The 288358-nt window shown below is 40.8% G+C and overlaps 4 protein-coding genes, 1 non-coding gene and 1 pseudogene across 10 annotated transcripts; 2 read left to right on the top strand and 4 right to left on the bottom strand.

Annotated features, from left to right (window-relative positions):
• Positions 1–796: 796 nt before the first annotated feature.
• LOC146635854 (GTPase IMAP family member 8-like) lies at positions 797–15822 on the bottom strand (annotated as a pseudogene).
• Positions 15823–24712: 8890 nt separating this feature from the next.
• LOC146635853 (GTPase IMAP family member 8-like) lies at positions 24713–28990 on the bottom strand. Its single transcript, XM_085350229.1, has 2 exons — positions 28966–28990; positions 24713–26895 (listed from the first exon to the last, which is right to left on the bottom strand). Exons 1-2 carry the CDS (start codon positions 28988–28990, stop codon positions 24713–24715), a joined length of 2208 nt encoding a protein of 735 aa, XP_085206355.1.
• Positions 28991–43463: 14473 nt separating this feature from the next.
• Positions 43464–44309, bottom strand: LOC146635852 (lysophosphatidic acid receptor 6-like). Its single transcript, XM_085350635.1, has one exon. It carries the CDS (start codon positions 44307–44309, stop codon positions 43464–43466), a length of 846 nt encoding a protein of 281 aa, XP_085206761.1.
• A 30515-nt stretch (positions 44310–74824) lies between these two features.
• Positions 74825–89307, bottom strand: adhfe1 (alcohol dehydrogenase iron containing 1). Its single transcript, XM_085350634.1, has 14 exons — positions 89226–89307; positions 88244–88281; positions 88077–88126; positions 86929–86982; positions 86619–86773; positions 85375–85571; positions 85228–85305; positions 84934–85039; positions 84569–84721; positions 84373–84471; positions 83600–83678; positions 79023–79119; positions 78387–78544; positions 74825–75102 (listed from the first exon to the last, which is right to left on the bottom strand). The coding sequence occupies exons 1-14, from the start codon at positions 89276–89278 to the stop codon at positions 75019–75021; spliced, it is 1401 nt and encodes a 466-aa protein (XP_085206760.1). The 5' UTR covers positions 89279–89307; the 3' UTR covers positions 74825–75018.
• A 1789-nt stretch (positions 89308–91096) lies between these two features.
• Positions 91097–91170, top strand: trnan-guu (transfer RNA asparagine (anticodon GUU)). The gene has a single exon. It is a non-coding gene; the product is annotated as a tRNA-Asn (tRNA).
• A 7214-nt stretch (positions 91171–98384) lies between these two features.
• Positions 98385–213093, top strand: dysf (dysferlin, limb girdle muscular dystrophy 2B (autosomal recessive)). 6 transcript variants are annotated; one of them, XM_085349206.1, is made up of 57 exons: positions 98385–98693; positions 113870–113925; positions 114884–114975; positions 117327–117432; positions 120454–120577; positions 121232–121488; positions 121572–121700; positions 121788–121850; positions 121980–122030; positions 122168–122198; positions 123385–123500; positions 123646–123772; positions 123860–123963; positions 124100–124168; positions 124260–124303; positions 124642–124724; positions 128549–128581; positions 128837–128952; positions 129340–129453; positions 129545–129722; positions 130601–130725; positions 130963–131069; positions 131529–131724; positions 132081–132227; positions 132333–132464; positions 132557–132723; positions 134571–134685; positions 134761–134866; positions 134947–135089; positions 136232–136405; positions 137240–137324; positions 137430–137507; positions 141561–141742; positions 141859–141999; positions 142139–142168; positions 142260–142295; positions 143012–143053; positions 144464–144565; positions 145386–145547; positions 149712–149889; positions 149988–150061; positions 158972–159031; positions 167750–167848; positions 181415–181543; positions 181793–181948; positions 182129–182220; positions 184600–184770; positions 185398–185540; positions 189370–189509; positions 189637–189725; positions 189839–189934; positions 190016–190157; positions 198895–198994; positions 207307–207479; positions 207884–207993; positions 208071–208218; positions 209257–213093. In XM_085349206.1, the coding sequence occupies exons 1-57, from the start codon at positions 98606–98608 to the stop codon at positions 209311–209313; spliced, it is 6408 nt and encodes a 2135-aa protein (XP_085205332.1). In that variant the 5' UTR covers positions 98385–98605; the 3' UTR covers positions 209314–213093. The 6 variants fall into 6 exon arrangements, with proteins under 6 accessions (XP_085205332.1, XP_085205355.1, XP_085205360.1 ...); XM_085349217.1 differs by lacking the exon at positions 98385–98693 and adding an exon at positions 105880–106890; XM_085349229.1 differs by lacking the exon at positions 128549–128581.
• The last annotated feature ends 75265 nt before the right edge of the window (positions 213094–288358 follow it).

The raw sequence follows: 288358 nt of genomic DNA, 5'->3' as shown, positions 1-288358 counted from the left end.
TCTCTTGCCTTCCATTCAATTTTGTTGTCGACATTTATCTGGAACATTAACCTTGGGACTCAAACTATGAGCATATATGTTTCTGCCTCCCTGAATGAAAATTGGCATCAGCTGAGTCTTAAATTCTTCATTTCCATGTCACCATATTTGGCTTGTCTTTCTCTTAATAAAGGAAAGAAAATGTGTACCAAAGGTTCGTATCTGACCAGGCAGCCACAGCAAAGCGCATAGGGAAATATTTTCTCTATCCCGTATCACACAGGCAAATCTCTCCTGCGGTGCAGGGGTAGGGATCTCCAGGCCTCGAGAGTGTTCTGCAGGTTTTAGATATCACCCTTGGTCAACACACCTGAATCAAATGATTAGTTCATTACAAGGCCTCTGGGGAACTTCAAGAAATGTTGAGGCAGGATATTAGCTATTTAAATTAGCTGTGATGGCTCAAGGACACATCTAAAACCTGCAGGTCATTCCATATCCCTGCTCCAGTGTTTGTAGTTGAAAAGCATGGTTTGGCCTGCTTTTTTAAATAATGGAAAAATAACATTTATTTATGAATTAAAGATATAAAAATGTAACATTTACTGTGTACAGGAACTGAAGACTGAAACCAATTCAAACCAGACCATACTTTGATTGGCTGAAAGGAAATGTATAAATGAAAATACAAGGTAAGAAATCTAATCAAAATATTAGTAAAACACTTTGCCTAGTAATGTGACACTTTAAAATGATAATAAATGATGATAATGAGTTTAGAGCATTACACGTGTGTTAGAAGTGTGCTAATCTTTTTCTAAAAGCGATTAAAATGTTCTGTTTCAGGGTTTATGAGACTTCTTCCTGCTTCTACAGCTAGTTTACCAAGAGCCTCAGCTGTGTTCATAACTGCCTCCTTTATTGAATCTGCTTCATCAGCTTTACAATATCCTACACAACCCCCACCTGCAGTAGCAGCAAGGCCTGCAACCACACCAACCGTACCCAATCCAACAGCAGCTATTGGAAGTTCTCCCTGTGTTGCCACTCCTGTCACTACGGCACTTGCTGGTATTCTTACTGGCATTGTTCAAGTCTTCAGTATTGTAAGAACTTTTGCAATCATTATTGGCACACCAAGCAGTGCTCCCAACAGCATCCCTGTGGTAACACCAGCAGCCATCTTGAGAATATTGTAGACTCTCTTCTCTGCCTCCTCTCTGATTTCTTCCCGTGACATGTCTCCTGATGATGATCTAATGCTCTCTTGCTGTTGTTGTATTAGCCTCTCCACTTCTTGCAGCATCTCATTTGTGTAACAGCCTCCGCCGTTGTTCCTCACCATCTCTTTCATTGTGTTGAGCAGCTTTTCCCTCTGCAGCTGGTTGTTTCTGTATTCATGCTGTGGGTTGTTGTTCCAGTATTTGTTATCAAAGACGTGGCAGCGCCCACCGCATCTCTCTAACAACTCACGTAGACGGTTGTTGCCCCTGCAAAACTCTTCAATCTGCATTCCTTCAGGAAGATCGTCACCACGAGTGAAGACAAGCACAGCATATCTGAAAGCTTCTTCAGAAAAAGACTCTATGATTTTGGTAATAACCTCAATCTCTTGATCTGTGTATTTATCCTTTTTTAGTAAAATAAGAAAAGCGTGAGGTCCAGGAGAACACTTTACGACACTCCTTGTAATCTCTTTTCTCAGCTCCTCTTCAGGCCTGAGATTGTCAAAGAAACCAGGAGTGTCAATTATAGAGACAGATGTTCTATTCACCACTCTGGTAGCTTCTCTACACTGACTTGTTCCAGGGTTTGCAGTATGATCTATCTCAAACACCGTCTCTCCAAATATGGTGTTGGCCAAGCTGCTTTTTCCACTTCCAGTTTTTCCTAGCAGGACAATCCTCAGGTGATCTACAAATAAGAGAAAAATTACTTCCTGAATTTCTTTTTCCATATTTGGCATCCTCATCAACCACCTACAACTGTAACGTGTTAAAGATAAAATAAAGGAGGATACATTTATGCATGTTTCTACTTAACAATGAAAGTTTAGCAAAGACTTCCTTAAAAAATAAGAAAATATAATTCACCATCCAAAATCAAATCAAAATCAAAAAGGAAGTTGATGTAGTGTCACAAGATTTTAGGTTGACATCAGAATTTCAGATTCCTTTGCTAGCTGACTTGACTTTAGTATGACAGTATTTTTTTTTCTTCTTATTTGGCTGCATTCCCAGGATTTTGTTTTTTCAAAATTTTAGTTTGTATAGAGGAAATGTTTCTCTTTATGTTTCTCTTTTCACTGCAAGGCAGCATGAAAACGCTGGGTAATTAGACACTTCTCAAACAAATCCCTGTTCATCAGAAAGCAGACATGTCTGTAGACACCTTTCATCTTGGAATACTTTGCTGGATAAATTACGAACAGACCATATAACTCTGGGAGTGTGTGTGTGTGTCTTAATAAATGTCTCAGAGAGCAGATAGAAAGAATTTTTTAGGATTTAAGACTTGTTTTGGGTGAAAAGAAATCTCTTTTTATGCCGTGTTATACACTGACCCCAGGTGCAGGCTGTGTAAAGATGCCCCAGAGACAATCCAGCACATAACAGCAGGGTGCAAGATGCTAGCAGGCAAGGCATACATGGAACGCCATAACCAAGTGGCCGGCATAGTGTACAGGAACATCTGTGCCGAGTATAACCTGGAAGTCCCGAGGTCAAAATGGGAGATGCCCCCAAGGGTGGTGGAGAATGACCGAGCTAAGATACTGTGGGACTTCCAGATACAGACGGACAAAATGGTGGTGGCTAACCAACCGGACATAGTGGTGGTAGACAAACAGAAGAAGACGGCCGTAGTGATCGATGTAGCAGTTCCGAATGACAGCAATATCAGGAAGAAGGAACACGAGAAGCTCGAGAAGATGTGGAGGGTGAAGGTCACGGTGGTCCCCGTGGTAATCGGAGCACTAGGTGCACAGAGATGGACAGAGATCTCCGATGTTGTTCCCGGGATCTGCTGGAGCCACTCGCCTAGCTTGGGAGTCACCGCACCTAGTGCTCCGATTACCACGGGGACCACCGTTACCTTCACCCTCCACATCCTCTCGAGCTCTTCTCTGAGCCCTTGGTATTTCTCCAGCTTCTCGTGTTCCTTCTTTCTGATGTTGCTGTCCTAAAGTGTATATTTATTTTCTTACTCTTCTTATATTTATTGTTTGTTTACTTAACTGGAGCCTCGTCATCTCGTCTCTCTATATACTGGACTGTATGTAGCGGAGATGACAATAAAGTTTACTTTGACTTCAGCAGCGAGCAGGCGCACCGAGGGCTCTCGCGCTCACTTTATAGAATTTCGAAAAAAACATCGGTGCAAATTATAAGTCTGTATCATAATGTCTGGTGTTTTCATGTTTGTTGTTTTGTTTTTATTTTGTGAGTTGGTTATTAGATGCTGCTCAAGCCAGCCAGAGAATCCCCCCGCCGCCCCGCCCTCTCCTCCTTGTGCTGCAGGCGCACCTCGCAAACGGAGGGCGTCCTTACTCGCAGCAAATGGGCGATAGAAAACCAATCGGTGCTTGTGCCATTCCCAATATGCGCCTGCTGATGTCGGGGCAGCATGAGTACGAGCAAATTTTTTTTTCTTTTTTTTTTTGCCGATGCCCGTGATGCTGCCCCCCACCACGATGCCGCCCCGGGCAACTGCACGTATCAAAAACCGCTACTGGTCTGGACTGTGTGAGGAAGCTGCTGTAACAGGGGAAAACCATTCAGGATCAAGGAGAACATGTAAAAGCCATGTAAAAGATCACTGCTGGAATTTAAACCAGAAACCTTCTCGCTGTGTATAGCGGCAACCTTCGGTCCTTCTTTGCCGCTTCTGCAGAACGTAAAGTTTCTGACTCGTGCTCTTGTTAAGTCGCTTGGATGCCTTCCGGTAGCAAAAAACGAGGCGAAGGAAAAAAGGGGCAAAACATTTATTTTCCATACAAATCGAAAGGTACAAAACAAATGCCTCTGGTGGGAGCTCCGTTTATATTCCCTTTGTGTTACAACAAGAAATAACATTAAAACGGCGACGATAAGAAAACTGTTGCTCCACGTCCTGCTTGCTTACCTAACTTTTTACCCACACCCCTCCGCATGCGGGCCAAATACACACCCCTTTACGACATCTACCAACACTTTACAACAACAACAGACTAACAAAGCAGGATTAATTTATGGAGCACAGCATATTACATTATAACATAAAATGATCAAGATTATAATAAAAACTTAAAGATCATGACAAATACTTAAATATGGCATGATGTAACTGAGTAAAATATTGGCCTGGACTTGGCTCCAACACTGTGTCAACTATTAAAGATCCAGGCACCTCCAGTATTATTTGGTGGGTGGAGATTAAACTACTGGTGATTAAAGAAGCGAAAGTAGACATGTACAAGCTGCAAAAACCACAAGGAGGACATATACGTGCTTTATTGTAGCAATGAAACGACACAGAACTGTTTCACAGGAGTTTAGTGCCCTAAACTTCCTGGTTCAGAGAGCTAAATGTCTGTTAGTGAAGAAAACAAGTGCTGAGTGGGATGACTAAGAAAACACCTTCATCACTTCATTCCTTTCAGCAGATTTACTGTAAACAGTGTTCAAATCTTATTTTACTTCTTCTTGTGTCATCAAGAAGCTGTTGATGATATTGATTTAAAATAAATTCTTTTACTGAAAAAAAGAAACAAGAAATTAAAAGTCTGCATTAGTTTTCTTTTACACAGCGTTTAAAAGCTGATGTTCATGTTGGGCATCAAATTGTACAAAGTGCTTAGAAAACCATCAAAAGAGAATTGTTAGTTTAAGAGAGGAAATTATTATTATTATTATTATTATTATTACCCTTTATATAAAATGGATGTTATAGATTAGTCTTTTAAATGTACTCACGTTGATGAGTGGCCATTTCTCTCTTTTACAGGCAGTTGATGTGTGATTTTCTGTCTCTGCTGATGTTCTGCTGTTCAGCACTTTCCTGTTTATTGCTCTGTGGTGTTTGAACATGTGGGGACGTGGCTGAGAGGTGAGGCAGAAAGGTAAGAAGGAAACCGAAACAGTTAGTTGTTGGTTGCATAACATTTAAGTTGGGTTACTTTTCTATGAGAGAGGAGTTCATACTTTGTGCGTGTTTTGTTTTGGTGAAAAAGGGAGAGTTAATCTCTAATCTGGTTGTTTAACCTGTGTAAGTGTGGAGCTCTGAGCACTGACAGTTAGTCACAAACCCTGTTCTTAATATTCTGTTCTTAATATAGACCTTGCTGCTGCTTTCACACACCTGCATGCACACTCTGTCCCCTCAGAGGAACCAGCTCCTTGTAAAGTCTATAAAAACCGCACACACAAGCTCCTCTCTATATATCCCTGACAGCAGAGCTGCCTCTTAGTTACATGTTGTAGGATTAAAGAAATTATTTTACTGCTACTGTTCATAACCATCATCTTTATCATTGCATTAATCATCATTTCATCAAAGTATTTATTGAAGCTGTTGGCATTATGTTATAATTTGTATTACAGGTGTTATCATAATCACATTAACCTTTATTACAGGTGCAGTTATGACCACTTTAAACTGTTGACTTTAAATTTATAATCTTAAATGCTCATATGCTGATTATATTGGGTTATATAAGAAAAGCCCAACTCTGAGTACAGTCTGTGCCAAAGTAGACAGGAAACTACATGCTTTTGCAGAGCGTGCTTGCGAAAGTGAAACTAAGCAGAGTATGAGTGACGTGGAGCTTAGAAGGTTAATCTTACAGTAAAATAGTAGCTGAGCAAAGGCCTGAGTGTATTCGGCAACGTGCTGCGTTTGAGTTTGCTTGGTAACAGATGACTCAGAATAAGACAGGAAGTGTACTTCTGAAATGTCTTTGTTTCCTCTGTAAAGTGTGCATTTTTTGGTTGTTATTTTGAGGAGCTGTTGGGATGATGCTATTAGAATAACTAGGTTATTCATTATTATCTTTTATCCGTTTATATTCTTTTTTATTAAGCTTTGAGTAGTGGCATTTAATTAAAGCATTTATTCAATATATACATATATAGTTTTAGTAGATTGTTACACATCTGAGAGTGGCCTCTGTCTGGTTGGGAGCTTTAGTAGGCGAGGTGAGAGGTGATACAGGGTGTCAATTGAGGTCAGGACACACATACACACACTGTAGGTAGACTTATATTCTAGGTAAGAGTTAAGACATATTTTGCTTGTAACTGCATTTTTGTACCTGCAGAATTGATAGTTTTGTTGCAGAGCCTGCCTCTGAGGTTTTGGAGAAGCGAGAGCGAGATGAGCTACCGGAAGCACCTGGCTTGGAGGCAAAGAAGATGTTCTTTCAAACTGTGTCAAAGTCGTTAACGGAACGTTTGTGGTTTTGACTTCTGCATTTATTGTATTTGCTTAACGCAAGAGGGGGCGTAATAATGCCCTGATAATATAAAACAACTGCTTGTGTATTGTTAGGGAGAGATCGACGCCGAGTGTGTGACGGTGTTCATCTCTCCACGCGTGTGTTCATTAAAATCATCGTTTGACCTAACCCTTCTGGACCAGTGTTGTGATTTGAATTCCTCCTGTATCCCTCCTCAATATTTGAACCCGTAACCTTGTTTTCACTAGAGGGACATGTTTTAGTGAACCAGCTGCTGCCAATCTCCACACCTCACCACAAAAACACTGTGAAGAAGAAATCTTCCCTATATTCATCCACTCAGATGAGGACTGAAAAGTTGACCATATTTCGTCTTGTCATCATGTAAAATCTCAGGGGCTTCAAATTGGTTTGTTCACAAAGTTTGCCAACAGTGTCAATTTTTCTGCAGGTATTCTCTCCTGCAGTATTTCACTGTCTCGCCATCCCTTCACGTTGCTTGTGGAACACACCTGATGGACCACACAGCGCTCCTTTGGTTTTTGATCTTACTTTCCATGCTGCAATTTTATATCTTAGGTTCTGCAGAAGAGTCTCTTTATCCGTGCTGTACTTAGTTTGTTGACAGAAGGACTTCGTCCACGTTAGAATAGTAACAATACAGACAGATTACAATATGACATTTCAAAACATATGTGCACTTAACATGTTTAATGAACCTGAACATAATTACAAGAGTTAACATTAAAGGCTTGCATATACGACTTCTGTTATTCTACAAGTCAATCGCCTTCTCAACCCCAGTGTTTTATGCTATCTTGTTCTTTCACTTACTGAATTTTACACATACTTTGTCTTGTTGCGTGTGCGTGTGCGTGAGACCTCTCGTGACCACAGGAAACATTCTAAATCCTCCTCCATGTCTGCTCCGTGGACACTTCTCATTCCTGAATGGACAGAAACAGACCCGTTATTAAAAAGTAGCAGGATCTCTAACTCAGGATCTTGCAAAACTTTTGTGAGATCTCGCAAGAGTTCATCGTAATTTTTTCCCCTCAAATATCCCTTTCGGGGCTCTGTATTATGTAAAAAGTACAGCTGTAATATTTCCTCTGAGACATTAAAATATTAATTGTTATAAAAGAACTCATTAGTAAAGTACAAGTACCTGTACCATTGTTTTGAGTATTTCTGAATATTGCTCTCACATTCATATACATCGAATGATTGTGGACAATTATTGTTCTATTTCAAGTCATTTTTATTTTTTTATTTTTTTAATTGTGAGGAAAAAAATTCACTGTTCTAAAAATTAACCAACATTATTTTAAGATTTTTGAATTAATTACTTATTAATTACAAATAACTGAGCATCACTAAAACAATTATTCTCATTAGTATTTATTTAGGAAGACAGTTTAGTCTTTGCTAACTTCCAGTGGAGAGATATGCATGACAAAAAATAATTCTGCTTTAATAAAATTGTAATTTAAAATTTGTAGCCTAATCATAATTTAAGTTTCCATACAGCTACAGACTTTTAAACACAGCCTGCTTGTTGTTTTGGTGTATTGCAGCTTAAGACAGAAACAGAAAGTGAAACAGAACTACAGTCAGAGTCCGACAGCAGAGAGGAAACACCGACATCACAGTCTGCCATTAATTATAAGCTTCAGGCACAGCTACCGCTGATTACCTTCATCATGGATGGTAAGTTAGTTAACTTCTTTTTTATGCACTGAGCAATGAATTTAGACGTACACAGACATGCATACAAGTGCCTGTAGTATCATTCAGCACCAGTGTAAACAGTCTGATTATTTTCAAGTCTTTCTTAAAGCAGTGCAAACGTGTTCATACCTCAAAGGATGCTTAACATTAAATCATTCCTCCATATCTAATCTTATTTATACTGTTATAGCTAACAGGCTACACAGTGGGCTGTTTTGACATCCTAGCTAAAACATGTTCCTCGCTTTGTTTATGCTCATTTCTCCTCAGTGTGCTATGGCAGCCATCTTAGATACACAGTAAGTGTTTCATTTAGGAGGAGCACTGAAGATAAATTTTTTTTTTGAATGGGGGGGGGGGGGGTATTAATCCACTTTTTTACCATTTCACTAAAATATGAACCTTTATATTTTGTAAGTTAAGATTTTAAGTAAAAGAAATTGTAGAAAATTATTGTAAACACATTTTAGCATAAAGTTAAACATGAGCTTTATTTGGACAAAAAAAGCACATAGAAAAGCAGAACAAACAAGTAAGAGTGTGTTTTATGTATACCCTAAAGTATAGTAAGTAAATATAATCTAAATATGAATAATATAAGTAGATGGTTGAATACATAAACAGATAGTGGGGGGGGGGGGGGGGTATTATGCCCACTGATATTAACCTGTTGCTGCAGGAATAATAATGCTGGTGGAGCTTTGCCTTATGTTTCCTCTTCCTGATTAGCCTTTACTAATGTCCCTTTTTTTAATGTAACTTTATATATTTTTAGTTAATCTTTACACATAATAATAAAAGCAATTATTATTTAGATTAAAACTTAATGTAAAGAGAGTCAGTACTCCAGCATGTCTGTATCTAAACAAAAAGTAGTTAACTAAATCAAAGAACAATTGACATTGAATAGTTTATAAAATAAAGAATATATCTGTATAAAACAATTGAATGTCAAATACAATCCATCATCATTCTGTATCCACACATAAATTCTTTTAAATGTATGACTTCACTTTGAAGCGTTCTTGAATTCATCCATGTTGTTAAAACAATTTCAATCATTCCTAGAAACTTGGCAAAATAAAGCAACTGGACTTCTCCAGGAGACTTCTTTAGCTCCAATAATTAAATAACAACTCCAGCTGCTTGCTGTTCAAGTTTCTTAGTCTACCATGAGCTGGACAACTGAGGACGTACACAGACTTGTCCGATTATTATTGCCATTACTACCCAAACGTTCAGTGCTTTAAACACTTTGGCTAAAGACCATCCCAGAGAAACATCAAGTGTAATCTCAGTTACATGATGAATATAGTTATGAATTTCTGTCCAATATACTTGCATTTCCAGGCATGTCCACAATGAGTGTAACATTGTGGACATGCCTTTCGCAACGCGAATATAGTTTTTGTGTGTGTCACACCTTACATGTAAGTATGGTTTTGATTTCTTCTGGTTGTGTGGTAGGATGTTATCATTACTCCGCTGTGTGTAAAGAGCTTTAGTAGGTGGTAAAACACACTGGGACAGTAAGACTAGTGAATTATTTGAGTGAAAGGTGGTGTTAAATGAAAATATATCTATCAAAACAGCTCAGTGGGAAGAAAAAATAAAACAAAACAACCAAAAACTGAAAGTTGCCGTGTGGACAGGAATAAGAATAATTGAATAGAATAATTCTTTAATTGTCCCACAAGGGGAATTTTGGGTGTAACAGCCACAAACAAACAGTACACAAGACACAGAACAGAAACATACACAATTTTTACATATTTAATAAAGTTAAACAGGAACCAAAACACAGAGCTGCAAAACTGGAACTCACTTTAAGTGACACCATCTGCTAAAAACAGGAATCAAAAACCAATAAAGGAGACAATTTACAAACAGCACAATTAGGCCTACAGTCAGACAAGTGTTAAAAGTGTAACTAATCTTTTTTTCTTCTAGTTCCAAACACAACGAGGATCGTCCTGCTGGGGAAAACTGGAGCTGGGAAGAGCAGCCTGGCTAACACTATATTAGGAAGGAATGAGTTCAAAGTCCTACATTTTTCAGACTCACAAGCAAATGTTTGTGAAGCAAAGTCTGGATCTGTCGTTGGAAGAAATCTCACTTTGATTGACACTCCTGGTTTTTTTAGCCCAGGATTTTCAGAGCAGGAGCTGAAGCATGAGATACAAAGCTGTGTCACAAAGTGTCCTCCTGGTCCTCATGCTTTCATTATTGTGCTCAGAGTGGAGAAATTCACAGAGCAGGAGACGGCTGTCATCAGGAAACTGCAGGAGTGTTTTTCTGCAGATGTATTTAAATATTCAACAGTTGTCTTCACGGATGGTGACCAGTTACCTGACAGAATGAGCATCAAGGAGTTCATCACAAATAATAAGCCTCTGAAAGATCTGGTAGACAAGTGTGGTGGTCGGTGCCACGTTGTAGATAATAAGTACTGGAAAAACCAGCAGGACGAGTACAGGAACAACCAGTTCCAGGTGACACAGCTGGTCAACACAATAGAGAACATGCTGATGGAAAATGAAGGAGGCAGCTACACCACTGAGATGCTGAAAGACTGGCAGAGACAACAAGAAGAGCGCAGTAAACCATCATCATTATCAGCCTCTCTCCACAGAGTCTACAGACTTTTGACCAAATACACAACCAAAAAATCTGTTAAAGTCCTGGTAGGTGTAGCTGTGATCGTTGGTGCACTGCTTTTTTTAAAAAGTGTGACCACATCGCAGAGCACTGCAGCAACTGCAATGTAAAACACACACACTGATGTCACAGAGAGAGAAAAAGAAAGAACAAAGATTTTTACATGAACTTTGTTCTGTGTGTTTATTTTATTTTATAAGATTGTAGATTTGTGTCACGCAAGTGATTTGAATTGTCATGAACAGGTCTACTAAATAACATAGTATTGTTTGAACTATGCAGTGTTTCCAAATATTTTCTGTATCTTTGTTTATCACATTTGAACATTTTACTTAATGTGTATACACATGTACCTGTTTATTTATTCATTATTAAGAAAATGAACCTTTAAACAAACTGTTTTTGTTGATCACATAAACCAAGAAAGGAACAAAAATGGAAATAATCTTTTGACCTTTTAAAGGAGGTCAAAAGAGTCTATCTAGTTATACTTATTTTAAACAGTTTAAACAACAGTCTTACATTATTATTTAAAGACTACATAAATCTTCATCTTTAAAAAGCAAGTTAGTAAAAAAATCAGCTCTTCTAATAAAGCACAGTTTATTATTAGCATTTATCAAAAGAAGCCTTTTACCTCTGACGTCAACAAGACTTTAGCGTCCTCCAGTCTTGGTCCAGCTGCAGTCTTCGGTGTATGCTATCTGCGGTTTAAAGTAAGACTTGTACATGCATGTTGGACTAGTGGGTTTGCTCGTTCTTTAGGGTGCAAGAGGTCCTCAAATTTTGGATGAAGTGTAATTAGAATATTGCCCAGGTTACATACAGATAATCAGTATCTCTTCTGTGGGTCGCTAATAGTTATTTCAGTTTTCACTTACTCAGCGATAGATAGATAGCACTGCCAGGGAAAAAATAAATGAATTGGTTTAATGTGTGCGTGCTTTAGTAACTGACCTTTTAATTTATAAATGCTGTGTTATTGTTGAAATGTTATGGTACATTATGAAAAACTATTTCCAGCACTGAGTAATTTTAATGATTTCAGTTTATTTGGTTTGATTGTGTTATCATCTCAGTGACACTGTTTTTGGCAGATTCTAAAGTGGATCAGAAACCATATATTACAAATGGTTAACTCGTGGCTCATGCTGTGTGCATTCACCAAGATTTTCTTTTTTAAATATTGACATGTGCCAGGCTTTTGAAACACAGCAAAAATAAACTGTCTTATCTCCACACATGACATTTTCATCGAGGTGAAGGAACAAGTTTAGGAAAACAATAAATGTTGAGAGGAAGACAAACAAGATAACAAGATTAAAGATTTCATTGCCCTCACTTCAGATTTACTGTAAAAGTGTTAAGGTCTCATTTTACTTTCCTTTTTTTGTCACAAATAAAGAGCTGATAATATCGATTTTCTTTTCCTATGATTGTGTTTCCTCCTGCACTCGTTCCATCTCCAGTTTTTCCAGCAACAAAAATTATTTTTTAGTCTGTGTTATTTTTTTAATGTTAATGTTGGCCATTAACATAGCAATTTAAAATTATTCATTTATTCATCTTCCGGAAGAGAGAGCCGTGCACAGCCCAAAGCCAGTTGCAGATTTCTAGCATTAGAAGCCAAAAATGTGTATCATATAGCACGTCACACATAGTTTAGATCAAAACAACTCTTTCTGGCCTGACTTGATGTGTGTGTGTGTGTGTTAGTTACTTAGTTACGCTTTCTCTGTCTGGTATCCTGTTCTTAATATATTGCCTCTGCAGCTCTGCACTTCCTGTATTTCTAGTCTGGCTGAGAACTTAGTTTGTGAGTAAAAGCTGGCCATCTCCTCTCTGATTTCTTCCTGTGACATGTTTCTTGATGACGATCTAATGCTCTTGCTGTTGTTGTATTGCCTTCTCCACTTCTTGCAGCATCTCATTTGTGTTGAGCAGGTTTTCCCTCTGCAGCTTGTTGTTTCTGTATTCATGCTGTGGGTTGTTGTTCCATTGTTTGTTATCAAAGACATGGCAGCGCCCACCACATCTCTCTAACAACTCACGTAGATGGTTATTGCCCCTGCAAAACTCTTCAATCTGCATTCTTTCAGGAAGATCGTCACCACGAGTGAAGACAAGCACAGCATATCTGAAAGCTTCTTCAGAAAAAGACTATGATATTGGTAATAACCTCAATCTCAGGATCTGTGAATCTTTCCACTTTCAGTAAAATAAGAAAAGCGTCAGGTCCAGGAGAACACTCTACGACACTCCTTGTAATCTCATTTCTCAGATCCTCTTCAGACGTGCGATCGTCAATTATAGAGACAGATGTTCCATTCACCAATCTGGTAGGTTCTCTACACTGACTTGTTCCAGGGTTTGCAGCATGACCCATCTCAAACACCGTCTCTCCAAATATGGTGTTGGCCAAGCTGCTTTTCCCATTTCCAGATTTTCCCAGCAAGATAATCTTCAAGTGTTCTGCAAATAAGAGAATATTTCTTTTTAAAAAGTATTTTAGTCCCAGTCAAAGTTAATCTGACTAAATACAAATTTCACTTATTAAATCATGATTTCATATATAAGGGGAGAAACCAAACATGCAAACATACTTAGTTTTCTTTATTTACAGCTCTTTTTACATAGAAATGTTTGGAGCTGATAAAATGAGGCATTCTTATACATTACAGTACTCGAGTGATCACAACATTTTGAAAACTGTTTTTGTCCTCACCAATTATAACTTTAAGATCTTACAGATGATATTAAGGAAGTGTACTTCACAATGAAAGCTTAGATCCTGGACAGTCTGAGGTGCAACCTGGCAGCATCAGATGGACCGAAACATAACGTCACAGAGGTTTTCTATTGAATCTAGATCAGGTGAGAAGACTCTAGGAATTCACACCATAGGAGGGAAAAATGTCAGTGGTCGCCACCATTCCTGTTTGCAAGTCTGTTATCCCTTTAGTGCACCTGTTATTAAATTTCATTAATATTAGTGTAGCTGAAACTGATTAACAACACCTATATTGACACCTTAGTCTAGGAGCAGTCCCAAAGGTGACAGGGTATCATAAATGCCTATGGGTCCATACACAATAAGCTAGTCGAAGAGGCACTGACTCGTTCCCATATCCCAAGGAGGTTCAAGAACTTCATTCTCGACTATTACGGCAATTTTAGCCTGAAAGTCTCTACAAGGAAAATTACTTTAGTATTAGCACAAGCTTGAGAAGGGGATTATCATGAGGTGCACCCTATCTATAAAAATATGAACATGTTACTAAAGGCCGCTGAAGTTGAGCATAGAGGATCCCTTACTTAGTGTGGCATTAGACTGCCACCTATTATGGCCTTCATGGATAACCAGTAGGACGACAGAGTACCAAGGTGGAGCATGCTCCAGCACCCCACAAAGGGACTCCAAGAAGACTGGGTACCCTGAGCGTACTCTGAGCTGTCTTCCGATGAAACTACAGACTGTCACGACCGGGTGGCCAGACACAGGTAAGTGGACTCAAATGCAGACACCACACGGCGGCTCGGAGGTATAGTGCAAACGAACAATTTGGCACTCAAAAATGGAACACCATGGACGAGGTAAAAGAAACAAAAACGCTAATCGTGAACTAAGGGCGAGAGGGAAAACATAGACCTCTTAACATTGGCTACCTACTAACAAAGTTTCGGATTATGGTACTAAGAATCTGTAGCTACAAACCCACTGTGATTAGCAAGGGCTAGCAGATAAGCTGTCACCAGGAACGCAGAGAAAGTAAAGTCTTGGCTAGACCATCTCCAAAATAATTGTTAAACCAATAAACAAGAATCACACTGCATGTGCAGCAGCAAAGCCAAAAGGAAATAGTCTCTTTATCGGGCTGGGCACGTTATTTGGGATTTTCCGGAGCAGGCATACAAGGTACAGGGTCACAGGGTTTCTCGGAGTCACTGTAATGAAAGGAGTGTAGAGTCAATGCGTGCCCCACGCAGCAGTCCAAGAAGTGGTGGCAACAAAATACAGACTTACTTGTCTGGGTTGACGGCGAGGCTAGGAGGGGATTAGTGGTCCGAGTGAGGCTAAACCAGTTCGTGTACAGTCACTGTGAAGTGCAGGGAGGCAGGCGAATAGTAGAAGGCCAGCGACAGGGAGTGAGTGGTTACAGGCAGCAAGATCCAATCCACTGTGAAGCTGCAGAGGCAAGTAGACAGGGTTTACCGAGCTATGACTCTATGAGCTATGAGCTGACGTTCCAACAAGGAATGTTTGAGAACGCTGGTCTTAAGAGCCTCCCAACAAATTACACACAGGTGCCACAAACGAGGGGTGTGGTGACTCTGCCCAGTGATGGATTTACTGACACGCAGGAAAACACAGCACTCACCCGGACCATGACACAGACGACAATCAGGATCTGTTTCCCAACCCAAAGGCGCAGGGAAAAAACCCTCTCATCCACCGGGAGAAACCCCAACGTACAGGCAGTAAGCTGAGGGGATACTAGGATACCCACCCCAGCCTGCCGCTTCTCACCAAGGGCAACTCCAGACTGAGACAGAGTCCAGCCCCTCTCCTGGAGACTGGTGCTAGAGCCCAAGGCCGTGTGTTGAGGTCAGCCTGACTAGCCAGTACCTCTCAACCTCACACACTAATCCAGGCTCCTTCCCCACCAGAGAAGTCACTTCCACTTCCCAGTCACTAAACGTGTGCAAGCTGTACAAACCACAGGGGGAAGTTTTTGCATAGATACATTTTACATATTGCAGCAATGAAGCAACTCAAAATTGTTTGACAGGAATTTTTGATGCCTATATTTCCTCTTTGTTCATATTGTACCAAATGCTGAGAAAAACATTGTTATGTTAATAATGAAGAGAAATTGTTAGAGGAAGAGATCCAACAAGGACATAAACAAAAATAATAGCTAAACTGAGTGTTTGCATTTTTTTTTATTCTTATATAAAATTAATGTTATAGATTAGTCTTTTTAAATGTACTTACCAAGGTGTTTGTATATCCTGGCCATGTCTGTCTTTTACGGGCAGTTGATGTGTGATTTTCTGTCTCTGCTGATGTTCTGCTTTTCAGTAGTATAGTTTCATCTTTATCCTTCTGAACTGTTTGTATCTGTGGAAACGTGGCAGAAATGTGAGGCAAACAGGTCAGAAGGAAACAGAAAAAGTTAAAAAGACAGGTTGAACAAACACATTTTTTCTTCTTTGCCTCGTCCGTCCCCCTTTGTCCTTTGATAGTGATGTCTTGTCATTTGTGTCACACAGAGCATCAGTGGTGCCTTTAGAAATCTGTTGTTTCTGTGTCACACAGTGGAAATTTGTATTTATCTTGTATATTGTTTTTATTCTGATTTTTAGTGTTTATTTATGAGTGTTTTATTTGCATGGTTTTATTCTGTTTCTATTGCATGGTTTTTAGTGTTTTATGTGACATGGTTTTTATCCACTGTGGACTGGCTGCACATGGGACAAATTAGCTGATAGGGACCACCTGCTGAGGCAGGGGTGTGTCCAGAGGTGGCCTATCAGCTGTGTAAAGACCTTTTAAGAACAGGCTAGCTGGGCACCGAAGGAGAGAGGTCCCAGACTGGAAGGTTAATGCAAGATGGCCAGTGTGATGTGGCGACCAAGTCCTGACCTCATGGAACGGCAACAGTAAGAGACAACGCGTGTGATTGACAGCAGGGCAGAGGTTTACCTCTGCCTGCATTTGTGAGTAGGGTCTCTACTGTTGTTTACTGGGTGCAGCTGGATTGGGAGAGGGTCACCATGGCCATGAGCCAGGGCCGCTTCTGGGACCATTGTTCTGGCCCCTATTTGTTATGTTGCAGGACACCGATGCAAGGGGAGCTGTGGCGGTGGTCGCATCATGGATTCGGGTGCAGAACGCAAGCCGGGCTGGGAAGTGATGGGCCAGCGGAAGGACAAGAAGATGGGTGGCTCTTTCTTTGCTGAAGACGGGGCTGGCGTGGACTCTGCTCTAAAGGAGGAATTCCTGGCCTGCTGATGGACCCATAATGAACATGTGGCCTAATTATAGCAGGGGGGGTTTTAGTGAATGTAGAAAATGGTAGTTTTATGGGTTTTAGAATTGTTTTTAGTAGAGAGCAAACATTTTATTATGTACATTTTAAGGGTGTTTTATTTGTGCTCCCTGGCCTAGTAATAAACTGTTTCTGATCAGACCTGCTTCCTCTCTGTGCCCGTGGTATCTGACTCGCTTGCTCCCCCTTGTATTTTAAAGAATCTTTCTTTTTAGCGTGACATTCTGGCGCGACCGCTTTAGTGTCCGCCGCGCGTTACATTTGCACTCGAAGTCTTGACACAATCCATAATTGGTTGGTTTAAACTCAATTCAAATTTATATAGCGCCAAATCACAACAAAAGTTGCCTCAAGGCGCTTTATAGATATTGAGCAAGCACTTTGGCGACAGTGAGAAGGAAAAACTCCCTTTTAACAGGAAGAAACCTCTGGCAGAACCAGGCTCAGGGAGGGGCGGGGCCATCTGCTGCGACCGGTTGGGGTGAGAGAAGGAAGACTGATTATATAAGGACAAAACATGATACCATGGAGCCTTTTTATTCGGTCAAGTCAGCCTGACACAGAGAAAAACTGAATCTTGAAAATTTCTATCACACTGTTGATCATTTATCGATTTATTATCAAATGTTTGACCTTAAAATCCAAACAGGTTCTATTAAGGTAATCAATGTGTGCCATAACGAAAGCACTTTGCTGTTTTTGCTGGGCCAGAGGCGAGGCTGCCGGACACTGGCACCACCGGGCCCTCTGACCACCACCAGTAGGCAGCAGGTGAAGTGTCTTGCCCAAGGACACAAGGACCCAATGACTGAGACTGTCCGAGGAGGGGCTCGAAGATGTTGTAACAAATTCTATGAATCTGATGTAAAACTGACTCAATACCAAACACACGTTCCTCCAGCTCCATCACTTGTATGTAATGCTGCACATTACATTTTAAGAAGTGCACCCCTGTGTGAAGAAACACTGAGCTGATTTGCACCAAAAAAAAGACGAGAACCTACAAAATCAAATTGACGTGGTTAATAAACTGCTCCAGATCTATCAAACTTTCAAGGAAAGATGCCTGAAACTGGAGTCTGAGGAACAAGGCCAAGCAGGTAGTTCACTGTTTATAGTCATACTAAGGCCGTGAATAATCATCACAAGGAATCAAACTGGAGATAGAAGTGACATAAAAAAAAAGTGGTTAATGTCTTAATGAAAAAACATATGGGATGACTCAAGAAACTCACAGTTTAACACAGGAGTACACATATTTGAAAGGTTTTATGGAAAATTATAATTCACTGAAGGCAGAGAAAGAGACTAAACAACCAAAACAAACCTCTGGAGAGAAGTGTGAGAAGCTGACATCAAGGTTTCTAAGAAAGAAGCTTTACAGGAAAACATGATGAACTAGAATTTGAGACTAAACAACCAGACAATCTAATCAGAAAAATGCTGTGCTTTTAATGAGCAGCTTTGACAGCGACCAATCAAACACCAGCAGCTTCATGCTGACAAACTCATACTTCAATCAACTGCGTTTCAGTCACCTTTTGTGAGAATTCAGACTTTAACATGTTGTGTTTAAAGCTGCTCTCTTTGACTAAATATCAAAGAGAGCAGCCTCTGTCAGTGCGCCCCAGGGTGGCTGTGGCTACAATGTAGCTGCCATCACCAGTGTGTGAATGTGTGTGTGAATGGGTGGATGACTGGATATGTAAAGCGCTTTGGGGTCCTTAGGGACTAGTAAAGCGCTGTCTAAATACAGGCCATTTACCATTTTACCATTTAAATAGACACAAGTAATCAGTTGAACAAAATATTAATTAAACAAACTGGCATCAGTCAATAGTTAGGCAAGCAAGCAAAATAATTTGGCAAGTTGGCAAAACAATCAATCCATCAGTGAAAAAAAACATTAACTTGTCAAATTATTAAAACATCAAATATGTATCATTTGTGTAAATGTGAAGGAGTGTCTTCCTCCCCTCATCCCCAACCAGCAGATGACTGCACCTCACTGCACATGGTTCTGCTGGAGGTCTTGTCCTTTTAAAATGGAGTTTTTCCTTCCCACTGTCACCAAGTGCTTACTCACAGGAGGTTCTTTAAATGTTAGGGTTTTCTCTGTACTATTGTAGGCTCGGGATTGTGAAACATATGAAATAAATGCATACAATTTGATCTTGTAATAAAAAAGAAATAAATCAGAAAACAACCAGAAAAACATGCTCAAAGTGCTGAGCTTCTTTATTTGAACTATACCAGACTGAGCAACTCATCAGAATCGGAGTTTCTGCAGCAGAAACCTTAAAATGTTACATCTAAAACACACCTGATACTTTCTGATATTGAAGCAGGATTTTATCAAATAATTCATCTGTCTGTTAGAGCAGATATAATGTGAGAAAACTGTCTTCATTATTTCCATAAAATTACCATATCTTTAATATGACTTCACTCACTTTGTGACTTCACAAATTAAAACAAGAACACAGTATGGTTATGAGCAGTTAGAGGCTCAATACGTTTGAATCGGTGATCATTTCAAAGAATTTAAAGGATGAGCTCAATAATAATCCCTAAGAATCTTCTAATCAAAGCTCAAACGAAAAACGTCAACGATTTTGAGCCTGTGAGGGCTTTTTAGACTCAGAACGGCATCCTCTGGTGGCTGTGTGAGGAACTGCAGCTGAGTTTAGTAGAGCTTCATGGATCCCTCAAAGAGCCGACTCAGATCCTCCACCGTGTGCGCTCTGGGAGACAGCTTGGTCACTGACACAGGGTCAGGGTCAGGGTGGACCAGGTTTAGGCCTGGTCCACCCTGACCCTGTGTCCTTCACTATCTCACATTACATCACATTTGCAGATATGAAATCAGCTAATTCAAAGAATCAAAGAAGTCTATGAATAACAAGGTCACATTAAAAGGTTACATGGGGAGAAAACACAATACTACGGGGCCTTCCACTCTGTCTGGACAGTTTAATACCCTTCTAACATTCAAACCAGAAAACAAATTGCACATGTTTTTGAGGAAAAACATACAAAGCAAGTAGCCTCTGAGTTCGACCAGGATGTGAACCCAGGACCTCTCACACCCTAAGCACTAAGGTCTTGAATAATCGTCACAAGGAAGCAAACTGGGGATAGAAGTGACATCAAAAGAGAGAGGTTGATGTCTTAATGTAAAAATATGGGATGACTCAAGAAATTCACAGTTTAACCCAGGAGTACACATATGAAGGGGGACTCTGACCCACCTGAGGGATCGTTCCTTTCACTAGTGCCGGGATGTCGTCTTTGGTGTATCCCACAGCTCCCAGTCCATCTTCCACGTGCAGGTCAAACAGAATCTGACGCAGCGTGTCGGCCAGAACGGCACCCGCATCCTCCCTCTTCACCTGCCGGATATCTGCACCTGAACATAGCACAGAGAAAGTCTGTTACTGCACAATTTTTAAAGAGTGATGGCAGTTTTGGTGAATTTGGATATTTTCTATTGATAGCTGAAGAAATAAAGTGCTACTACTGCAAAAAAATAAAGAAAGAAAATTCGATTTTTTCTATTTTAGACTTCTTTAAAAAGGTACAAAGATCCCTTAAAAACCTTATTTTTGAATACCTTCAATATTCTTAAATAACTGAAAAGTCTCTCAATGGAGGCATTTAAGGTCCCGCTGACTGTCTTGGATGTTTGATGTTTCACTGTTTGTGTGCCCTGTTGTTGTTGGAGGTTCCTCTCCAGTGTATTTCTGTCTTTTTTTCTGAGTAATTTTATTTGGCTCATTGAAGTCTGGAAACCTTTTGGTTTGGCTGGATAAATAAAGTAGACATTCCACACAGTCTCTATTATACTAAATCTAATATGGCCTAGTGTGAGGCGTTCAGGTACCGAGGATCTCTGCGGCCTCAAGGTGGCGCTCCGGACACATCGGGGCTGTGAAGTTGAAGACGGCCGGAGACGTAAGGACAACGGAGAGCCCGTGAGGCTGAAAACACAAAGTTTAACAGAACATTTTATTTAAAAGCTGCACAGGTCGAGTATGAAACAAAGTAAAGTTCTGTGTGGAGTTCCTCAGGGAACCTGCACGGGTCCATCTCAGTCAGAGGTGTAGTGTTTTGTTTAAGCACCAGAGCATTGGCCACGTTTGAGTCATCCATCATTCAACTCTAATTAAGCAAAGTGATCAAATGTCAGAATGAATTTAAGAATATGAAGTCATCTGTCTGACCATCCTCATCAGTTCTTCCATGCTGCTCACAGCTCTCTCCCTCCCTGGTGTCTTTTCTCTCAGTCTTTCCAACGTTGCCATCTCTCTGCTTCACTTATTTCTGCTCAATTTTTAATTCTGCATTATTCTCATCACAACATGTGAGTAATTAATAAAATATCACTAAAAACTTTATAATAATGCCAGAGTACCTCAAGTTTTTTGTTGGTCAGTTTGTACATAAATGATTTACCTGAAATTTGTACCTGTAGTGTAACTTACAAATGTTTGCTAATGATATGCTTTTATATCTATATGTTGAAAACCAAGAAGCAACAATCCCTTTAAAATAAACAAACCCATAGCTCTTCACTCACTCCTGACCCTGCATGTTTATAGCTGAGCCCTCTTCTGCTGAAACCTGCAGAACTGAAGTTAACTAAGTTTCAGGGTTTTAGTCTCATTTCTGCACAGAAATCGGGTCATAATCTAAATATTTTTGTGGGACTTTGCTCAAAACACCATTCTCCTACAGTGTCTTGTTTCTATTGGACTCATACACTTCAGATAGAAATGTGTATCAACCTCATCTGTTAATGTGACTGTGTTAAGATAAGAAGGAACTTTATTGTCCCACGTGGTGAAACAGTACTAAATATAGCAGCACTTGCATGTGAAAACCAGCTCCAAACCTCGAGAAGTAAATTACTTATCTAATTAGTAAAAATTTGTTTCCCTTAATACAGCTCCAGCAAACATTCAAGTACATGATGATGTGACTCCAAAGTACAATAGATGTTGGGACCATTGACTGTTTTCTACAGTCAATGGTGTAAAGCGCTTTGGGGTCCTTAGGGACAAGTAAAGCGCTATACAAATACAGGCCATTTACCATTTGTCCTTTTTACGAATTTTTCATTTATAAACATTTATAAACATATAAACATTTGTAATGTTTATAGATTTTTAACTGCCATGTCACATAATGCCTCGGGTATAGGTGATGTAGGGATCTTTTCCAGTAGAAGAGTTGTATGATCCGCAAAACGCTACTTTTTGATTTGGCAGATGCTGCTGACACCACTCCTCTGTCCTTTTCATGAGGAGTCAGGAAATGAAAAGAGCTGCCCACTGTGTTGAAACTACAACATGAAGGAAAGGGACTACGCTCCTAATTCAGCACAGCAGGTTCTGTTATATATAGGCGATGTAAAGGAGAACAGCCTGTGAAAAATATATCTGTTATAGCCCTGATGTAATGAATGTAGCCTCATGGGCAGTGTCGTCCGTGCTGCAGGGAGAATGGACTGCCATACCTGTTGTGTGTCTGTGTGAGTGTCAGGGAGGAAGGGAAGAAGGTCAAAAAGTACGAGTTGTCACTGACCAGAAACAGGAGCTGGAAGCATGTAAATATAATAATAACCACTGCTGCCAAAAAAAGTGCTTGACGAGCCCAGTTGTAAGTAAGCTGTTAAGACTCGACTGTACATTGTGTTCGTGTTTTCCTCCGAAACAGTAAAGTTCTGTTGGAACCCCCTTTCTCTGTCTCTCGCTAGCAAAGTTGACCCAGACAGTAAAGCTAGTTCCGGCCTAGGAGCCCAACACGGAACCCAAAGTATTAGCCAGAGGTCCCTTTACTACGGTTTGGACCTGTCGGAGGTAACAAGAGAGTACAAACATGTTGAGGGATCGGCTGTGTTAGTTCAGTGACAGATTTATTTGGAAAGAAAACAATTTTCACTAGCAGGTAAAAACTAATGTGTACACTTATGTCTGCATTTTTATTTAGTTAAATATGAACAAAATTAAAGCAGAAGTGCTGTCACGTGTCTGGCCAGAAAGAGAGGAACAGTTAGTTTATTTGGTAGTTCAGTGAAAGGCTTCAGTTAGTTAAGAAAAAAAAATGCGTTCACGTTTACAGTTTTGTTTTGTTGTACAATATTTGACATTTAAAAACAAAAGAACATACTACATTTTAGGAAATATTAGTGGGTGTTTTCTTGTTTGTTTGTTTGTACTACTTGAACAGTAAAGTGGCCCTCCAATGAGATGACGATGCCAGAAGTGGCCCACGGCTCATGTGAGTTTGAGACCCCTGATTGAAACATTGCTGTAGTTCTCTTTAATAAATGTGTGTTTTCAGTTCCAGCCTTAACTTCAGGTCTTTTTGCACTTTATTCTCATATTAACAAGTTTCTCTGATTTTTTTATGACACAATCCCACAAAAACATTGAGATTGTTTCTGATTAATTTATTACTTTTGAGCTGATTTTAACCGCAGCAGTTGATTAAAAAAATCCATCCACGTTCAGTGTCTTCCATTTCACATCACTCAGCAGCAGAGATGATCACACACTTAGTGTGTGAGCTGAAAGAAATATTTTGACTTCGTTTGAAGTTTAACTGGAGGTCAGAGTTTATCCAGCAGGTGGTGCTGCATGAAACCAAACAAACTGATTCATAATGATGGCTGATGCAGTTTTACAATGCCTGTGCAGATTGTTTTCACTTGACTGTTAACCTTTTAATTTGTTCCATAATCACCAAATAAAAATGTTTTTGACACAGTGGAGAAAACATGAAATAAATGTTTGCTGTTCTTTCACAATTTGCTCAGCTCAAACATGTCAGTGAATCTTTTCATGGGAAACTGGTTTGTTCCAGTTTTTTTTTTTTTGTTAGAAAAGACAAGAATAAAAACAACTGTTATCAATAAATTTAATTTAATTCATAATTAATGATTTAAGAGATAAAAGTATATGTGAGACCACAGCTTCAAAATACATTGTACACAATCTGACAAGCTGATTGGTTTAGAGTTGAATTTAATATACTTCAATCATTATAAGCAAGCTAATAATCAGTAGTGATTAATATGGTCCTATTCAATTAATTAATAAAAAACCATGATGTTATTAAATGTATTATTTAATTTAAAAAATCACTAACAATAATAAGAATTACAAAGATAGTTACACTACAATTACACTCTGTCTTCATGATAATGTGACTTTTATAAGTTACTGCTAAATAGTGAACATCGGTGTTTAATAAATGCTGGCTTTGTCACTGTAGCGGTGGCAATAAGATTCACTGCAACTCCAACACCAGCTTCAGTGGCAGGTGGAGCAGCAACTGCAACAACAACTCAACTGTCCTAAAGAAACATATTGTTTCTTTAACTTTCTTTCTTTCTTCTTTACATCTCATATATTATGTTCTTTAGTCCAGCGGTCCCCAACCTTTTTTGCGCCGCGGACCGGTTTATGCCCGACAATATTTTCACGGACCGGCCTTTAAGGTGTCGCGGATAAATACAACAAAATAAAACTAGTACCAGTACCGATCCATAACACACGTGAAAAGACCCAGAAAAACTGAGTTAACGATAAAAGCGATAACAAAATAACGCTGAAAACTGATAAAAACCCTGAAAACTATACATTTCACACCTGAGCCTCAACTCTTGCGGCCCGGTACCAAACGACTCACGGACCGGTACCGGCCCGAGGCCCGGGAGTTGGGGACCGCTGCTTTAGTCCATCTATCTAAACAGCACATACTCAAAAATTATTACTATTACTTTTTTAAAAATCTATTTTCTTGTAAATGGAGAATTGACAAGCTGCTGATAAATGTAATTTTTCATTTAATGTTACTGTGTAACACAATCATTTAATTTTCTTTTCGAAGTTACAGATTTTACTGTGAAACCAGCTGCAAGTCCCACTAAAGCTCCAAATAACGCTCCTACTGCAGCCCCCACTGGACCCCCTATAGCTCCAACACCAGCTCCAAATGCAACTTCAATGCTAATTCCAGCACCAATACCAGCAGCAACTCCAGCCCCAGCTCCAGCACCAGCAGCAACTCCAACATTAGCACCAGTATCAGCTTCAGCAAAAAAAGCATCCCAGTTCCCCAGGGTAAACTCATTCCTTCTTTCTGCTTTGTATCTTGCTTCTTTGGCCGTCATCTCTGGATTTTCTTTCTGAAGTCGTTCCATCTCTGTTTTTATGGCTTTCTCTGCCTCTTCAAACATTTTGGTGGTGAAGCAGAATCCTCCATTTCTCTCAGTCATTGTCTTGATTTTCTTCAGCAGCTCTCTGACCTGAGAGGGATCCTTGTTTCTGCTGTTAAAAACATGATATCCTCCACGGCACTGACTGATAAAGTCTTTGAGATCTGGATGTTTGATTGCTTCTTCTATGGTGTCTTTATTCTCATCATCTTCATGGATTACCAAGGCCATCGTGTAATCAGCTGCTTGTTCACCAAAGATCTTCTGAATGATTTTCACAGTTTTTTGTTCTTCTTTGGTGAATCTGTTTGGTTGGATCACAACCAGGAACACATGAGGACCAGGAGCAGCAAAGGAGATGCATCTAACAATCTCTCTCTTCACCTCCTCTTTAGTTAGTTTAGTTTTGTACAGACCTGGAGTATCAACTACAGCCACTGTTTTACCTTCAAACTGACATGTTTCCTTCTGACACACTGATGTTACAGAGGAAGAGAAGTCTGTTGATCTAAATACTTTTCCCTTTAAGATGCTGTTTCCTGCTGCACTCTTCCCAACTCTGGTTTTCCCCACAAGAACAATCCTGATGTCAGCTTCTGATTTGTTCATGGCTCTCTGAGCTTCTCTGAACATTTCATTAGTGTAGTATCTTCCTCCATTTCTCTCAATCATTGTGTTGATTTTCTTCAGCAGCTCTCTGACCTGAGAGGGATCCTTGTCTCTGTTGTTAAAGACATGATATCCTCCACCACACTGACTGATGAAGTCAGAGATGACTGGATTATTATTGATCATTTTTTTTATGGTGACTCCATCTGCCTCAAGATTGTCTCCACAGGTGAACAAGGCCATAGTGTAACTTGCTGACTGATCTCCAAACATGTTCTTGATGATTTTGACAGTTTCTTGTTCTTCTTCTGTGAATCTGTTGGCCTGAATTACAACCAGGAACACATGAGGACCAGGAGCAGAAAGGGGGATGCAGCTACTGATCTCTCTCTTCACCTCCTCATCAGTTTTTCTGGTGTCAAATAAACCTGGAGTATCAATTACAGCAAGTTTTTGACCATCAAACAGACCTGGTTTCTTCTCACACTTTAACGTTACTACAGAAAAACCTGCTGCGGATTTAAAAGCTTTTTCTCCTAAGATGGTGTTTCCTGATGCACTCTTCCCAACTCCAGTTTTCCCAATAAGAACAATCCTAAGGTCAGCCTCTCTGAACATTTCAATGGTGTAGTATATTCCTGCATTTCTTTGAACCATGGTGTTAATCTTCTCCAGCAGCTCTCTGACCTGAGAGGGATCCTTTTCTCTGTTGTTTAAGACATGATATCCTCCACCACACTGACTGATGAAGTCACTGAGAGCTGGATTTTTACTGATTAATTCTTTTATGGTGTCTTCATTTGACTTCAGCTCATCTCCATGGGTGAACAAGACTAATGTGGAACATACTGACCTTTTTCCAAACATCTTCTGCATTATTTTCAATGTTTCTTGATGTTCTTCTGTGAATCTGTTGGCCTGAATAACAACCAGGAACACATTAGGACCAGGAGCAGCAAAGCAGATGGATCTCTCCATCTCTGCTGTTAACTCCTCTTCAGGTTTATGGGTGTCAAACAAACCTGGAGTATCAATTACAGACAGTTTTTGACCTCCAAACTCTCCCGTTTCCTTCTGACACTCTGATGATGTCAATTTAAAAGCATTCCCTTTTCCTAAGATGGTATTTCCTGAAGCACTCTTTCCAACTCCAGTTTTTCCAAGAAGCAAAATCCTGAGTTCTGCCTTCTCTGGTACCTCTTGCTCTGCTGAAAAATATAAAACATCTTTTATTTATGATTGTATAAGATAAGATAACATAAGATAACATAAGATAAGATAAAATAACTCTTTATTGTCATTGCACAGTCATACATAGTACAGTAGTACAATGAAATTGGAAAAACTGTCCTACGTCGGCACTACATAAAACACAACACGACACGATATGACACATCACAACGCAACAAACAACACAACACAGTATATTAACTTAGTATAAAAAAGAAGAATAAGTGTATGAAGTTGCATTTTACCATTTCCTTTCACTAAAGCTAATACTTTCATATTTCAAATTCTGAAGATAGAAGGTGTACTTTCTGTTCTGTCATGTGCAGGCCAAACATTAAATCACTGAGTAAATAAAGGGAAACACAGCAGTCCAGAAAATTGTTTAAGTTTAGAAAGACACTTAGGGAGACGACATAGACGGACCAGCCACAAGAAGGAGAGAACACAGGGCTTAAAGATACACAGGTGCAATCAGGGAATGGAACACAGGAGGGGAACACAGCTGGGAGAAATCAGACCTGACGAGACAAGGACGCAAAAGCAGACTACACTAACAGAGGACACAGACCTTCAAAATAAAACAGGAAGTACACCGAGACAGTATGGAGGGAGAAAGAGAACATGGAGGAGCACATGACGGGATTAGAAAACACAGAACACAAGGACTGGGAACATGGCACAAGAACTAACACCACAATATAAACACAGGCACACAGAGGGCAACTATATAAGGGGGACCTATTGAATACTCTAAACTAGAACACTAGACACTATGGAATAAACTAAGATGAACGAAGAGAATCTTAAACATGAATCACAATACAAAATTATAAAGACACAAGGAACTCATAACACTGAGTCAAGAGACCCAGGATCCTGATAGTTTTGGTGTTTTCTGTGCCTCCCTTGTGTTCCTTGTGCTGTATCTAGTGCCCCTAGTTCAATGTTTGTGTTATTTCCTGTTTTACTTTGACAGTCCCACGCCCTGTAGCAGTGTATTCTGTTTTGTTTCCTCCCTGTCTTGTCTCATCTGATTAGTCTCAGCTGCGTTCCCTGCATCTCCACCATTTCCTCCTTTCCCTGTGTGTGCATAAAGTGTGTGCTTCCCTTTGTTCTGTATTGGATCACCTGCATGTTCTGCTGTGTGTCTTCCCCTATGTTTTCTCTGCTGGTCTTTCCCCCCGTGTTTCCATGTCTCAGGCTTTCTAGTTATATTTCAGGTTTTATGTTTAGTTTTCCTAGTATAGATTTTGTTTGCTCCTTTCTAGCTGTCCTTGACTTTTATTTGTAACATTTTTACAGCCCTGAATAAAGGCTTTTGTTATCATCATCACTTTGTCTCTATCGTCTGCATTTGGGTCCTATCTCTCTCTACTCCACACCATCTTCCCTTTGACTACTGTCACCACTTTCCCATTAAAAAAAATGCAAACAGATATTGTAAATTTCTATGTTCTGTGAATAAAATCCTGTTGCATGAGAATTGCTTATTATTGCATTCTGGTTTTAGTTCGATTTTCAAACGTTTTTGGAATTTGGTTTGTTGATTTAGTGGATGGAGCATTAATCTGCTGGTGATTCGAGAAGCTAAATGTGTGAAAGCTGCACAAACCACAGGGGGAAATTCTCAAATAGATACATACTTTATTGCAGCAATATATACATATTGCAAATTGCAATAATAAAACAACTCATAATTGTTTTACACGTATTTGTTTCCTTACACTTCCTCTTGCAGAGCGCTAAATGTTTATTGGTAAATGGAACAAATGTTGAGCAGATAAACAGCAAAACGCCTTTGAAACTGTTGATGACATTGATTCAAAAGCAATTATTTTCCTAATAAATTATTTTAATTTTCTTTCCCTAGGTTCTTTCTGACTCTAGGCTTTAATGAAAGAGAGAGAGAGATCTGTTGGCCTGTGCTAGTTTTTACTCAACTTTTGAGAACTGAAGTTCATATTGGGCAATTTGTGAACCATGTGTCAAGTTTTATTACCCTTTACATAAAATTTATGTTACAGATTAGTCTTTTTAAATGTACTCACCAAGGCGAGTGTATTTGCTGGCCATGTCTGTCTTTTACGGGCAGCTGATGTGTAATTTTCTGTCTCTGATGTTTCGCTGCTCAGCCGTTTCCACTTTATCGTGCTGCTGTGTTTAACGTGTGGAAACTTGTTTGAGAGGTGGGGCAAAAAGGTCGTTATGAAAGAGATTATGGTTTCATGTCATTCAAATTGAGTTAGTTTTGAATGAGAGATGACATCATACTTTGCAGCATGTTTTGTTTTTGGTGCGTTGAAACAAAAAGGTCAGCTAATCTCTAAAGTGGGTGTGGAGCTCCGAGCACTGAAAGTTCATTATGTTGCTTTCACAGACCTACATGCAGACTCTGTCTTGGACATTAATCTTGTGACTCAAACTAGGTGTACAGTAGGTTGTGCCACCCTGAATGAATTTGCATTTGAATTGGCATTTTATATCTCAGCTGAGTGTTTAAATTCTTCATTTCCATGTCATTGCATTTGGTTTAGCTTTTTAAGAAATGAAAGAAAACTTGTATCAAAGGTATGTTGTCTGACCGGACAGGCAGGGCAACGCCCAGAAGCTAGGCAAATGTTTTCTCTGTTACATATCACACAGACAACTCTATCCTGCGGTGTGTAGAATTGAAAAGCATGGCCTAGTGTTTTGGAAAGTTCTTCCAAAAAAATAAAATAAAACAAAACAACACAACATTTTTAACTGTGGAGTTTTTTTTATCATTTGTTTAGTTTAAATAAGCATACAATTTCCCTTTTTAAACTGAAATTTGGTATCCTGTACTTGAGTCAAAAAACATATCCAATAATTCTTTCTTAGATTAATTTAGTATTTCTAAAACCGAAACTCAAGAGAAATACAAATAGAAAATGCAACGAATTGAGGGGGGTCAGTAGGAGGGGAGGGGTACGGTTGGTTTGGCGGTGTGAGGTGAAGTTTGTTTTGTTCATAGTGAAAAGTAAGGACAACAAGAATTAAAATGAGATACAGTAAATACAAAACTAAAGACTGACTAATAAAGGAATATGAAAATCACTTGAATCCAAAAGAATGAGTCACAACTAGGGATGGGTATCGTTTAGGTTTTATCCGATACCGGTGCCAAATCGGTACTTTTGAAACGGTGCCGGTGCTTAAACGGTGCTTAAAGAATGGAGAACACAAACTTTGTCCAAAAACCTCTCATGTTCAGCTGTTTTATTTTTTTTTGTAAAAAGATAACAATGTTAGCCTTTTCTGCAGCTATAGGGCATATATGGTATCACTCTTGGCTGGAAGCAGTGCTTAAACAATGGAAAAAAAACACAAACTTTGTCCAAAAACCTCTCATGTTTAACTGTTTTCCACTTTTTCTTTGGTCATTTTAGCCTTTTTGGCCAGGGTGAAGGGAGCATCTGCCATCAAACAAGAAGACAGCCGCATGTAACTATGATGATGTTTGCTAGTTCACCTTACATGCATTAATGTAATAACGTGGTTAGCCTACTCAAGGTAAATTACACTCGAACAACACTAAGAGACTCACGCAGAGAAGAACGGCTGCTGCTGCCATCATCCTCATCATTTCTGCTACACTGGCAGGGCTAGGGGCCAGGACTCTATTCTTCAGGTTTTTGGGGGATGTTGCTCCGGGTCCGATAACTGGCAACCCACCCAACGTGCACAGTGTGAGGTCTCGCAGCAAGCTATCAAATACGGCGCATTTCTCGGCTTTTAAAAAAACCGCTATGCGTCGCCAGGTGTTTCATCAGATTCGAGGTGTTACCTCCTTTGACAGCATCACAGTATCAGCTTAAAGCACTTGTTGCAGGCTGCTGAGTTTGCATCTTTTGCTGTGAAGTACAGCCAGACTTTTGACCGCTTCGCCTTGGACATTTTTAATCTGTAGCTCTGCTCTAACTGAACGTACGTACCTGGCCCCGCCTACTATCCTGGGAAACGTAAAATGATTGGCTAGAAGTGTATCACAGCTCAGGAAAAAAGCACCGAAATAAAGCACCGAAATGTGCGCTGCTTTTCGGTCTGGTTACTACCGTTTATGTCAGAACCGGTGCCATCATGGCACCGGACACCGGTACCCATCCCTAGTCACAACACAAATTTATAATCTGGCTCAAAGACCCAGGACCATGACAGTAATGCAAAGACTTGTACAGACTTTCATACATGTATGTAACCCTATATATAGCTATAGTAGGTGAGTGAGGGTTGCTCAGATTGCCACTACTAGCACCATATAGTGTGACTAACAACTAACCACTGATTAAAAATGAAATATTAAAATATAATCTGCTACATAATTACATTAATCACATTATCAAAGCAGCTAAAAGCATCTACTCCCAGAAGCTGGAAGAACGGCTCTCAGCCAACGACCCTGCGTCAGTGTGGAGGGGCCTGCAGGAAATCACCAGCTACAGATGCCCCCCACCCACTATAGGGCTTTGGATTGACGTCACGCCGCAATGCATTGTGGGAGCGCAGCTCCATTTTCGGGGTCTACGAATCAAAACAAACACACTGTGTTGGAACGACGACGACAAGAAACATGCTTAAAAGCAGCTCAAAAGAAAACGGACGGTATAGAGACCGAGACCAGAGGCGAAGCAGCGGTACTTGAAAAAAATAGAGTGCATCGCAAATCTGGACCCATTTGAAATACGGCAGTGGAGTAAAGACCCAGACGACTTACCGCCACTGTCCTACCTCGATATCTTCACGTATCTTGTTTGTGGAGTAAGCGCTTACACAGCAAACCAGTTTCGTAATTACAAGTCACTGGAGGCGCACATCAAATTTACAAATGGCTGGGTGCAAGATTTGGCTATTTTCAAGCCGCCAAACTCTGAGTACGTCGTCATTAATACCAAAGTAAGTCAGCTGGAGTGCATCGAGTGAAATAGCCATTTTCCACCCCCCACCATAATTAATGTTATACATTTATCATTGAACTGCTAAAATATCGTTATCATATTATATGCCCATAATTGTAAAGTAGATGCAAATTAACATGTTGATAATCGGGCAAATTATTAACGCCAATTTGTGTCCTTCCTGTCTCATTTCATTTATTGTCTTTACATCAACCAATCAAGTTACTCCATTTGATGTTTGATCGCAAATTTTATAACTTCCGAGACCACCAACGATGATATTATTCAGCTATAAAGTGTGATGTGAACATATTTAGAACTTACCGGAATGAAAATGTCTTGAGCACACCAACTGATATCTGGAGACGTAACAGAACTTGATATCAGCTCGTCTCACGGCTGCTATCCAGGCTAGACGCCTTCGTTCGGTAATATCCGATGCATGAGCTCCTTCATGTTGCTTCCAGGTTGGGAAAGCATAAAAAGACAATCCAAACTTATTCCCGTGCCGGTCGTAAGATCGAACATTGCAGCCGACCACACAGCAAGTATGAACCATGGCTATGCTTTCGCTCCTTACTTAGACCCCCAAAATGGCGGATCGGGCCAAAATCCTTTCCACGCCCACCCCCATGACATCACGCTCCAAAGCCCTATAGAAGCAAACAAAGACCTGGCCAACGAGTTAAACACTTTCTACTGCAGGTTTGAGACGGACAGACTCCCACGCCCCACCCTCCCCTCCCCAGGGACATTGCTTCAGACATTGACCCCCAACACACCTTCCACCTCTCCCCCCTTCACCCTGCCCCTCCCCAATCAAGACTCAACGACCACCCCCACCCTCCCCAATCCAGACTCAACGACCACCACCACACCTCTCACCCCCCTTTCCTCCTCCCTGAAACTCAGAATACACACCGAGGATGTGAGCCGACTATTCCAGAAACAGAAGCCCAGGAAAGCCCCCGGACCAGACGGCGTCTCACCCTCCTGCCTCAAAACCTGTGCTGAACAGCTGGCTCCCATCTTTACCCGCATCTTCAACAGATCCCTGGAGCTGTGTGAAGTTCCCTCCTGCTTCAAACACTCCACCATCATCCCTGTTCCCAAGAAACCCACCATCACAGGACTGAATGACTACAGACCTGTCGCCTTGACGTCTGTGGTCATGAAATCCTTCGAACGACTGGTGTTAGCCCATCTGAAAGACATTACAGGCCACCAGCTGGACCCTCTGCAGTTTGCCTACCGGGCAAACAGGTCGGTGGATGATGCAGTGAACATGGGGCTGCATTACATCCTGCAACACCTTGACCACCCGGGAACGTATGCCAGGGTCCTGTTTGTGGACTTTAGTTCGGCTTTGAACGCCATTGTGCCTGAACTTCTTTCCTCCAAACTCTCCCACATCACCGTGTCACCAGCTACCTGTCAGTGGATCACCAGCTTCCTGACAGACAGAAAGCAGCAAGTGAGGCTGGGGGAGATCACCTCTGAAACCCGGTCCCTCAGTATTGGTGCCCCTCAAGGATGTGTCCTCTCACCACTACCGTTCTCCCTCTACACCAACGACTGCACCTCCAAGAACTCGGCTGTCAAACTCCTAAAGTTTGCAGATGACACCACTGTCATTGGCCTCATTCAAGATGGTGATGAGTCTGCATACCGGCAGGAAGTTGAGCGGCTGGTACTCTGGTGCAGTCAGCACAATCTGGAGCTGAACACTCTTAAGACTGTAGAGATGACAGTGGACTTCAGGAGACATCCCTCAACTCTGCTCCCCCTCACCCTATCAGACAACCCTATGTCAACTGTGAAGACCTTCAAGTTCCTGGGTACAACCATCTCCCAGGACCTGAAGTGGGAGACCAACATCAACTCCATCCTCAAAAAGACCCAGCAGAGGATGTACTTCCTGAGACAACTGGAGAAGTACAGTCTCCCACAGGAGCTGCTGATCCAGTTCTACACTGCGGTCATTGAGTCTGTCCTGTGCTTCTCCATCACAGTCTGGTACGGTGCAGCCACTAAACAGGACAGGAGCAGACTGCAGGGGACTGTACGGGCAGCAGAAAGGATCATAGGCGCCCTCCTGCCCTCCATCCAGGATCTGTACCTCTCAAGAACCAGGAAACGGGCAGGGAAAATCATCACAGACCCCTCACACCCTGGACACAGACTTTTTGATCTGCTGCCCTCTGGCAGATGGTACAGAAGCCTGCAGACCAGGACCACCCGACAAAGGAACAGTTTCTTTCCCCTCGCCATCTCCCTTCTTAACAGTTGACCTGTCACACTGCCAGACTGCAGCTGCACCTTATGTACATTTTATAGTATTTATTCCACCTCATTCATTTCTGTATTTTATGTATATAAGTTTAGATTCGTTACTTATAGTTGGTTTACACAGCTTTGTGTATGTATGTGTAATGTGTATATATAGACACGTGTGTGTGTGTGTGTATGTGTGTGTGTGTGTGTGTGATTTATATTGCTGTGCTTGAGAGCCACCATCTACCAGAACCAAATTCCCTGTATGTGTCTGCACATATACTTGGCCAATAAACACGATTCTGATTCTGATTATAACAGGTACTTGATAATTTCGTGAGAACAAATGAAACTATCATAACAAATCAGGGGCTAATTAAAGTGTTTTTGGAGATCCTCATATATATTAGAATGAGAAACAGATGCAGCTGGAAGCTGTAATGAGCAGTTATACCCACCAGCACAGACAGAAAGCTCTGATACAGATTAATAATACCCAGAACTAGAAATAAAGTCCTCACTGCTGTAGCTATGATCAGCTATGAGAAGCATGTAAGAGCTTAAAAAACTATTTGGCAGAAACAGCAGCCAATAGAAAGCAGCAGGAACTACAGAACCCTAACAGAAGTGAAGTGTATTTGCCCTGCTGAGGGAAGAGCTGGAAGGAGTTGATGGTCACCTGACTGGAATGGAACATCCACAGTTTGGACATCCATGTGGTCGACATGTATAAATCCTGGCTGTTCACCTTAACAATAAACTGGACTGGTCACAGAACACTCTGTACAAGAAGGGCCAAAGTCGGCTCCATCTGCTGGGCAGGCTGAGGTCTTTTGAGGGGGAGCTAAATACTACAAAGGACCTTCTATGACACTGTGATGGCCTCTGCAATCTTTGTGCAGTCATCTGCTGGGGAGGTGGCAGCAAGGACAGTAAATTCCTGTTCTGATATCAAAAGTTTTTAAGGTAGACTGTTTTCTTGGATTTGGTAAATGTTTAAATATGCAATTGTAACTCTCTGGTGCCACCTTAAAACCCGTAGTCTGTAATAGGACATGATGTTGTCGGTAAACAGGAAGTAAGTCTGTGAATTAAGGAGAAGGCATGTGCAGCATGGTGGCCTTAGCCAGATAAATCCAGTGGCATCCACATACATCCTATGCCTTTGGTAGCATTGTGGGTATGTATAGACTTGTTTTATATTTTATGTGCATGTATAGACCACTTTCTTTCAAATAAGTTCATTTTTTCTGTAAGTTTAATGATAAAACCAATCTTATGCAGTTTAAGCTAGCAATTGCTTATGGAGCTAGTTAAAGGGGAATGACAAACGAATTGGAGGCATTCATTATAGTAAGACTTGTTAAAATCATAATTTGATGTTTGTATTTGACTTAAAAAGGGAAGCAATTCATATGAACATTGCATGTTGACATATTAAAAAACTGGGTTAATATATTTTCATCGTTATATATGTACATGGTGAATAAGTACAATGATTATGCCTTGTACTGTTTGTTACAGTTTCACCTTTCCCTGTGTCAATAAACCTGTGAACCGGGAATCATGTCATCAGAGTCTTGATGTGGGGAAGGGGGTTTAGCTGACTGCCCAACCATAGCAGAGGCAGTACAGTGAAACCACACTTCCTAACGGGCAAGATAACGTGGAAACGCCGACAGATAGGTAGGGAGACCATCATCACAATCAACTAATGGACAATTAGCACATCTAAGCAGAGATTCGCTGAGAAATTGTTCAGTCCCAGTCAGAAGAAACAACCATGTCAAAAACGCATTCGCACACTCCTTCTGTGCACTCCTATGCATCATCAACTGGGTCTGCTGCAGCCAAGGCACGAGCACGTGCAGAAGCAGCAAAGGCTCGTCTTTCTTATGCTGAGGAGGAAATAAACCTAAAACTAGAAAAGGCTAAATTGGAAGCCTCAATGCAAATGCTAGAATATAAGAAAGAAACTGCTGCAGCCATTGCTGAGGCAGAAGTGCTAGAAGCTGCAGCTGATATCAATAGTGAAAGACGTAGTTGTGACCTTGTACTAGATTCTGACCCTCTAGAAACTATTCAACGAACACAACAGTATGTTGCGGACCAAGGCAAAGTATCAGAGACAGAGCATCAGCGGCATGAAAGTGTTACGCCAACAAAATCACAGCTGTTCCCCAGCTCACATGGAGTCCAGATCTGTAAGGAAGAAGATGTTCACGAGCCACGACAAGTAAGATTTGAACACAGTTCTGCTACTCCAACCCAGAATCTCAGATCTCAAAATGACTATAGTGGTGCATTTCCCTCAGCCTATCCCATATCTCCTAACGCCAACTATGGCAGTCCCAACCCAAATGATTTTGTGAGATATCTTGCACGCCGTGAACTTGTGTCTACAGGCTTACTTCAATTTACCATCGGCAACCACACTGTGTGTTGTTAACCCCTTCTACAAATGCCCTCTCTTAATGTGTAACACTTTATGTATGATTTTTTTTTTATCTCTGGTGCATATTATCTGTATGTGTCGTGTCACTTTCCATTTTTCTAGCAGTACACTTGCATACCTCAGTGCTTGTCTTCCTCCCCCTTTTGTGGTGGTCTGGACACTGTGTCAATCCTCCACTTCCAGGCAGTCGCTTGTCTCCCCGGATTCCTTAACCTAATTTGACTCCCCACACTAAAACAGCAGCCTCAGCCCTCTTCTGCTCCTTTCCTTCTCTCCCACTTTTCAGTCCAATGGCAGTCAGTTTTTTCAGCTTTGTCCCGTGTCTCTCTTTGTCCCACTGTCTCTTTTATTGCCATCTCACTCCAAACATGGCAAATGTCAAACTCAGACAGTCTTCTCAAAAGTCCTTCACACACAGTGAGGTTGCAGCTGGCTGGAAACGCATCTCCATCCATCCAATCTAGATGGTGGTTCTTCTCTTTCTGATGCCGTTTGCCCACAGCGCTGCTGGACCTCTCTGCTCAGATTGTCTCTTGGACTCCTGTCCACTGTTGATGTTCATGCTCGTGCTTCTGAAACTGCACTCGGTGTCTTCAGGGAGAGATTCGTTTCCTTGGAGCTTGCTTGTTCGGGATGAGGACGGGAAGCTGCAAAACAATTCAGCCAAAAAATTCTGGCTGGGTGTTTTCTATTTTTTCTAATGATTTCAACCTATAATTTTCTTCCGACACAACACACTGCCCATGGAGAATTGATTCAGGTCCGTTCCCCACCTGTAAACGACAGACTGAGAGACTTTCATTATTATCATCACTGCTTAATCAACACACATCTCTCTCTCTCTGTTTTTGTGAACTGTCTTTTCTTAAAAGCAGAAAACAAGATTGTAGTTGTTCTTGGTTGATCAACACAAAACCTTTTTCCTATAATTATTTTTCATCTACAATGTAAATTTTGTCTCTTTTTCACTCTTTTTTGTTTGTACTTTTTTTTTTTTTTAAATAGCTGGTGATCTGCAGAATCACCGCTCTCACAATCAAAAACAATTATTTTTACACAGCGCACAAAAACACTGTGACGTCAGACACATTCACACTCACTTTTTCATCTACGTAGAGTTTACACACTTGAAGGATGGCACATCTGAGGTTAATCTAATTATTTGCTAGCTCTCTGAGTGAGCAACTTCTCACTTTTTTAGCATGCGTTTCAAAACAACAGGCAACTTCCTGTGTCTTTCTATTTTAATTTACTTAGTAACAGGCTTTATACGGGGACTAAGGAAGATTCGTCAGTGTATCCCATTTATAATTTGGGCCACTAAGGAAAGCTCGTCAGCATATCCCATTTCTTAATATATCGGTCACTGAGAAAGGTATAATACAGTCTTATAAAATAAAAAGACACGTATTTACCTTCGTCAGCGTATCCCACCTCTGACACCAAATTGTAAGAAACTCCATTCCGGGTTTCTCTGAGGCGTGGGCTTTCATCATCAGAGTTCATCCTTTAACCTATAACAATTAAAATATTCTCAAGTATGATCAACGGTTAATTACGGCACCGGCCAGAGTACCGGAAGCAGTTTGGAAGAACAAGAAGACGCGGAGACTGTTCTAGATTGTCATCCCAAACTAACTCAAAGTTTATTCTTTGTGCAGCAGTTTTTATAGGCAGACAACAAGTTTTAGTTCAAACCCTGCCCACTGGGTGGGGTGGTGTCCTTCGACAGTTGGAATCCTTTGTTCAGCAAGGGCAATAAAAATGCATTCACAAGGCCTATAAATCTTACACAGAAGTCTTCTACATCCGTGAATTCTGACACAACCCAGAAACATCTGCAAGGGAGTGATAAGTAAAAGAGTGATTTGTTGGTGTTTTCCCTCCAACCTTAGTATCTAGTTTCACACCATAAAATCCTCAGTTGACACAGCAAGAGGAGATGAGGTTGAAACAAAGGGCATTGCAGAAACAGGGTCCTTTGTATAATATCATCAAAAACAATATCCTGTAAATGCTACCATGGTATCAAAATATCACAACACTATGTAACCAGCTTTGCCCTATAAATAAACCAAGCAAGCCTGCACTCGGTGTGTGTGTCTTCTCAGAGACATTCACCCGTGCGCACGTCTTTAAAACTTTCTGAGTCGGTCTGCAGTGTCTTATTTCTCTTATTTGTGTTTGAACAAATGTCTACCCCTGACACCTTGTAAGGGCTGGCATCTTTATAAGACAGGATTTAGTGTTGAGGAATCCACCCAAGCCTCAGACATCATCATTCGAACAGTCCAAGATGAGGTTTATGGCGAGGAGATCAAATGTATCATAATACGCAAAGAGGTTCCCAGAAGTAGTCCTCTGAAAAGTCTCGATCCCTTTATTGATGCACATGGCCTACTAAGAGTCGGAGGTCGTCTTCACTATTCGAGTCTTGCTCAGAGTGAGAAGACTCCTGTGATTATTCCAGGTAATCATCATATTGCAACCCTGCTCATTAGACAGTACCACGAACACGTTCACCATCAAGGGCGTCTCTTTACGGAAGGGGCCGTCTGTGCAGCTGGATTTTGGATAGTTGGTGGAAAGAGAAAAGTGAGCAGCATCATCTACCGATGTGTGACATGCAGAAGACTTAGAGCTCCAGTAAGCTGCCAAAAAATGGCCAGCCTTCCGGTAGATCGTCTCTCAACAGACCCTCCCTTCACAAATGTTGGCCTTGATGTGTTTGGTCCTTGGAGTGTTTCTGCACGCCGGACTAGAGGAGGCTTCTCACACAGCAAAAGGTGGGCCGTGATTTTTACATGTATGAGCGTAAGAGCCGTACATATTGAAGTCATAGAATCCCTCGACACATCCAGCTTTATCAATGCATTAAGGCGGTTTCTAGCAGTTAGAGGGCCGGTCAAAAGTATTCGATTAGACAGAGGCACTAACTTTGTGGGTGCTTGTCAGTCCTTGAAGATACCTTCTAACATTGACCACAATGTTGACCACATGGCGATCGTGGCTCAAGAGTTGGGAGTTCGCCTTGTAATCGGAAGGTTGCCGGTTCGAGCCCCGGCTTGGACAGTCTCGGTCGTTGTGTCCTTGGGCAAGACACTTCACCCGTTGCCTACTGGTGGTGGTCAGAGGGCCCGGTGGCGCCAGTGTTCGGCAGCCTCGCCTCTGTCAGTGCGCCCCAGGGTGGCTGTGGCTACAATGTAGCTGCCATCACCAGTGTGTGAATGTGTGTGTGAATGGGTGGATGACAGGTTGTGTAAAGCGCTTTGGGGTCCTTAGGGACTAGAAAAGCGCTATACAAATACAGGCCATTTACCATTTACCATTTACAATGGTGTCAAGTCTTACCTGTCAGCCCAAGGATGCTCTTGGACATTCAACCCTCCACATGCCTCCCACTTTGGTGGAACGTGGGAAAGGATGATTGGTCTGGCTAGAAGGATTCTTGACTCCATGTTCCTCCAGCTCAAGGGGAAGCTGACCCATGAAGTGTTGGTAACTTTCATGGCAGAAGTAGCAGGCATCATTAATGCCCGGCCTCTTGTTCCTGTAACAACTGACCCCGACAACTCGTTCATTCTTACGCCAGCTGCTCTTCTAACACAGAAGGTAAACTGTGTTCCTGCTCCTCCAGGAGAGTTTGGAGCCTCTGACCTCTACAAGCATCAGTGGAGACAAGTCCAGCACCTGTCCAACACCTTCTGGGACAGCAACCTAGTGATCTTTTTTCACATTTGAGGGGGGCATTTAGAAGCACACCACATCACAGCTCTTGCATGCTTTTTATGCACGGCGCCAACTAGATGGGGAAGACCTACAAGATTATTCACATGCACTCTCTCAGTTGCTCAACGCTGCAATATAGCACTCTCCTAATGTAGTACCCAACACACTTTGGGATCAGTTCATTGAAGGTGTGCATGCTCCAAATCTTCCACATGAACTATGTAGGCTCTGTAGGGAGAAGCCTGAGTGTAGTAGTGATGTAGTAGAAATGGCTCTTAGAGCCGGATCTTTGAAGTGAACGATGCGAGCCGGCTCCTTATTGGGAGCTGTGGGTTTTTTGTTTTTTCTTTCTTTCTCTTGCCCTCTCTTTCACTTTTTTTCGCTTCACGCAGCAAGTTAACCCTTGTGTTTGCGCTGAGCAGAGACGGCAAACAGAGCCTTGCGTTTGCGCCCCTCCCCCCCACTCTCAACAGCAGTAGCACACAACAAGAGCAGGAGGGAGAGGGAAAGAAAGACAGCCGGGAGCAAAAACAAGAGACAACACCGTCACATTGGAAAGGTACAGTAAAGAAAATTAGTAATAAAATAAGTTACCAGTACTTTTTATGCAAAAACGCTGATAAACTCAATTTATTTGAGTTTTCTTAACTTAGAAAAACTAAGTAAGCTGGAAGTTTTGCTTCTCAGTGCGGAAGGATGAAAGATGTGTTTTGAAAATGCCACGCCACTACCGTCCTCCTCCCTCTCGGATCAGTCCGCATGTTCATGGTGCCAGCATTTTTTATGGAATATGTTGAGCAAACCTGGAGAAGCTTCAGCTCAAGATATTATTGTTGGCATTGCTGTGGATCTTTACCTGATACACTGACTTGGTGAGTAAATGTTTACTCTTATTCAAACTGATTTTGTGGCTTCTCTTAGTTTAGCACCAGGTTTATAATTTTGCTAGCTAGTTAATGTTAGCCTAGTATTGCTGTTGCCGCTGGGCTCATGTTACTTAAAAATTAACACCACAGACTTAAAAACCTTGTATAAAAATATGTCTGTGAAATCTTCTGTTGATTGCTTGAAATAAAAAAGTGAGATAAGAGCCCAGACAAAATTCTTCTGGAGGTGCAGCAGTTAGGGGTGTGGGGGGTATTTTCAATCTATAGCCATAACTAACTAACTATTAGGGGTGCAACGATACACAAAATTCACGGTTCGGTTCGGTTCGATACTTTGGTGTCACAGTTCGATATTTTTTCGATACAAAAGATGTTCATGCCTTTTTAATTTGTCATTTATTAAAATTATAAATGTATATTTTAACTCAAAAGTACAGTTTTTAAATGTAATGTTGCTGAAACAACAAAGTAATAAAAAAATAAATCTATCTGATCGAGAAATCACTCATCTTTGGAAAAGAGAGTTTATTACAGAGAAATGGCTCTTACCAAAATAAAAGTTATACCAAACGATTCTTCTGAGCTATATTCTCAGCAGCATATTAAACATATCAGGTCCCCATAAGGAGAATCATGTGCTAATGGCTGTCTAAATGACTCGGGTAAAGTTTGTAGCATGCGTGCTTGTTGTTTTTGTCTGCTTCCACTTGTCTTTGCACGAGGATGATGTCGGCGTAAATGTGCAGTCATATTCGTTGTGTTCCCACTAGTGCTGTCAGCGTTAGTCTCGTTAAAATAGTTTAATTATTTATATAGCACATTTAATTACAACAGGAGCGTTGACCAAAGGAGCGAAAAATGACATTAATGCCATAACGCTGCAAATCTCTGTTATCGACTTACCGCGGATCGCCCCGTCCGTGGGGCTGGACAGCGTCAACACGTTAACGAGCTAACTGCACTAACACACTAGTTCCCACCAATTGAGCATTGCGTGTCACATCCGACATAATATTTTACTTTTGTCCATGACGCACTTACCATCAGGGTCATGCTTCACATGAAAACCAAAATAGTTCAAAACGCCAGATCTGAATGAGGGTGGGGGAGGTTCAATTTCGGCTAGGGTTGAGGCAGTTGCCATGTTGCAAAGAGCTTAACTTCTGTCTTGCTAGCTTGCGCTGCGCTCAGTGGATCTGCGCTCGACAGTGCAGCCTAGGCGGCGTACTCAAACGCAGATCCACTGAGCTCTCAACACAGACAGCATCGTGAGAAGAAAAGTTGATAAAATAAATTACAATTTTAGTATTGTTCGATACATATACGTACCGAACCGAAAGCACTGTATCGAACGGTTCAATATTGATACGAGTATCGTTGCACTCCTAATATATATATATCATGTTTAACCTGAGTAGCAAAAGACCACAGGGGGGCTGAAAGCAATACGCTGGCAGTTAGCTGTGCTCGCCTACCGAGCCTTGACCTCCCGGTCAGCTATGGCGCTGGTGGATAACAGAGGTCTCCGAAAACGTGGAAGCACTTTTGCAAATATGTGGTATTTTGAAAAATTAAGTAGATATTTGAGCATTACACAGCTACATTCTCACCTGAAAATATCTTAAAAGGTTATTTTGTGACCCAGAAAGGGTAGTCTGGGGAAAAGGAGGATCGCATTTGTCGGCCACGGTTGTCGGAGCCTGTGCATACTTGTAAGCGCGGCAATGGCGGAGGAGCGCAGCTAAAAAATGTACAGGGAGTGCAGAATTATTAGGCAAGTTGTATTTTTGACGAATAATTTTATTATTGAACAACAACCATGTTCTCAATGAACCCAAAAAACTCATTAATATCAAAGCTGAATGTCTTTGGAAGTAGTTTTTAGGTTGTTTTTAGTTTTAGCTATTTTAGGGGGATATCTGTGTGTGCAGGTGACTATTACTGTGCACAATTATTAGGCAACTTAACAAAAAACAAATATATACCCATTTCAATTATTTATTTTTACCAGTGAAACCAATATAATATCTCCACATTCATACAGTGGGGCAAAAAAGTATTTAGTCAGCCACCGATTGTGCAAGTTCCCCCACTTTTTTTTTTTTTTTTTGCTGTTCGAAGCTTGCGAAGCATTTTATTAAACAATTACTGAAAAACAATTTAAAAAAACAAACAATACAGTTGAACAAAATACCTGTCCCATTGCTACACAATCACTTTTTTTTTGGAAAATAGGAAAATCATAACATGACTGGAATTATACATTGAAATAGCATGTCCTAAGGTTACTGCTCTCTTGGCAGATCCGCATCTTCTTTTTTCTTCCAGAAGCCATCAAAGGAAAAGTAATATAAGAATGGATCTAGACAACAGTTCACAGCACTAAGACATATCAATGGCTTTAATTCAGTAGGTTTAACTGTAACTACACCTACTGACAAAGGTAGGAAACAGATAGTAAACAAAACCAAGTTCATGACAAATATCAGCATTACATTCATCTTGTTGTTGATCGCAGAGTCACTGAGATGTCTGTGCAGTACGCAAGACACCATAACGGTGCACACAATGTTGACTGCTAGCATTGTGACTATTAACACAAGATGTACATTTGCTATATCTTTAGTTAAACCTGGTTTCCTGTCACGACTGAAATCAAAACATCCACTGTGGTTCTCATTTTTTAGAAAGTCCAAAGTCTCTGGAACATTCAATACCAGCACAAATAGCCAGACCACTGCTGCTCCTTTCCAGGCATTGGATGAAGTTCGAAGATGGCGTGACCTCAGAGGATAAACCACAGCCAGAAGTCTGTCCACGCTGATGAAAGTAATGAAGAAGGCGCTGGAGCGGATGTTGTTGCGAAAAAGCATTGTGATGAATTGGCACGCCATATTGCTCAGAGGCCATCTGTGGGTGGCGTGAAAGTAGATCCTCATGGGCAAAGAGATGATGACCAGCAGGTCTGATACTGCCAGGTTGACCATGAAGACAGCGTTGGGCGATTGGAGGCTGTGGTGGCGAAGAAGAATCCACAGTGCGACTGCGTTGAGAGGCAGACCTATCACCATAATGCAGCCAAAGACCCCAGCGTAAACCCTGTCCCCTGTAGTGACATTTGATGCGTTCATGATGAAGTTTCTGCCTCCTTTTTTAACTGAATTGCAGCTGAGCAGCAAACCTTCCACTCTCCGATGATTATCTGTGTGAAGTGAGGGTAGATTAGACAAGGGAGTGTAAAATATTGCAACAGGAAATCTGGTGGTGCAATTCGATCATGGCCACTGACGTTAATAGTTATAACATTTTTAAATGAAATATCTTGTTTGACAAATAATAAACACACTTTTTTTAGACAATCTGACAACATTTAGAACCAATACTATTAACACCTGAGCCTAGGTTAACTGTAAAAGCTGTATTTCCCCCCCACTCCCAATGAAAAACAGGTAGCATTAAAACCAGTTTTTACCATTTTCTTTTAACTATTTTACAACTATAAACTAGTTTTTTTTTTTTATAATTATGAATTTATTTTATTTTCAGTTGCAAACGGGACAGACATAACTGTGGGATAGGACAGGGGGAAAGAATGAAAGAAAACCAAAGGGGAGAAGAGATGGTGAGAAGGGGGGGAAGAGAGAAAAAGAAAAAGAAAAAAAAAAGAAAAAAAAAAACTCCTGGGTCACCTGTATGGAGAAAAAAAAAAAACAAACAGAGGAGACAGTCAAGTTCCCCCACTTAAAATGATGACAGAGGTCAGTAATTTGCACCAGAGGTACACTTCAACTGTGAGAGACAGAATGTGAAAAAAAAAAAAATCCATGAATTCACATGGTAGGATTTGTAAAGAATTTATTCGTAAATCAGGGTGGAAAATAAGTATTTGGTCACCTCAAACATGGAAAATCTCTGGCTCTCACAGACCTGTAACGTCTTCTGTAAGACGCTTTTCTGTCCCCCATTCGTTACCTGTATGAATGGCACCTGTTTGAACTCATCATCTGTATAAAAGACACCTGTCCACAGCCTCAAACAGTCAGACTCCAAACTCCGCCATGGCCAAGACCAAAGAGCTTTCGAAGGACAGCAGGAAAAGTATTGTAGACCTGGAGTTCTCCACCTCCACCTTGCTGGCGTCTGAGTCGGACTGGAGCTCTCTGCCCTTTACCAATCCAGCCACGGGCCCACCCATCTGGCCCATCAAGACTCACTCTCATTTCATCAGTCCATAAAACCTTAGAAAAACCAGTCTTGAGATATTTCTTGGCCCAGTCTTGACGTTTCAGCTTGTGTGTCTTGTTCAGTGGTGGTCGTCTTTCAGCCTTTCTTACCTTGGCCATGTCTCTGAGTATTGCACACCTTGTGCTTTTGGGCACTCCAGTGATGTTGCAGCTCTGAAATATGGCCAAACTGGTGGCAAGTGGCATCTTGGCAGCTGCACGCTTGACTTTTCTCAGTTCATGGGCAGTTATTTTGCGCCTTGGTCTTTCCACACGCTTCTTGCGACCCTGTTGACTATTTTGAATGAAACGCTTGATTGTTCGATGATCACGCTTCAGAAGCTTTGCAATTTTGAGACCGCTGCATCCCTCTGCAAGATATCTCACTATTTTTGACTTTTCTGAGCCTGTCAAGTCCTTCTTTTGACCCATTTTGCCAAAGGAAAGGACGTTGCCTAATAATTATGCACACCTGATATAGGGTGTTGATGTCATTAGACCACACCCCTTCTCATTACAGAGATGCACATCACCTAATATGCTTAATTGGTAGTAGGCTTTCGAGCCTATACAGCTTGGAGTAAGACAACATGCATGAAGTGGATGATGTGGACAAAATACTCATTTGCCTAATAATTCTGCACTCCCTGTATTACTTTTTCTGGGTCACAAAATAAACTTTTAAGATATTTTCAGGCGAGAATGTAGCTGTGTAAAGTTCAAGTATCTGCTCGATTTTTCAAGACATCACATATTTGCAAAAATGCTCAAACGTTTTCGGAGACGTCTATTTATTTTTTTTTTTCATGCTTTGTGGCATTTTTGGCATCTATATCTAATGTCAAATCTAACCTTTATTTAACAACATAAACAAACTCTATGTTACAATGACTGCACAGCCATTGAGGATCAAATCAACTTCTGAAAAATCTTCTTTTTTTTCTCCCTCTGCTTGCTTCTTACTGTCTTTGAGGCTCGGGACCAGCACTCCTGCTGTTGGACAGAAAGACATCAGTAAGTATTTTGGTTTTCCAATATATTAGCAACTGTCAGTGACATTTATATTAATCAGGCTGAACTTTAATCATACTTTAGATCAGCCAGTTTTCCTTATTGTTTTATTTGTGCTTTGGTTTGGGGAAGTTGTTTCTGTACTGATCTTTTTCTGTCTTCTGTTATTAGACTTGAGATATGACTGCACTATGCTGTTGCTGGTGACTCCAGTTAAGACATGCTGTGTAAGTAAACAAACAACAACAGTTTGGTCTGCATTTCTTGAAAGATCACATCCCCCAATCTTAGTTATAGTGAAGTCTGCAAGTTTTCTAACAGCAAAATTTGTTTTGTGCCCAAATCATTTTGCACATCATTAGAATGAAAGTCATTGGCCATGTTTGCACAGCCCTTTTTAAAATGATGCTTTCATGACATTATTGTGTGTCGGGTGGTGGTCACGGCTGTCCAGACTGACAAGTGGGACATTGAATGTCACCTCTCCGGTGGGGAGGGAGCCTGAGATTGTCTAAATTGAAGTCTGTTCTATACCAAATGCAGAAAAAATGTTTTAAGAAAGCAATTAAGTTCATGTTCCAATTTTATTAATTTAATTTCTTATTGTTTGCTTGCAGGACACCAGGAGAGATGAGTCCTCCGTCACAGATGGTGTGGTCAGTGAAGATGGTCGCCTGCAGGTTCAAGCTCATTGCATCTCCAACCCACATCCACTGCCGCTGTACTTAAGGGAAGTTAAAGACTTTCTTCTGCACCTGCATTTGGATCACCTCGATCCATGATAGTCATTCAGGCAGTAATGCCTGGACTGGAAACAAGCCATCCTTAAAATATTACAACATTCCAGCTCATGTGTTGGAATGAAAAACAAATGTGTTGTTTAAATTAGAGACTGCACTTGTGACAGAACAACAAATATTTTATTTTGATTATATAAGTAAGTACAAAACAAAGTTGTGGTAGGCCTAAACTTATTTTCAGAATAATTACATCTGAGACTTTGTTTCATTGTAAGATTATAACAGTGATGGCAATATAATTGTTTGTTGTTCAGCAGAACAGTGTCCAGTATGTTGGCTGTTATACTTTGTTGTCTTTGAAAATAAAAGTTGGGCTCATTTTAACATCATTACAAAAAGTGTTGTTAATTATTTTTAATCATATTCAGGTTACCACAAATTGTTTTTAATTTAGTTCAACTTGAAATGTTTGTCAGTAGGTAAACAATTAGTACTGTACAGTCAGAAATAACAAGTTATTCTTAATACTGCAGACTTGCAATGAATAAGTTGTCCTAACAGTCATCTTAAGTAAACTTTACTCAATTTTTTGAGGCAACGAGTTTACATAGTTTTCTAGGAACTAACAAGGTTGTACAGTGTACTCAAAATGGGTAAGTTGCCCTAACCCAGACCTTCCCAAAGTGTCGGGCCCGCCCCCTAGGGGGGGCACAGAGCCATTGCAGGGGGGGGGCGCAGCATGAAAAGGGGAAAAAAAAAAAACCCAACGCTTGGACACTGCTAGCATGGGGTGCCCACACAAACGCAAAGCAGGAGATGAAGCATAGCTGAATATGTTTCCAAACCAACTTCATTCTAACCCAAAGACTAGAAAATATGGTGAAGCATATCTGCCCTTTGGTTTCACCTGCACAAGTGCCAAGATAGGTCTCTCCTGCAGAATTGGTTTTCCCTTTAGTCGGGAGCAGCACTGGCTTGTCACGGACAAACAGTATCCCACATTCTTGATTTTTAGTTCACAAAAACTTGTTGTAATGACTAACTACTCCTGACATTTTGGAGATGTTAGCTCTTTATACAGTAAAGTTACAGCGGGATACAAATAACATCAGGCTGATCCTGCCACGATTTGTTCTCCCGGTTCAAATCACAGACAAACAGTATCCCACAGCTGTTTATGTTTTTAAACCTATTTTGCACAGAGAGGCATTTTTTGAAAAATGTATTGATAGCGATGTTGAATATTATTACACAGGAAAAAAACAACTACATGTAAAATAATCACACCGTGACGCCTCTGCCTTTCTAAATAGAGGGCTGCGTGTGTATATGTAAGCATGTAAAACCTGAAGATAGAGACAAAATACTGTTAATCTGACTATCTGCCATTCTGCAATTCATCTCATGTAAACAATAACGTGGCGCACAGCGTGACGTGGCACACTTTGCATGACGAACTCCGTATTCCTCGTCCACACATAAACCCAAAAAAGGAGTTTTAAAAAATACAAGAATTTGGGAGAAATAGTACAAGATAACAGAAAGAATATGTTTAGCCAGAAATACGTAAACATTACAGAGATACTATGATTTGGAATGTTAACATGACATCTTAGTAAAAATACTGTGATTAAAGAGAGACACGAAAACTTAGCAGAAATACTATATTTAGTAGAAATACTATAATTTGGCAGAAATGCAATATTTAGCACAAATCCTATAAAATAGCAGAAATAGTATGATTTAGCAGAAATGCTGTGTTTAGCACAAATACTAAAAAGTAGCAGAAATACTATGATTTAGCAGAATAGCAATAACTGAAGTAGAAATATTGGAAAAGTAAAATGACAAGATGAAAAAGAAAACAGAACATGATTCACCTGTGAAAAAAAAATAAAGAAATAAAAATAAATTAAAAAAGCAAGAAGGAACAGCCAACAGATACACACAAAATCAAATATGGATACACAAATGCACAGAAAGAGACACACACACAGGGTCTATGCCAGTCAACCAGTCTGAATATATTATATTTTTATCCAACAACGAGATGCTGCCCTAAAAAGGGTCTTTCTCTTTCTCTCTCTCTCTCACACACACACACACACACACACACACACACACACACACACACACACACACACACACACAACAGAAGCAGCAAGTGAACAGGGGCTGTTGACATCATGTTTGTAGGTCAGTCAAACAGCTGTGAGCTTCTCAATTTGACTCCACCAATCAGAGAGGCTGTGTGGTCTTTCCTGCCAAAACTGGTGCACCAAGGCTTTTACACACACACGCAGCACAGAGAAACAGGATTTTGCCGTCCATTTCTCATAGTGAGGATTCTCCTCAAACAAATGGCCATAATTACCTAACCGTAAGGGCTACAACTGTCATTCTTACGGTGTGTTCACACCGAACGCGATAGACGCGAACGAAAACGCCCGATTTCAGCGATATCGCCGTCTTCGCCTATAGTATAGTATATTCTGGTATAGTATATTTGTATATAATCCCTGCAGCTGTCAGACTCTATAACAGGGGTCACCAGCCTTTATTAAAACTGAGAGTTAGATAAAACTGTAAACAGTTTGGTTCATCTTTAGTTATATGGTTCTATCTAGCATATTCCATCTCTTCAACCTGAGCCTGAGGTTGGGAAGAGTCCCACAGCTCTGGAAAACCTCCTGTGTTGTACCAGTGCCAAAGACTTCACGCCCCAAGGACCTCAACAGCTACAGGCCGGTGGCTCTGACATCCCACCTGATGAAGACCCTGGAGCGGTTGGTCCTGGCTAAGCTTCGGCGCCTAACAAGCTCATCACTGGACCCACTTCAGTTTGCCTACCAGCCTGGCATTGGAGCAGATGATGCCGTCATTCACCTCCTACATCGTTCCCTCGCTCACCTGGAGACCGCTGGAAGCACTGTGAGAATCATGTTCTTTGATTTCTCCAGTGCCTTCAACACTATTCTTCCCTCGGTTCTGAAGGACAAGCTGGAGAACTCTGGAGTGGACCATCACCTCACTACCTGGATTTTGGACTACCTCACCGACCGACCACAGTATGTGAGGACTCAGGGCTGTGTGTCGGACAGGGTCGTCTGCAGTACGGGGGCCCCACAGGGAACGGTTCTGGCTCCGTTCCTCTTCACCATCTACACTGCAGACTTCTCCCACAATTCCACCCTGCAGAAGTTCTCTGATGACTCTGCAATAGTCGGCCTCATCACTGATGGGGACGACAAGGAGTACAGAGGACTGACTCAAGACTTTGTGGACTGGTGCCAGCTGAACTACCTCCAGATCAACGCCAGTAAAACCAAGGAGCTGGTGGTAGACTTCCGCAGGCACAAGCATTCTCCACTGCAACCACTGAACATCCAGGGTATGGACATTGAGGCTGTGGACAGCTACAGGTACCTTGGTGTTCATCTGAACAACAGACTGGACTGGACTCATAACTCAGACGCCCTCTACAGGAAAGGGCAGAGCAGGCTGTACCTGCTGCGGAGACTCAGGTCGTTTGGGGTGGAGGGCCCACTCCTGAAGACCTTCTATGACTCTGTGGTGGCTTCTGCTATCTTTTATGGTGTGGTCTGCTGGGGCGGCAGCATCTCTGCTGGGGACAGGAAGAGACTGAACAGGGTGATCCGAAGGGCCAGCTCTGTCCTAGGATGCCCTCTGGACCCAGTGGAGGTGGTGAGTGACAGGAGAATGGCGGCTAAGCTGTCATCCCTGTTGGACAACGTCTCCCACCCCATGCAGCAGACTGTGACAGCACTGAGCAGCTCCTTCAGTGGGAGACTGCGGCACCCACGGTGTGGGACGGAGAGATTTCGCAGGTCTTTCCTCCCCACTGCTGTCAGACTCCACAACAAAGACTTTAACTGAACAAACACACACATCCACACATGTGCAATAACACTAAGTGCAATAATCTTTTCTGGCATCGTTGTATTTTTACTCAGTTGTATATAGCATTCGTATTCTATTTTTATCTTATTGTATATTTTTATTCTATTTTATTCTACTGTATATAGTATATTATTTTATTCTATTCTGTACAGCTGTGTACTGTATTTATTCTTATTGTATTCTAATTTTTGCGTCATAACTTTTGCACTGTCCACTTCCTGCTGTGACAAAACAAATTTCCCACGTGTGGGACTAATAAAGGTTATCTTATCTTATCTTATCTTATCTTGATATGCTGTCTTATCACAGGTTAATTTGTCAAAAATATTAACAATGATTTAAGCAAGGAAAGGGCTACATGTCAACATACAACTCTTTATTTCTATTAATGTCTTACTTCATTCCTGCCTGATTGACATGTTTAGGAATTATGAGTGATTGGCACACTGTAGTAGCAAAAGTTGCTACCAATCAAATTATGATATGTGTAGGGTAATTTCCAATAAACCAAGTTCAAAAAAGGAGAGTCTATGGCTGACGCGTGTTCCTGGTTTCCAAAAGAAATGCTTCCAGTTGCATTATGATTTGAAGACTGTTTATTTATTACAAACTGAAGATGTAACAATGAACTCCTTCCTAAAAAAGCATGAAAGTCCCAAAAAATAGCAGTTATCCAGAACTACCTGTGCACACGGTCAGAAAACCGTGAGACTCCTAACCTCTCTGTCCATGCTCCTCCCCTTCTCACACAGGGTTTCATGCTACTATTGCACTTACATACTTAAAGTGAGAGGTACCCCCTTTTAGGTTCCAATCCCAAAACAGTGACTTAAAATTACTTTATGTAAACACATAAATTTTCACATTTATTAATCCTGAAAAGATGACTTATGTAATGAATCTATGAATTATAAAACAAACATGAACTCAATCGTAAATAAAAATATAAAGCAGACGTCTGGCGCTTACATTACCGGCCCCTAATTGTTCTAATAATGTATTGCCTTGGAACAATTACCACGTTTTTTAACTTTACAAACTTAATATGAACCACGTTAGACATATCCAATGTTTAAACACATGACAAAATATTATTTATAGACAAATGAATTGTCCAATACTTTGCCAATCAGCTTTGCAAAGTATATTAAGTCTGGTTTCTGTCCATTTCCAAAAGAACAGATGAAAAAGAATAAGAAAGAAAAGAAGGAAAGAGATGATCTTTCCCATAATCCATGAATTTCGTGGTGCACAGTCGTCCACAAGAAGAATGACATCTCCTTCTGCAAAGTTTCTTGATGCTGTGGCCCACCGCTGACGTTCCTGAAGTTGAGGTAGGTATTCTTTAGTCCATCTCTTCCAAAATAGATTGGACATATATTGCACCTGTTTCCATCTACTTCGTGAGTAGAGGTCATTCTGGTCAAACAATCCTGGAGGCAATGAAGGTTTTGTTTTCAACAACAAAAGATGATTAGGTGTCAGAGCCTCCAAATCATTTGGGTCGCTTGATGCCCTGGTGATTGGTCAGCTGTTGATGATCGACTCTGCCTCACATAAGACTGTATGAAGGCATTCTTCTTCCAGAACTTGTCCTCTCATAGTAGAATTCAGCACTTTTCGTATTGATCTTATCAACCTCTCCCATGCTCCGCCATGATGTGAAGCAGTGGGAGGGTTAAATGTCCACTAAATTCCATGCTGTTGAAATAGATGCTGAAACGGTGAAGTGTTCCAGTCAGTGACTGCTTCCTTCAGTTCACGATTGGCAGCAACAAAATTTGTCCCATTATCTGAGCGAATCTCCTTCACTTGTCCTCTCCGTGCTATGAAGTGCCAGATTGCATTTATGCATGAATCTGTGTCTAATGCTGAGAAGTAATTTATCAGTCTCTTGAATGGAGCAACATTTTCTTCCACCTCTATCTTGTTTACTGTGGCTCTCTTGATCTCAGGATCACCAGAAGTGATTTCCGAACAATTCAATGGAGTGTTAGGCCAAAACTCTACTGGACTGCGAAGAAAATCTGGCCCAGACATCCATGTTCTGTTCTTCATAAATTCATCTATTCTTTGCCCTCTTGAGGCGCAGTCAGCAGGATTCTTGTCTGTGCTGATGTGTTTCCACTGTTCCACATCAGAGCCTTTCAGAATAGCTGCAACTCTGTTTGCCACAAACGTACGAAAACGCGTGGTCTCATTCCGGAGATACTGGAGCACCACCGTACTGTCTGTCCAAAAAACTGATTCTGCAAGGTTCAGTTGTAGCTCTCTTCTCAGGACACTATCCATCCTAATGGCTACTGTAGCAGCAGTCAATTCCAGACGGGGTATGGTAGGAGGCCTGAGAGGCGCCACTCTGGACTTGCCCATCATAAATGCACATTGTGTCTCATTGCTCGTGTTACGCATGAGTAGGTAGCTGACTGAGCCATATGCATCCTCACTTGCGTCTGCAAAGTGATGTAGTTGTGCAAATACATCATTTCCAAAATCTTTGGGCTTGAAACATCTTGCAACTGAGAAGTGTTCCAAAGCAGGAAGGCTGGTTAACCAGTCAGTCCACCGCCTCTTTATGTGCTCAGGTAAGTCGTCATCCCACCCGATCTTAAATCTGCACAATTCTTGCAGGATAATCTTTGCTGGCAAGACTGCTGGCGCCAAAATGCCTAATGGGTCATACACTGATCCAATGACAGAAAGAAGTCCTCTTCTTGTAAATGGGCGATCTTTGATGTTGATCTTAAATCTGAATGTGTCTGACTCAACACACCAATTGAGACCAAGGGCCCTCTCAAGTGGAAGTTTGCCATGATCCAGGTCCAGGCTTTTCATTTCTGCTGCCAGTTCATCATTTGACAGTTGTACTGCATAGCCCTTTTTAAGAAGGTCTTCCATGAAGTCTGTGTACTCTTGTCGGAAGCAGTCATTCCTGAGAAATTTAAGCCTCAAGTTACGTGCTCGTTGTTCAGCGACTGAGCGATTATTTGGCATGTTGACCAATCTGTTCTTCAGAGGTAGACATATTGTATAGTGGCCATCCATCAGTTTTGCAGATTCCATGGCCATGTCCATAAACTGATGGTCCTCTCTTGACATTTCCACTTCATCATGTTTTCCTCCCTCTGGAAAATCCACCATGAACTGTTGAAGCCACAGGTTCTCTAAACGGCTCACTGATATGCGGTTTGCATTAGCCTTGGCTGGGTTTCTCTCGTCTGCATGACAGCCAGTTTCTCTCAAAGGTCCATTCACAGTCCAACCTAGCTTGGTTCTTACAGCATACGGTCCATTACCTACACTGCTTACAACCTCCCATGGCTCCATTGCTTTAGGTACATTTGCTCCGATAAGCAATCCAATGTCAGTCTCAATTCGAGGCAGTTTTACTTCTTTAAGGTAAGGCCACTTTTCGAGATCCTTCTGTAGGGGTATGTTTTCTTTTCCTACAGGTATTGTCCTTTGTGTGAAGACATCTGGCAGATCAATAAAGTCGTCACCAGATAAACTACTGACCTCCAAGCCTGACACTACGTGAGTACAGACAGGTTTCTCTTCATTTATAGTTTTCAGTAGTATGTCAGTTTTCCTTCCAGTGATCTTCAATTTGTCCATTAATGTCGCTGTACAGAATGTGGCAGAGCTTCCTGGGTCCAAGAAGGCGTAAGTCTGCACTACTACACTTCCCCCTTTTGGCTTTGACCTGTACAGGAACTATTGCAAGTGTGCAGTCATCTTCCCCGGCCCCAGTTGGCCCACAATCCTCAGACTCTGCACAGACAAAAGCACTTAAGATCCTTTGACTTTCACTGTTCTTAGTTTTCTTCTCTGTGTCAGCATCTGTGTCCCTTTTCTTGATATGCAACAATGTATGATGAGCAAGAGAACATACCTCACAGCTCACCTTTCTCTTACAAAGTTTGCTCATGTGACCTTGCTTCAAACAGCTAAAACACAGTCCTTTGCCTTTCAAAAATTCCAACTTTTCGTTGTGTGGCTTGCCCTTAAACTTACCACACAGGTCTATGATGTGCCCACCGTTACAGAACAGACATGCCTGTGGAGTGGGTTTCACATAATTTGTGTTTTCCATTGGCTTTGTGTCTTTCTCCTGAATGTCCAATGGTATGGCACTGGTGGTGAATGACTTCTTCATTACAACCCTTTTCTGATCCTTGTTACTGTTTTGTTTAATGGTGAATGGTTTAGCAGTGGTGCTATCCTTTATGTCACCAAAAACAGGGTGAAGTGCAATTTTGGCTTGTTTATTAATAAACTTCACCAAATCCTTGAACTTGACTCTTCTGTCGCCTCGCTCTTGCATACCACACACAACAGATCTCCACCTTTCACGTAACTTGTATGGAAGTTTTGCTACAATGGCTTTCAAGCTTGCGACATTATCAAATTCCTCCATGTAACTCACTTCAGCCATGGTGTTACAGCAAGCTGTCAGAAAGAGTGAAAACGCATTTAAAGCTTCTGCATCTTCTGGCTTGATAAGTGCCCAGTTTGAGACCTTGTTCATGTAGGCTACAGCAACTTTGTAGTCATTTCCAAAATGCTCTTTAAGGAGCTGTTTAGCCTTGTGATAGCCTACATCTGGCTTCATATGAAGGCAGCGCTTTATTAGCTCTTTCGGCTGTCCATTAGTGAACATACATACATACATACATACATACACATACATAGAAAACTTAGACGAGGGGGGTACTATGTTGTCAGAAATAGCTGTCTGACTGTGAGGTACTGCAACAGCAGAGGGCACCAATACTCCTTGGAAGCGTGTTGTCCGCCAAACCAACGAAGAAGAAGATAGCGCCACTTCTAACGGTCCAGACTGACTCCTGCTCAGCAAGGGAGGCCAGCAGCAGCCTGCACCGAACTAACAACCTTCTATTTCAATTTAAGTATATCATTAGACATTAAACGTATATCAGCTGAGATCACAGTTCGCTTAGTCAGTTTTCTTGTTGCATTGAAAGCGTTCCTCTGTTACAGGCTTCGCCTTCAGTCCTGCTTAGTTTTCTGGAAAGTTCATGCTAATGCAGCAGGTTGAAGATTTTAGCTAGCTTTACTGTGAAACAAAATCCAGGAGCAGCAAAAGACAATGTTCCTTTTTGATTTCTGTGCCAAGTCAGTGAAGTCACTGAGGGGTTATATATTTCATTGTGACCTGCTTCTGCCATCCTGACCATTGTAGAGGAAATTTAAAAAATATATATATATGAGTTGGGTCAGTCATATACTCTGAATAAGCTCACTACACTTCTTAAAACTAAAACAACATTGTCTGATGAGGGTATTTCCAAGCTTCGTGAGGCGATCAAGGTATCCAGATATGTGTAACAGGTGAGCAATCAGCGGAGTCTTCATCAGATGTACTGTGTGACATTAGTGATGGTCAGATATTCAAAAGTAGTACTTTTATTTATTTTTTTTACCAGAATCCATTATGTTTCAAACTACTGCTATACCAAGATGCCTTCGAAGTTTTTAATCCTGTAGGTTATGGAAATAAATAGATAAAATTGTAGTTAAAGGAACCATGTTTTGCATGCTGTATATAATTTGGGCTCACATTGCACTGGTGGCTTCTGCTTTAGTCGTACACAACATTTCTGTAGATACTGTTTAATGACGCAATGTGTTTTTCAGGGTGGTGATCCAAATCAGTGTGGAGCAGAATGCACCATAGAGATGTACAACTCTCCTGTTGAACACCTCAAGACTGAAGGTACACCAGATATAGAAGGAGTAAAGTCAGTGCCGTAGCTCCGCAAACGCACATAACGCACACTGCGTAGGGCACCAAATGGCCGGTAGGGCACCAAAAAAATCAGGGTCGTAAAAAAAAAAAGTAAACCATATTAATACTATAAATATCATATGCATTAATATGGTTAAACAATACAAAAGCAACATAAAACAATTTTCCCGAGAAAAGGGGTGAATCTGCTTTGTGCCCTGTCTCCAGTCTCCTCCTGGTGCCCCCCCACTCCCAGTGGTCTGTTCTATAATTGGTAAACACCTGTTTGAACATGGCCTCGAAACGGCAACAGGAGTCGGGAGCGGAGAAAAGAAAGAAGAAGAGGAAGCGTGATGAAACTCAGGCGTCGCTTGCCGGTAAGGCAATGTTTAAATAATAATAATAAAAAAAGTTCATTATTGTAGCCCTTGCTTGCACGCTCATGTCCGTCAACTCTGTGATAGCTCCTGTTAGCAGTGTTCATACTGTGTTAACAAATGTTGCAAATGATTGATGTTGGGTAGTTTGTTTACGTTGTGGATATGAATATAGAATGGACTACTAAAAGCAACTCATCATGGTCACTCAATTGACGGTTTTCAGATAACGTTAGCAATCGTCACGATTGCTAACGTTATCGTGATTCGTGAGACTAGCATTTCCCTCCTCAGGTTGCTAGCTGGCTAACGTCATGCATGCTACTGATTAACCTTAACTTTGGGATAGGTCAGTGATGCAGTCAAGTATTATTATCAGATTAGACAAGATTACTTTGTATGTTGCTGCATTTCAGGATATCTATAAAGACGCATATCTTATTTATGCCATTGACGTCTGAACACATAAATAGTTCTCGTCTTTCTTTAGGTTCATAGATCAAGGGCGACATCTGTTGGTGAAACTGTAATATGAAACCTATATCTTCCAGTAATATAGATTTCCTACTTGCGCATTTATATCAAATTATGTACAGCATGTTTATATTGCCATTTGCCATTATGAAAATCTATACATGTAAAATATAGTTAGTAATTTTTAAATGTACCAGTGACTTACTTAATTTATTAGTCTTATAATGCAATCTTTCGTAGGCCTACTGTAGATTCAAAATTGTATTTCTGTAAAATCCCTGAATATTTTCTCTTGTATGCAGGGTCAATGCTTAAATATGTTCAAGGAGGATCTCAAGGACAGGATGAACCATCCAGTAGTAGTGCCATCCCTGGACATCAACCACCAGCCATTGTAGACCCTGCAACAATCCCTAGCCAAGAAGAACAAGAACCATCAACCACCAGTTCAGGTACAGTTCCATACACAAGTACCACTGAGAGTCCTGTCACTGAGAGACTATCAGAAAGTGACACTGTGGAGACATGTGTGCCCCCTTCAACCGATCCTGCTCTTTGGCCAGCTCACATTGTAGATGCTGATCGTGTTGAAATTGTGCGGAGAGGTCCTTTTAATGTCAGCTCTGATTTTAATTTTCCAAAGGGGCCTGATGGAAGAGCATTTCACACTAGCCTTAAGTTCAAAATTCTTCCCAATGGAGAAAAGGTTCACCGGAGCTGGTTAGTGTACTCACCGCAGAACAATGCTGTGTTCTGCTTTGCATGTAAGCTTTTCAGTGTGAAGGATATAAAGCTGAGTACAGAGGGCTTCAGTGACTGGTCGAACATCAACATCCGTTTGAGGGGTCATGAGTGTAGCCAAGACCACATACAGTGCATGCTTAAGTGGAGAGAACTGGACACACGGCTAAAGAAAAGCATGGCAATAGATCAACAGGAGTTGACCTTACTAGAGGCAGAAAGGAAAAAGTGGCGAGAGATTCTCAAACGATTACTCTCAATAACTCTCTCACTGGCTTCCAGAAATTTGTCTTTTAGGGGCTCTTCTGACTGTCTTTATGAGCCGGACAATGGCAACTTCTTGAAGGAAGTAGAGCTTATGGCAACATATGACCTTGTAATGGCAAATCACTTGGCCAACATAAAAGATGAAGGTTCCCACACACATTACCTCAGCCCTGAGACACAGAACGAACTAATTCAGATTATCTCTTCAGAAACATTCCGCGCCATTGTGAAGCAAATCCAGTTGGCAAAATACTTCTCCATCATTCTTGACTGTACTCCAGATGTGAGTCACACTGAACAAATGTCAGTCATAGTACGCATTGTTTGTTTCCAAGCACAACCAGATATTAAAGAATACTTTCTTGGCTATATAAATGTGGAGCAAACAACTGGCCTTAACCTGTCCAATGTTGTCCTTGACAAGTTGAAGGAGCTTGGCATTCCATTTGAAAACTGTCGAGGACAGGCCTATGACAATGGGGCCAACATGAAGGGGAAGAAGCAAGGTGTTCAGGCCAGACTGCTACAATTAAACCCGAGAGCATTGTTTGTGCCTTGTGGAGCTCACACGATGAATCTGGTCATAGCTGATGCTGCCAAGTCCTCTCCAGATGCAACTGGCTACTTTGGGTATTTGCAGAAGTTGTTCAATTTCTTTTCCAGTGCCACCCAGCGATGGGCCATTTTAACAAAACATGTGAAATTGACACTTAAATCTTGGAGTGACGTTAGATGGGAAAGCAGGCTTCAAAGTGTAACTGCTGTCCGGAGTCAGACAAAAGAAGTGAGGGATGCTCTCCTGGAGGCCAGAGAAGCTGTAAGTGATGCAGTCGCAAAGGTGGAGGCTCAAGTGCTTGCTGAGGAAGTAGCCTCATTTCGATTTTTGATTTGCTCCATCGTGTGGTGTGAACTTCTTACAATCACAAACCAGGTGAACAAGTTACTACAGTCCAGCTCCATGCAGCTCGATGTTGCTGTCAGGCTCATTGACACTGCCAAAAGTAACCTCTCTAAATACAGACAGTCTGGGTTTGATGAGGCTGTGTCAGCTGCCAAAGAACTCTGTGAGGCCCTGAACATAGAACCACAGTTGAAGGAGAAAAGGCTCAGGAGCACAAAAAGGCAGTTTGCATATGAAGCTGTTGATGAGCCCCTCCATGATGCCCTTAAAAAGCTTGAGGTCACATTTTTCAATTGTGTTGTGGACTCTGCTTTAATCTCCCTACAGGAGAGGTTTGAGACCATGAATCAAGTGAAGGAGAAATATGGAGTGCTGCTTGATTTCAGCAAAGTGAATGGGATGTCCAAGGAGGATTTAAAAAAAACACTGCACTGAAGTACAGAAGACACTGACAGATAAGGGAGTAGCTGACATTGATGGACCTGAGATGATGCAGGAAATCATCAACCTTCCTCAGCTGCCACCACAGACGTCTGCTTTGGAAATGCTGTCATTTTTACATGACAATCAGCTTCAAGAGGTATATCCCAATCTGTGGATTGCTCTGCGTATTGCACTGACCCTGCCTGTCACAGTTGCCTCTGCTGAGCGAAGCTTTTCAAAGCTCAAACTCATTAAAACGTACCTGCGTTCATCAATGGGGCAGGAACGTTTAAGTGGTCTGGCTGTTATCAGCATCAATGGTGACGTGGCTCAGAAGCTATCATATGATGACCTTATAGCTGATTTTGCAACCAGAAAATGCAGGAGTGTGCCTCTCTAGGCCCTAGAGAGGCACACCACGCCTGCATTTTCTGGTTGTCAGAGTATGCCCTAGAGTCTAGGGCATACTCTGACAACGAATTGTAAAAATGTTTAACATAGTTACTTAAGGAATGTGGCTTTTGTGTTCAAATTCTTATTTTTCTTATTTAAGTTTCTTATTTAAATTCTATTGTGAAACTATTTGTAAATATATTAATAATAATACTATTATATTATATATATTATTTTTTTATAAAAAAAATTACACATTATTGCCAGGCTCTTTGTTCTTGTTCCAATGTTCAATTTTTGTTTCAGTATTTATTTGTAACAGTATTTTTAACCTCCTTTAACCTTATTTATTTGTTTAACTGTCATGTTTGTTGTTATTTAATTAAACAAATTCCACTGAGAAATTCAAAAGTATTAATGTTTTTTTTTTTTTTTTTCAGTGGCGGGGGGGGGGGGCACCATAAAGCATTTGTGCTTAGGGCACCCAAATGGCTAGCAACGGCCCTGCGTAAAGTTTTAGTTAGTTTTCAGCTGTTTAAATATATTTTCACATCTGTCAGCCAGGTTTGCCCTTTTGATTAGGACACAAGATTTTTATGGCATTTTGTCATATGATGTTGCGCTATTTCTTAAATTTTTTTGTGAAAAGAAAAGAATGGTTCACCTACTCCATTCTGAATTGGAGCATTAAAAAGTTTAAATACTCTGACTCTGATACCTCTTCAAAGCCGTGTGAAATCAGTCCTCAAACAAACTCTCAGCACAGTTAATACAAAACTGGAACTTTTTAAGGCTGTTGCCTCTAATAACTGATGACGTGGTGGAGTGGAAGATGAAACAGATAATTTTTACCCCACTGCATCCAGACTGCAAATGAATCGCGCATGTGCGAAGCCACTGCTGGCATGTGATGCGCAGCAGCAGAAGAAAAGGACCTGTGAGGCTCAATAACAGAGATTTTATTAGAAAACTACAGACATTTTCCGACGAAAAATATAATTTTTTTTTTCCCAATGCATCATGATAACTTCATTTCAGTTTATTTCTTTTCATCAACAAATAAAGGAGGTTACATATAAGCTACTTTTTTTTATTGCTCAAAACTTGTCTGAACACAAACTGCACTTGTTGGTTCACTGTGATGTATGTGGCTGAAGAAAACAAATTGCTGTTATTTTTAGGTTGTACAGTCCTGATCAAAAGTTTTAGACTATTTGAAAAATGGCAAAAAATCATATTTTGCATGGTTGGATCTTAACTAGGTTCCAAGTAGAGCTTCAACATGCAACAAGAAGAAATGTGAGTAAGGCAAAACATTTTTTGAGCATGCAATTTATTAAAAACAATGCTTAAACTGAAACAGGCTGTTTTACAGCTGATCAAAAGTTTAGGACCACACCTCCAAAAAACATGGCTAAACCCCCAAAGCAGAAAGTTCCAAACTTGAACTCAGTAATTAATTGGTCCACTGTTATTGTTGATCACTTCATGCAAGCATTTCCATGAGGTGAGTGGGAACATTTCTCCAAGTGGTGAAGATGGCCACACGAAGGGCGTCTACTGTCTGGAACTGTTGTCCATTGTCAGTTGGATTTAGATCAGGGAAAGATGCAGGATGGTCCAAAAGAGTGATGTTGTTCTCCTGGAAGAAGTCCTTTGTCCTGTGGGAATTGGGTACTGTAGCGTTGTCCTGTTGAAAAACCCAGTCGTTACCACACAGATGAGGGCCCTCAGTCATGAGGGATGCTCTCTGCAACATCTGGACATAGCCAGCAGCCTTTTGACACCCCTACACCTCTTGAAGCTTCATTGTTCCACTGAAGGAAAAAGCATCTCCCCGACCATTGTGGCGCCCCCTCGTCTGTAGGGCGAAGAAAACATCTCAGGTGAGATCTGCTTGTCATGCCAGTAAGGTTGGAAACCATCAGGACCATCAAAGTTGCATTTTTGTACATGACAAAAAAAAGGTTATATTTTTTTCTCATCAGAGAATTGGTTTTTGAAGCCCTTCAGTCTCAGATGCCATTTGATGGTTATGGGGGTGCAGTCGGCACCACTAAAGGCCTTAATTCGGGTTGACGATTTTTTAGGTCTTCCACTTCACGTTTTTGTTCCATAACCCCCAGGATTATTTAAGAAATGACCGTCTTAACTGCATCCCACCTCAGCAGCGATGGCGCGCTGTGAGCAACCCTACTTATGCAGTTCAACAAACTGACCATGTTCAAAAAGGAAATTTTTTTGCTTTTGCCATCAGAACATCCTGACAGTCTGACTACCTGACAGAAAATGACAATGAATCCAAAATTTCTAGACAGTCAAGCAATGGCACTGGATTCGCCACTGACGCCACGTGAACTCCAGGAAGCCCTGATAAGTATGCCCAATAATAAGGCTCCAGGTCCAGAGGCCTTTCCTGCAGAATTCTACAAAGAAGTCTGGACAATTTTGGCACCAGTATTCCATGGAATGTTGCAGGAAATCGAGGAAAATGGCAAGACTATGAATTCTGCCAACATCCTGCTAAAACCAGGCAAAGACCCTTTATTTCCCTCAAGCTATCGTCCAATTTCTCTTTTAAATGTAGACCTTAAAATAATCTGCAAAGCTCTCTCAAAGAGATTAGAGAAAATAACCCCCCTCTTAATTCATCCTGACCAAACTGGTTTCATAAAAGGTCGGCACTCCTCAACAAACATTTGTAGATTACTTAATTTAATAGACTACTCATACAATAAAAACATTGAAACCATAATATTATCTCTAGATGCAGAAAAAGCATTTGACAGAGTTAACTGGAAATTTTTATTTGCAACTTTACACAAATTTGGTTTTGGAAACTCTTTCATAAACTGGATAAGAATATTATACAATTCCCCAACAGCTCGTATCAGAACAAATGACCAGACATCCTCCAGCTTCTGTCTCCTGAGGGGCACCAGACAGGGATGCCCACTCTCCCCTTCACTTTTTGCAATTTTTATCGAACATCTAGCAGCAGCATTTAGACAGACTACAACAATTAAGGGCATAAAATGTAAGAACGTAGAACATAAAATAAGTCTCTATGCGGATGATGTGTTGCTTTTTCTGCAAAACTCACAAACCAACCTCTCTGAGGTAATTTCTCTAATAAACTGGTTTTCAAGAGTTTCAGATTATTCAATTAACTGGCCAAAATCTACAGTTCTTCCCATTAACTGCTCCTTCCATAATTCTTCTTCTGCCCCACTACAATCTGGAAATATTAACTAAATTAAACCACATCCCACTTCTAAAGAAAGTAGAAGGTGATCTGACTAGATGGAAATCTCTACCCATATCACTCATGGGAAGGGTCGCCACTATAAAAATGATGATCTTGCCAAAAATAAATTACTTATTTTTAATGATCCCTAACAAACCATCACAAGATTGGTTCAGATCTCTGGATTCATATATTTCTAAATTCCTTTGGAAAGATAAACCCTCTGGCAAACCGTCAGACGTCTCAGGAGGGGATCAGAGGTAAGTGACGGAAGTGACGAGTAAGGTAAGCGACCCATGTTGTAGGTGACGTCAGACGCCGGAGATTTGGCGGAATTTAAAAAAAAAAAAGCAAATGGTAGCATAGAGTTTAACAAAGATTTTTCAAGCTTCAATATTACCAAATATACTAATCGATTGTCATATAACTAACAACATCTGTTCTATCATCTCTAACACCCTGGAGGACAACGGGGAGAGTTTAGACGCTCTCCAAGATTACATCGACCGCTGTTTTCAAGATTTAGTAATGAAGAAGGCCCAGAGTACATCCTCCCCGACCAAAATTGAGACGCCGTCATCGAAGAGATGTCGCCCAGCAGACTCCCCCGGTACAACATCGCCTGTCGGCAAAGACATCGCAGACATCCTGGAGTCAATCGACAAGCGATTGTCCAGTTTCGATGCGAGGCTGGCCCTGGTGGAGATTTTACACCGGGAATTTAAATCTCTGAGAGAATCCCTGGAATTCAGCCAGCAGCAGGTGGAAACGCTTGCCGCTGAAAATGCCACGCTACGGGAGTCGGTGAAATCTCTCATCGATAACGTGACCCAGCTAAACATTGAAAATAAAAAAATAAAAGAGTCCGTTATCGATCTACAAGCCCGTAGCATGAGAGATAATCTTGTGTTCTCTGGTATTCCAGAATCTACCGGAGAGGATGCGGAGGCAACGGTGAAAAGCTTCATCAAAATCCACCTGAAGCTGCCGGAGGACACCGTAAAGAACATTGACTTCGATAGAGTACATCGCTTGGGGGGCGTTCGGTCGCGGACCGGGAGACCACGGCCTATTGTGGCCAAATTCGGGCAATTCAAACAGAAGGAACAGGTGAAGAGTCGCGGCAGAGAGCTGAAAGGAACGGACTTCAGCGTGAACGACCAGTTCCCCAAAGAGGTTCTGGAACGACGCAAGGTCCTGTTCCCAGTTCGACGTAGCTTTATCCAGAAAGGCTCCCGTGCTGTCATCGCTGTGGACCGGCTCTACGTGGACGGACAGCTGTACCGCGACCCCGGCACCACACCGTGGTTATACTGACTGCACTTCAGATAAGAAACCGCTACACTCTTTTCTTATTCATTCACACTTTCTCCTTTAACATTTGTTTAACCTAGTAATATCAATATGATGTTATAGCAGATATAACACCGTCACCCTCCGTCATTACTTTAATTGGAATGTTTCCGTTTCGTTTCTTTTTTTTGTTGTCGCTCACAGTTCATGTGGTTTCTTTCTTTCTCTTGTCTTTCACTGCTGTGATCACCTACTTCCCCACTCACCTACAAACAACACCCTCTATTTCCTCCATATTTTCACACCACGATCACGCAAACACATCCGCTCAACGGCAGCACATTCACAACAGCCTCACAGCACGCACAGACTTGCAGGACACATAAGCAAGCCACGCTTGTTCATATTAGTGAATATTCACACATAGTCAGACTTATGGAGCCTCTCACCACACTTTTTTTTTCTCTCTCTCTCTTTCTATTTACAAACAAGGGATGTTTCCACACTCTCTCCACCTGTCTAAACGAAACACCCAGCGTACATCATTAGACATACACACACAATTATGGGCATTCTGAGGCTTGTCACATGGAATGTAAATGGAGCTGGCACCAGAGGAAAGAGGTTAAAGATATTTAACCAGCTTAAAAAACTACAGGCAGATGTTGTTTTATTACAAGAAACTCACAGACCTGTCACAGGTTTAAACGAACTTAAAACACCTGAGTTTCCTAACGTGTTTGCAGCCTGTTATAATTCTAGACAACGGGGAGTAGCAATTTTAATACATAAAAATGTTAATTTTACAGTACTCGATACAGTTATAGATCCAGAGGGTAGATTTCTAATTATTAAACTATCAATATTGAACAAAAAACTATGTATTGTAAGTATATATGGTCCAAATGTTGATGAACCCTCATTCTTCCACGGATTTTTTAGTGCACTCTCTGAACACCTCGATTGCGCACTCATTCTTGGCGGTGACTTCAACCTTGGACTAAATGAAGAAATGGATAGGCTCAACACAACAGGAACTCAGCGCAATTGGCAATCCACAAATATAATCAAACAGTATATGAGCGACTTTGGCCTTCGCGATGCATGGCGCTCCCTTCACCCCAACAGTAAGGAATATACTTTTTTCTCGCATGTTCATCACTCTTACTCTCGTCTGGATTATTTTTTGGTCAGCAGCTCACTGCTGAGTGACATTTCAGACACTGAGATTCATCCTATAGCTGTCAGTGATCATGCTCCTGTATCTTTAAAACTAATGCACAAGAATAATACTACGCTAAGTAAAAACTGGAGATTTAATACATCACTGCTTAAAGATGAAGACTTTATTAAATACTTTAAAAAGGAATGGACTTCATACTTAGACTTTAATGACACTCCCGGAATATCTGCTTCTGTTCTATGGGAAGCAGGGAAAGCTGTGATGAGAGGTAAAATAATTTCTTTCTCATCACACAAAAAGAAAGAAAACAAAAATATTCAGGAATTAGAAAAAAACCATCAAATCACTAGAAGAAGCCTACGCGTGCAATCAAGATCAGGAAACATTGAACAAAATATGCAAAACAAAACTAGAATTAAATGAAACTATTAATAAAAAAACACAATTCCTTATACAAAGACTACGCTTGCAGAATTTTGAACACAGTAACAAATCAGGCCGATTTCTAGCTAACCAGTTAAAAATAAATAAAGAAAAAACAACTATATGTGCTGCTAAAGACTTATCGGGGAACACAATATATGACCCTGGAAGAATAAACAACATTTTTAGGGATTTCTATGAAACTTTATACTCACCACAAATAAACCCATCTAAAAATGAAATTGATCTGTTTCTTGACAACGTAACTCTCCCAAAATTACTAGACAGTCAAGCAATGGAACTGGATTCGCCACTGACGCCAAGTGAATTCCAGGAAGCCCTGATAAGTATGCCCAATAATAAGGCTCCAGGTCCAGACGGCTTCCCTGCAGAATTCTACAAAGAATTCTGGACAATTCTGGCACCAGTATTCCACGGCATGTTGCAGGAAATCGAGGAAAATGGCAGACTACCACCAAATATGAACTCTGCCAACATTAGTTTCCTGCTAAAACCAGGCAAAGACCCTTTATTTCCCTCAAGCTATCGTCCAATTTCTCTTTTAAATGTAGACCTTAAAATAATCTGCAAAGCTCTCTCAAAGAGATTAGAGAAAATAACCCCCCTCTTAATTCATCCTGACCAAACTGGTTTCATAAAAGGTCGGCACTCCTCAACAAACACTCGTAGATTACTTAATTTAATAGACTACTCATACAATAAAAACGTTGAAACCATAATATTATCTCTAGATGCAGAAAAAGCATTTGACAGAGTTAACTGGAAATTTTTATTCGCAACTTTACACAAATTTGGTTTCGGAAACTCTTTTATAAACTGGATAAGAATATTATACAATTCCCCAACAGCTCGTATCAGAACAAATGACCAGACATCCTCCTGAGGGGCACCAGGCAGGGATGCCCACTCTCCCCTTCACTTTTTGCAATTTTTATCGAACCTCTAGCAGCAGCATTTAGACAGGCTACAACAATTAAGGGCATAAAATGTAAGAGCATAGAACATAAAATCAGTCTCTATGCGGATGATGTGTTGCTTTTTCTGCAAAACACACAAACCAACCTCTCTGAGGTAATTACTCTAATAAACTGGTTTTCAAGAGTTTCAGATTATTCAATTAACTGGCCAAAATCTACAGTTCTCCCCATTAACTGCTCCTTCCATAATTCTTCCTCTGCCCCACTGCAATCCGGAAATATTAAATATTTAGGTATTAATGTTTCTCCTAAGCTTTCAGACTTAACTAAATTAAATCACATCCCACTTCTGAAGAAAGTAGAAGGCGATCTGACTAGATGGAAATCTTTACCCATATCACTCATGGGAAGGGTCGCCACTATAAAAATGATGATCTTGCCAAAAATAAATGACTTATTTTTGATGATCCCTAACAAACCATCACAAGATTGGTTCAGATCTCTGGATTCATATATTTCCAAATTCCTTTGGAAAGATAAACCTCCGCGTATCAGCTTAAAAACGCTACAAAGAACCAAGGATGGAGGAGGATTAGATCTGCCTAATTTTCACCAATACTTCTTAGCCAACAGGCTTCAGTTCATCTCAGAATGGTCAAAACATACCTTCCTAGATGAGCCCTGGCTAGATGTTGAACAGGCACTATGCAAGGATCTAGAGATTTCAGACCTACCATTTATTAGCTCAAACATCAAAAGACATGAATGCTTTAAAAGTATCAACATCAGCTTCTCTCTGACAGCATGGTGGGAGTTTCTAAAAATAACGGAGTCTTCACTAATCCCATGCAAACGTACACCTATCTGGAATAACCATGACATATTACAAAACAATAATATGATTAATTTCCCAGAATGGAGTTGTAAAGGAATTAAACACTTAGAACATATATTGGACGGAACAGAATTTATCCCATTTGACAGACTAGTTGCACAATATGGGATCAACAAGAAAATGTTTTTAGAATATCAACAAATTAAATCCATAATAAAAAAGAAATTTAACCTCAGTCAAGTTGAATTACAAACACCACCAAGTGCGGCACATTTCCTTACTCTTAAATCCCCCAAATTATTATCTAAAATATACAGAACACTTTCTAAAATAGATGAATCAATATCCCTTCCTATTGCAAGTGGGAAGCAAATTTATCAGTCAGCTTAGACCAAAACTTCTGGTCTCAGGTATGCTTAAAAACCTTTAAATTGATTAAAAATTCCAGTCTGCAATTAATACAATACAAAATACTACATAGAGTGCACTATACAGGTCATCGGATGTTCAAGATGGGCTTTACATCCTCCAACAACTGCTCACACTGTCAAGGCAATACACCAGACAATTACATCCACGCTTTTTGGTTCTGTCCACCAGTGCAGAAGTTTTGGCACGAGATATGTGAAGACTTATCAAAGTGTCTGAAATGTAAAATTCCAACCTGCCCTTTAGTATGCTTGTTGGGAAAATTGGATGATGTCACTACAGAAACTAATACAGAATAGAATTAGAATAGAATAGAATTCAACTTTATTGTCATTGCACATGCACAGGTACAGGGCAACAAAATGCAGTTTGCATCCATCCAGAAGTGCTTTAGTGATATAGATATATTACAATATATATTAGCAATAATATAGATATGTGAGTATATTACAGAAATGGGTCTATTATGGTATGTTATAATGTACACGGTATGAAGTACGTTGTGAATATTCTATAACTATAAGTATGTACAGACTGTAGTGAGTACAAGCTATGTACAGGCTATGAACATGATATAAATATGAAAAACTATACAGAATATGAAATAAATAACTTTACAGAATCTGAGATATACAGCTATACAGAAATGGGAACTATGCAAGTTGTAAACAGTTGTAGGATTAAAAATGATCAAATGTACAGAATGATTATTTACACAGAGCTATACAGTAGTGCAGTTAAGATAAGTGAGATATAATTCCTACAGAGGCTATATAAAGTGCTAGTGGTTGTGAGTGGTGGTTCAGTCCATGTTGTTATTGTGTGTTGCACAGTGCACATGGTTTTTACTGCCCTATGCATCGCCAAGAAAACGGTCCTCATGAACTGGAAAAATAAAAATAATCTTAATTCTAGCCAATATAGAAACCATCTAATAGATCACATTAGTCTCGATATAGCCTCTGCCACCACATTACATCAATCCCTCTGGGCTCCTTTGATCGGCTCCATCACCTAGCGGGGGTAGGGGGTCGTGGTTTGGTCCCGCCTTAGCTATTGTGGTTGATGTGGAGGTTGAGACGGGCTTAGGGCACCTGGAGGACCCCTAGAGACGTTATCTGGAGGGCTTAACCCGGGGGTTGTGTTCATAACCTGGTTAGTGGCTCTGGTCGCTCTTAGAGGTTGTTCTCCTCGTGGCTGCGTGCAGCATGGCTGGAGGATGGTCTGTGCTGGCGGACGTAGGTTACTGGCCTGGTGGCCTGGCTGCCCCTGAGTGGATCCGGGGCAGGCGTGGGGGTTTGGGGTTCGGGGGTGCTTCGCCTCCGTGCTGGGGCTCTGGCTGGGCCTTGGGGGCTTCGGTCCTCGTCGGTGTGTCGCCGAGGTTGTGGGCGGGTGGGTGCACGGGGGCTCAGCCCTGGCGCAGCGGGCCTCTTGTGCATCGGCCTAACTGGGGGGCTCTTCATCTGGCAGGGAGGTTGTTCCATCCTTGCAGGAGTCCACTCTGCAGGTGGGGGAGAGACATAGGAGAGGTGGAGAATGAACTTAACCTGGGTGTCTGTTGTTTTGTGTAGTCTGGGAGATGATTGAATGTTGGGGTGGGTACAGTTTCCTCTGCGGTGGGGTAGGGTGGGCTGCCCCGGGTCCTGTGGGGCTTGGCGGTGCTGCTGCCATAGGCCCCGGTCTGGAAAGGCCTGGGCTCCCTTGCCTTGGTGGGTACCAGAGGACGGGGGTGCCTACTGGGGTCAGCGGGGAAGCTGGCCCTAGGGAGGGGCATCCTCCCCTCCCTTCTTTTCCTCCCCATCCCCGGCTACCTCCCACTTCCCGCTCCACCACACCACCCACACAGGTAGGGCCTTGGGGTGCGGGTGTGTCACCAGGGTGCAGGGGAGACATTCCCCCCCGTCCTCATCTGGCCACCTGTGCCTCAATTTTATCTCACAACTTAGACATCCACATTACTTACACTCTCATAACACACACATATATTTAGGGCCTTGAGGGTGGGCACGTTAACGGCGTCCTGTGGACGGTCTGTGTATTCAAACCTACCTCTGGTGCCGGTGCCCACCTCCCAATTTTAAATCCATGTAGACATTGAGGGTTCTCGGGAGGGGCCGTGCTAACACCTGCTGCTCTCTGGCAGCAGCACCATGCTCTCCCTTGTTTTAAATGCACTTTAGAACAACACGCAGCAACACTACACATGAGCGGGAGGAGGGAGGTATGGGGTCTTCACACACCCCCGTTCTCTACTAGCCATCGGGGCGGGGGGGCTGGGAGGAGATGTTGGCTGTCCGATTGACCTCCCTGCTGCTGCGGAGCCTGGGACGGTCTGCTTGCCTCCACCCCGGGGGGAAGGGTAACATCTCTTGGGTCTGGGTGCCGTTTCCCCCTCTGGGGGCGAGGGTACCTGGACCCGGGGTATAGAGTATGTTTGGGGAGTGTGATTGTGTGTACATGTCCATTTATGTCAATCCTTATGTTGGGTGAGTTCTGAGTGTTTGTATATGTGTGCATGAGGGTGGGAATGCATGTTTGTGTCTGTGTGTGCCTGTTTGTCTGTGTCTATATGTCAGGTCGGGTCTTAGACTCCACCTCTCTGGGAACTCCCAGGCCCTCCAAGGCCTATCTCCCCTCACCACACTCCCTGCTGGTGACTGATGCCCTCAGGGGTCGGTGCATTGGTGGTTCTTGGTGTCCGGGGCTGGGTGCTCAAGTATGTACCAGCTCACTCCTGGTGGCTACTTGGCGGGGCCTGGCGCCTGTTGCTCGGTCAGGCCTCTTCCGGGGCGCGGGGGGGCCCTCGGGCCTCCGGCTCGGTTCACTCTGCCACAGCTGGCTGCCGGCAGAGCCGGCGGGCACGCCGGTGCAGCCCCCTCTAGCTTCTACTACTACTGCTACTGGGTGACCCCTCGTCTGGGGATCCTCAGCCCTTCCCATGAGGGTGGCACGGATGCCCCTCCGGTGGTCCTCCTTGGGCTCTCGCACTCTGGGGCCTCTGGATGTCTGGGGCCTGGATCTCCTCCATGCCTGCTTCGTGCCCTGGGGGACGGGGCTATGGCTCTCTACATCCTCTTGCAGACCATTACATGGGGAAACGATTTGAATACAAGTGCGCTGATCCACACAGGTGTGCACTCGGGTGTTCACATTGTGCGCTGTCTGTCCTGCATGCTGCACAACAACATTCAATATTTAGTATTTACTGCTGTTTACACTTAGCTAGATTAATGCAATGGTGTTGTGTTTAGTATGTTGCTTTGTTTTGTTTTTTTTGCTTGTTTTCTATTCTTTTTCTCTCAACAGGTGATCCAGGAGATTTTTTCCCCCTTTCTCACTGTCCCTCTCCCCTTCTGTTTTTCTTTTCCTTCCTCTTTCTTTCTCCCTTTCCTATCCCTCACTCATGTCTGTCCCGTCTGTAACAACTGAAAATAAAATACCATAAATAATGAAAAAAAAAAAGACAATCAATCCACAGTTTTGCACAGATTTGGCCTTTATAAAGGCATGTGGTCCTAAACATTTGATCAGCTGTAAAACAGCCTGTCCCAGTTTCAGTTTGTGAAATGTAAGTTAAATGTTTTGTCTCATTCCCATTTCTGCTTGTTGCATGTTGTTGGAACCTTGTTAAGATCCAACCATGCAAAAGATGATTTTTTGCCATTTTTCAAGTGGTCTTAAACTTTTGATCGGGACTGTATTAAATAATCGATTCGTTTCTTCTGAATGGATTAAGAAAGATTTTTTCCCGCATTGCAATGCATCACAATTGTAATCATTATACGATTAATTGTGTCAGCTCTATTAGATGTAAGATTGTATATTTGCTTTTGAAATGGGCAGTTTGCTTTATTGTGCTTTGTATTTGCTTTCAGACTGCAAGGAAAGAAGGCTAATCTACACTGAGCATCTGAAGAACAACATACAAGTCCTCCAGCACATTGAATCCAAAGCCTTTTCCAGTTCCTCAGACACCATCAGAGGCTGTTTTGAAAGCCCTCTACTATCAATCTGGATAAAAAGAAACTTTGCCAACCACTGCAAGTATCAAGTGTTTTAAATTTTGTTTGACTGTTTATTATGTACTTATTTGTTTTTGGTTGTATTAAGTTTGATACCTTTTTAGTCATTAATTTGATTATTAAATATTAACTGTTTAGGGCAGCACTGTTGCTGCACAGCAAGAAGGTCCTGAGTTCAATTCCACCATCAGGCCGGGGTTTTTCTGTGTGGAGTTTGCATGTTCTCCCTATGTTTGCATGGGTTCCCTACGGGTACTCCGGCTTTCTCCCACCGTCTCACAGCCTAGATGTTGTAACAAATTCTATGAATCTGATTTAAAACTGACTCAATACCAAATACACATTCCTCCAGCTCCATCACTTGTATGTAATGCTGCACATTACATTTTAAGAAGTGCACCCCTGTGTGAAGAAACACTGAGCTGATTTGCACCATAAAAAAGACGAGAACCTACAAAATCAAATTGACGTGGTTAATGAACGGCTCCAGATCTATCAAACTTTCAAGGAAAGATGCCTGAAACTGGAGTCTGAGGAACAAGGCCAAGCAGGTAGTTCACTGTTTATAGTCATACTAAGGCCGTGAATAATCATCACAAGGAAGCAAACTGGAGATAGAAGTGACATAAAAAAAGTGGTAATTGTCTTAATGAAAAAAACATATGGGATGACTCAAGAAACTCATAGTTTAACACAGGAGTACACATATTTGAAAGGTTTTATGGAAAATTATAATTCACTGAAGGCAGAGAAAGAGACTAAACAACCAAAACAAACCTCTGGAGAGAAGTGTGAGAAGCTGACATCAAGGTTTCTAAGAAAGAAGCTTTACAGGAAAACATGATGAACTAGAATTTGAGACTAAACAACCAGACAATCTAATCAGAAAAATGCTGTGCTTTTAATGAGCAGCTTTGACAGCGACCAATCAAACACCAGCAGCTTCATGCTGACAAACTCATACTTCAATCAACTGCGTTTCAGTCACCTTTTGTGAGAATTCAGACTTTAACCTGTTGTGTTTAAAGCTGCTCTCTTTGACTAAATATCAAAGAGAGCAGCCTCTGTCAGTGCGCCCCAGGGTGGCTGTGGCTACAATGTAGCTGCCATCATCAGTGTGTGAATGTGTGTGTGAATGGGTGGATGACTGGATATGTAAAGCGCTTTGGGGTCCTTAGGGACTAGTAAAGCGCTGTCTAAATACAGGCCATTTACCATTTACAATGGTGTCAAGTCTTACCTGTCAGCCCAAGGATGCTCTTGGACATTCAACCCTCCACATGCCTCCCACTTTGGTGGAACGTGGGAAAGGATGATTGGTCTGGCTAGAAGGATTCTTGACTCCATGACACAAGTAATCAGTTGAACAAAATATTAATTAAACAAACTGGCATCAGTCAATAGTTAGGCAAGCAAGCAAAATAATTTGGCAAGCTGGCAAAACAATCAATCCATCAGTGAAAAAAAACATTAACTTGTCAAATTATTAAAACATCAAATATGTATCATTTGTGTAAATGTGAAGGAGTGTCTTCCTCCCCTCATCCCCAACCAGCAGATGACTGCACCTCACTGCACATGGTTCTGCTGGAGGTCTTGTCCTTTTAAAATGGAGTTTTTCCTTCCCACTGTCACCAAGTGCTTACTCACAGGAGGTTCTTTAAATGTTAGGGTTTTCTCTGTACTATTGTAGGCTCGGGATTGTGAAACATATGAAATAAATGCATACAATTTGATCTTGTAATAAAAAAGAAATAAATCAGAAAACAACCAGAAAAACATGCTCAAAGTGCTGAGCTTCTTTATTTGAACTATACCAGACTGAGCAACTCATCAGAATCGGAGTTTCTGCAGCAGAAACCTTAAAATGTTACATCTAAAACACACCTGATACTTTCTGATATTGAAGCAGGATTTTATCAAATAATTCATCTGTCTGTTAGAGCAGATATAATGTGAGAAAACTGTCTTCATTATTTCCATAAAATTACCATATCTTTAATATGACTTCACTCACTTTGAGACTTCACAAATTAAAACAAGAACACAGTATGGTTATGAGCAGTTAGAGGCTCAATACGTTTGAATCGGTGATCATTTCAAAGAATTTAAAGGATGAGCTCAATAATAATCCCTAAGAATCTTCTAATCAAAGCTCAAACGAAAAACGTCAACGATTTTGAGCCTGTGAGGGGTTTTTAGACTCAGAACGGCATCCTCTGGTGGCTGTGGGAGGAACTGCAGCTGAGTTTAGTAGAGCTTCATGCAGCCCTCAAAGAGCCGACTCAGATCCTCCACCGTGTGCGCTCTGGGAGACAGCTTAGTCACTCGCTCCTGGAAACAAACCAGAAGAAATAAAACATAAATCAACACATGTATCCAAACAAATATCTCCTTAACCCTTTAAGACCTACCATAGAACCAATTCCGCCAGAGCTTATCTTTATATTTTTCCATGCTGTGGAGCCATTTCTGGGAGCATTTCAAGTTGCTATACATCAATACAACCATTACAGCCTAAATTTTAATAATATGTATGCATTAAGTGTATAGTAATTACATAAATTGTAAAAAAGTGCAATAAACTACAAAAAAATTGAAAATCGTTTTTGTTTTTTAACATATATTTCTAGTTAGAGAAATTTAAGAGGCTTATCCCTCAAAACTGTAAATACTAGAGATGGCACGATACCACTTTTTTATGTCCGATACCGATACCGATATCATAAATTTGGATATCTGCCGATACCGATATGAATCCGATATAGTGTTTTTTAATCAACAAAACTGTTTTTTAAAATATCTTGCTGCATTTTGTATAAGTTCATACTCAAGTTTAAAACAACAACTACACTAAAGCTATTCTGTTATACCTGTATACAAAAAAAATATTTCATAGTTCAGCAATACTGATCAATCTAATAAACTTAGACCTACACCATCCTCCCTATTCTGGTATTTTAAAGAGTACTTAGCGTAAATATTAAGCAACCTAACTAATAGGGTTCCAACTCCCAGCAACAACAAAAATAAATAAATAAAAAATAGGGAACCACCCCTCACGCGCCACCTCATGATGCTTAATCGACGTAATCAACCTTAATTTGATGCAGTGTGAAAAAAAAATACACAGAAATCAATTATTTTTCAAGAAATATTAAATAGATTCAACATCTTTCTTCAACAAAATTGCAGACTGCACAGATGGTACCTTCCCAAAGGAAAAAGTACTATAGCTTACTAGGGTATATTAGACTTAATAGTTACTATATACAGTAATTGACTTCTATTCATTTTACATCAAATTAAAACTTTGGGTGTCAGATAATTATTTATTAAAAGCTAGACATTTTAAATGAGAATAAGAAAGAAAAGTATGTCTTTGTGCCCCCTTTTCCCAGTTAATGCCCTATCGGCCCCCCTGGCTAAACTTTGCTAGATCCGCCCCTGCACAGTTACCAGCCGTCAGCTACGTAGAAAAAGATCCTGGTGTAGAAAGTAATATTAAATAAATTCTAACAACAGCTTATCAAGCTTAAACGTGCTGCTGTTGTTCAGCCGCTGGTTTCCTCTTTCTGGTGCAAAGTGGGCCAAAAACAAACAAGAGAGACGGACTCGCGACAGAAAAGCCGATCAGCTGATCATTAGCAGTTTCACGATTGAAGTAGCAGCCGGAGAGCGAGAGGCAGTCGCTCGTTAAGCTTAACGCAGGAATGCTTTACAAACATTCAGAGATGGACTTACACACTTGCTTTACTTCTCTCGGGGATAACTTTGTCGGAGATGAAATGCCAGGTTGCTAGCGAAGCTCCAAATGCTATCCAGACCACCGACAGGTCCCGCATGCCACAGCCGCTCTATCACGTGATGCATACTGCTCCGACTGCTAACGTTCTGAGGCGAGTTACGGCGTGTTGCAAGTTTTGTGAGGTGCTTTCGTGATATTTAATGGATCGGATTACATTTTTTATTTTTCTCCGATATCCGATCCAGTAATTTAGGTCAGTATCGGACCGATACCGATACGTAATATCGGATCGGTCCATCTCTAGTAAATACAAAAAAAGTTGCACAAAATAGTTTCCCACCACAGGAAATTTATTTTGAGTGTCTTCATAGTTTTATTTTTGAGATACACCAATTTTTATATACTGCAGGAAAAACGAAAATAAATATTATACTGCAAATTTGCAAAAAAGCAGCATATGCATCAAAATAAACTATTTCCAGCAGTGCAATATGAGTCCTAAGCATCCCAGAAACGACACAGAAAGTCATAAAGTCAAACATAACTTTTAAAAACAGCAGTATAAGCTCCTGAGGCCTTGATGGTAAAAAACTACATTTCTGCGAAAATGACGTCACTTCCAGTTTCGGGCAGGTAATGGCGGACATGCGATAGCTCACGCTGACATCTATTCCAATGTAGGAAGTGTTATGAACAGCTGATCGGACAGGCAAGGCGTGTTTCTGGAATATTATGTATTTGTTGCTGCAAGCGCTTTTTATGCAATTTTTGCAAAGCTATATGTGGAAGGAAACCGTGACCTAGGACAAGCTGATGGCATAAGATGTAAGTACAACTCCTCCGGTTTCACATGCAAAAAAATTATTGCGCTAGCTCACGTGGTTGTAGTGTTACTGGTATTTAAAAATAGTTACGCAAAACGGAGCGTGTCCGCTCTGACCGGTTTTAAAGGGTTAAAGCCATGTTACAAATAGCACCTCCTTGTGAAGGACACAGGGCCAGGGTGGACCAGGTTTAGGCCTGGTCCACCCTGGCCCTGACCCTGGCTCACATTACATCACATTTGCAGATCTGAAATCAGCTAATTCAAAGAATCAAAAAAAGAAAAAAAAAAATTATTATTACTATTATTATTATTATTATTTATTTTTTTTTTTTTACTATTTAATTTGTAAAAATGTGTATACACACACACACACACACACACACACACACACACACACACACACGTAGGAAAATATTTAGTATACACATCCAGAAATGCATACACTATTATATATTGTACATATATTTATTAGTTTCAGGTTGGCCATTCTTGTATTTTGCTCGTTTGTGTTGTTGTGTTTGCACATCTCTGTTGCTTGTGGGGCTCGCACACAAGAATTTCACTCGCATGTGCTGTGCCAGTGTGCCTGCACATGTGATGTGACAATAAAAGTGATTTGATTTGATTTTGAGAAGTCTATGAATAATAAGGTCACATAATGCAGTCCAAACATGTCACTCAAAAAATAGCTTGCACAATCGAGCATTAAAAGATTACATGGGGAGAAAACACAATACTACGGGGCCTTCCACTCTGTCTGGACAGTTTAATACCCTTCTAACATTCAAACCAGAAAACAAATTGCACATGTTTTTGAGGAAAAACATACAAAGCAAGTAGCCTATGAGTTTGACCAGGATCTGAACCCAGGACCTCTCACACCCTAAGCACTAAGGTCTTGAATAATCGTCACAAGGAAGCAAACTGGGGATAGAAGTGACATCAAAAGAGAGAGGTTGATGTCTTAATGTAAAAATATGGGATGACTCAAGAAATTCACAGTTTAACCCAGGAGTACACATATGAAGGGGGACTCTGACCCACCTGAGGGATCGTTCCTTTCACTAGTGCCGGGATGTCGTCTTTGGTGTATCCCACAGCTCCCAGTCCATCTTCCACGTGCAGGTCAAACAGAATCTGACGCAGCGTGTCGGCCAGAACGGCACCCGCATCCTCCCTCTTCACCTGCCGGATATCTGCACCTGAACATAGTACAGAGAAAGTCTGTTACTGCACAATTTTTAAAGAGTGATGGCAGTTTTGGTGAATTTGGATATTTTCTATTGATAGCTGAAGAAATAAAGTGCTACTACTGCAAAAAAATAAAGAAAGAAAATTCGATTTTTTCTATTTTAGACTTCTTTAAAAAGGTACAAAGATCCCTTAAAAACCTTATTTTTGAATACCTTCAATATTCTTAAATAACTGAAAAGTCTCTCAATGGAGGCATTTAAGGTCCCGCTGACTGTCTTGGATGTTTGATGTTTCACTGTTTGTGTGCCCTGTTGTTGTTGGATGTTCCTCTCCAGTGTATTTCTGTCTTTTTTTCTAACTGAGTGATTTTATTTGGCTCATTGAAGTCTGGAAACCTTTTGGTTTGGCTGGATAAATAAAGTAGACATTCCACACAGTCTCTATTATACTAAATCTAATATGGCCTAGTGTGAGGCGTTCAGGTACCGAGGATCTCTGCGGCCTCAAGGTGGCGCTCCGGACACATCGGGGCTGTGAAGTTGAAGACGGCCGGAGACGTAAGGACAACGGAGAGCCCGTGAGGCTGAAAACACAAAGTTTAACAGAACATTTTATTTAAAAGCTGCACAGGTCGAGTATGAAACAAAGTAAAGTTCTGTGTGGAGTTCCTCAGGGAACCTGCACGGGTCCATCTCAGTCAGAGGTGTAGTGTTTTGTTTAAGCACCAGAGCATTGGCCACGTTTGAGTCATCCATCATTCAACTCTAATTAAGCAAAGTGATCAAATGTCAGAATGAATTTAAGAATATGAAGTCATCTGTCTGACCATCCTCATCAGTTCTTCCATGCTGCTCACAGCTCTCTCCCTCCCTGGTGTCTTTTCTCTCAGTCTTTCCAACGTTGCCATCTCTCTGCTTCACTTATTTCTGCTCAATTTTTAATTCTGCATTATTCTCATCACAACATGTGAGTAATTAATAAAATATCACTAAAAACTTTATAATAATGCCAGAGTACCTCAAGTTTTTTGTTGGTCAGTTTGTACATAAATGATTTACCTGAAATTTGTACCTGTAGTGTAACTTACAAATGTTTGCTAATGATATGCTTTTATATCTATATGTTGAAAACCAAGAAGCAACAATCCCTTTAAAATAAACAAACCCATAGCTCTTCACTCACTCCTGACCCTGCATGTTTATAGCTGAGCCCTCTTCTGCTGAAACCTGCAGAACTGAAGTTAACTAAGTTTCAGGGTTTTAGTCTCATTTCTGCACAGAAATCGGGTCATAATCTAAATATTTTTGTGGGACTTTGCTCAAAACACCATTCTCCTACAGTGTCTTGTTTCTATTGGACTCATACACTTCAGATAGAAATGTGTATCAACCTCATCTGTTAATGTGACTGTGTTAAGATAAGAAGGAACTTTATTGTCCCACGTGGTGAAACAGTACTAAATATAGCAGCACTTGCATGTGAAAACCAGCTCCAAACCTCGAGAAGTAAATTACTTATCTAATTAGTAAAAATTTGTTTCCCTTAATACAGCTCCAGCAAACATTCAAGTATATGATGATGTGACTCCAAAGTACAATAGATGTTGGGACAAAGGAGAGCTTATAGCGATTTGTTTTTCAAGTACTTGCTGTTTACTGGTGCCGAGGGTAATAAGTCATACTCTAAAAAATGGATCATTAACAATTTTATGAGCCTGAGGAAAAAACTGATTTCTTGTATCTTGATTGGAGAGATTGTTGCTCTTTCATTTCTATGTTTGCATATTTTCATTGCTGTTTTTACCAGTTTAATCTTCAGTCTTGACTTTACTGTAAGTAAACCAAATCAAGCTGCTGCACCATATCTAATCAAACTTTAAAGCACTGCATTATAAAAAAAAAACAAAACCCATAACCTTATCGCTACGAACGATGTGTGTTAGACTTTAAAAAGTACCTGCAGAAAAATAAAGGCATGCAACTGTCCACATGTCACAGTAACAGCACCTTCATGTACTCGGGCCTAGAATGAGCGATAAATTGTGTTCATGGTACAGGCCAGCTGCTTCACACAGAGTTCTGTTTGTAATAATGCAGCTCTCTTTTGGATAAATCCTAAATAAATAACCGTGGAAATGTTTTTTTCCCTCTTGGAAAATGAAAATCATCACTCCAGCTGCACTACACCAGTGATCTCAGCCAAGAACATCTGTTTGCAATGCCAGCTGTCAGTAGCGGTTTTTGATACGGGCGACACGGGCGGTTGCCCGGGGCGGCATTGTGGTGGGGTGCGGTATCACGGGCATTGGCAAAAAAAAAAAAAAAAAAAAAAAAAAAAAAAAAGGAAAAAAAAAATTTGTTCGTACTCATGCTGCCCCAACATCAGCCAGCGCATATTGGGAATGGCATAGGCACCGATCGGCTTTCTATTGCGGCTAGCTTGACTGTGACTTCGTAAGTGAGGGCTCACTTGACCACGGTCGCATTAGCTGGGAGTTTTTAGGGCGCCCTCCGTTTGCAAGGTGCGACTGCTGCTTGTGGCACAGGGAGGAGGGGGCGGGGCGGGACAGACACCAGACATTATGATACAGACTTGTAATTTGCACCGATGTTTTTTCGAAATTCTGTACGCGAAAGGTGGGTGCACCTGCTCTGCTGCTGAAGTCAAAGTAAACTTTATTGTCATCTCTGCTACAGTCCAGTAAATAGAGAGACGAGACGACGAGGCTCCAGTTACAGCAGTGCAAGAAAAACAATAAATATAAGAAGAGTAAGAAAATAAATATACACTTTAGGACTCGGGTTAAAGGGATCAATAACAATTTAAAATTTATAATTTACAGTTTGATGATTTAAAGTCTAAGCGATCAGGGGCAGTACCTGTGGACTGGCAGACCGGGGTGGTGGTCCCCATCTTTAAGAAGGGGGACTGGAGGGTGTGTTCCAACTACAGGGGGATCACACTCCTCAGCCTCCCTGGGAAAGTCTATGCCAGGGTGCTAGAAAGGAGAGTTCGTCCGCTAGTCGAACCTCGGATACAGGAGGAACAATGCGGTTTTCGTCCTGGTCGCGGAACACTGGACCAGCTCTTTATCCTCTCCAGGATACTTGAGGGTGCATGGGAGTTTGCCCAACCAGTCTACATGTGTTTTGTGGACTTGGAGAAGGCATTCGACCGTGTCCCTCGGGGTGTCCTGTGGGAGGTGTTGCGGGAGTATGGGGTGTCTGGCCCATTGCTACGGGCCATTCGATCCCTATACAACCGTTGCAAGAGCTTGGTTTGCATTGCCGGCAATAAGTCGGACTCGTTCCCGGTGGGTGATGGGCTCCGCCAGGGCTGCCCTTTGTCTCCGGTTCTGTTCATAATTTTTATGGACAGGATTTCTAGGCGCAGCCAAGTGGCGGAGGGCTTTCGCCTTGGTGGCCTCAGAATCTCATCTCTGATTTTTGCGGATGATGTGGTTCTGTTGGCTTCATCGGGTGAGGGCCTCCAGCTCGCACTGGAACGGTTCGCAGCCGAGTGTGAAGCAGCGGGAATGAGGATCAGCACCTCCAAATCTGAGGCCATGGTTCTCAGCCGGAAAAGGGTGGAGTGCCCACTCCGGGTCGGGGATGAGTTCCTGCCCCAAGTGGAGGAGTTCAAGTATCTCGGGGTCTTGTTCGCGAGTGATGGGAGAAGGGAGCCGGAGATCGACAGACGGATTGGGGCTGCAGCTGCAGTAATGCGGACGCTGCACCGGTCCGTCGTGGTGAAGAGGGAGCTGAGTGTAAAAGCGAAGCTCTCAATTTACCGGTCGATCTACGTCCCTACCCTCACCTATGGCCACGAGCTGTGGGTAGTGATCGAAAGAACGAGATCGCGGATACAAGCGGCAGAAATGAGCTTCCTCCGAAGGGTGGCTGGCCTCTCCCTTAGAGATAGGGTGAGAAGTTCGGCCATCCGGGAGGGGCTCAGAGTAGAGCAGCTGCTGCTCCACATCGAAAGGAGCCAGCTGAGGTGGTTCGGGCATCTGACAAGGATGCCCCCTGGGCGCCTCCTGGGTGAGGTGTTCCAGGCATGTCCTACCGGGAGGAGGCCCCGGGGCAGACCCAGGACACGCTGGAGAGATTATATCTCTCGGCTGGCCTGGGAACGCCTTGGTATTCCCCCGGATAAGCTGGAGGAGGTGGCTGGGGAGAGGGAGGTCTGGGCCTCTTTGCTTAGGCTGCTGCCCCCGCGACCCGGCCTCGGATAAAGCGGATGAAGATGGATGGATGGATGGATTTAAAGTCTCACACAACCTGTCGAAAGGGGAGGAGAGCCCTGCTGCTTCCAAATAGAGCACATTTCATTCATAATGTTGTAAATCCAAGCTCATTGTGTATTCATGATTTGAATCCTGGGTTGTGCAAAATCCCAGAAATACACCTTAGACAAAGCAAATCTGTGAACTAAGATGTAGGTCTATTAGGTTATGTTGTGGTGATCATCGAGTTGGGGGACTTATGTTCATACTGAAGTGCAAAATTAAAACCAATGGAAGATGGACAAAAAAAGTTCAAAGTCATCGGGTGCTCAGTTTAGAAAAAATAGAAAAGAAGAGGAGGAGAAACGAGCAACAGATACAGGTAAGCAGATGTGTCATTGGATAATGGCAGGTCATGCTGAAACAATCAGAGTCAGAATACTTTATAAGGAAATAATGTGTGTTACAGTTGCTCCAAAAAGAAATGGTAAAAATAGCAACAGTAACAGACTAAACTCCAAACAATATGTTATGTTACAGATTTTAATATTAATTAGTCATTGTCAATTTGTCCTGTTCTCATTGTATGACGTATTATGATGGCTGTTTGGTAGCCGTTTGCATACTATGCATACTCTCTCTAACTTCGTGTGTGTGTGTGTGTGTGTGTGTGTGTGTGTGTGTGTTTGTTTCTTTCTCTGGTGAAATTCAGTATGGTTCAGACAACAGTTTTATGTTAATGTACAATCCTTAATATGTTTTATGTGTGTGGCGCCCAGGGGGCCAAACAGGCTAGGACCGTCACTGCCAGCTGTGATGTCCAGTAATGATCACTCACCACTAGGGGGTGCTCCACGTTGTAACCCTTGGCTGAGTGAGTCTTGACGTTTCCTGCGATGGGATAGGACATCCCGTGACTGAAAGGAGGGAACCACAAACAGGTTTATTTAGAAACGCTCACGCAAAGGTCTGGATCAGTTTAGCTCAAATAGGAAAATATGCACGTTGGCTATGGGAGCTCAAATAAACTGCAAAATAAGAAAAGTCCAGCAAATAGAAAAACACTACAAAAGCACACAAAACACATTGCGGGAGGGGGCAGTAAAGTTGTATGTCTCAATCACATGAATCATACAATACTGCAGATACATGTTTGCTATTAGCTGTATACCATTAGCTTGTTACTTTCATCACAAAAACACTTCTGGTTTATTATCTGTTTTTTTTTTTTTTGTTCTTCTGCATCGTCTGCTGGTGTTTCTACATTTTCAGTGCATTTCATCCACTCATCACTGTAAATAAGGCCTTAAACTGTCCCTAAAGTTTCAATGTGATGTCACCAAAGTGTTAAAGAACACCTACAATCACAGGTGACATTTTAAAACCACAATCAGCTGTCTGTACTGCAACGCTGCAGAAACAGAGCCATGAACTAATGAGCTAAAAACCCTCTTCAAAGCCTGATTTCCATTCTCACTGATGAAGTTCAAGGAAACGTTTGCAGTTTAATTGAAGCAAATTAAATAGTTAAACAAATTTCAAAAGAAGATCAGCTGATGAGCACAAACAGCCTGCATGCAGGATTACAGGAAATCTCAGTCTTAGTCTTACCACAGATGAACCCCGGCATTCCCAAAGCCAATCCCAGCAAACACGCTGGCCAGGTGCATGCTGGAACGAGCCTCCAGGTCCTCAGGGTCTCGCACAGCTCTGTAATCAATCAATCAAGACTTATTTCAATTACAAATGAATTCAGTTGAATGAAATGCATATCATGGATATACTTTAGCTGTAGTTGGGGCCATACCGTTTCATGTACTTGGCGACCACGTGGAGAGCATGGCGGGACCAGACATCGCTGATGGGGTTGCTGCCCTGGTAGGCTGGGCGGTTGATGGGGTTTGTAGGGCAGGGGCTCCTCTGGTCGTAGGGCAGGGCGGTGTATGACTCCAGGGCATGACTGAAAGGCAGAGATCAATCAGTGTGATGGAAGTGTCTCACATCAGGTTGGCAGTATCTCTACCTCTACGAAAACATGAAGGGAACACGCCATCATCACAGCAAATAATAATTATATTAATACTAATAATATAATGATAACAAAAATATTAATGATGAATCAAAAAAGACAGAAAATGCAGAAAATGAATAAATAAGTAAGTACAGACAGACCAGAGGACGTCGAAGCCACTGTTGGCGGCGACTCTCTCAGGCATGCTCAGTGTGTGCGTCGGGTCCACGATGCCCAGTGTGGGTCTGATGGCTCTGCTGGCAATTCCTGAGCATAAACAGCCAATCACAGCTCAGGGTCCATCATAAGAACTTGGATAATGAGTAACAGCTCCTGCAGCTTGGTTTCTATTGGCTGATTTATGATTTCTATTAAATCTTCACTGACTGTCTTTCTAAAACATCTCAAAGGGGAAAATCAACTTCTAATATGCTTTTATATCCCTATTTTTATACCTGTTTTGGCTTTTAAGGGCTCGTAGTCGAAAATGGCGACACCTGTGGTCTCACTGCCGGTGCCTGCAGTTGTGGGAACTGGACACAAAAACCCAAAGTTAGCCACAAAGATGGAGGAAGAAGGAAAAAAAGCGGGACGCGTCATACCTGCAATCAGCGGTTTCACAGCTCCAATCACTGGCTTCCCTTTGCCAATCGGAGCATTGACAAAGTCCAGGAAGTCGGCATCGGGGTGACACGCGTACAGATTGGCCGCTTTACATGTGTCGATCACTGAGCCACCGCCCACCGCCACAAACGCATCAAAGGCGTGGTTTTTAGTAAAGGAGATGGCATCTTTAAAGCTGAAATTCAGCAGAGATCGAGCTGAGGTCATTTCATCTGATAAATTAACTTATTCATTTACTTACTGATTGTCTGCCATTAACACTGCTTAAGTATTTCAGCACTCTGATGTTCATTCTGTGAGGAGGAAGAGTCATGTGACCCTGTGAAACGCCCCTATGTAGGTATGTGAGCCGACTCAGAGCCATGAAAAAGCCTGGCTCTCATGAACTTTCTTCTCTCCTCTCTGATGAGACATTTTGGACACAAAGACAGGTTTTTTTCTCTTCATCTGACAGGCAATCATTAATCAGACCATCACTTGTGACAGCGACCTCATTGAACGCACCTGGGGATCTTTTTATCATTTGCGGATTTTAGCCAAAGTCAAGTCTTACCTTTGCAGGAACGATCTAGAAAGAGTGGTCCATGCTTTTATTACTTCACGGCTAGACTACTGCAATTCCCTCTATGCTGGCCTAGATCGTTCCTGTCTACATCGCCTTCAACTGGTGCAGAACGCTGCCGCTCGCCTGTTGACCGGTTCAAAAAAAAGAGACCACATCACTCCGGTTCTCTGCTCTCTCCACTGGCTCCCAGTTGCCTTTAGGATTGATTTTAAAATCTTACTGCTGGCTTTTAAGGTTTTAAATGGCACTGCACCTTCTTACCTGTCAGAACTCCTTAGTACTTATCGCCCCAGGAGATCTTTGAGGTCAGCCGACCTGATGCTTTTAGATGTTCCCAGGTATAAATTAAAGACAAAGGGAGAGAGGGCGTTTGCTGTGGCTGCACCCAGACTGTGGAACAGCTTACCTCCTCACGTCAGACTCTCCAAAAGCCTAGAAACTTTTAAAACCGCTCTTAAAACTCACCTCTTTTCATTGGCTTTTAGAAAGGTTTAATTTATTTGTTTTATTTATTTTTATTTTATTTTTTTCAGCGAGGTGTTACTACGAAATTGTGTTCTATTGTATTTTTATCTGTATTTACTGTACAGCACTTTGGTCAGCCTTGGTTGTTTTTAAATGTGCTCTATAAATAAACTTGACTTGACTTGACTTGACCTGGAGTCCGTTGGCTCGACGCGGACATTGTCATAGACTTTGTACTTGACTCCATTTTTCACTAGAGACTCAAGAACAGCCTTCATTGGAGGAAGTTGGGACAAGTTCCTGTCTGTCATCACGCAGACGTTTTTTGCGCCGAGGTTCTGCAGGTCCTGCACGCAGAGAACAGCGAACAGCCACAATGATAGGAAGGACAACACAGAGAGCCACATTGGTCACTCCTTCTCAATGCATCACATTAAAAGAAGAAAGAAAAATTCCTATCTGACCATCACATGACAGCAATGAGGAGGATGAAGCTGGTTACCATGCCGATCTCTTTGCTGACTCCTTCTCCATAGCGGATGTTGGAACTCGCCATCTGAAGGAAATAAAAAGAGAAGTGAGTGCAGTACCTACCTGAGTAGGTGCTAATGGAAAAGGGATATAAGTGTGTAGTTTATCAGTCTGTTTATCATTGGGATAAAGACTGTCCACACAAAGACGAGCAAGTCAAGACTGATGGTGGTACACATAAAGTTGAGGATTGTTACCTCACCCACAGAAATCCTTATGACCCAGTGACCTTACGCATTTATCCAAGATAGATGCACCTCTAGTATCAATCTGAAAATCCTATATCGCCTCATTCTTGAGTTACTGTGTTCACAAACTTGTGGGTCTATGCCATGGCCTGTCCAACAGGGTGCCAATAATACTCCATCAGCCTTTTACGGCTAAGGGGTAAAAATGCCACTGTGCAGACTTTGCATGAAACAAAGATGAGCAGCATCAAAGAACTTATACAAACTCAAAACTTGGAATTTTTGACAACCTCAACAGTCTGTAGATGGAGGTCACAGGTGTCAGTTCCCGTTAATGCACCACAGGAAATACAGATATGGTGGTTTGGGAGTTAGTTCTAGATCAACAGATCCATGTGTAACATGCGAGCCGCAAAGTTTGTACTAAAATAAGCTGTGTAAACATGTTGGGACTATTTCTGCTGGAAAGTTGGACATGTCAACATTGAAGTCTATGGGGACTAAGTTACTCCTTGGACCCTCTGCTGGATGTTAGAAGAACTGCAGCTTTCATGCTGCTTTGATTTTTAGTCTCTCCTGTATTTGTACAGGTCAAAGCTTCAAATGAAATTCAGTGCATTTTCAGAGCAATCCCACAGACTAAAGGAACTACTTTGTGGGTCTTAGAAAAGTGAAGAGCTCGGTTTGGAGAGCTGACAGTTTTAGCTACTTCTGCAGATGAATCCAGGAAAACATTCAAAACTTTAAGTTCTCATTCTGTGGTTGGTTGAATCCATCAGTTGATTAAAAAAATGAAAGAAGCTTCATTTGAATGTGTGAATGTGAGCTGAACTCTGAGCTGACACACATTAATGATTTACATCTCCTAACAGCCTTCAAGCTGAACTTCTTAAATCAGACACTTATTAAACAGAGTCTGGTGTGACATTACCTCAAAGGCATAGTCAGTTTTCCGGACGGTGCAGGGTGCCGCTCTGACACCTGCAGAGATAGAAATCAAGCCATCAGTTAAGGATCCACATTGATCAGGATGCACTTGTCTTCCTTTTCAGGGACTCTGATAAATACATGAATGATGTGTAGATGAGTGCAGGTTACCCTGGTGGAAGGTGTTGGAGTGAGCAGGACATCTGCACCTGTTCACACAGAGCAGAAGTCATGTCACCAATCTGCACATTTAGAGAAGGTTCAGCAGTTGAGTTGTTGCAGTAGCTCCTGAACATCTCATGCACAGGAAGCATTTCCTTGTCATTCTTCCTCCAACCTGACAAAGATGGGTTCAGTATTTGAACCCAAACTGCCGATGTCCACTCATGAAAACATCCAAAAAGGAGACCATTAGGTTTTTATGTTAGTGTCACGATGTTTCCACGTCCTATGACTCCACTACAATGTGATTGGTCATTTGCAATGTTGAACCTGGACAAAGATTAGTTTTGTTAATTCAGGAACAACACCAACACAACGATATCAGAGCGAGCATTAGACGTCAAACTGTGCAAAATGTGAGGATGCACTGACAATTTACATGAGAGAATGTGAAAGTGGCTCTAAAAGCATTAGATATTCCAGGTGCAGCTTTACACCTGTACCTGGTCACATGTGCTCCCAGAAATCACTCAAATTTCACTTTTTTTTTTCGGAAATGTATGCAGTCACATTTGACGTGTGGTCAAATGTGACTGCAAAACTAGGAGTTTTAATTTAAAAAATCTTTCAGTGAAACATTCAAAGGAGCTTGCAAAGAAAAGCGTCTGGACTTCTTTAAGTTGTTTAAGTCCAGACGCTTTTCTTTGCAAGCTCCTTTGACTACGATGACCTGGATGACTGAGAACCTTCACAGACATTCAGTGAAACATGTTTTTCACAGGTGAGCCGGATTTTAAAGAACTCTCCTCTGATCCAGAACTTGTGGCCTCCTGAGCTCTTCCCTCAATAAAACTGAACTTTAACCGGAAAATTCAAAAACGCTGTTATCTTTGAGCGGACTCTGGCACACTCAGTCTCCGCCCCTCGAAGGAAACCAGTAACAGTTCTTTTCAGTCTGGATGAATCTATTTCCGGTTCGAATTTAACTTACGCCGCGCGCTCGAGTTGCCTAAGCAGGTGAACGACCCGGTCCCGACCCGCCATGTCCAAGATGTGAATGACCCTCTGCAACGAGCAGCCGACCCCGGTCAAGAGGTTGCTTCCGCCTCTGATTTTCACAATAAAGGCCGCTCAGACACATTAGAAGCACGAGGACAGACGTAGAAAACACCCGTTGGGCTGTCATTATTATTATTATTGTTGTTGTTGTTATTATTATGACAAAATAACGAAATTGAGGCAATAATTCCTCACATGGTACAAAAAACTTTAACACAAAAATACTGATATGAATATAAATATAAATTACAATATTTAGATATAATTTACTGTGTATGAGAAAGTAAAATGTTTAATACGTGTATATGCTTCATTACATTCACAAATTTACAAATACCCAGTAAGAAATAGATATAAGAAAAAAAATCATGTGCATGGACTGAACATGAGGTATTTGCAGGCCATGTGTATACATATTTTATGTATATCCTGAGGGTTTTAGTTGTTTGGAGTTGAGGAGTACAAAGTGAACTTTATTTACATATTATAAACTGTAGTAGTTACGTGGGCAAGGGATAGGATGTGGGATTGGGCAGAAGACTGTTGCACATGAGGGTGGTACATAGGTGCTGCGGTGTCAGGTTCAGGGGTGCTACAGTCCTAGGGAACAAGTTGTGTTTCAGTCCGTTTGTGTGTGTTTGGCTAGTTTTTAAAAATTCACAAAAGTGGTGTAAAGATGACCCAGAGATGCCAGCTGTTAGCTGACTGTGTTTTGTCCTGTTTCCACAACACTCTGGGGGGCCTTTTTGTCACTTTTGGTGCGACTACCATACCGGACAGTCATGAAGGTTGTTAGGATGCTCTGTAAAGTTGACCTCCAGGAACCTGAAGCTGAAGTGAATGTACGAATATTGGTTTTAATTCTCATCAGCATGCAGCAGCACAGAGGACTTATTTTTAGATACATGTATTAAATCACATTCAGGATATTTTCGCCTTTTCCCTTTTTTAACAATAAAACAATAAATCAAAGAAACACAAAGAGTGATGCATTGTAGTGATGATGTGTCAGAACAGGGACTCAAACTAGCAGCCTTCAGCCTCTTCTGTAGGCTTGCTCATTCACACCTATTCACACCTAGCTGCCCATAACATCCCTGTTTACAGTCAGTCCTGCATTTTACTCCATTAGCTGCAAATGAGTTGAAGTAACACTTAAACAAGTTTCTCTTCTGATGGACTTTGCTTTGTATCACAAAGTGGCTTGTTATAGTGTCACTACTAGTGAAGTTTTCTACTCAGCTTCACTTTTAAAAGGTAGAAATTTGTTGTGTGGATCAAGTGCTGTTCATCTTCTTTCGCTGTAGGGGTCGCCACAGCTCATCATATGCTTCCTTTCACGCTATCATTGGCATCACACCTCTGCGTTGGGGTATGAGTCTCGCTACGGCTGGGTCTCAGGTTCAAATCCCGTACGAGCCCTGGCAATCTTGCGTCAGGGTTTCTTCATGTAGTCTGTTCATGTTATCAAGTTATGTCATGTTATCATGTTGTGTTTAACACAAATGTGCACGTCTGTGTGCCCCCAGTACAGGTGCAAATGTGCGGGCGAAATTCCAGTTTTATTTTGCATAAATGAAATGTGCAAAACACAATTTTAAAAATCTGAGCAAACAGAGGTCTCCTGTTTTCCAACGTTTTCCTGGCGAACAGGCAACGTGAGGTTCACACACAAGGGTACAGATGAAATTATGTCGCTGCTAATTAATTAAAAAAATATTGAGGCCAGACAGAGTTCGTCATGCGGAATATTTGTGACACTTTTATTGGATTTGTTACATTTGGTGCCCGGCTGGCAGCATGGTCTCTGTGGCGCAATCGGTTAGCGCGTTCGGCTGTTAACCGAAAGGTTGGTGGTTCGAGCCCACCCAGGGACGACAATTTTTGCTAGAAATGTTAGATAGGGGTTAAAAGCAAGCCAAACAGCTTTGCGATAACACAGATACGTCCTGTTTGGTTGGGAATTAATAGCTGGCACAAAAGTTGTCTAATGTTGTGTTTTCTCTGAGGTCATCTGATTAACTAAGTAAAACTCTTAGATCATCTAATTTAGCTTTCTGTGAGAATACCATGAGTAAGTAACAGATCACTACTAATCACTAATTCAAAGCCACTTCTTGACATAACAGGTTTATCCAGGATTTGATTCTTACAAAGTGAGAATCAAATCCTGGACATAGAGTCACAAAGGCCTACCGTAACTTTCAGCTGTCTAAAGAAACATTCTTAAACAGAAGGAAAGTCAAGCATACACAGTGGGTCAGCTGCTCCATTTTCCAATCAAAATGTAACTACATCTTTTTATGTTATACATGATTCATTATGTAAACAAATAACAATGTGGGAGAAACTCTAATTATGTCAGCCTCTCTGGAGAGAGGACCATTTATAGGACCAATATCTTCTAATTAAAGTGATTGAAGATGTTGGGTGATACACACAGTGTCGTTAACAGATTAGAAACATCCACAGCAGTACACACACGCATACACACACAAATTATTTTTATCCCTGCTCCCTCAAGTCAGCATGCTTCCCGTAAGCTCTCTACATGCTCGCCCTAAATGTGTAGATGACTGCAGCGCAGTGGGTAAAACTATAAATAGAAGATAAACAAAATCCCCCCATGTCTGTTTGCAGCTTGACCCCATTACTGAACATATGCAGGATTTTTTTCATATAGTTGTATTATTTACTACATTATATATAAGCTTCTGCTGAAGGTTTAGTTAGTAGAAGAGAAGCAAATTCCAATAAGTCACGAGTTCAAATTCCTTTGCTGCCTTCTCTCATTTGTGAGTTGGTAAAACTTTAGTCATGCGAGGCAGAGACTGGAATGAAGCCAGTCACATGAAGAGTCTTAATGTCTAGATTGCATTGTGATTCTGTTCACTGAGTCGAATAATATTTAGTGTTTGACTCTGATAATTTATGCATGGTGTAAAGTATCACACTCATTCTTAGTCTGACTTTATTTGGAATTTAAAAGTGTATTCATCTAATCCCAATATCTTCATCACTCATTCCGAACACCTTGGTGTCCCCTTAGAAGAAGGTCTGGTCATGTTTTCTTACACTGCTACCCCCAAGACCCAGACAAGCAGAACCTAGGAAATTGATTGACTGATTTTTCTTAATTGCATTTCTGCATTAAAACGTAAGTGGAAACATAATTTTGCATGGTTATTTTCTGAAATATTCAGAAAAATTCTCTCTCTCTCTCTCTCTCTCTCTCTCTCTCTATATATATATATATATATATACATATATATGAATATATATATATATATATGAACATGAATAGGATGAGGGACCTATGGATTCTTCGATACCCAACATCCACAATGACGGCAAAACAACTAGTAGCTCAGTGTTCCAACATTCGAAAGAAGGGACTGCTCTCACAGCTAGAGATTGACGAGGTACAACACAAATGCTACGGCAAGGAGGAGTCAGCACGCCAGGTCAGGGGGGAGATATCATCACCCCCACCCGAGATTGGGTACATAGCCCCAAGTGCGATAGGAGAAGGATCGTTGAGTGCGAGAGGAACTGACTTGAAAAATAGGATCATAGCCAAGCTTGAAACCTGGATCCCCCGTAGCCGGTTACCAAGATTACGTGAAGTACCCTCAGAAGGTCTGCTAGATGATGTTAATGCAGCACTACGGGCAATACTTACCGACACTAACAAGCTGATCTACAATACGGCAGCAGTGATCAGTGAGATGCTTGGCTACAAGTTGAACAGCCACAAGGGGCAGTACCCTCCATGGAGAAGGAGGCTAGAGGGCAAGATCAAAGTAGCACGGAGGGAGGTTAGCCAACTAACGGAGTTGCAGCAAGGTGCGACAAATAAGGTGCCTAAGAAATACAGCAAGCTGTCCATACCTGAGGCCTTGGAAACTGCCAAGCAAAGACTCAGCCTTGGCCAGCCACTTGAGGAGGTACACCAGAGAGATAGAAGGCAGGAGAATAAACCAGCTGTTCTCCACAGAACCAGCAAAGGTGTACTCTCAGTGGCAAGGGAACAATAAGAGAACAGCACCACCAAGGCTGGAGACGGAGCAATACTGGAAGAGCATATGGGAGAAGGATGCAACCCATAACGGCAATGCTCAGTGGCTAGAGGATCTGAGGGCAGACCACAGCGACCTCCCTGAACAGGGTCCAGTAACCATCACAGTGGCAGATATCCAAGAAAGGGTCTCCAGTATGAAGAGTTGGACAGCACCAGGGCCCGACATGGTTCACGCCTACTGGCTGAAGAAGCTGACTGCACTCCACGAGCGTCTGGCAGCACAAATGAACCAGCTGCTAGTTAACGAGAGACACCCGGAATGGCTAACTGAAGGCCGGACGGTCCTGATCCCCAAGGACCCCAAGAAGGGACCGGTCCCCTCCAACTACCGACCAATAACCTGCCTCAGTGCTACATGGAAGCTCCTGTCAGGCATCATATCGGCTAAGATGAACAGGCACATGGGTCAATACATGAGCGGGACACAGAAAGGAATTGGCAAGAATACCAGAGGCGCAAAACACCAGCTACTGGTAGACAGAACAATCAGCCGAGACTGCAAGACCAGACTGACCAACCTGTGCACTGCCTGGATTGATTACAAGAAGGCCTATGACTCAATGCCCCACAGCTGGATACTGGAATGCCTAGAATTGTACAAGATCAATGGGACCCTAAGAGCCTTCATCAGGAACTCAATGGGAATGTGGCGTACAACAGTAGAGGCCAACTCCAAGCCCATAGCACAAGTCACCATCAAGTGCGGGATCTACCAAGGAGATGCTCTGTCCCCACTGCTGTTCTGCATAGGCCTGAACCCCCTCAGTGAGATCATTAACAAGACTGGCTACGGATACCGACTACGGAACGGAGCAGTTGTCAGCCACCTCCTGTACATGGATGACATCAAGCTGTATGCCAAGAGTGAACGAGACATCGATTCACTGATCCACACTACCAGGCTATACAGCAATGACATTGGAATGTCGTTCGGACTGGAGAAGTGTAGTCGGATGGTAACAAAGAGAGGGAAGGTAGTCAGAACTGAGGGGATTGAACTACCAGAAAGCAACATTGCAGACATAAAGGACAGTTACAAGTACTTGGGGATCCCGCAGGCGAATGGGAACCATGAAGAGGCCGCTAGAAAAGCTGCAACCACCAAGTACCTGCAGAGGGTCAGGCAAGTCCTGAGGAGTCAGCTGAATGGTAAGAACAAGATCCGGGCCATCAACACGTACGCCCTGCCCGTGATCAGGTACCCTGCTGGGGTAGGCTGGCCAAAGGAGGAGACAGAAGCCACTGACATAAAGACAAGAAAGCTCCTTACCATGCATGGAGGGTTTCACCCCAAGTCCAGCACCCTGAGGCTGTACGCTAAGCGGAAGGAAGGGGGCCGGGGACTGGTGAGTGTCAGCACCACAGTCCAGGATGAGACAAGGAACATCCAAGAATACATTGGGAAGATGGCCCCAACTGACCGAGTGCTCAGTGAATACCTCAGGCAGCAGAAACCCAAGAAAGAGGAGGGAGACGAGGAACCATCATGGAAGGACAGGCCCCTGCACGGTATGTACCACCGGCAGATAGAGGAGGTGGCTGATATCCAGAAATCCTACCAGTGGCTGGACAAAGCTGGACTGAAAGACAGCACAGAGGCACTAATCATGGCAGCACAAGAACAAGCTCTGAGCACAAGATCCATAGAGGCTGGGGTCTATCACACCAGGCAAGACCCCAGGTGCAGGCTGTGTAAAGATGCCCCAGAGACAATCCAGCACATAACAGCAGGGTGCAAGATGCTAGCAGGCAAGGCATACATGGAACGCCATGTGCTGGGTGTTTTTATATATATATATATATTAGGGGTGCAACGATATTCGTATCGATATTGAACCGTTCGATAACGTGCTTTCGGTTCGGTACGCGTATGTATCGAACAATACAACATTTGTAATTTATTTTATCAACTTTCCTTCTGACGATGCTGTCTGTGTGGAGCGCTCAGTGAATCTGCGTTCGACTACTCCGCCTAGGCTGCACTGTCGAGCGCAGATCCACTGAGCGCTCCACACAGACAGCATAGACAGAAGGAAGAGCGCAGGGCACCTCCCCCACCCTCATTCAGATCTGGCGTTTGGAATTATTTTGGTTTTCATGTGACGTATGACCCTGAAGGTAAGTGAGTCATGGACTAAAGTAAAACAGTATGTTGGATGTGCCATGCAATGCTCAATTACATGGGTGGGAACTAGTGTGTTAGCGCAGTTAGCTCGTTAACGTGTTGGCCGTCTAGCCCCATGCACGGGGCGATCGGCGGTAGCTCGTTAACGGAGATTTGCCATGTTGTGGTGTTAAGGTCATTTCAACGAGATTAACCTGAAAGCACTAGTGGGAACACAACGAATATGACTGCACATTTACGCCGACATCATCCTAGTGCAAAGACAAAAACAACAAGCATGCTACTAACTTTAGCCGAGTCATTTAGACAGCTGTTAGCACATGATTCTCCTTATGCTGCTGAGAATATAACCCAGAAGAAGCGGATAGTATAGCTTTTATTTTGGAAAGAGACATTTCTCTGTAATAAACTCTCTTTTCCAAAGATGCATGATTCCTCAATCAGATACAGGGCTTGCAATATCGCTAGCCTGACGTCCTGGGGCTAGCGATTTTTTCAGTCGGGCTACCAAAATCTATCTCTTCCCTGCCCGTCGGGCTATTGTAAGAAGGAAAAATATATGTCAATGCTTTTGCATTCTTTCAGAAATGTAGCTGGGTAATTATGTCATTGGCATCGGTGAGCCACTGTCAATATGTGACATATTGAAATCGCGTTTGAATTTGCGCTTGTTTTTTTGCTTTCACTTTGCAATCGTGCGAACTGCAGATAGAGAGCGACAGCACTGATCTGTGAGTGATGATAATTTGTGCACCAATTCCTCTGACATCGTCTTATTAATCGTTAGCTTACTATGCAAACATGACAAGTGAAATCTCCCGCAGCTTAAACATGTGAGAGGTTGATCGCGCAGAGAATCGCTGAGCTTATGTGAGTCCGTGTGTAAAAGCAGCAGGATATATATTTTAGTTCTGCTGCCAAATAAGACAGGTCAGGGTGAAGAAGTGACAGCCAAAGAAAAGCTTACCACAAAACGGAGAAGTTATGACAAATCAGACTATAAGGCAAAAAGAAAGTGCAGCTTTATGGTTTCATGGACAAAATAATTTCTGTGGCTGCAATATGACGAGCTAAAAAACAACACGCACAAGGGTTAGGGTTAAATTTAAAAACTGTACTTTTGAGTTAAAATATATATTTATAATTTTAATAAATGACAAATTAAAAAGGCATGAACATTTTTTTTGTATCGAAAAAATATCGAACCGTGACACCAAAGTATCGAACCGAACCGAACCGTGAATTTTGTGTATCGTTGCACCCCTAATATATATATATATATATATATATATATATATATATATATATATATATATATATATATATACACACACACACACATTTGAAATTCCTGATGATATGAACCAAAGCGTTCTAATTTGGACTTATTACTCAATAAGGTCAGATGGTTTTTCGAGTTGGTTTTGAAGTTGGTTCAATTGAGTAATTTGGCACACCTCAGCCTTATTCTCAGTCTCTCTTCCTTAAAAATGGCATGCCAATCTTTGGCTAACTGCATTTTAGGAATCACCTTGTTGGCACAGCGCTGTTGTTTTATGCTTGTCAAACTGTGCTATTTTTGACATTTACCTTAGATTCAACTAAAGAAACAAATTTTTTTGTTTGTTTTGTTTTTTGTAATTTATTTTGCAACACTTTGTGTTGACTCAACACTGGCTCATTCACTTTCTCTGAAAATTGTCAGGAACAAGGAATGGGCTTAAAATGAGTGAAACAGCAGTTAATCTTCTGTCCCTTGAAGTGGACAGAAGGTCTAGTTTGATCGCAGTTATAGGATGGTTGAGTGAGACAGAAAGGATTTTCCTCAGAACTGTGGAGGTGGAGCCATGCTTAGAGCTGTTAGGAGATGAGGTGGAGGTGGAGGAAGGTCAGACATGACATTCCAGGTTTTGAGGAGCCAGGGAAGAAGCAAATTAATGACCCTCAAACTTCATTATGGATAAGAAGTATTGTGTGAGCCAGGACTCTGAAGTTGTGGGATTTGGTTTCTCAGCTGCCATATAGAAAGGGAGCCATCATTCCATGACAGCCTTGTTGCACTCTGTTTAAGACAGTTCTCTCTTTCCAGTAGCCTTTATTAAAGTCTATTCAATTCAACTCCTTATTTATATAGGGACAAATCTACACAGTCTCTTCAAGGCACTTTATATAAAACCAGAGCAATCAGGCCATCCCCAAGTATAAGCACTTGACGACAGTGGGAAGGAAAAACTTCCTGGGCCTTAGGACATAAATAGAAACAGTTTACTTCAAAACTACAAGTGCATATTAATTTCTTTTAGGGGTGGGGTTGGAAGAGGTTAAGCCAAGTTGTATTTAGCATTGTCCTTGTTATTCAAGGCTTTTTTGTGATATTGCTGCCTTCTGCTGGACAGTTGGGTGTCCCAATAACTTTCATTCTGAATTAACTTGACTACACAGAAGGTCTCTTTAGTGTACTTCAACTCCTGGAGCGATTGGTGGGGGGAGGGGGGGGGGATAATTCATGAGAAATCCACAGATTGTGACAGTGAACCCAGCAACTATAGTTGCTCTACACCACCTTTAAAGATCATCTTTGATTGTACTACACCTTGCTCTGGTTGCATCTGCATCGACTGGCACATTTTCTAGCCGCCCATGTGTTGCTTTAAGTTGGCAGTGTTTGAATGCTGATTCTGTTGAGTTAAAAAAAAAAAACTAAAGGCCATTGTGTTTGTGTGTGTGTGTGTGCATGAGTATGTGTGTTTGTGTGCCTTACTGGCCCTTTAAGCCAGCTGTGATTGAAAGGACAGTGTGTGTGTGTGTGTGTGTGTGTGTGTGTGTGTGTGTGTGTGTGTGTGTGTGTGTATGAGTCAGCTATAGTGCACTATGGTCTGTGCTACGTTTGTCTCGCGTCTGTGGGGAGTGAGGGAGACAGCTGAGAGCTGCAGATAGACCACTCGCTCTCTCAGTTCTGACTCGTGTCTCTTATTCTCATTTCGCCCTTTCTCTTTCACTGCCATGGATCTCTTTTTATTTTAAGGATACGTTTTCTATATTGTCACCCTCATATGGATCACAGTGTGCTTCTTGCTCGGATTTGACAGCTGTGTGTGTGTGAGCCATGCTACGCGTGTTCATTCTGTGTGCAGAGCGGTTGCAAACGCCGGACGATGACATCAGTGATGCCTACTGCAGCGTCACCTATGAAGGTACGGACGGCTTGTTCATGGGGCCTGAAGGGAAAAAAAACAGCTGAGAAGTTGTTATTTGAAAGTGACCTCTGATTATCTTTCATGGGGTGGGGCAGAGAAAGAAGAGCTTACAGGAAAAAGAGACAGACCTAGAGGAAGAGGGAGAGAGAGGAGATGAGGATGTGAGCAACATGAAGAGTTAAAGCAGTCCAGAAAGTATGCCGACTGTGTTTCCAGTAAAGCACCTCTGTGTTTATAGATACCTGCAGTCTTTCAGCAGAGTTTATCTTATGAGGCACTTCCTCGCTCGGCTTCAATTGCAGCTTCAGTTTACACTTCAATTTAAAGTAACATCCAGGTTCTTATATTTAGGTGACCTGATAAAAAAAAAGAAATCTTGTTAAATGAACTGAGATTTCACACAGTCATGGTCTACATAAAACAAAGAAGTTATTCTTGTACATGACAAATGTCTGACTGTCTCTTTTGTGCTCCCATGAAATTGCCATTTGTGGTTATGAGTGATCTGTCGTGATAGCCGTTGGCCTGATAGTCTTGAAATTTAATCCACTCATTCACTTCCCCCCTTAGAATGAATTATAATAGATCACTGCAACATTTCAACTGTCCAATAAATTGGTTTAATTTATTGAGCAAATTCTAGCTTACCTTCTAACAAGTTTAAAAACGTTGGTAAACATTATACCTACTAAAGACTTGTATGCTAATGTTGTTACTGTTAGCTGTTATCTTTAAGTAGAGGAACTGAACCCTGAGCCTGAAACCTGAACAGAAATCTGAAACTTCAATTTTAAGTTAAAGTAGAGTGCATTTAATTCCACAGGCCTCAGGTTTATAACCAAATACCAGCAACATTTCGTCCAAAACTAAACGTTGTTTAGTTGTGATTAGCAGATGCTAAGTAGCATGCTAAGGTTTGGAATTGGTAACCATTGCCATAATTATTATTCTGTCCTATTATTCTGAAACATTTGTATTATTTGAAAATTAATTAATGTAGATTCAAGATGTGTAGAGTTTTCCATGGATCTCTTTTGGATCACACTTTTCTATGTGCCTACAGGTCATTTCAAAGAGCTTGATGTTTAGCTGCAGAGCATTCAGATGTAACCTGACTTCAAATCTGTTAGTGCATTTCTGTACTTTGTGCCAAAATGGTGTGGAGTACAGAAGTTTCGATCTAATTTCAGGACACTGGAGGCACACTTAAAAATAATAAAACCAGTTCATGAAGGATTCATTTAAAGCCCCAAAAAGCAAATACAAAACTCAAATCCAGAAATAACCAAGGCACAACACACACTTTGCCCAAGACTGAAGGGACAGCAGGGCTATTTATACACCGAGGGCTGTTAGGCACTAAAACGATTGTAATGACTGAAGTCCGTATTCACTCCTGTTAACAGGACTGCAACACATAAAACATAGAAATACCAAGGACCACAGCATTTTGTCATTCTGCTCGAGTGTTCAGCAAAAAAAGACTTTTGGACTTTTATGGACAAAAATATTTTATGTCTCAGCCGATGTAAAGCTTGGATAACTTGTTACTCTGAGCAAATTTTAAGTATCTGGAACGTTTGTCTATGTTCAAATTAACAGTAAACACACTGGTACTAATCTTGTATCCCAGCTGAGGGAAGTATTTTATTCATTTATTTATTCATCATTTGTTTGCTTTTAACATTTGGTTTGTTTTTTGAAAAGACTGTTTTGTCTTAAATGTGTCATGAACTCTTGACACTATGACTATGCACAAATGTTTCCCTGTGTGATATAGGCCACACACACACACACACACACACACACACACACACACACACACACACACACACACACACACACACACACACACACACACACACACACACACAAAAGCCTGTTCAGCTAACTTAGTGAGGACCTTCATTGACATAATGATTTCCCTAGCCCCCCTTACCCTAAACCTAACCATAACCTAATTGTAACCCTGACACTTCTGCAAGTCCTCTTTGCAATCTGTTTCAGGACACACAAGTGTATTACACTCGAAGTGTGTTATTGTGCATTCTTTTGTTTTAATCATTTCTGCTTGGTTTTTCTAAGCAAAGTAAACTTTTTCACTGGAAGCACAAAGATTAATGGGGACTGTTAACGTTTAACAAAAATTCTTAATATAGTAGTGCTGGTATAATTATTTCTGTTAGGGTTTGGCTAGCAACAGACCACTTTGATACTTAAGTTTTCATCTTTAAGTAATGGTCACTCAAAACTATAAAGTTAGTGTAACTTGCCTCTCTTAAGTTAAAGTGAGTTATTTTTTCTTTTGAAGCAGTGAGTTTCCAGTCATCCATCCATCATCTTCCAGTTATCCATAGAGGATCCCAAGGCATTCCTAGGCTTATGGGTTCTTTATTTACAATGGGATATTCCAGCTGAATGTCTGGAAACCACCCTGAACAGATGGATGAGGAACCTCAACGGTCTCCTTTTAACATGGAGGAGCACTGGTTTCATCATACAAAACTGCAGGCTTCTATGCACACTTAAAAATGGCATGATGACTTCCTGAAAGCAAAAAGATGAAATGCTTGGTTCTATGTCTTTGGCTTGAACAAATGAAAATATTCTAATATTCTAATATGGATCACAAAAAAGAGTTAAATTTTCCAGCATGCAGATAGTTTATCCTGTCTTGAGGTCGGCAACATTTGCAGGTGAAATTCATGTCTAGTTAACCCTTGGAGACGAGAGATTTTGCAGTAAGTGGTCAATCAGAAATTCATATTTTCTATAGATGTGGATCTGATGTTGTGCTGTATAAAATGTTGCCTTACATAAAAGCTGCAATATAGTTTTATTGGAGAAAAACAAGTGATGCTCTTAGGATCAAGCAGTTCTTGCACAATCTTTAATGCATCACTGAAATCACTGTCTTTAAAATGTGACCATTTGGCAGATTTAAATGCCTGAATCATAGTAATGGTGAAACAACATAATCAGACTTTGTGTAATTATCAAAATTTGCAATACGATATAGTCTCCTGCATGCAAATGAAAAAGTGGTCATTACTGTGGTGGGTTAGGACAAAAACTCTGTGGCTGCTCAGTGAAAACATTGACGAACAGCTGAACACTCAGGTTGTTGTTGAGCTTCTCCTCCTCACTGATACAGTGGAACCCCGACTTACGAAATTAATTCATTCCCGAGGCTCTTTCGTAAGTTGAAAATTTTCGTAAGTCGAAGCACCCATCGCGTCTTTTGAGTGAACGATAGGCTATAGGCTAATTGCTAACTGCAACAACAATACGTCGTTCAAGTGTAACAGCAAAGCGCAAGTATGAAAGCCAAGGGGGTTGTCACATGATTCGGAAGGCATTGTGAGCATTGTAGGCATTCTGGGCTCAGCCAATCAGAGCCAGCAGATTTTCGTTAGGTGGGCATTTTGCCGTAACACGGGAAGAAATATTGCCGTTAAGTGCCTTTGTAACTTGAATTTTCCGTTAAATGGGGTATTCGTAAGTCGGGGTTCCACTGTATCTGACACTTGTCCTGCTTTAACTCATCTGCTCCCCCTGATAGCTGAATGCTGTCTCTGCTGCGTCTGCTCCTAAAAACTGCTGCATCATTTCTTTGAATCAGTAAGGCCTCAAATGCTACTGAAGAAGAAAGGATAGTAACAGATACCCTGGTTTGGAAAGTGTAAGCTCATTAGATTATTTCGATCGTTTCTGTCCTAGCATCATCTGGTTTCTCTGCAGTGAGTCTAGGATTGTGTAAAGGCAGGAGACTGGACCTCAGAAATAAAAAAAATGCAGAGACTTTCATCTGGGAATGAATAAGGGGAATTTTATTGCACTAAATCAGATCCTACGTTAACACAAAAATCAACTGACAAGCATACCACATTCACTGTGTTGTAAAGTCAGGATGGCTAACATGGTACGAGAGCTAATCGCACATCAGGCTGATAAAGAGCATTGTAGTTTAATGGATCTATAGTGTAGCTGGTTTAGTTCAGCACTTAAACGTGAAACCACAACCTTTGAACCTAATGCAGCAGTGCGGGTTTGATTCCATCATGAGGTCCTTTGTCTTTGTTTTCAGCCAGTTACTTCCAGTTTTAGTTTGATTCTTTGTTGTCTCGTGTGCCTTTAGTTTCACTTCCCCTTGTCATCTTGAATAGTTTCAGCTGTCTCATAGTGGAAATGCATGAACGTGCCTGCATTCCTTTGTTGTGTCATACTGTGTTCCTCCCATGTTAGTTCAGTTAGTATTTTTTCCCTGCTGGTGTCGGCTGTATTTTTGATCTTCATTATGTTGTATTCTAGGTTATCATCTCCCTTTTCGTTCTCTTTAAGTAGTGATGCAAAAGGCAGGTCTGAAGCTATTTTGCTGGAATTTTACAAGGTTAATTTTATATACGCATAAAATAAACTGAAACTGTGTTTGAGTTAATCATATAATCAAGTGTAATTAGATCTGCTGACTGCCTCAGAAGAACAAGATGTGTGAGCACAGGGCAGATGAGAGGATGCTGCAGGAAAAGAGAGGAACAAACAGACAAGACACAGACTGACATGGCTTAGTTCATCAACACGGTTTACCTACATATGTGAACTTCCTTTAAATTTTATTTAAGATCAGAAAGTTTTCAATTACATTATACTTACGTGTTCAGCTTCCTTACAGTTTGATAATGGTAACAAAGCAGAGTTCAGACAGTTTAATCTATTACTAAATTTACTTTAGATAGTGAGATAGAGTGCATACAATTTAAAAAAGCAGACACCAAGTATGAGAATTTGATGTTACTATGAGAGGACTATTTTGAGAATATGGGTTCAGATGACTGAAAAGCTGTTTAATGTAGATGTTTAAAGGTGATAATTAGTTACACACACACAAAAAAGTTTTGGGTCTGTTTTCTTTGAACAGCTGGGTACATTTGTAGGTACCAAAGTTCATATTTACTCAAGTGCTGGTCTCAAAACTCTCAGTAACATTTTATCTTTGCAGGTTGTTGCAGTTTATTTTCTGGCATGGTTCTGGGTCGCAGTGTTTATGAATCTTTTTTGGTTATTGTTGTTGATCTCAAAGAATGAGTTACATTTACTAGTTTAGTTTTCTTGTGCTTTTGAGTTTTCTGATTGTACTATCACCTGTTGTGGTTCAGATGATTTTAGGTTGTTTAGTTTCATGTCCTGTCCTTAGTGTCTCCTGTGGAAGTCAGTCTTGTCTCCATGTTTATTTACATCTCTGTTTCTTTCTCTTTCGCTCTCTCTCTTCTTCGTCTCAGTCATGTCTCTGTGTTCTGTCTCGTTACCTGTTCTCATGTTCGTCTCTTGGGTGTTTCATTCTTTTTCTCTTGAGTCGGTCGTGTGTTTGCATGTTTGTTTAACCTCATCTTAGTGTCAAGTTTGCATGTCCTTGTCTGCGTCTCGGTGTTCGTGCTACTTCCTGTTTTATTTTGACAGTTTTTGTCTCTTGTGTGTTATGTTCAGTTTTGCTTCCTCTGTCTAATTACGACCAATTTGTTCCCGCTGTGTTCAAATGTGTTCCCTGATCTTCCTGATCACTCATCAGTGTATATATTGTCTCTATTTTCCTCTGTTTTTGTCAGTGAGTCTGTTCATCTACAGCTATGATCCTGGCGGTCCAGGGGTCCCAGTGTTTTCCCAGTTCAGTGTTTCTTGATTAGTTCATCATTCAATCTGATTTTCTTATTTTTATGCTGTTTTGCCTGTCAGCCTGAATAAACGGCTTGCCTTCTGTTAACTCCAGTCTCCACGCATCTGCATTTGGGTCCTCTCACTGCTCCACTCAATCTGCTGCTGCAGATCATGACACTTTCTTGGATGCATGCTGATAAGTATAGTCTTATTTGTTTGTTTAAATTGAATTTTTCTACTTTCCTAAGGGTTCTGACAAAAAGGCCTAGAGACCGGTTGGCAACTGGCATCAACCACACATCCTTAGGGACAAACAAATTGAATGACCGGTTGGTGTGTGGTTGCTGACAGTTGCTAGGTGGTGATGTCTGCAAAAAGGTTAGCAGATTCACACCCATAATTTTCATTTAAAAACAAAAAAAGTACATTTGTCCTGTAATAGACAGCAATGTCAAGCAAACAATCACCAGTAATTTGGGGAATAGACATTTTTCCCTATGGTTGTCAGGGGACCATTGTGTGAACTCTAGGGTCATGTGACTGAAACAAAAGGTTTCATAGCAACCTTAAGCACACGCTTGCCAACTGGTCAGGACATACATATTTTTTTTAGCCTAGTAAGAATTGGCTTAAAGGGGTTGCTGACTGGTCTCTAGGCCTTAAGTACAGATAATAAACACACTGGTGTAACTAGCTGCTCTTGAGTAGTTTGTACTTGAACTTATCAACTTTTAAGATTGCGTATAATCAGCTTCAAAGATCCAAAGTTATCTTAAAGGATCAAAGAGAAATTTACTTCACATGGGACACACTGTGTCGAGACTGAAGGCAGACAGAGATGCCCCAAAGTAAAAGAAATCACAACTGTTACTATTACAATATAAAGAAGAACTGATGTAAGATGAAAACATTTTGGACATAAAGTATAACATTGATACAGCAGCACGGATACACTCCGGCAATTTTCAACATTTAATCAGAGGGTGAAATTTTGTAGGTATCCTGAAAAATCAGATGAAACTCAGCTTTCAGTTACTGAATAAGAAGCATACTGACAGCCTACTTCTGTTAGTACTTCTCATGCAGATGACTAGTTTATTTTCTCACCACTTTTCATAAAATACCATTTTAGAAATCAATTATAAATATATTATTGTAAAGCTTGTGTTAAAAACCTTTCATTAAAAAACAATCCCATGAACTAGTTGCACGACAGCTTGTAGGACCCTTTTATTAACAAGTGACTCATAGATTAACAATATTTCTTATTGTTTTATTGCTCAACACCTCATATTTTTTTCAAAACATTTCAGTATAATGTTTACATTGTGAGGCATAACTTATTGGAAGGTGATTCAGGTTTTCCTGAACCACACTCACTTTATTCCAAATTTTAAAAATTTGGGGTATGTGTGTCCCCCACTTTACATCTGCAGGTGGTGCTATCTCCCTGTGCATCTAGCTGGCACTGGAATTTATGTGTCTTAGAGTTAAGGCTCACAACTCTTCAACTCTGCTGCAGATAGCCTACATTTTTCTGACAGAATGTTTAAATTAACCTTTTATAAATGTTCCACAACTTATCTCAGTGCAACTAAAACTTTTGGATTTTTCGACCTGATTTCGCTGCGAAGGGCACACATAGTCTAGTTGATCATTTCAACCAATTAAGATCGTGTCTTGTACAAGAAAATGCCAATTTTGAATTGATAAATCTAACTAAACAAAAGCCACTGAAACTCCTGGAATCATATACCAGTTAATTTTCTAGGATTTTGAAGGAAATCCAGAACATTGTTCCAAATTCCATAAGAACTGTTGGTTTTAGCAAAGGTGACAGTTTACTGAAAACATGAGAGAGATGGAAGCAAATAAAGGGATTAAGAGAGAGACTGAAGTGAAAGAGGTGTGCAGGAAAATATTTGGGCAAGACAAGGAAATAACCAGAAGACGAGAGGAAAAGAGCACAGGAAATGTTGAGATTTCCTTTGGTTGTTGGGTTCCTGACATATTTGCTCACTGCCCTCTTTCCCTCCGGGAGTGTTACAGTGAGAAGAAAGAGACATCTCCGACTGAGAAGAAGAGCTTTTATTTTGTAGTTACTGAAAGAGGGAGATGTTGTGAGGCAATGTGGAGAAGCTATCTGAGGATATTTTCCTTTCTGATTTTTCTGGATTTTCATTCATCTTTCTGACTATTTTTCTTTCATGTTTTTGGTCATCAGTTTTTGGCAAATAAGGAAATAAGTTACTGATTGATTTATCTCTTCTTTTTGGTCTTTACCTTGTAACTTTTTCGCCGCTACTGCTTTGGTTGTTTTCATTACAAACTCCCTGTAGTCATGTAATCAGCGGTTCATTCGGCACTGGATCCACCTTGTATTAACCCTGTGACAGTGGGATTTGATTTTTTTCATTTCTGAGCGAGTTTTTACAGCCTTTCAGCTTTCAGGATCGTGCTGCGTTCAACATGTTACGCTGTATTATTCAGCGAGCCAACAACTTGAAACACTCTGACCCTCAGGCCAGTGTCATTTTCAGAGGTAAGAGGATTATGGGACGTTCAGGGCATGCATAAAGTCAGGGAATAATAGGATCAACTTGGAAAGTTGGCTGTTAAAAATATCAAGTAACATGTTCAAAATAAAACTGTTTCAGTTCTCTTAGCTTGTTCTTTGGTTTTTGGAAATATCTGTTTCTTTGGCTGCTGAAAGCTCAAGCTGGTGTGTGTGTGTGTGTGTGTGTGTGTGTGTGTGTGTGTGTGTGTGGTGCTTTTTTTTAATTTCATTTGACTTGAAAATTAAGGTGTAATATATGTAATTTGTAAAATTATGTTACTGTAGAAATAACAGACCATTGAGTTGATTGTAGTATTGCTGATGTCCAAGTTGAGTTTCGAATGAAAGACACACAATTCTTGAGTCTGTGTGTCTGGATAAATAAACTAGACATTTCACTGCAGCTACTGTACACAGTTTTTATCCAAGAATATAACTATGCACATATCTGTGAGAGATATCTAAGAAATGTGGGTTGCAAATGCTGGGAGTTGAGGTGAATGCTTTTGAATGGGAAATGTCTTAGCCATTTATGTTCTTCTTTTACATTTTTGTTTTTTACATACATACACAGACTGCTGGTAACATAATATAACTAAATTGAATTAACTGAGTGTCTTTATTGCATGTGAAATTTCGGATCACCCGTTGTGCTAACAAGTTAGGTTTTTATTCTTAACTGATTCTAGAAAGCCAGGGTAACTAGCTATTTGGCTAATTAGCTTTGAAGCATACTGATATTATTCCCACTAAAAGTTGTTCATGTTATTTATATAATTATGGCACTTTCACTGTACTCACATGTTTACCTTAAATTAAAGAAAAAAAAAGGAGTTCAGCTAGCATAAGCTGTCTCTTTGTCATTCAAAGCCTGTCAGATATGACTTTTGCAGCTTTATTTTATAATCTCAGACATTTTTTTACTGTGACATTGTTTTTAAATTAGGCAATAACACAAATAAATATACTGATGACGAAAGTCAAATATGGTGGCTAAACAGATGGCTAACAGTGGCACTCAACACTGAACTTACTGGTGTTTAAATTTAATTCTATTACTAATGGTTATTAATCTGTCATTGCTGGAATCTAAAAAAGTACTGCATGAATGAAATTATTGAACTGCACCACTAATGTAGGTGGTCCTATCACTGCAGAAAATCTATGAATGGTAAATGGACTGGTACTTATATAGTGCTTTTCTACTCAGTTTGAGCACTCAAATGTAACGTCTTGATGCATTCTTAATCATCCAGGTAAGTAAATCTCCAAAAGTTGATTAGGTTTATCTGGACGTAGCTCTTTCAGTGGGAGAAACGTTTTGTCACTCATCCAAGTAACTTTTTCAATCTCAGCTGACTGCAGGTTTCCCCAATCTTATAAACAGTAATGCATGAAACTAGCACCACTGAATGAACAATGGGCTGGGAGGTTTCTAAATCATGATTATGCAAATTCTCATGACCATTGATCAACAACCACTGATCAAAGACAGCTGATCAATGGCCATTGATCAATGAATGGGACCTCCCAGCCCATTGTTCATTCAGTGGTGCTAGTTTCATGCATTACTGTTTATAAGATTGGGGAAACCTGCAGTCAGCTGAGATTGAAAAAGTTACTTGGATGAGTGACAAAACGTTTCTCCCACTGAAAGCGCTACGTCCAGATAAACAGAGTCCACTTTTGGACACTATAAGTTGCGTGAAATCACCTTTTATTATTTATTCAGGACTTAAAGCCAGAACTGCAGCCTCCAGTCTAGACTTTGGTGTCTTAAAATCAGAAAAATGCCTAGGACGCAACAAAGTAAACCAACAAAGTTTTGGATTGTCATGTCATGATTCTGTTGGTTTTTGCCATGATTTCAATATTGGATAAATGCAGAAGCTCAAAGATTCCCAGTTTATAGAGAGGGAGATGTTGCAACACCTAAAAAGATGGAGAAAACAAACAAAATAAATCTTCTTCTACTCTTGTACCAGCGCTAGATTTCTTTCTGGTTGGCGACACCTATTGTTCAGTAGAATACTGCAGCATGTGGGACACGCCCTCTTCTCCATTATTCATGGTGACAGGGCTGTGGTGATGTCACAATCAGCGACAATAAATGAGCTCTTAGCTACTTTGCCTCAGCGGCATTCCTGTTTTCCGATCTGATTTTCGTGTAGGCCTACTTTCCATGACTCAGTATCTGACTCCTTTATGAAGAGCGCTCTGCTTTCTACTTCCTGCCTTTGTCCTAACAGTTTTCTCGTGCCATCACACAAATACTTGTATCGTCGTCTTACCTCAATCTATTGCTAATTTTAAATTGAGTGCACAGATCAACAGCCCACTTTTAACAAAGACTAGTGTAAGTCTCTTTCACGGTTTAATAAGCGACGTGCCAGCAGATGTTTTTCCTATTTTGTTTACTCATGCATATCTCACTCTCCTCATACACTCTTAAATTAAGTGAATTTGGTGCAGTGACTCTGCATCTTTCCTTTTCCAGCAGAGCCAGACACCTTAAGCATCAAAAATGAATGATATAATCCATTTATATACTTAAAAAAGCATGGAAAATAAATGAGTTGGTGGCTTTTTTCCCCAAAAAACTGTGTTCCAATAACTTGAAGAATTTAGAGTTCGAAAGAAAAATGACAGAAAAATTGAAAGAGAATTTCCTCCCCTCAAGAACACAGATACCATGTCCATTTTTAGAAATCAGAGATGTTAGTTGAGCAACTGTTATATGAACTGACTAATCTCAACGGATCCAGAGGGAGGGATATGCATTTTCTGCATTTAATGTATTCAAAACGGTTTGTGGAAATGTATCCCAGAGTTTCCAGAGCAATTCTGGCCTATAATAGTGACCAATACAATAGACATTTTCATGGAAACTCTTTCTGCACAAGGTTATGGTGAGTACTAATGCACAGACAGATGACTGTTTTTTTTCCTACGCTGTGTTTGTGAGCAATGAGTCTATGGGTGCTGTGATTAAATCTGGCAGCGTGTGCTGGTGTTTGTGTCCTAAAGGCAGGATTTCCGGCCAAAGTGTTGTTATTGTCAGTGAGTGTTGTTCTCAATCAAAACAGAAATAAAAGCTGGCAGCACTGTACTATTTATAATGTGGATCCCCCATGTGGGTCAGACTCAGCTGCTGGTACTGTTCTCAATTACTCCACACAGACACTCCTTAACCAAACAGGAGGCAACAATACTAAACCCTTAACACTTCAAGTCTACAAACTGTGACATAGTCTCTATTTCCAAAGTCACTTCTTGAAAATAATTAAAACATAGTAACATTTACACATAAATTGTATATTGTTCAGTTTCATATTACTGCTTTAAATTGTCAGTATCAGTCATCAAAGTATCATTGGCTAAAATACAGAACCATGAGTTACTCCTAAGGAATGAATGAGAGACACTGTAAAAGTGCTCAAGCAGAGTGCAAACGCACACAATAAGAACCTAGAAAACACATCAAATACGTAAACTGAGATATTTCATTATTTCTAATCTCTCCAAATATTATTGGTCCAAATATATCAGGCTCTGAAAACTACATGGGTGATTGGTTGTTCATGTGACCATAACTCCTTAAACTTTGAGCTGACTTTAAAAATTCATGTCCACACACACAGTGAAGGTCTAAATCTAGGTTTCCTATACGTGTCTGAAAACCCAGAGGGCTGCACTATTCTATTCTCAGTTCATAATAGAAATGTGCCAAGCTGAACCGGGAAGTTAATACTGTGCCACTTCCTCTCTGCAGGTTCCAGACTGTGGCACCAGCACTTGGGAGATTTCTAGAGTTGACACGCACAACACATACACATTCACTCATGAATCAAATGTAACCTCTCAACCTTTCTGTGGAAGGGTGGAGATGTTTTTTTTTTTTTTTTTTTAATATCCCACAAGAACGGAGGCACTCTTACGTAGGTAATTTGTGTGTGTGTGTGTGTGCACTTGCTTGGGTGTGTATAGTTGAATTAATGGTCTTATTGCTCTCTGTTTGTGTTTGTGTTCTCAAACTTGGTGATCGCTGTAGGGAAAACAGGAAGGCAAACAACTTTTGTGTTTGTGTGTGTGTGTGTGTGTGTGTGTGTGTGTGTGTGTGTGTGTGTGTGTGTGCATACTGGGAATACATGTATTAAAAATATTAATTGTACTCCAGTTGAAGCCAAAGATATGTGACCAATGACCTTTGGTTTCCAAAAGGGTCTGGAAATTTTTAGACAACCAGACTTGCATGTTTAGAGCGCTAAAAAAAAAGTGTCCACGCAGAAAGAAATTCGCAGAAACGTGGCGACTAGAGACCAGAGAAATTCAACGACATCAGTGACTTCAATCTAATATGCTATCAGGACAATGTGAAGTGGGAAGGTTCCAAATACAGACCGTATGTATAGACGACTGACATAAGTACTGTGACATCACCCACTGGCTTCTGAAGTTCTGTTTTGAAGCCTCGAGATGACTGCTTCCACCCGAACCATGTTGGAAAAGCTAAGATGAGACAAAGAAGTGTCGATCTGACTGTAAAAGCCAACACTCATTGGCTAATGACTCGTGATTGACAAGTCATAAGCGAGCATGTGGTTTTATAACACAGATAATACTATTTTATAACATTGTATGACCAAGATTGATAAAACAGTACCTCATTTTTTATTTAATATAACCCCTAATAAATGACTGAACCCTTCAACTCAGCAGTTTGTCTATGAGATTCAATTCAATATTATTTATTTCATGAAAAATCACAACAACAAAATCACAACAAAAATCAATGCAAAGGCCCTACAATTTTAGAGAGAAACCCCAACTATCAAACCGCCTATGAGCAAGCACTTGGTGACAGTGGAAAAGAAAAACTCCCTTTTAATAGGAAGAAATTTCGGCATAACCTGGCTCAGGGAGGGGCCACCATCTGCTCAAACCATTTGGGGGTGAGGGGAAAAGATGTGATGTTATTTTCCCATGAACTGCTATAGGACAACAAGTCTTTGTTCAACTACAGTTATCACCATAGTGTGGCAGGTTTTTAGGCACAACTGCATTGACTTAATTTTTTTGACCTGGAAGTTATGTCCACGTTTGATACTCCCTGTGGTTCTAAGAAAAACTTGTGTCAACTTTGAGTTGGATGATATGGCAGGGTGATGAATCCAGAAGGTTACCAAGGCAAGCTGAGCCTAGAATGTTGTTGGTGACCAAACCTAAGCAACAAAATGATGTGCAATGAAAAAATAGCTTCCTGTGTGGACACCCTTTTACTTTCATTTTTAGTGTCTCCTATCCTCTTTTTACATTTTTCTGATTCTCTTTTTTGCACATTTTATGCACCAGTTGTTTAAGTTATTCATTCAGCGTTTTTTATTTACTCATGGTTAAAAATCTGTAATTATTCATATTTGACTTTTGTAACCCCCTGACCTTTCTTGTTTTATTTGCACTTGCCTTTAAAATACATCATAATGTAAAAAGCATGTCTGTAAAAGCTCCTCAAGAATAACTTAAGTAATTTTTAAAATAATCTAATCTAATGGGATTATCAGATAAACAACTGCAGTCAATACATGCAAAACTACCGTCATTTGTATCAGCTTCAGCTGTCCTTGGTGACATTTACCAGGAATTAGCACGTCATGGAAATGAAAAGGTAACTTCAAAGATGAAGACAATAGCCATTGACTCTGTTTCCTTTTATCTGGAAGCACCAGTTTAGTCTCTGTCTCAATCAATTCCTGTTTTACCAAAAATAATTGGAAACTGTGATAACTGCCCCCCTGTGTGATAACTCACATTTTCACATATTTGTACACATATTGTTTCATAAGTGGCCTTCAGTATTTGAGTACCTATTCTGGCAGGGTATTAACCTGTCTCACCTCTCACTTCTGGTTAAAGCTGCCCGACAGCGGGCAGGAAATCAGAGCTCCGAACTTCATGTTACAGGAAGCCATGGAAAGATAACACACATATACAAATAAACCTATTGTGTGTCAGTAGTTATTTTAGAGCAGAATATTTATACCACTGTTTATGTGCGAACTTGTTTCTATAGTGCACCTTTTGGAGGAATTACAATAAAATGTATGTCAGTAATCATCACACAAAATGAGCTGACTAGAATTGATATACTTATATTATTTAATCTTTACAACAACTTAAAATACAGATAATAAAAATTACATAGTAAGTTCAATCTCTGCAATAGTCTTAATTTTGTTTACCAAAAATAGTATATATTTCAACTTTAAACTCTGACTTTAGCAGTTTTTTATGGAGAAGGGTAATTTATTCCAAAGTTTTAAGGTGCAATGTGTAAAGTTTTTTTTTTGTTCTTATGTTTTAATATTCAGAATAACTTCATGTCTTTGATTAGCATAACCATGAACGAGGGTAACAAAAGTTTCATGTGATGGAGCAGTTCTTCTTATCATTATACAGGTACATGAGTGGTAAAGATAAACAATCCACCCTTACTGGAACATTTAACGATTTTATTCTACACATTTCATTAAAATGTTTGTCAGTGTGGATGGTGTAGGATAGATCGGGGTGACTGCATAGACTTTTCTGAAGGCCTTTACTGAGTTATTATTATGCTTATTCAAAGTTGGAGTAGATCAGGACACATTTTCTTTTCTATTGTTAAAAATATTTTTTTCCACTAATCTGATTTTTAAAATTTGTTTTTTAAGATGGCTATGCTCATAAATGTTGGTCAAAACTTTACTTTGTAAGTAAAGTTTGCACTATTAGTTGAGCTAATAGCAGAGCAAATATATGTGACACACAGGTTTCTAACTTAAGTTGTTGGTTACTGCAAAAAGGAGACTTTCAGGTTTTCCGAGATGGCGTTAAAAATTATTTTTCTCATTTCTGACACAACTTAAGGTCAATATCTGTATTGACAAACAAACATTACATTTTCCATTTTCTATATCTGTTTCAGGGTCCAAGAAGAAGACAAAGGTCATCAAAAACAATCCTAACCCTGTGTGGAATGAGGTAAGTCCTCCATTAAGCCACAAATTCATCAACCCATCATCCGTTAAAGTTCCTAAGTGTGTGATAATGCAATGTCAAATATTAAGTATATTTTAATTATTAATGTGAGAACAAGTTATAACCTAATTTAAAAGTAAGACATTGCTTGGTAAAGAACTCAAAGTGGAAAATGCAGGATGAGTCCTCCTCTTGCATACAGTCCTGGAGTCCTCATCAAAGTGAAGCATCCATAGATTCATATAGAAACTCAAAATACAGACAAAAATAACTGAAAACAAAAAAAGATCTAGTAAAGATATAAAGATAATGTTTTATTTGTTAGAATGGCAGCAGCCTTGCAATTTAGGTAAGTCTGTTGTTATGGTACATTAATCTACCATTGGGTCCTAACAATGCTAGTTTTGACTGCTTCTTTATTCATATCTGGTTGCAACATCAGGCCGCTCAAAGTGAGTAAAATAATTTGCTACCTGAAAGTTAGATCTGACTTGGAAATTTATAATAATTAACATAACTGCTTAAGATAGAAATTTGCTGTATGTAGTCAGCAATTTGCAATTAACGTGAAAGTTAGCATTAGCTAACGTTAGTCAGAAAAAAAACCTGTTTGATTTTACTTACACAAGCCTGTATGAATGATGTTTTGGGAATTGAAATCAACCCTGAATTGGCTTTCCCCTGGGTTAGCTTACCACCTATCTAGCATACCCTAAAAACACATTCAGTGCATTTAGTAAGTTTGCAACATTACGAGCTGGTGAAATTGTGACAACATCTCTGTATGAGCAAAATAACCAGACAAAAAAATTATTTGCAATTTGCAAGTACTTCACAAATATAATGCAATAAAGGTGCAGTAAGGATATTACAAAATATCATAATTAAAATGTTCTGCCTATAAGATCCCATTTTCACTCTTTTTTTTTTTAAAAACATTTCTTTCCTTTGTGTCCGTCAGGGTTTTGAGTGGGATCTGAAGGGGATTCCTCTGGACTCTGGAGCTGAGATTCACTGTGTTGTTAAAGATCATGAGAAAATGGGGAGAAACAGGTACTCTGTGCTATGCTAATTATATGCATTCAGATGTGGCATCAAAACACTGAAGAAATATACAAAATGACCCTGAAAAAACTTCTTTAAGTAGTTTTCCTTTTATAGGCAGGCAAGTGTCTCAGATGGTGACAGATCCTATCATTAGAGATTTCCAAAAAAAAAGAGGCATAATTGTTTTAAACAAGAAAAATAGATCAAACCCATAAATACAACTGAAGAGTAAAAGGGAAAGGTCTGTTTTAAACTCCAAACGGGCTATATTTACTTTTAATCTCTCATCACTGGCAGCTGTTTGTAAATCATTTTAAACCTTGTGCTGGCCAACAGACAGATAAAGAGGCGATATGTACAAATCACCCCTGGGATAATACATTTAGGATTGTCATACTATGTTTGACTAGATGGAGCTGCACATTGTCACAGTAGAGATGTGGCCAGAGGACCCCTCAGTGGGTTATTTTTGGATTACTTCACTCGATCAAGATGTCACACCAGTCAGTTCTTTCGGAAGGGAAGGGGCAGGAACCAAAGAATCAGGTCTTCCCCTCATTGTGGTATTTATTCTGCCAAATTCCCACCCATTCACTCTCTGTTGTGCTGAAAGATGAATGGATCCATAAATCAGCCACTCAAATTACAGTGGAACTTGACTGTGTCTCAGCTCTCAGCATAAATCCATTATCGTTGGACTAAGTATTTGTTTTCTAAGGAGCTTCAAGAAAAGCGATTGGTCGTCTTTAAGTTTCCTGAAGACGTTTCACCTGTCATCTGAGAAGCTTCTTCAGTTACCCACTACTGATCATGTGCCTCACCACATGAGCCAAAGTGTGAAAAAAGGCATGGGTCATGAGTTTTCCAATGAAACCATTGTGAGACCTTGGTACACCCTATCATGTGACTTATTGAGATCACCTAAAGCAAGATGGGATTGGGGGTTGAGGCACCTGTGGAAGGGATCTCAAAACCGCGTTGTAGGTGGCAGACCACCTCCTCTAATCAAAGATGGTCATTCACAGTGTGGATAGATAGCCTCTTGAGGGACAACTCCCACTAGAGTTTAAATGCCATTTGATTTTAGAACTGAAGGAGTTTCTCAGATGAGACATGAAACATCTTCAAGAAACTTAAAGAAGTTTTTTGTTTCATAACTGGATAGAGTACCATGACCTGGATGACTGAGAACTTACACAGCATTTTTTGTTGTCGGTGATTTTCTGTTCACCTGGACTTAATGTGTGAAGTACAAATTTGTCATTTTGGGGTGTATTTGCTTTTCCATGTTCCTTTGATCTCTCTAGGCGTTACAACTTTGCTTGACAATGTTGTACAGTAAAAAAAATAACCACCAAGGTTGGGGAATAAATGTTGTAAGATGTCAGAAAATGACTGTGAATGGGGAAACAGGGAAACTAAGAGTTTATCAGAGACTAGGCACAGGTGCAACACCGTTAGGGTCATGTGGTAAGAGCTGTAATTCAGTCCTTGAAGTCTATAACAGATGGATATCACCAAATACTGGGTTTCCTTCTTTGAGAGGCTTTGCCAGATAATGCATCTCATTATTGGAGACTTTGGCAATGGCATGCATGCCTCCTCAAGAGTGTTCGTGCTTTGGCCAGATGTTGGGAAGAGGTTTTTTTGTTTTGTTTTTTTAACAAAGGAATGAATTTTGGGATCATCAGCTTTTCTTGGTTGTTGCTGAGCTGGTTAGTGCATTCCTAATTTTTAAGAATTTACCAGTCCTAAAGTTTTCTCTCTCTTTCTGATATGTTTATTAGATTTTTTCAGCCCAATGGTGGCTGACATATTAGGATGATCTGATATCGTCGTGTTGGTGTTGTTCCTGGAACAACATTTACAACATTGCAAGTGACCAATCACATTGTTGTGACGTTATTCTTTGGCGCGCCAAGCCATTCGTGCATTTATGAAATTCCAATGTTGCAAGGATAATATCAATTCTGCTTAGCGTTTATTAAAGGGTTAGGGTTAGGGTCCGGGTCCGTTGATCGGCGGACAGAGGCGGTTTCTCGCAGCTTAAGTACAGTTTTTTGTTTTACCGGTTTTTCCCGAAGTCGCAAAAGTATGATGTCACAACATTCTGATTGGTCACTTGCAATGTTGATCCTGGAACAACATTTACTATGTTGATCTGGGAACAACACCAACACGACTATATCAGATCATGCGACATATTAATGTTGTCATTTCTTTGATTCTCATACTGGGACTTCCAGGGAAAATGTACTTGGGATCAACTCCAGCTGTGTCTTTAAAGATGTTATTTTGTAAATAACACAGTTGTTTTTAAGATCCATCTCTGTGTTTCTGGTGTGTGTCTCTTTCAGGTTTCTGGGGGAGTGTCGGCTAGGTCTTAGAGATGTGCTCAACTCTCCCAATTTCGCCGCCACCTTCACCGTCTCCTTGCTGGACACTAAGAGGAACAACACAGGGGTGAGCACACGGAACTGCACTGACTGATTAATCTGCAGCCTAACTGCGTCACAAGTCGATTATAAATGACTCAAAGTTTCCTCTTTTGAGCTTAAAATAAAGTGAGCAACATTTCTGAATCATAGTTGATTTGTTATTTCCTTCTTTGGGATCCTTAATAAAAAAAGAAGAATCAGAAACACAAAAATGTCTCTCCACAACAAATAAAATGAACTATAAATAACTGCAATTGATTTTATTAGATGGGTTTTTTGCTAATCTGCTGACTAAGGCTGATCAGGGCTGTAATGTCAAGAAAAATGGTCGACAGGTGGTTAGTGGGTGGGTCTTGGACTTGATGAGGCACTGATGTGTTCATGTGCTGCTGGGGAAATCCAACATGGATTTTCCGTTTATATTTCTTGTACTTTTTTGTTGGAAAATATGAACTCATGAGTTCAAAATTAGGCAAAGGTCTTGCTGGAAGCAAGAGATGTTCTTTATGTTTTTCATCTTTTTCCGTTTGTTCCAAGTGTGTGAGCACTACTATTTATCTTATATCAGCAAGGTTATGTCAAATTTAATTAACTCTAGTAAGCACTGGTACCACACTGCAAGAAAGTCCTAGCTTGCATGTTCTCTCCGTTCTGCATGTATTCTCTGAGGGTCCTTATGGCAGCCGGGATATTGTATTCTAGGTGTTTTTTTTTTTTTGTTTTTTTTTTTATTGTCATTGAAAAGACACCTAGAATACAGTATCTATTACTGACTAGTATTACTGGAGCCTTTTTCTTTAAAAAAAAAAAAAAACACTTCTAATGATGAGAAACCTTCAGCAGCTGATGGTTATTCAGTGATGAAATGCTTGATTTTCTTTTTCCTCTAATTATACAACATTGCTCTATGGAGACCCACATTGACATAATACAGGTGTAGCCTAGAAAACCAGTCATCACAGCTACTGGTCTAACCCAACACCAACTAAAATAAAATTGTTCAGTAGTTTTAGTTTCCAAAAAAGCTCAAACTCAAATTGGTCTTTAAGAAGAAGATGCAGAAGTATAAGATCTGGGCACGCACACACATGCACGCACACACCTTGGCAGCCAAACCTATAGCAGCAAATGAAACACTGTTCTCTTCCCCATCCTTGCTTCCTGAAGCCAAAACAAAGTCTTCCTGTCACTGTCAGACTGGACCTGATTGATGCCACATACATGTGCGCACACCCACACACACACTGTATGCTATGTACAATGTGTGATTTATCAGGTTTTTTCTTCATTAGTCATAGAAAGCAAACTCTGTTACAAACAAAAATAAAACTAATATTGTTTCTTCAAAGATTTCTTGATGCATCTGCCCTTACAACTGTTTGCTTCCACAAACAAAATCTTACACAGATTCAGTGAGATAGAGCCAAGAAATCAAGAAAAACATGTCAAGATATTCACATTCTTAACATCTACTCCATAGAAACTGTAGTCTGACCAGAGTTGGACACGCCGAGTCTGATGAGTTTGTTTACAGAAACATAACAGCTTATCACTTAAGCTGCTTTTTCCTGTTGAAGGAAACAGTAGAAGCCACCCCTGCTACCACAGGGTAACTCATCTTGATTACAGTGTGCAGGAAACAGGTCTTTTCTGGTGGTGGTGAGGTTAAATGCCACTTTGAGTTTGGGTAGAGAACCATAAGTGAAGAATGGTGGGCTCGTCCAGGATTTAAACCAGGGACAAATTGCACTTTAAACTTGAACCAGACCAGTGAAACGGTTCTTTCTGCCAGTGTGCAGAAGTTTAACTACATATTTAATCCCTGAGATATCTTATATACAAAAGTGAAGTACTATTTCAACTGAAGGAAAGTCAGCACAACTCTTTGAGCTTAAACTAAACTACAGAAATCTATAATTGAATTACTTTGGTGAAATACAAATGGCTACAGGGGAGGTCTTCATCAGTAGGAAAAGTTGTAGCTTATACAAATAAACTATACAATTACACAATTAAAAGTCCAAATATTATGTTCTCCTTTGCATTTTCCGAAAGCGATCCAGTGTCCCAGACTGGAATCTTTGCCAGGCCAAGTCATGTTTGACACCCCTGCCCTAGACCAATGAGCCACATGTTTTATGCATAATTTGTGCTGAGGTGTATGATGAAGTGAAATTCTCTAAGTTTAATTATCCCAACTTGTAGGGCACAAAAAACCCCAAAACAAATAAAACTGCGAAAAAGTGCTAAAAAAATAATTGCAGTTCCTCCAAAGGCCTGTAGAGGCACTAAATAGAAGTCACGACTTCCTGTCTTAAAAGCTTAAACTTAACAGCATTAATCACAGCCTGGTTTAAATAACTGTTTTGGCCTCGTTGGATAGTTTCCACCACCAAAACAACTGAACACAGAGTGAAATGGTTTTATAACTCAGTCTTGCATCAGTTTTAGTAAATCTGAAGGTAGGGTGGCAAACTCTGTCTCTAAGCCTAACCCGGATGATACAGATGAATAGCATGGGTAGCATAAAGGCCACTGCAGTTAAGTTACTTATTAAGTGCCATCCGCTGACCTGCTCTTCCATCATCTTTTACTGTACTTCTCCAGAGACGTATACAAGTGTCCTATGCATTCACTTCCTCTTTGCCTTCTTATGTATGATTAGTTCCAGCTGAGTGTGCACCTGTTCGCCATCCTCTCGTTATCCTGCCTGTGTATTTAAGTCCTCAGTCCTCAGGCCACAACAACAAATGGTCCTCTGTTTGTTGTTGTGGCCCCCACATTTGCTGTGTGTTCTTGCATAAGCACCATGTTCTCTAGCCATGTCATGAAATGTTGAGTGCAAGATTTTTAGTTCTAGTTTATCTTTTCTTTGTTTTCTTTCAGCATTCATATACCTAGTTTTAGTTTGTGTACTCCAGCAATAAAGCTGCCACCTTTAGTTAAGCATTTTGTCTCCAAGCCCTGCGTTTGGGTCCTACATTCTGCCTGCCACACAGCCAAACATGACAGATCTTCTACAAGTTGTGTTTTCTGCCTCCCATAGGCCACGCTGACCCTGCAAGTTTCCTACCTTCCTCCTCCGGGATCGGCTCCGATGTTTCAGTCTCCTCCCCAGCTGGACCCTCAGCCTCATAACAATCCCAGTGTGGAGCTGGACACGGTCACAAGTAACCTCAGCGTGTCATATAGTGAAACAATAATTGCAGTGGTGTGAAAAAGTGTTTACCCCTTTCGAGATGCTGTGTTACTTTTACAGCAGATGTAATGACACACATACACACATTGTGGTCAGCTGACCACTCCTGGGGGGGTCACCACTGTTTCAAGTTTTCTCCATTTGTGGGTAATGTCTCTCACTGTGGTTCACTTGAGTCCCAAAGCTATAGAAATGCTTTGTAACCTTTTCCAGACTGAGCGATCTCAATTACTTTGTTTCCCATTTGTTCCTGAATTACCTTGTGTTGTGGCTCCATGTCTGGCTTTTCGTCTACACCACTTTGTCAGGCAGGTCCTATTTAAGTGATATCGTCAATCACATTTTCACACAGGTTTTTTCCTCCTTTAATAATAAACACCTTCATTTAGAAACTGAACTGCATTTTGTATTTACTTATTATCTTTATCAAATATTTAAACTTATCTGATGATCTGACACATTTATGTGTAAAACAAAAACATACAAAGACACTGGAAGAGTGCAAACACTTTTTCACACCACTGTATGTTTTTTTCCCCTTCTTCTGTTTCCATTTGCCCAACCCAGTGTCTCCATTTTGTTAGTTTACCCCAAGATTTATTTCCTGGGACTACTTTCTGTGCAGTGATCTCTCTGGATACTTTGGGCGAGGAGGATACAGAGAGTATGATGATGCTTGAGCCCACAGAGGACCAGGGAGCAGACGATGGACGCTCCATGGTGATAATTGGTCCTCAGGGGCCCCCGGGCCAGGAATCCCCCACCGCCCAGACGCCCAAGCGTTCACCGCCATCCTACCACACCCAAGGAGGGCTGAGGAAGAGGAGGAGAGGAGCCAGCAGTCAGCCCAAACAGCTACCCAACAAACCACAGGATCTACAGGTTAGTTACAATACTTAAAAAAGACACATTAAAGGAATACTTACACTCCATACATGTTGCTGTCCACACGTGTCCTCTTCCAGATTCGTGTGCGGGTCATTGAGGGACGACAGTTGCCGGGCATCAACATTAAACCTGTTGTTAAGATAGCAGTTGCCGGGCAGTCCAAGAGGACCCGAATCAGAAAGGGGAACAACCCAGTCTTTGATGAGGTGAGTAAATGTTTTTGCTGCTTTTTATTCTAACTTTACATGTTACTTTTTACTCAAACTTCAACTTGCATTTATTTCCCTCCACAGACTTTCTTCCTGAACTTCTTCGAGACACCCTCAGACTTGTTTGACGAACCCATTTTCATCACTGTGAGTGTGACGTTTTTCTCTCTTTTTTTTAAAAATTTGTTTACCTTGAATAAATCCAGTATGTGGGAGAAATTCAACACTATCAGCGTTTCTTATTTTTATCAGAGTTATAATCGTTCTCTTTTTCAGGTATGTGACTCTCGTTCGCTTAGAACTGACGCCGTGATAGGTGAATTCAAGGTAAGAGCTTTAACTTGAGTCTATGATTTCTATGAATATTGGACTGCGGTGTACTGTGATAAATTAGGAGGGGGGGCACGTGTGCTTTGGAAATTAGAAGAACTCAAACATCTGTCTCTGTGTTCTGTTTTCCACAGATGGATGTGGGCACCATCTACAATGAGCACAGTGAGTATATGGTTGTTTGATTTAAACATTTTTAGGTGTATTTGCTTGAAAAAGTTTAAACAAAGATCTAAATGCTAAACTGTAAATTATGTCAGATTGATCATCAGTCTGATGACATTTTTCATTTACTTAGCTTTTAGCCATTTAGTCAGGCAGCTAGCATTCTCACCTCACCTCACAGCAAAAGGGTTCCTGGGCTTATTCCCTGACTTTTTCCCTTGTGTTAGCTGGGAAAGGCTCCAGCATCCCTATGACCCTGATTTGGATACGTGGTTATGAAAAAGGATGAGTGAAGAGCTGTTCTCACACATTGGCACTGCTGCTGTTCTACACAGCAACCTGGCAAATGAAAACTTGACAAATGTTAAAACGGTCTTTAACCTGCCAGGTCCAAAGACTTTGTGATGTCAGATTGAGTCAGGGTGCAAATGCAGTTAACTGTCCAGTGTATTCAACACTAGCAAGTCAGAGTCTTGTGTGCTGCCTACTGCCTGTGTCCATTTAGCTAAACCACATTAGTATTTCCAGGTATGAAAATGTTTCTGAACCATTAGATGATGCCACCCACCGGTTTTCTGAACCACTTTTTGAACCCTCTGTGGTAATTGTTTTTGCTGCTGCCACTTTGTTTTTTGGACCAGAAATAATGATATCTGGATAAGAAGTTGGAGTGCGAAGTTATCAGCTAAAGCTAGCAAGCTTGGATGGACAGCTGTATTCATAGACCTCACAAGCTGTAACATCTCACTTTTAAAGGGTCCAGCAAACATTTATACAAGTGTTAAGAGAACAAAAAGCAAAACAAAACATATTTGAATGTATTATCATTGACTGTCAGGGCAGTCAAAATTAAAATATTTGAAGATATATTCATATCAGTGATACTGATGTGTTAAAATCCATTAAGTCTGTCAAACAATGATGCTTACAGCTAAATAGGAATCCAGGGTGATGATTGTATATAATATTTAGAAAATCAAGATCACTTTTTGGTCCATGCCAATCAGAAAGCTAAGGTTTTTTGTCACATGCTCCATGGGTTGCAGCTTGGTGTCATTATGTCTGGCTTTGTGTGAGAAAGGATAACTGTGAAAAGTTTCTCCTGACGTGTGTCAAAGCTGCTTTTGTTTATCCTGAATTTACAAGCTTCTGGCTTTAAACCTCTCTCTTCCTCCCCTCTTTTCAGGGCACTGCTTCTTGAGGAAGTGGCTTCTGCTTTGTGACCCTGACGACCTCTCTGCTGGGGTCAAAGGCTACCTGAAGGTCAGCTTGTTTGTCTTAGCAGCTGGAGATGAGCCACCGGTGAGTTTCATACTCTTTTACAAAATAGTCCTAGAAGGCTATGAGGTCAATCAAGTAACATGAGTTGTTCTATTTTTACATGGTTGTGCTTTTTCTGTGCAACTCATTATCACAAGTGAGTATTTGTACTTTAATGTGATTGCAGGCTGATAAACGTGAGTGTGTGGAGGATAAAGAGGATATAGAATCAAACCTGTTGAGGCCTGCAGGTCTGTCTTTGAGAGGAGCCTCGTTCAACCTGAGGATCTTCAGAGCTGAAGACCTGCCACAGAGTGAGTCTCTGTTGTTATTCTATGCACATTTGATAAGCTTGAAAAAAAAAATGTATAAAGATTCCTAATATGCTTCTCTGTCTGAAGTGGACGATGCCTTCATGGATGGGATGAGGCAGATTCTTGGCTTTGATAGCAACAGGAAGAATCTGGTGGATCCTCTGGTGGAGATTCACTTTGCTGGCAAAACGGTGCATATGACTCTATAGAAGTTAATTACATTGATAAAATGATTGTTAGTCAACAACCAAATAAAATAAAACTGGAAAGCAAATACGTTTTTAGTTAATAAAAACAAATGTGGATTGTCTTGTTTTTCGTTGTCAGATTTGCACTAAGACTTTGGAAAAGAATGCCAATCCACAGTGGAACCAGCGCCTGGCCATGCCAGTCAGAGTAAGAAATAAAGACAGACTATTCTTGTGCCAAGAAGTTGTATTTTCATTGTCACTAGAAAGTACATGTTTTTTTTCTTTCTTCTTCCCAGTTTCCTTCCATGTGTGAGAAGATGAGGATCAGAATTCTGGACTGGTGATTTTCAGCTAAAATCTCCCTTTCTCACATTTGTTCATCAAACTTAGCATCATTATCAATATTATTTTGACCTCTTTAAAAGATGGGACACCACCAAAAAATAGGGGTGGGCAGTTAATTTCCCACATGAGGAACTGGGACTGTTGTGCAGTGCCACACCAATAAGCTGAACTCAGTTGTGCTCAGTATTAACTTTATCTCTTTATAAGTCCTAGTATTTCATGTAGAAATAGAAACATTAATTATCCCACCACGCCCTAGTGTATAAGATACATTTTGACCTATGTCATTTTGACCTATGCGCTTTGCATCCTTCTATGGCTTTCTCATTTTAGGGATAGAGCCAGTCACAACGACGTTATCGGCACCACCCACCTCTGTATGTCCAAGATCTCCGCCCCCGGAGGAGAGATAGATGGTGAGTAACAAGTTGCAACCAGTCTGAACTAGACTCTACCAGATCAGATTAGGCTGGTTCAGGCTGGATTTAAACTGCACCAAAGTGTTGAAACTTGCCTGGTTTGATTACTGACATCCAGTGATAATCACACTGTTTGAAGCGTTTAACATCACATTCAGCTCTGCCTGAAAGCAGTTAGCATTAGCTTAGGGAAAATGCCCAACCTGTTTTAGAGATATTTTCAGCGAGGTTTCAGCTGATCATACAGGTCAAAATAAGGTTTTTGTCAACTTTAACGTCAACTTACTATAAAAAACTATAAAAACCTTAGTTCTGTCTTCTATTTATATAAATATGTGTACCGTATTTCCCGGACTACAAAGCGCACCTGAATATTAGCCGCACAAGCTAAAATCAGGGGAAAATCCTGTTTTGTACATACATTAGCCGCACCTGACTAAAAGCCGCAGGTGTTTCAATGTTGACTCATCATATGTAAGAGAATATGCACAAAGGGAATTGTCAGGAAAGAGATGGCTGTTTGGAGACACACCCCTTTTATTAATATTTTGAAAAACAAGTTATGGGTACATATTTGCACATGTAGTACATAACAGTAACCTACAGCACACCAGAAAATAGATTCGGACTACCTTTTAGGCTCAGGTGCAGTGACACGGCTTTAACAAGAAGAAAAGTCAGTCATTCACCATCTTTCTCTTCTTCCTGCGCACTAAAACCACCAAAGTCCTCTTCTCCAATGTCGGAAACGAACAGGCTCAGGATGGCTTCGTCATCCACTCTCCGCTTCTCTCCTTCGTTGTCACTTTCAAAACCAAAGAAATCCTCGTTGTCAGTGTCAGAGTCGAACACCCTCAGAAGGGCCGTGGCGGTGTCCTCCTCTCCATCATGCAGCAGTCCAGCCCTTCAAAATCCGTTGGTGATCGTGGATGTTTTCGCACTTTTCCACGCTGTCAGAATCCACCGGTGGAGTTGGGCATAACTTGCTTTTCGCAAGTTTATCGCCGCTCGTCATCCACGACTCCCGCTGAATGCGTAGCGCTACTTTGAAGTTTGTTTTTCGCGCTACTTCGTACGGCACTATGTTGCCTGGCGGACGGACATGTGACTAACATACCACTCTTGAACCCCGATCCTTCCGCCAGGCAACGTAGTGCCGTACAACAGCGGAACAAACAAAACAAATCGTCTTACGATATCACAAAAATCATGGACAATCCATAGAAAAGCCGCACCTGACTAAAAGCCGCAGGGTTCAAAGCTTGTGCAAAAAGTAGCGGCTTATAGCCCGACAATTACGGTAATTTGAGCGGTTTAAACATGAGTGAAACAGCACTGTCTACACTGACAGCCTGCAGCCTGCTTCATTTTGTTTCATGGATTATCTTTGTGCTAGTTATTACCAAACAGACCTGCAGTGGTTGCTGCGGTAAAGTTTCTGGGCAGGTGTATGACAGACTACAGTGAAGTTCTACACCCTACAGGGTAAAAGTGAACACAGTACTATAGATCAAACACTGAGCTTTATTCGGTTTATTTTTTTTAACACGTCAGCTCAGGAAATGACCCAGTTTGATCGGTGTGGTTGATACTCCCTGCAAACACTTAAGTTATTAACTTAGTACCCTCAGGAGCTGCAGCCTGAATCAGTAGATGCATCTGTTAGACTTTAAACAACTTCTGCCACGGTGTGTGTGTTGTTACACCATTTGCTCACACGTTTACTTGAACAATTAGACGTGATAACTGTTTGTCTCAGGTGCTGCTGTCTGTGTTCACAACAGACTTTTCCACTCTCTCTGATGAAATTTTTGCTAACCTTGTTGACTGTGTGCTTCGACAGCAGTTCTACTGGATAAGTTGTTTTTGAATAAGCAAAACCATCCTTACAAGTGGTGCATATTATAGGATTTCCCTTCCCACTTTGTTGTGCACACAACACAATCAGTATTACTGACACTTTTAAAACTGAGATTTTGACTGTGTTGAAGGAATGCCTTCAAGTGTGTGCAGCTTTGAAATACACCACTTTAACTGAATGCATCACTTTATAGTTTATGGCTTTGCTAGTGTGTTAGTTTTCACCAGGATCTCATAAACATGTCTTTACTGTTGTGGTGACTTCCAAATGTGCACATCTCAGTTAATGTCTTTGTTTTAGCGTTTGAAAACTTGAAGTGTAAAGTTTTGAAACACAGAATGAACCCGTGGTTTGTGCATAAAATGCATGGATGTTTCTTCAGTGGCATGCATGAAGACTAACTCGGTAATGTTTGTGTGGGAAACACTGACACTGCTTGAGTTTTCAGTCTTTGATGCCCCCAGCTGCAAAAAAAGAGAAGGGTGCATGAGCTTTGGTCACTGTCAAAAGTCAAAGTCAACTTTATTGTCAATTCTGCCACATGTACAGGACATACAGAGAATAGAAACTACGTTACTCTCAATCCCTAGATAAAATAGCAAATGAAATACCACTGCTTGTGGTAAATGTAATTTCTTCTTTGTCTGGAATACGTGAATAATAATGAGCCATTTTAACCAGACCATGATAAGGAAACACCAGAAAAGTAATAGAACATTCCTCACCAACCGGCCTCAATCAGTCCGACTCCCACCTCTCCCCTCCACTGTCACTCAGCATCGGATCACCCCAGGGCTGCGTTCTCAGCCCCCTACTATACGCCTTGTACACATGTGACTGTACACCAACCCACCCAACAAACGTCATCGTCAAGTATGATGATTACACCACTGTTGGTTGGGCTCATCTCTAAAGGAGATGAGACAGTGTACAGAGCAGAGGTAGAGAACTTGTCCTGCTGGGACTGTATGCTTCTCTGAGCCATGGTCTGAGTAACCTTCATCACTCAGGCCACTCACATACAGACTTTATACTCAGATCAAGTATTTTTGCACTACTTCCAAGCACTTTGCAACATGTTCTCTAAAGTGTTTTATATACATTTCTTTTGTCTTGTGTATATATCCCCGTATATATTTCTCATCTTTGCTATTAATTCCTGCAGTCTACCATTTATATTTATTATTTAATGTGGCGCACCCACAATTTCATTGTACATGTACATTGACAATAAAGGGCTATTATGTTCTATTCTATTTTATTCTATTGTATCAGTGCAGTAAGCTGTGTCACTGTGCCAGAAGTATTGCAGTACTCAAGAAAACTCTGTTGTATTCTATGGTGCTGCAAAAAAGACCCTTTTTCATCCACTACATCCCTCATTACACCTGGTTTGAAAAAACAAAACAAGTTGGCAAGAGTAAAAATGTTTAACTTTAGGCTTCGAAAGAGGACTTAACGATCCATGGTGGCTGTGTACATCTTTAATAACCACCCATGGTTAAAAGTGATTCACTCACCTTCATGTTTTTCATCAGCTCTTTTCCTCCTTTCTTTAACTTTTGTTGCCAATAACTGTGAGTGATTTCCTGTTTCATGTTGTAAGGCCATCAACCAGATTTCCCTCCAAATCTGACTCACACATAGTGTTGATGCTGCTTCTGGCAGCAAGGGTCTAACTTTATCAGCATTGTTTATGTGGTAAAAATAACAATAATCAGGGACAAAAATATTTAATCTTTCATAGACTTTCTAAAGTTTTTCTAAAAGTATTTTATATTAAGTACCTTTTTCTGCCATTACTCGGTTGCCCACCTTGTTTAAAGTCATGTACTTCAAACAAGCTAAGCTGAAGTGTTTTGCATGTCGTGTTTGGGCTTTGAGTTTGAGTGGCGTTCAAAACACATCTGTTTCCTCTTGTTCTGTGATTCTGAACCATCCTTCCTTTCTACGCATTCAGATGACTTGACTCCACGGAGCGTCCACTCTGGCAGTACGTCCACCATCCTCTCTGTACTGTAACGCTTTTGTGTGCAAGAGTTGGGCAGTCATTTGCACTGTCTCACTTCACTGTTGTGATGTTCTCTTCTCTAAACTCAAATCTCCTTCAATCATGGTTAAATTTTGGAGAAATCTAGAAAATATCTAATCACTGCAATTGTATTTAATCATACCTGCTTGATTCTAATCATAGTTCTGCATCTTAACCCCTCCATAATAAAACATTATGTCCTTTTTGTCCCCACAGTGGATGACAGTCTTGGTTTCCTGCCAACATTTGGTCCATGTTTTGTAAACCTATACGGCAGCCCCAGAGAGTTCACCGCCTTCAATGACCCCCATGAGGCTCTTAACTTGGGAAAAGTAACCTATTTATCTTTGTTAATGCGTTCATGATCTCCATGGCTAGTTTCAAGTCCTTTTGAATTCAATATCATGTTCATTTTGTAAACTATGGACCCATTTGGAGCACAAAAAGGAGAATTAGGCAGAGAATTAGCCTGCTTTTGTGCAGGCCCAGTCTGTATCAGATGAGCACACAGTGTCCTTTGGTTTTAAAATATCAAGATGTTGTTGGATCAGAACATTCAGCTCAAGGCTTCATTAGGAATGGTATCACATGTTTTACAGTACAGTACAGGCTGTGGAGGTGTATTTGTTTAAAGGTTATCCATGGTTATCTACACAGACTGGGTTTGTAATGACAAACTGTGACAGTGCCAGCGTCTGTCCCTTTTTTCTGTCCGTCAGGGGGAGGGCGTGGCATACCGAGGCCGGGTTTTACTGGAACTTACCACGAAACTGGTGGATAAGCCGGAGCAAAAAACTGAAGACATACCCTCAGATGATCTTTTGGTGGTGGAGGTGAGAGATTAGGACCTGATTCCAGATAGAAAGATGGATAATTAGACAGATACACTGATCCCTCTTTTCCCCGCCCCTCGCCATCATGCAGAAGTTTCTCAGGAAGAGGAAGTTCTCGCTCTTCGTTGCATTTTACTCGGCCACGCTCCTCCAGGACGTCGACGACGCCATCCAGTTTGAAGTCAGCATCGGCAACTACGGCAACAAGTTCGACTACACCTGCCTTCCTCTGGCCTCCACTACTCAGTTTAGCAGGGCAGTGTTTGACGGTGAGTCAGAGGTCAAAGGTCAGGCTGGAACCGGTGTGACATTCAGAAGGATAATATTCAAAATATAACTTTATGTACTAATATAAGAAAATTTAAACATTTTCAAGATCCCGACGTGTCAAAAAATGGTTGCCACTACAGACACGTACTAAAGCCTGTGGTGATGCACTTGGCACCCCAGTGTAGTTGGCGTACGTTAACAGTTTTTGCCATCCAGACGAGTGTAGTCAACTTCTCATTTGAAACTTTGTTTTCCTCAGTTTTCACTTGCTGGCTAGGTATAGCCATGAAAAACATCAATGCTAAACATATTACACTTACCCCGTGTGTATAAATATGACGCCTTTGCAATCTTCCATATGAGACAGATTAAGATGCCAATACACACCTTATGTTTATCTGTGAGATACCAACAACTCAGAGTATTTGACACTCAGGGAACTAAAAAGGACTGAAATCATGAGCTGTTGGGTAGTTTATGTCTGCTGTACACCTAAATGTGTGTGCAGAAAAGCAAGAGAAATGTTCAAATGTAACAAAGTGGTACACTTGAGCAGTAAATGAGTGAAAATAATAATAACAATTACGCATAAATAAATGATATACAGCATATGTAGTGAACAAATAACTATGTTTCAGGTAGTATGTATTAGTTCTCAAATCATAAAGTCAAATATAGTTTACAGAGGATGATTGGTGTTCAATGATCAGTATCAGATTTCGATGGATCTGCAGTTCAGATGATTAAAAATGTGTATTTTTATAACGCAGATAAATTTCATGCAGATTGTGATTTAAAAACTATGATTTAATTGTTTTTACAGCACTGTCTCTATTCTTGCTGCCTATGTAAATGTGTGTGTGTGCATATGTTTCAGGTTGCCACTATTACTACCTCCCATGGGGAAATGTTAAGCCGGTGGTTGTTCTCTCTTCTGAGTGGGAGGACATCAAGCCAAGGATCGAGGCTCTCAACATGTTGCTGGCCATCACAGACAGGCTGGTGTGTGCCCGAATGTGTCTTCATCTGTACTTGTTACAACTAAATCGAGTTGAAGATTTAAATACTTTATTTTTTATGCAAATATTTAAACATGAAAATAATAGTTGTTTTATGTTATTTTTATCTAAAATTACATTAAAAAAAATCAGTGTTAATAATTTAACTCAAAGCTCCCTGGAGTCGGTTGTTAAATTTGTATGCTGAGCTTTAACTGAGTGAACGGGTTTGTCTGTCCAGGAGGCGAACCTGCAGAGGGTGCAGCTGGCAGTAAAGGCTGGCGGTGATCTGGAGGAGGTGGAGCTCAGAGTGGTGGAGTTGTTGGACCAGCTTATCAGTGACTGCAGGTAAACTCAGTGTTATTTAAACTTATTGTGATCCACTTATTCCCGAGTGTTCATATGTGCTTCATTGCAGGGAGGGAAATCCAGGGAAGTTTTTATTTGTTAATGTGTCATTAAGACTTTGCTGGAAAAAATAGTTAAATTCCTTTAACGACAGATTTTTGCTGGTTAAATTATAGAGTAATTAAAATGATCTCTATCCAGGGAACTGACTCAGTTTAAGTGAGTTCATGTAGCTGCATCAGCCTCAATACATAATATTGAGCTAAGCAGCAATCATCTCTGGAGCATTAAAAGTACATTAATTGTTTTTAGTGACAATAATCTTTGTTCTTTGTTTTAAAAAAAGATATTTATCAACCAGCACGTGCTGCACACATCATTAGCCCCGTGACTTCTCACTGGTGAACTCTTCATTTTCTGCCATGTTTGCTTCCCGTCTTTTTTGCTCTCTTTTCCCAGTGATGAGCTGCCCTCACTCGATCAGTGGCAGTGTGCAACGCCTCTGGATCGCTCGCTGAGGCACGTTCGTACCCTCCACCTGCAGCAGATCACCGCGGCGGCGCTGGCTCTCAAACACGGCCCGGAGACTGAGCTCTCCACGATGCTGGAGCAGGCTGAGGACTGGGCCAACAGGCTGAGGACCATGACTGAAGAGGTGCGTTTAAATAAACTGCTACAGTTTGAGTCAGAAGCTCTTGATATCTGGTGGGTGAAAGTGAGCACAGGAAATAAAAATAAATAAATTGAGTCATTTTTAAGCAAACGTCATATAAGTTTTCCCTTTTCTTGGTCTTCCTATAATGAATTCAAGTATTAATTTTAAATGTTATTCAAGGTGATGAGCTTTGAAAAAAAACAAGCTGACCAACCATTTCCTCTCTGAAAGTTTATCTGGCCTAGAGATGGATGCATAGACACATTCCATAAACTATTATTCATTTAAATTATCCTTTAATGAGAAAACTCGTTACCACTAATTTCTCTCGCTCTTCCTTTACGTCAATCTTCCAGCCCCAGAACAGCCTTCCAGACATCGTGATATGGATGTTGCAGGGTGACCGCAGGGTAGCGTACCACCGCATCCCAGCACACACCGTCATCTTCTCCCAGCAGCACTGTGGGAAACACTGCGGTCAGCTGCAGACTGTCTTTCTTAAGGTGCACACTCACAGTCGAGTAACATCAGAGGACATTACACCTCTTACGTTAATCAGCTTCTTGACACAAAGTGTGACTCACCGTTTGTATGTGTTTGCTGTGCAGTGTCCACAGGGCAGTGGAGGAGAAGCCAAACTTCCCGGTCAGTTGAGGGTTAAAGTTTGGTTTGGATTGGCTGCTGATGTCAAACACTTCAATGAATATGCTGAAGGAAAACTGTCTGTCTTTGCCGAGGCGGTAAGAAGTCGACAGAACTAGAATGAAGTCTCAAAAAGAAGTCTTTAAATATTAGCAATGATCCCAGCCTGCCTCTTTCTCTCTGTCTGTAGTATGAGAACCAGACACGGCTCGCCCTGGTGGGCAGCTGGGGAACTACAGGTTTAACCTACCCCAAGTATAGCGACATCACCGGGAGAGTTAAATTGCCCAAAGAGAGTTTCAAACCCTCGCCCGGCTGGTCCTGGGCTGGAGACTGGTACATCAGCCCCGAGAGGACGTGAGTCTGTTCCTTTAACCTTTCGCACTCTCATTATTCTGTGATTAACAGTTTCAAACTCTGGGCTTTGTTGTGTGCTGAAGCTGTTGGAAAGAACATGGGAATTTTGTGGCTTTAACTGATTTTTTTTAGAGGCACATTTTTAGGTTTAATTTATCCACTAAGATTAACATATTTGCTCCAGATATCAACAAATGGACAGGCTGGAACCCATCAGTCAGTTTTATACATTAAGATGGAGACACTTATACATGTTAGGAAATATATATATTTACAACACTTATGGATTTAGTCTGTGGATTTACTTATTTTCACAGGTGCAGCCCTGAACTTTTCTAGACATTATAATATATAAACGGACTGAACCAGACTATTTCCTGGTGTATGCTACACGTGTGAAAGGAAAGCTATGGCAAATATCTTGATGTGATTCTTTCCAAAATTTTCAGAGGCTCTCTTGTGAAATTTATATAATTATCTTGAATCGAAGCAGGGTCAAAAGTGTTCATACAGTTGCCTAAATCTTTGATTAAGTGGCGCTAAAGGTTCTGGCTGAAGGTCTTAACCTGACAACTTCAAGGTCTATTAAATCACGGTTGGTGATTGAGTGGCAACTGGTAGTTTCTCTTGTCAGCATAGAAAGGATTTGTTTGACAGCACTTACTGGATTGACTGATACTTGAAACGATAAGAAAGTCCGAGCAACTCGGATCAAATAAGGAGAACTCTAGATTCCACAAGTTTGGAAGGTCTGTTTCCATTTCTTAACAGCTACAGATTAATAGACTGTCATTTCAAACAATTCAACACAAGTTAATCAGATGTATAATGACTTTGCTAAGGTCTGGAAGAAGACCCTAACTGTCACAATCAGATGAAAGGAAATTTGTTAGGATGTTTGGGAACAACCCAGAAACGACCAAGGCTCAAGCCTGCCATGAACTGAAAACTTCTGAAACACCAGCATCTCTGTCCACAGTGAAGTGAACTTTAAAATCAACACTTTCAAGCTCAACCTGAAATTTGCAGCTGCCCACATGGACAAGCTTAAATACCTCAAGGAGAAAGGTTTTATGATGAGACGAGACAAAAATTGAGCTATTTGGCCACAATGATAAGAGGGATATTGGAGGATTAGAACATTGCATCAGTTGTCAAGCATGGTGGTGGTGCATCATGCTCTGTGGCTGTTTTGCTTCCAGCGGTACTGCTACATTGCACAAAGTGGGTGGAATAATGAAGGGAGAGGACTACCTCCAAATTCTTCAACTTCACCTCAAATCAACAGTTTGTTGGTTGAAACGTGAACACAGTTGGGTGTTCCAACAAACCAGTGATCACAAACATGCTTCAAAGCTGCGTCTGGAATGGATGAAGCAATCTCATGTTAAGCTTCTGGAATTGCCGTCCCCATAGCCTGACCTCAACCCTATTGAATATTTTTGGAGTTAGCTTAAAAGTTGGGTCCATGTCAGGAAAGCAACCAGTTTAAATGAACTCTACAGTTACTGCCAAGAAAAGTATCCAAATATTCAACCAGAATTGTGCCAGAAGCTTGTTGACGGCTAACAAAAACATCTGGTTGTGCTAATGAACATTTAACTAAATATTAGAGTGTGTGGGGGGTAAATCTGTATACTTTTGACCATGTGTAGATTAGAGAAATCCAAAATTAGAAGTCCAAAATTACCCCAACATTCATGCCTCCGATGATGGATGTAAGCTTCTGACCACAACTGTAGTTGTTTAGCAGTGAGTTAAATGTGGCAAATGAAAATATTTAAACATGAAGGTCATTTGTAAATGAATGTGTATGTATCTGTTGCTTTGTGCTGTTAATACTTCAGACTCCTGTTTGATGTGGATGCCGGTCACATGACCTTCACAGAGGAAGTGTTTGAAAACCAGATGAGGCTACCAGGTGGCCAGTGGATCGGCATGCAGGAAGGATACACGGATGTGGTATGTATAAGTGCTTATGTAACATATTTTGGCTTCAGTCATCGCAGTAAATCTAAGCAAGTGTGTCTTTGTCAGAACGGGGAGAAAGCGGTGCCAAAGGACGAGATTGAGTGTCCACCAGGTTGGGTATGGGAGGAGGTGGAGTGGAGTGAGGATCTCAACAGGGCTGTGGATGATCAAGGTACACACAGGCACACAATAATACCACTTTCAACAATAGAGAGTAAATTAAAACTAATAAGTCCTTTTCTGTGTGTTCAGGCTGGGAGTACGGCATCACCATTCCCCCAGACCGGCGTCCCAAGTCGTGGGTGCCGGCAGAGAAGATGTACCACACCAACCGACGAAGACGATGGATACGGATGAGGCGACGAGACCAGCAGAAGATGGACGCTCTGAGAAAGGTAGCAGAAGAGAAGGAAATGAGTTTGAACAAAATATACTTCATTCACTGTTTTTTCTGACATATTAAATATCGGCGCTTCAACAAAGCCAAAAGCAGGACAAATGAGTCTGCAATGAACAAAGCGGTGACACTTTATAACAAGGGCATGATAAATACAGTTTCAATGTGTGTATTTGCATAACTTTGGGTGTTTTCAGGAAAAGAGATGCAAAATATACTGTAAGCAGTTTTAAGTTCAGCGTAATTTTATGGTAACTTTGCAACAAACCCAACACAATTTCTCCGTCTGACATCAGAAATAAACTGCCCATCGGAGCGTGGGCTGTATTATGTTGATGTACATGATGATGTTCTATTATTCACTCTGAGTCGTGGGCCATATTCTGAAGCATTACCAGCTAATTTTGAGGTGTTGCATGAATGATTGTCAAATAATCCCATAAATAATACATATTGGTCTCTGGAATTCTTAATCCTATTTCTTCATGCTGCATATTGTAAATTCCTCAAGTGTTTTTTTTTCTTGTTTTCTAGGAAGAAATTAAGAAGAAATTATGTTCTTTACTTTTCTCACTCTGGGATTATGATACATTCTGTAACACAGAAGATATCCTACTTTACATCCCATTCTTTTTAGGTCACGGATCCGTGTATCCCCATCATGTCTGCCCATCCTAAGAAATCCGGTGATGTGAAGAAGGCAACCATGATAATAGTCAGAGGAACATTAAAGTCTTAAAGTTTCCATCAGTTTGATGGCTTATTTTATTCCACACACTGTATGTTTTATTTTATTTTATTTTTTTTGTTTATCTTTTGAGAAGATATATTTGACCAAAATATCATGTCAGTAAGGATTTGCTGGCCTGATTTGATGTATAAAGAAAGGAGCTGATGAAGACAAGTGAAAAAATGATGTTAGTCAAAAATGTGGATTAATAGTTTTTCCTAAATTGAATTTTAAAATAAAAATGTAATTACAAAATTAAGTCATGAACAGCTGAAGTTCCCCATAGTAACCACTAGATGGTGGCCAAGCTCCACAAATGAATTTAGGAAAGTTTGCTTTGAGCGTCTCTTCTGCCCTCATGTTTTTATTTTTGGGGAAAAGCTGATTTAAGTTTATGTTCGTGTTCACAGCAGCGTCCAGACGAGGCGGAGAGGGAGGGCTGGGAGTACGCCTCGCTTTTTGGCTGGAGGTTCCACCTCAAGCCCAGGAAGACGGACAGCTTCAGGAGGCGCAGGTGGAGGCGCCGCATGGAGCCGCTGGAGAAGACAGGACCGGCAGCCATCTTTGCCCTTGAGTGTTCTCTGGTGAGGAAGTGCCCCAAATTATGTAGACACCTAAACAATATATAACCCAGGTGTTTTGATTTCACATGTTCAAAACTGCTAATCCTCCTCTGAAAAGTCCTACCCTGAATTTTTGATGGCTGCCTGCAGGCATGTGTTGTTTACCACCACAGGAACTATCAGCTGATTTTTGGATGGTCTCACCTGTAGGAATTCTTTCAGGATTTTTCTCATAGGAAAAATGAAGTGTCTGGACTAAGTTCTCCTGAAAACATTTGATTGGTTAAACTCTTTAAGGTCAACCACATAGTGCCATTTTTAAGAAACAAAGACAACGTCACACAGACCAAATGAAGAACAGTAGAAACAGACTGATGAGGCGCAGGCTGAGACCTGAAGTGAGCTAGAAAGAAAAAACAAAGTGGCTATCACCCAGACCTGGAGAGCCAATACAGAATGAGAACTCAACAGGGTCAGAAACAGAAAAAAAAGGTAAATACTCGCATAAGACTGGAAATCCAGGGGTCAAACCTCCAGTCTCCTGATTAGCACATGACCTGCTCCACCTCCTGCTGCAAAATCAAATTCATCCAGTCCAAATTCTGGGTAATTTATCCCTTAATTGGCCTGGCTTTGTGCTTTATCACTGGTATTTGGCGACATACTTGAAGATGGGCTTAAGTGGACAAAATCATCAAAAATGGTACAGATAAAATAAAATAAAGTGATTTGACCTGTCATTATTTGTGCAGTAAAAGTAACACAGTCTTTTATTTTGAAGGCCACACAGAAAGAAAGTGCTTGTAAAAGGTTTTGTTTCTGTTCTGCTCCTCTCCTCCGACCCTTCCTCCACAGAGCAGTATAGAGGACAAGAATGAAGACAAGTCAGTTACAACCACGTTTGGAGTCAACAGGCCTACCATTTCCTGTTTCTTTGAGCGTAAGGCAGCTTCCTTTTTCCTCCCTTTCTTTCCCGTCCCTGTTTTTGTGTGTATAATGATGTGTGTACATATCTGTGTCTGTGTGTGCATTTGTATATATGCAGGTGGCACTCGATACCATCTGCGGTGCTATCTGTATCAAGCCAGAGACCTGCTGCCCATGGACAAAGACAGCTTCTCAGGTACTGAAGACAATGTTGGAACTGCTGCATCATCTGGCAGCCAAAGTTGACCCCAAATCATTTTTTCCAGCAGTTTTGATGATTTTATTTTGTTAGACACCTTTAATGTTGTTTTCCCCCTTTATTCCAATCCAGACGCCAAATTACCGTATATTCAGTGTTTATTACATAAGATGGATTTTCTTCCGTCCCTCCAGAAAGAAATTAGGGTTGTGGTGATTATCGGAGTGTTATGTTTACATATACAGGACAAAAGTTAAAGGCAGTAAAAGTGATGGTGCTTTTAAAAACATACAAAGTGCAAAATTATCCCAAACTGCATTATCTGTAGGATGCCTTCATCTTTCTGTGTCTTAGAAATAGATTTTTCCTGACTCTGGGTGCATAAACACACAAGACAGAACATGGCCTGCAGCTGCAAATATAACTACAACATGAAGCAAAACCTGGAACAATGAAACTCCATCTGTGAATAGGATCGAAAGATCAAAACACAAGGATAGTTACAACAATGCACAACTAAAGAAAAAAAAAAACTTAATTGTGTCCAAGGCCATGACAGGCTCATTGTTGAGGGAGGGTGGATTGTTTCCACTCACTTGCTACTTCATATCAAGTAGCAGCCTGTTTCTGCCACTAAAAAAGACAAAACAACAAGTATCCATAACTCGAAATTTCGAGTTATTTTCTCGAAATTTTTAGTTAATAAGTCGAAATTTTGAGAAAATAAGTCGAAATTTCGAGATCCTTTTTTTCTTTTTTCTTTTTTTTTGTGGCGGAAACGAGCTTCCATACTAAGAGAGAGAATAATAAACTTGCATTTAACATGTCTCTGCTGCCCCCATGTGGCCGAAAACATATGTTCATAAGTTAAAACATCACTATTGACAAGTGTCTTTTCACGCTTTGTCATTGCTAACAATCCTTTGACTTTTCAAATAAATAAATAAAGTCTTTAAATGCACCGCAGCAGGCGAACCTTACGGGACATGAAGAAAAAGAAGCTTTGATATGAAGCACCGAGTTGTGTATGTGCAGCTGGTGTTACTGCACTGCAGAGGGAAGCAGCGCAGAAAACAGGCGCACAGAATGAGAGAGCAAAGCACACGCACAAAACAACATGTTTTTCTTCCATTCAGAGAGGTCACGGTAACTGCGACTGCTGCGAGCCTGTGTTAATCAGAAACCCACCGCAGACTCACATGTAAAAACAGAGCTCTCAGAGAACAGACGAATGGATGGACGGACAGATGGAGGGGGAGAGCGATGATAGATGGGAGGTTGGTTAAAGACAGGGTTAGAGAGAAAGAAGCTCAGAGAGCATCCTGGCCACAGACTGACATGATGAATCGCTATCACTCTCATTCACTCGGTCTCCTTAGCACGCACACACACACACAATGTAATGGATGAGAAGAGTTGATGGATGGGCTTCACTTGTGCGTTAATCTGGTGTAACATGGCGTCTGGGCATCCATGATTAAAGACGCTGAGGTCTTTCTTGTTTTCTTTTTCCTTCTGTCTGTTGTCTTTTTCTCTGATTGCCTTTCATCTTTTGTCTGTGTTTCTTTCTGCTTTTCCTGCACATCTGTCTTTTTAAGCTTCTCTTTATAGTTCCCCGTTTGCCCTTTGCCGTCTGCCTCTGTTTGTTTGCTTCTTTCAACCTGCTGAAGCAATGATCTTACCAGAGCAAGAAACTGCTTGCTGACGAAGCAACTAGTGGAGCAATCAGCTGATGAAGTGTTTCTTCTCTTTACATGTTTGGTTTACTTCCTGCTTTGATTTAAGCTTTGTGCTCACAAAAGCCACAAAGAGGCGAGACTATTTTCTCTTAATAGTTTAACTTCTTGAGGTTAAAAAAAGCCCAGACGATCCCTTAAACTGCAGTTCCTCAAATGACCACTTGAAGCTGTATTCAAACTAGAGTCCATTCCCATGTTCTCATGTTAAAATGACGTAACTCTTTCCCCCGTAGAGACAATATTTGATTACTTTGGAATTTAAGAACTTGTTTGATTAGATTCTTGGTAGCCCAAGTAGGCTGTACAGGCCTCACTAACGTCTAATACACCCAGGTACTTTATAGAAAGTGCTATGCACTGTGCTCACCACTATTTCTATCAAGCCGGCTGTACTTTGTTATTTTTTGCGGTCATTCATGGGCATACTGTACGCAGAAGATTGAGACAAAAGTTAAACATTGCAGGTTTAACTGCCGCGAAGCTCTTTAGTATTTTATTCTGACAGAGTGTCTTTTGTAAGGATCTATGTTCCCTCAAAAAGCAGAAATAAAGTCATGAAGAATGCTTGTGTGGCTTGATTCCACTGATTCCCCTTCTTGGATTTTTTTCATCATTCTTCCTTTAAACTGTATCTAATCTTGGATCAAAATCTCCACATTTAGAGATAATGCTCTTTTCCTCCTGTCCTCTCCTCCCTCCTTTTCTCTTTCTTTCCATCCTCCCTCCTCTCCTCTTTCTCTTTTCCCAGTCTTCGTTTGCTTATGTCCCTCTGTGGCTCCCACCAGGGTCCTGACTACTGCCGCTTCCCCTCTACACAAACATAAACACACACACTCTCACTAAAAACACACAAGCACAGACTTACATAACCCCCCGGGGCTGTTTGTATTGTGGTTTTTATGAGCTAATGGGATGTTGGAAATGGACGGTAATTGAATGGGTCACCATGGGTGGTGTGTCTGTACACTGTGTGCGAGTGTGTGTGTGTGTCTTAGATATAGGGTTAATTGAGGGCTGGTGGGAAAATGCATCTTAACTTCTGTTTACTCCAATGCTAACGGCTCCACAGAGACTCTTTACCCGGCCTGAAACAACAAACTACTCAGTCTGTGTAACTGTACGTAGGCTACATGTGTTTAATTCAGAGTGTGTGTGTGTGTGTGTGTGTGTGTGTGTGTGTGTGTGTGTGTGTGTGTGTTTAACATGGAGGAGAGCCGTTTTAACCTGGAATAACAAACTTCCCAGAGCGGCGTTCCCAGCCCTCTGTCTCCAGCTTGGCATTCCCAAGCTGCTGATGTCACTGTGCAGGACGCCAGGACAGTTTGGACATAATCGTGCATAAGTTTGTACTGCTATACTTGCGAGGACCGTCTTTAAAAACTCACTCAGCATCTTCAATAATAACCTTGCTCTCTGCTTTGCAAATTAGGGCGGCAAAAGCTCGTAAGCAGCTTCCAAAACCTTCGCCCAGAAGATGTTGCAACCATTTAATTTTCCTTTTGTTTTCTTTTTTTTTTGGGAGTGACCAAAATGAGACCCAGTGTGAAAAACAGAAACTACCCTTTCTGCTTATACATGTTTGGTCTCTCTGAGAAGTTGCATTATATTTCATTCTTTCTAATTTGCAAGTGACAAATCTTCTCATTAATGCATCACTAAGGGCCAGCTTCTTGAAACTCTTCAGTATCCATCAAGCTAGATGTAATAGTTCACCCATCTCCTAAACCCCACTAGTACGACCCCTGTAGACGATGCAGGGTCTGGAGATGACTCTGTTTCACTGGGCCTGTGGGTTGGATACAATTCACTGGGACTCCTTTAAGGCTCTGGATGTTGAGGGGCTGCCCTGGTTGACACTCCTCTGCAGCATTGGTGAAGTTCTGGGTAGGCCTGTCTGGATTAGCAGATTATAGTGGTGGTGGTGGTAACTTTTTAAAGGAAAAGGACCTGAGCTTATGTTCCAACTCCAGGAGGATAATACTCCTTATCCTCCCTGTGAAGGTCCACAGTGGGAGGAAATGGCTGGAAGAGGGCGCTATGGGCTTCCCTTCTAAAATGGGTATTCTCTTGGACCCAGATAAGTGGATGGATGGAACTGTCATGCAAAAAATCCTTTTAATAATCCAGTCTAATACATCAATAACATTATATCTTCCATAGGTAAAGGAAACCCTATAGGTTGAGTAAACAAATATTGAGCCATTAAAAAATAAATGACCTCACTCTGCCAAACGTCCAGACCTTGAGTCATATGTACTCTCACCAAGTTTAAACTAGCGAAAAGAAAGGCTCACAGTGTTTTTCTCTCCAGACCCCTACGCGATCGTATCCTTCCTCCACCAATCCCAGAAGACGGTGACGGTGCGAAACACTCTCAATCCCACCTGGGACCAGACGCTCATCTTCTATGAAGTGGAGATTTTTGGCGACTCCGAGGTCACGATGGCCAGCCCCCCCAATATTATAGTGGAACTCTACGATCAGGACACATACGTGAGTGTTTAAATCTCATGAAAGCTATTTAGAGGTCTTTGAACATCTGTTTGTCTTCCTATATTGCTAAAACATGGATGTAACATGTATGTCTATGTTGTGTTTTCATTCTTCAGGGAGCTGATGAGTTCATGGGTCGCTGCGTGTGCCAGCCCTCACTGACTCGGTCGCCACGCCTGGCCTGGTTCCCAATTCGCAGAGGGGACAAGAACGCTGGCGAGCTGCTGGCTGCCTTTGAGCTTATACGCAGAGAAAAGGTCAGAGGTCAACTTGACACTTTCACCTACTGGTCTTTTTCCTTCTTGTCATATTCAAAGTTTTTAAAAAGGCATGTGGTTCTGATATGGATGCTTTAGTCTTTGAGGACGAGTCTTGATTTCACTGTTATTCCAACAGCCGTCACTTCACCATATTCCAGGTCAAGAGGTACGTTTATCTCCATTTTTTCCCATTCCTTCTTGAATTTTTGTCTTTTCCATTTAACTTTGAAATATAACTCATGTCGTATCACCTACAGGGAGATTTCCTGACTTCCACCCACATCTTAGATGAGGTAAAACCACACCAAGTATTGTACCGTTTTTCTCTAAATTTAAATGTTTGACAGTAAACATGACTGATATGAGACTATCACACAGTCTAGGAGAGTCAAAGAGTAAATATTCATAAAAAAATTTAAATAACTTTTTTTTCCCCCCATTTTTGATTTTTGTTAGGAAAAGTCTCAAAGTAAGCAAACTGGCTAAATCAGAATAATTTATTATGAAGTCCTTTCTTCAGTTTTTCTTTCTGCTGCTTTCTTCATAAACTGTATGTAAAAGATAGAAGGGGACACAGTGATGTTCTATTTTGAAGCCACAACTTTAACATTTTTTGTAATTCCCTGATCGAGGATCGGATCAAACGTAACTTGTCAGTCACAAAGTTACTACACCATGAACAATACGGTGCTTTATGACCTATTTTACTGTAATTGGGAGCCATAATTGACAAAAGCATCTTGAAACTGGAGATCATAAAATAAGCAAGTGACATCAAAGGCAAATAAAAATTAACGCTAATTTCTGCAGTTCCTCCAGTAGCCAGATTCATGGCACTTCTGCATTTGTCTTCACTTCAGCTTTATGCGTCTTGTATGCAGTATACAGCCTGTCTTCCAGTCGTATCAAAAACACCCCACATGTTGCAGTATATTTGTGCAGTTACAGCTCTTTTCATTTATCTTTTGTGCTGAATTATTTTCTTTTTTCTTCATTCTGGCTTCTTCAGCTGATGTTTCCAGGATTCCTCTCTGAAAACCTGCAGCAATGGGTACAATATAGAAACACAAAGTCAAATCCATCCATGGTCATCCCATTTGATGTCTCTGTCCATTTACTGCATACGCTAATAATTTTATCTCATGTGCATGTTAAAAGCCATCCCCTTTTTCTAAAACTTGAAATGTTTATTTACTTATTTTTGATCAGCAGTAATCTAACACTGTGTGGTTTTTACACGTGGTTTGTTGTATGTTGTATGCAGATGCGTATGGAAGTCCAAAGACAGCATGCATGCAGACTTTAAATCATTTTTACCTTTTTTATAGGAGCTTAAGAAAGTTTCACTTTCAGAAGATTCCAGATTAAATTTTATCATTAGTGAGTACAGTTAATAATTTTGTGTCACAGAAAGAAAGAGAACATTATATCATAATCAGATAATGTTTCTGTTACTATAATTACACCTTTTTAGGAAAACATACTGAAGCTCAGAAGGAGAAATGCTTACCGATGTTGTCTTTGGTCTTCTACAGATTCTTGTAGGTGCAAAAATATTTTTGCCTCTTATGCATTTTAATCGCATCTTAATTTTACATATATTTGGATTATGTGGTTTATAAATTTACAATGTAGGAAATTTAATGTGATGCATATTTTTATATTTTTCAGTCAAACTTAAAATTGACAAACACAATGAGTTTCAAATACATTCAACGTGTTTTATATGATTTTAGGATTAACATGCTTGTTGGGTCTTCTACATTACTTTTGTATTCAAAATATTTAATCCAAATAAATGTTAAATTTGCATGCTTTAAAATACATAACAGGCTGCTTGTTGTAAAGTACTATTTTATGCTTTTTAAAGTGTTTTTTTTAATGTTAAATGTTATTACATTTGTGTGGTATTAACACTCTAAAACAAAATTGATATACTCATCCTAAACATTGTCATTTAACATTTCTTCATGTTTGTTTCCATAGAACAATTCACCTGGCAGTAAATAGCACGGCAAGCTGTTTAAATCGTTGTTGTGCATTCATGTGCTGCTTGGATGGTCCCGACCTGGGAAATTCCTCTTCAGAATTTGATGTGTTCTTAAATTTGAATTTGGAAACAGCAAAAACACTACAGAGATTAAAGACTTGTTATCCAGCTAATAAATGTGTTTTCTGCCTAATCTACGTTATTGCTCATGGACTGCTTTAAACAGTGACAATGTCATATCACCTTCTTGATTAAACGTTAGCCATATAAGTCAATTGATTTAAAGTTTCTTACCTTAAACCAAACCTTTACCAGATTTTTGTGTAATTTCAAGTCACTAAAGTCACCCAGAAAAGGGGATTTTCCTAGTCGGGGAGTCATTTCTCAGATGATTCCAATACTCCATGACTGCACAAATTCTCATTGGTCACTTGTTGATGACCTGCTACTTTCCTGCATCCATATTCACAGCCGGAGGAGTCAGACCTTCCCTACCCACCGCCTCAGAGAGAGCCAAATGTCTTCATGATTCCTCAGGGAATCAAACCTGTTCTGCAGAGAACCGCCATCGAGGTATCACTAATTATCTGCTTTAACTTTTCTGTTTCATTATCACCACCTTCCTGGGTGCTGAGAAACGGTGAAAATGATCATAGTCTTTTGATCCCTGGTACTGATTCTCTATTGTGTTATGTGTGTCTTAATTATAGATGACTTTAGCTTTATTAGTTCCCTTTAGCCTTCCCTTGCTGTTCCCTCAGGCTTGTCTTTGTGTTGGTCTTGTCTGTCATGGTCCTTAGTTTAGTTGTGTTACGTTGATCTAATATTGCTGTTCTGCTGTGTCTCTCTTCCTGTTTTATTTTGGTACATGTTGAACTCTGTGTCCTGTGTTGGGTTTGTCGTCCTGTGTCTTGTTATCCATGATTTGTTTTCACTGTGTCTCCCACCTGTTTACCCCTCGCCTCATTACCATGTGTATAAATTGTCTTGTCTTGTCCTTTGTTGGATCATCGTGTTTCCTATTTCTTGCCGTCCCTGTTTGTAGCGTCACTGTAGTTATTTCTTTAAAGCTCCCAGTGTTTCCCACAAGTTCCTGCTTTTCCTGCTGGATTTTTGGTTTGCCTTAAAGCTTGGTTTCATTTAATGCTTCTCTATGAGTCTGGATCTGGTGTCCTCTTCAGTCATTATATATGATAAAAATCTGTTCAACTGAGAGTTTCTGTTGTTTTTCAGTATTAATATTTTTATAATTTAAACTCAAAGAAACTTAAAGGATCTTCATTTTGTTTTTGTTTTTTTAATTTTGAATATCTATGAGCAGTTTGATAGATTTAATTATTACAAGTCTAAAAATGACAACACCAACACTACTCTTTCTGTGTCATCCTGACAGATTTTAGCATGGGGCGTCCGGAACCTGAAGAGCTTCCAGCTGGCCAGCGTTACCTCCCCCAGCCTGCAGGTGGAGTGTGGAGGCAGCATGGTCCAGAGCTGCGTCATCCGCAGTGTGAAGAAGAAGCCTAACTTTGACATTAATACGCTTCTCCTTGATGTGGTGAGCTATGCTGTACTAGACTTAAACACACAGAGTAATCAGTGCCCACAGCTTCCATGTTAAGGACAGCTCTGCTGTGGTTTGTGTTACTCATTTATCTTCATCAGTGAAACCACAATAATGGCAGAATAGAGAAATTCCTTCTCTTTTTCCAAGAAAATTATAGGTTTCCTTGTGTGCTGCAGCAGATTTTTAAAAATTTATTTTTAGAAAAGTGAATGTTTCTTCAGATAAGAGTTAATTATCTTCCATGGCTATTAGCATAGGCATTAATGTACCATAAATGCAGGGTGGATATGTTTGCCATGGGTATGGTGGAGGGTACAGATGCTTACTGGATGTTCTTAAAGTGGATGTCACTGTAGTACAAGGTCAATAGTAAGCTGAGTTTGATGTTTAGTAAATCAGGGATAATACCTTTAACATCGATGTAGTTTTCTTTGGATAAACCAATTCATCTTATTTTCCACCACTGAAGAGGCAGACATTTCCACCTTGTTCAGGGATCCTAGGAATAAATAAAATATGTAGAAGTTTTATATTTGTTAAGACTTTGTGATTGTGTAATGAAGTTATGGTCACATTTGCACATGAATCTGCAAGTAAGTACATAAAAGGGCACAAATTGCTAACCAGCTGACACTGGTAATATCAGGGGTGTCTCACACACAGTGCATTATCTGACATGTAGTTCAGTTATGGGTTATCAGGTTTTACTAATAGGGTCATCCCATCTCAAGTGTTAGCTAGCTAGTGGTTATTTGGAAGGTGTTAATTAGCCTCTGCACGGCCTTCTTGTTCTCAGTCTTGGCCCCTGTGTACCAAACGGCCAGCACGCTCTCCACTGAGGAGCAGTAGAAAGCCGGCAGGGAGAAAGTGCAGCCGCTGCTGCTCTTTCTTTACCAGGGCGTTGGTGTTGTGGGTCCAAGTGAGATCAGCGAAGATGTCGGTGCCCAGATACCTGAAGGTGGAGACAGATTCCACCCATTCTCCATTTATAATGAGAGGGGAGTGGACCTGTCTGTGCCTCCCAAGTCCATTATGAGTTATTTTGTTTTAAGGAGGTTCAACATCAGGTTATTTTCTGAGCACCCGCAGGGCAAGTTCTCTACCTCTGCCCTATATGCTGTCTATCTATATGCATTTTTTTTTTTAAATAAAACTTTATTTGGGCAGTTGTTGTAGTTTGAAGGTTATGTTTGGGGTCTTGTATCAGGCTACCAATGTGAAGACTACAAGACTACTCACATGAAATTGGCTTCTGACATCTTTTCATCTCTCTTGTTTCACTAAATTTATTTCCATGTATAAGTGGGAGCCAAAAGTGAGCTAAAATGCCTTGTAAGGCTGAGAGGAATTGCAGAGTTGAATATAGTGGGCTATTATGAAAGAACACAAGTTATAGCAGGTTAAAAAAAAGGGTTGTATGGTCGCTAAAAAAACCCAACTGCATGCACGTCGACGCCTGCGCTCCCCTCGCTGTCACTCTGCAAAGAGCGTTTTTTAATTCACTCATTTATTTTAATCAGACCAGCCGCAATCTTCAGAGCAGGGAATCGTACCAGTCGTTACTTATCCTTCGAATGTAACACTGTCCTCTGAGAATATGTTTCCACTGAGTTTACATTGGTGCCATTGAATTCCACCTAAGTGTTTTCTTATGAAAACCTAAACTGAAATATGGAAATATTAAACACATTTTCCTAACAGCGGCTCCAAACAGGCTAGAGAGTTTAACAATATTAAGGTCTGAAGTTGATCACCTCCGTGTTTTATTATGACAGCTATAACTGGCGTATGGAAATATTCACTTTTTTCCCCTTAAATGCAGATCCTTGCTTTGACTCCTGCAGTTTAATGTTAACAAGATTAAGGTCCTGTTTTGACCACCGCACGAGTGTGACAGCCTCAATCGGACTGTGGAAATGTGCACATTTCTTTTCCCCTTAAATTTAGCCGCTGAACCAATTCCAAGCATTTAATGTTAACAATATTAAGGCCTTAAGATGACTGCGTAAGTGTTTTCTTATGCCACGGGAGCAAAAGAAAATGTCATGGGCATAGTTTCCTTAAATATTTCTCTTTGAAGTGTCTAACCACCTAATGTTAGCTCTCTCAGTTTATTGTGTGAGTTTAGCATCATCAGCCTCACTTAAGCCTTTCTTAAAGCCAGAGAGGTCAAACAGATTACAGTTGCCAGCCCATTGTTTATTTACCTTTGAGTGAGTTTGGATAAATGAGGTTGTGTTGCCATATTGTCTTCAGATGTAGCTGCTGTAAATGTTTTGAGGGTTTCATTATGCAGCTGGTTCTTTGAGATTCTTCTTCTGCAGCTCTCTGTAAAAGTAAGAAGGATTGAGGGAACTCGAGCCAGTTGAATTTTATTTAAGTATATAGCTGTTGCAGAAGCTCTGCCAGCTGCAGCACCTACAGTATCAGCATCAAGCGGGAGAACATGCCTGGCAGGTCAAGTGATGGTCTGCTTGTCTTCTAAAGCCTGCAGACGTACAACCCAATGAAGGTTGCAAACTTAAAGGGGGCAGACGTTCTGGACCAAAAGTCAGATCTTATACAGGAAATCGCAAGAGAGGATTGTATAGATTTCACTAAATATGTTGCTACATGTCATTTAAATCTAAATTGAATCCTCTTTAATAGAAGATCATGATGACTGTATGAAAACAGGAAGATAAAATGCTCAGTGTTGATCAGATTTGTGGTTGTTTAGTAACTTTCTAATTGTTTTATTGGGCTGTGGCAGATATAAGTTGTTCTTTCTGCTCTAGTTAAGTCAGCTGTGAGTAATTCTGGAAAGGTTTGATTAGATTTTTTCCATAAACTCACATGAATAAGGTCCATTCTTGGTTTTTGTTTTTTCTTTGCGGTTATTTGTTTGTTTGTTTAAAGAGAATGGGCTTCATACGCTGATATGTGCATAGAACAAAATAAAAGCACATGGAATGTGATGTTCCTACCACTGTGCAGCCATAAAAGACGACAACAGTAAAATAACAGGAGAAACACTACTGAGGAGGAAGTCTGAAAAAAAGCACAGCTTCCCAAAGTGTTTGCACAGGAGTACCTTTAGTTTAAAATAAATACATAATTATAATAATAAATAAGAAAGGCTTAGGATGAAATATCATTTCATTGTTTTATTTTACAGAGCAAACTGTAGTCCTATAACGCAGTAACAGCCTTCATTTTGGACCTTCAGGGTCATCATTCCCAGAAGTTCACAACAGTCTGTTTTTGCAAAACACTGGTGTGAAAATCTCTAGTGTGCGATTAAGATTAATGGAGCCATATATAATGCAAGGAAGTGACACTTACATGACAGAACAAAATGGCATATACTGAAAAGGACAGAGTTTACCGCAACTTGTGTGTGTGTTTTTTATTTTTTTTTGTTTTATCTTTTTTTTTGTGTCACTTTACTTGCAAACCTTATATTAAAATCCTCAACTTATATGTTAACTCAAAGTCCCAAAAAGTTGATTCTTTTCATCTGGATGTCATATTTTTAGTGGGAGAAATGTTTCATTACTGTCAGTGACAACTGATCAATGGCCATCAGTACCATTCACAGAGTTGGGGAATGGCTGCAATCACAGAATTGTAAGATTGTCAATGATCAGTGGTCATGACAATTTGCATATTAATCCAATGATCAAGAAACTGACCTCCCATCCTACTGTTCAATCAGTGGGCTAATTTCAGCGTTGTGCAAAGGTACTGTTGAAAGGTTTTGGGGGAACCTGCAGTCAGCTGAGACTAAAGAAGTCACTTGATTATGAGTGACAAAACGTTTCTCCAACTGAAAACGCTACGTCCAGATGAACAGAATCAACTTTTGGGGGATTTCCTTACCTGGATGATTGAGCATGCGTCAAGACACTTTAACTCAAAGTGTTGTATGTACCCTGATTTCCATCACAAAGATGGTATCTGCACCTCTGCAGATTCAGCTATTTCTTCCTTTACATCTGAAAAGGTCCATTTAAGCCTTGATTGGTCATGCTTTGGTGACCAATCAGTTTTAGGCAATCAGCAGCCACAGCCAGTCAACATCACGCAGGCAGGTGGCATAACCAATTAGAAATAGACGTTAAGCAGCCAGACGCTTAAGTCCCTGTGTTTTCATCTTCCTCCATCTCACCACAGAGACTTCCCCAAGAGGAGCTCTACATGCCGCCAATTGTCATCAAAGTCATTGACAATCGTCAGTTTGGGAGGAAGCCGGTGGTTGGGCAGTGCACCATCCGCTCGCTGGAGGAGTACCGCTACAACCAAGAAGATGAGCAAGCTGTGGAGTTGGAGGGAGAGGAGGAAGGATGGAGACGTAAGGCACACAGCAGTGGAAAAAAATAGAGCAAAAATGATTAACACTGATGATAAATGTTAAGTGTCTTCTTTTCCTGTGTGTGTTGGCACGTGTAGGTGAGACGCCCCATTTAATTTCTGGGGAGGTTTTTATTGACATCGATGATGAGCAGCCGCTTGTGTCTGACCAGGTAAAAGAGCTTTTTGTATCAGCTAGTTGCCTAAACCTGCTCTGTGTACACAACACTGTACATTTATTGGCTAATTACTCTGTAGGTAATTACTGGTAATTAGTACTTTAAATAATTGCCACAAAACTGCCTTTAAAGCATCAAAAACACTTTTCTGTTCATCTCTAAATTTCCTCTCACTAACATAAGGATTCTCTGGCTGGGCTGTGACTTTCACCTTCCTGTTGAAATCCAAAATCTTTGACAAAAGAAAAGGGAAAAAAGAGCCTATCCAACAATATCACTCGAATGCAGATAAAATTGTTTATTTAGTAAAGGCTATTTTTCACATTGAGTTAAAACTGCCAAGGATAGTGGTGAGGAGGGAACCTATATACAGGACACAGCCCTATTAGGCTCATAGCAACAGGTCCCACTGTCTTACCCTTTCATTTTTTTTCTCTTTCTTCTTTCACCAGATAACTGGTCAAAGATTTTTGACATCCCAGTTTGAAGAACACACAAAGTCAATTACTAACAAAATGTAGTCTTTTTAAAGCATTTTTTTTAATATCCCCTCTTACCCCCCTCCTGGTCCACAGTCGTAAGTGGTTTCATTGTGTGTATTAGTGAATAGAAGATTGTATAGAATTAGACCGTGACATAATTTGGCTTTATTGGTTTGGCAGACCGCACGAGGTTCCGTTGAAGGGAGCAAACATAAATAATGCAGCGCTATAAATGCTAAACACACACTCGCAGACCGCAGCTATCGTTGTGTAATCATGTTTGAGGACTGAAGGGAGCTGGAAAGTTTCAGGAGGAATGCATTGTCATCAAACTGTGGTCCCCCCAAAAACTGCAAAAACGCAAAGTCATTATTATGTTTAAGATGTTTTTGTTGTTGTTGTTGTTACATTTTCTAAAAATAGTGTTAGGAGGAGAAGAGTTACCAGTAGGCCCAACAATAAGTAAATACATGTAATAAGTGCTTTGCTGGGCTATTGATTATTAAGGTTATTATTATTATTAATATTAATAATAATAATAATAATAATAATAATAATAATAATAATAATAATAATAATAATAACTACTAATGGTACAAGAACATGTCTGGAAATGCTTCTGAACCAAACTGTAGTTTGTCAAAGGTGTTTTTTATATTTGCAGCATGCATAACCACACACAGCCAATATAAACTTTCCATTTTCAAGGTTCACCAGTAGAGTTTTGGTCTCTGATGTGATGGGTTTTTTATTCAGAGTCAGAACCAATTTGATTTGAATGACAAAATCAAAATCTAACCTGGGAGTTACTCAGATCCCAAGTTACTCGGAGAGGAACTTTGTATTAGTATCTTGCCCAATGTTATTTGGCATGACGGGGACAGAACCACCAACCTTCCAGTTAGTAGATGACCTGCTCTACCACCAGAGCTACAGCTACCCCACATGTAAACAAAAAATGAATTCAGTTGAATTTAATGACTTGAAGCAATGGATGAGGTCTAGCAGACACTGATTGGCTCCAGCTGCCTGCATTGGCACATTTGTCACTCACACAGGGAGCGATTCACTTGTCATGTATCTCTTCGAAGTTGACCATTGATCGCCAGTAGGGCTGAACGATTATGGAAAATAATCTAATTGCGATTTTTTTTGCCCCAATATTGCGATTGCGATGCGATATGCGATTATTTTTTAAGGTCTTTGTCTTCTGTATTATTAAACAAAGACAAGCAATACATCATATAGTATGGCCAATACTATATTACATTAATTTTAAACTGTTCTTTCCTGGAAGACAGACCTCTGTTATGATGACATGAGGTGATGCATGAATTGATGACTGACATTTTTATTTAACTTCTTCAATCACAACAGTATATTTGAACATACACAATAGTTTATTTTTAGCTTACAAACATCTGAGCATAAAGTGCTGACAAGGAACCCTGGTGTAAACATTAAAATGAAAGTCAGTACAATGTGCAGATTGCAGAAATATACATAAACAAAATCAGTGGCTTTACCACACTCAGTTTTTCGACATCTGTGAACTACTAGACAGTCATTCAATTAAAAAATAATATTAAATAAATAAAACTAATAAATAAAAAATACACACATCTTACTGATCTCTGCAGTCAGTAACATTACACATAAAGTGCAAACATAATAGCAATTGTATAAACACACACACAAACACGCCTTTAAAATTTAAAGGCGTGAAATTGGACGGTCTAGCCTTCTGATTAGCGTCACCGCTGTCTCGGTGGAGTTTAATAAACTCGGCCGTCTGCTTCTTGCTATCTAAAATATAACCAGACACTGGTGTAAATTCTCGACTGTCTCATACTTCTGTTTAATAAGTTTTCTGTTTGACGTTTAGTCAGCTGTGTGAAAACCAAGGAGGAACCCACCCGGGGGATTAATAAAGCTTTATTTAATCTAATAATCTAATAACTTTGATCTCAGCCAAACCGATTTACTCACGAACAAACAAAACACTGAAAAAAGCCCAACAATAACATTTTTAGGTTGTCTAAGTGACTTATATATTACGTTTAACCCGAGCAGCGAAACTCCGCGGTGATCTGAAAATGATGTGCCGGGAGTTGTGCCGTTCTCGGCCGCATCAGTAACCCTCGAGCTCCCGGCTAGCTGTCGAGCTGGTGGGTAGCAGACGCCTCTGAAAACGTCGAAGCACTTTTGCAAATATGGGATATCTTGATAAACCGAGCAGATATTTGATGTTTACACAACTACTTTCTCGCCTGAAAATATGTTAAAAGTTTATTTTGTGACCCAGAAAGATTAGTATGAGTAATTTTAAAACTTAGTAGCGGCCGCCATTGCTGGAAACTGGAGTTTGGCTGGGCCGCGCTATGAATTCTGGGATATGGTAGTAATTTGGACAGCCTTCGGCGCGTCGCTGTGACGTAATCGGTCTACAAATGCGGCCTCAGGAGGATGCAGCCCATGAATTTGGACATGTCCAGAGTATAATCGCAGCCTTTGCGGTTAGAAAATTGCACTTGATCATGTCGCGATATTATCGCAAATGCGATATATCGTTCAGCCCTAATCGCCAGTGGACATTTCGGACTCCAGTTTCCTAGGTAATCCGCTAATGTATTCACTACCAGGTCATAGGTTTATCTGTGGTATCTGGCACTCTTATTGACAATCACTTCAGTTGGTTGCCTCCAAGTTGAGGAAAGTGTATTTCAGGACCCGCTTACTTTGTGTCACCTGTAGCTTGAAGTCAACAAGTGTCATTTCTGCGGTGTCTGGTCACCATGGCACTGTACTGGTTTCTGTGAAGACATAGCTTTATAGTCTATTGAAGCAAACACTATTTTCTTGCCTCTCAAATATGTTTTTTATTTTAACAGTTTAACATAAGACCCTGTTGGGGACTGACAAACTTGTGAAGTCAGCCCTATGTGTCCATTAGAAGAACTGCACTTTTTGGCACTCGTGTTTTGGCTTCATTTTAAAGCCCTGGGTTGTTGTCACTTGGACCACCACACTGGTTGAGCATGTTTGTGGGCACTTTTTAGTGGCATTAAAGGAGTTCTAAAAAGTCTCAACATTTAACTCTGTTTAAACTTAACCATACTTTTACGATAGCATTGTGTCATCAAAAATGGCCAGTCTATTTTTCAGCACTTTTAACAGTTTATGGCATATTTCTGCCTCTATGATCATTGTATGTTAGGTCAGAGGGTAGGAACAAACAGCCTACATGATCATTAAGGTTAGAAGTCTTGCTCTTACCTTTGGAGATGGTAAAGGTACTGGCACCCTTGTCTACAATCTTTATGCTAAAATACCCATCTGGCAGCCATGATAAGAAAGTAAACACTCATCAAAATATGAAAATATTCCTTTAACATAACTTTTCCCCACACTACTTTTATATCACTTCCTGCCACTTTCCTTCTTTGCAAAATATCCAGTGGTGTAAAATGGATGCTTAATTGCCAAAAACTGCAGTTCCTCAAGTAGCCACTTTGGACTTCCTCGAGAAGTGAACTACCCCTCATGGACTCCCAGGGTAAAATGACCAACTTAATAGGAGAAATGCCCAGTCATATGAAAAAGAATGATTTTATAGGACTCTATGAAGTCCATAAAGTCTGTACTACCTACACCCTTACTGCTTCCATAGGATTTAAAAGGACAAATTACAGACAGATGCTGCTTCTCAAATGCAATTGGTTGATTTGCAAGGGTTGCCAAGACAAAGCCTCTTCCCTCTAAAAAACAAGCAAACAAAAAACAACTATTGGCATATGGCCTTGCTTTGCCAATTTGCTTCTTGGAACATTGTGTAAAGACATGGCAAAAGTGGTGTCCATAATCCACGGCACCACATTTCAAGAAAACTAAATTTCAGGCACAGCAGTGGAGGCCTGAGCATTGTGGCTTGTTTTGTAGGCACAGGACCTGGGCACCATGTATTGACTGTGTCGACCATGAACTTATCTATATACCAAAGTATTCTAGACTCGAATGTGGGGCCATCTGTCCGACAGATAAAACTTGTGCCAAACTGGGGCTTAAAGTTAGGAACACCGCCAGTTTGACTGGTAGATGTGCCAACACAGCTGACTAATAACACTCACTGAACTTGATAACTTAATTGCGTTTGTGCTGCTGCTGCCTTTTAGCATAATGACCATTGGCCCACAAGGTAGTAGCTGATGTCTCAGTGGCCTTTTACCTTGTTTTAGATGCACTCTCTAAATCTGTTTTTTGTTGCCGTCTAACTAACTTCTTCCTTTTATTTATCAGTTGTTGTTCCTTCTTTTCTGCTCAGTTTCCTGGCTCTTTTTAGCTTTTACCAAATTATGTTTTTCTTCTGCCTTCCTTCCTTGCTTCTTTTCCTTGTTACATAAAATTTACTTAACTCTATTCCCTTTTCCCAGTAAAACCTCCTTTGCTCCATCTCTTCTTCTGTCCTTATTTTCACTCATTATGTATCCTTCCATTCCTTACATCCCTCTGCCCTTTCCCTTCTAAATTCCTTCCTACTTTACTATCTCTATTTATCGCCATTCTTGTTATCTTCACTTTAGCCATACTTTCTTTTGCGCAGTTTTCATCTATTCATTAATCCTTTCATCTCTCCATTTTATTGTTCTCCATCTTTCTGTTTTTCAAGCTTGCTTCACCTCTGTTTTTTATTTTCCCTCTCCAGTCAACCCAGTTTTTCTCACACTCTCTCTCTCCATCTGTCTTTTGCCTTCCCCTCTTTACCCTTTTAATTCATTTTCTCATTCCTTCTTCCCTTCTCTATCGATCAAGCTGGCAGCTGTTTTAATGTGGCAGCTCATTAGGGGGAATCCTCATGTTATCCTCCTCCGTTTCCTCTCTCTCGCTTCATTGTTGTGGTTCATCAGCCAATCATCCCCTCACTGATCCTTTCATCATCTTGAAATGCCTGCTGGAATTTTTCCCTTTTTTAATTTCTCTGTGCGGCCCTCCTTGGTATCCCTTAACCCACAGGCGCCACAAAAGCTGCGCGCGCGCGCACACACACACACACACACACACACACACACACACACACACACATTTGTGTTTCTGTCACTTAGAGAACATTACATTGACTTTAATTTATCTAAATGATAATTAAACCCTTGACTAAACCTACCAAAACTTCATGTTAAAACTGAATGATCAACATTATGGAGACGTGTTTATGCATTTACATCATAAGGAAAACACATACACACAAATACGTGCACTATTTAACATAAGGAGACATCATGGGACTGTCTCTAATATATTGCTGTTACCTCATTCTTACGACACTGACCATTTTTCCATTCTCTTGCACTGATGCAAAACCTCAATTGCCTTGTTGTGTTTGACGGGGGAGGGCAGCGGTAAATAAGATAAGATAAGATAAGATAAGATAACCTTTATTAGTCCCACACGTGGGAAATTTGTTTTGTCACAGTGACATGGGAGTTCAAAAAAATATGTACAACATGAGCTAAATAAGCGAGGTTAATTAGTGCGTCTGCGGGTGTTGAAATCAGTGTACACTCCCTGACATTAACACCCTTATCCAATTAAAATGTGCAGTTCATCATCAGAACAGCTTTGTGTGGGTACAATAACAGTCACGCAACTAGATGATAAATTTGCAGTGACAGCTTAAAAAGAAAAAAGAAAATCTGCACTCTTGTCAACCCAATTTGCAGATTCAGACCGGGCGATGAGTTAGAAGTTGTAAATTAATGGAGCAAAGTGTGACATTTGATCAGCAACAAGCAGCTTTGTTTCAGCGGATTCTTTGTACTGCTGAAATTCTTCGTTGCACTTTAAAAAAAAAATGCAAAAAACCCAAACTTGGCGCACAGCTAACTTGTTTAATTAAATTGGTCTTTGATAATCAATCTTTGTGGAGCTTCATCTGTTTCTTCTTAACTTGAAGATTGCAAACTTTTAAAGAATAAAAGTGGGATGGTGATCAGTTCACAGCTTGTGCAAAATAAAATGATTAAACGCTGAGGTTTCTTCATGAAAGTCAAAGTCAGCAGAGACATGTGGCAACCAGTTGTAGTCAAATCGAATCAAGTGTCCAATTGGATACTTGAATATTGGAACTATAGATAACTAATTTATTTATAGTACTACAAGGACATCGCTGTCCACAGTTTAGTGGACAGTGATGTCCACAGCAATTCATAATGACTCCACTCCCTTATGTGAGAATTTTGTGTAATTCAAGCTACCATCACACTCACACCCACCTCTGGATGAGTCGTCAGCTTTTGCGGCAACATCATTGCCAGGGAATTTGTCCACCCACCACAACCAAACTCCTTATTGACTTTCCATTGGCATTGTTTTCCTGGTGCCTTGTGTGCCATCACCACATAATGCATTTTGAGGAGGCTGTGGTCACTTCACATTATTCACTGAGATCAGGTTGCATGTAACCTTGGTTAAACATGGGTTGAAAACCACTTAACTTTGTTCTGATTTTTAAAGAAGTTTAGCATTTAAGAGCTGCATTTTTTTTTCGTGAATTATTGCTATTAGTTCAGATTGCTCCAACCAAACAAATACTGATACTCTGTTTTCCAATTTGAAATCATTACACATGTTTGAAAATTCACTAGGGTTTACTACTATTACTAGGGCTGGACGATTTTCTCCAAAGTCTGGGACACTATCCACTTCCATAATACATACCATTTCACCAGCAGCAGTAATCCTGGAGACACAAAGAGAGACAGACATAGTCTTCATTTTCCATTTCCATATTTAGTAAAATCTTTTTCTCTTTCGGCCTATAGTTCATCTAAGTTTTTCAGTCTCTCTCTCTACGCTGCTCTTCCCTGTACTCCACAGTCAAAAGCTCAGCAGTAAAATGACAAACATAAAACCTGGTTAAACAAAAAGTTGGATCTGCACGTGCACAAGCATCCTTTTTACAAGAGATCGCACAGAGTAGTGAGATAGATTCTCTTTAATAGGAATCTTACAATAATCAGTTGGGAAACAAGCCAAATATCACTATTTAACACGATTTGTTAACTTTTGGCAGTCATTCTGACCATCGTCGGTTACCTGCATCATCTTCCGTGAGCACAAACCTACTTTCCACCCGTTTTGCTACTCAGGCTTTTGGTTATAAAGGCATCAGTATTTACCCCTTAGACCTGGCAGAGGTGCTCCAAGGACTGTCGAGGAACTGTCAGGACGTGGGGATCTGACTGTGAAAACAAGGTCACTGCATGCTTATTGAGTACTGACATGTAAATAACAAGGTTGGCCCAACCTAACATAAACGATGCTTTCATCCTGATTTATAACTATTATTGGACTATAAAGTAAATTAAATTATAGTAAGAGTTCAGACTAATGTAAGAGGTCATAAAGTCATTAGGAGTTTTTTCTGAAGGTTCTATTGTTACAAATATCTACAAGTTATGTCCATACATTTTTTTAATATAAAGTCTACCACTGCAAGGTGATGACGGCACAAAAATACAATAACTGCATTCAGATTTTCCCATCCTATCTTTGTTCTATCCTTCTCTGTTCTCAGCTGATCTCTAACTTTGTCTAAACACTTGAGGCCAGATTTACTAATGAGTGGTGCGAATGCAAACTGGCCTTTAAATTCATGTGAGTTGTGTTTATATAGCACTGTACAATTATACAGTGGTGTAAAAGCAAAAATACTGTTTGTTTTTATAAAGACTCTCAAACTGATTTACTAGCATCTGCGACACATAATTTACTGCTAATTATGCATGATATGATGCATGGTATGATATTTAATACAGAAAAAAAGGTGTGTTTTTTATGTTTGATTTTGAAATTAACTAACTGTGCGATGAAATAAAAACAGCTCAGCTGTTGTAAATCACTCATGTTTAGTAAATCTGGCTCTTTGTCCTCCTAATCTAGGTTCTGTCACAGTCCATCAGAGTAAATTCTCTGAAGTATAAGGCCGTTACTAACCCTAACCCCAATCCTTCTCTAATGTGTATTTTGGTGGAAGATAAAACAGATTTATTGCTTCTGTATTTTACCAATATCATGGAGAAAAAAAGGCATATTCTGATTGCCTTGGGTTAGAGTTGGGGTTAGGGCTGTGGTCATCTACAGTGATGACTTAGACCTGGGTATCTGCATTTCTTCCATAGTGGTGACAGTGATGTTTCTGTGTTTGAGTCGCTGATGTCCCTTCAAATGTTAGTAGATAATGTCTAACAGTGTCTAATGTTGTAATTTTCATGTATATTTCTAATATCATGTTCCTTCTTTTTGAGTGATTAACACTTTCAAATTGTCTTTTATGATTCATCATTGAGATGTGTTGCAAATATTGAAGCTAACTCTAACAAACTAACCTGAAAGTGTGTGTTTCTGTGTGTGTATATATGTGTTGTAGCTTGCGGATGGAACCAGTTCTGCTATCATTAACCTTTCAACCTCTAGTTCCAGCCTTCATGTAGGTAACAAACTCATCTTGTCATTCATTTCATTCATTGAACAAGAATGTCAGTCATGCTTTGCATTTACTTTTCATTGCACTTGTTTTTTTTCATCATCCATCCATACATCATGCCTCCCAGCCTCCCACTTAATTGTCTTTTTTTCACATACTAAAGAAAAGTGGATACTTACTGCAAATCTGCTCATATTGGCAACTGACTGTCTAGATTTTTTAAAAAGGTCTACACCAGAGCCAGGAAATTTTTGCAGTGGTCGCCAGGCAGAGGATAGTAGTGGAAACTGATGTCGCTCTTATATTGAACACAGCATTGAGCCAAATGTTCGGTCTCCCTTCTTATCATTTGGCTCATTTGTGCACCACATGCACCATGAGACAAGTCTGTTACAACTCAAGATGTTAGCGAGGTTGCAACTGTTGATAAAATTCATACAGTGGATGTTGTTAGGAGTCCACAAGGAAAAAGCTGCTATAAAATGAAAATGGCTTTCAAAAAAAAAAAACTCCCAAAGTTTACATTTAAATTCAAGTTACTGTATGTAACTCTATTTTATTCATTTGTTTCTCTAATGGATATCATCATTTGGCTGTTTTCCACTGCAAAACAGCAAAGTGTTTTATCTTTTCTTGAAGAAGGTCTTTGCCACTCAGCAAAAACTTGTTGAAAAGATGTTTAATATGCTCTCAAAATACAATGCTGGAATTTGGGTAAAAAAAACAAACATCTAATGTGAAATGCTGCTCTTTCAGGTCAGTGAAAATATGTCTGGAAAAAGGTTTCTCTTTATGTCTGACACCTCGGATTCAAAACCTGAGGGTTTTTTTTTTTGTTTTTTGCAGTGACATTCATTACTTATTACTGCACCAACAACTTATAGTAGCATGTGCCTGCAATAATGAGGCCTTTTCATGTGGAGTTTGCATGTTCCTCCATTGCCTGCATATTTCTCTGGGTACTCCAGGTTAGGTTCCTACTCACACAGGCTCAGTAACAGCCAGCAAGCACTCACCAACCAGTCAGAGACTAGTTGCCAGGGGATTGCTGACAAGTCCTTATGCCTGTGGCCCAGTGGTTCTTATCTGGCAATAGGTGTGAATGTGAGCCCTCACTTCCAACCAGCTGTTTTTCAGCACTACTTAGAAGCACCTACCTGCCTATTATACCCCAAAAACAGGGCTGAAAAGACCCTATAAATGGATGGGGTCCAAAACAGTCTGTGGGAATTTTTTTCCATCTCTAAGTAAAAACAAAAACAAAAAACACACATTAATTAGTAAAAAGGCAGTCAAAATCTAAAACTAATAAACAATGTTTCAGGTGATGCCAGGTCACAGTGTGTAGACAGTAGCACAGTTTTAGTTTTGCTATCTATCGATGAAGTTTATTTAAAGTAAGACACTGTTGAATAACACTGAGTGCAGACAGATGAGGGCCGATCTGGAATGAGATAAAAGTGGGGCTTTTTTCCTGCTGCCAGGATGAAACGGGAGACTTGCTGCTTTGCTGGTCTTGTGTCAAAAAAATGCATCCTACTTGAGAAAGCCAGATTTTACAGAGCGACACACCGAGCTGTGCGGTTACACAGGAAATCTAATCCCACATTTGAACTTGGGGTGGGGGGGGCTCCGCTGCTTGTTACATTCTTCTATTTTATTTATCTAAGCCAGGTCAGTTTGAAGACTAAGACCAGCCTGAGCACACAAACATACACATCCAGTAGTGCTCTTTCCTTTCTTGCTCGAATTTGGGGGGGGGATTTCTTCCTCTCCAAACAAAGATATTTGTTTTATTAAGGGTCAGATATTTAAAGCAGTCAAATTAAAAGCTCAGTTTTCTGTCTGGCCATGGCCAAAGTCAACAGAGCTGCTTATAGATCCTCTATACCACAACTCTCTGTGAGCTCTTACTAAAAGACAGAGGAGGGATGGATGAATGAGAGAGGGAGAAAGTGACTAAAAGAGAAGCAGAGAGAATGAAAAGAATCAGAAAAGTTTCAACTAAAGGAGCAAAAAGAGGCGGCTAATATCTCACGGCACCAGAGAAAGAAAGCATGCTCTCTCATGTGCCGTAAATCCTGGCATCCTTAATCTCTGGGTCGCAACCAAAAGAACAGGTCATGCGCGTATGTCTGATGATTACCAGATTACTGCAGCAGAGTGTGCGCTCAGCAGAGCCGCTTCCAAAGCAGATCAGTCAGATTTAGTTTCAGAGTTGGAAAAGTTTAAGAAGATCGGCTGTCAGGAGCGTCATGGCTCCTCAAAGCTCGGAGGCTCCAGCCCCCCTTTCGTGATATCTGAGATCTAACGTCGCTCAGATGGAAAATGAACATTATATGTCACGTCTCATCGGCAGAATGCGTGCACGATGACAGTATATATCGTGGTTCAAACCAACCTCTGTGTTTTCTCATTTCCATAAGGAAACTGGATTTCAAAAATCTGTCAGGTCACTATAATCTGGTTTTTGTGTCTGCTTTTTCTATCGTTGTACCTCTGCCATTAATTATTATTAGAATTATTCCACTTCTTCTCCAAAAAGCAGTCAGTTTTGGTTAAAAATCCTGCTCTGAAAATGTTGCAGTTTACCTCAACTTCCATAAATCCTTCCTGGCTGCTTTGGATCCAGAGAAACTAACTGACATGGCTTTGTGCCAGGCGACTTTGTGGCATTTTTGGGGGTTTGTGAAACACACATTTATGGCCCTATAATGACACTGTAACCAGAAACAAGATGTCAAAATAGCTTAGTAAATCATTATTGTTTTTCTTGTTCTGCTAATTTCAGCCACAGGCTGATGTAAGCTGCTGTTCAACTCCAGAATCTGAGCGCTGCACATATTTGTTGCCCAGACCATCATCCAGATGTGTCTGTGCTTTTAAAGATGGCACTGGTGTACTTTTAAGTCTATCATTAGTCGCAAGTTAGTGTTTGAACTTTCAGATATCAGACAGACTTTCAAAAAGCTCCTGTGAAAAGCCTTATTCACTCAACATCTCCCTGACAGTAGAAGGACATTGTTTACTGTAGCTGGTGACCATAGCGGACCATTTAGCAGCTAAAGATGCAGACACAGATGCTTCCCACATTATAGAGAGCCTATCCGACTTGGCATCTGAGGCCAACAGTCAACATTTAGGTAGTTAGGGCATCAGGGTTAAGGCTATCTGTTCTTTTTTTTTTATACTTGTTAACCTTTATTTAACAGGACAGTGGAGAGATACCAGGAAAGCCAGGATGAGGGGTAAGACGCACAGTTACTGGCCTCAGGGCAGATTCGAACCCAGGCCTATATGGGTTACCTTCTCAACCCAGTGGGCTGAATCAGTGTCCATGACTTCCTATTCTGTCAGTTAATGTTTGCTAGTCCTCCATATATGATTCCCAATTGTCTTTGGTGTTACATATAGCATGGACTGTTTACTAGCAGCCACAGCTTGCTCAAACAGTCAGTAGCAAATGCAAGAAAGTTTGTTATTTTCAAAACCTGTGTCGCTTTTTGAGGCTTCTGAGGTTCTTTTAAATTGGGGAGAATGTTTTCTGCATAGCAGATTGGCTTTTCAGATAAATGGGCTAGTCGGCGGTATGAGTTTAGAACAGCATATGAAAAAAGCTTTCAGAAACTGGACATGCTGTAGATTGAGTCAGCCCTGTGTAATATCAATCAATGATAGCAAAGAAGACATTCATTTATGTGCAAATGCCACAGATTTTTACTTGAGGTTTGCTGTTCTGCCTTGAAACCGCAGTGGAGCAAATGACAAATACATGCAAACAGTTGTGCCTAAGAAGCCAACATAGTTTTTCCACTTTCTTCACACTGACCAGTTTATTTTAGAGGTATGGAATGAGGTCAAAGAAAATTTGAGTTTTTGGCAGAATGGCTTGCTGCTTCAGAAAATTCTCCAGTAGACAACTGATCTTTGAGTAGGAAAAGTTTTTGATTCGGGTGCTTTGAAGTCAACGTTGCCGGATTGGTTGAAATGGACCATACAGTACGTTTTTGGCATAAAATTAGAGGACACTGCACGGTTTCCCGGGTATGCTGCACACCACCAAAGTGAGCCAACATATCCAACCAAGCAGCATCTATAGCTGAAAACTAAGCTTAATTAGTGTGAAAGTTCTCAGTCATCCAGGTCATCATCTGGACCGCTAAGTTATCAGCTACTCCAAACAAACTGCTTTCATGGACTGTGCTGGTTCATCAAACGCACACAGCCACACACAAATAATTACTACAAAGTAGGAACGCACAACATGTTTTACAGATCAAAACTGAAGCACAAACTTCTTTTTTTAATGCAGTTATCTGACAAAAGATGTACTAGCTGTACAGTTAGTCTAGGAAATGTGCATTACAGTTTTGATAAGTAAAGGTTTAGTTACTTTTGTGTTTCTCAGGAATAATTAGCATGTATTTGGTGTAATAAGTGCTTGCCAACCGAGCTTGTTAGTGTTAGCAGATCCTTTTAGACCTCCACCCTTGTGTCCAAATATGCTCACTTCTGGCTCTAAAAGTAGCAGGTGGTGGTAGTGGCCAAAATGCTAACATTTAGGCAAACCAAGCAATGATGTCATGGTGGCAAAGTCCATCTTTTATTCACAGTCTACGGTTCCACAGAGTAACCTCCACAGATGATTCACCGGGTAAATTGCAGCTTTTTGGGAGGCTCCTGATGTCGTCGATTATGTAAGGTCACAATTCATGCTGTTGGAACTTTGGCATGCTGGAACTTATCACAGATTATAATTCATCTAAAAACACTTTTCTTTTCTTGTTAGAGAGCAGCTCCCTCGTGATAAATGTGTATGTTTTTGACATTACAAGGCAACAAAAAGCTCCTAAACGCTCTGTCAGATTTGGCTCTTTATGTGTGTGAACTTTAAAGGAAGCCTCTTCCAGCCCCACCTGTGACCTCTGACTCTGTTGTGGATGGGGTTTCCCCACAAAAAAGCTTTTATGAAGCAGCTCGGTGCTCTTATGAACTCTTATGTAAATGCACTCGCTCTGCTCATAGAGTTCTTGGCAGTGCCAGTCTGGTTTGGTTAGGCTGGCTTTCCCCACAGGGCATAATGATAGGCTGCAAACCACACCGACACCCTGACCAGACCACTACAGGCTCTGTGTGTGTGTGTGTGTGTGTGTGTGTGTGTGTGTTCGATCTCCAGAGTGTATACTTAGTACAGAGTTTGGAACACTCCACCGGCGGCCTTAATCTGTCTGAATCAGGAGTCGTGGACACACACACTCACTTTCTGGCGCCCTGGTCATCAATGCTTGGCACCAGCAGCACACAGAGGGCACATAAACACACAGCAGACACTTCACGCCTCAGACACAGGGCACTGTGCATGTGTGTGTGTGTGTGTCATGTCCTAGTTAAACGCCACGTGCTGACCTTTTCCATGCCATGCTGCCACTTTGGAAAAATTAGGAATTCCATAGTCCCCCTACTTCTCCTGTGTGCATGTGTGTGTTTCTGTCTCAGAGTTTGTGGGAAGTAGGAGAAAGGGGATTCCACACAAACCCAGTGCCATAAGAGCACTTTTGTTCAACATTTATGCCTTTACTTACACACACACACACACACACACACACACACACACACACACACACACACACACACACACACACACACACACACACACACGCACACACACAGGAAAAAGTGGCGCATGCGTCACAACTGTGTTTCTGGAGTGTTCCTCAGAGGGTTGAAGGTTGCAGGGCGGGGATGAAATGTGTGTTTTTGTATGTGTGTGAAGATACACACTGTAGGTTGATCTGTCCCCACTGTATTCTCAATTTTTGTGGTCGCTGTTTCCTTGTTGTGAGCAGCCAGCAGCTTGCCATCACACACACACACACGCACACACACACAGTGAGATGGACAGACTTTTCGCTTCTGTGAGAAAATAATCAAAAATGAGCTTTTAAGTAGCTCTGCGGTCGGCGTTGCCAATGTGAGCAGACTTTTAGTAAATTTGATGGATGAGGCAGCTTCACGCTTGAGAAAATGGAAGTCTTGATAAAACACATGAAACAGGGTTTCTTTCCGAGATGTCACATATTTCCCCAAAAATCACATCATATAAATCAAAATGAATCCAAACCTCAAAAGGCCATCAGTCAAGATTTCAAAAACAAAGATATATATTTTACCCTCCAAAACAGAACGACATTGTGAGCGCAGGATGACTCATAGCTGTAATAGTAAGGCTTTAACAGCCTTTGATTTAATGCCAGCAGTCATTTTGTAATAGCGGGATTTATTTCTTCTTCTACTTTTTTTTTTTTTTTATATGGTGTATGTTTCATTTTGGATTGAAACCCCTAATGTGCTATGAGAATAAGTATTAAGAAATGTGTTGAAAAGCTCCTTAAAATGTGTTTAATCCCTCTACTTTAATGCGTGGTTACAATTCTGTCAGCATTTGTGCGTCTGCACTGAGTGATCGTGCAGTCTACGGTGAAATTAAATTTCTCTCTGACCTGTCTTTTGTTGTTAACGCTGACACTAGATGTTACAGTGGGTAAGTTTTGGAGCGCACCGACTTATAAAAAATGCCATTCCAAGCGTGTGAGATGGTGTGGTTTTGCCAAAACCACTGAAATCTTTCACACATTATGCACTACCAGTTTATTATAATCCCCCAGCATCAGATGCTGCTGTTCTTTTGGCATCTGTGCCATGATGCAACGGGTTATTGATGATTGTAAGGGCCTTTGGTGTCACATTTAAATTGGTAGGCTTTTTTTTTTTTTTTTTTTTTTTTTTTTTTTTTAGCTGCAGGGTTAATTTTGTCAAACCAAAACACAATCTTTTCCCAAACCCAACCGAGTAGCTTTTGTAAGCCAAACTAACAGCAGAAATTAAAATTAGGTGAAACAAAGCACGAAATGCAACACTGTGATTTATTACACCAGTGATTTATTGCACTTAAAAAACATTTAATGTGGACCTTTTAAAAGGGAAACTATATGCCCAACTGCACCCAAAACCCTTGTGCATCATGATGGAGCTCCAGTATCTGACACCCATCTGGTGTGAAATTATGTTGGCAGTGCAATGTGTAAATGCATCTCATTCTGGTAACTTTTGCACTTGCATGCATTTGCCCCATCTGTTAACTCAGGGTGGAAAATTAATTTTCCCAGCAGGCTACATGAGAAACTGGGACTGTTGTGGAGGGCCACACCAATAAGCTTAAAAATTTATATTAAGCAAAGGTGAGATCAGCTTAATTTAGTTCAACAACTCCATTCTGCTTAGTATTAACTTTCTATCTTTATAAAGTGGGACTATTGTGGCGGCCGCATCAATAGGCTGAGCTCAATATTACTCCGTATTAATTTTATTTCTTTATAAGCTTACTGTTGCGGTTCTTCACAACCATCCCAGTTTCTCACCTCGTAAGAGCCAAGGACTGTTGTGGAGGACCACACCAATAAACTGAACTCAGTTTTGCTTAATATTCATTTGACCTCTGTGTTATTGGTGCAGCCCTACACAACAGTCCCAGTTTCAGGTGGAGATTGGCTCCAAAAAAGAAAGAAATACTTAGGAAACAATAAAATCAAAGCAATCAATGTTTTCCAGAGACTGAGAAGTAATGCGTTTGGAGAAAACAAATTAAGAGACATTTTGCTTCTAACACTAAAAAACCTTTTTTAGATTATGGGTTTTTTTGTCAGAACTTTAAATGGTATTAAATTTAAGCAGGGGTATGTTAAATTTAGGGTTGCGCACAAATTACAAACTTGGATTCCACTTAGTCTGACCTCTTTCATACTCCCTTAATCACATGAACTACACCAGCCAATCTCTCGGTAGATAACTTCAGTCCAGCCTCAGTGAGTTTGTGTTTTCGGGAAGGTAGTTAACATTTTCACATTTTCACTACATCTGGCCTCGTCTGATCAGCATAAAACACCCAAAAAAGACAATGAAAGCACCAAGTATTTTTTGTTCCTGAAGAATATTACTAGGTTATAGAGAGATGTGGTGAAAAACAGCTTGGAGCAAGGTAGCAGAATAATTAATTTCTTCATGAATAAATATACATTTTTGGACTCTTTTGGCATAACTCGGTTCTTCTTATGTCCATGTTGATTTTCGTCCACCTTGTGCCAGTTCCCATCCCAGTGTTGCCCGTTTCCATTGCCTCAGAACGCCCATATACCATGACCTTAATGCCATGGAGTCACCAGAGACAATTTTTACTTGTGTTGACGTAACTTGGCTAACTCGATGTTGCCATGTGATCATTGGAAAAATCATGAAAAGCGCTGCAGTGCTCTACAAAGTCAAATAGCACTCACTGCAGGACTTTGAACAGGTTTGAAAGGTCAAAGGTTCTTCAGAAGAAGTTCAGATATCAAACAAACACAGCCCATAAACGACACAAAAATCACTTTCAGTAGCCACAGACAATTTGGTGGAATTGGAAATGACCTTTCAAGTATTTATTTATTTATTTTTAGTTTGACTCGTCAGGTAAATGAAGCAGCAAGAAAGTAACGCAAACATGAAGTCTAACCAACACAAATATTTTTTTTAAATAATATTACGCAAGCCATAAGACTGCATGCAGAGCAAACCTGAATGATTCAAAAGTATCATTTGGGTTTTACCAAACAACACAGCCTTATTTATATTCAGCACCTCCTATTCAACCTTCCAAACTCTGACATCTGATTGTGTGACCAACAGGGAGAAGAGATTATGGACTGGTGGAGTAAGTTCTACGCATCAACTGGAGAGAAAAACAAGTGTGCGACTTATCTGGAGGAAGGCTTTGACACTCTCAAGGTAAGGATGTGTGTTAAGTGCTTGTAGGAAACAAATGTTGTTGTTTTTTTGTTTTTTCCTTAACTAAATGTATATATCTTTCAAATGAAGCTTGCAAATAATACATATGTTACAACTAGATACAAGATTCTTATTAAGTTTGTCTAGTATGATGTGGGAATTCATATATTCGAACATGCAATTGGCTATATTCTTTAGGCAGCTGTGGCTCAAGTGGTAAGTTAATTCAAAGCATTAATTGTATCCATCTTTTACTGGTCCAGCCCTTTGCAGCAGCCCTACTTTTTCCATTTGATCCATGAGAAAATTAACCACCTAACCCTTTATTAACCTCTTAGCATCCAGGGGTGGACAATTCGTTTTCCCAAGAGAAAATGGGACAGTTGTGGACGGCTGCTTAATCAGTTAATAAATCTGAAATAACATTCGATTATTCTGACTCACATTTGACAAAATGTAAAACTTCAAAGTTCCAGCTGTCTGAAGCATGAACCAACACCAATAATGTAACAGCTTGTAAGATAGCATTGGTTTAGTACTAAATTTAGTTTAAATGGGGAGGCTGATGGTGAGAGAAGTGTCTTCTTTATTCCTACAAGGCATATCTGAAGTTATTTTGAAGCAGATGTATGTAAATGAATTCGTTGAGCCATTGGTCAGCAGAACTCTGCCAAATCTGATAAAACCTTTGCACAAGGTTATGGTTTCACTTATGACTCAGTGTGCCAGCATGTTCAGTGTCTTTGCCTCATCACACCAGAGCACTAAGCAAATCATGTTATGGATACTGCTAAATTAGTACAATTATAAGTGCACTTACCTGAATAATTTTTGTATACACCTGCTGTCACAGAGTTTAAACTTTTTTCTAACCTCTGCTTTGTCAATGCATCAGTGCAACAACACTCCTGTAGCTTTTGGGCAGCTGTGGCTCAGGTGGTAGGTTAATGTAACGGGTTAATGTGAAGTGCAGGCCATTTATCATCTATGAAGGACTATGGAATACAGTAAGAGAGATGATCCAAATGCAGGACACTGCAGACTGAATATTAAGCAATAGGCAAGCCTTTAATGCAAACTATCAAAGAAAACTATCCTTCAAAGTTAAAACGTAAAACAATAAATAAGTAAATAACAGGAGATAATCAAAAGTCGAATACAAAATAGCCAAAAACAGTCAAAGGAAAAAAGAACCCAAGGAACATGACAAATTAAAAAATGTAATTGTTTCATTGTTTAATTGTCTTTGCGCTCTTTGGGGCTGCTTTCATGAGTAAATAATTTTATGCGACATGTGCATCTTGTAAAACTGCACTACATACTATTACTATTTGAGGAAATATGTAAGTTCTTGTGATATCTTTGTATTTCTATAATAATATGAAATTTATGCACACATTCCCCATTTTTCCCTGTTAAGGCATATGTTAACTCACATTCCACAAAGTTTACTTATTGTATATGGTGTGGTTTCCTGGCCTTCATAAATAAAAGATTAATAGACGCTAAAAGGTAATTGTCAGCTTTGAGCTGAAAGGTTTGCAGCTATTATTTTTATGATTTGTGTAGTTTCAGACCAAAAATAAAGATCATGTTCAATTACAAGAGTTTACCTATTTAATTTACATAGTATTTATTGTATTTTTATTCTTTTTCATTAGTATTGTAAGTCACATAATAATTGGAAAAGGGTTGTACATTGTTTTGGGGTTTTGTATTTCTTCTGTTGACTCTTTTGTCATAAAAATAACCCTGACGTGCATTGTGGGGGGGGGGGGGGGGGGGGAGACAGTTTTATTCAGTGGTAATCTGACACTATCTTCCAAAATGCTTATTTAACATCTCCATCAATGTGCATGTACACTGTCACTAAATAAACAGACACTTTTTTTCTTTTGTTTTATTTCTAGGGGAACAGTTTTTTTGGGACTGGGAAAGTACCCCTTAATGAACCACCATTATACTTTAGACCCTTGGTATTTACTTTGCAGTTTGTGTCTTGCAGACATAAACTGCGAAACTTAATGTAAATGTACAAAGTGGACCTTTCATCTTACAAAGCAACAAATGTATTAGATTGCCTTATTAGATATTTTTAGAAACAATAAAACATTCCGTTAAATTCCAATTCTGTTAAATACACCTAAGATGCTTACATAAATCCAAGAGATGGCCCGTGTCCTTTTTTCAGTGTATGCGTATATGCTTTTAATTTACCCAAAATAAACAGCAATAAAATATTGCATCTTGAGATGTAAAAGTGAAAGACTACACCATTTCTATCTGGGGACACTGGCTTTCGGAAATGTGCTCATAGTTAGTTAGCTTGGAGTCAAGGCTGGACTGGGACAAAAAATCGGCCCGGGCATTTTGACTAGAGACCGGCCCACCAGGATAAAGATTGAAAATGTGACATCATTCAGGGGTAAAACCGCAAAGGATTCTGGGAAGTTGTGGCAAGCGGTACTAGCGCACGCAGGCTTTCAATTGAACTCAGTTACACAGCGATAAAAAGAAACCCAGAAAATGTCAAGAAGCTGTTGTATTATTAACTGCAATAGCCGGTCGCATGACAGCCACGGGAAGCCGACGGGTAAAGAGATCGTTTTTTTTTTTGGTTTTTTTTTTATCGGATTACGTCGTTGAAGAGAAATTTTTTTAAGCCATGTTTCCGAAGTAAGAGCCGACGGATGGTCTGGATATACCAAATATAATGTCTCAGAACACTCCAGCACACATGTTAGTCTGCTCCAAGCATTCCCACAAAGGTCAGTCTGCTGTTGTAGTTAATACGTCATTTTTCTTAACATAATTGGTGATATAGGTTACAAGCAAGTCTGGCGCTGAACAGAAATTGTCGCGCTATGCTCCTTTATTTATTGTGTTTATTGTGCATAAATAGTGAATTGTCCTGACACAATATTGCGTTTCGTTTCTGTTATTACCATGGTACATTGACGAAAACATATACTTTTATTCACAGGGTAAAACAGTTGTTTTGTATCACTAATTGTCCAGTGCGATTACAGCATACAATATTATTGTCACTGCTACATTTCTGTAATGCTACCAGAAATTATTTCCACTGCTAATTAATTACCGTTGAGCTCAAAGGTTATATTAATAAACGGTTAACGAATGTGTATTTATGAAGACGATTTGTGAGACTGGTAAACTTACCTTTGTTCGTACGATGGTCTTTCGTTCTACACGGTGCATTTCAAGGTCCTGTACCCATCCGTCGGTAAACTGTACCTGGGCTTGTTGCAGTGACCTGAAGTTACTAAACTTCATGAGTGTATGCACTCACTCCAAGAACCGTATAATTATAAATATGAGCGTGGTGAAAGTTGGGCAGCACGCTAACGTCTTTTGTCCCTCTGTGTGCTCGTAAGGGTCTGACCCTTTCACTCCTTTGATTTTTTCCTCGTATTTTTCTTTGACTTTTCGTCGAGTCTGTCTTTGTACGGACCGGCATGGTTCTCCTTTTGTTTTGTACATTCCTTTTTTGTGCGGCAAAGAAAAAAACAAGAAGGTATTGGAACCGGAGAATGAACGTTTTGCGGTGCTGAAAATGCTTGCGTTTGATGCGGTACTTGGATTGTTTTGCCACGAGTTCCCAGCATGCAATGCGCGAAAATCACGTGATTGCTAAACAAGGGGGAGGGTGCATCCGGCCTCCTCGGCTGTAATTGGTCCAGCCCAGAGTCGATCATGACCAATTGGCCAATCCAACACCTTTCATTATATATACCCTTCCTAAAAAAATAAAAAAAAATAAATAAATAAAAAATCCATTGGCCCATAAAAACAAAAAATCGCCAGCGGCCCACCGGGCAAATGCCCGGTATGCCCGATGGCCAGTCCAGCTATGCTTGGAGTCCCAACAATTAATTGATGTGTAATTCATGCACCTTGGACTTGTATGGACAGAAATTGACTTTTACCATACCCTTATTTCTGAGAGTATAATAGGGTAAAGGTAACAGTAGCAGAAAGAATAAAAAACTGAGAAAGTAATAAGAAAACATGAAAAAGATGGAGACGCCTTTAGCCTTTGTTCCTTTTTCTTAAAACCCGTTCATTGCTCTAAACCTCACCATTTAAATCATTTATCTGCCCTAATGCCAGTTCACTCTGTCAGTCTGTCATTCCCCTCCTCCCCCTCTCTTCTCATGCTCCATCATCACAAGTCTCGGCATCGTGACATTCTGTCCGTTTCCCTAACTTCTTCATCCATGACTCATCCATGTTGAATTTGCTTTGGGAACACCACAGTGGGAGAGATTCAGGGAAAAGGCTGTGCTCTGATGTTGGCGACTCCGAAATGAGCCGTCGTCAATGTTTGTCTATAGTCTGGTCCTTTAAGAGTCTGCCGCCATCCCAGGAGCAACCCTTGATCGCCCACGCTCTGTTCAACCCTTATCCCGTTTCTCTTGGCCCAAACGGCGACCTTTCCTTCCACCGGGATTCAAAGCACACGTCAGTCTCTTGTCTGATTCCCAAACAAATGACTAATCATGTCAGAATGTTGCCTTTTTTATTACTCTTTAATTAGAGCTCTAACCTCTGCCTTGAAAGCCCTTTCACATCATCACAGCAATAACAACAGGTTGTCTGCATGTACCCTGACATACATGTTGTACAAAGTCAAAATCAAGGGCTTAAAAGTAAAATATTAGTAATTGATAGGCTTTAAGTGTATTTATTAATATTATTAAATCACATAGCAACACAGTTAGTCATGAATCTAATGAAAAAAACGTTTAAAAATAGGTTTTAACATCCAGAGATTTTCCATAAAAGCCATGCTATATGTGCTGTAATGTCAAATAATATTTCTTTGCCTCTTTCTTTATATGAAACCATTAAAGTAGAGCTCAAACTAAATGGCACAGTAGAGAACAATTACATCTTGCCCAATAGTCATTGACCCTTGAAAGACTCTTTCCATTTTTCTAGTGGTTGTATTTTTTTCAGTCAGGAGCCTATTAAATGGTTTCACCCTGGCCGATGGAAACACATCTAAGTCACCTCTGAGTTTTTGCGACATTTCAAAACTTTGCTCAAAATTCAGTTGACAGTTGGATGGAAACTAGTGAAATGACCAGTGAGCCACTGATTCCATCGTCACGTTGCCTCACTTTCACCCTTTCACCGACCAGCTCGGTGCCAACACCTCCTTTTGATTTACTCCCCCCCGCCCCTCTCCACTTTTCTCCCACTCTGTTTCCTTTATGTCTTTGACAAGTCCTTAACTCAGATCTGCTACTGTCACAGAGAAATTAGCTGCTGTTTCCAACCTTTTTCAACCTCTTTTTCTGATTTCCTCTGACCTTTCACTGTCTTTGGGTAGCAACTGTCAGCAGACACAGTTTCCAGCCCTTGCTCTGACCTGAGGAAAATTTGCTTACTTTTCTTCTCAGCATTGGCTTTGTGCTCCCCTCATTTTGTCACCTTTCTGGTTCTGTTTCCATCTCCTCCCGCTGCTGCAAAAACTTTTTCGGTTACATCACCAATTTAGCACACTGGTGTGCCACTCATATGAAGGTGGACAAGAAAATGACATTCGAAAAGGGCTAAATATTTGAGAACAAGTGAAAATAGAGACTTTGCTAAAAAAATAAATAAACTGGCATAAATGGGAGAATAAAATTAATTGTCTGGAAGAATAATGCAATCCACTAGAGAATAAGTAAATACCACAAAGATTTTCTTCATCAGAATGAATGAAAATGTTCACTGCATGTATTATTGTAGGGTCTTTACCTTACAATATGAAGCGTCTTGAGCCAACTGTTGTTGTGATTTGGTACTATATAAATAACACGGAATTGAATTGAACTTCAGTGTGGCCAGTTCCCCGCTATCACTATAGAAAAAAGTCAAAATTAAGAAAGACCTTTTTTTTTTTTTTTTTTAAACATATGTTTTTATCATCATATTGTACGAGACTCCTCAGACCAGACAATGTCCTTCCAATCTTCTAGTGTCCAGTTTTGACAATAGAAGCTTGTGTGAATTGTAGCTTGCGTTTCCTGTTCTTGGCTGACATAAGTGACACTCGGTATGGTCTTCTGCTACTGTAGCCAATCTTCTTGTGAATTAAGAGATACTATTTTGCAAATCTTCATTTGGAAAATAGAAAACACCCTGGTTATTGTGTTACAGCTCAAAGCAGTCCAGCTGTTCTCCTCTGACCTCTGGTATCAGTGAGGCATTTTTACCCCTAGAAGTGCCGCTCACTGCATATTTTCTCTTTTTCCTGACCACTCTCCATTTGGTCATCCTAGTATCGGCAGTTTCTGAAATACTCAGACCAGCCTGTCTGTCACCAATTACCATGTGACATTCAAAATCATTTAAATCAGCTTCATTTTGATGATAAGTTTGAAGTACAGCTAAATGCATGGGTTTGCTGTCAGACAAAGCCTTGGGTTTTGCCACTATGATGCTTCAGCTGCAACAGTGTTTGAATAAAATAAGTTTGAAAGCACCAAAAAGTTCACATAAAACTTACTTTACATTATCGGGCTAAATACATGGTTTAAACATGATGAAGACAAAGGCTGTGTTAGACAGACATGATAGCAATATGCTCTGTCAACACGCAATGATTAGCACAAAGATAATGCTATGCTTTGCTAGCAATGCTAATATCAAAGCTAATATTTCTCCATATAGGGGAGAGCGGGGTAAGTTGTCACACTTTTCACACTGACTAACTCTTACTGAGCACCATACATCACAATGTAATAAATGTTTCACCAAATGAAAGAAGGAAGTCTCGGGCACATATGATGTATTCATTACATTTTCATATCTTATCTCATTACGGAGTTGTAGACTGTTGAATGGAGAATGTGTACTTGTGACAATTTGCCCCATCGGCAGGTAAGTTGTCACACTAGATTATCTTAAAATAAGAACACAAATACTTAATTGTGATTATTGATTTTAATTGTTAAATTCAAACCAAAACTGGAAATTTGAACAATTATGCCAAGAGAATTTGGAAAAAAACAATTATTTCAATCCAATACACATTTTAATCAAAACATTAAGTAGAAAGAAAACTTTAGTTTGAACTTTAAACTCAAATGTTCTCTGGCTTGCACATAAATCCATCATAAATGAATGGAATGCTGCAAATAACTTGCTTTACTTAACATGTTTATCCTCTGAACAAAACAGATGCCCTATTTCTGATTAATCAGACTCAACTTCAGAGTCACAATTCTGGCACACATAAATTGCCTGGCCTGAGGTGCAAGCATCATGGGCCCATTAGTTGCATTTTACGCATTTTACCCAGGTCTCTTTTGGACAACTGTTTGAAAATGGCTCCACACAGACAAGGCAGAAGCACTCTTCATCATCTGATGATGACTCTTGAATTATTTTTCTTCTTTTAGCTGCGTTGTTCTTCATAGGTCCAGATGTTTTCCCCCCTCGCGTCCCTCTCTTTTGAAACAGCTTTTTGCTAGATTCAGCCTTATTCTTTTCTTTTTCTAGTTGCTGCTTCACTGGCGTGTCGGTTAGAATTGCTGATTTGCGTTGTTTTCTTCCTTTGCTGGATGGTTTTCGGCGGCCAGCTTTTGGATATGGCCGGATGTCCTCTGGAGTTGGTAGTCCGCTGTCAGTAATTGCAGTGCTGGGTAAGGGTGAGCTCATGATAGAGATGGTGCTGGAGCTTGGCAGTTCAGAGTTGGTGCTGGGGCCTAGCAGTGCAGAGTTGGTGCTGGGGCCTGGCAGTGCAGAGATGGTGCTGGGGCCTGGCAGTGCAGAGGTGGTGCTGGGGCCTGGCAGTGCAGAGGTGGTGCTGGGGCCTGGCAGTGCAGAGGTGGTGCTGGGGCCTGGCAGTGCAGAGGTGGTGCTGGGGCCTGGCAGTGCAGAGTTGGTGCTGGGGCCTGGCAGTGCAGAGTTGGTGCTGGGGCCTGGCAGGGCAGGGTCCGGAATAGGGCGATCTGTGATGTAGGATGGTGCAAACTCGGCTTCCAGAAATACATTTCTGTTGTAAGGTTGAATCCCAGCCACCCTAAAACCAGCCTGAATGTTCAATGGGGTTGCAGCCAGAGGATATGCAATTGCCACAATCCCAGGAATGTCATAAATGGACATTGTCTTCCCAGGGTTGTTCCTCATCCAGGCATCACACGTGCTGTTGATGTGCCTCTTTAGTGGCCCGCAGACAGACCTGTCTAATGGTTGGAGCCGATGTGAGCAGTGCGGTGGGAATGACAGCATGATTATGCCATTTTCTTTGGCATAATTGAGTCCATCAATGGACAGATGAGACTCGTGGTTGTCCAAAAGGAGTAAACAGGGCTTCTCCTTTGAACACTTTGTATGTTCATTGAAATGTTGCAGGAAGTCAACAAAGTGTGTGTCTTTCATCCATCCAGAGGAATTTGCCCCTCCTTTGCTGCCAGGTGGCCCGTTGATCAGGAAATGGTCATGGAAGTGGACACGTGGGAAAATAAAGTATGGAGGTAAACTATTCCCTATGGCTGAGACAGCACAGGCCAGTGTGACAAGGGTTCCCCTTTCAGCAGAGGTCAATGACCCTACTTGTTTGAATCCACGTCTGGCCAACACTTTGTCTGGTTTATGTACAGTGGTGACCCCAGTTTCATCAACATTCCAAATGTCTCCTGGTCCAAACTCATATTTGCATAACACTTTCTCTAAGTTGTCAAAGAAAGCATTGACATTCTCTCTGTTGAAGCTACTTGCCCTGGCAAGGCTAGTTGCTTCTGGCTTTCTCAGTGACAATGTTGTATGCCGCTTTAAAAAGCCTGTAAACCACTCTTTGCTGGCCTTTTCTTTTTCTGCCCACAAAGGCACAAACTTCAGTTCGTGTGCCACAGCAAACTGGTAGGCAAGCTTTCTGACCTCACTTGGTGACAGACCAAAATAAATGTCAGCTGACCTAGTAATATACTCAACAAGCTGCTTTTCCAAATCAGGGGAAAAAATCTTCCTTGGCGTTGTATAACCAACCATTGTTGTTGGCATGGCTGTCTGACTTTCAATTTCTTCTCTGGTAATCTTTTGACAATACTGAGTTAGAGTACGGTAATTTATGTCAAAATCCTTTGCTGTACTTCTGATTGATTTGTTCTGCATCTTTACCTGCCTGACTGCCTTTAACATAATGTCAGGTGGTGTTCTGCCACGCTCTGTCTTTCGTTGATAATTTCGAACCATCTTACTTTCTTCCTTCCTTCCTTAATTCCTGCCTCTCCTTCCTTTCTTCAAAAACCTTATTACAAATACAAATGAATTACAATATCAATTTTTTGGAGCATTTATTTGTACTGGGGCAAGTTGTCACATGTGACGACTTGCCCCAAAGTTAATGAGACAACTTGCCCCAAACTGACATTTATGCTAATTTTGGCTAAATGTCAGGGTTAGCTCAACATAGCACATCAGCTGAAGTATCAAAAGACACGTTAATGTCTCCTCTATTTTGTGTAAAATAATAATTTGTAACATCTATACCTAACAAAGTTGTACTGAAGAAAATTTAAAGTGATTTATTTTTCCTTTTAGGTCAAAAAAATAAAAAAGATGTGCTCACCTCAGATTAGAGCAGTCTTGACTACATGTGAACAGGAGGTTGACTATAGAAGAAGTCGTCACACAAAGTGGCTATTTCATTTTTGAGATAGAGCCTCTAGTGTTGGAGTTATGAACAGTGTGACAACTTACCCGTGTGACAACTTACCCCGCTCTCCCCTACTATTTTACAGCTGTAATAATCTGTGTGGAGTTACATATATTTTGTGTTTCCTACCGTTTAGTAAGATTTATTAGCTCCAGTTTCAGCAACGCAGACATCTTTGAACTTAAACTTAAAAAGGCAGGAGGTATGGCACAGTCAAGACCGTGTTAATGCTCTGGTTTGAAACATGCAAACAAATGACACTAAGGCTACGTGCACACTAATGCGTTTTTGTTTAAAAACGCATCGTTTTCTCTCCGTCTTGGCCTCTCGTCCACACTGAGACGGCATTTTCGCTCATGGAAAACGCAGCGTTTACAAAACGCTCTCGAAAACGGATACATTTGAAAATGGTGCTTTCGCGTCGCAGTGTGGACAGTGAAAACGCAGACTTTGTAAAACGATGATGCATGTTAGTCATATGATGCAGTCATGTGACCAATTAAACTAAGATAGCGGAGGGCATTATACAGCAGTTGTTTTGTTTTTCTACTTTATACTTTTGTGTTACTCGCAGCAACAACTCCACATCATTGTTAGTCCATTTAAAAAAACTCTGTGCCTTTCCTCGACATTTTGCCGCGACGTTTCAAAGAGTAAATAAGCGGCAGACAGAAATAAGCGGCAGACAGAAATGAGGCAGGTCGAATCTTCTTGCATTTCAAGCATGCACAGTACTGGAACGTAAGCGTTTTCGTCCATTTCAATGTGGACACACAACTCTGTGAAAACGACTGAAAACGCTAGTGTGGACGCGAAGCGTTTTCGGATGAAAACGCTGTTTTCAAATCTATCCAGGCTAGTGTGGACGTAGCCTAAAGGGTTATCATTGCATTTAAATGTGACACCAAGTCCTAATCAAGCATCCAAACATGAGCAAGAGTCAGTTGAAGTTTTTTATGTGGTATTTCACTAAGTTCATGTTTGTCACATCTGATTTTTATGCAGGGCACATGATACATGGTTTATCTCATTGTGTACAATGACCTTAAAGTTAATACAGGCTAGAAGAAAGAGTATAATGCTAATGCTAGTGCATAGCTTGTAACACTCTAAAAGTTAGCTAGCACTAAAGTGATTTATAGCAATTAAAAAAAAAAAACATTCATGATTTAAACAATTTGGTAAACCAAGTCATAAAACAGCTTTGACTGGTGACATTCAGGAACAAGAGCTGTGATTGCCACTGTGGTTTCTAGTGGGTGCGCTGCATTTTTTTTTTTTTTTTTTTTTACTTTCTTGCTGTCTTACATCAGCCTTTACCTCATCTCCTAATTTTTCCATTTTACCTTCTTTGTACTGTCCTTTTCAATCCACACAGTGATGTTCTCTCAAACCTTGGGCTTACTCCACTGCTTCCACACTCTGACCACTCATTTCACATCTTTGCTTCTGCCCTGCAACAGACAGCAGAACTGGTTAGTTTTGCTTCTGTCACAAAGACACCGCTGTTACCACCCTTGTTATGACTTCGCCTGTCTCTTGGCGTCTCCTTTCCCACCGCCTTCCATCTCCATTGGTATTGGGTGCATTTCCAAACTTGTCTTGCTCTGTTGAGAACAAGCCAGCTATTTCTTAGTCAGAACCAATGGCTTTTTTGAGTCTCTGCTTCATGGTAGATGTCAGTACAAGTTCAAAGTGTTATTTTGAGCTTTTTTAAAAGAAAGAAAAATAAAATGCAAACTGTTAACTGGTGAATTTGAGAAGGTGACCTTTAACGTTTTGATCGAGAAAGGTTTGCTATTTTCTGTCTTTTTTTTCATGTAAGGTTAATTTAGCTAAACTTTATATCAAAAACGTAATTTCTAAGTACATTTTCTATAAGTGATATGATTTAATCATATCGTGGTTTAATCAGCAAGGTATCTGTTTAGTACCTGTGTGTATCCTATACATTATTAACTGTATATGCTTTGCCAGAGCCTTTTTCTCCATGCTCTGCCTTGCCCTTTTGGGTTTGGTGTTGAAGTACTGAAATGAATCGCTGTTTCCAGACCTTTCATTCATTTACATCACCCCCGTCGTCGGTATGTTTCCACAGTTCCTGCCCCCATTCCTGCTTTTCCAACTCTTTCACCTCTCTCCTTTCACAGCATTAACCGTACACCCTTCATTTCATCCAACACAACCCCCTTGTTTCTCCTCATTTCCTAACAATCCTCTTTCCTCCCCTTCCCAGTTTAATAACAAAGTAAATGGAAAGCATCTCATTGCTTTCACAACCTTTCTCCTCCCTCTTTCAATTCATTTTGAAAAAGTGCTTGCAAGACCACTGTCTTAGTTTCTGCATAACTTGAAAAAAACATTTGCAAGAAAGAAACAACAGCCTTTTGTTTAACAACAATCTTCCAATAATGAGATTTGGGAGTGCACATGTTCCCCCAGCAACAGGTTGTTATCACAGGGTCACTGGCTGGTTTGTTGGACTGCGTAAGTGGAGACTTTAGCAAGCATTTCACCAGCAAATCCCATTAACATCCAACAGCCACTCGCAACTGGTTGGGGAATATGTGTTTTTCCCTCACAGATGGTTGCCAGATGGTCACAGATCAGTCTCTGTGCCTGTGTGACTGGAGCTCATTTCAGTCTATCCTACTTTTTCATCATAATTGTTACAGATGCGAAATTTCAAACACAAAAGTGACTGGTGTCACAACCTGTAGCTGGTGACAAATATGAGATTTCAGTTGGCTGCCTCTTTCACATACTAGATTGTGACTTTCCAGAACTTGATAAGCTGAAGAAAGTCAATGAATTTGACTGAGTTAGTGAAGTAGAAAATCATCACTAATGAAAACAAATTAATCTAGTCATGCTTTGGACCCATTGAATTCTCACACATGTGTATCTAATTTGAAAAAAAACTTGATAAACTTGATAATGTCTTAAAAACTGAACATGAATTAGATGTAAACACCACTGTTATTCTTATATATTGATGAGCTCTTTAGCTTTGCATGATTCACAGCTTAAAATAAGCCTTGTGTATCTTTTACTGGACCTCAATTCATCCATGTTTGGCTTCTCCCTATTTTGACCAACTTTATTGTGATTGGCTGTCCCTCATAAAAGGCTTGAACATCAGGTGGTCTCCTCTGTGGACACTTTGCGTTGCATGCATCTGCATGCATCCGAGGCAGTGGACTTCAGTGAAGTATAACAGGAATGATTACTCAGCCGTGGTGCCTCCAGCTGCCTGTGTCCTTGTCTGCAACAGAGTATAATTGAGGCCTTGGGGATATCCCCTCTCTATGACATCATGCAGATCCAAGACTTGGAAAACCTCAGTCTGAAGGCTGAGCTTTTGGCTCACAGGGATTACTTTTACATACTCTGAATTCATTATTTGAAATTTTAAACATGTTGATTGCGACAGATCCAAAAAGCATTTTCTTTCTCATTCTCTGCGTTTACATTCACAGCCCCTCTTCTTCTTTCTCTTTGTCTGCTCACCAATTTTCATTGGCTCTGATGTTTTCATGTTCACTACTCTAAATAGTAAGCATATGATGTGTCCTCCTTCCATACCCCAAGCGTCTCTTCCTTTTATTCCTTTCTGAGTCTTCTGTAATTTAAAATATGTCTTTCATTCTGTCATCTCCACATCTTGTTGCGCTGTGGACTTTCATCCATCTCTGCCCCTCTTTTACACTCTCTTAAATGTCTTTTTTTTTCTTTTTTTTCTCCTACCTCCTTATTCTGCTTTTCCTCTTTCTCTTTTTTTTTTTTTTTTGCCCCAAACGTATCTATTACTTTGTAATGTGTGAGTCAGCTATTAAAATAGACCTGTTTTAGGGCTAAATAAACTCCTATCCCGCTCTGCTCTTCCTCCTCAGGTGTATGACCGGGAGCTGGAGAAGATCGAGGATTTTAAAGGACTTTCTGATTTCTGCCAAACATTCAAACTGTACAGAGGAAAGACTCAAGATGAAGGAGAAGATCCCTCAGTGGTGGGAGAGTTCAAGGTAAATGCAAAGTTTAAAAGTTGTTCGGTCGAGTCTCACTATTTGCCATTTTCTTCTAGTCGCCACATTGCAAGTTGTTGCAGCCTGATGTGAAGTTACGTATCACATATCACATGCTAAATTGTGCCTAGAGCTTATCTCGATTCATTCATCTTTGTCGGTACTTATTAATTTAAAAGCTTCCTTTACACCACTTCACATCTACTTCTTTAATTCACAATCCCTCCACCCCTCTCCCTTATGAACCAGGGCATGTTTAAGATCTACCCCCTGCCAGATGACCCCGGTGCCCCTGTTCCCCCAAGGCAGTTCAGAAAGCTGCCTCCCAATGGCATCGAGGAGTGCTTGGTCCGAGTCTACATCATCCAGGCTCATGGACTCCAGCCCAAAGACCCCAATGGGAAGGTATAAGGGGAGAAAGGGAGAGAAATGTAGAAGAGGATGGCTAGAAAATGTAACCAGAATTAGGTACTCATGGTTAGGATACTCATTAAGGTCAAGGAAAAGATTTGTACCAAGGAGGGTATAAGTGATACCAAGGAAATAGAAGATGACATGAGTTAACAGAAAGCTTGTTGTTCTCAGTGTGACCCGTATGTGAAGATCACGCTGGGGAAGAAGTCAGTCAACGACCATGAAAACTACATCCCCTGTACACTGGACCCAGTCTTTGGAAAGTACGTACACTAATGCCTCTTTGGTCTGTCCCTCTTTCCCCCCTTTCTGTCTATCTGTGCCTAAAACCAAAAGTCTGGACTTCCCCGATCTTGCTGACTCGGAGGCGATCCACAGACTTTCAGAGTCTCTGGTCTAGAGGCAGGCTTCCTTAAACTTCACTCCTCTATCCTCTGTTATTCCATGCAAACCAGCACACCCTGGCACATATTTCATACCACTTGACATTTTCAGTGCCATAAACCGCAATGGTTCACAGGGAACTGAATACCTACCCATGGGTTCCTGTTAATTGATGAATTGTTTTATATTGAATGTCTTAATATCAATAAAATGTTAAAAAACAAAATACAGAACAGGAAAATATACCATGAGAAACTATTTATTACACAATTTACACAGGGGTAGGATGAAGTGTACACATGTTGCACTGTTGTCACGTATCATGTATAAAGGTCCCAATCTGTCCCCAAGTTAAAAGGATGTGGATTCAGTCTGTATCTAACTGTGCCACAAATCTTTGTGTATGTGTAGAGGGATGAAGGTTGTATGTCCCGGCTGATTCCTAGTTTGGACAAAAATAATAATAATTGAGGTTGCAGTACAAAAACTAACTTTTAAATGTTATTCTTTAACTAAACTGAAGTTTAAATTTTGCATTTGTTTATATTCAGCACTCTGGGTCATTTCCACATCCTCATGTTTATTCTTGAGCTCTACTAGAGTCGCTTTGCAAACTTCAAATATTTGTTAATCTTATATTAGGACTTGTTCCTCTGTCTGTTTACCTCTAGCTGTTTTACTGCCCTTCCTTTTAAGGCCACCTCCTTGTTAAGCTAACTTCCCTGTGATTGGATGTCCTTTACAAACAGAAGGTTTGGGTGGGGCTATTGTGCTCACAGACAGAGCAGTTTCCCTCTAATGACTACATCCACTCTGACACCATACAGAGCCTAAGAGCAGACAAAAACTGCCTGAAACCTGAGCATTGTGCTCACAGGGATTACTTATACATATACAGAATGTATTATTTGAACCTTTGCTCATTTGCCATGTTTAATATCAACTTCAACCATCATATACATAAGCATAATTAAAAGTTATTTGAAAAAAAGTAATCAATTGGTGGTCGATAAAGCAAATAGACTTTTTTGGAGACTAATAAAACCAGCTGAGTATGAGACGTCATCAGCAGGTGGCCTCTTTGCTTAGTTGGTAATCCAGCTCTGGTGATTGCTGCATAAATTTAGCATGAAGCAGTGTTATAGAGAACTTTTGTATAATTTTATTAAAGCTTCTCTCTATCTTTTTTAGAGCTAATAAAATATAATGACTGTAAAAGAAGCTGACAAAATGAAACTAAAGAGGGTACAATAATAAAACATGGATTCTTAAAATAATTAAAAGACAATCCATTGTAAAATGTTCATAAAACAAAAAAATCTTGATTAAAAAAACCCAACTAACTATCCTCTAACTATTCTATTCCACTTATCCTTATTCAGCTTCACAGTGGGCAGGAGCCTATCCCACCTACAATAGGGCGAGAGGCGGGGTACACACTGGTCAGGTCGCCAGTCTGACCCAGTTCTAACACAGACCCACAACCATTCAAACCTATGGGAAATGTAGAATAACCATTTAACCTAACCCCACTAAGTGCATGTCTTTGGACTGTGAGAGTACCCAGAGAAACCAGACAGACACAGGGACAGCTCTGCAAACTCATGTCTTACATGATGATGATGAGGATGATGAGGATCCAGTCTAAATACATGACTCAGAATTATTTCCATAAGCACACATACTGAATTCACTCTGTCACTCTTTCGTATGCTTGTTACTCTATTTTGTGTCCTTCGCCCTTATGTGTGTTTTCTTGCCAGTAGGGGTCACTACACACAAACCAATCAGAGCACCAGACCACAGTAGAGCAGAAACTTGGTGCACATCAGAGCTCCGACTGCTGGCTGTAAACTGCTCTCAGTCAGTGTGACAAGTCAGTGCACACCAGCGTTCTGCTAAAATGTCTTTCCATAGACTCATGAAGACGGCAACAGGGGGATAGGCTTGACAAATGTCCTAGCAGACCAGCACACATTACTCATCACAGGAGTGAAACTTAAGAAGTTCCTTCAAGTGGACGTGCAGATTTATGCTCCTTTTCCAGGAGGTTTTATCTGACATTGCATGTTAGGACATAATTTTGGCCTTAAAAACCACAAAAATTGTATCTGCATTTCAATCACTTCTACATGCATTTAAAATGTGATCACAATTCCTGTCATTGATGTGGTCACACAAACGCGTGAGAGGCCACTGGAAAGCTCCTAATGCCTGAACCAAAGCTGAAAATCCTTTTCTGCTTTCCTTTTCTACAGGATGTTTGAGCTCACATGTTCTCTCCCACTGGAAAAGGACCTTCGCGTGATGCTGTACGACCACGACATGCTCACCAAAGACGAGAAGATCGGCGAGACGGTGATTGACCTGGAGAACCGCTTCCTGTCCAAATATGGAGCCATGTGTGGCCTGCCACAGTCATATCATGTGTGAGGAGACATTTTTTTCTGTTTATTAAGCTTAAACTGAATTTCAATTAAACTGATAAAATTAGACCCTGAACTGTTCCAGATGTCACCCAACAGAAATGGATGTGAGAACAAAACCTTTTTTTTGTGACAATGATTATAGACAGACGAGATCGCGGATACAAGCGGCGGAAATGAGCTTCCTCCGAAGGGTGGCTGGCCTTCCTTAGAGATAGGGTGAGAAGTTCGGCCATCCGGGAGGGGCTCAGAGTAGAGCAGCTGCTGCTCCACATCGAAAGGAGCCAGCTGAGGTGGTTCGGGCATCTGACAAGGATGCCCCCCGGGCGCCTCCTGGGTGAGGTGTTCCAGGCATGTCCCACCGGGAGGAGGCCCCGGGGCAGACCCAGGACACGCTGGAGAGATTATATCTCTCGGCTGGCCTGGGAACGCCTTGGTATTCCCCCGGACAAGCTGGAGGAGGTGGCTGGGGAGAGGGAGGTCTGGGCCTCTTTGCTTAGGCTGCTGCCCCCGCGACCCGGCCCCGGACAAAGCGGATGAAGATGGATGGATGGATGGATGGATTATAGACAGATATAACAAAATAAATAAGACTTTATTTATATTATTTTTTTGTCTCTCACCTGTTAGATCTGGAGTAAACCAGTGGCGAGACCAGCTGACACCCACGCAGCTGCTATACAGATTCTGTGAGAGAAGAAATCTGCGGAAGCCAGTCTATGAAGACGAAGCAGTCCGCTTCAAAGGAGAACGATACATCGCTGCCGACCTCGGTGAGTGACCATTCCTCACAATTCAACTGAAGTATATAAACACGTGCAATAATAAATCTATACCGTTCGTTATATTGATACATTTACTGTATATAGATATGAAATACTTGAGCTGTACATTGATCAGGCATACAGTTTAGAGCACTGTCACTGAATCAGAGCATCTCCAAACCTCCCGCTATTATGGGATGTTGCCGGTCTGCAGTGGTCGGTTTCTATTAGAAGTGGTCCAAGGAAGGAACGGTGGTGGACCAGCAAAAGGGTCATGGTGGCCAAAGCTCACTGATGCACATGGCAGCAAAGACCGGCCCGTGTGGTCTGATCCAACAGACGAGCTGCTGTAGCTCGAACTGCTAAAAATGTCGATGCTTGTTCTGATAGAAAGGTGTCAGAATACAGAGAGAGTCACAGTTTGCTGGGTTTGTGGCTACATAGCTGCAGGCCAGTGAGAGTGCTCATGCTGACTACTGTCCACCACCGAAAGCACCTACAGTGACCACAGAACAATGGAAGATGGTGGCCTAGTCTGATGAATCATGTTTTCCGGGTTTGCGCGTTGCTCACTTGGGGAACACCTGGCACCAGGATGCACACAAGCCCACCGAGATAATGTGATGCTCTGGGGAATGTTCTGCTGGCAAACCCTGGGTCCTACCATCCATGTGGATGGTGCTTTGGCACATAACACCTACTTAAGCCTTTTTGCAGATCCTATATTCACCTTGCACAGGGACTCTATTACCACCTCTAAACCCCTTTTCGCCATAGTCCATATTGTTGTTTTTGAGATCTTTTAGCTGACTTCACTTTGTCTAATATAAAAATTTGGTTGATGAAGTATTTAAGCTAAGCAATGAGGACTGGGGCAAATACTGCATAACACAAAGAAGAGCAGTAGTTTACAACCTTACAGCAGTGAGTGGGAGCAGAGGCAGAGCAGAAGACGTGAAGGTCTCACTTTCAGTTTCACTGTCAAATGATGGCTAAATGCCTAAATAAATAAACAAATCAGGGATGCCATCATGAAAAACGTAAGAAATCTGATTTGAGAACAGTAAAACATTTTTAAATTGAGTAAAAGGACTCCACAGATCAGATATTAAATGGCGTTCTACCAGCTTTGGTGGACATGTCTCGGTCTTAGCAGCTGTTATGCTGTTTGTGTTTTGATTAGAGCGTCGCTCCGCCAAACACAAACACACTTTTCACACAGCTGATTAAGTTGCTTACCAAAAATACAAACCGCAGATTTGTACCGTCCACATATTCACGTATGCTCAGTGCCCCTTAAGTACATTTACAGCAAGTAAATCAGTCTGCACTGTATTCCCACTGCACCCATATCCCCCTCACTCTCTTCTTTTTCTTCCTTTATTTGTGCTTTTCTTCCTCCTTTCTATTCTCTGCTTTTCTTTCTTCATCTTTTCTGTTCTTCTTTCAGTTTGACCCCATGATTCTGCTCTTCACAGCATCCATCACGCCGTCTACATCACCCTCATTTTCCCTCTTGTTGTTTCTTGTTTTTCTCTTTCCTTTTACCTCCTTGTCACCGTCCTCTCCTCTTTTCTTTTCACTCACTCTCATCATTATCTCGAACTTTCTGGCACCTTAATTTCTTTCTCTGTCTCTGATGTTTTCCTTCTTACGTGTTCTTTTCCACCATCCCCTCTCCATATTTGTTGGGATTTACATTATTCTTGGGTTGATATTGTTCATTTTCGCTTTTGATTTCAAGCTCTATTCTAGTCTAGTTTGAAAGCACATGTTTCCACATGTGCAGAACAGTTTATAAAAATAAAATTAATCATCCATACAAGCTCTTTTTTTCTGCACGTAAGTGCTTTTTATCTGACATTCACACTTCAATGAATACAACCCAGGGTTCAGTATCTTTCCCAAGGCATGCAAACTGGAGCAGCCAAGAATCGAACCACCATCTTTCCAATTAGTAGATAACCTGAGGTACAGTCACCCCCAACAGGCACCAGCAGGTCAGGAGTGAAACCAGGAGCACGTTTGTAAGTAAGTAAAGTAAAATTTTATTTATATAGCACCTTTCTAGATAAAAAGATCACAAAGTGCTTCACACAGGGATGACGAAGTATAAAACAAAAACAGGCAAAAGTTAACAAAATGTAATTCTAAAAAGATGTGTTTTTAGTTGTTTTTTAAAAAAAGAACGACTGAGTCCACAGATCTTAAGCTCAGTGGGAGAGAGTTCCACAGTCTCGGGGCCACAGTGGCAAAAGCTCTGTCTCCCTTAGTAGTTTGTAGCTTTATCAGACATCCACAGGGTCAATCACAGCACGCTGTGATTAAGTCTCCCCTCAGGGCTAACAGGGAAGTGTTCAGTAACATCCTGAGGTGTCTAAGGAAGAACTTACCTTAACAGTTACCTGAACTAACACTGTGAGTCAATGTGATCTCAACATTTGGTTTCTTGGAAAAAAAAAAAACTTTCTCAAATGAATCGCACCTTACATTTAATATCATCATCTTTCTTCTCGGTTTTGCCTTTCATCCTCCTCCCCTTCATTTGCTCCCCTTCTATCCTTTCGTACTTTCTCCTTGCTCTTCTACTTCTTTGCTTCCCCCGTTCAATTTTTCCAACATTTCACTCCTTCTACTCACTTTCTTTTGATGCTTTCTCACCCTCATCACCCCCTCCTTCCCTGCCCAATGCCTCAGTTTTACCCTCCTCCTCTGCCACTAAAGAAATGGAGGTGTAGAGAAGAAAAAGGAGGTGGGGGAGTGAAACTGCAGGACCACCTGAAGAGTGGAGTGATGAGATAAATATTCAAGATTCATTATCATCCCTGTGTGCACACAAAGCCGACCCACACATATGTTCCATGCAGGCTGCTACGGTGCGGGGGTCACGCTTGTCGTTTTTTTTTTTTTTTTTTTGGGGGGGGGGGATTTATGGTACGTGTGTGTGTGTGCGTTCTTGTGAGCCAACGTCAACATCATGGTCGTCTCTCGGTTGGTGAGGAGCGCTGCCGCAGCGTTTTCTTTCCACAGTTGCCGCGGTTACTGTGCGTCAGCTTGCTGTCCATCAAGCGAGGCTGCTAATTGGCCAAAAGGCCACGATCCTCATCCTCCCCTCATGAGTTTGGCTTTTCTTCGCTCTCTCCACCTCTTTGTCACATTCGTTTGTTTTTTCTTTCTTCACTTTGTTTCTTTTATTCACCTTCTGTCTTGAGTTTCTGCTCTTCTTCCATCCTTTGTGCCTCTCTACTTTTTGCTCTCCATCCTCTTTTTTTCGGTTGTATTTTTCTTCCTTTTAGTTTTAATATGAATTGCTTCTCTTGTTCTCTTTTCTGTGGGTTTGTTGTCTCAGAAGTCAAATTAAATATCTCTTTTGGCTTTCCACTTCGTCTCATCCCTCCTCTGTGCTTTTGCCTAGTCTCGTCCTTCTGCTTTGCTCCTCTTTCATTTTCCTCTCTCATCTTCACATCTCCCCTCCTCTCCTCTGCCTCCTCAGTCTTTCCTTCCTCTCCTCTTACAGCCGAGGTGACTCCAAGTTTACAGTCATAAACTTTTGACGTTAGCTTGATATTTTCATTTTGCTTGGAAGCCGTGAAGATTTTCCTCATTTGGTTGTGATGCAGAGAGAACAACCAATGCTTTAGAGTGTGTTAGTGTCTCACTAAGTGTGTATGTGCGTATGAATAATGAATTATTCCTAAGTGACCTGCTTGCTTCCCAGTTTGCCCAGTATTCTGGATTTCCATTCTCCACTCTTGAGTGGACCGGCCCTGTACTTAAACCCTAATCTCTGCATGTGTGTGTGTGTGTGTGTGTCTCTGTGTGTGTGTCATGTTTTCAGAGGACAAAAATGTGTCCAAACGTCATCTTGGCCCAATTAAGGAGCGACTGTCCCTTCACATCTTGAGGAAACTGGGATTGGTACCCGAACATGTGGAAACCAGACCACTCTACAGCCCGCTCCAACCTGACATAGAGCAGGTAGCACGCACACACACAATCCTGCAGTTGTGTGTGTGCTTAAGTTCTTCTCAGTTTCATCCTTTCCCGCTTTTTTTTTCCTGAGCATTTTCTTACCTTTTGTTTGCTTGTCGGTGCTCTCTGTCAGGGGCGTCTGATGATGTGGGTTGACCTCTTCCCCAAGTCTCTGGGACCACCTGGACCGCCGTTCAACATCACGCCACGAAAGGCCAAAAAGTAGGAACACAAATACACAAATATGTCAAGAAAGGCAAATCCATTTCCCGTTCTGATAACCAAAACAAGTCAGTCAGTATCTGAGGTAATTGAATCTTCTTTTTTTTTTTCAGGTTCTTCCTGCGTTGCATCATCTGGAACACCAGTGATGTCATCCTGGATGATGTCAGCATCAGCGGGGAGAAGATGAGCGACATTTATGTCAAAGGGTAAGAGGAACAAATCATTTAACTTCAAAATAAAGCTAAATAAACTGGGTGAGGGTCACAATAACTGATTCTGTCTTTCAGCTGGCTCGACGGACATGAACACAACAAGCAGAAGACAGACGTCCACTACCGCTCTCTGGGAGGAGAGGGGAACTTCAACTACAGATTCCTGTTTCCCTTCAACTACTTACCAGCAGAGCAACTGTGCGTCGTTGACAAAAAGGTAACAACGAGCCCAAATACAGCGAAGGACCCTGTGTTTGGTTTGAATAAATTAGACCCACTGGGACATAAAATCCACTGTGGTGAGGCTGTGATTTCATGCCATCGTCATGATCTTTAAGACTAAATTTAGCAATCACTTGACAATAATTTATTATGCTGCATATGGGGTTTAGAAACCAACGAAGAGACGAGTGTTGAAAAGTTTGAAAGAAAGGTGTTCTGGGAATACTTATACTGGGCTTTGAAAGTTGTGTTTGGACACTGATACAATTAGGCTACCAATCTACATTTTCCTCTTCAATAAGTGGTGAGTAACTAATGCACTTTCTGTGAACTAACCTTTCAAGTAAATGTGAGGATTCCCATTTGGAAATGCCATCCATCCAGCTTGTTGTAACTTCGCCAGGGTATGATTTTAGCATCTGACCACCAAAGTAGAGGAAATGCAGGGACGAGCTACCCCTCAGTAGTTAAAGCACATGTACGTCATCACCTCTGTCACAGCGCACCACACAAGTAGATTAAAAACCACAGAGAAGTCAGAATACTAGGATACTTTAACTTAAAACCGAGAACGTTCTGAGTGACCTGATGACATTTTTAAGAGTAGTGTTGTTGCTACTATGCTAACTAATCTATGCTTCAATAACATTTGAAATTAATACTATTCCTGAAAATCATCCTGGAGCACAGATATTCCTGACATACTTGACGTTTTGAACATAAAAACACAGGGATAATGAGGTGTTTATAGTTTGTTACAATAATGAAATATTCACAGGCATCAAGGGTTAGGGTTAAGGTGGGATGTACAGAAATGCAGAAATAATATGCAAATTATTATAGAAAATGTATTCTATAGAGCAGCGGTCCTAAACCCCCGGCCACAGAGCGGTACCGGTCAATGAGTCGCTTGGTACCGTGCCGCACGATTTGAGACTTGAAATTTATGGTTTTCAGGGTTTTTATCGTTAACTCGGTTTCCCTGGGTCTTTTCCCGTGTTGTAGTTGTGAGTCTTATTTTGAAAGAACTATTTACATGTTACCATAGTGACCAGAGAGCATTAAGGGGCAGAGGATGTTACTCTCAATGTTGTTGGCACATTTCAGGAGGACGCTGCATTTTTTTGTGTTGGTCATATCATTTTGTTTTGTTGTATTTATCCGCGACACCTTAAAGGCCGGTCGGTGAAAATATTGTCTGACATTAAACAGGTCCGTGGCACAAAAAAGCTTGTGGCTGCTATAGAACAACACATATTTGGAAGGAATGCCTGAGATGTATTGTAATCAGAGATGGGCAGTAATGTGTTACATTAATGCATTACTGTAATCCGATTACTTTTTTCAAGTAACGAGTAAATTAAGGGATTACTATTGCAAAAAAGGTAATTCGATTATTGTTGCTTTCCCGTAAGCACTCTGCGTTACTGCGTTACTAAAACCGTGATTTTTTTTTTTTTGCAAGAATGTCTCATGACAATGACGTAAGCGAGTGCGACGTTCGTGACAACAGCATGGAAGTACTGACCTTACTTTGAGTTTGATTCCATAAAAAGTGACAAAAACATTAGTGTCCGTTGTGCGTGGGAAGAAAACTTTACAGCGAAAAAAACCCCTAAACTTCTACGACGTAATGGGAAATTCACAGAGAAACTCGCAGATTCTTCCACTGACCGCAGCACACCTGCACCAGGGCAAACCTCCGCCTACCCCACTCCTGCTTTACAGGTGAAAATAGAGCAACAGGACCGTTAGTCTTTGACTTTATTTATTTTCTGCTGTGTTTCACTTGCATTTATTTGAAAGAGTGAGTGTAAACACAAAAAAACATATTTTATTTTATTGTATGTGCTGGAATGTGCAGAAAATAAATAAATGTTAAACAAATTGCTTCCAGTCAGAGAATGGTGCATATAATTTAATTTTTGCTTGATGCATAAAGTTAAAAGATTAAAACTGATAAAGCAAGTTTTAAAAAGAGACTTTTCCATTTGATTACATTTTGTATGGATTATGCAGAAAAAGTAGAATTGGGCTGAAAGATCTATCGCTTTATCACCTATTCAGGTTGTAAATCGTGTTTTTAAAAAGTAACTAAGTAACTAAGTAATTAATTACTTTTGAAAATAAGTAATCAGTAAAGTAATGGGATTACTTTTTGGTGAAGTAATCAGTAATTAGTTACTGATTACTTTTTTGAAGTAACTTGACCAACACTGGTTGTAATATACCTTACTTTGTCATAAAGTGATGCAGAAAATTTACAAAATGATTCATAAAAGTTTGCAAATATGCAGAAAATTTGTCTGACCTGAAAATATCCTGATAAAGAAACCCCCACCTCCTTACCCCCATACTCCAGCCTATGTATTGATAACATTCAGTTCCTGCAAACAGACGCACACTGTAAACTTGTTCAGTTATAATGAAAAAAAACCTCGCTACAAGCCCCTTGCTCAGTCCAAAAAACAGCCTCAAATTTAGTTGAATCTTATCACCAGTTAGTTTCTATGAGCTGGAGACATGTGGCAAAACCATCACACCCAAACATGAGCCAGTGCACAAAGTTCGGTCAGGGGGAATTTCCGAGGCGAGGTCGTCCCTCCAGAGTCCGCTAACGAATCTACTGTGGCCTTCAGTTAACAAAAATAATGATGTGACAATTTAACAAGAAAGAGTTGTGAGTTAAATGTTGTTGAATCTCTGAGACTCAACAATAACACTGAGTGAAGAGCTAAAATAACATCACTCCCGAAAACTGGAATAACAACCCGGCTGTCATTTGCTTTTCTTGGCATGAGCCAGAGGCTCTTTAGCCGCTCGCGGCCGACATGTTTTACGACGGCATTCTCTCACTTGCAGCAGCATCTTCAATCAGCTAGCGGCTGAACAGACGAGAGGGAGTTTTAAATTAAAAACTCCGCTGGGCGGGGAGAGCCTCAGCTCGAAAACAGAGCTGCGGCCAGAAACGGAGTTTATGAAGCCAGAAACCTCAGCGGTTGGTGATATAATCACTGAGTCACAGGAACAAATCAGCGGCGCTATCAACACTCTGCAGTCTTGCTGTGTGATGGTCGGATGGGGTGTGTGGAAGGAAAAGTCACACTTGTTGTCTTTTCCAGCTTGATTAGTTCAACCATGTCACCATGACGTCTGTTTTTCTGACTTCAGCCTTAAAATTCAGCCTTCAATTGTAATGTCGATCTATCATTCAGTTTAATGATTAAAATGTTTAAATATACCTTTCGCGTTCCCTCACAGCGCAGTGTGATATCTGAAGTGTTCTCCTTGTGTCTGACCAGAACTCCAACCCACTCAGATTGACTTGCACATAAACCAAAGGACTGAAAGTCAAGTAGCGATGGAGTTGTCAATGTACAATTCTGTGTGGTAACTGGGAATGTGATTTTTAGGCAAATTAATTAAAAAAACAAAAACAGATTAGTCATTTTGGGGAGATTTCCCTGAATTTTAACACTTTGGATCGCCAAAACCTTTGGTGCCTCACCGATCATTTGCATAATGGGAGGACAGCGGATGAAATGTAGCCTCTTGATGCTCAATAATCCAGGTAAAGAAATCCGAACGATTTGATTCAGTTTGTCTGAACACCACACTTTCAGCAGGAGAAACATTTCCTCACTCATCCATTTGGATGTTCCAATAATATAATTTTGCTGAGTTGATATCTGTTAATAAAATAATGAACAACTGGAGAAACTAGAGACACAGGCATTATTAAGCATTGCAGGCCCATTAACATCACTAACAGAGGTCATTAAAATATTTTCCTAGCAGCAGATCAAGTATATTAGTAAGACAGCATTGCTCGCCAGTGAAAGCAAACAAATTTATCCAAACTGGGATATTCTCCATTTTTCTTCACAATCAGTGGCGTTGCCTTGGCCTCCAGTAAGGCTGTGAAGGATGTTGGGATTGTTAACCAGGATATGTCTTTCAATGTCGGCAACAAATATGTGCATTTGTCCAACATCTCTAAAATTAGAAACTTATTGACTCAGAGTGATGCTGAAAAACTAGTTCATTCAGGTTAAAATACTGAAAAACCATCAGCTGATCCAAAATCCTGAAGTGAGAGTACTGACAGGGAGCAGAAAGAGAAAGCACATTGACTCTTTTTGATTGGCTCCACTGGAGACTCTTGAGCTACACCCTGTAGGCACACCAGCAGTTTGAGAATATTACCGCCCTTTGAAGCACGACTGACCAATAACATTGCTCCAGTGCTTTTGTTACAGGTGTTTCAAATTCTTTAATTAACTATGATTTTGAAATTGATTTCCTGTGCGTGCCTTGTTTGCACAGATTTTCCATATCAAACTCTTTGACAGTGTTTAAGACATTTACACACCTGTCAAATTTTGCCACTGTAAGTATACTTGTTTTGTTACTGAAACGTGACAATGCCCAAAGAACAAAGGCACACTAGCTGAATTTATTTATGCTGTATGTAGTTCAGCTCCATCATCAACTCAGGACGATGAGTCAAGGAAGTTGGAAAGAAGACAAAACGAATTTCTGCACTTAGCACTCTGGCAACAAAATGACAAGCTGATGGCTGCTGATTGCTGCTGCTAGATACTGCAGCAGTTTGACACACACACCCACACACACACATATAGACGTCCCACCCTGACTTGTGACATCTGTGAAGTGATAACTTGGATGTATGTAGTTTGTGGATGAAGTGAGCCAAGGAGCTTACAAAGCTTTAGGAGCGACACACGCACACACAGAGGGTGTAGTGTGTTTACTGTAACAGGATGGCGACTACCTAACCCTGGCACATGTATGTACAGACAGAGTAGAGCTGTGGAGACCTGGCTTCTGTGGTCTTGTTCCGCTAACAGTAAATAAAGGTCTGTTGTTCTATTCAACTAACTGGCCTCCGAGTTGTCCCTCCAGATGCTAAGAAAAATTACAGTGGAACCCCGACTTACAAATACCCCATTTAACGAAAAATTCAAGTTACGAAGGCACTGAATGGCAATATTTCTGCCCGTGTTACGGCAAAATGCTCGCGTAACGAAATCCGCTGGCTCTGATTGGCTAAGCCTACAATGCCCACAATGCCTTCCGAATCATGTGACAACCCCTTGGCTTTCGTAATTGCGCTTCGCTGTTCCGCTTGAACGACGTATTGTTGTTCTAGTTAGCAATTAGCCTATAGCCTATCGTTCAGCATCGCCTCACTCAAAAGGCGCGATCGGTGCTTCAACTTGTGGGGCGATCGTGGCTCAAGAGTTCGGAGTTCAGCTTGTAATCGGAAGGTTGCTGGTTCGAGTCCCGACTTGGACAGTCTTGGTCGTTTTGTCCTTGGGCAAGAGACTTAACCCGTTGCCTACTGGTGGTGGTTAGAGGGCCCGGTGGCGCCAGTGTCCGGCAGCCTCGCCTCTGTCAGTGCGTCCCAGGGTGGCTGTGGCTACAATGTAGCTTGCCATCACCAGTGTGTGAATGTGTGGATGACTGGATATGTAAAGCGCTTTGGGGTCCTTTGGGACTAGTAAAGCGCTATATAAATACAGACCATTTACCATTTGCGAAAATTTTCGACTTACGAAAGACCCTCGGGAACATTTCGTAAGTCGGGGTTCCGCTGTATGTATCACACAACCACTTGGTGAATGGTTGTTGGAGGTTTCCTCTCTGTCGCTAGGAGAATATGCCAGCTAGCGACAGCTACATCCAAAAAGAGGCGAGGAAGTATACAGTGTCGCACACAGAAAACATATGTGTAATTTCTTCTTCTTTCCTACGGGTGACAAAAACTAAATTCAAATGTCTGCTCTCAGTTATAAAAATGTTCACCTAACATAACATGAAGGAGCAAACTATCCAAATGTATTTGAGTTTTTTCTGTAGCACACTGCAAATATGTTTTGTTTTTGTTTTGTTTTTAATGCCTTTTAGTTCAATATTTTAAAACAACAGTTTCTGGATATGTACTCACTTTGGGAGCCAGCCTCTAGTGTCCACATGAGGAACTACCAGTCCACAAATGTCATCAACTCTGTTATCCAGTCAGTGGGTTCAGGTCATTTAAAACAATATTCAGCCCCTGAAAGAGGGTCTCAGACTAAAACCTGCTACCCCCTCGACCTGATCGTACTGAGTGGGGGTATGTCCTGCCTCCATGATGCCACCATGATGGCACCGCAACACCAGCATGAAAAGGAATGAACAGATCCTGGGATTATTGCTCCACAGTAACAGACACGAAAGAGTCAGAGGGAGAAAATTAATATTTGCATTCAAAGGTTGCCAAGTGCAACTTTTTGTTTGTGTAAAATCTCCTTGCTATATTAAGTAACAGCAACATGCTGTCGTATTCTGCAAATCACAGAGGGGGGTAATTTTAATTCAGGTGTGAAAAGCCGTACTTTATGTCAGCATAACAAAGTCTCACACGCAGATAAAAAGGACGACTGAGCGAATGGAAAGAGAAAGAGAGGAACTTGATGTGCAGCAGCTGCACAGTGAAGCCCATTAGCACAAAGGTGAGACGGGATCAGTTTCTGTCTGCCAGTGTGGCGTGAATTTACCAGAGGCCATAATAACTATACTGTAACACACACCACGCACACACACAGACTTCCAGTATGGAAGTGGAGATGCAGTGAGACCTGTGTTGATGGAGTGGCTGCAACATCTTTCAGCACAATTTGAGAACATTTAGAGAAGAATGAAGCAGACTTTTAAAGGTAAATCACCTTCTATTATTATTATCCTTATGAAATCTAATTTCCAAGAGAGACCTGGTCAATAGGCAGCAAACGTAACAACAAATTGCATAACAAGTAGAAACCCAAATATTCAGTACAAACCAGTGAGCACGTGTGAATCATATGCAATAGCAGGTCATTAAGAGCGACATTAAAAACAGTAACACTGACCAAAAGATTTATTCTATCGCTCCTTTAAAATAGATATAAAGCTGCTGAGTAGCTGGATAGTGGTGGTAGTGGTAAGACTACACGGATCCCAGGACACACTGATGAGAGTTGGCCTACGGGAACAAGAAGACGCAAGTGGGCAAGTTATGAGAACACCTCGCTGTGGGAATGTTAGTACACTTGTAACCCCAAATTCAAATTTTATTTGTCACATACACAGTCATACACAGTACGATATGCAGTGAAATGCTTAGACAACTGCTCGTGACCTAAAGAAAAAAAAAGACTATGAATAGGATAGGAAATAAATATGAAAATTAAAATGAAGGGTAAATTTAGCAAAAAGGAATAAAATAAAATATAAAAATTAAAGTTAAAAATAAAATAACTGTACAACAAAATACACAATACACAAATACACAATATAGAAATATATATATATAAGAAATTATGAAGAAATATAGAACAATAACAGCAGCTGTACAAGTACTAAATGGTATGAAGAAATATAAAGTCCAGGGTTGTGCAAGCGGAAGGGGTTACATGAATAGGATGAAGGACCTATGAAATCTTCAATACCAAACACAAATTCTACAGCAAGGGGAGCCAGGATGACGGGTGAAAGGGGAGATATCATCACCTCCACCCGAGATTAAGTACCAAGCCCCAAGTTCGATGGAAGAAGAAGGGTTGAGTGTGAGAGGAACGGACCTGAAAGAGAGTTCATCGGGATAGATAGATATTTTAGTGCTGTCAGCGTTACTCTCGTTAAAATGACGTTAACACCATAACTGCATTAACGCGGCAAATCTCCGTTAACGAGCTTACCCCGCGCGTGGGGCTACACGGCGTCAACGTGTTTGCACGGTTAGCTCATGCTAGAAAACAAATATTATATTAAAGGTGCATGGTTTTCTTATTGTGCCCTCAATGCTAAATCTTAAAATTGCATTATGTAAGCTACAAAATGTCAGGTATACAAAACAATGGTGTTGCACATAACTTGCTGGAAATGTGTGGATGCTACACCGATAGCTACGGTAAAAACTTTTGATAGCTATTGTGAAAAAAGCGCAGATTTGGATTAGATCTTCCCTACACGCACAAAAATCAGTCACACTCACTGATTCCTTTCACCTCTAGTGGACTGGATTCACACAGCAATTACAAAGTGGATCTATGTTACTGTTACAGACACTTCACGTTAAAAATGGTTCCTTAAGGTTGGAGTCTTTGACTTTAATGAAATCCCCACCAGTGATGTAGTCAGTGCAGCCATGAGTGGTGACAACCCTCCAAACTCCATGTGATAAACCTGCTGGTACCTCCAGCATTATGTATGTTTTTCTCAGCCTGAAATGGACACAGCTGAGGAGAAATAGGTTTATGATATTTAGGTAAACAAATTTATTCTTAAATTTTTTCATAATTTCCATTTCATATCACAATGTATTTGCTCCATATCTCCATATAACCCATTTATAGATGAATTTTTTAAATATATATTTTTATTTGTAATTTTTCCATGTATTGTTTGAGTTCCTTTCTTTCTTTCAACATTTCTTTCTTTCGCTGACAGCCTTGTCAGCTGGCATGTTTTCCAAGCACCAAGCGGTTGTTTCAGTCTTTAATGGACATAAATAAAAAGGCAGATCTTCTTTCAGGGCTTCTATAACCCAAGTGTTGACCCTGTACCTCTGTACAAGAATAAACAAAATGAATCAGAATTCATGTTTTGAGGATCTATCATTGAAAGAAGGAACCTGGTGTTATGAAATTGCAGCTGTTTCCCATTTTCTGCCTTCTGTTTGTCTGCAGGAACATTTCTGGAGTCTGGATAAAGCCGAGACTAAACTGGCTCCTAAACTGACCATTCAGATCTGGGACAACGACAAGTTCTCCTTTGACGACTACCTAGGTAAAAACCATCACTTTGACTGTCTGTGTTTGTTTTTTCTGGCGTGCCACATTGTGTTTACTGTGAAAATGAGGTGAGGTCTTTAAAAAAAAATCATGATTTATCTCATCCTGTCACATGTCACAGCTGGTTGGTCCCAGAGATTTTAGACCCATGATGTGTGGTAAAAACATAATTGGATTTCCTTCATGAAACTTCAGTGAAATCAAAGTCGGACTAAAAGCCATTTCTTCTGTTCGTTGATTTACTGTAAAACGTGTAAATGGATCCGTATTCTCCAGGTCAGAAACACATGTGCTCGACTTTGGATGGTTGAAATGCACTTAACTCATTTGTGTATGACATTTAGACAGATTTCCCCTCATTTCTGGCTCAAGGTTTAGAGGTAAATATATCCAGGGAACCATATGTGCGATGTACGAACAGCTACTGTGATAACATTTATCTTTAGAATTAGCACTCGCCCGTTTCCACTGTGTCTGCACATTTTACAGCAAGGGAGGGGCTGCTTTTTCTGCTTTTTTTTTTCTGCCCCAGCCCATTCCCTTAAAATAACTTACCACCGAGATTCTCCCCTTTCGCTCCCCCTGCATGGGTTCAGCTTCTTTTCTTTATTTTTGCCAAAGAAGGGAGGATGACAGTCTGTGGACGGAGCGTCCCTCTGCGGTGAGAGAGAAGGAGGAAGATGAGGAATCCAGATTCTGACCTGTTCCGGTCTGTCACCGTCTCGCTCTGCTGCAGCGTTTTCTCCCGCTCGACTTTATTCACCTCATAGAGTCTGCGGGTGTGTGGCCACCTCAAAGCATTTTTTCCATGCCTGCCTGTCTTCAGCTCGTCGGCTCGGACCGCCGACTGTTAATCTTCCTGCACGGTGTGCGGGTCAGACACGAGCCATTTTCCTGCGGTTGTACTGTCAAACTGAAGCTAACTCTGGAAAAACACTTCCAGTGGATCTCTGGTCTCTCTTCAGCCCACAACTTAATGTCAACAAAGATCAAACCTTTTACTAGCTACCCTTCACCACAGGGTCGCCAATAATTCACTCAGCGCACGCTCGATAATTAGTCATTCAGAAAAACTGGCTAAACAGACAGCTGAATCTGCTGAGTTTTAGAGATCTAAGCCTTGCTTGCCCCAAAATATCCATCTCCTCCAACCCTGCTTTAACAAATACAGAGTTCAGGCTGTAAAATATTTCACTGCACGAAAAGTGCAGTTTATCGGCTAACAGAAAACTCCCGGGAATTGTCGTGGTTGACATAGTTTGACTTCCTGGCAGATTTATGGATGTTCACCTGGCAGAAAGTTGGGTTTTTTTTCCTCCATTATTTGTGTGATTAGGTCTTTACATCTGTTACGCCCCAGTCTAGGGGTACAGGAACGCAACACAAGTTTGAAAGAATTGCCCCGCCCTGGTCCCCAAAACCATACACAAAGGGAAACCAATTTCTTAGTGAATCGTGATTTATTTTTCTGCACTGCAAAAATGAAGCTCCGGGGTGAACAAAGGCCAAAATAACAAACAAAACAAGCTAAGTCAGGAGGAGGTGTTATCTACAACCCTATGTGAAATCAAATATCAAACAAAAGACAAGCGCTACACCTAACTCCCTAACTGAAATAAACAGGAGAAAACAGTGCAAGGAAAAACAATAAGGCAGCTCACCCCTTCTGTTGCAGTGCTATTTACAAGGCTATTTACAATGAAAACTAATGTACACACTATATACAAAACTCCAAAAAAGTCGCACAAAGTCACAGGCACAAAAGTCTCAGGTTTTGGAGGCCAGGGTCAGGTCTGCTGCTGCTGTCAGTGGCTGCCCCGGGACAACTGCTGGTGAGGGATTTGAATGAAGATCACATGGCCAGGGGACCAATCAGCAGCCGTCAGCTCATCCACTCCGGGACCTGCAAAGACTTAAAGGCACAGACAACAACAGCCACCAAAACAGATTATGGACAGGGCCATAACACCCCCCTTCCCAAGACCAAACATCTCCCCTAAAGATGTTTGGCGCTTAGGGGTTCCGAAAACCACGTGACAGCGCATCTGCCAGTACATTCTCTGTCCCTTTTTTGTGATGGATCTCCAGATTGAAATCTTGTACTAAGAGGGACCATCTCATGAGCCTTTGGTTAGAATTTTGCATTCGGGTCAAAAACACGAGGGGGTTGTGGTCTGTGTAAACAATGACAGGTGCTGAACTGGAACCGACATAGACCTCGAAATGCTGTAGAGCAAGCAATAGAGAGAGGGCTTCTTTTTCAATGGTGCTGTATTTCTGTTGGTGGGAGTTGAATTTTTTCGAAAAGTAACCAATTGGGTGATCAACACCCTGCCTATCCTCCTGCAACAGTACCGCACCTGCACCGTTGGCGCTGGCATCCACCTCAAGTTTAAACGGATGTGTGAAAACAGGAGCGGCAAGTACTGGTGTGCTGCAGAGGAGAGCTTTGGCAGACTCAAAAGCATTCTGGCATGTGGGGGACCATACAAATGGTTTTGACACACTTGTGAGACTGGTGAGAGGTGCAACTACATCTGCAAAATTCTTACAGAAGCCACGATAATAGCCGGCCATACCAAGGAACCGGCGAAGCTCACGTCTAGTGCGAGGCACAGGGAAATCTAGGATAGCCTGGATTTTAGCCAGCAGGGGGCGCACCTGTCCCTGACCCACCTGCTTCCCTAGATAAGTCACAGTGGCCTTACCAAAGTCACATTTGGCAAGATTTAGGGTAAGGGATGCCTCTTGTAATCTTTCAAAAATCTCCGTGAGTGTTCCAAGGTGATCTGACCAAGTCTCTGAATAGGCTACAATGTCGTCTAAGTACACTTCACAGTTTGTGACACCACCTAAGACAATGTGCATAAGGCGTTGAAATGTGGCAGGGGCATTTCGAAGGCCAAAAGGCATGACGGTGTATTGGAGGAAGTGGTCAGGAGTGACAAAAGCAGAAATTTCAGATGCACGCGGAGTGAGGGGAACTTGCCAATAACCCTTTAATAAGTCCAGTTTGGTGACAAACTTTGCGGAGCCAACCCTGTCAACACAATCTTCCATGCGGGGAAGAGGGTAGGAGTCGGGTTTGGTCACACTGTTCACTTTTCGAAAATCACTACAAAAACGTGGAGTTTTGTCTTCCTTCGGCACAAGAAGGCATGGGGAACTCCAGGCACTCGAACTAGGGACAGCAAGACCATTTTCCAGCAAGTAGGAAACTTCTTGCTGAAAAAGTGCACGTTTGGTAGGGTTCACACGATAAGTGTGTTGTTTGATCGGAGGGTGGTCACCTACATCTATGTCATGTTCGAGGACAGTAGTGCGAGACGGAGTGTCAGCAAACAGAGATGGGTAAGTATTGATCAGAGAACACACATCGGTCTGGGCAGCCTCATCTAAATGTTTTAGGTGGGAATTCAACTTATCCAATACTTCAGAGTTTCTGAGTCGGGAGCAACCCTCAGCACAAACGAAAGCTAAGCCATCACTTTCTGGGCTATACTGAGACGGGGATGCTGGCACAACTACCGACACGGCAGACAGCGCAGCGGGGGATGAGGAGGAGTTTACACCTGCATCACGAACAAAATAAGGCTTCATCAGATTAACATGACACACACGACGCTTTCTCCTACGGTCTGGGGTACCTATAACATAATCTGTGTCACTCAGTTTCTCTTGGTCAGTATAGGGCCCACAGAACTTTGCCTGGAGAGAGGATCCAGGAACGGGTAGTAGAGTCAACACTTTGTCACCCACTTCAAATTTTCTCTGCATGGACCTTTTGTCGAATTTCCTTTTCATTTTTTCCTGAGACGCGGAAAGAGCCTCGCGTGCAATTTCGCATGCTTTATGCAGACGCTCCCTAAAACAACTTACGTAATCTAATACGTTCTGCTCGGGGGTAGCTGTGTCGGACAGATATCTCTCTTTAAGCAGCCGCAGGGGACCACGCACTGTGTGTCCAAACACCAGCTCTGCGGGACTGAAACCCGTGGACTCCTGCACACTCTCCCTCACCGCTAGAAGGAGAAGTGGCAGACCTTCGTCCCACTCTCTTCCTGACTCGAGGCAGAACTTCCTCATCATGGCTTTTAAAGTCTGGTGGAAACGCTCAAGCGCACCCTGTGATTCGGGGTGATATACACTGGATTTTTGATGCTTGATGGATAGCGATTTTAAGACCTGAGCGAATATCTTGGACATGAAGTTAGACCCTTGGTCTGTTTGAACTGATTTAGGCAAACCGAAAAGGGAGAAAAAGTTTACTAATGCTCTGACAATGGCTTTGACTTTGATAGTGCGTAACGGAATAGCCTCGGGGAAGCGTGTGGCGGCGCACATTAAAGTCAAGAGGTACTGATGTCCTGACTTGGTTTTTGGAAGCGGACCTACACAATCGATGATTATGTGCTCAAATGGTTCGCCTAAGGCTGGGATTGGATGCAATGGAGCAGGAGGAATAACCTGGTTGGGTTTTCCGCTGACCTGGCAAACGTGGCAAGAGCGGCAATATTTGGTCACATCAGTCTTCAAACCTGGCCAGAAAAAGTGACGCAGAATACGAAGGTAGGTCTTCCTAATTCCTAAATGTCCAGAGAAACTGTCATGTGCTAGGCTGAGTACTTGGTGTCGGAAATTTTGCGGTACAACTGCTTGTTGAAATACGTTCCAGCCAAGATCACTAGAGGAGGGAGGATGCCATTTGCGCATTAACACATCATTTTCAATGCTGTAGACACGGGGATTCTGATCGCTTGAATTTGCGGCAAGTAAACATTTGGCCAAAGTCGGGTCATTCTGTTGCGCATGAATAAAATCTGTTTTGTTTACCTCAAAAGACAGGTCAGGTGTAGCGGGTAGCAGTTTATCAGACACACATTTTTCAGCTTTTTCCACAGGCAGTTCGGCTTTCTCAGGAACAGCTTCAGAACATAGAAAAGAGTCAGACAAGTCAACATCACCATATTTACGCTTGTGGGCGCGTGTGACAACACAGGCAGGAAAAACAGAGGGCAGACTGTCAGCAGCAGGCTCGGAAACAAAATCAAAATCATCGACGGGGTTTTCAATTACTTCAGGGATCGGGAAAACTTTCCCATTGGCTAGATCATTCCCCAGAATCATAGTAACCCCCTGCACGGGCAAGCGAGCGCGCACCCCAACTGTTACCGGGCCCGAAACGAGAGGCGACTGTAGGAAGACTCTGTGCAGCGGAGCTCGTAACACACTCATTTTCACTCCCCACACGAGAGCATCAGCACCACAAAACGAGTTACTTGAGAAAGGCAACGCGCTTTCCAAAATGAGAGACTGGGCAGCCCCAGTGTCGTGCAAAATTACAATCGGCACGCGATCCTCCTCTATTCCAGTCAGTGAGGCGAACCCTTGTGAAATGAATGGTCGGTAACTGCTGTCAAGACTGTCATTTCCTGGTTCATCACTGACGGGATTAGGAGTAGCAACCGATTGAACAAAACCAATGCTTTTTGGCTTTTTCCATGTGTGAGTTTGCTCTTTGCGACGGAGCGACGGACAACTGGCAATGAGATGGCCAGTATCATGGCAATAAAAGCATTCTCGGACAGTCATGGGGACCTGATCAGGGCGCGTTTGACGCTTAGGAGAAACCCTCAAACTCCTCGCAGGTTTCGACAACGGGGCACATTCACGGCGCACAGCTGAAAACGCAACGCGATGGGTCAACACAAACTCATCTGCGAGAACAGCAGCTTTAGACAACGAATCCACCTTTTGCTCATTGATATATACAACAACATTCTCTGGAAGACACGTTTTGAATTCCTCCAGCAGGACCAATTCTCTTAGCTGAGCAAAGTCCTTCACTTTACTTGCAGCTAACCACTTATCAAACAAGAGAGTCTTCTCCCTGGCAAACTCTACATGTGTTTGGTTGGCAGATTTTTCACACGACCGAAACCTCTGGCGATATGCCTCTGGAACTAGCTCATAAGCCCTTAAAATAGTGGATTTCACAATTTCATAATCCAGGCTGTCATCAATAGACAAGCTCGCACACACTTCTGTGCTTTCCCCACCAATTTACACTGCAGCAACAAACTCCACACATCCTTGGGCCATTTCAAAGTGGTTGCGATGCGTTCAAAGGCATCAAAGTAAGAGTCAACCTCACTTTCTCTGAAAGGTGGCACTAAAGCAATTTGCCTGCTAGCATCAAATTGGTCAGAGGAGAGTGAATCAGAAGATTTACTCACAACTTTACTCACTGGGGTAGAGGTAACATTGCGCTGCCGGGAAGGATCCAGCTCCATAGCCCTTATGCGGAGATGCATAAGCTCAACTTCTTTGGACTTAGTCGCAAGCTCCACCTCTTTCAGGCGAAGGGCGAGCCCAAGATCCTCCGTAACCAATCCTGTTGATTGTCCGGCTGGGCTAACGTTTGGGATCTGAATGGCAGCAGGAGCCTCCGCCCCTGGCGACACCCGTCCACTGGGAGCTTTTGGGATGGTTGCAGCAGCTTCTGCTCCCGCATCCACCACCAAACCTCCAGTCGCCTCAACCGGCCGAGGTTTCGACTCCGCAAAAACCCCCTTATCCACCAGCTGAGCTGTCAGGCACTGCTTAATTTCTGCCTTTTTAGCATGTAAAGGCACACCCACATTAAACAAATCTACCACCAACAACAAATCCGCCTTTGTGCATCGATCCAACTTATCCACGGCGGGTTGTAGTGCAAAATCATCCACATCAAAAGTCATTGTGACTAGATCACCCCCAACACTACAAGAAAACTGCCAACCAAAAACTGCAGACAACCCACAAAATACAATGAGCAAAAAGAATGGCAAAAGAAAAAAAAAAGGACGAGCCCCCACTTTATGTTACGCCCCAGTCTAGGGGTACAGGAACGCAACACAAGTTTGAAAGAATTGCCCCGCCCTGGTCCCCAAAACCATACACAAAGGGAAACCAATTTCTTAGTGAATCGTGATTTATTTTTCTGCACTGCAAAAATGAAGCTCCGGGGTGAACAAAGGCCAAAATAACAAACAAAACAAGCTAAGTCAGGAGGAGGTGTTATCTACAACCCTATGTGAAATCAAATATCAAACAAAAGACAAGCGCTACACCTAACTCCCTAACTGAAATAAACAGGAGAAAACAGTGCAAGGAAAAACAATAAGGCAGCTCACCCCTTCTGTTGCAGTGCTATTTACAAGGCTATTTACAATGAAAACTAATGTACACACTATATACAAAACTCCAAAAAAGTCGCACAAAGTCACAGGCACAAAAGTCTCAGGTTTTGGAGGCCAGGGTCAGGTCTGCTGCTGCTGTCAGTGGCTGCCCCGGGACAACTGCTGGTGAGGGATTTGAATGAAGATCACATGGCCAGGGGACCAATCAGCAGCCGTCAGCTCATCCACTCCGGGACCTGCAAAGACTTAAAGGCACAGACAACAACAGCCACCAAAACAGATTATGGACAGGGCCATAACAACATCGTCTCATGAGATGTTAAACCTTGAGCCAATCATAGCTTGACATTTTCATATCTAGTACAATGTCATTAGGAAAGAGCTGCAAGGGAAACAACATGAAGAGAAACAAGAGGATATCATTGGTTAATGTTGTTGCACGAAAAGGTGCCCTATCGAGAGTTTACACTGCATGTTTCCCCAGCTTTTATTATTCTGATCCATCAAGGTGGGACAATGAAGTCATTTTTTATATTCACAAGTGTAAAGCTAATGCTAACTGTCTGTGCACCATCGTCTTAAACTGAGTAGCTAAGTAGACCTTTTTGGGCCTGAGTAACTATATGTGCCATTGTGACCTTTTAATTCATAAAAACGTTTCCTAGTGTGAATTTTTGAATTGACCCGTTCTCAAAGAGTATGAAATTAAGCAACAAATGTATGTGTGAGAGCAGGAGAAATACTTACAAATCAAACACTTTTCATCTCTTTGTGAGGTGGATTGTGGGTAATAAGTTTTCTTCCTGCTAAGGTGGCTGTTGTGTCATTGTTGTTTAGTTTAATCTGCTTGGTGGCTTTATTTTTTCACATTCTAACAAAGCCCCTTTTCCATTATGTGTGTGGCTGTCGTCATAGCAACACGTCTGTGCGTCCTGCAACATAATCAATATGCGACGTGAATGCTACAAAATCAATTGATAATCCTGGGGCTGGATCGTTTAGACGTTTTAATGTAGGAAAAAAAAGGAAAATATCAGACATCAGTATATTCAGCAGGTGTTGTTATCATCATTAATTTATTATGTATATGAGTCTCTGTCTAACTGTAGTGTGCTTGTTTCTTTAGGTCACCTGGTGATGGACCTGAACCACATGTTGCGTCCAGCAAAGTCTCCAGAGAAGTGTACTCTTCTGGTGCTCGACCAGCCACCGGACAAACTGGTGTCTCTGTTTGAACAGAAGACTGTCAAAGGCTGGTGGCCCTGCACCTGCGAGAACAATGGAGAGAAGATCATCGCTGTGAGAGCACAAACACACACACACAACCATTTTCAACAGGGTGCGAAAACATATAAGCCCACTGCCCTTTTTGTTTTTTGCATTTTTGTCACACTTAGCACGCTTCAGGCTCATGAAACAAATTTTAATGATAGATCAAAGTAAACCAAGTCCATGCCAAATGCAAGAAAATCTTGAAATATTTGTAATTCATATGCCATACAGTTATTTATCAAACACTGGCACTGAGTATTTTACTTTGTATTGACATGAAGTTTAAAATCCCTTAATTCCCATAAAGACAAAGTAAAGTAAACATCATTCAGCCGCTGAGCAATATCCGTTTTACCCACCTGCCAGTCGTGCCTACTTTGTTCTCTGAAGAAAGGATGAGACAAACTGTGTGTTTGCTGCCTCCATTTCAGGGGAAGGTGGAGATGTCTCTGGAGATAGTGACAGAGCAGGAGCAAGAGGAGAGACCAGCCGGCCTCGGCAGAGATGAACCCAACATGAACCCTCACCTGGAGGAGCCTCAGTGAGTCTACACACACACACACACTAAAAACCACACACACAAATATAGTTTCTCATTCTCGTCTTTTCTTCTCTCAGGCGTCCAGAGACATCCTTCCTGTGGTTCTCCTCCCCTTACAAGACCCTCAAATACATCCTGTGGAGACGGTTCAAGTGGTTCATCATTCTCTTCATTTTCCTCTTCTTCATTATCCTCTTCCTTGGAGTCTTCCTCTACTCCTTCCCGGCAAGTTTTAGTGTGTGTGTGTGTGTGTGTGTGTGTGTGTGTGTGTGTGTGTGTGTGTGTGTGTGTGTGTGTGTGTGTGTGAAAGAAAGAAACTGTGACTAAGCAGATTCAGGGAGCTTCACTGCAGCAGAGACAGAGAGGACAGTCACACAGGTTTAGAAACTGGTTGCCAACCATCTGGCAACCTCTAGATGCTATTGAAAAATGAGTAAGCAATCAGCACCAGCCTCCAGCAATCACAGTAACTGACCGGTTGCTGTGATTGCTGGAGGCTGGTGGCAGTTTCAGTGAAATTGATTGCTAAAACCTCAGTAATGCAGGCCTAGAGATCGGTCATTGATAAGCGGTGGTAACCACCGAGGAAGATGGTGGTAATCACCGCTTGCTAGGGAAAAATGCATAATCCCCAACTGGTTGGCAAGTGGTTGCTGGAGATGCTTAACAAGCTGCACCATAACCTTCCTTGCAATTACTTCTAAGATTGCCGCGGCCCCCGGTTTGCATGGAAGACACGGACTTGTCTCCAAAAGCTGTTTGCCAAATGTTTACTGAGCAGGAGTGAAATTGAAATTCGCTTTCATAGGAAAGGTTGTGACTTACCACTGAAGTCAAAAAGACACAACTTATTTTGGTTTGTATCTCACTTTCTTAAATTTCATGGTTAGTTGTCAAGGGATTGCAGACCGAATGCAAACATCCAGCAACCGCTTGCCAGTCAGTCAGTAAATAACAGTTTTTCCTGAGGGACTAGAAGTTGCCGGGGTGCCACCAACCAGTCTCTAGGTCTGTGTGACTGAAGCCGTACACGGAATAACACTGGGAAAATGAGACACGGAGGCAAAGACAAGGCAAAAGAAGTGTGCTGAAAACTAAAAGAACATTAAGAAATTACAAAATCAATGTAAAAAATAAGAAATTGTAAAAAAACAAATTTTGACTCTTTAAATGACAGTTGAGGGGGAGAAAATGAAGAAGAGAAAGCATTAGCAACAAAAAGAAAGGAACTTCCTGCATTATTTTGTGTTTTTCCTCTCACAGAACTATGCTGCCATGAAGATGGTGGGACCATTTGGACCAGCCAAGGAAACAACTTAAGATGAGGAGCATTTGAAGGAAAAGACAAACAGACGTGAACAAATGGAGACAATGAGAAACCACACCACTGTTCTGAGAGTGAAACAAGCACGGATTTTATTAGCCCTTTCTTCTTCTTTTTGAGACTTTTTCTGTTGTCTTCCTGGAGTCATGAGTGATGAAGTCAGCCAAATTGTCAGATCCAGATGTCCTTTGATATAGTCACACCTGATTAGCAGTGGCTGTATGTGCGCTTATGTTTGATATGTGTGCATTTTGTGCCTTTACAGTTAGATTCACTTCTGTACTTCTGTGCTGAAAGCGTTTCCAAAGTTACTATCAGAACTCAGCGTGTGCCGTCTGCATCGCCGTCATCCCTCAGTCACCGCTTTCATCTCTCTTCCCGCCTCGCGCTCTCTCTGCTGCCCTCATGCAGGGGAGGACAAGAAGAAAAGCTCGCAGCTGAGTGAGGCTGCTCTCCGAAACGGCAGAAACAGAATTAAAGATCGTGATTTTGATGGTGTTTGATCTTTTTACTGCCCGCTGCTTCCCTGCGAGAGGCATAGTCAGGTCAGGCAGTCAGTTTACCGACTCATGTCAAACTTTATCACTCCAAAAAATTCAATCTGAGGTTAAAGCGTGGCGGGAGTTTTCAGCTATCATTCTCTTTGAATCACCTTTTAATGTTGTGGCCCTGCTGCTTTCAAGTGCAATCAGACTTTTATTTTTAAAATGTTCAGATCAGAGTTAAGTTGTTAGAAGTGAAACATAATATCCAGGCTGGGTGTTTTTTTTTCTTTGATTATATTTTTATTACAGCAGGTCACATACGATGCCTTCAGGTTGTGTGGGATTTCCCAGCACTTACTGAATACTGTTAAAAACAAATTTTCGAGCTCCTCTCCTTAACTATCAGTTCTTCTCCTTCTTTTCCCTCGTCTTCCTCCGTTTTCCCCCTCCTCCTTCTCTATCCAACCTAATCCCTCTCCTCCTCAGGGTTCAGCAGGTTAAGTCAGGGATTTGCTTTTGAGCCGTATTATTACACAGCATGTTTTAGATAGATGATGTGGGCTGATACGGACACACAAGGACACATTGTGTTGTTGATCCTTAAACCGCTCAAGCTTTAGTGAGCAAAGCCGAACATCGGTGAACGATAAAGAAGAACAGAGTCATGATTTGAAAAATTTTATGTAAAGTCTCATTTTTGCTTATATTTATTATCTTCTTTTCTTTGGGTGCAACCACATCCTGGCTTAGTTTGGTTTGCTCCACAGTGGAAAAGTTGACTTGGACCCTTTTAGTTCATTTTAGGTTCACACCAGCTGGTTACAGGTCGAGCAGGCCTCGTAAATAAAAGTCACATCGACTCACAAGCAGCTCATTAACGTGAGCACTTTTGGTAACCTGTCGTCCTGCCAGGTCAGAGAGGATTTACCTCCAAGCTTCACTACATCAGCATATATCACTGTTTCTGAGAGTAGGTGTTTTTTTGTGTGTATTCTGTTTGTTTGTTTGTTTTTTACGTTAGCGTATTTCAATGTTCACCTTTAAATGCTGCATTTTTCTCTTTTTTTGTATTTTTTTTTTAATCAGAGATTTGATTCAACTAAAAAGGCAAAAAGTCTCACGAAAACCAAATTCAAAAACCTCTGAGGGTAAGGCTTACTAAAGTGCATTTGATTTATGCTGCAGATACATATGAAATGAAATCAAGTGCTTTATGATTATTTTCCAAGTACTCACAGTATGTTGAGTTTCTGCATAGCATTTAATCTCCCTTTTTGAATGTAGGGAATTAAGTTTTGAAGTATGAATTCCATAGTTTCTGTCTTAATTAGCCAAAGTGTGGAGGACCAAAGCTGCCAGAGAAAGACAAAAGTTAACATCAGAAAATGAATGAATATGGCATTAAATGTAGAAAATTAAAATTATAAATATTATAAGCATTATTTTCTTTTAAAAGCTTGTGGATGAAATGCATAATTTCAATTGTTATACATTTTTTATGTACTTATGCACCTTTTGTGTAACTTTCACTTTATTATTTACCATTTATTTTGCTTTTTTAAATCAGTTTACTCATTTTTAAATGTATTTATTTATGTATTAAATGGCAGTGCTATTTTCACAATGATTAATTAACTTCTTGGACACAAAGCCTCCTGGTGTTGATCAACCACGAGGATGATCTTAAAGAAAGTTTCCCAGCATATATTGAACAAATACTAAAAGCCACACCTTGGTGGCCACACTGTTTTTTTTTTTTTCATCATGAAACTGAAATGTAAAATCAAAAGGTTTGAGGGAAAAAAATTAATGGAAAAAATAGGAAAGTAAATAGACTGGTTGTACAGGTAATTAACGAGCATTAAATGAAACCAAAAAAAAAGAAAAAAAATCCTACATGGAGTGTATTAGTTGCAATGCGTGTAATGCCATATTTATTTATTAGGTCTTTTTTAAAATGATAATTTGTTTAAATTTTGACAGTTTTAGTCCTCCACTGTTGACTTCCTAACTTTAATGCACTAAAAAAAAACAACTTTATTATAATTTTAGTTTGTGAGAGAAAAGAAGGATCAGACTAATAAACTTCAAATTTATTTAAAAAAAAAAAACAACCCACACACACTTTACATTTTTATTCTAAAACATTTCCAGCAGACACAGCTGGAACACCAAATACCCCAAATCTGCCTGACTGTGGGATGTTTAAAGTGTCTGATGGTTTCAAGTTAGTTATGGGGAAGTATTTCAGGTTACTTCTCACTGGCCTGAGGGTCTTCCAGATGTTTATATTGCAGATATTCTTGGTTCATATACAAGTTTATTATAATAATAATAATAATGATAATTATTATTATTGTTGTTGTTATTATAGCTAATAAAAATGATGCAAACAGTATAGTTTAGAATTGTTTGAATTAAAAACTTAAAAACTTTTGTAGTTCTGCAGGTCCTACAGAAATAATGGATGGATGAATGTCATCTGCAGGTGAACATTTGTGCGTTTAAAAAAGACCATAATGCTAAACAACATGAAAAGTTCTGTGCTTTGTGTCGTAATGCATCAGATCTCTGTTTAGAGGTGGGCATTATTGTCAATTAAGCAGAAAAAGCAGAATATTTCTTCAGCTTTTTTAAGTTTGTAACTTTTGTTTTAGAGTTTTGAAATACCTTTATATATTGAAGTTCTGCTGATGTTAACAAGTCTTGAAAGGGTGAAATTTTACTGAGACAATCCTGCTTACAGTGCCATATACACTGGTTATTTGAAGTCTCGAGAAGCCAAACATTGACTCAGCGCTGTTTTGACCTGACATTATTCTTCTCAGTGAATGCAACGTGCCTTCAAGTCTTTAGCCTTTAGCTTTGCTGCCTTGTCGTATAGCAACACTAGCTAACACCTTCCTCAACAGGAAACGAAAACAAAATCACATGCTTCTGTGACAGTTTAATGCTGCTTATCTCTTCACTGTTATCTGCAGAAACCAGGGGTTGATCTTGTTGTTTGAACCTATTGTTTTACTCTTCTTGTAAACTGCACTGTGCTTCAGTTTTAGACACAAGCAGGGCTCTGCTGCTGGCTGTGATAAACTCCTGCTGCCAAAAAACTGCACTGAAAAATAACACGCGGGGACTTTGTCATGTGAAAGGACAAAGCCCTTTGCTGTTACTGTTTAATGTTTTGTGGGAGATGTGCACTGAATGTTTTCTACACAAGATATGAATTAGACTTCATAGCTGCAGAGAGAAATACTGTGTGCACTGCATTATGTCTGTATTATCAATAAAACTGCACTCTTACCCTTCGACTAGTGAATTTAATTAGCGAGAAGAAACATAAGCCATGTGTACGTCACATGAAAAAACGTGACCTGAAGTGAAGACTCATACACAATAGAGATGTTTTTAGATTCAGCTTGACTGACACGGTAAGTAGATGTGAGTATATAATTGTTATATCATCGGCTTAGAAATACTAAAACTTACCAGAGTGAGTACTCTTCTCTATAAACAGCTGTCTGTACATTAACGCGAGTAACAGAGTATGACAAAGGCACCAGAGGTCGTCAGAAATTACAGTGCAACCAAAGTATGCAGAAGAGCATCTCAAGCCCTGAAGCAGATTGGCTATAAATGCAGAAGACCACACCAGGTGAATCGGAAGCTGAGGCTATAATTTTCAGAGGTTCACCAAAACTGGGCAATAGAAAATTGGAAAAATGTTGCTGCTCTTGATTTCTGCTTCAATATTCAGATGGTAGGGTCAGAAGTAGATATAAACAACATGGAAGCATGGATCCATCCTGCATTTTTATTATCAGTGCAGGCGGGTGTGGGGATAAGTTTCATGGCACACTTTGGCCCCCTTAGTAGCATTCAAGCATGGTTTGAATGCCACAGCCTACCTGAGAGATAGTATATTAATCTTACTATCATAATATATTTATATGCTTAGACCTCAATACTTGAAATGTGCAATTCACTTGTATTTTTATTTTTTATTCCTATTTATTCTATTTATCCCCTTCGTATATTTTATTTATATTGTCTCTGTATTTATATATATGTGTGTGTGTGTGTGTGTGTATGTATATATATATATATATATATATATATATATATATATATATATATATATATATATATATATAATATTCTGTAACTCTGTAACTTCTGTCGGTGCTGTGCTTTTTTGGAAATCGAATTTCCCAGAGGAACCCACCCGAGGGATTAATAAAGTTCTATCTTATCTTATCTTATCTTATCTTATTTTAAACAATCAGTGACTGGATATGTTAACAGCAAAAAAACATTATTGATGATCCTGTACTCTGTGTCTCACCTTACTACACAAGAAGATTACTTCTAACTGGATCACATTCAAGCTCACCTGGCCAGTCTACACACACAAAAAAGTTCTGATCGGATCTAATTTCTCCACAATATTTTATTGACCTGAAGTGTCAATACTTTTTATCATATTTTTTTGTTCTCGTGCTTCGTTGGGGAACAAAATTGATGAAAACCATTGGACAATGAAATTAACACTGCCTGGAAACCCTCTTAAAGGTGCCATCCACGAAGGACGACAAGAAATATTGATCTGATTATTGCAATAAGGAAATTAAACCAGTGTTTACTCCAGCAACATCTGATTTCCACTGACAACTTTTTGGACACAAAACATCCGCCCAGTGTGCACAGACTGGTATTGCATACCAGAGCCTGTCTGCTCCACTGTAATTAAAACAAAAAGATAAATATACCTTTTTTTTCTGACTCTTTGCATTATTTTGAAATCTGGAATCCACTCATGTTCAAATAAACAAGTTCACTCTCATGTAGAAGAAAGTAAATGAGTGTGCTTTGTGGAGGTAAAGACTCACATTTTCCTGAATTAAATGAGTGGAACAAAGTAGATCAGAGAGGCTTTGGTGTCGACTAAGGGATTATTAACCTGCTGGCTCACACTCACAAATGCATATACACACACAGTGGGGCCCGTTAGGCTGGAAAAACAGATGAGGGTTTAAATATTAAAGTACATGCTCACACAGAGTACATACACCAGTCTTGTATGTGGGTATGTCTTGCATTGTGTCCTGTAATAAAATTCCTGTAGTTTTCTTGACTTTTTATCTTTTTTTTAATGTTGGATTGAACAAATTTCATTAATTAATCCTGTTTTGTGCTGTGAAAGTGCCAATTTACTCAATCAGTGCTGAGTGTTCTGCTTATCCAGTCAAGGCAGTGTTTTAAATGCTCATAAAAGCAGCATTTAATTTGACACTGTGAGGATTTTCCAGAGATAATGAGCCAGTGATGCAGAATACATTATTTAACAGACCAGAGAAAAGGATATGTCTGTGAAGGTTCTCAGTCATCCAGGTCATTATAGTCTAAGGAAAAAAAAGCTTTTGGACTTATTTAAGGTGTTTGAAGACCCACCCACCACCACTTCCCCTGCCAGTGGCGGACTCCCTCAGACATCGGTGCGTTGGTGGTTCTTTGTGTCTGGGGGTGGGCGTCCGGGTACACACCGGCTCACTCCTTGGCGGCCGCTTATCGGGGCCTGGGGCTCGCTCGGGCCACTTCGGAGGCTCGGTCACTCAGGCACAGCTGGCTGCCGGCGGAGCTCACGAGTGCGTCACTGCAACTCCCCCTGGCTTCTGCTCCGCGGCTGCTGAGTGAGCCCTCATCTGGGACTCTCCTCAGCTCTTTCTGGGACAGTGGCGCGGCTGCCCCTCTGTTGGTCTTCCTTGGTCTCTTGTGTTCTGGGGGCCTCTGGATGTCTGGAGTTTTGATCTCCTCCATACCTGCTTCATACCCTGGAGGACGGGGCTGTGGCTCCCCACACTCCCTAGCAGATCATTACATGGAGAAACCTTTGGAATGCAAGCATGCTGATCCACACAGGTATGCACACAGGTGTACTCACGGGTATTCACAGACGCGGACTGCAGCTTTCTTGGCTGCTGCCTCAAAGCACATTGTGCGCTGTCTATCTTGCGTGCTGCACAATATCGTTTATTATTTAGTATCTACTGATATCTACTGCTAGCTAGTTTATTGTGATGGTGCCGTTTTTTTTTTATTATGTTGCTCTTTGTTGTTTGCTTTCTCTTCTGTTTTTTTTCTCCATACAAGTGACCCAGGTGTTTTGTTTTTTTTGTTTGTTTTTCTTTCTTTCTTCTCCCCCTTCTCACCGTCTCTTCTCCCCTTTGGTTTTCTTTCTCTCCCTCTCTTTCTTTCATTCTTTCTCCCTGTCCTATCCCCCAGTCATGTCTGTCCCGTTTGTAGCAACTGAAAATAAAATAAATTCATAATTATAATAAAGGTCAATCAAATGGACCAATATGGCAAGGCCATGATGATCCACTTGGTAAAATAAATCCGCTTAGCGTCTTTCTTGGCCTTAAGACAACAATTCTGATGGCTAAAGATCCAAACGGGACAAAAAAAAAAAAAGGTGTTTGAAGACGTTTCACCTCTCATCCGAGAAGCTTCTTCAGTTCTAGGGTCAAATGGTAGAGGCCCAGAGGTATGACCAGACCTCTATATTGGAGAGACCAAACAGCCTCTTCATAAACGCATGGCACAACATAGAAGAGCCACCTCCACAGGACAAGACTCGGCAAGACTGGGCCTTAACGCCCACTCACATCCTGGGCCATCTGACCTCAGGAAATCACATGATAATGTGGGGCCAGGTTTCACAATGAGCTTACCCAAAGCCTTGGCTGATTGTGACCTACACCAATTTTCACACCTTGGCTCGTGTGATTCGGTAGAGGATCATTAGGGAGTCCATTGTCCCTCTTGGGGGGACACTCCTAAAAGGCTTAAGTCTGGGACGCTCCACTATTTGACTCTAGAACTGACAAAGCTTCTCGGATGAGAGGTGAAATGTCTTCAAGAAACTTAACCTCCTAAGACCCGAACTCTTTCATGGCATGCATTTTTAATTTCTCTAATTTCTTTAATTTCTATTTGTGCTGATTGGGACCTGATGAATGTAAAAACAAAGAATTACGTGATTTTTTTTTTTTTTACCTGATTTTTGTTTCTGACAGAAATGAGATCCACAAATTAGGACATTCGCTTTAAATTTTGATAGAACAGTGGCAGTATAATTTCCTCGTAAGTGGCTATCAGGCCCTTGTAGAGCAAAATTTAGTATTTTGGTCTAGACAACCCAAAATGTGACATCCACATATGTGGACGCCGGGTCCTAGGAGGTTAAAGAAGTCCAGGCACTTTTCTTTCCTAGCTCCTTAGACCAGAGGAAAGAATCTTATGCTCTACAAACTTCAGTGGTCTCAGAAACTCTTCTTTGGTTCTATAGCAAATTCAGTTGATTTAGGGGCAATTACATGATTAGACAACTAGCAATGAGTTAGAAGAACTTTGGACCACTCTTATTTGTGAGAATAGGGGCGATTGTGGCTCAAGAGTTGGGATATCGCCCTGTAATCGGAAGGTTGCTGGTTCAAGCCCCGGCTTGGACAGTCTCGGTCGTTGTGTCCTTGGGCAAGACACTTCACCCGTTGCCTACTGGTGGTGGTCAGAGGGCCTGGTGGCGCCAGTGTCCGGCAGCCTCGCTTCTGTCAGTGCGCCCCAGGGTGGCTGTGGCTACAATGTAGCTTGCCATCACCAATGGGTGGATGACTGGATGTGTAAAGCGCTTTGGGGTCCTTAGGGGCTAGTAAAGCACTATACAAATACAGACCATTTAATTGTTTACATTCAGCCACACTGTTGAGTTTTCAAGCACGAATACCCTGTGTAAGATCATGTGAAACCATCTCAATTGGATGGCAGGATGAATTATGGACAACTCAGAGGAGGCCTTGCTCGGTTTTGGACATTTTCCTGCTGCTGAACCTAGGTGTGTCTGACATTCAGAGCATGAACTTAAGGCAGATCTCCTTCAGGATGGTTCCATCATTAACAGGAAGTCGTCCTGAAGCAGCCTCAAACTATCACACTACCACCACCATGTTTGACTGTTGGTATGATGTTCTGTTTATGAAATTATGTTTTAAACCAGATGCAATGGGATTCAAACCTTCTAAAAAGTTCAGCTTTTGTCTCATCAGTCAGTCAGTTCAGAATATTTTCCCAAAAGTCATCAATTTAAGTTTTTGGCTTATGTAGTAGTCGAGCCTTTGTGTTCTTCTTGATGAGCGGTGGTTCTCTCCTTAAACTCTCCTATCGATGCCATTTTTTGCACAGTCTCTTTCTTATTGTTCAATCACGACCTCCGACCTTAACTGAGACAAGTGAGGCCTGCAGCTCTTTAGATGTTGTCCTGGGTTCTCCTGTGCCCTCCTGTATGAGTCATCGATGTGTTGTTGGTAGGCTGCCCACTCCTGGGAAGCTTCACCTCTGTTCCATGTTCTCTCCATTTGTGGATAATGTCTCTCATAGTGGTTCACTGGATTCCCAAAGCCTAAAAAATAGCTTTTAATAATTTCCAGGCTGCTAGATGTTGATGACTTTGTGTCTCAGCTGTTTCTTTAGATCATGGAGTGATCTAAAGAAAGTGATCTAAGATACGCTACTTCAGGTTCTATTTAAGTAATTTCTTGACAAAGCAAGTCTGGCAGTAATCACATCTGGGTGGTGCTACTGACACTGAACTTATATTTCCAAACAACTTTCCAAAAAAATAAATTACTTGATTGAAAATTAACTACAGTTGATACATGATTTAGCAAGCTGGCAGTTATTTTTCCACACAATGCCATGTAGGTTCGGATTGCTTCTTTTCCCTAGATAAATCAAGTCCAATATTGAAATTTGTTTGATGATCTGAAATATGTTAGCATGCCAAATATGCAAAAAGAAAAATATATGAATACTTTTTCACAGCGCTGCAAATACCAACAAGAAACTGTCTTGCATTGAGAAGACGGTTTCTTCTCAAGGGAGTATTACTCATTAAACACTAACCTGTGGAAATATAAAACAGTGTAGTACAACTAACACTCAGTTTTCTACATTTTCCTTACACTATTTTAAAATATGACCTTTAATGGGAAAATAAGCACTACAATTTTAAAAACTGGCCAGTGTGTGGAAAAGTTTTAGCCTGAAGGGACGGGGGCAATGATACTCATACACAATGATAAATGATTGTATTTACAGTCAAATTAATTTATTTAAGGCTGAATCATTAAATCAATGAGTTGGCGCTGTGACTAGTAACTCTGATTGCAGTAAATTGTATTTCAAGATCTAAAGATCTAAAAGCACACCAGAGACCACAGATTGATTTACTGTACTTTAACAGTTTTCTTGAAAACAATTTTCTTTTCCCCCAAAAAAAGTAAAAAAAAAAAGAGGTTTTGGGCAGCTTGAAGATACATCTTTGTGTATGTAATAAGAAAGAGATTGGATGCACATATATGCTGAGGGGGTTTAGTTTGCTGACCTCCGATTGAACCTGCAGCGTCGGCAGAAGTTGAACTGAACTTCTTTTTTTTGACCGATTCTTCTCCTGAGCTCCCTCAGCCCTAAATTATTACTTTGCTTTCCCACCTCTCCCTCGTTTCCTCCCTCCATCCCTCCTCGTCCCGTAACCTCTTTCTTTTTTCCTCTCCTTGTCCGTCTCGTGTTCTGGCTTTTGCGATCTTTCTCAGGGGTGTTGTTATGGTCAGCGTGAACTGCAGGTGAACCTCTGACTGCAGCGTGTGTGTGTGTGTGCAGTGTGGGTGGGCTGTCTTCACTCTTCTTTCTCTTTCATTTTCTTTGACTTTTACATCTTCCTCCGTCTCCTCCTCATTACCCTTCCTTGACCTCCCTCGTCGTCCTCCTTCTTCCATTTGAACTCCTTCACAGTTTTTGCTCCTTATCAGTTCCTCTGTCGTGCACATCAGTCCTTCTGTGTTTTTTGGCTGCGTTCGCGCTGCAGCTGAAAACGTCCCACGTGTGATGGCTTTCTCTCGAAGAATGGGTGGTTTCTAATCTGAAAAGCTGCACTGAAAATCTAAATAAAGCCTCAACAGAAGAAAGAAAGTAGTTACAGAATCCATCCATCACAGTCAAAGACTATTTCTGTGAAGTCTGCTGAAAAAATATCTTCTTACCCGTGCAACCTACACAGAATCTAAATGTACTGGTGTTTGATGGGTCAAGAAAATCAGTATACATCTTAATATTATTCTGCTTTACTTCCTTTTTTGAGATTACTAATCTGAAATAATATTGATTTGAGATAAAACTGTGTTTTTAGGCCATTCAGAGCCATTATTAAGACATAAAAAGGTCTCACTAAAATTGCTCTTCTATCATAACAAACATGTTAAATTATGGATTCAAGCTGGTCTTATGGTGTGTTTTAGCCTTATTCACTCAGCTGCAATCTCAGCACTGATAAACAGTGTTGCTCAAGTCACTTGAAAAAAGTAATCAGTAACTAATTATTGATTACTTCCCCAAAAAAGTAATCCCGTTACTTTACTGATTACTTATTTTCAAAAGTAATTAATTACTTAGTTACTTAGTTACTTTTAAAAACACGATTTACAACCTGAAGAGATGATAAAGCGATAGATCTTTCAGCCCAATTCTACTTTTTCTACATAATCCATCATACAAAATGTAACCAAATGGAAAAGTCTCTTTTTTTAACATGTTTTATTAGTTTTAATCTTTTAACTTTATGCATCAAGCAAAAATAAAATGCACCATTCTCTGACTTGAATAAATTAGTTTAACATTTAAACCTATTTTCTGCACATTCCAGCACATAAAATAAAATATTTTTTGTGTTTACACTCACTCTTTCAAATAGATTCAAGTAAAACACAGCAGAAAATAAATAAAGTGAAAGACTCAGCGGTCCTGTTGCTCTATTTTCACCTGTAAAGCAGGACTGGAGCAGGCGGAGGTTTACCCTGGTGCAGGTGAGCCGCAGCGGTCAGTGGAAGAATCCGTGAGTTTCTCTGTGAATTTCCCATTACATCGTAGCTACTCGGTGCTTGCTTGGAAGTTTAGGGGGGTTTTTCGCTGTAAAAAGAAGTTTTCTTCCCACACACAACGGACACTAATGTTTTTGTCGCTTTTTACAGAATCAAACTCAAAGTAAGGTCAGTACTTCCACGCTTTAAACACTGCACGCTCATACTCTCTCCCGCACTTGACATGTGATCCACTGTTGATCTGCACACAGCTGTTGTCACGAACGTCGCACTCGCTTACGTCACTGTCGTGAGACATTCTCGCAAAAAAATCACGGTTTTAGTAACACAATAACGCCGCGTTCCTACGGGAAAGTAACGGTTATCTAATTACCGTTTTTGCAATAGTAATCCCTTACTTTACTAGTTACTTGAAAAAGTAATCAGATTACATCTCTGCTGATAAACATGTAAAGCATGAATATGCAAAAAGTTAATATTCGATCCCCAAGCCGCAAAGCTTAATTCCTTCATTTATACTCTTTTTTTTTTCAGTCATATACAGCAATATAATTACTTTAAACATAATTATAGCCAGCAGGGTCCCTAAAAATCAGTATTTTCCATTTTTGCTTATCAAATACAAAGACTTTTGTAGACTCTTTTAAGAGCAGTGATGCTATCTTCCAGATAACCTGTCATACACAACTCCATAGCAGGTGAGCTGTGCATGATGACGTATCTCAGGAAGAACTTTGTAACCCTAAAAACCTGGGGTAAAACCTGAAGTTACTGCTTGCTAATACATGCCACCTCGGTTCCTGATAAAAATCGACTGCTCTCATCTATTTGCTGCACTACTTGGACAAAAAGTACTGGGCAACGTGCATGTTACACCTGCAGGAGCTGCTCAGATTTGGTGAAGCTCCTGGTGTAGTTTGTGTGCTGATGTTAATACCAGAGGAAGTTTGGAGCCCTGCAGTCACTCAATCAGCAGAGCATTGACAACTTTTACACACTGAACATGAAAATTAAGCTTTGCCCAAATATTTTATACTTTTATAGTGTAGCTACTGTATGTCCAGCATCACTGTTGGTAATGATGTAGGCTTCTCCCACTGGTTGAAAACTGGTTGAGGAACCCTCCTCTATTGCTACTCAAGATACCAACCATATAGCAACAGCTATGTGTGCGCCAGCAATAATAACATGCCATCATCCATCGGCTTATCAACCCTGGTGTTTTGAGAATATGATCTTCAGTGAAAATAAAGATGCTGGACGCTCATATGGGTGGTGTTTTATGAGTCACAAGGTAGACCCACCACAAAATATAAATTTAGTGATTTTAATGTCATAATTCACAAAATGAATGCCATGCTGTATTAAATAAGACATGGACCTAGCAGTCAAGAAAAGAAACTGCTCAGAAAAGTCTCGGTATAGTATGAATGTCCATAAGGAGAGGAAAAGCTCACCAGGAAAAGCTCTAAAACCTATGAAAATTCAGCTAAAAGTAAAGTTGCTTGCAATTTAATTCAGTTGATTCAGTTCCTTTCAGTTTTATTTACATAGCACCAAATCACAACAGCAGTTTTACCTCAAGTCACTTAAAATAACAGAAGAACAATCTTCAGCTTCTTGGTACTTCTTGGCGTATTAATGTTTCTGCTTGTATTTGCACGTTTTCCTCACAATAAATGCTTTTTTTTGTTCTCAAACAAATATGAAATCTCTATGAACCATGAATGAACTATGAACATTAGCTAATGCCTAAGTGTGCTTTATGTCCGATTCAGTTAATAACCCAAAAATCTGAAACAAAAGGTAAGAAGATAAACAGATGCATGATAAAAACCGTGGCAACTGTCATGTTTATTTTACAACACATTAAAATATAAGAAGTTTAGAATTATCTTCACTTGCTCCAACACAAGTATCCCCCTCCTTTTTTTGTCCTTTTTATTATCCTACACTCAGTCCTTCTCATCTACCTCTCCATCGTCCGCCCTTCCCTGCGACCTCCCGACTTGCTCTCTCTCCTCGCCCTGTTGCCTCATCTCGCCACTATGTTAATTAAACTCGCTGAGGAAATAAACGTGATTTCTCCAAAGCAATCTTCTGTTTACAGCCAGGCACAGGGGAGCGCTTGCAGACTATCTCCTGTGTTCTTAGGGCAGCTTTGAACATGGGGTCAAAGTGCACTTCGTTCACCAGACGTGATGGAAAATGACTGGAGGGGAGGCTCGCAAACAGAATTCCAGTTGTTTCATTATCACCTAAAACTCACACACACACACACAGACACACACACGTCAGGGCAAGAAGGCCTATAACATCAAGCACTTGCAGCTAGTAAAACTGTAGTAGCTCCATCTGTACCTGTGAGTCTATCCTTCTCACTGCCAAAGTTCAGAGCAGTGATATCAGCTTACAAACTCTCTCACACATGCAGACATATGATATCAGCTTGCAAACACTCACATGTGTACAGATGTGCGTTAACAGCTTGCGCTGACACCTCCGAGGCCATCCAGAGTGCAAATCCCGGCCTCGATGAAGCTGTCTGTCAGTGAGCGCTGATGTTGTAGTCAATGCTGTAGTCAAGGCGAGCTGCACTATGTGGAAGATAAAAGTTCTGGAAGTCAGCAGATAAGGGGGATGAACACTGTAATGGCTTAACATCAGCAGCCATAGACTGACATAATAAACCTTGTAACTCAGCGGCCCCCAACCCCCGGGCCTCGGACCGGTACCAGTCCGTGAGTCGTTTGGTACCGGGCCGCGAGAGTTGAGGCTCAGGTGTGAAATGTATGGTTTTCAGGGTTTTTATCGGCTTTCAGCGTTATTTTGTTATCATTTTTATTGTTAACTCGGTTTTCCTTGGTCTTTTCACGTGTGTTATGAATAAATCTTCTTTTTTTCGATACCGGTACTAGTTTTATTTTGTTGTATTTATCCGCGACACCTTAAAGGCAAGTCCGTGAAAATATTGTCGGGCATAAACCGGTCCGTGGCGCAAAAAAGGTTGGGGACCGCTGTTGTAACTCTCATATTTCTGGGCTGACCACATGTTACATGCATTTCTGTGCGCAGCCTTTGTGCTTGGGCTTGCCTTGCTGTGACTGCCAGTCTCAGTGTGTCTTCCCTATTGTTTTTTTTCTGTTGTCCGTGTATCAGCGGTGCACGGCTGTAAACTCATTTTACATGCCATGCTCCTCTCATTAGTGCTTGTGTTAACTACTGGTGAGGAATGCAGTTGAACAGCTCAGTGGAAAAAGCAATATAATTTAACAGGATGCTAATCACCAAATTGTTGCGGGGTTTAGTCACCGTGTAGCTGCACGCGGTGACGTCTTTGGGAGCTCAGGTAAGGAGAGGGTGGGCTCGCTATTTACTTCATCCTCTGGTTTGTCTCAGGCTTCCGGCTTTAACAGTTGGGTGGATGTGAAGAGTAGACAATGTCTTTTAAATGGAAAAAGAAATCACAGATTTTTTTCTATCGGGACACTGCACTGACTGGTTGCTGAATTTGGTACACCTGCTCAACTGCTGGTTTTTACAAAGGTGAAGAAGGGTGATTCAATTACTTTAATTGGAGCATGGTTGTTAGTGCCAGACAGGCCGGTGTGACTATTTGATCTGCTGGGATTTTCCCGCATAAGCATCTATAGGGTTTACAGAGAATGGTCTGAAAAAGAGAAAATATCCAGTGATCAGATTTCTTATAGAAAAGGCAGCACAAACTCAAAGTGTCATTTGTTACAACTCAGGTATGCAGAAGAGCATCTCTGAATATGCAAGAAGTGGGGTTACAACAGCAGAAGACCACAACAGGTGTGTGGAAAGGACCACCATTCGACACACTGTTTATTTGTCAGTTTTATTTGGTGGCAAAACTGTTTGCTGTTCTTCAGGTTCAGCACCATGTTCCTCAGCTTTTGGGCTTCGCTATATATAAGGGAGAAACCTCATTAGTTAATTCAGTGCACTTGTCTCTCCAACCTCCTTGGCACTTTCCCTTGAGCTCACTGCACCACCCCTCCCCTGCAGCTGAGCAAGGGACCATACCTCCCCCACAAGGTGCCACTCCTGTCAGCTAAGAACAAGAAGAATTTGTGTTAGAATTTGTGTACTAACATGAAAGCATGACTCCATCCTACATTGTATCAACGGCTCAGGCTGCTGCTGGGGGTGGTGGTGCGAGGCAGTGGGTATGTTTCGTTTTCACTTCTTTTATATTTGTTTTATTGTTGATTTCTATGGTCAAAGCCATTTTTAAAAATATTACCTTTTTTGAGGATCTGAGCATTTTGGATGTCGTCACCGTGGGCTTTCGAAACCAGATGTTGTGAGCTTGACTTTGACACTGAGAAACACCGCTGGCTACTACCATAATTTACAGAATGAATGTCATGTCGTTTGCAATAAGACACGAAGTTGAGGCTTGAGATTGTGAAACTCATCCTGTAAGCATTTACTGGATCACTCATCAAGAAGCCGAGGAGTCATTTTCTCATAGACTCTCATAGATATAAATAATGTGTTTGTTTTGCAACATTTCCTCAGTGGCTTCGCTTTCAGACATGTTACATCTTTTACATGCAGCTGATTGTCAATAGTGATATTTTTCACTATTCCACATGAACATTTTTAATACATTCATGCTTTGCCTGTGAGATCTTGGACATGGTTTATCTAAGTAATGGTGATTAGTTTTTGACTGAGCGTTACACACTGTTCTTAACCTTTACATGTGCTTTTAACCTTTTGCAAAATGAAGTCAGTCTGGATGTGCTTTAACTCAGAGATCACTGCAAATATGTTTTCAGTAAGACACTGCAACATCTGCAGTGGTACCTTTATTTTAACAAGTGCTCAGAAGGGCATGTGCTTATCCTTTTCCTCAGTTAATCCTTCTGCTTTCATGTCTGAAGCTGAATCCCAGTCATGTGACTCCAAACCAGGAAGTTGTTGCTTGTGCCGGTGTGATGAAGATCCAGATCCAGAGGTGCAGGTATCCTCTGCTTATTTGCTTAAATGGATTTGTGAATTCTTTTTGTGACAAGCACCTGTTCAGGATTCATTTCAGAGATGATTCATAACTAAAACAGTCTTGATTCATTTCCATTATTTCCCTCAGGAAACAAATAATGAGTTACTTTTTTAAGGGGATTTTAAGTTTTATATTTAATTCCTTATGATTAGAACAACCTTGAGGTGAATGTGGGTGTTTCACATTCATAGTATATTGCATTATTTATATTATAGGTACTTTACCTGTTTGTTACCATTCTTACTGTTATGGAGCAACCGGGAACACATAATTTCCTCTGCCATTTTTTGTGGTAATTCTGCATTTTAATCGACTACCTTACCAACAGACCACAGTATGAGAGGCTCCATGACTGTGTGTCCAAGGTTCTCTCACCTTTCCTGTTCAGCCTTTATACTTCAGACTTCTGTTATAATTCGGACGATTACCGTCTACAGAAGTTCTCAGATGATACAGCCATCACTGCAAGTGTATCAGACGGGAATGATCAGGAATACAGGGGGGTCATCAGTGACTTTGCTGGCTGGTGTGAGACCAACGCACTCCAAATCAACGCCGGCAAGACAAAGGAGATGATCATAGACTTCAGGAGGAAGTCACCCCCTGCAACACCGGTGAACATCCAAGGTAAAGACATTGAGATGGTGGACTCTTACAAGTACCTGGGTGTTCACCTCAACAATAAACTGGACTACAAATACAGACATCCTGTATAAGAAGGGCCAGTCAGGGACCTGGATCTGAGCAACCCAGGGTCCCTGAGCAGTTATGGACTTGTATTATATTATATGTGTTTTTGGTGTTCTTGTCCTCCCTGCTTGCAGGTATGTGTGTGTGTGTGTGTGTGTGTGTGTATGGGTGTGTCTGGGAGCACCTGTTTCCAGGTGCACTTCAGGCCTGGTTGGTGGGGCCCTGCCAGGTGGTTGGCCACACCTGAAGAGCATCACACAGCTGATCAAGCCTCGTCGGAGGAGCTACTTAAGAGTGTGGTGGAGCTCTCTCTGATGCTCATCATTGCGTGACTTCACGTTGGTCTCTCGGCCAGTGAGTACGATTAGTCAGCCTCATTGAGGTGTGTCTAACGGCTGCCTCTTACCCCAGGAGAAGTGCGGAGACGAGAGGGCAACGAGCACGGGGTGCTCAGACACGGAGAAGCGGGGACAACAAACACTAACAGTGGGAAGAGGACATGTCACGGGAGTTGGGAACGCACATATCTATATTTAGTGTATACGTGTGTGTGTGTGTGTAATAGTACACAGCAAATCCAGCATGTCCAAATTAACACTGTCGGATTTGATTTCAACACTATTAAAGTGTCTATATGGGTCCACACCAGAGAGTGTTAATTTAACTCTTTTTGGAGAGTTGGTACGTTAACTCTGATTTAGTGTTAAACACCAAATCTGTCTGGAGTTGATAATTTAACACTTGGTGTTAAGAGTTTATATATTAACTCTCAAAGAGTATTTTAGTTTAACTACGTAAGAGTTATCTTCTAATTCATTCTTAAAAGCGGGAATTTTACTGTTCTGAACTTCTAGAAATTTCTTTTGGAAATAAACATTTACTAAAAAGATGCAATGGTTTTTGAAAAACATTTATTCTGAACTGTGCACCACAATTTCAAAACATTTTCTGAAAGATGTAACAGTGTACATGTTCTCACCTTCATTAGAATTTTGTTTATCAAAAGGTCTGACATGGTAAATGCAAATAACAGCATGCTCATCACTTATTTCTTCAATACAATATGCATGTCCTTCATTCATCACTTTGTGGAACTTCAACGCACTTCTGCTCTCCCCCATATTCCATCTTCACAAGCATATCCTGTGCGGAGATTGAATAAAAATTAGTTGACACAAATTAATGGCACAAATAATCCAGTAAACAATTGCAGCACAGTTAAAAAAAAAAAAAAAGGAATCCTCTTTGAGCCATTACTTGTGTAAAGTATTTTCCCAAAAGACAAGGACACAGGCAACAGGTAATACTGAACTAAATGTAAAACCTCAACCTTTTTAATTTTTACCTAAACCGTGTGCACAAAACTCTGGAGGGATCTATGCTAACGTAGAATCCAGTCAGGACGTCAGCTACTGCTGTTTGCTCGTTTTTTTTGTTTGTTTTTTATGGGCGATCGTTTTCAGGCTTCAAGTAGCACCATTATACCAACATTTCACATTCTAGACATTGTTTTAGGTGTATTTGACCAAAAGTTTGACTGAAAATTCACATGCAAGCTTTTTTTCAAGGCTGTGGTATTTGCCCGCAAACAATACCTTTCAGCTAGCTAAAACAGAATATTTTGCTATCACCGAGCAACATGGCTAATGCCTTTCACACAGCTTTGTCTCAACTCCAAAGAGCCACAGAAATAAAAGCTAATAATAATTGAAACAATCTTTGAAAAAATGACTTACCAAGCATGGCAAACAACTCAAATATGTAGAGCAAAATGTTCTGAAATGGCTTCACTTCAGCTTCGATTGGAGCCGTGCTGGGGGCGGAGTCTGTGAATTCACTCTATTGGTGTCATAGCCCCTCTAGGAGTTCAGAGTTAAGAGGTCAAGAGTTAATGTTTCCATTTTAACACCTCCAGATTTGACAGAGAAACACTCATTTTTAACACTCGATTTTAACTACTATCATTTTACACCTCAGAGTTACATTAAAAGAATGTGACTCTGCTTAGAGTAAAATTAACTCTACTTTTGCAAGGAGACTATTAACACCAAAAAATTTAACACTTTTGAATTTGCTGTGTAGTGGTACAATAATTATGTAAAGCTGTATAGTTTATGTCTTGCATATTTCCACAACCATATCCACCATCACATACTACTACCGTTGTATATAGTGTATTATTTTATTTTTTATTTGTTTGTACTTGCATTTTTCCTTCTGATATCTGTACCTGAGCTGAGGTAACACAACAATTTCCCCATCGTGGGATCAATAGAGTCTTAGATTATCTTAAGTCAAATAACTACATTTCCTTTCACTGTCACTTCAATCATTCCCCATAGACTTCCATGTTAAAATATACAACGTTCCCAACAAGTGTCTTTAAAACCTGGTAGCTGGGGCCACTATGGGTACTTTACCTCTTCAGGTCAGCTCTTAGGGGATGGATTTTTTGTAATCTTTTTTAAAATCTTCTTTAATCTTTTTTTTTTTTTTTTTTTTTATCTCGTCTTAATAAGAAAAAAATTCAGTTTGAGGCATAGATGAGATTGACTGGTGCCCCAACATTGACTGAGCTGAGGAGTTGAGAGATTTCTCCCAGGCCTCGCCTCCTTATGATGGACATCTTAACTCTGTGATTACTGTTGGTGCCTTCTGGACCGTTTTTAAAGGATTATTACCTAAATTATGACTTGCTGTGTAAAACAGACATCCCAAAAGCTTTTTTTTTTAAAGGTTTGGTGAGTCTCTTTCACAAATTGGAGATAAAGTATCTGCATTTTAAGAGCGTGTTTGGAGGCATGGTCCATGCCTCCAAACACGCTCCTTCCGGTTCTTATCTATATATGTTCCCCCAGTTCTACAAGCTGTTTTTTCTCATTTACGTGCCCCACCCTCCCTGCCCTTTTCAATTCTTTAACTTCTTCACTTCTCTTTAGTACATGGCGATCTGCCAGGCTCGGGAGCTGTCGCCAGTCCCCTTCGAGGCCTTCCCCAAACCGCAGCACAGTTCACGTCCAAGCCTTTCATCTTTATCTACTAAAATGCTGTCAAACCTAAAATGTGGACGTGGGCCCAGCTAGCGAATTAGCAGATATGTGTGTGCAGGAGCTGATAACTTCACACTCCTCTCTCCAAATATGGTGACAGGGTGCACATCATTTTTCTACATTGTCTGTGAATTCTAAGCATTTTACATGTTTAATTTTGCATTATTGTGAAATTTAAATATAAACCATTCAGAAATGACCAGTATTGTCTTTGCAACTGAGATAGTTGAGCTGAAATTGTTAGAAAAATTGGCTCATTTGTGACGGATTGACCCATACAAACTGTATGGGCCGCAGAGGTATGTCCCAGTGCTTCCTAAAGAGGCTCTGCTACTGATCTGACCCTCAATATAATGCCCGCTATCCCCAGTGCCTATTGTGATTTTTGAAAAGTTCTTTTTCCCATGAAAACTGGCGTCATCCACTCAACGTGTCTGCCTGAAGACTCAGGGAAGGGTCACAATGTTTTCCTGTAATTTTCCCAAGATATTCCCAAGTGCTTCCACGTCTGGGACGTCCGAGGCATTTAAACCACAGAGCTGAAGTTACGAGTGAGCAGAGCAGGAGGAAGAGGAGCCAAAGGGCGGACGTCCCGACTTATCCTGAAGGGACTTTTTAAGGAAACGACACAGACATCATGACGAACGTTAAACGAAGGTGACTCGACCTCAGGCACCTTCAAGGTCATTGTTGACGGGTGTCACTCACACGGTCGCAGAGAGGCTCCTGTAGAATGCCTGTCCATTTCCTGTGCTGGACAGGAAGCTGACAAAAGAAACCCAAAATGCCCTGTTTTTTAGTGTGGGGATGAAAAAAAAAATCAGGCCTCACCTTTATTCCACTGTGGGAACTGTAACTTTGTCCTGTCTCACACACACACAACAAAGAACCCCCCCAACAAACAACAATGCCCATCTTTGTTTGGCCTCCTATCGTTGCGTGCCTGTAAAGCGTGTGGCCTTTTATTGAACGTAGTTTTTAGCTCAGCGGCGGGATGTTATGATTACAAATTAGCATCAGTACTAATAAGATTTCAGGCTTTAAAAAAGAGTGAATTTAAAACAGAAACAGACATTTAATTTATTTATTTATTTGCTCGTTAAGCGCTGCTCTTAACAAGCTCAGAGGCTGACAGTAAAAACAGCAATGAAGTGAAATGAAGTGTGCGTTACTGCCTGAATGGCTTTTACCATAGACGTTCCCGGCCTCGGCTGTTGTCCTCTCGTGTTTGTTTGTTTGTCTGTTTGTCTTCTGCATTCATGCTTTCAAAGAGTGTGTGTGGGTTTCCAAGCATGCATGTCAGCGTTTATGTGCCTTATTGCACATGTTGGTGTATTACGTTTTAGCCCACACTTCTCTTTTTTTTTGCATTGCGAAGTATATTTGTGTACCCATTGTTTGTGTGTGTGTTTGCAGCAGTTTCTGGTGGTCACAGTTGCACAATATCCCTCTGTGTTGTTGCGAGCAACAATAGATAGTAAAGTTAGTTTCGTACTGTGATGATTGCTCTATAAATCTAAGTGCACACTGAGTGTTTTTTAGTGCAGCTCATTGTTCTTTGTCTCGTGCGAGAGCCGTGCTGGTTGGTCACCGGGCTCTTCATCACCATCTTCATCATCTCTTAGCCCCTCAGCTGCGGTTTTTAAAAAAGTACGCACATACACACCAAGCTGTGCTGTTTGGCAAAGCAGAGTTAATGCTGGTGACACTTCTGAGGAAATGTCGATTTGTCATAAAGAGCTCGCAGCCAGAGTCCGGACCTCCTCCTGGTCCAGTTCAGAAGAGAGTCCAGGTCAAGACCAACATTTTAATAATGTTGTTAAATCCAACACAATAAATTACGAAATAAAACAACATTTCTGCCCTTTCCAGCATTTTTTGAAAACCAATCTTGTTAATAAACTACTGGTAGATCCATAGTTTTGGATGTCTTCAAAAAGGCCACAATGTGTGTTCATTAGGAACAAAGGCTTTGATCTCAGATGTTACCGTGCATTCCTCTTTAACAAAAGCGTGAACCCCACAAAGCAAACTGTGGTTGAACACAGAGCTTTATAGATTTTTTTTTCTAATTAGATTTTATTTTATAGTTTTTTTGTAGTTGAGTTTATTTTTCAGTTCGTTTCCACAGCAGAGCTGCTCGTTTCAGTTTTTTTTATTGTCTGAAAAATGTTTATGTTCACTTCAGTTTTTATTTGTTTCGCTATTAAATTTAAAAAGTTTAAAAAGTTTTTTTTCGAGGCGCCAACCATCAACCAAGACTCCTACCATGTTGCGTGTTTTGAATACAGATGAAATGAAAGGGTGGATAGATCAAAAGAAACTTCTGCTTTTATACACAAAACGATTCTATTCTATCTTCATCATTTATTTGGTTTATCATTTCAATATATATTTTTGTCAAAAACGGATCATTTGAGCATAAAACTGATTTTTTTCTCCTCTTTTGCTTAATGTAAGTTTGATTGTTTAGCAAAATGAACAAATTAAGTCAAATGTAAGCAAAGAGAAGACCTCTAACTTTCAGGTACAACTATAAAATAACTGTTTAACACTTCAGTTCAACAATAGCTAAAGTGATGTAACCTTGAGGCTCCTCAGGAGCTGCTCAATATTGTCACACAGTAACATGAAAAATATATATTTTTTAACCTGGTTTGCTATATAAGCATTTTAACCTGCCTCTAAGAGTGCACATAAAGCGCAACTAGCCATGCTCAGTGGACTCATTTGTTTACATTTAGGTCGCGCATCACCATCTGCTAGCATCTCTTCTGTTCTTCATGGTGTTTCCTTGTCAAGTCGTGAAACAAGTTTGATGTTTCCACCTACAAAAAGTCTTTTTGCATGCTTTGCAAAGGTTCTGTATTGGTTTCATAAGCTTTATGCTTTGGCTTCTAAAAGTGCGAACAAGCTTATAACTGCATCCAACAATGCATGCGCCTCTTTAGGAGTTTTCTCACACTTGAGGATGGAGTGGTCTGATGGTGGTGTAAGAACTCCTTATTGAGGGTTTCTTTTGATTGTATGTCATAGTAGTCACATTTTTTGCATAACAGATACTGTATGTCACATGTAGTTAACTGGGTGAGTAGATTTCACATCTATCTAACCAATAGGACACATTGTATTTTTCGTCTTCCCTTCTGTTAGTTACTCGTTTTTTCATTTCCTTGTTCTTTTTCCTTTTTGCTCTTCCAGGCACAGATTTTTCTGACTCATGCAATGAAAATATCCACGACGTTTAGATGTTTTATTTTTTTGACCTATGTAAGATGTGGTTCTGATTGGATTTTACTGGTCGTAGTTAAGTGACCTATCACAGGTGATGTACTGTAAGTGTCATGATCCACTAACATTCTTAGTTTTTGTGTTTTTGTATTTTGTTCTTTTATTCCATGGTCCCTTGGCTGTTCTGTTAAGATGTTGCTTATTTGATTTCCCCTCGTGACTTACCCCCTGTGTATCTGTGAGTCCTCGTTTCCCCTCCTTGTGTTTTATTCCATGTTTTCCCCAGTTCAGATAAGCCAATAAGTATGTCATATTCAGTTAGCAAATTTTCTTCACGCTCAGACTTGAAACTGTGAAGCATTAGCAGAAGGCTAGACTCAAGTGAGTCAACTGGATTGAGTTCAAAAGCTTCATCTACAACAAGAGTTATAAATGGCAAACAGTCACTAGAGTACTTTCTTTCTGACATCACACACTTCCCTGTACCGACCCGGCACCCAATATTTAACCCCTTCCAGACCTTCCAGTGTCACGACATTTCTCAGTAGCGCTGCATGCCAGCCACCATGAACCACCGAGACGAGTTCACCCTGCGTGTGCAGATGTTTTAGAATGAATATCCAGCAGGCCTGCTCAGTATATTCTGTGCTATTTATCTATTTATTCTTGGATCTCTAACTCTCTGAGAGGTTTCAGTCTCGGGGAGTAGACGATCCCCAGCTTAATACTTTTATCCCATTATAATATTGCGAGCTTCTCCCAGTGGATGTGAGTGTGTGCCATCTTCTTACCTTATCCTGAAACATTAGAAGGCTGAAGAATGTCGACTGACTGTGTAAAGAAACTGGAAGCTGGAAAAGCCATTTGCAGTCATTTTTTTTTAACCCAGGTCTTTAAAAAATATATATATTCACTTCAATCTTTCACATTATTCTTTTATTTTCCTTTTAAAGCAATATAACTCATGTTTTCCTTGTATTCTGCTGTTTTTTTTTTTTACTTTCCTGTCTGCTTGCTGTGCTTCTCATTAATTTTATTGCCAATTCTTCCCCCTTTTTCACCGTTGCCTCCATTCGTCTTGCTGTATTTCTTTAAATGAAATGGCCCATTTATGTGTAATTCCTAAAGCCGAGGCTTATAGCGCTATAGTAAAAGTTAAAGCGGTGCAGACTAAACATTTGGACTCAGAATGATGAAAAATGACCAATCAGACAGCTGGGATGCCGGCCAGCTCCATGATGTAACATCCCGTTGGGCTAAATCCTTTTATTTTAGGGTAACTTGGAGCCTTTCATTCTTCCCCTTTGCATCCTCGAGAAGGCGCACATGCAGTCTCATATCCTTTCGCTCACCTCTGTGAATGGGAGCGGGAATAATGGGCTTCAGACGTCAGAGAGGAAACGACCCAAACATTATTCCAATAGGTTTTTATTGCTGCGATTATTAGATTTCATAAAATAAATCCATTTTAACGGAGGTTACCGCTTGTTTTCCCAGCCTGTTTCAGGGTTGTCGTGTGTGCATGTGCACAAACCCAAACTTTTAATGTTTTACGCATGTGTGAGCAAGTGTGTGTGTGTGTTTCTGACATTTAATGACACTGGTGTGTGCTCATATGTGTGTTTGCATGTTCGGAGCTACAATAGAGCTATACATTAGTGTACGTTTTGTTCCTCAGCTCTGCTCAGTTTCCACTTAACATAAAACTATTTCCCTTATTAGTCTGCTCTAATCGGCTGACCTACTATATGATTGTGTGTAACAGGAGTGTATTAACAGATATTTTCCACATGCAAGTGGGTCAGAGTGCACTTTCCATCATGCTGTCAGTGCTTAATTATGTCTCTAAATGTTTGTGGGTATGTTGCATTGCCTTGAATATCCCTAATGTAGTGTATGTTAGTGCTGCGTGATACTGCAAAATTTGTTACCAATCTGATACCTTGTACAAAAAACTTTTTTTTTAAAATTCTGTGCGCTATATATACTAAACTTTGAGTATGATACCGATACCAGCATTGGTGTCTATGTCGGCATCGATAAATATTTGGCTTGATCAGCCGACGTCTTCATCTTGTTTGCACAAAAATAGATATTAAAACCCCAGATAATCGTTGATTTACAAATCCACTGAATTTTTTTCACCCAGTAAAAGTTTTTACAGAGGTCATGTCAGACAGTCTTTTTCTTATAGACTTCTATAGGTCTGGAAGTCTTTTTGCAACCATAGTTAGCGCCATCATCATTCAGATAGAATGCAGGTTTCAGGCACATCCGTATTGTTTACACTGCATTATATTGGCTCTGTTGTTTATAAATGCATGTGATTGGAGGACGTTGCTCAGTGCTGAAGTACGGTCATTATTGTGCTTTTACCAGTTTTGGGACGGTGGGGCTTCAGATGCACAGACAGTACTTGGAAGTCCCTTTATGAAGCTTTCAGTTTTTGTGTTTTTTTCCACCTCCACTTTGCTCTTTTTGGAATTCATGCTTCAAAATTGTGTGATTTACAGAGAACACGACAAACAACATTATGACATTGGCTTCCATTCATTAATATGTGGTTGGAAACAATCGTACCCAGCACAAAAAGAAAGAGGAGTCATTATTGAATCAGACTCATTCTAAATTCCCTCGCTCACTTGCATCTGTAATCTGCATAAATCTGCATACGGCAGAAAATATGGAGATCCATCTTATTTTCTTATAAACACATGAAGCAAGATAATTTCTATTTATTTGGCCTTCCAAGCATGCTAAATGTTATCTTTATATAACTATATGAGCTATACTTTATATGAATATTAGTCACACCCTTTATATGACCTAATATGTATATACACTCAACAAAAATATAAACGCAACACCTTTGTTACTGCTCCCATTCCCCATGGGATGGACGTAGAGACCTAAAATTCATTCCAGATACACAATATAACCATCCCTCCCAAACAGTGGTCACAAATCAGTCCAAATGTGTGGTAGTGGGCACATCTGCTATATTGAGATAATCCATCCCACCTCACAGGTGTGCCACATCAGGATGCTGATCTGACATCATGAGTAGTGCACAGGTGTACCTCAGACTGCCCACAACAAAAGGCCACCCTGGAATGTGCAGTTTTTTGCGCTATTGGGGGTCTGGGGACCCAGAACCGGTCAGTATCTGGTGTGACCACCATTTGCCTCATGCAGTGCAACACATCGTCGCATGGAGTCTATCAGATTGTCAATTGTGGCCTGTGGAATGTTGGTCCACTCCACTTCGATGGCTGTGCGAGGTTGTTGGATATTCGTGGGAACTGGTACACGCTGTCGTATACGCCGGTCAAGCACATCCCGAACATGCTCAATGGGTGACATGTCCGGTGAGTATGCTGGCCATGCAAGAACTGGGACATTCTCAGCTGCCATCTGCCCTGAACAATGTGAACCATGATTCATCCGTGAAGCGCACACCTCTCCAACGTGCCAGACGCCATCGAATGTGAGCATTTGCCCACACAAGTCTGTTACGACGACGAGCTGGAGTCAGGTCAAGACCCCGATGAGGACGACGGGCATGCAGTTGAGCGTCCCTGAGACGGTTTCTGACAGTTTGTGCAGAAATTGTTTGGTTGTGCAAACCAATTGTTCCAGCAGCTGTCTGGGTGGCTGGTCTCAGACGATCTTGGAGGTGAACCTGCTGGATGTGGAGGTCCTGGGCTGGTGTGGTTACACGAGGTCTGCGGTTGTGAGGCCGGTTGGATGTGCTGCCATATTCTCTGAAACACCTGTGGAGACGGCTTATGGTTGAGAAATGAACATTCAATGCACGGGCGACAGATCTGGTTGACATTCCTGCTGTCAGCATGCCAATTGCACGCTCCCTCATTGCTTGTGGCATCTGTGGCATTTTGCTGTGAGACAAAACTGCACATTCCAGGGTGGCCTTTTGTTGTGGGCAGTCTGAGGTACACCTGTGCACTACTCATGATGTCAGATCAGCATCCTGATGTGGCACACCTGTGAGGTGGGATGGATTATCTTAATATAGCAGGTGTGCCCACTACCACACATTTGGACTGATTTGTGACCACTGTTTGGGAGGGATGGTTATATTGTGTATCTGGAATGAATTTTAGGTCTCTACGTCCATCCCATGGGGAATGGGAGCAGTAACAAAGGTGTTGCGTTTATATTTTTGTTGAGTGTATAAATAACTTATTAAAATATGATCATCTTAACATCTTCTATATACATGAAAGAAAGAAAATGATGAAGAGATGGTGGTACTGATGATAATGATGATGATGAGATGATCATGACAGTGGGAAGAAGATAATAATGATGATTGTTATTATAATAACTATTATTTATATATTTTATATTGGATGTTGTTATTGTTATTGATTCTTTTAAAATAATTCTTCTCTAGTCTGTATCTCTCCTGTAAAATAGTCAGATGTCTATTCTCATTAATGTACAGAATTCACCTGCTTGCTGCTACTACTGCACATTCACCCAATGTATATACTACATATATATATATATATATATATATATATATATATATATATATATATATATATATATATATATATATATATATATATATATAATGTTCTTCCTCTACAGCCCCCCCTATTTTTGCACATGTCGAGGAGCGTGTCAGGCTACATTTCACTGTGTGTTATACTTGTATAACTATGCATGTGACAAATAAAGAACCTTGAACCTTGAACCTTGAACCTTGAAATGAACAAAACGCAGTGCAGCATCTCCTTTAACTCCCTGCACATCACATGCATTCACGTTCCCCATTATTCCTTCTGTCCTAATGTCTCAAAACAACGTATATATATATATATATATATATATATATATATATATATATATATATATATATATATATATATATATATATATAGGGGTGCGAGGATATTCGATATTGAACCGTTCGATACAGTTCGGTTCGGTACGCATATGTATCGAACAATACAAAATTTTTCATTTATTTTATCAACTTTCCTTCTGACGATGCTGTCTGTGTTGAGCGCTCAGTGGATCTGCGCTCGACAGTGCAGCCTAGGCGGAGTAGTCGAGCGCAGATACACTGAGCGCAGGGCAAGCTAGCGAGACAGAAGTTAAGCTCTCCTTGCAACATGGCAAATTGAACCTCCCCCACCCTCATTCAGATCTGACATTTGGAACTATTTTTTGGAACAGACGACTCGACTAACGTACTGCCACCTGCTGGCATAATTTTAGTTAGTTTTGTGAACACTCATTACAGTTTTAGTTAGTTTTCCTTTTTTTGTTTTTATTTTTATTTCCGTTAACGAAAATGTTTTTTCACTTCTAGTTTTCGTTATTTCGTTAGTTTTCGTTAGCGATAATAACCTTGATTTAGACAGCCGTTAGCACATGATTCTCCTTATGGGGACCTGATATGTTTAATATGCTGCTGAGAATATTGCCCAGAAGAAGCGTATAGTATAGCTTTTAGTTTGGAAAGAGCCATTTCTCTGTAATACACTCTTTTCCAAAGATGAGTGATTTCTCGATCAGATAGTTTTTTTTTATTACTTTGTTGTTTCAGCAACATTAAATTTAAAAACTGTACTTTTGAATTAAAATATATATTTATCATTTTAATAAATGACAAATAAAAAAGGCATGAACATTTTTTTTGTATCGAAAAAATATCGAATCGTGTCACCAAAGTATCGAACCGAACCGTGAATTTTGTGTATCGTTGCACCCCTAATATATATATATATATATATATATATATATATATATATATATATATATATATATATATATATATGTGAAAATTCTGTCTATTTTCTGCTGCTTATCCAGGTTTGGGTCAGGGGAGCAGCAGCCCTCTGTGAGTCCGGGATCTGACACATCATAAAGAACATTGAGCTTTTAGATTAAACTCCTTAAAAATATATATACATGATTTATCATTGTTTTTAAGGCCCACACCCACAGGTCCAGCTAGTAAGAAGTGTAGGTGTGTACCCTTCCTTAGAATTTAATAGGTTCTTTGTTTTGGACAGAATAACTTTGATTTTTTTCTTTAATATAGTGAGTGTGTTGTTTCCATGTACTTAATATGTTAATCGTGGGAATTTACACATTGGCTTAAACACCATACTATCATGTAATATTCAAAAGTGACTAGCAGAATAGCTCATTCATGGTTGATAGTGAATGGTGAGAATTGCCAGACAGGCAGTTTCGCCTGATGGTGTTTCTTTTTGTGGTCATGTCTTTTTTTTTTTCTTGTTCATTTACTTTGTTTCAATGTCTTTGTGCAAACCTCTGTGTTGGCTTCATTTTCCAACAGCTGGAAAATGAAGCCAACACAGAGGTGCAAGAAATAGTTCCCAACTTAACAGAAAACATAAATATGATTGCAACCTGGCACTAAAACTTGTGTAATATGCAACATACTTTATATTGAAATACTAAAAGCACGACTTTTAAATGTATATGCCTCTTTGAATCCTGCAAATCTTTTGGGGGTCTTGTTACAATGCACTGTGGTGTGTATCAGTCTGAAGTTGTGTCAGACAACTCGTGGTGCAGCGGTAATTATATTACAGTGCCCATTGTGGCTTTGAGACCTCCTACTGTGAGTATTATGAGTCCAGCACATGTGGCACAAACACACAGGATGTTTCACATACTTCATTAATCTAAGGTTTTATGGTAAATGTACACTGTAATCCATGTAGCCAGTGGGGCGGTACAACCATGAATGTATGCCAGTGAGTGTTATTAATGTTGACTAAGGTGACCACACACACCCACGCACTTTCTGCCCCCTGCTGTTTTAGGAGCCATGGTTTTGATCGAGCAGACCGAGACCTCTCACTGGTTGCTGGCAGATTTCCAGCAGCCAATCACAAGCCTCCGCCAATTAGAGCTGAAGGTAGAGAGCACAGAACATTTAATGGAGCTTTTACAGGCTTGTTGGTGTGTGTTTGTATGTGTGTCTGTAACATAATACATGGTATTTCTGTGTGTTTTTAAAGTATATCATGTATATTTTCATGTGTGACAAATTCTTGCGTGTGTGTGTTTTGCAGATTCAGCGGCAGAGTAACCCATTAGCATAACAGCTCTGTTGCACTGCCCAGGCTATTACGGTGCAGTTTTCTCTCTCTCTCTGTGTGTGTGTGTGTGTGTGTGTGTGTGTGTGTGTGTGTCTTGTGCTTGTGACCTTCATCACAGTCTCACCAGTTGATTTAGCTTTACCCCCCCTAAGGTAATGTATGTTTTTTTTTGTTTCAAGGCAGCTTCAATAATTAATCAGGACTTTTTAACTCTGTGTGTGTGTAACTCTGTGTGTGTGTGTGTGTGTGTGTGTGTGTGTGTGTGTGTGTGTGTGTGTGTGTGTGTGTGTGTGTGTGTGTGTGTGTGTGTGTGTGTGTGTGGGCGGTCAAGAATTTAAAATGCTTCCTCTGCTTCCTCTGCATATTGCGAGAAACCAATAAGGGGAGTGGATATAGTAGGCTTTCCATAGTAGCCTGGTGGTAAGGGGTCAGAGGAACATTCCAGGTATGTCACGTTTGCAAGTGTTTCCAGGCTGATCTGATGGGACCCAACTTCAAAAGTAAATGAGACTGTAAAGCATTCTTTGGTAAGGACCACCTACATTTTTGTCCTTTGTTTTCTTCAGTTCATTGCAAATAGATGTCTATTTATTATATACACCTCAAAAAATAAATAAATAAAGGAACACTTTTTAATCAGAGTATAGCATCAAGTCAGTTAAACTTCTGGGATATTGATCTGGTGAAATAAGTAGCAGAGGCAGTTGGTTATCAGTTTCAGCTGATTAGCATTCTTCATTAGTGTTAAGGATATTCCAGGAGACAGAGAGTTACTCTAGGAGAGCTGGACAGGGCTGTAGAAGGCCCTTAACCCATCAAACGATGGGAATCTGCTCCTTTGCGCAAGGACCACTAGGGTGAGCACTGCCAGCCACAAAATGACCTCCAGGAGGACACTGGTGTAAATTTCTTTGCCCAACAATTAGAAACTGACTTCATGAGGGTGGGTTGAGGGACCATCATTCTCTAGTGGTTGGCATTTGCCATAGACTACCATTAGGTGTTGAGATGAATTGGCAGTGAAGAAGGCGCAGCAGTGCCTCTTCTTTCTCAGGAGACTGAAAAGATTCGGCATGAGCCCCCGCATCCTCAGGACCTTCTATCGCTGTGCCATTGAGAGCATCCTCACTGGATGCATCAGCACCGCCTACAACCACAAAGCTCTCCAGAGAGTAGTGCGGTGTTCTAAACGGATAATTGAAGGTGAGTTTCCCTCCCTCCAAGACATCTACAGGAAGCGCTGCCTGAGGAAAGCAGGAAGGATCATCAAGGACTCCAGTCACCCCAGCCATAAACTGTTCAGACTACTTCCATCAGGAAGGAGGTTCTGCAGCATCCGGTCCCGTACCAGCAGACTGAGAGACAGCTTTTTCCATCAGGCCATCAGACTGCTGAACACGTCATAGACACCTCACCTTCACTACTGGAACTTCAACATTATGCACTACACACTGTATATAAATGCCACTTGTTTTGCACAATATCCAACTACCAACCTCTGTATATTTTATATATTTTATTTATTGTTTACTCTATTTAATTTGTAAAATATGTACACACACACACACACACACACACACACACACACACATATACACACACACATATACACACACACATATACACACACATATACACACACATATGCACACACACACACACACACATATACACACACACATATACACACATACACACACACACATACACACACACATATACACACACACACACACACACACACACACACACACACATATACACACACACATATACACACATACACACACACACACACACACACACACACATATACACACACACACACACACATATGCACACACACACACACACACATATATACACACACATGGACATACATATTTAGTATACACATTCAGTAATATGCATACACTCTTATATTGTACATATATTTATTCATATAATTCTCAGATTTAGCCATTCTTATATTTTGCTTGTTCTTATGTTATTGTACTTTGCACACCTCTGTTGCTTGTGAAGCTCGCACACAAGAATTTCACTCACATGTGCTGTACCAGTGTACCTGTACATGTGATGTGACAATAAAAGTGATTTGATTTGAATTCCATGGGTTCACTGTCAGATCTCAAACTGGTGCAGTGAATCCTGTATTGTTCCCACTGTACGACAATGCCCAGCGTCATGTGATGACAAGTATGCAGGGGGTTTCTAAAGGATGAAGGAGTTGATACCACTGACTGACCCCCGATGTTCGCCTGACCTAAACCCAGTAGAACACTTCTGGGACATTATGTTTCAGTCCATCCAATGTCTCCAGGTTACACCTGCGACACTCCAACACACCATCTGTAGTTTCATTAGGAGTATTCCTTCACATTGTCAAGATTGCACACAAGCATGTAATGGTGCATACAAACTATTGAGCACCGTTTTGAGTTGCTGTAAAGAGATTATAATAAAATGGACCGGATTGGTGCATAATTTTTTCACTTTAGTTTTCAGATTGTCTTTGAATTCAGCCCTCTGTAGGTTGATAATTTTTATTTCCATATTTCCAACAATGTGCATAATTTAATTCCCAACACATTACCCAGTTCATATCAGAATATATATCCAGAATGGCTTTTTGTTCCATTGACATCTGATGTGTTTTCTAAGTGTTCCTTGACGTTTTTTCCAGAAAAAAAAGATCAAGCAAGCATGAGGTGGAAAAAAATGAGCATCCTTCCCAGAAAACAACCCATTAGCTCATTTTTACAGCTGTCATTTTGTCATTGGGTTTAAAATGTAAGTGCCCTCTGGCAGCAGTATGAATAAGCAATTATAAAATGTAAATATAAAAATGTCTGCTCCATCACCTTAAGATGACATCATATTTAAAGTTGTCTCCCAAACATTAAACCCCATATCCTGCTTCAAGCTAACCAAACTGCAGACTACAGCAAGTGGTCCTTCCCAGATAAGACCGAGACCTCTTGGTTTGAAAAATGACAATACGTTAGTGCCAAAACCTTTGGTTCCTGGAATGGCCACTTGTGGCTGACTCAAAAAGCAAGCCAATCCCCATAGATCCCCTTGTTAAAATTCCATAAATTTATATGTGGGAATAAACATCTTTACAGCTTGGTTCTAAAATCAGTGTCATCAGTGAGGACCCAAACCCTAACAAAAGGACTTTTTTTAGAGAGAAAAAAGGGTAAATGGCTTTTGATGTGTTTCAGCTGCAATCATTCTTTGCTCCCTGATTTTTCTTATGTTTCTTAAAAATGATATCTTTTATCATAGACTTAGACCTCACAGGGTAGAACAAAAAGAAAGAAAAGTAAAGCAAAGACAGTTATTGTCAAACGATTTCCATCTACTTGTTTTCTGCCCCTTATCCAATTTAGGGTCCTGAGAAAGCTTGAGTCTGCAGCTATTCTAGAGCAAGATTGATGGGCACACTCCAAATCACTAATTCACCTAATAGTCATATCATTGGTCTATTGCAGTATCCAGAATCCACATATATATATATATATATATATATATATATATATATATATATATATATATAATGGTCCGTCATCCTATTCATGTAGCCCCTTCCGCCGGGGGCTTGAAACCTGGATACCCCGTAGCCGGTTACCAAGATTACGTGAAGTACCCTCAGAAGGTCTGCTAGATGATGTTAATGCAGCACTACGGGCAATACCTACAACCACGATTACCGACACTAACAAGCTCATCTACAATACGGCAACAGTGATCAGTGAGATGCTTGGCTACAAGTTGAACAGCGACAAGGGGCAGTACCCTCCATGGAGAAGGAGGCTAGAGGCCAAGATCAAAGTAGCACGGAGGGAGGTTAGCCAACTAACGGAGTTGCAGAAAGGTGCGACAAAGAAGGTGCATAAGAAATACAGCAAGCTGTCCATACCTGAGGCCTTGGAAACTGCCAAGCAAAGACTCACAGCCTTGGCCAGCCGCTTGAGGAGGTACACCAGAGAGATAGAAGGCAGGAGAATAAACCAGCTGTTCTCCACAGAACCAGCAAAGGTGTACTCTCAGTGGCAAGGGAACAATAATAAGAGAACAGCACCACCAAGGCTGGAGACGGAGCAATACTGGAAGAGCATATGGGAGAAGGATGCAACCCATAACGGCAATGCTCAGTGGCTAGTGGATCTGAGGGCAGACCACAGCGACCTCCCTGAACAGGGTCCAGTAACCATCACAGTGGCAGATATCCAAGAAAGGGTCTCCAGTATGAAGAGTTGGACAGCACCAGGGCCCGACATGGTTCACGCCTACTGGCTAAAGAAGCTGACTGCACTCCACGAGCGTCTGGCAGCACAAATGAACCAGCTGCTAGTTAACGAGAGACACCCGGAATGGCTAACCGAAGGTCGGACGGTCCTGATCCCCAAGGACCCCAAGAAGGGACCGGTCCCCTCCAACTACCGACCAATAACCTGCCTCAGTACTACATGGAAGCTCCTGTCAGGCATCATATCAGCTAAGATGAACAGGCACATGGGTCAATACATGAGTGGGACACAGAAAGGAATTGGCAAGAATACCAGAGGCGCAAAACACCAGCTACTGGTAGACAGAACAGTCAGCCGAGACTGCAAGACCAGACTGACCAACCTGTGCACTGCCTGGATTGATTACAAGAAGGCCTATGACTCAATGCCCCACAGCTGGATACTGGAATGCCTAGAATTGTACAAGATCAATGGGACCCTAAGAGCCTTCATCAGGAACTCAATGGGGATGTGGCGTACAACACTAGAGGCCAACTCCAAGCCCATAGCACAAGTCACCATCAAGTGCGGGATCTACCAAGGAGATGCTCTGTCCCCACTGCTGTTCTGCATAGGCCTGAACCCCCTCAGTGAGATCATTAACAAGACTGGCTACGGATACCGACTACGGAACGGAGCAGTTGTCAGCCACCTCCTGTACATGGATGACATCAAGCTGTATGCCAAGAGTGAACGAGACATCGATTCACTGATCCACACTACCAGGCTATACAGCAATGACATTGGAATGTCGTTCGGACTGGAGAAGTGTAGTCGGATGGTAACAAAGAGAGGGAAGGTAGTCAGAACTGAGGGGATTGAACTACCAGAAGGCAACATTGCAGACATAGAGGACAGTTACAAGTACCTGGGGATCCCGCAGGCAAATGGGAACCATGAAGAGGCCGCTAGAAAGGCTGCAACCACCAAGTACCTGCAGAGGGTCAGGCAAGTCCTGAGGAGTCAGCTGAATGGTAAGAACAAGATCCGGGCCATCAACACGTACGCCCTGCCCGTGATCAGGTACCCTGCTGGGGTAATAGGCTGGCCAAAGGAGGAGATAGAAGCCACTGACATAAAGACAAGAAAGCTCCTTACCATGCATGGAGGGTTTCACCCCAAGTCCAGCACCCTGAGGCTGTACGCTAAGCGGAAGGAAGGGGGCCGGGGACTGGTGAGTGTCAGCACCACAGTCCAGGATGAGACAACGAACATCCAAGAATACATTGGGAAGATGGCCCCAACTGACCGAGTGCTCAGTGAATACCTCAGGCAGCAGAAACCCAAGAAAGAGGAGGGAGACGAGGAACCATCATGGAAGGACAGGCCCCTGCACGGTATGTACCACCGGCAGATAGAGGAGGTGGCTGATATCCAGAAATCCTACCAGTGGCTGGACAAAGCTGGACTGAAAGACAGCACAGAGGCACTAATCATGGCAGCACAAGAACAAGCTCTGAGTACAAGATCCATAGAGGCTGGGGTCTATCACACCAGGCAAGACCCCAGGTGCAGGCTGTGTAAAGATGCCCCAGAGACAATCCAGCACATAACAGCAGGGTGCAAGATGCTAGCAGGCAAGGCATACATGGAACGCCATAACCAAGTGGCCGGCATAGTGTACAGGAACATCTGTGCCGAGTATAACCTGGAAGTCCCGAGGTCAAAATGGGAGATGCCCCCAAGGGTGGTGGAGAATGACCGAGCTAAGATCCTGTGGGACTTCCAGATACAGACGGACAAAATGGTGGTGGCTAACCAACCGGACATAGTGGTGGTAGACAAACAGAAGAAGACGGCCGTAGTGATCGATGTAGCGGTTCCGAATGACAGCAATATCAGGAAGAAGGAACACGAGAAGCTGGAGAAATACCAAGGGCTCAGAGAAGAGCTCGAGAGGATGTGGAGGGTGAAGGTAACGGTGGTCCCCGTGGTAATCGGAGCACTAGGTGCGGTGACTCCCAAGCTAGGCGAGTGGCTCCAGCAGATCCCGGGAATAACATCGGAGATCTCTGTCCAGAAGAGCGCAGTCCTGGGAACAGCTAAGATACTGCGCAGGACCCTCAAGCTCCCAGGCCTCTGGTAGAGGACCCGAGCTTGAAGGATAAACCGCCCACAGGGGCGTGCTGGGTGTTTTTTTTTTTTAATGGTACAGTTTTACATATATAAATATATCTATACGTAACAATTATCTATGTCTGTGTAATGCGCCCATACAGTATATTATTAGTCAAATGTAGTCCCTTCTGGTATCTAACCTCCTCTAAAGATTTGTTGAATTTCACTCACACTTGGCATTTTCTTCCCCCCCCCCCCCGTCAGCTAAGTGGTCACATCACTGTTCAAAGGCACTTGAGTAAAGAAAGCATGAAAGCGGTGTTGTACCCTGCTGCTGATCATTAACCCTGTCTGACCTTTTTCTAAGTTATACAGATTATTCTCAGACGCAATCAAGCATTGCACTGGTTCATGTGGCTATTTAATGATGATATCCTTCATGTATTACTCTGTACATGTTCTCTTCCTTCTAATGTTTGATAAATGGACACTCCTTCACTTAACCCAGGAGAAAAAAAAGAAAATCTTACACACAGAGATACATAAAACCCATAAAAATACAACTTAAATATACAAAACTGATTTTAAACCTTAGACAAATAAACCCAATAAACTCAAACATAAACCTACTACACAAACACACACACACACACTTGCACACACATGCTCCCAGCAACTGCTAAAGACCATTTGTATAAAAAGGGAGGAAAGAATAAATAAATGTTTTCAGTAGCTGGAAAGTTATCAAGTCTGTAGTGGGAAGGCTACACAGACTAACACCAGTCTAGACCCTCACACAGGGAAACACACACACACAAACACACACACACGATCGAGCACCAACACAAATAACGGCAGAAAATGTATCACAGACTGCCAAGGCCATGGTCCTCCCTTTTATCACAATAAATCACAGCAAAAAGTTGGAATGGTACGGCTGAGTGTGGATGTGTGCGTACAAGCTCGTGGGCCACTGTCTAAGCATTGCCTTTGTTTTCCATCCCACTTAAAAAGGTCAGAGCCCTCGGGAGTCATTATATCACCCTGATATTAATGCCTGTGAGCCAAGAAGAGTGTGTGTTTGTGTGTGTCAGCCATGTGTTTCTACTAATACAATGGGCCTGAAAAGTAGAGTTCATTATTTTAGTAATGCCTGTTTCTGCCTGTATGTTTGATATCTTTAAATTAATCCATGTCGGTTTGTGTGGTTCCTTCCTGAGTTCAAACAATGAGTAACAGCCGAGTCGCACTCGGTGTTGGCATTTTGTCTTCATTTATACTCGTCCACTTCAATGGAGTGCCAGTTTAAATCAGTTCCAGCTTAAATCAGAAAGAAAACCATACAGACAGATCTTTTACGAAGAACAAAAAAAGTTTATTTTAATGTCTACATGTTATCTGGTTCACTTCCCTGTAGTTTCCATGTTTGCTAAAAGTTTACACGATTATTTAAAGCCGGTTCATTAAACCGAAATATATAATATAAACAATAGATAGAAAAGAAATATGAAAGAGATTACCCACAACGATGAATGCACAAAGAATCATCACTCAGTGCTTTTAGTTGTATTGTTTTTATATACCAACCCTTAGTTTTAAAGTTGGTATCTGGGTCTGGGTGCAGTTCCCCCCTCCAGGGGCAAGGGTACCTAGACCCGGTTCGTAGAGTACGCTTGGGGAGTGTGATCGTGTGTACAGCGTCTCTTTATGTTTGTCTCCACGTTGGTTGAGTGTGGAGTAAGTGCATATGAGAGCATGAGGGTGGGAATGGATGTTTGTATATGTGTGTGTCTGTATTTCTGTGTCTATATGTCAGGTTGGGTGTCAGGCGCCACCTCTCTGGGGACATCTTAGGCCCTCCAAGGTTTGGAGGCCTATCTCCCCCTACCACCACTTCCCCTGCCAGTGGCGGACTCCCTCAGACATCGGTGCGTTGGTGGTTCTTTGTGTCCGGGGATGGGCGTCCGGGTACACACCGGCTGACTCCTTGGCGGCCGCATATCGGGGCCTGGAGCCTGGGGCTCGCTCGGGCCACTTCGGAGGTGGGGTGCCCCCGGCCTCTCGGCCTGGGGCTCGGTCACTCAGGCACGGCTGGCTGCCGGCGGAGCTCACGGGCGCGTCACTGCAACTCCCCCTGGCTTCTGCTCCGCGGCTGCTGAGTGAGCCCTCATCTGGGACTCTCCTCAGCTCTTTCTGGGACAGTGGCGCGGCTGCCCCTCTGTTGGTCTTCCTTGGTCTCTTGTGTTCTGGGGGCCTCTGGATGTCTGGAGTTTTGATCTCCTCCATACCTGCTTCATGCCCTGGAGGACGGGGCTGTGGCCCCCCCACACCCTCTAGCAGATCATTACATGAAGGAACCTTTTAAAAAACAAAAAACAAGCGCGTCCATGCTCACAGGTGTACACACGGGTGATCACACCCACAAACTACACCCTTTTTGGCTCCTACCTCAAAGCACACTGTGTTCTGTTGATCTTATGTGCTGCACAATAATGTTTAACATTTAGTATTTACTGTCATATTCCCATATATCATTGTGATGTTGTTTATTCTATTACTCTTGTTCTCTTCTGCTTGTTTTCTTTTTTCTTTCTCAGCAGGTGACCCAGGTGATCGATAGATGCATTTTTTTTCTTCTTTTTTTTTCTGCTCATTCTGTTGGTTTTTGTCTTTTGCCCTTCTCCCCCGTCCCTATTCTCAGTTGTTTCTCTTTCCCTCTTTCTTTCTCCCCTTCTTTCCCCCAGTCAAGTCTGTCCCGTATTCAGCAAGTGAAAATAAAATGAACAATAAAAGGTGAATCAAATGGACCATTACGGCAAGGCTGGGATGGTCAGTTTGGTAAAGTAAATCCGTTGGGCATCTTTCTTTGCCTTTAGACAACAATTCTGATGGCAAAAGAGCCAAACGGGACAGGCAAAAAAAGAAAAAAAAAAGTTCGTATCTGAATTGGTTTGGGGTGGTGAAGACCAAATATAGAGCTCAAAGGACGGTGATGAAACGGTAGGCAATTATCTGCTAACATTTGTCATTGTAAAATCATAATGTGCATTTTTGTGTATTTATATGTATGGAATTGTGATTTTTTTTTTTTTGTTTATAGCTTGTTCCAAAAACAATTAGTTTTAAAGCTGTAAAAAGTAACTTCCTGCTGTAAAATGATTATGAAAGTAATACTTTTTTTTTTTTTACAGTTAGTGATTTTTATTTTCGTGCAGACATGTTTCACCTGGAAAATTTTCCTCTGGATTAAAAAAAATGTACCTCAGGTGGTTGGTACAGTTGATGCTCAGTTTCTTACTTTTAGGACTTTTTTTTTTTTTTATGTTTTTTTCTGCTTTTTCTTCCAGGATCAAACACAGACCCACTACTTCACTGCTAAACTACTCCTACAGGCAACGTAAATGTCGAAGTGGGGTTTTCATTATATTTTAAGAGTTGCCTCTGTTTTTACAGGCCAGGTTGCTACAATATAACCTTTCTCCACAGTAAGTGAATGGGAGCCATATGGAAAACATGGTACTGTACCTGAGCTGCTATTTTGGTCACACAGACAGAGTATTGTACACATAAAGTTTAAGAGAAAGAAGGGATAGGTTAACAGACAGATATCTAAAAAAGGAAGGATCGATAAAAATAAAAAAATGAAACAGAAGAAAATGATATCAGAGTAAAAACAAGATCCCGTTTGTGAAAGTCTTACTGCAGTCAAAAATGAGGACAGGTCTTCTGTCTGCAATTACATGTGGATATGGACAAGCAGCTGCCACATGCGACCATCATCTATGAGACGACAAAAACACAAATCACCCCCATTACTTTGTGTCTTGACAAAATGTTCTGTGAGCCCACAGAGGTTGGATGTAGAGTTTTGTTTGGATGGTTACTCCAAAGTCCTCAAGCATATGGGCAATAGAGGACAGGTGAGGAGAAGGGCCACAAAGAAAGCCACTAGATAGCCAGGGCTGATCTATCCTTGGGCGGCTGTTAATGGAACCAAACCTATTATTAGATTTTGATAGAATTTACTCTGCACAACTTTTACTATAAGGTTATTTTATTCTGACCAGCAAGCTGGGGCTTGATTAGCCCTGCTTGGTTTGGTTGTTGATACGGAGAGACCAGGAACACCCTGTGACTGCAGAAAAATCTAAAGATGGAGGGGGGGGGGATGTTTTCTTATTGAGGTTTTATTATTGAATGCAAAACTTACTTTATTGTTACTGTTTTGCTGTATTTGAGAGAATTTATTATCATGGTGCGGGGCAGGCAGGGTAGGACCCAAACTGTAGGACTCTCAGGCAGAACTAAACTTAAAGGCATCTTTATTGCTGGGTTTAGAGACAAAAAACTGAAAAGACACTAGGTGGACAGAATATGCAGCATTGAGAGAGATCGCAACAGGGAGCAGAAGGAAATGCAGACAATAAAAACAAGGGAATCAGGGCAAAGAGGAAACACCTGGGGAACATGGCTGGATGTAATCTAATCGATGAGACAGAGGATGCAAAACATGATGCGCAAAGGACAAGTGACTATCAGAATAAAACAGGATGTGCAAGAAACACACACCAAGATGCAGAATAAGACACACAAATTGATGTGGGAAGACAACAGCACACATGGTAGACGAGCATGACAGAGCTGAAACACAGAGAGAGCCAGGGAGCTAGAGAGCAAGGGACAAGAGAGTGAGAGGGAGACAAAGGGAGAGAGACAGCAAAAGAAAAAAGAGAGCAACACCAAACTTGACATCCATAAACAGACCTTATAGACTACACACCACGGACACCAAAACTCAAATTAACCCTTTAAGACCTACCATAGAACCAAGTCCGCCAGAGCTTACTTTATATTTTTACATGCTGTAGTGCCATTTCTGGGAGCATTTCAAGTTGCTATACATTAATACAACTGTTATAGCCCAAATTTAAATAATATGTATGCATTAAGTGCATAGTAACTACATAAATTGCAAAAAAAGTGCAATAGACTACAAAAAAATTGAAAATTGTTTTTTTTTTTTTTTTTTTTTACATATATTTCTAATTAGAGAAATTTAAGAGGCTTATCCCTCAAAACTTTAAATACAAAAAAGTTGAAAAAATAGTTTCCCACCACAGGAAATTTATTTTGAGTGTCTTCCTAGTTTTATTTTTGAGATACACCAATTTTTATATACTGCAGGAAAAACGAAAAACAATCCTATTATGCAAATTTGCAAAGAAAACAGCAGGTGCATCAAAATAAACTATTTAAAGCAGTGCAGTTTGAGTTCTAAGCATCCCAGCAACTATTCAGAAAAGCTTGATGTCAAACATGACTTTTAAAAACACCACTATAGGCTTATAAGGCCTATAAGTATAAAACTGCATTTTCCGCGAAATTACCGCCATTACCTGCCCGAAACCAGAAGTGACGTCATGTCACTTCTGGTTTCGGGCAGGTAATGGCGGACATGCGATAGTTCGCGCTGACGTCTATTTCAATGTAGGAAGTGTTATGAACAGCTGATCGGATCGGCAAAGCGTGTTTCTGGAATATTATGCTTTTGTTGCTGCAAGTGCTTTTAATGCAATCTTTGCAAAGCGATATGTGGAAGGAAACCGTGACCTAGGACAAGCTGATGGCACAAGATGTAATTTCAACTCCTCCGGTTTCATATGCAAAAAAAATTATTGCGCTAGCTTACGTGGTTTCGGTTCTACAGGGATTTAAAAATAGTTACGCAAAACGGAGCGTGCCCGCTCTGACCTGTTTTAAAGGGATAAGTGTCTGAATAACCTGAGAGAAATGAGCAAAACACTAAGCAAACTCAAAAACCTGGGTCAAAGAAACATGATCATGACAGTTTATCAGATTCTCAGCAGCTGGACCACACCTTAAATAATCCCCTTCTTCATCTATAAATGCTTACTTGTTCTCGTTACTGCACGACACCCTCCCAGCGTTTAGTTTTCTGATTGTTGACCTCTGTCAAAGGGATCTGCCAGGCATTTAAGAGAAAACTCTGATCCTCAGTGAGGCCTTTGCCAAACTGCAGCCTCCTAATGGAACATCTAAGCCAGCAATTATATTCTTTTATTTAATTTTGCACACCAGACTTGAAACTGCACATGAATAGATTTTGTTTTTCCATAGCACTTACATTCCACCTGTTCCCCCTGAAGAAAATCTTCCTTAACTAGTCACTAATCTGTCTGAAAACTATGGATATTCATTCTGCAAAGCAACCAGATAGACACATTTTCTTTCTTTTTCTGGATGCACATTAGATAATCTTTTTCTTCACCCTATGTCTAGCATCCTCCTCTATCACACCAACCCTCTCCATGTCCTTATTCACTACATCTATGAACCTTCTCCACATTTAAAGTCCCTACTATCTCCTCCACAACACTGTTCACTCTACACCCCCCCCCCATCTTCTGCCTTTGTCTTCAGCCAACAGTGGCACAGTTTCCACCAGCACTCTGTTGGCCAGACCTGAGGCGGTCCTTATTAACCCGGGCCCTGACCCATCTGGTATGGAAATCTTGTTCTTTATCATCAGCATGTTTTGAATAATGATAAGTATAACAACAGAAGTGCTATAATAAAGCACTGAGTTTCAAGGGAATATTTTCAACTTAAAAACTGAACACAAAGGGGATTAGCACCTGCACTGGTGAAGGTAAAGCAAAACGTATTCTACCAAAGCTTCTGCTATCACATCTCTTTTTATATAACTGTTCTTCTTACAGTTAGAAGTGCTCATGATTTGCATGTTAAGACATCTTCATTTCACAAAATCACACAAACCTGAGGTGAGGACACGATCAAAGCTTCAGTGCAGAGAGAACCTTGGCAGCAGCAGTCACACTTCATCCAGTCCACCTATCCATCCAAGACTAGGGTCAAGGATTTGGTAAGATCTGTGGTGCAGCTGTGCGACACATGGGATCTAGACCATGAATAACTTAAAACACACAGTGCAAGGGAAACACGAGTAGGAAGAAACTGTAAGAAACGGAAAAGTGTGGGGAATTAAAGGAGGGGAAAGAGTGGAGGTCTAACTCTGTGGCAGCATTTATTCAGAAGAGCAAGGCAAGACGGGCGAGCAATTCTGTCTCTGCATCGATTAGAGCGATTACTAACCGGAGGCTGACGCATGATCGGGTGGGAAGAAACGCAAGTTACCGATGTAAGACTGTAACATTGCCTATGTTAGAGGGAGCTCATAATGGGAACACACACGGCCACTTTATTCAGTGACGCACGTAGTGACACACAAAGATCACATATACACATGATCGTGCACAGTGACGCATGAATGTGTAAATATTTCCTAATGCAAGCATGCACACTCGAGTTCTGAGTGGTACTTGCTGAAACCTACTGGAAGTTGTAAATGAGCGCTAACGTTGTTTTGCTTTTTTTTTTAAGTTCATGCATTTGACGACTTTATTGGTTGTCAATCAAAAGAATAAACTACATTTTCTGCCTTTAAGGCTCTAAAATAATAATAATTCCTTTTGTAAAAAGCGTAGCTAAAACATGAACCAACTGTGTTTTATGAATGTGGACAGGTGCTATTTTCACGTAGAACCTTCAGCTTCATCACAGCTAAATCTACACGCTCATGTGAGTGCCATGAGTGAGTAGGGCTTTGAAGACAATTCACAAATATCTCCATAAAAGAGCTTGTGAAATTACTTCCAAAAAACATTCAATCTCTTAAAACAAATGTCTTTCGCAATATGCATGCACTGTCCACACATTGCTCAGTCCACCTTTTTAACTGCTTTCATCATGCAAATATGTATTCAGCCAATATTAAGGCAGCGAATCAGTGTTTTTTAACATGTAGAGGTGGTCAGGTGCTAGAAAACTGTCAGATAATCAAACTGAAACATTGTGACTGTGATGGTCACCTATATATGTATATAGTTCAATGGTGTCAGAAAGTTTTCACATTTGGTAATAAATGCTTTGGTTTAAGATGTGTAAAACACAAAGTCTCATATGTGTGTGTGTGTGTATATATATATATATATATATATATATATATATATATATATATATATATATATATATATATATATATATATATATATATATATATACATACAGTGGGGCAAAAAAGTATTTAGTCAGCCACCGATTGTGCAAGTTCCCCCACCTAAAATGATGACAGAGGTCAGTAATTTGCACCAGAGGTACACTTCAACTGTGAGAGACAGAATGTGAAAAAAAAATCCAAGAATTCACATGGTAGGATTTGTAAAGAATTTATTCGTAAATCAGGGTGGAAAATAAGTATTTGGTCAATAACAAAAATACAACTCAATACTTTGTAACATAACCTTTGTTGGCAATAACAGAGGTCAAACGTTTACTATAGGTCTTTACCAGGTTTGCACACACAGTAGCTGGTATTTTGGCCCATTCCTCCATGCAGATCTTCTCGAGAGCAGTGATGTTTTGGGGCTGTTGCCGAGCAACACGGACTTTCAACTCCCGCCACAGATTTTCTATGGGGTTGAGGTCTGGAGACTGGCTAGGCCACTCCAGGACTTTCAAATGCTTCTTACGGAGCCACTCCTTTGTTGCCCGGGCGGTGTGTTTTGGATCATTGTCATGTTGGAAGACCCAGCCTCGTTTCATCTTCAAAGTTCTCACTGATGGAAGGAGGTTTTGGCTCAAAATCTCACGATACATGGCCCCATTCATTCTGTCCTTAACACGGATCAGTCGTCCTGTCCCCTTGGCAGAAAAACAGCCCCATAGCATGATGTTTCCACCCCCATGCTTCACAGTAGGTATGGTGTTCTTGGGATGCAACTCAGTATTCTTCTTCCTCCAAACACGACGAGTTGAGTTTATACCAAAAAGTTCTACTTTGGTTTCATCTGACCACATGACATTCTCCCAATCCTCTGCTGTATCATCCATGTGCTCTCTGACAAACTTCAGACGGGCCTGGACATGCACTGGCTTCAGCAGCGGAACACATCTGGCACTGCGGGATTTGATTCCCTGCCGTTGTAGTGTGTTACTGATGGTGACCTTTGTTACTTTGGTCCCAGCTCTCTGCAGGTCATTCACCAGGTCCCCCCGTGTGGTTCTGGGATCTTTGCTCACCGTTCTCATGATAATTTTGACCCCACGGGATGAGATCTTGCGTGGAGCCCCAGATCGAGGGAGATTATCAGTGGTCTTGTATGTCTTCCATTTTCTGATGATTGCTCCCACAGTTGATTTTTTCACACCAAGCTGCTTGCCTATTATAGATTCACTCTTCCCTGTCTGGTGCAGGTCTACAATACTTTTCCTGGTGTCCTTCGAGAGCTCTTTGGTCTTGGCTATGGCGGAGTTTGGAGTCTGACTGTTTGAGGCTGTGGACAGGTGTCTTTTATACAGATGATGAGTTCAAACAGGTGCCATTCATACAGGTAACGAGTGGGGGACAGAAAAGCTTCTTACAGAAGACGTTACAGGTCTGTGAGAGCCAGAGATTTTCCTTGTTTGAGGTGACCAAATACTTATTTTCCACCCTAATTTACGAATAAATTCTTTACAAATCCTACCATGTGAATTCATGGATTTTTTTTTCACATTCTGTCTCTCACAGTTGAAGTGTACCTCTGGTGCAAATTACTGACCTCTGTCATCATTTTAAGTGGGGGAACTTGCACAATCGGTGGCTGACTAAATACTTTTTTGCCCCACTGTATATAATGTCTCTATATATCTCTATATAGAAATATATTTATTTCACTTGCATCCTACAATTTTAATGATCCAATTCCCATCTTTTGTCTTTTAGTTATTTCAAATATTTTCAATCTCACATCAACCCTAAAGTACTAACCTCGTTGATTAATGATCAGTTTCGATGTCATTGCAATGTTGTCAGGTTGTGACTGTTGCATGTAGAGTGACAGGTTTTTATACTAAATTATGTTACAATTATTTAAAATCTGTGCAGATAAATTAATCTTTCTAAAGTTCATGACTAAATTGTTCATTTTCACTCCTTTTTCACCACATAAAAACAACATTTCATTTTGTGAAAGCTTCCTCTCTTATCTAGGTATGCATGTACTTGTTGTATTAAATGGCTAAAATAAAGCCTAAAACATAATGTGTTTTCTGTCAAACAGCCTCTCTGAGCTATCCTTCTTCCTGCTGTATATTATCTGACCCAGTCAGTCAGTTTTCCACTGCAGCTGCCTGAATTTAATACACGATACAACATTTCAATAATATATGGCAGAGATCTGTTAGATTCAAACATGCTAGTTCCTGTCCCACATGTACTCACATCCCATGTGCCACATGTGTGTGCGTACATGTGTAGAGGTCAGTAGAGTATGACTGAGGAAAGAGGTGGTGGAAAGGAAGGAGGAACAAAGGTATAATTTAACGCCTGTCAGGTTCATGGCCTTAGAGAAGATGACAGACGAGGGAGATGAGAGAGAGGTGAGAAGTTTGAACTGTTCCTCTGAATTCTGCAGCCAATTTCTCTTAAAGAACAAGCTATAAGCTCTGCCAGCAGTTTTTGACTCAAGCAAGTGTGTTGATATCCTGAGGTTCCTGCAAGGTTCATTTGCCTGTTGTGCCCTTTTCTGCTGATCAGCCTCTGTGTATTTATGACCTCAGTTCTCTTGTCCTTTGTTGTCATGTCTGGTGTCATGTCTTGTCTAGCTGTTTTTATTATGCTAACTTCCCTGCTTGTCACCAGCCAGTGTTAAGTATTGTCATTAACTTTTTGGACTCTGGAGCTTGCATTTGCCACAATAAAGGTTGCCTACTGCCTGCTTGCTACCAATGAATGCTGGCAAGAGCATTACAGATGACTTGGGGTAAAAATGTAAAATTTCACTAAAATATTTAATCAGCACTTTTTTATTCCTGATTTATAGTAAGTGTTAAATTATTCAAAGACATTAAAACATAGTGTGCAGAAAATGTTTTACATACAAATCGTAGTGCATCCATTGAGCAGCTGGCTGTGGCTGTTATGGGGTACAGAGGGTTAATCTGAACTACATAAATCATAATCACAATTTGAAAACATTAGTCACTGTTGTACTGATAGTTTAACCAACAGCCCAATTTCAGGTCGTTCATCAGAAACAGGCCCTTCCCTGCCACAGACTGTCTCTCTAACTGCCTCTGAGAAGCGCAAGGCTGCTGCCACTGTGCTTTGCCATAGAGATGATATCAGCTAGCTGTTGAGTTGTCCTGGTGTTCATCTTGTCTAGTTATACCTTTTTCACAAACTCTAATGGGGCTCTATCATAGAGCCTGTTGGTTAACACTGGGGGTGGCAGTTCTTGCTTGGATACTGAGTTTGGCCAGACTGCCAACAGCTAGAAGAATCTTAGTGTTTTCAGACTTCTTTCATTACATAATTATTTAGACCACTGTGCTCTAAACACATTATGTGCAACAAAGAGTGAAAATGCATGTTAACACTGCCCCTCCGGCCCTGCTCGTTTATGTTAGCTTGCTAGCTTGCTTTATTTATGTTAGCTTCCTTTGATATATTTGCCACCGCATAAAATGACTGCAAGTAATTTTCAAAACCACAGAAACTGAGTAAGTAATTTATTAATTGCCTTCACTTACACTGGTCCAATGAATTTTGTTAAAAACATGCTATGCTGAAGTTTTTAATGATTGATCACTAAATGCTAACAAATAGCACTCAAAGAAAACAGTGGGATGAAAATATTCAGATTTTTATATAGAGGAGACAGATTGGCCATGAATATGACTACAGATGACTGTTGTTCAACATAGAAACTAATGCCATGTCTTGATTCTTCAAGGCACTGGAAACATTCCTCAGAAATCTGCATTCATATGAGAGTACCTGCAGCCCATTAAAGTTGCACATGCAGTTCACTTCCTCCAGTTTTACGAGTATGCAGGACAGTTTGAGGGGAAGAGCAGGATAGCACCGTTGAAAGGCATTACCTCAGTACTAGGATGGGTATCTGCTGCTTTGTGCATGGAGGAACAGGAGTTGAACTGCCGCACAGCCCTACAAAATGACCTCTGACAGACTACTCATGTGCGTGTTTCTCCAATGCTACATTTCACTATGTGTTATACTTGTATAACTATGCATGTGACAAATAAAGAACCTTGAACAAATTGTCAGCATCCGTCTCTATGACCATGGCATGAGGGACTGACGTCCTTTATTAGGACCTGCCTCAAAACTGTTACAATAACTGAACAGAACAATGAAAAGAAGGTCAATGCTTTCTCCTCTGAGATGCCTTAGAAATATAGCGTTTCTTTTAGGTTTTATAAGTTCTTTTACATTTCAATTAAAGGTTTACTGAAAATTGCATCATTTGGCCCAGAAAAAAAAAACTTCTTTTCAACTTTTCAAAACAGCAAAATGTTCTCCACATTTTATGACTGCAGCTTTATCATAAATGCTTCTTTGATCCTGATTAGAAAGAAAAATAAATCTATAAACATGGCTCAGAGGGATCTTAGGAGCAAAAGGTGAAACTCTTTTAAATAAGAAGCGAGATCATTTTTGGAAAACATTGGCACGCAAGATAACGATATAGTTTTCAAAGCATGACACGCTTTGAAAATTATACTGCTATCATGTACAAATACTCCAGCAAAATATCCTATTGAACAGTATAAGATGCTAATAGGAAAAAGATTTTGAACTAATGAGAAAAATATATCAATGAGAGATGTTTTCTGTGATGAAAGCAGTGTGTTTTTGTGTTGCCCTGATGTTGAACTGTGGGTCTGTACGTGATTAAGAGAAGAGAGAGAAGAATGCAGTCCACTAACAACACGAGGCCGGTACCGTCCCAGGCTGTAAAACACATTTTGATGCTGTTCATACACACACAAATACACACACTCATCCGCGCACACCATAACTGAGATGGACACCCTGCTGCTTTCAAACTCAACAGCTGCCGGAGTGTGAAACCCGATAAAAGCGGAAGAAACTAAAGTGCTGGCCCAGCAGAGGGATCATCCAACTTTTGATAATAAGGTGATAGTTTATTGATCCAGCAGAGGTCAAAGTTCAGACTTAAGCGCTGGCGCAGCACCTCTGGAGCTGGAGGGAATATAGTGACTTTCTGACTTGCTTGCTATTTCTTCATTTTGGTGCACAAACAGCAGATCAAAAGGCATATGAAAGACAAAAATACACACATATCTTTTTTTTTAAGCCAACTACAGCTCATAGTTTGTGTTTTTTTTTTACAACACAGTATACAGTTGTGGTCAGATATTTACATTCACTCATCATGGGCTTTTCATTATTTCTTTGAACTGTACAGCATTGACACCTTTAATGCCTTTAACAAACAAAAATTGGGTGCACAAGTTTGAATTTGTTTTCAATCTCGTCTAATCCACAGTGTCAAAAGTACATATATAGGCAGAAATAGATATACATACACTCACTTAAATCCTTTTTTACAAGTGGCAATTTGGCAAGTCCAAAACCTATTTACACTAACTGTCAAGATCATCAGTTTTCAGTTATTTGAGTGTGTCACCACTTTGTCAGAGTCTGGAAGAAGACCCTAACTGTCAGAGGAAATTGGTTAGGAAGTTCAAGAACAACCCAGGACCCACCAAGGGTGAAGCCTGTCATGAATTGGAACCTGCTGGAAAACCATATCACTGTCCACAGTGAAGCTAGTTTTACATAACCTTGGACTTGAAGGTTCCTCACAAGAACATGGACAAGCCAAATTTCTTCTTTAGAAAAGTTTTATGCTCAAACAAGTCAGCGATTGAGGCATTGACGACCAGAGATGTGCAGTAAAGCGTTACTTATAACACATTACTGTAATCTGATTACTTTTTTCGAATAATGAGTAAAGTAAGGGATTACTATTGCGAAAACAATAGTAATTTAATAGTAATTAAATTACTGTTACTTTCCCGTAAGCACGCTGCGTTACTGCGTTACTAAAACCGTGATTTTCTTGCGAGTGTCTCGTGAAAATGACGTAAGCGAGTGTGACGTTTGTGACAACAGCTGTGTGTACCGCTGTTCACTGCGTGGGAAGGAAACTTCTTTTTACAGCAAAAAAACCCCTTAACTTCCGAGCAAGCACCGAGTGCGCTACCACGTAATGTGAAATTCACAGAGAAACTCGTGGATTCTTCAACTGACCGCTGCAGCACACCTGCACCAGGGTAAACCTCCACTTGCTATACAGGTGAAAATAGAGCAACAGGACCGCTAGTCTTTGATTTTATTTATTTTCTGCTGTGTTTCACTTGCATTTATTTGAAAGAGTGAGTGTAAACACAAAAACATGTTTTATTTTATGTGCTGGAATGTGCAGAAAACAAGTTTAAATGTTAAACAAATTTCTTCCAGTCAGAGAATGTTGCATATAATTAAATTTTTGCTTGATGCATAAAGTTAAAAGATTAAAACTAATAAAACAATTTTTAAAATGAGACTTTTCCATTTGATTACATTTTGTATGATTATTTTTGAAAATAAGTAATCAGGATTACTTTTTTGGGGAATAATCAGTAAATAGTTACTGATTACTTTTTTCAAGTAACTTGACCAACACTGTTGACGACAATGACAAGAGGTATGTTTGGAAGAATAAAACTGACACTTTAAAACCTATGAACACTGTATCACCTGTCAAGCATGGTGGTGGTAGCATCAAGCTTTGGGACTGTTTTGGCTCCAATGGCACTCGAACATTGCAAAGTGGATGGAATAATTAAGAATTAGGACTACCTGTCACGATCCTGGGTCTTATGACCCAGTGTTTTGAGTTTTAGTTCATTTTGATGTTTTAGTTTATGTAAGCCCTTCAGGTTCCTAAGTTCATTTGTTATCATGCTTAAGTGTTTCTAGTTCTTATTATTTCCCTCTCGTGTTTCCAACTATGGTAAATCTCCCCTGCTTTTCATGTGTTTCATGTCTGTGTCTTACATTGTGAAGTTTGGGTTGTCATGTCTACGTCTCATTATGTTTCCTGTTTTATTGTGAAGAGGTCTGGTGTTTCTGTGTTCATCGTGTTCAGTTTTACTCTTCCCCTGTGGCGTTGTTATGTTCATGTTGATCTACTGTGCCTTTCTGTTCCATGTTTCAGATCCCTATGTTCTGTCTCCCCCAGTCTGTTAAGTCCACATGTCTTGAGTTCCGTCAGTGTGTTTCCTGTTTTACTTTCACAGTCTGTTCTATGTTAATGTTTCTAGTTTTGCTTCCCTTGCCTTGTCCTGCTTAATCACTCTCAGCTGTGCTCTCCTCCTGTGGCTCATTCCCCCTCGTTATCCCTCAGTGTATTTAAGCCCCATGTTTCTCTTTGTCAGTGTTGCGTCCTCCATCATAGCTGTGTGATTTTTCCCTGTGGCTCCTTGTGCTTTAGTTTTTCCCAGTTTAGTTTATTTTGTATTGTTTTTCGTGTCCCACTCCACGCCAGCAATAAAGCTGTGTTTTTTGAGTTTAACTTTTGACTCTGTGAGTTTGCGTTTGGGTCCTACTCTTGCCTGCACACAGCCGAACTGTGACAGAAGGACGCAACCAGACAATGGACCCAGCAACTCATAATCCCTCCGCTGAGCTCCGGGAGGACATGATCTATGCGGTGGAGTTTCTATGCCAGGAATGGTTTGTGCTGCCCTTTGAAGAGTACCAGGAGGAGTTAGCCATCCGTCTGCAGAGGATGGTTTCTGGACTTCCCTGGCTATTTGGCACGCTAAACCCTCTCATCCAGGACTTCCTCGTTTCCACCGTACACATCCGCCCGGATCGGCCTCTCCACTATGAAGACTCAGAGGAGGTTCAGCCCGGTCCGCTGGAGGATTCGCGGGCTGGCACGTCTCCTCCCCCTCCTTCCCGGAGAAAACGGCGTTCACGCCGTCAGCGATCCCGAGCAGCGGAGCAGTTTTCTTCCACTGCTGGAGGGCCCGAGGAGCCCGTCCAGCTTCATGCCACGTCAGCTGGAGGGCCCGAGGAGCCCGTCCAGCCTCAAGTCACGTCAGCTGGGGGGCCCGAGGAGCCCGTCCAGCCTCACGCCACGTCAGCTGGAGGGCCCGAGGAGCCCGTTCAGCCTCACGCCACGTCAGCTGGAGGGCCCGAGGAGCCCGTTCGGCCTCACGCCACGTCAGCTGGAGGGCCCGAGGAGCCCGTTCGGCCTCACGCCACGTCAGCTGGAGGGCCCGAGGAGCCCGTTCGGCCTCACGCCACGTTAGCTGGCGGGCCCAAGGAGCCCGTCCGGCCACCTTCTGCTTCACCACCTGTGGCTGTAGTGCCGCCACCTGCAGGACCACCACCTGCTGCGCTACCGCCTGCTGCGGGGCTATATTTCACTAAAAAACGATCTAATATGCATGTCCACATAATAATTATTATAATTATAATATATTAAAAAACACACGCTGTATTTTAAAGAACATATATTAAGAAGCAGATTATATTAGATTTATATTTTAAATAAGACAAAATTTGGATTTTACAGCAGTAAAATTATTGTATCTCTTCAGTTTAAAAATGTAATAAGCTTTGCCCCTGCACAGAGTGGATAGTGAAACAAATGGAATCATCATAATGACATTATTTCATATTTATTACTTCCCCCTCCTCATTGCTTTATTATTGTAGCTCTAGTAATAAATAATAATGTAAGGATTCTGGATCAGCACCATGATGCCCATAGTATATACAGTATTCTGAAGAAGGTCTAAAATGTCCCTGTGTGTGCGTGCATGTGTGTGTTTTATGTATATGGATTTTTTAAAATTATTACTCAGGATATAACATTGTCCAGACATGCCTGGTAAGGACATGAGGAGGAAACAGTAGGAGCTGTGTGAGGCTACTAAAGGCAGGGCTATAACATTTTTCTGTCATCATTTTATTATAGATTAAGTGCAAGAGTTGTTAGGTGTGGATAATTAAATTATAGTTTATTGCAATAGCAAGTTGTGCCTTGTTCTCACATAGACAGCAAGTGGAGAGTGATATATGAAATGATGGGATGGAAGGAAGAAGAGAAGCAAAGAGTGAATCACAGGCAGAGCCTAAATTATTTCTCACAGTTTTTTGTTGCCTTATGGTTCCAAGCGCTGTCACCAATCTTTGCATTTTGTTATTATCTCATGACATTTAATCAGCTACCATCTCTCCTATGGACTTTTTACTGTCTACAGTCTCAGATCAACACAGCCCTGCCCTTCCCATATTAGATTCTTGATGAATGTGTGTTGTTGTTATTCAGCCTGGTTCAATGTGCCCCTTTTTAACTTTGAGCACCCGCCCCTTTAAACCTCTCTGCACGGCCCTGAGCCAGAATAATGTAAGAAGTTTGTTGATGATACCAAAAGCATCTAGTTGAGTTGCAACTTGAGAGATCTTTAACCAAATATTAGTGGAGGTGTATACATATATTTTTAGCATCCATGAAAAAGCCACACTGGTAACTGTGTTTTGCTAAACTCTTTTGTACTAAGACATTTTTCTGACCCTGTTTGCAATAGAGATGGCACGATACCACTTTTTTATGTCCGATACCGATATCATAAATTTGGATATCTGCTGATACCGATATGAATCCGATATAGTGTTTTTCAACAAAACTGTTTTTTTAAAATATCTTGCTGCATTTTGTATAAGTTCGTACTCAAGTTTAAAACAACAACTACACTAAAGCTATTCTGTTATACCTGTATGCAAAAAAAAAATATTTCATAGTTCAGCACTACTGATCAATCTAATAAACTTAAACCTACACCATCCTCCCTATTCTGGTATTTTAAAGAGTACTTAGCGTAAATATTAAGCAACCTAACTAATAGGGTTCCAACTCCCAGCAACAACAAAAATAAATAAATAAAAAATAGGGAACCACCCCTCACGCTCCGCCTCATGATGCTTAATCGACGTAGTAAAGTAAGTAAAATTTTATTTATATAGCACATTTCTAGATAGACATCACAAAGTGCTTTACAGATATAACAACTGAATCAACCTTAATTTGATCCAGTGTGAAAAAAATGCACAGAAATCAATTATTTTTCAATATATTAAAATATTAAATAGATTCAACATCTTTCTTCAACAAAATTGCAGACTGCACAGATGGTACCTTCCCAAAGGAAAAAGTACTATAGCTTACTAGGGTATATATATTAGACTTAATAGTTACTATATACAGTAATGGACTTCTATTCATTTTACATCAAATTAAAACTTTGGGTGTCAGATAATTATTTATTAAAAGCTAGACATTTTAAATGAGAATAAGAAAGAAAAGTATGTCTTTCTGCTCCCCTTTTCCCTGTTAATGCCCTATCGGCCCCCCTGGCTAAACTTTGCTAGATCCGCCCCTGCTCAGTTACCAGCGTCAGCTGCGTAGAAAAAGATCCTGGTGTAGAAAGTAATATTAAATAAATTCTAACAACAGCTTATCAAGCTTAAACGTGCTGCTGTTGTTTATCCGCTGGTTTCCTCTTTCTGGTGCAAAGTGGGCCAAAAACAAACAAGAGAGACGGACTCGCGACAGAAAAGCCGATCAGCTGATCATTAAGCAGTTTCATGATTGAAGTAGCAGCAAGAAGAGGCAGTCGCTCCATATATCAGTTGTTAAGCTTAACGCAGGAATGCTTTACAAACATTCAGAGATGGACTTACACACTTGCTTTACTTCTCTCGGGGATAACTTTGTCGGAGATGAAATGCCGGGTTGCTAGCGAAGCTCCACATGCTATCCAGACCACCGACAGCTCCCGCATACCACAGCCGCTCTATCACGTGATGCATACTGCTCCGACGTGCTAACGTTCTGAGGCGAGTTACGGCGTGTTGCAAGTTTTGTGAGGTGCTTTTGTGATATTTAATGGATCGGATTACATTTTTTATTTTTCTCCGATATCCGATCCAGTAATTTAGGTCAGTATCGGACCGATACCGATACGTAATATCGGATCGGTCCATCTCTAGTTTGCAATGAGGAACCATGATTTGAACATTTTGCATGCAGCTGTTTGGAGATGTCTTTGCTCTGAGTGTTCATCTTTGCACATGGCCCAACCTGCAATAAGCAGCATTACATACTAATTATTCTTAATTGTTCCTGACACAGAGAAATGGTCAGTGTTTTCTACGCCTCCCATAGCTGAACTGTTATACTGTGGCTTTACTTAGACTGAATCATGAGCTCTGTCATTGCTGTCAGGCCATCTTGCATCTTCCATCGTGCCAGTAAGTCTGTTTTGGCTTTCATTATTTTTGCATCTGCTGATTATTATTTTTTTAATTTATCTGTTTTTAAACAGTTATAGAGGGTTAAAGTGTATGCTTCAGTCTGCTGCTTATTTGTGGTTGCATACCCTGGGCATTATAAACACAGCAGTCGCATAAGAAACCACTCACGTCTTGAGCAAAGCATAACATCATTCAGTCTATAAATATGACTGACATTTATCTTTCTGTCAATATACTGCTAAATCCACTAAGTTGAATATTCTTATATTACTGGCAACTGTATTCCCTAAACAGGTAATAGAAAATGGGTTTTAAGAGCCCTGTCGCTTTATATCTGGTGACGCCATGAGGAAAATTGTTGCATTGATCACTTTGGGCACCACGGGGCATTAATGGAGGGCTGGGGTCAATCCAGTCTAAGAGTTTGAGTCTGAGAGTCTGAGAGTCTGCGTTTATTATTCAGCATTTGATACTTATGAGATCAATTGATTGCACTGTTCTGGAGGCAGACGGACACAGAAGGAGCCATGAAGCTAATTGGTGCAATTTACACCTCATCAGAGGTCACTGGTGGACCTCAGCATATGATGACATCATAAAGCAGAAATAACAGTGTGCTACAATTAACACTGACGGAGTTCACTATCAAAGACACCTGCAGGCAATATGTGTACAATGTAATTCATGTAATAATTGGCTGATATCCTTATTAACAATACAATAAAGTATATTATTAGTATAAAATCAGGTAAATTAATGACTCAGAAGAAATCCAACATTCAGCACATGGTGTGTGTTTTTTCCAGGGCTGCTGTAATCACATTAAATGATCATATAGGTTTTTGTGAGGAACAATCAGTGTTGGGACTAACGCGTTATTAAGTAACGCGTTACAGTAACTACGTTATTATTGTGGTAACGAGCACGGTAACTAGTTATTATGCCAAAATCAGGAACGCGTTAGTCGTTACTGGGATTTAGATAGGGTCGTTACTCGTTACTTCGTGTGGTGGCTATCGCGGAGCTTCCACAGATTCAGTAACATTAGCAAGTGGTGGAAGCCAGCAGGTGGATGAAGGAAAGGGGACGCAGAAGGAAAAGAGACCCGAGGCGGCTGCCGGTCCAAGTGTGAACTGAACTTCAGGTAAGAAGTTATGACCTGCAGTCTCTCTGGGTCAGATATGAACCAAGTTTAGGTGGAGTTTATTTTCGTTATGCTGACTTTTTCGTACTGCGTACTAGCTAGCATGACGGAGTTTCTATACAGCTGGGTGGGTGCTATGATGTTACTGATGTTGAACTTTATTTTGTTCATAAGTTATTAGAGTTGCCAACCGTCCCGTCTGGTATTCAGAGAAAATATTACGCGTTTCTTATTGAGGTGAAAAGGAACAGTTTGTCCCGTAATTCAGCTACAATGAAAAAGACACAAAGCTGGAGTTATTCTGTGTTTACGCTGCACAGCTGCCTCTTCTTCTCTCATCCTCTCACCCTCCCTCTCCCGTTTCTACTTCAATCATGAAAACTGATCAATGATCAGCTGATCGGCTCTCTTGTTTGTTTATCGCTCACTTTGCGCCGAAAGAGGAAACCAGGGGATGTCGCGCTAAACAACAGCAGCACGTTTAAGCTTGATCAGCTGTTGTTAGAATTTATTTAATATTACTTTCTAGTATCAGCTGATGTTTGCTGGAGCCACAGCTGTAAACCTGCTGGTCATGATATGGTTTGGTTATCTGGTGAGAGGGAAACATGAAGATGAAACCAGAAGATGTCCTTACTGAACCATCAGAGCTGAACAGGTGATGGAGAAACAGGTTTACCTTTTAGGTGACATGAATGAGTTGAAGGGAAGTTATGAACTGTTTCTGAGAGACAAATAACACCAGGATCCTTTTTTAGGTAGCTGACAGCTGGTAACTGTGCAGGGGCGGGTCTAGCAAAGTGTTGCCAGGGGGGCATGTAGGGCATTAACAGGGAGAGGGGGGCACAAAGAAATACTTTTCTTTCTTATTCTCATTTAAAATGTCTCGCTTTTAAAAAATAATTATCTTAATCTTACAACAAACGATTGATAGATTGATGCATATATACCATCAAAATAGTGTACATCACTGTCACAACAGTGTTTGTTTTCATTCAAAGGCTTTATGATTTTTCCTATAATGGTGGGCCGGTCTCTAGTCAAAATGCCCGGGCCAATTTTCCCAGTCCCAGTCCAGCCCTGTATGCAGCTCATCTGCAGTCTGGTGTTGCCTACATCTTCCTATTCAGAAGGCAGAATTTCTGAGTTCTGAGTACAATCAAAGCACCACGACTGCAGTTTTTGTGTTGGATGTAAAAGGCGCACATGACTCTGTGACGTAGGCTAGAATCATGGCAGCAGTCAATGACGGTCCAGGCGTGGGATTTCTCTCGTGGAAATATGCATTATACATTATACATTATATTTTCCCTTCTATTGGTAGGTGGCACAGTGCACTTGTGGCAAGTAAGCAAGCTAGAAGACTGGCAAAGTTATGGAAGAAACACATTAACAAGAGAACTCTGAGTAAAACCAAAGTTACTTTCCCTAGTAACTAGTTACTTTGAAAGTAACGAGTAACTTGAAGTAACTGAGTTACTTTTGAGAGAAGTAACTAGTAATGTAACTAAGTTACTATTTTAAAGTAACTTACCCAACACTGGGAACAATACATACCAAATTTTACAGTGGACGTCATAGGAACAAAGAGGGTGTAACTTCAAGATTTATCAAAGAGGAAAGAAAAATACATGTCCCAGTCAAAATTAAAATATTTTATATTTTATTTATTTTATACTACCACTTCATAGCAAGTTATCCAGGGCACAAGAGGCATGACTGTTTTAAAAAGTTGATGCAAAACATTTTTGCAAACTAGTTAGTAAATAGTTATGTCTTTATGTTACACCTATGAAGTCTATGGATGCAATTTATCAAGGATAAAACCCTAACCCTAACCCTAACACAGGCCTTTATACCAATTGGCAATCACCTGTGTATTATTAAAAAAAAAATCCTGATTGCTTTGCTTGCTTATAGTTTGCATAGAAGACACCAACTGGTCTGCACTCCCTAACTACTACCTGAGTGGAAATGTAGATGCTTTGCCAGAAGTGTATTGCAAACTGGAAAATGAGAACATTTTTTTCTTCGAAGCAAAAGTTGCACACAACACAATTTTTATTTTGAAGCTGAACACTACATTTCCAGTTTGTGTGGCACTTTTCACAGTTTCGCTACCACTTGCTGACTAGTTGGTGAGTGTTTGCAGACAAGTCAGCATCTTCCATGCAAACAACAACCACAACAACCTGCTGGCGATCAAAGCAATCCCAAGAAGGTTTTCAGGGCAGCACTATAATAGTCTTTGCAACTAACTTCCCATATCATCGGCCTCCAGCTATTTCAAAATCAATCAAAGAATATCTATTTTCTTTACAACCAGACAGATTGTTGACTAGCCAGTTGGCCTAGAGTGTGTGACTGTGGTCTAACCCAGGTTCCTGGCCTTAACTTCTAGTTCTAAGAAAAGCCCTAATGTGGCAGTGGCCAAAATGCTAATGTTAAGGCTCCAGAGTCCAAAACCAATGAGTGACATCATGCCATGTCCATCTTTTGTATGCAGTTCATGGAATAAGCCCCAGTAACATTTCCTCTTTATTTCTCTTGGTGCTTTGTGCTGCAAAATGGCTGTGAGGTCACGAGAAGTGTATTTGTTTGGGATGATTTCAAAGTCACAATAAAAGAGACACATAACATTCGTAGGGTAAAAGTTAAAGACAGGCAGTCGCAATCAAAGCTGAAAAAGCTGAGAGGGACAGACATTCATCAGGGGAGCATGTGGACAGAAAAATGGATAGAGCTGTCAGCTTTTCCAAACTCAAAGATCCCCCATCAGAAAACACACACACGCTCATACACCACAGGGGTCTTGATATACGAGTGTGCAGTCATGTGCTTTGGTTGCGGTAGTCGCCAGTGGCGACTGAATCACAGACCACGATGATGTCATATCTGTCTGGCTTGATACTGTGTGGATCCGTGTGCGTGTTTTTCTCTGTGAGTTATAAAAAACGACTGACCTCAGCATTACAGTAAATCTCTCCCATTTTCTTGTTGTTGTTCAGTGTTTCACCATAAAGATGAGACCTGATGCCACATGTGCAATTACTGGCAGTGAACTCATGCTGGAGGCTTGATATATGGAGACTTACCCAGGATTACCTCTGCCGCCATTACCGAGGGCACGAGATGAGACAGCGTCATATTTAATAATGGAAATCATGATGTTTTTAAATAAGGGCTTTATAAAAAATTAATGGAACAACCAACATTTATGACCTTCCTTTTAATAAATTGCCATGGCCAGTCAGGACACATTGATAATGTTAAATACACCGTGGGTTATGTGTTTTCGTTTAGTCCTCTAAGCTGGACAAATGACGTCATGAAGGTGGAGAAGTTCTGATCCTTTAATTGCAGAATTTTTACATAAATTAAACCTCACAGGTGAGAGAGAAATGGGAGAAAACAAGTATTTTTTTTCTGTAAATGTATTCTTGAATTGATGCAGGATGACAAGGTGGGCTGTTTGCCAGTCCAACAAATAACTGAATCTCACTTCTTGTAATGAAAGATTTGCCTCTCCCTTCTTTTCATTCATGCATTTACATGCTTCTAATGTAGGTCATTAACTTTGTTGATTTTGGTCTGTCTTTATTTTGCTTTTCTCCATTTACTTTCCCCTCAAAGCTCAACTAGTTGTGGTAGAATGCAACCCCTCCCTTAGACTGGTTCTGTCAGATGCCCCGTGTGTAAAGGGAGTTCTTCCTCTCTGATGTCGCCAAGTGCTTGCTCTTCAGGATTTGTCTGATTATTTAGGTTCTGAAAGGAAAAAGCACCTGCTGTGCTATATAAATAATACTGAATGGAAATATAAGGTGAAAAAACATGCTGACTAAATGGAAAGCCTGTATGAGTGCATGGTGAAACCAGACTTCATCACACAGTACTTTCTTCATTAAACCAACCAAACTGCTCACTTTGACGACCATTCTGTGTGTTGATCAGGGTTGTCACAAAAATGTAATGTTACCAGGGTAATTCACATTAATAAAACTTGTTCAAGAAAGTTATTGGACCAATTTTATGTCCAAACAATAGTTGGAATTATAATTGAACATATAACTAAGAAAGTTATAAATCCAAACTGTTATAAAGTACTGTGCAAATACCGTAAGCCACCTCTCATTACTTTAAATTTTGTTTCGAAGGAAACTGACTTTTTTTTGTAATATTGTAAAGCGGTCTTGAACCTTTGATCTTCATGCTTTCTTTGGAAATTGGCTGCTTTTTCTCTCACTTTTAGTACAATCCTTGTACCTTGTTTTTTAGTTTTTTAGATGATTTTCTTTGTTAGTTAGTTTGTTTGTTTGTTTGTTAAGCCACTTTAAAGATTGACCTATAAGTCATTCAAAGTGTCATGTCTGCACAACACTGCCTAAACAGTGATAGGCACTTTGTTACTAGCGCTCAGTTGGATCTACTAAAAATGGCAAAGACACATGTAACTTATGTTTGAAAGTCATAAAATAGTACTAAGAGCTATTAGCTCAAAACGTGCCATATGCACTTTGTGCTGTGTGTTCTTCGGAAACTGGACAAATGTGAAATTACTGGTTCAAATTATCATCACTATGCAGGGAGGAGGTCAGGAGAGAGATATAACAGTGAGTCTCTAAAGCCATCTGTAAAACATGGTGGAGTCTCTGTCATGGTTTGGCGTTGCATTTCGGCCAGTTTTGTTGGAGATCTTGTCAACACTGATGGAATCATGAACACTGATCAGATGTTGATCCACCATGTAATGCCATCTGGAGAGTGACTGGCAACAGGTTCATTTTTCAGCTTGTCAGTGATCCCAGACACACTGCCAATGCAGTAAAAGTGTGCCTAGATAAAAAACACACAACGCAACACTATCAGTAATTGATTGGTCGCCACAGAGCCTGGAGCTCAACATTATTGAAGCAGCATTGGACCGTCTTTACAAAGCATAGAACAACTACTAGCCAGCACTGAAAAAAGAGCCTTGAATGTCCTTCAAGAAGCCTGAAGAACTATTCCTGAAGACTACTTAAAGAAATTACAAGTCTTGTCAAAGAGAGTTAAGGCTGTGGTGAAGAACACAGGTGGTCACAAAAACTGACATGCAAGCTCACTGCACAATCTCTATTTTTGCCTCCTTTTCTCTGTTTCCATTGTCCAAGCAACATAAAAAGAAATGAACGATGGCACGAAACTATATGTTAGAACATGAACAGCAATTTTTATCCTCCTTTTTACAGCCAAAACTATTATCACAAGTGTGATATAAGTGGCATATGACTCTATTATAAAATCATTTTTGAAACAGAAGGCTTCATGTCAGGAAGATGAACTTGGCATCAAAATGTAGATTACAAAAATGATATTTTTTTTCATCTTTTATAACCTGTTTTCAACAGCCACATACCCCACATTGTAGTATGACCCTTGAAACTGTACCCAAACTGCCCTTTTGAACTCTTCCCCAAAGCGATTAGGCACAGGGCAGGGCTCTAGACTAACTTTTTGCCACGGTTGCACTGGTGCGCCAAACAAAAAAAAGAAAAAAAAATTAGGTGCACCCAAATTTTTAACACTGCGGTTTTACATGTGCACTTTTTTGGGGGGAAATTGCTGTTATTACAGACAATATTCATTTGCAAACGATTAATTAACAATTTTGTCAACACAAAGTTCTTTATTTGAAGCACATTTCTTCAAAAAAAAATGAAAAAGTGCTTGTGCTGAAAGTGCTTTGGCACTCTTTGGCAATATTGTAGACAATGTTAAACTTAATCATCACACAGGCCTCCTCTGACGACCTGTTTGCTGCTGCCTGCCACTGAAAGGCAGTGGGGAGAGGAGACACTTGGGCAGTGCATTTATAGCAGCATATAATGTGTTTTCTGGACACACTGTGCTTTTTCAGCATTGAGAGATTGATGGCTCCATGTCAGAGCACTGGCTATGAATTTCAGACGGATCAGGCCTTAATAAAAAATGTATCAACAGTTCTTTTCATCTTTTCTTTTTACCCACAGCTCCATCTACTTCTGCCGGGCCTAGGCTGCTCACTAGGGCTGGGTATCATCACTGATTTCTATAATCCATTCGATTCCGATTCACGAGGTCCCGATTCGATTCAATTATGACTCACATAGTCAGAAATATTAAATTTCTGATCATTTATCAGTACTGATACTGTGAGACTTTATCAGAGGTGTGAGCATCACAGCAGATGCCTTTGTGTCAAAGTAATTGAGAATAAAACACAGAAAAACATGAAGGAGATTTTCCCGGCTTGGCTTTTTATAGCAGATAACCTTAAAAATATTCTGCAATTTTGCATAATTTTAAAAAGTTTAAATTTCTTCAGTATTAAACAGCAGAAATTAGGTTTTCTTGTCCGAGGTCATTTAAGTAAAAAAAGAAAAGAAAAAAAATTAATTAAAGCATTACTACGCTTGTGGATGGTGTAACAATTGCAGTTGCAGTTTTGTAGAGAGCTGAAATATGAGCTTAAAATCTAATGCACTTGTACATGAACTAATAAAGTCTAAAATGTGGGAAAAGGATATGCTCGACGCATAACTCATATCAGGGTGAAAGTCATTAGATATGTTAAAGTTATTGTACAAAATAAGAAATCATCTTGAATAGTAAGCAGTGCTAAACAACAAATCTGTGTGTGGTTCCTCTCTCAATGCCTACAGCTTGAGCTGAGTTGCCTCAACATAAGGATCAATTTTTTGGCCTTGGAGATATTCACTGTCTGTGGATCTTTCAGCATTTCGGTCGCCTTCATCGGTCCATCCTTAAATATCTTGCTGCAGGTGGTCCATCCGTAACTGTCTTCCCCAGGTGTCTAAATAAGAAGATGCCGAAAGACGTGTCAGATTCCTAGAGGAATAACGGCTGTTACAGATATTCAAAGACAGATGCACCCCCCGATAGATGTCAGTGAGGCCATTTGCAGGTATTAGGGTCAGGTGCAGCGGACAGATGCGTCATTAACATCACAACTCTCCTCCTTTTAATCAGAGCATCACTCATCCCTGGCACTCATCCTCCTGTTTCTCTCATCCCTCTCTCATTTCACTCCATCTCATGTAATTGCAGAAGGAGAATTATTCGGCTGGATGAATGACCACAATGTAGCTTTTTGTTTGGGGGATTTCTTTGCAGAAATAGAATGTTTGTGAAGAACACACAACATGAAACTGTTCGGATTAGCTAAAAATCAGAGGTGCAGATATTAAAATAATGATCTTTATTCTGTAGCGCCTTTCAAAACAAACTTCCACATGACAAGACAGGAAGCAAGTAGTGATAAAATGTTTAAAAAGATAAAGGTAAAACTACATTCAGAAGCGGGAGACTGGTAGCACAATGAGATTAAAAGCAAGGAATAAAGAACATTTAAAAACAACATAGAAGAGACAACTAGACGGGACAGTCTAGTTGTCCCGTCTAGTTGTTCATCTCCATCTAAAGTATAAAGGTCAGTCTTTCGAGGATGCCAATGTTCACATTTTGAACAGAGAAGATCAATGGTTTGAAAGAGGAGTGAAAGAAGCCATCTATGTCTACTGTCAATGACCATCTTCGAACAGAGGTGGTGGTTTACGACAGTCCCTTCCCCAGACTTGACCATTTGACCTCAGGAAATCACATGATAGGGTGGGGCTAGGTTTCATAGTGGGTTCACCCAAAACCTTGGCTGATTGTGACCTACACCCGTTTCCACACCTTAGCTCGTGTGATTAGGTAGAAGATCATTAGGGGGTCCATGACTCGGGACACTCCCAGAGTGCTTAAAATCTGGAACTCCTCTAGTTGCTCTTAGAACTTATAAAGCTTCTTGGATAAGAGGCGAAACATCTTTAAGAAACCTAATGAAGTCCAGAAGCTTCTCTTTTCAATCTCCTTACACTATGATGACCTGGATGAATGAGAACGTTCACATAAACATTTAAAAATAAAAAAAACTGGTCAATGAAAAGCATTTTTCCAAATATTAATATAATTTAAAATTATCACTAAAAAGAGATGATAAAACAATTAGAAAGAGCAACAAAATAACCAGGGGCAAAGAAAAGGTTTGATTCTAAAAATATGTCTTTATGAGGGATTTAAAGGATGACAAGGAGCTTGCAGGTCTGATCTCCTCAGGGATGTTGTTTTTCCAATGACAGAGTGCCCTGACAGAAAAAAGCCCCATCACCCTTTTTGTCAGCTGATATTGTGGGACGGCCAGCAGAGACTTGGCTAAGGACCCTAGGTTATGACCAGGGGCATACAGGGTCAGTGAGTCGTCTGAGATATATATTTTGGTGTAAGCTCAAAGTCTTAAAAGTGAGCATTTAATCAATTAATTAAAGTCACTTCTAAAAAAAGGGGGTGACCAGTGAAAAGAAGCTAAAGTAACAGTAATGTGCTCTCTTTCTTTGGTTTTAGTAAGGCCAACTGCTGCATTTTGGACCAGATGTATCTATGGAAACACTGTCGGAGAACATACCCCTGAAGTACACCACAGGTCATCTTTATAGAAAGTGGATGTGACTTGCCAGTGACAATAGTAAAAGACCTACTTTGAACCTGAAATGCCAATTCAGTACTGAAGATAACCCCCCAAAATACTGTAGCGCTCAAATATAATAAAACTAAAACAGAGAATTTGCCATCATCAGCGGCAAGTAGCACGTCATTGATCACTGTGAGCAGAGCTGTCTCTGTGCTGTGGTTTGCTCTAAAACCCAGCTGGAATAGTTCAAAGAGTTCATTTCTGTTTTAAAACAGCAATCAACCGTTCAGCAACAATCTTTTCTAAAACCTTGGAGAGAAAGGGAAGTTTGGAAATGGGTCTAAAATGATCCAATTATCCAGGGTTTTTTAGAGATAGAATGTGTGGACTGATAGATTCATTAACTTCCCCACAGGCAGGATATCCAGGGCACACGAAGAGAGCTTAATTTTATTAATCATCTCAGTCAGAGTTTCCATAGATGGAGATGAAGTGAACAGCTTTTTTAGTCATTGTAGAAAAGGCATAATAGTCCCATTGCTATCAATTTAATTCATGATTAAAAAAATTCTCACATTTCTCCAGGGAGGGGTCTATACTTATACTTGGTGGAGCCTCTGTGACACCATTAATTACTTTAAAAAGAGTCCTGGAGTTGTTTAGGTTCCTTTCAATGACTTCTGAAAAACACCGTGCTCTGGTATTTTTTTATTTTGACCTCAGAGTTAAAATTCCTCATAGAGGCTTTTAAAATGTCAAGGTTAGAGTGAGAGCTTGTGTTTTTACTGTAATGTTAATAGATGTCCCCGTTCCCCCTCTTTTCTTTGCTTTTCACCTTTCTCAGTAATTTCTCCTGTTTTCTCCTGGTGTCATTCATCTTTCTGCGCCTTTGTTTGAACTGACTGAGTGAAAGGTAATTTGTTCATTTTTTTCTTTTAAACTCCCTGCCCTCTCTGCTTCATTATCCACCACAGAGCGGTGACACACCGGCATGGCATATGCAGTAATTGCCTTCCTTGTCAGAGCAATTGAACTTTTACAGAAATTTCTTTCAGCACCTTGAACTTTCGCCTGCGGTTTGCTACAACTTGTGTTTTTGGTGTCTCAGTGCAATGAACGCTCGGCCTTTTTCATCTTCTCCTTTGTGTTTTTCTCTGTTTCTAGTCTTGCATCTGTGGGTCCAGCCAAGAATTCAGAACTGCAAATATATTAGTTTCTATGCTTGTAGAAGATTGACATGACTAGAAAATATAAAAAATGTATTATAGCTGTAAGGCCATTCAGATTAAATTTGTTAATGTCATTATTTGTGATTGGATCCAAGATGCAAGTGGTTGTGTTGAGATCTTTGTTTTGATCTTTTGAACTCTTAAAAACTCCTAATTTACTGAGACTTGGCAGCCATACCCCCATGGACGTACTGTAGTCACACTTCTTACTGCTCTTTCCATTCTATCGTCTATTTCTCACCATCTGTCCTTGAGATGGATAGTTGCTTGTTCTCTTTTGTCAATTTTCATTCTCTCTTTGCTTCTCTGTCTCTTTTGCATTCCATTCTTTCTCTCTCACTCCATCAACAGAAATGCTTTACTGTGGTTTCTGGTGCTTTGGTGGAGTTCTTCCCTATTACCCCCCGAGCTTCGGCAAATGATGGAATAAGCCACTGATAGTTCCACAACCCTAACCACAAACATACCCCACCTCCTGTGTAGAGTGTGTCTTCTTACACATTTGTGTGCAATTGTGGGAACTGAGACCGCTCTATAACATCTATGGAAATAAGTCTCCTCCTCTTCTGTTAATATGTTGCCATGTGTTTCACAGACACAACATTGTGCAAGGAGAGTCAATTAATATATCACTACTTCAAAGTGACCATTGTTCGGACTTGTTTGGGAAGGGGGAGCCGTTCAAAAATAAGTTCCTGTAGAGGGAAATGAGCTGAAACAACTGGTTTTAGATTGAGGATGAACAGAAAGGATGTACTTACATTAAATAAGGATTGCTGAATTGTGAATTATATGACACTCCTTGAGTAGAGCTTAGTGGTGGAGTGGTTGAGTCTTCAATAACAGTAAGAAGGTTTCTAGTTTCAGCTTCCTGGATGGCTGAGGACTTCCTGTGTGAAGTCAGCTCCTACAGTCCAAGGACATGCTTGTCAATGTAGCTTGCCATCACCAGTGTGCGAATGTGTGTGTGAATGGGTGGATGACTGGATATGTAAAGCGCTTTGGGGTCCTTAGGGACTAGTAAAGCGCTATACAAATACAGGCCATTTACCATTTAACTTAGGCCTCAGTCAAACAATCCAAGAGACAGGTCTGCAATCTGCTGGAAACCTCTAGTTGTTAGGGAAAAATTAATATTTGTGAGTGGTTGGTGGCTGTTGCTAGTGGAGATCAGTCACAAAGAGGGTGCTGCACCAAAAACTTTCTTGTGATTGCTTTGGTCACCTGTAGTTTGCAGACCAGTTCGCACATTCCATGTAAACACCAAGTACTCACCGTGCTTTTAAGGTTAAGCTCTCTATTTATGTTTTGTGCCAAACTACCGCTCGACAAGTAATTGGTGAGTGTTTTCAGATGCGTCAGCATGTTCCATGCAATGGAATTTGATAGCAAACGAAGCAATCGAAAACAGTTTTTTGGTGCAGCACCATTTTTATCTATCTAGCAACCTCCAGAAACCACTTACCAACTGGTTGCAACCTCCAGCAATCAGATGGCAACTCGTTAGCAAATACACATTCAAAGATGCACCAGATGGGTTCATACAAAAAAGTAAGGGGTCACTGACCAGTCTCTAGGCCCGTGTCACTAGGGTCTTAACAGTGATTATAAATTGGCTATAGGTGTGACTGTGATAGTGATTGTCTTTGTTGTCTCTGATTGACTGGCAGTCTGTCCAGGGTAAGCCCAGCCTCTCGCCCAATGACAGCTAGGATAAGCTAAAGCTCTCCCACAGCTTACCATTTGGATAAACAGCTGAGAAAATGGATGGATTTATCTTTAAATCAGCATAATATATCCCCCAAAAAACAATAAGTACAAACATAGAGTATGATAAAACTTAGGCCAGGGCAATATGAATGCAGTCTACTGATTGAAAAGGGTCTTTTGGTTGCAAATGGAATTGGGAGTCATGGGAATGCATTTGAGGGCACACACAAGCATAAATAAAAATTTGAGATGCTTCTCTCTTTCAAACGTGTTTACTGTGAAGCTAAATTCCACATCAACCCCACAGAAATGGATTACATGGTTTCCATTTTGTATATTCTTACACAACAGACACTTGAAGGAGGAGACAGAGAACTTGACAGAAGCACAAAGACAAATGCTTTCCAGTGTGTTTTTGACAAATTTTAGACAACATTCTTTGTTTTGTATGAATTCATTTGGTCCTACGTATCATTTCAAATCCATCTTTTTAATGCATACACACTCCCTGTTCATGCATTCATATATGTGACCCCGTGCACTTAGCAGGGACATGTCTTATTGAGGCTTTGTAGCCGAGGCGCTGAGAGCTCATTTGTGACTTTGTGTGTCGTAAAGGTGTTGAAAGATCAGGCACAGAGTTCGGCAGCACCCTCTCATGCTAAGCAATACCAGCTGAGGTACAAAGGCCACATCACATATAGACACACACACACACAAACACACACACTCCCTATTATCACTTTAACTACATATGCATTACTGCCTTTACAGTGTCTGAAGAATCAAAACCAGTGATTTGTTTTACAATACAAGGGCTTCACCCAAAGTGGACTTTAAATTACACTGTAAAAATGTAATTCCAAGTGTAATGGTAGGAGATTTGCTGCATACGTGCCCCAAACAGGATTACGATCACTCACCAGGGCTGCTTTTATTAAATAACCAACGCCCCCAACAGAAGTAAATTCATTCTGAGGCTGTACAAGAGAAAGCATGCAGCAACTAAATGTTTTGGCATATCACATGTATTAATGGCTTGTTGTGTTCTTTAATGGTCATCGGTAGATTTTATGCTAATAAATCTATAAATTTTTTTTATTGGGCCTCATAATTTGGAAATGGTGAGCTACAGAATTGTACAAAAGTCTTGTGCCACCCTTACATCTCTGTATTTTGCTTCCAAAGAGTCAGACTTTCCTCTAACTTTTAAAGTGGTCTTAAGCAATTGCTCTTTGGACTTTTTGAACGTTTTTCCAAGTTTTTCTTTGGACATTGGCTGCTTTTTCACTCATTTTCAGTCTATTCCTTGTACCACACCATCTTCATAGTAATTTTGTTTGATGATGATGAGATGATGATGAGATAGGCTTTATTTGTCAGTTGCAGGTCTTTTGCCCACAACCGTTTGTTTGTTTGTTAAGCCATGTAACACTGATCAGTGAATCACCAGGGGCCTGTTCTTCGTACCTCGCTAAGTAAGTTAGCTGGATTAGATTGTTGACGATTTCGCGTGATCCTGGATCGTTCGGTTCCCCGAAGCTCATCCGGGACTTGCTGTCATAGCAACAGAGCCGTAAGCGTAAACCTGCTAGGGAGCAGGTTTACTTTATGTAAACAGGATTAGATCGCGGCCACGCAGGTATGTCCGCTTCATTTATACGAAAGCAACAGCGATATTTTACCACTGTTTCACCATAAATAAATAACATCAATGTAACTAAAGATAATGCAGCACTTGATCCTTTTATTGATTTCACACAGATACATACAGGTCATTTCCTAAAAAAGGGAAATGAACTATTAACATTCTATTACATGTATGTGATTATTACAGATGTAATTCATATTTCAGAGTAGTAATTGTAAATTACTTCGTGTAATCAAGATGAGAGACCACGGCTATAAAAGCGAAGGTGGATTTGGGAAGCCTGTCGCAGCCATGTCCTGTCCGTATACGCGACCAACCCATTGCGGAAGGTGCAAGATTGATAAGGAGAGTCCTCAGAATTCAGCGTATATTGCGGGATAGACAGGATCCTTTAGCTCAGCGCGACAGTGTGCTCATAGAGAGATATCGATATTCCCGTGAGGGTATTATTTACTTAACCAACTTGTTGACGAGGGGGTGCAGGACCACCACCTGTCTTTTTTTCCTCTGCCCTTTTCTTGGTTGCTGTTATGAACAAACTAACAGAGTATTACAGGCCAGTATTACCTTGCCAAGAGACGCAAAGCAATCTAAGAGATAAATATTACCATTCTGTAGAATACTCCTGTATTCCACTTTTACTTGTTCCCATGTTCTTGTGGGTCCTGTTGTGGCTCTAATGTGAAAGGGGATATAATATAACATATTATAATATAATATAATGCCATATGATATTGGACAATATAGTGTCATATGATAGATCTACCCTACCGCCTACTGGTGTTGGCCAGAGGGGCCGATGGCGCGATATGGCAGCCTGGCTACAACCGTAGCTGCCTCCACCAGTGTGTGAATGTGGGAGTGAATGAATAGTGGTATCGTAAAGCGCTTTGGGTGCCTTGGAAAGCGCTATATAAATCCACTCCATTATTATTATTATTATTAAATTACCTACGAGTTTGATTTGTCAGCAACTTTCTGCCAGCCCTCTCTCCTTGCTTTTGCAGCCTTTGCAGTGTTCCCTTGCGTTTTAATTAAACTCTGAAACTCCTGAAATCCCTCACTCATGAGCTCTTGCTCTGCTGCCGGAAAATACCGAGCACGCCCCTTCGACATTTTCGCCGACCAATCAGCGGGTTGCCGATCAATGTTTCTACTATCGATGCGTAGCCCCTTTTACGACACCCAGTGATGTCACATTCCTGCGTCCAGCTGTACTAATCGTCAACAGCAGGTGTGTTCGGGGAACCGGATTAGCGAGCTCACGGTTAGCGCGATGGTTTGGTCTTGGATGTGTCATTTGATCTTGGATGTAGTAAGCGACGTACGAAGAACAGGCCCCAGAGCATACAAAATCCTGGGGTTGAAACTCAACGGATGAACCAGTGTTGTGTCTATTTAAAATGTCACCTTTCGGTACTTTGTTACTGTGAGCATGTTTCAAAAAAACACAACTTGTTGTCATAAATCGATGACAAATTCCAAAGATAACACAGTTTGATAGGGATGAAATAGAAAAGTAACAATGATCCACCAATATTGTCTCAAAAGCATCTGACCAGAAAGTTTGCCTACGAGAGTTCAAGTTGTGTTGAAGAAAAAAGGTGGACTGACTTTCAAGCTTGTTAGAATTGCACTAATTCTTTGCTTTATATATTGTATTTCTATATATGTTTTCACATTTCAATAAATCCATGCACTTATTTCATATTTTGCCTGCAAATGAAGACAAAGACCTTTACAATGTTAAAAGTGCATGCACATTTTGCATGGATTAAACCTTTACTAAAACATGTCACGTTTTCAGCAAATTATTTCTTTTTCATTCAAAGGTCAGAGAGACATTGTCACCTATGACCTTTCACCTCCTTCTTCCATGTTTCTTGCAATGATGCTGCTGTGGGAGCTGAAGCTTATTCTGCTGTTTCACTCACTGTGAAATGCATAAATGCAAGAACGTCACCAGGCCAGTGAGTGGGTAATGTGATCCTCAAAGTACTGCTCTCTGGGGCTGCATTTGGATTCCCCAGCTCCTGAAATTAAGCTTTTTTTCCCTACTGTTACTGTACAACCATCAGTGAGCATGTATGTGTGCATTTATTTATGCAGGGAAACCTGATTGAAATACCATTTTCTTATTGGATTACAACCAAACAGGGGGGGTTACTCAGAGTTGTTCCAACTTTTCCTAAAGCTCAAGCCAGAAAAACATGAAAGGATTCCCCCCCCCCCCCCCCCCCCCCCCCCCCCAGTCTTGTGGTGGTAGATGCACATGTATGAGCCCAATCAAACCATTTGGTCCTTGAATGTAAATTCCTAAAATTACCTTTCCACATGTCAAAAAAAAAAATCTTTAAATGTTGACAGTCTTACATGCCTCCTGGTAGCATCCCATGTTTAGCTGAGAATAATTTATTGTGTTTTAGAGGAAGAAAGGAAGGTGGTTTTCTCCCCACAGTAATGAAAAGAAGAGCAAGGCTAGATGGTTCCTTCTATCCACAAGACTAGTGAAAGCCAGGAGGGGAGTAAAGGTTAGGTTCAGGACAGAGTGAGGGTAAAGGTCAGGCATGAAGTAGTGAATGTTAAAGCGACTGTTAGAGTTAAAGACAGAGGACAGAAGAAAGGTCATGTGGTAGCGAGGTAGTGACAGAGTATGACATTAATCCACAGGATTGCTCTGTGTGTGTGTGTGTGTGTGTGTGTGTGTGTGTGTGTGTGTGTGTGTGTGTGTGTGTGTGTGTGTGTGTGTGTGTGTGTGTGTGAGTGAGCACCACCAACCTCGTTCAGCCAGTAAATCTGACAGAACATTTGTTTGGCCTCTGAACCATGATCACCCCTCAGAGTCCTCTTTCTCGCTCTCTCTTCCTCTGTGTGTGTGTGTGTGTCTGTGTGTGTGTGTGTGTGTGTAGCTTATGCAGGCCTCATCAGATATCTTATAAGATATCTGATGAGGCCTGCTTATCCCATCAGCGAAGAAGACAGAAAAGGGGAAAAACAGAGAGAATCAGATAAAAGGAATCGGCATCGATGATGAGTGCTTTTAAGAGTTTCAACAAGAAATTTTTTATGCAAAAGATGTAAAAGGTAAATATTTGTGACTATAATGACAAAGTCTTTCAGTGTGCATTGACTTGGATTTGGGCTCCATATACAGTTGTGGTTGGAAGTTTACATCCACTCATCATGGGCATGAATGCTGGTTTTGTAATGATTTCTTTGAACTGTTCTTTTTCCAGGGTGGAATGATTGTACAGCACATCTTTAAGGACTTTAAAAAACAAGAGTTGGATGCACAAGTTTGAATTTATTTTTTTAATCTTTTCTTTTCCATACACGCATGCCGAAATATATGCATACGCTCACGTAAATCTTTTTGTAAGTTGTGCTCAGAGATGGGCAGTAACGCGTTACAAGTAATGCGTTACTGTAATCTGATTACTTTTTTCGAGTAACGAGTAAAGTAAGGGATTACTATTGCAAAAACGGTAATTAGATTACCGTTACTTTCCCGTAGGAACGCTGCGTTACTGAGTTACTAAAACCGTGATTTTCTTGCGAGAATGTCTCACGACAGTGACGTAAGCGAGTGCGCCGTTAGAGACAACAGCTGTGTGCAGATCAACAATGGATCACATATCGATTGTGGGAGAGAGTATGAGCGTGCAGCGTTTAAAGCGTGGAAGTACTGACCTTACTTTGAGTTTGATTCCATAAAAAGTGACAAAAACATTAGCGTCCATCATACGTGGGAAGAAAACTTCTTTTTACAGCGAAAAAAACCCCTAAACTTCCAAGCAAGCACCGAGTGCGCAACGACGTAATGAGAAATTCACAGAGAAACTCACGGATTCTTCAACTGACCGCGGCACACCTGCACCAGGGTAAACCTCCGCCTACCCTACTCCTGCTTTACAGGTGAAAATAGAGCAACAGGACCGCTGAGTCTTTGACTTTATTTATTTCCTGCTGTGTTTTACTTGCATCTATTTGAAAGAGTGAGTGTAAACACAAAAAATATTTTATTTTATGTGCTGGAATGTGCAGAAAATAGGTTTAAATGTTAAACTAATTTATTCAAGTCAGAGAATGTTGCATATAATTACATTTTTGCTTGATGCATAAAGTTAAAAGATTAAAACTGATAAAACAAGTTAAAAAAACAGACTTTTCCATTTGATTACATTTTGTATGATGGATTATGTAGAAAAAGTAGAATTGGGCTGAAAGATCTATCGCTTTATCACCTCTTCAGGTTGTAAATCGTGTTTTTAAAAAGTAACTAAGTAACTAAGTAATTAATTACTTTTGAAAATAAGTAATTAGTAAAGTAACGGGATTACTTTTTGGGGGAAGTAATCAGTAATTAGTTACTGATTACTTTTTTCAAGTAACTTGACCAACACTGGTTGTGCTAAAGATTTCCACGGTGCTTTGCATTTTAACTTCAAAACTGCATAACAACTGTTTTCGTAATGGATAAATTGAGCTTCTGAAATGGCCCTCCCAAAACCCTGACCCAAATACTGCTGAAAATTTACTTAAAATATCAGATGCATATTATCAAATATCTAGTCAGAATTATACCAGAGGCTTGTTAAACTGTTGGTTTAGTTGCAACTTGGTAAGAGAAGGGACATTTTGCCAGATATTAGTGGGGGGTTAATGTAGACATTGTACAATGTATGGATTGGAGTAATTCCAAAATAAACTTGTGTACCAAATTATTGTCTTTTAAAGTTTTTAAAAATGTAAAGTCATTAAAAATAAAAATTACAAAATCAAAATTACCAGCAACTAGCAACATTTGCTAATTGGCAATAAAACTGGATAACATCTTAAACAAAAAAATCATGACATTAGACTGTTGACAACAGGAGATGAAAAGGTAATAGATTGCAAGAGTTAATGCAGTTAATTTTAAAAGTTATTTAGTAAAATAGCTCCAACATCAGCCTGTTTGTGGGAGAAAATTCATAGTATCATAAAAGTTATTAGTCTACATCATCTTGGGAACTCAACTTTTTTTTTTTTTTAAATTCACGATCACTTGATATTGCCATTGCCATTACGAGTATGTGGTCAACATGGCTAAAAACATCGATTTTTACATTACATTTGGAGATTATGTACATCTTACCCATGATGGGGAGTTGCTGCTTATGACTTAATTGATTAAAACGGAAGCTTAACTTACGGTGGATCAAACTAGCTAGCTGTGAGGTTATGTTAAGTAATAAGTTTGTTTTCTAGTTCTATTTTCTAAAGTAAGAAAAACACAGTAAGCAAGTTTTACAAATTTGTTTTTGTAGTTTGACCAAAGTTTTGCTTCTTTGCCCCTTTTGTTCTTAGCTAGCTCGACTTTGGCCAATGACCTGCACATTGCAGTTTAACTTGCTCCTTATTATTTACTCTTACTACTGCATCGACGTTGCTAGATAACTTTTATGAAAATCTCATTGACATAAAAATTTGCTTGAATGCCAGCTTCCTGTTCTTCTCCCTCATCCCTCGCCCCTCTCGTGATCATCCATAACTCAGTAATGACCATGAATCACACAGCAAAAATACTCAATCAACACAGAAAGATTGTCTGTGTCATTTTCCTTCACCTCCAGGATCGAAGAGGTAGGGAGATGGAAAAAAGAGATTTAGATATATGGACAGAGAAGCAATGAAGACCAAAAAGGGAGGAGGAGGGCAAGGAAAAAGCACAGTTAGAGAGAAAGAGGAAGTGGGACAAGAGTGAAAAAAGGATGATCCGTTATGGGAGGATTTTAATGACCGTGTTGGGGTCTCAGTAGAAACAGGAGGCCCTCTTTAGAGGGAAAAAAGTATATTTGTGGGTGTGTTAAACACATTGACCCAAGGTTTCCCATCAAGTGGAGAGGGTGATGATGGGAAGAGAAGAGAGGAACAAGAGTGTAGTCAAAATCTGAAAATAATGAGGTAGATTGGGATTTTGCTCATTGATTGCCACTCTTTAGCCAAGCACATCAACAAAGGCAGTTGTTTCTTCGCGCAAATGAATGGAAATGGAGTGAATCAAAGCGAGAAAAGAAAATTAAGTGGGAGGACGGTATAATGGAGGAAAGAGGAAAAAAGAAAAGACTTTGATTCTTCTCTGTGAGGTCAAAAAGAGGGCTACATGCTGGAACCCACTATTAGCTTCTCGCCGAGTTCCTGACCTTCCTGTGCCTGTAACACCAGCCTTATGAACCCTCATCACTACATTACAAACCTTCTCCAACACGCCATGAACTCCCCACGAGCCCATCAAGGATGCTCTTACGAGCCCCCAAGTGCTATTTAACCTACAATTTCCCAGGCAGACCCTCGAAGCAACACAAAGACCCTCCTGTCACCCAAGCTGACACCAAAGCTTCTCCAATCACAGGGAGAATCGTCCTTGTGGTTTGGAGGCTCTGCTGTAACTGCAAAGTCATGGGTTAAGTCTTTGCAGTGGTCAGTCAATAAGACACTACCCTTCATTTGACCCTTTAAATGCCTTTAACCTAATCACTTCCCATAGCAAATGCCAATAATGTAATAAAACAAAATGCAATGAAGCTTGTAATTCAATAAATGACAAAGACTGCAAGAAAATACCAAAATGATAATGCAGTGTCATTGTTGCCAGTATTGTTTAAGTAATTTGTTGCAGATTATCCCTATCCCCAGCCAATTTTCAATTTAGTATGACATTTACGCCAAAAAATTAATATTTAAGACCACTCATCAACTGTGAAAGGAATAAAACTGTCAAGTAAAACCTACAGAAAAAAGCCTGTTACAAACACTTCTGAGAAGTTACTCTAAAGTTCCTAACTCTGCGCCAAACCCTGACCTTTGACAGCCCCCTCTGAAATGTCAAAAATGCAGCTGCATTGATGAGAAAAAAGGCCAGGTTTTCCCATTTCCTCAAAAATTGACTCTTTAGAGTCATATAAGGTTTTTGCAGGATACTAATGATTTGTTTTAGCGGTGGGGGGCTCTATGGGAGCATGTTATGAATACCTTGCGGGCCCCTTAGCAGCATCTTACGAGGGCCTTATGAACTGCTTGTGATCCCCGGGTCTTTTCCCAGGCACCTTAAAGTAAACAACACAGAGGCTCCTTGATGGTCGACTTACTTAACAAGACACATTAGCATTGCTCACTGTGGAAACATCCTGGAAAACTTACCTGCCTTTTTATGTGTAAATTGGGGTATTGGGGAGCTTTAAGGGGCATTACCACTGATACTGCCCAATGCATGTGGACATTTTTTCCAACAGCCACATTACTGATTTAGCTCTCTTAACATGCTGCGAATTTTTAGACTGATTTCTGGGTGGCTTAGCACTGATGTCTATTTCACAAACATTTTTATGATTTGTGCAATCATATTACAGAGACAACAAGGACCCTTTATGGAGAACTAATTGAAACACATAGAAATTATTATTTTGAACACAAGAGTGATACTGGAGAATATTACAGATTCTTTTTCCAGAATTTTCTATTTTAAGCTGCAAATCAAGGTCAAAGAAGTGACCACTTTACTGTAAACATTTTCCCCAAAACAGGAAAAACACATGTAACCTTCAAAGAATATTTACTTAAGGGTGTTTTTCTTGATTGTCACCAGTGCTGGTAAGGTTACTTTTAAAATGTATTCCACTGCAGATTACAAAATACAGAATAAATGTAGTTTGTAATCTATTCTGTTAAGTTACTCAATGAGAGTAACATATTCGGAACGCTTTGGATTACTTGATATATTGTCATGCTTTTTACAACTACATGAATGTACTATTGCTGTGTGATTTATTACTATTACTGAAGGTTACTCGCCTCCAAGCTAACATTGTTAGGTTAATTATTATTTCATTATTTGCAGCTACCATGTTGTAATGTAGTCTTCAGTAACAGTAATAAATTACACAGCAATGGTACATTGAAGATACTGAAGTGGTGCATAACCCAGGGAGCTACCACAACTAAAACAAGGTAGTTGCAGCAGGCTAACGTTAGTTTTTAAAAAATAACTTACTTCCAGATGTTTCTTTAGGTTGCAGTCTTTGGACACTGAGAGCAGCTTGGTTGCTGGCAAACAGAGTTTGCATTGCACGGTCAGATTTCGCCCATCCCTTCCTTCTTTAAATATGAAGTGGTGTTGGAATTTCCAAATAAGAAATGCATTCCTGCCCGTGTACTACTGGCTCTGTTGTGCTGGCTCCGGGTCCATTGTGGAACATACACACGGCGCTTCTGTTAGAGCCGCTTATTGCGTGTTTTGTTTGGGTTTCCGGCAATGCGTTAATTACCAAAATTAGAGAGGGAATAGCCTAATATATGAAACAGGAAAAGAACTCTGTATAATCCATTTATTTCAACAAAGTAACTGTAGTCTAATTATTTAAACGGTAACTTTAACAGAATACTGTTACTCATATTTTGTATTTTAAATGCGTAACCCCAGTACATGTATTCTGTTACTCCTCAACATTTTCTGTCACTGCCACTTTTCACAAATCACACAAATTAAACTGCAGTCCTGTGTAGTCACAGGCAACTGCTTTTTGGTGTTTGATACCTTTCTTTAAAGTTTAAGTTCATGAGCATGTGCATACACCCACACAGTGCTATGACATGGCACTTGATGGACTGGCTTAAAGTGACCAAGTTGACAGTTTCAAAAGAAACGCGAGTACATTTTTGTGTCAATATTCAG

This window comes from Diplotaxodon limnothrissa, linkage group LG3 (assembly GCF_057381915.1).
Source record: "Diplotaxodon limnothrissa isolate DT_005_m linkage group LG3, D_limnothrissa_male_GT1.1, whole genome shotgun sequence".
Lineage (NCBI taxonomy): Eukaryota > Metazoa > Chordata > Actinopteri > Cichliformes > Cichlidae > Diplotaxodon > Diplotaxodon limnothrissa.
This window is presented reverse-complemented; position numbering and strand designations above follow the sequence as displayed.

What these genes read in the sequence shown, in the direction of transcription:
- LOC146635853 (XM_085350229.1), bottom strand. Translation starts at nt 28,990, where the DNA reads ATGGCCAGCAAATACACTCGCCTTG. An exon ending in CAGCAAATACACTCGCCTTG is followed by an intron (nt 26,896 to 28,965) that starts GTGAGTACATTT and finishes TATATTTTTCAG; the next exon opens with CAGAGCAAGAGGTACCAGAG.
- LOC146635852 (XM_085350635.1), bottom strand. Translation starts at nt 44,309, where the DNA reads ATGAACGCATCAAATGTCACTACAGGGGACAGGGTTTACGCTGGGGTC.
- adhfe1 (XM_085350634.1), bottom strand. Translation starts at nt 89,278, where the DNA reads ATGGCGGGTCGGGACCGGGTCGTTCACCTGCTTAGGCAACTCGAGCGC. An exon ending in CTCCAACACCTTCCACCAGG is followed by an intron (nt 88,127 to 88,243) that starts GTAACCTGCACT and finishes CTATCTCTGCAG; the next exon opens with GTGTCAGAGCGGCACCCTGC. An exon ending in GCCCTTAAAAGCCAAAACAG is followed by an intron (nt 85,040 to 85,227) that starts GTATAAAAATAG and finishes GTTTATGCTCAG; the next exon opens with GAATTGCCAGCAGAGCCATC.
- dysf (XM_085349206.1), top strand. Translation starts at nt 98,606, where the DNA reads ATGCTACGCGTGTTCATTCTGTGTGCAGAGCGGTTGCAAACGCCGGAC. An exon ending in AGCTTATACGCAGAGAAAAG is followed by an intron (nt 142,000 to 142,138) that starts GTCAGAGGTCAA and finishes TTATTCCAACAG; the next exon opens with CCGTCACTTCACCATATTCC. An exon ending in TCTTCCTCTACTCCTTCCCG is followed by an intron (nt 208,219 to 209,256) that starts GCAAGTTTTAGT and finishes TTCCTCTCACAG; the next exon opens with AACTATGCTGCCATGAAGAT.